We start from the raw sequence: 288,358 nt of genomic DNA on the forward strand, positions 1-288,358 counted from the left end.
GCAGTGGACCATCTCATTATTTTGCCCACCCATGTCATGAATGGTTTTCTGCAGAAATCCCAGATTGTCGCTGTGTTTTTCGATTTGGAGAAGGCCTATGACACCTGCTAGAGAGCTAGTAACGTCCATACTCTTCACATGTGGGGCTTCCGTGGGCACCTACCCTGTTTCCTTCAGACATTTTTAAAAGACCGAGTTTTCGAGGTGCATGAAGGGTCTGCCTTGTCGGACACCTTTATCCAGGAAAATGGTGTGTCTCAGGGTTCCATTCTGAGTGTCATTCTCTTTGCTATCACCATAAACCCTATAATGGCCTGTCTCCCACTGGGCATCTCCGGCTCTCTTTTTTTTTGACGATTTTGCCTTCTATTGCAATTCTCTATGAACCTGTCTCACTTAGTGGCATCTTCAGCAATGTCTTGATTGTCTTTACTCGTGGAGCATCAACAATGGCTTTCGCTTTTCCACTGACAAAACTGTCTGTATGAATCCCACGAACGCTGACTGGAAATTTGTATGTCCGTCTGGTTATTTGACCTGTTGTGCTGCCATTCACAAACAGCATTCCAGGAGGTGTTTTCCTACAGGATAACACTTGCTCACATACTGCTGTTGTAAGCCAACATGCTATAGTGTGTCAACATATTGCCTTGGCTTGCTCGATAACCAGCTCTACCTCCCATCGAGCACGTATTGGACATCATCTGATGACAGCTTCAACCCATCCACAAACATCATTAACTGTCCTTATATTGGCCAACCAAGTGCAACAGGCATGGAACTCCATCCCACAAACTGACACATGACACGTGTACAATAGCGTACCAGCATTTGCATTTACATTTGCAGTGGCTTGTCTCAAACTCCCATTGATCCTGCAACGTTAATCACTTTACATACGTTGCCTCAACAAATATATTCCTGGTATTTCATTACTCTACATTAATTATTTTTTGGTGTTGCAAATTTTTCCGTCAGTGTACCTGGCCTTTCTTTAACCATCCCTGGGGCAATGCAGAATTCTCTTCCCAGTAGCGAGAAAATGCCGTTATTCCAATTTTGAAATCACATAAATTGCCTCTTCAAACGGACAGCTGTCGTCCAGATTGTTTACTCAGTGTCCTGCAAGTTACTTGAACATATGGTTAGTTGAAGGCTGTATTGTGTCCTTGAATCCCCGGATCTTTTGGCTTCGATCCAGGGTGCTTTTTGCCAAGGGCGCTCTACTGAAGATAATTTAGTCCACTTGAAGTGTGCTATCTGAACAGCTTTTGCTCAGCATCAGTTCCTTGTTGCAGTTTTCATTGATCTGCGTGTATATCTTATGATACCACATGGTGCCATAACGTCCTTGCCACCTTAAAGGAGTGGGGCCTCCATGGCCCACTCCTGATTTTTATCCAGAACTTTCTTCCATGTCACACTTTTTGGGTACAGGTTGGTGCCTCCTGTAGCATCCCCCCCCTGCAGGAGAAGGGGCTTGCACAAGGTTCTGTTTTGAGTGTCACTCTCCTTTTTGTGGCTATCAATGATCTGGCGGCAGCTGCATGACATATTTTGTCCCCATCATTTTTGTTCGTCCGCGACGGCTATTGCTGGAGGCAGAATGCAGGGAGCAATACACCAAGCACAATCCTGGGCTTTGACTCATAGCATCCCTTTTTTGGCTGCCATGACCTACGTTATGCATTTCTGTCATTGTGTTTTTTAGGACTGGTCTTTGATGCCTAGTTGACATGGCTTCCCCATCTTTGCCAACTAAAGCAGACATGTAGGTCACACCTGAATGCTCTTCTATGCCTCAGCGGTGTGGTCCACTCTACTTTGATATGGCTGTATGCAGCATTGGTGCAGTCACACCTAGATTACAGGAATCTCTCATATGACTTTTTATCAGCTTCGACATTACGTCTGGATTCGATACACTATTGTGGGGTAAGACTGGTAACAGGTGCCTTTGGACTAGGGAGCAGTTCCACTATTTTGGGTTCTGCACCATCAAAAATTGATGGCAGCTGCTCACCCATAGTACCCTAACTGTCATCTCCTCTTTCCAGATATGAGATCTACCTCCCAAAACGGCAACACAGGTCTGGGGCTACGATCACCAAGTTTGAGTCTTGGTCAAGCACACAGTTTTAATCTGCCAGGAAGTTTCATATCAGTGCACACTATGCTGCAGAGTGAAAATCTCATTCTAGAAAACTCTTTATCTGTAATTCTCTTTACATATTGGCTATTTTCTTCACATATGGGGGACATGGTCTCATCTGAAATGTGAAACAAGCCTGTAAAAGAAAGGGGGGGGGGGGGGCAGTTCTCAATTCTTGAGCAGTGACCCTCATGTTTTTTTTTTTGTGCAATTTGGGTTAGTTTATGTTCAATCCTTGCGCCCAATTTACTCTTTCATCTACCTACTTTTTTTCTCGTCAAGCAGAATGATATTTATGCGCGGTGCTTAATACCTGTTTGTATCACTTATAATGCTGGTATTTATGAATTTTTTAGCATTTGACTCCGGAAAGACCATTTTTCTTTGTAGTGTGGTCTTGCCAACAGCAAATTTTCTGGATGGAAAGTCGCTCAATCTGCTCATATACTTTAAAATTTGAAAGTAAATCTAGCAATGCTAGAATGTATACAAAATACTGATATACCCATTTTCAAGTTGTTGTTTAAAGATTCGCGACTTTTAAAACTTACGTAGATTATCTTTTTGATGATAGAACTTTACATAAGAAGTTATTAAGAACATTGCGAATATCACATGACGAACAATTGAATGACTAAATCAGTGTTATCAACCCTCATTCATTGACACATGTAATAAATTCATCGAAGCAGTGAAGTTCAGAGCTGTAAAAATTTCTGAAATTAAAAGTATACATTGCCTAATGAATGTATTATTTTGGGGTGAAAGAACACAATAATTACTAGTTTTGGAATGTAATAATTCACTATGGCTTCATTTTAATTCTAATAAGTTTCACACTGTAATGAAACATTGTCTAAATGCCTCTCTTTCTCTCTCTCTCTCTCTCTCTCTCTCTCTCTCTCTCTCTCATTTGTTATAACTTATCGCTGTTATATTGTATTTGTATTGCAGTCATTACATTAAAATTGGCTATATTGATTCTGCAATTTATACTATTATGTTATTGCTAAGAATTGATTTAAAGAATAAACGTATATATTTATTTGTAAGATTTTGTAAATTTATACCACTGGAACTCTTTCAAAATATTTGATTGCATAATACTGCCAATAAATACAATGACTTTCTTTCTTCTGTTTATAATTGTAATAGATGTTGGACACTTTGACTCCAAGTATGTTATACAGAAACGCAGTGATTTTTTGCAAAAGGCAAAACTATGTGTTCGAAGAATTGTGGAGAGGAGGGTACGTGATGTATTTTAAGTAGGTTATAAAGAGTAACTATAACAACAAAAACAATAAATTATTTGTGATTGGCAAGCTTTCGGAGCCAGTGGCTCCTCCAGACAGAAGCGTTGAAGGGGAAGGAAGAAGGGTAAAGGAAAAGGCCTGGAGAGTTCCAGGAAAAGGTGTAGATTTTGGAAAAGTCACCCAGAACTTTGGATTAGGCGAAAAATAGAAACGACACATGTCATATACCAGCTATTATGTAAAAACTGTTCAGCTTTCTACATCTGCATGACTACCACCAAATTATCAGTTAGGATAAGTGGGCATAGGCATAGTGTATATACTGGAAACTCACAATATCCTGTTGCAGAGCATGCTCTACAACATGGCATACGTGACCTCGGCACTTGTTTCACCACACATGCCACCTGGATTCTTCCGCCAGACACCAGTTTCTCAGAACTCCGCAGGTGGGAACTAGCACTACAACGTGTCCTTGGTTCTCACCACCCACCTCGCCTTAATTTACGTTAATTTCTCCTGTCTCAGCTTTTCTTCACTGTAATTACTCTTTGCTTCACTCCGTTTTAGCTTTCTACATCTTTCATTGTCTTTCCCGTCTATTTTCACTGCCCCCTCCCACAACTGTTGCATACAATACACTTACCTTCTCACTCTTATTAACCATATACAGTTTTAGTAGTAATCTCTGTCTTGCATATTACCCTGTCTTCCACCTTTAAGCTCTCAGGTTTCCGAATCTTGCCCGATGTAGTCCCCAACAATTAGTCTTTCCTTCTCATCCTGTACGGTAAGTCACCCATGACCCATGGTTCTGGGTGACTTTCCCAAAATCTACCCCTTTTCTTAGACCTCTTCAGTCCTTTTCCTTCATCCTTCTTGCTTCCCCTGCAACCCTTCAGCCTGAAGAAGGAGTCACTGGCTCCAAACGCTTGCCTATCACAACAGTCTTTTATGTGTGTGTTCTGCCACTGCTTGGTGAGTAGATTTTTTATCTATCCAATTAAATAATTTTATAAAGATTATCTGTGTGTGATGTTTTATTGGTATACAACTTGTTATAAACAAAACTTATTTTTACCATTTAATATGTTTCCAGATATTTACCAGTGGTAAAGATGAAATTGGGTTGATTGTACTTGGTTCTGACAAGACACAGAATCCACTTGATTACCCAAATGTTAGTGTGGAATTTCCTCTTGCACTACCTACATGGCAGATGATATCCTTTGTGGAGAAATCTTTTCATGAAAGTGAAATAAAAAGAGATTGGATAGATGGTGTTGTTGTTGGCATGCAAGTCTTGAAAGATGAGCTAGAGTAATTATTTTAAGCTGTCTGTTTCATGACATTCCTGGAACATGTTCCAGAATGTGTGTTACACAAATCACAGTGACATAGTTGTGACTTTATAAACTTGAATCAATATGTTTTTGTAATGAAAAAGTAACAGAAGGCACAATACCTGCAGAAATAGGAAATTTTTTGTGTGATTTTACTGCATGAATGTTTTTTACAGTTTTTCAGCTCAATAATTAAGTAGGTATTGATACAAGGCTTTGCCAAAAACCCATCTGTCACCTACAATTCCAGCCCTGTCACTGGCATTCCGTACCCCACAATATGACTGGGCCACTATGAAAGCAGCCACATCATTGTCAAATTCACTGAAACTACTGCATAGCAATTTGCTTGAGTATGGCTGCAGTTGTGGTCTTCTGTTTGGTTTAAGCACTGCGTCAATACCTTCTCCTCCATGGATTGTTTCCAGTATTTGGAGATGAAACATTAGGCAGCAAAACGTGCCTTATAACCAAAATCTAATGAACATATAATTAAATTAACTAAAGATGTAATGTTGCACTCTCAGGTAAGACTGATCTTGAATACAAAGCCAAAGTGGAAATTAATTGTAAGCTGCAACATTCATCTCACTTTTTGTTATTGAAATTATTCACAGTGCCATAGGGAGAACTGAGTTTATGTGTTTTATAGAGTCAGATACACGCTGTGGCACAGGGTGCTGTCCATTATTCTCCTGACTATGATGTCCAGCTATGGTAGTCTTCCTTCTTCTTTGGTCTCCATAGTGAATTTGATTTTGTGGCGTGTGGAGTTCAGATGTACAAAGAAGTCAAGAAGTTTGTCTCTTCCATGAGGCCAGATGACAAGTGTGTTATCCACATAACAGAAGAAGAAGAAGAAGAAGAAAAAGAAAAGAAGAAGATGGATATCCATTTGGTTGACATCAGGGCCTCTTCCTCGAAGTGCACCGTAAACATATTCACAATCTCTGGTCAGAGTGGGCTGCCTATTCCGACTCCATCTGTTTGCGGCAGGTGGGTGTGCCATGAGTCAGTGAAGTGGGAAAGTTGACCAAGTAATATGCGTGACGTGTCATACCTCGACCGATATTGAGAACAGAATAAAAAATTCAGAGGCATTACTTTTCAGCACTCCCATGCATATTCTGCATGCAAGAAAAGCTTATGGAGCAGGTTTCTCATTCAGAAATTCTATTTCAGTGTTGGTTGTTTACACGAAGACCGTGTTAAGCATAATGGAAGAAGGAGAAATGTTTATCAGCATTCCAGATTTGGCAGTGGCAGGCTCATGGTCTGCTGAGACTCTGGTTTATTGTTTCACTATATTGCTGCTTGCATTGCTCAGAATCTCATTTTGTGCCAACATAGAATTGGTAGGTTCAGGAGGGCCATGCTAAATGCCTTGCAGGGCCTCAGTAGTGCCACCCAACTAGCACCTGAGAGGGCAGACAAGTGTTCGCTCATGCGTACGTGATCCTGCAGTGAAGTTGTGTACATTTAGTCAGGAAGTGGGCTTGTATACAGTGAGACAGATATCCACACAGACAATGTGATGGCATCTGGAGCAGCACAGACTGTCAAGCCCTTAATGCAGCTCTAGAGAGAGGTGAACTGACAGCGGTGCAACTGACAACAATGCCAGACACAGGAATGGCACTGTGTCATCGTGTCAGACGAGTCTCGGTTCTGCAACATCGTCACAATTGATGTACTTGTGTTTGGAGGCTCTGATGCCAACAGACCTGGCCAGATTGTACCTGTCATTCTCATGCGGGTCCAGCATGTGATGTGATGGTATGGGGTGCAACTGGATACATGTCACAACTTCTGGTTCACATATCCAGTAATTTGGACAGCAGTCATTGCATTTGTGTTTTGTTAAGGCCTATCGCTGTGCCCTATTTTCAAGGGCTCCGTGATTGTAGATTGTATTTTATTGGTCCTGTTGTCTACATAGCAGCTTATGCATAAGACATTGGACAAGTCAAGTTATAAATATACAGGCTGAAAGTAATTTCAAAGCATACATATTTAAGCTTACAATAATACACTTTACACACAAGTATTTATATAACACATTTCATAAATTTAAATATTCTTCAATGGAATAAAAGCAGTGATGCTGTAAATATGACTTTAGAGATTTTCCAAATGTATTGACCTCAGTGATAGCTTTTATGTTTTCAGGAAGTTTGTTATAAAGCTTAACTCCCATGTGAAAAGTACCTTTTTGGCACAGTGCTATGCTGATTTGAGTCATATGTAAGTTCCTGTTTTGTCTGGTAAAGTGCTCATGTATATCACAGTTTTTTTTAGCCTCTGGTCCTTGCCTATTACATTTAATTTAAAGAACAAAAGGGTTTCCATAATGTATACACACGGTAATGGGAGAATACCAGATTTCTTAAACAGGGGTTTACAAGAGTCTCTAGGCTTACACCCAAACAAGATTCTAATGGCCCTTTTTTTGTAGTTTAAAAGTGCTATTAGCTATTTTAGAGTTTCCCCAGAAGGTGACCCCATATCTAAGACGAGAATGAAAGTACGCATGATATGCATTCAATACTGTTTTCTCACTACAGCATGATTTTAATGAACAAAGAAGATAACGTGTTTTGGTCAGTTCTGCATTGAGACATTCAATATGCTTGTTCCATCTGATGTTACTCTGCAGCCAAAGTCCTAAGAATTTGGTTTCAGTACTGTTACCAACTGGTTCGTCATTGATAGAGACTGATGGGATAAACATGTCCTTGTTAGGAACATTGTGGAATTTTAGAGCAACAGTTTTCTTACTGTTTATTACAAGCCGATTACTCTGTGCCCAGCTGCTAAGTTGTTTTGTGACTGTGTTTACTGTCTGCTGTAACTGTTCATCGTCGTCTCCTTTTAGTAGAATCGTGGTGTCATCTGCAAATATGATTGATTTGTGTGCATCAATATTTAAGCTTAGATCATTTATGTACAGAAGAAACAGAAGGGGTCCCAATACAGATCCTTGGGGTACACCACATTTTATTTGTTTATAGTCAGATAAGTGATTAGATACAGTTTTTAGTTCAATATTTGTGTGCTTGACGCACACTGCCTGCATACGATTTGTCAGGCAGGAACTGATCCACTTGTTGGACAGACCTCGAATACCATATCTTTCTAGCTTTGATAGCGGAATTTTATGGTCCACCATGTCAAAAGCTTTTGACAAGTCAATAAGACTCCTATTGTTTCCTGTTTTTTGTCCATCAGTTTTAGGATGAAATTGATGCACTCATAGACAGCAGTTGTCGTTGACCTCTTATTTCTGAATCCATGTTGTTCATTACATAGGATGCTGTTTTTATTTATAAATTTCATAAGTTTCTCATACATAACTTTTTCCAGTACTTTAGAGATGCAGGAGGAAATTGTGATGGGTCTGTAGTTATTTACATTGTCTTTATCCCCTTTTTTATATACAGGAATAACTTTTGATGTTTTTAACACATCAGGGAAAGTGCCTGCCTGAAGTGAGCAGTCGCATAAATGTGTGAGTACTTCAGTTAGGTTTGATGCGCTCTCCTTTAACACTGTTGCAGGTATACCATCAATACCTGCCGATTTGGAATTTTTTATTCCTTTTATTGCTTTAGCTACTTCATCTTGTGAAACAGAACCGATGTACATTGATCCTCTACATGTACTTATTTTATATTCATTTGCCTGGATGCTCTTAAAGTTTGATTGTAACATATTTTCAGCAACACCTGTGAAAAAGTTGTTAAATGTGTTAGCTACTTCTAAGGGGTTTGTTACTTTTTTATTTTTATGTGATAGTGTTATATTTTTCCAAGGTTGTCTGTATTCTCCACATTCTTTTTTTATAACACTCCACATAGCCTTTGATTTATTAGCTGAATTATAAATGATTTCATCATTATGCATTATTTTTGCTGCTTTTATTACTTTTCTTAATATTTTGGAGTATTTTTTATAGTATGCGCGTACTACAGGTGAGGAATTTTTCGAGTTACATATTTCATGAAGTAGTCTTCTCTTCTGGCATGAAACCCTTATTCCCTTTGTGATCCAGCTGTTTGTTCTAGAGTTTCCCCGTATGGTTAATGTTTTCAGTGGGAATGCAAGTTCAAAGAAATGGGTTAATGTATCAATGAAAGTGTCGAATTTTTCATTTATATCATTCATTTTGTACACTCCTAGCCATTTTTCTTTGTGTAATAAGTTGTTGAAGTAGTTCACATTATGCTGATTATAGCTTCGATATGCTGTTCTAAAAGACATGTTGTTAATAATACTGCCTTGTACTTTTATGCTTAATATTTGAGCAAGATGATCACTAAAACCTGCATTGAAAATTTTTAGTGAGGTGTTGTGTAAACTCTTATTTACTAGAAACTGATCAAGAGCTGTTTGACAAGTTTCTGATACTCGGGTAGCTGCTTTTACTTCAGCCTTTAAATTGAAGGACGTTGCAAGGTTCAAAATGGTCTCCCTATTTCCACTATTCGTGAGGAAGTCAATATTGAAGTCACCACAGATTATAAATTCACAATCCATTTTATTTACTTTATTTAGCAATGACTCCATTTTGTTTAAGAAAAGTTCAAAATTCCCAGACGGTGATCGGTAAACTGTAGCAATAACCAGGTTGAACTGAGTAATTTTTATAGCTGCAATTTCATAATCCTTTTCGACATTTGCCCTAGTTAAGTCAGGTAGTGTAATAAAATCTACATTATCCTTTGTGTAAATTGCTACCCCACACTGTTTGCTGTTTTTCCTGCAGTAGTAAGCACCCAAGACAAATTTGTTTATTTTAGTATTCTGGATTAATTCTGGGTTAAGCCAGTGCTCAGAAATGCATAACACTGAGATATCATTAAGTTCATGTGTTAATAGAACGTTAATTTCATCGATCTTATTACGCAGGGATTGCACATTATGGTGATAAATTTTTAAATCGGGCGTATTCACAATTTGGTAATTGGGAATCATATTTACAGCATCACATACCTCTAGTTTAAATTAGGAATGTCAGCAGCGTTGTATTTTTGTTCTTCTTTCTTGTTTATTTTGTTTTCCTCGCTGTTGGAAGGATGTTCAGGAAGCTGATAAATTGTTCTATCCCTTACAAGTCTTTCTTTGATGTTATCTTTTAACAAGATAATGCAAGACTACACATCACCTGAGCTGTACTGAGCTACCTCGATAAAGAGAGTGTTCCACTGTTGCCGTATCCAGCATTTTCTTCAAATCTGTCACCTGTGGAGAACATCTGTTCACAGGATGCCAAGAGATGGGTATGCCACCAGCCGCCAGCCACCAGTCGCCAGCCACTACAGTTGAAGAACTCTGACATATGACATTCAGTTGAGTAGCATGAAATGATGTACCCATGGCTGTAATCCAACCTCGATTTGATATCCAGTGTGATGAGAGCTGTTCTGCTTTTCCAGTTTCAATACTGAAATTCATATATTATTTTTATGCTATCCTAACCAGATTGGACTGTGGTGTCATACAGCATAAAATATCTTACAACGTGTTGAATTAGTTATGAGAAGTGTAGAACAGCCAGCAGGGGAAAGATGTTGGCAATGAGACAGCTTTTATGTATAACAGCAGTACAGTGTTTCACAGTGCATAATGCTTCCGCAGATTGAGAACAAAATGTGTGGTTTGCTTTCATCCATTTTCACAAACATAGCCTAAAAAATAATGTTGACATTACTGTGCATTTCACTCTGAGGCATATTGCACTCTGAGAATGTTCATCGAATTCAGTTACTTTGTATTATATTTCAGTAACAGTGACATAATAGCAAATTGGACTGTATAAGTTTTTACGGATTTTTTTTCCAGACACACACTACCATTTCTTCAGATTTATTTAATTTGGGTATAAATCCTTTCCAGCATATATGCTGTACACAAAATGTTGAACATAAAATGTAGCTATCTGCTGATTTAACATCTTGCTGAGTATACCGGTACAATATTTTGTTGTAACAAATAGTTCAATGTATTTTACACACTTATAAACTTATTTATACAGTTATAGTAATTTATACCATTGCATTTATGTTGTACCTTAATGTTCTGGAAGACGATATTATAAGGAACCTCATACTTTTCCTGGATGATAGAGTTGTCTATAATGAATTATTGCCTGAAAAAAATCTGCACAAATTTGAGTCAGATCATAACATTTCAATTTGGTCCAAAGATAGGCAACTGAGTTTAAGTTTTCAGAAATGTAAATTGGAGCACATCACAAAACAAAAAAAAGACAGTATTGTATGACTACATTATCAAATAATCACAGTTTTAATTGGTCAACTCATACAAATATCTGGATGAAATGAAATGGTGACATAGACTCACTTGTAGGCAAAGCAGAATGCAGACTTCAATTCATTGGTAAGATACTGGAAAATGCAATCAGTCTATAGAGGACATTGCTTACAAAATACTTGTGTGGCCCATTCTAGAATATTGCTTAAGTATGACCCATAACAAATAAGGCTAATGGCAGACATTGAATGTATACAAAATAGTGTAGCATGATTGATCATAGATTTATTTGATGCATGGGAGAGCATCAAGAAGCTACTAAAAATTGGAAATGCCAGACAAGTGAAGATAGACGCCAAATATATGACAAAACCTAATTTATGAAATTTCAGGAACCTGTATTAAGTGAGGTATTTAGGGATTATACAATAACCGCATATGTATCACTCCTATAGGGACCATGAAGGCAAGATTAATTACAGCATGCACAGAACCATTTAAAGAATCATTCTTCCCACACTCCACATGAGCATTGAATGGGGAAAAACCATAATGTGTGGTACAACAATGTACTTTGTCGGACAAACCCACAGTGGTTTATACAGTGTGCATGGAGACATGGAATCAGTTGACAGTAGCTGGGTAATGGTTCATATTGATTCCCATTTCCCTGTTGCAGTAGGTGATCTTATGCCTTTAATTATTTTTTCATTGCCATCTTAACTTGCATTCTTCAATTCAGTTTATTAACCCTTCTTATCTCTTTGTATTAGGGCAAATGTACAGTTAACTTTTGAGGAATTTGTATTTTCAATTTATCAACTGGAGTTTTGTTTCATATGCAGCAGCAATGTTACAAATTATTTGTTTCAGTTTCTTTACAATAATTTGCTGTTTCATGGGTGCCTTGAAGGAAATAAAAGATCTCGAAAGTGTCTTAATGACAACCGATGGCCTCATGTTGACAAGACAGCTGGTTGCCTTGCAGAGGGCAGGGCTTGACGGTCTGAACATCAGCTTAGACACCCTGCAGTCCCAACACTACAACCAGATCACGAGGAGGAAAGGCTGGGAGCGTGTCATGGTTGGCATAAATCTAGCCTTGCAACTTGAATACGACCCTGTGAAGGTATTACTAGTGCAGCTGTCATCGCATGCAGACTTTCATAAACAAAATATATAAATCTGTTGTTAAGAATATCAATACAAGAATCACCATTTTAAAGCAGTATGCCCACACCCTCGCCCCCATCCCCGCTCCCACCCTCACCGCTGTCTCCACACTGCAGCTGTAAGTGAAGGAAGGTATATTAAGACAGAAGAAGTAAATTTTAGCTGACGATGCTAACAGTTTCGTAGTTTATACAACATAAAAAGGATGCCTTGCAAGTTTACCAATTAAAAATCTTATATTTTCCTCCCAAGAGAGTCTTATGAGACTCAAGATCTTTACAGTTTCTCTTTTTTTCTTTTGTGTCTTTAGTTTAAAATAAGTTTCCACTATTGTGGTGTTGTTTTGGTAAAAATACTCGGTTGTTTGGAAAAATTATTCTTAATTCTGTAGTCACATTTTTGTTGTGTCTAAGTACTACTGGTTTCAGTAGCAAGTGCCAGCATCAGTTCATCTTATTATCAAACATTTCTGTGCAAAATAAAAGCTGACCACTGTGGCCGAGCGGTTCTAGGCACTTCAGTCCAGAACCGTGCTGCTGCTATGGTCGCGGGTTCGAATCCTGCCTCAGGCAGGGATGTCCTTAGGTTAGTTAGGTTTAAGTAGTTCTAAGTCTGGGGGACTGATGACCTCAGATGTTAAGTCCCATAGTGCTTAGAGCCATTTGAACCATTTTGCAAAATAAAAAGCTTCTGTACAACTGCAAACTAGACATACCATTTTCAGGGTGCAGTTCACATCTATTGAAAGCACAACAGTGACCTTTACTTTTAGTAGATAAGACACCTACTGAGGTAAGTGACTTGATGACTGCACACAAGAAGTTGTCATTTATTCCATATGTAGCTACCATGCAGACTCATATTTTGTATTAGTTTGTCCTTACTCTTCCAAAAGGTTAAACCTTGTCTCTGCAGCCGCAGCTTCCTCTCTTCAGCAGTTGTCTTCATCTCCATGTGTGAAGAAAATCCCATTCATTGATCATATTGTTTAAGTAGGATGTTCTCAGTCATCCCCTTGTTTTCTTACCTACGATCTTGCCTTCAGAAATGTTTTTTAAAAGATTATCGTCTCCAGTTAAGTGTCCAGTGTATTTTGCTTTGCCCTGGCCTATAACTTTCAGTGGTTCTTTCTTCTCTCCTATTTCCTTTAATTTTTCTGTCAATGCAGATAGTTCTTGTACTTCTCCTCCAGAACCACATTTCAGCAGGTCTGAGGCGAGCTTCCTTTGGCTTTTCTAATGTACAGATTTTGCATCTGTGTGTCAGAACACTCCACACAAAGGTCTTTACAAATATTTTCTTAATGTGGAAGCTGATATGTTTATTCAGTTGCAGCTTCTTCTTATTTTGGAAGGAACTCTTCACCTGTGCTATTCTTTTCTTGAATGCCTTGAAATATTGATTGTTTTCTTGCAAAATGCTACTGAGATATTGAATTTCAGTTCCTTTCTTGAGTTGCTCATTGCCTGTTCTTGTGTCAGTCCTACCTCCTCCTCCTTTCTTGTCTGTAGCCATAACTTTTGTCTTCTTTGTATTCATTTTTAGCTTTAGTTTTACCACTTCTTGATTTAAGGCCTGAAACATTTTATTTAGTTCCTACTCTGATTTACTATTGTGATGTCATCAATCTGCAGTGTATATGCATGCAATTAAGTTTCCATATCGACATCATGCTCCAAAAACCACCTAACTGTGTGTGGCAGGGGGTACGTCTCATGCCACCAACTGATCCCCTCTGCCTTGTTCCACTTGTGAACAGTGCTTGGGAAGAATGACTGTCAGTACACTTCTGTATTATCTCTAACTTCTCAAATTTTCTTCTCGTGATCATTTCGTGAATTGTATATGAGAGAAACTATTATGTTGTCAGACTCTTCTCGGAAACTACTCTCTCGAAATTTGGGTAGTAAATCTTTCCGTGATGCACAACTGCTCTCTTATGGCATCTACCACTGGAGTTGCTGAGCATCTCTGTAATGATCTCACAGCGACTAAATGATCCTGTGACAAAACACTCCGCATTTCATTGGATCTTCTTTCTCTCTTCTGTCAGTCTTACTGGGTAAGGACACAGGGGTAATTTACATTCACTTAAGATTCTTCCTGTGAATCTTAGTCTGGCATCTGCTTTTCTATTGCTGTTTTATGTGGTCATTCCACTTTAAGGTTGCTCTGGATAGTTACTTCTAGATATTTTATGGTAGATTCTGTTTCCAGCAATTTGTCATTAATAGTGTAGTTGTACAGTATTGGATTTCTTTTCCTGTGTGTGTGTGTGTGTGTGTGTGTGTGTGTGTGTGTGTGTGTGTGTGTGTGATATGTTACATTTATTTATGTGCAGGGTCAACTGCCAGAGCCTACATCATTCACCAATCCTCTGCAGGTCATTGTGCAAATTGATACTGTCTTCTGTTATTGCTACTTTCTGATGGACAAGTGTAGTACCTGTGAACAATATTAAGGAGCCTCTGACACTTTCTACTGGATCATTTATATACATTGTAAATGTAATGGTCCTATCACATTTCCATGGCGTATTCCAGAAATTACCTTTTGATTCTGGTCATCTTTTCTTTGTTGTTGTTATTACTTCCTAGATGAACATATTAAGGAAGTAAGGTGATAGAAGGCACCCGTATCTCACTGCCCTTCTGGTTTTCCTTCTTTCATATCCGGTTCAGTACTCTGACTTTAGTATATACTCAAAATTAATCATCTGTCCTTCCACTTTGGACATTACTTTAAGGAATGATGATATAATGGTAATCTGTTTATTAAACAATATTTTAACGATACACTATGCTTTCTGATCATATAGTGGCTTTATGATGGAATTTGATACTGAAATTAGTAATCATTAGACAAAATAAAAGTGAAGCTATAATAAAAGAAAGTAATATTTTGGATCATGTCAGTTGTTGTTCCAAACAACAGCACGTCAGGAATAGGTTCAAATGGCTCTGAGCACTATGCGACTTAACTTCTGAGGTCATCAGTCACCTAGAACTTAGAACTAATTAAACCTAACTAACCTAAGGACATCACACACATCCATGCCCGAGGCAGGATTCGAACCTGCGAATGTAGCGGTCATTCGGTTCCAGACTGTAGCGCCTAGAACCACACGGCCACTCTGGCTGTCCAGGAATAGGTACTAAATTATTTGTCCGCTGATGACCTCACAGCTTAGAACACTAAAACACAAATGTTAATTGTTTGTTATGTGCCCTGGTAGAGTTTACAGCTGTTTACAGTTCACGATTGGTTGTTGGAGATTGGACATTACTCACATAGTGTATTTAGTGCACAGTGCAGAAAAAGGCAGTGTCCAGAAAAGTAAACAAGTGTAAAGGCAAAAGTTTCATGACAGGATGTTGTGTCACCATACTTGGAAGACAATTATAGCCAAAGACAGAAATTTAAAAGAAACTGGCTCATTTGAGCTGCGGAGACCTAGTCGAGGATTCTCAGTAGATAATTGTTAGCACAGTAGAATTTATAAAGAGACAATGTCAGTTCGTGTCAGGGAAGGTTGATTGGTAAGTATCTATCAGCTTTCTCGTAAAACTCACAATTTGAAGAATACACATCAAGGAAAAGGTAGAAGTCCAACAGTGTCAAATCTAGACAATAATATCAATCATCCAACAGTTTTGCAAAATCCCCAGTTGTACTTTACTTACTTACTTACTTACTAACTTACTCAGATTTGCTGTGTACCATACAAGGAACTGGTTTCCACTAGTTCACTTGATCAGCTGCCAAGTTCTCACCTTCCTCCAAGTTTGTGTCCATGGATTGAAGATTCATTGCAAAAGTTCCAGGTGTTAAAAGGTCTTCCTGTACATCTGTATCTGTCCATTGATTTCAACAACAGTGTTGATTTTGGGATTCTTCCACCTTACATGCGTAGAACATAACCTGCAATCCTCAGTCTTCTTTCAACAATAATTTTGTGCAGGCTGTGTAGACCTCTTATTCTCAGCACTTCATCGTTTGTAACTTGGTTGGGTTAACATCTTCAGAATTCATCTCTAGCATTGTTGGTGAAAAACATGGAGACTGTGTGCTGATTTTACTGACATTTTCCAAGTCTCACACATATAAACGATAAAGGAGTGCAGTCAAAGCTTTGTTGGCATATTACAGACCTAATTGCCATATGGACTGATTTTCCAGTTCTGCTGGTGATTTCTGCATCTGTGACCTCATTATTACATACAAAGCTACCGAGATATGGCAATCTGTCAACATCTTGTATTATCTTCTATTGCACTGTAATCGGGGAAGAGACGAGTAATTTCCACTTACTTTGCACATTCTGTTTACCTTATCCCTATTAATTTTCAGCCCTACACAATAGGGCATTTAATGAGAAAGCATATAAAAATTAACTTGATGCCTTCCAAGGAGATGGTCTCTACTTAGTCTCTACTCCTTCAAGCCTGACTTTGTAAGTGTAGACCAGACATGGGTTAAATTCAGAGAAATAGTATCGACATCAATTAAGAGATATATACCAAATAAATTGAAAGGATACCAAATAAATTAAAAGGGTGGTGCACAAAATATGTCAAAACTCAGCTGCAGAAGCAATGAAAAAAAGCATGTCAAAATTTAAAAGAATGCAAAATCTCCAAGATTAGCGATGTTTTACTGAAGCTCGAAACTTAGGGTGGGTTTCAGTGCAAGATGTGTTTAATAGTTCCCATAGTGAAACTTCGTTTTGAAATCTGGAAGAAAATCCAAAGAGGTTCTGGTTGCATGTGTAGTACACCAATGGCAAGACACAACCAATACCTTCACTGCGCAATAGCTGTGGTAATATTACTGATGACAGTGCTACTAAAGCAGGGTTACTAAACACGGATTTCTGAAATTTCTTCACCAAAGACAACAAAGTTATTATTGCAGTATTCAAATCAAGAACAACTGCAACTGTGAGTAACTTAGTAGTAGCTCTCCTCAGTGTCATAAAGCAGTTATGTTTCTTTCAGAGAATGCTGATACAATAGCTCCATTAGAAATCATATATAGCCCTGGAGATTCTAAAAGGTATCAGATAGATTATATAATGATAAGACAGAGATTTAGGAACCAGGTTTTAAATTGTAAGACATTTCCAGGGGCAGATGTGGACTCTGACCACAATCTATTGGTTATGACCTGTAGATTAAAACTGAAGAAACTGCAAAAATGTGGGAATTTAAGGAGATGGGACCTGGATAAACTGAAAGAATCATAGGTTGTACAGAGTTTCAGGGAGAGCATAAGGGAACAATTGACAGGAATGGGGGAAAGAAATGCAGTAGAAGAATAATGGGTAACTTTGATGGATGAAGTAGTGAAGGCAGCAGAGGATCAAGTACGTAAAAAGACGAGGGCTAGTAGAAATCCTTGGGTAACAGAAGAAATATTGAATTTAATTGATGAAAGGAGAAAATATAAAAATGCAGTAAATGAAGCAGGCAAAAAGGAATACAAATGTCTCAAAAATGAGATCGACAGGAAGTGCAAAATGGCTAAGCAGGGAGGGCTAGAGGACAAATGTAGGGATGTAGAGGCTTATCTCACTAGGGGTAAGATAGGTACTGCCTACAGGAAAATTAGAGAGACCTTTGGAGATAAGAGAACCACTTGCATGAACATCAAGAGCTCAGATGGAAACCCAGTTCTAAGCAAAGAAGGGAAAGCAGAAAGGTGGAAGGAGTATATAGAGGGTCTATACAAGGGCGATACACTTGAGGACAATATTATGGAAATGGAAGAGGATGTAGTCGAAGATGAAATGGGAGATACAATACTGCGTGAAGAGTTTGACAGAGCACTGAAAGACCTGAGTCGAAACAAGGCCCCTGGAGTAGACAACATTCCATTGGAACTACTGACGGCCTTGGGAGAGCCAGTCCAGACAAAACTCTACCATCTGGTGAGCAAGATGTATGAAACAGGCGAAATACCATCAGACTTCAAGAAGAATATAATAATTCCAATCCCAAAGAAAGCAGGTGTTGACAGATGTGAAAATTACCGAACAATCAGTTTAATAAGCCACAGCTGCAAAATACTAACACGAATTCTTTACAGACGAATGGAAAAACTAGTAGAAGCCGACCTCAGGGAAGATCAGTTTGGATTCCGTAGAAATACTGGAACATGTGAGGCATTACTGACCTTACGACTTATCTTGGAAGAAAGATTAAGGAAAGGCAAACCTACGTTTCTAGCATTTGTAGACTTAGGGAAATCTTTTAACAATGTTGACTGGAATACTCTCTTTCAAATTCTAAAGGTGGCAGGGGTAAAATACAGGGAGCGAAAGGCTATTTACAATTTGTACAGAAACCAAATGGCAGTTATAAGAGTCGAGGGACATGAAAGGGAAGCAGTGGTTGGGAAGGGAGTAAGACAGGGTTATAGCCTCTCCCCGATGATATTCAATCTGTATATTGAGCAAGCAGTAAAAGAAATAAAAGAAAAATTCGGAGTAGGTATTAAAATCCATGGAGAAGAAATAAAAATGTTGAGGTTCGCCGATGACATTGTAATTCTGTCAGAGACAGCAAAGGACTTGGAAGAGCAGATGAACGGAATGGATGGTGTCTTGAAGGGAGGATATAAGATGAACATCAACAAAAGCAAAACGAGTGTAATGGAATGTAGTCGAATGAAGTAAGGTGATGCTGAGGGAATTAGGTTAGGAAATGAGACACTTAAAGTAGTAAAGGAGTTTTGCTATTTGGGGAGCAAAATAACTGATGTTGGTCGAAGTAGAGAGGATATAAAATGTAGACTGGCAATGGCAAGGAAAGCGTTTCTGAAGAAGAGAAATTTGTTAACATCGAGCATAGATGTAAGTGTCAGGAAGTCATTTCTGAAAGTATTTGTATGGAGTGTAGCCATGTATGGAAGTGAAACATGGATGGTAAATAGTTTGGACAAGAAGAGAATAGAAGCTTTCAAAATGTGGTGCTACAGAAGAATGCTGAAGATTAGATGGGTAGATCACATAACTAATGAGGAAGTATTGAATAGGATTGGGGAGAAAAGAAGTTTGTGGCACAACTTGACCAGAAGAAGGGATCGGTTGGTAGGACATGTTCTGAGGTATCAAGGGATCACCAATTTAGTATTGGAGGGCAGCGTGGAGGGTAAAAATAGTAGGGGGAGACCAAGAGATGAATACACTAAGCAGATTCAGAAGGATGTAGGTTGCAGTAGGTACTGGGACATGAAGAAGCTTGCACTGGATAGAGTAGCATGGAGAGCTGCATCAAACCAGTCTCAGGACTGAAGACCACAACAACAACATATAGCCACTCATTTGATAAAGATCCATACCTAGAGACTGAAAAGTTGCTCAGGTCACACCAATGCTCAAGAAAGAAAAGAGGAGTAATCTACTAAATAACAGACTCATATCACTAATGTTGATTTGCATTAGGATTTTGGAACATATATTGTGTTTGAATATTATGAATTATCTCAAAGATAATGATTCATTGATAAATAGCCAAGATAGATTAAGAAATATTGACCTTTTAAAACACAGCTAGCTCTTTAGTCACACAAAGTAATAAGTGCTGTCGACTGGGGCTCTCAAATTGATTCCATATTTGTAGATTTCCAGAAGACTTTTTGAAACAGTTCCTCACAAGTATTTTCTAATCATCTTGTGTGCCTATGGTGTATTGTCTCAGTTGTGCAACTGGATGTGTGGTTTCCTGTCAGAAAGGTCACAGTTCATAGTAATTGATGGAAAATCGTCAAGTAAAACAAAAGTGATATCTGACATTCCTCAAGGAAGTGTTATAGACCACCTGCTGTTGCCGATCTACATTAACAATTTAAGAGAGAATCTGAGCAGTCCTCTTAGATGATGATATCATTTACAGTCTTGCATATCATTTACTGTCTTGTAAAGTGATCAGATGATCAAAACGAACTGCAAAATGATTTAGGCTACCTATCCATATGATGCAAAAAGTGGTAACTGACCTTAAATAATAAAAATTGTTGTCATCCGCATGAGTAGTAGAAGGTATCTACTAAATTTTGGTTACATGATAATTCACGCAGATCTAAAGGCTGTGAAGTCTATTGAATACTTAGGAATTACATTTACAAATAACTTAAATTGGAATGCCCACATAGATAACGCGGTGGGAAAGCAAACAAAAGACTGTGATTTAATAGTAAAACATTTAGAAGGTTAGGATTACTAAAGAGACTATCTACAACTATACTTGTCTGTCCTCTTTTGGAGTATTCTGCATGGTGTGAGATCCTTACCAGATAGGACTGACAAAGGACATCATTTAAAAGTTCAAAGAAGGGCAGCTCATTTTGTATTATTGGGAAACAGGAAAGTGCATGCCACAGATATCGCATGTGAATTGGGGTGGCAGTCATTAAAGCAAAAGCATTTTGCTGGAGCAGGTTCTTAAAATTTCAATCATCAATTTTCTCCTCCGAATGTGAAAATATTTTGTTAGAGCCCTCTTACATAGGGAGAAATGATCATTGTAATAAAATAAGAGAAATCAGAGCTTGTACGGAAATATTGAAGTGTTTGGTTTTCCTCAAATGCTGTAGGGGAGTGGAATGGTAGATAAATAGGTTGAGGGTGGTTCTCTGAACCCTCTGCCAGCAATTAATTGTGAATTACAGACTAGTCATGCAGATATAGATAATGTAGATAGGCTTTCAATATTGTGCACTGATTCTCTAATTTTATACATTGCTCAAATACTTTCGTGGGGCTTTGGAGTGACCCCTTCAAAATAACACTTTACCAGTCTTCTTAATATGTATTTTGGTAACCCGGTTGATAAGAAGTTACAACAATACTCTCTTATTACTCCCCAGTTTTGGGTTTTATTAATGAACAAAATCGCCGCAGTGTTCCATAACAATTACGGGCTGAAGTTTCCTGCTGATGGAACCAATATGATTTTCTGTGTTTCTGAGCATACAGGTTGTGTATGCTGTTTGGAGCCTGTTGTAGGCTGAATCAAATGTTTTTATTGTTGTGATCTTCCATCTGAAGATTGGTTTCATGGAGTTGCCCATGCTAGCTTATCCTCTGTGACCCTCTTCACCTCTGGGTAACTACTGCAGCGTACAATAACTTGAACTTGCTTACTGCAGTCAGTTTTTGGTCTCCTACAGTTGTTACCCCCATTATATTCACAGATGACCACATATTGTGGAAATTGCATATTGTAATGTAGGATGCAACAATAAGGTACAGAAAGTTTCTGTTGAAAATTACGAATTATTTAGGAATAAAGGAGATGGCTCACCAAAAGGCAGAAGCACTGTCTCATCGATAGGCACACGAACAAAAGGTATGTAGAATGAGATTTTCACCGTGCAGTGGAGTGTGCACTGATATGAAACTTCCTGGCAGATTAAAACTGTGTGCCGGACCAAGAGTCAAACTTGGGACCTTTGCCTTTCGTGGGCAAGTGCTGAGCTATCCTTGCACGACTCACGACCCATCCTCACAGCTTTACTTCCACCAGTACCTCGTCTTCTACCTTCCAAACTAAAAGGTACGTTACTTGGCGAGCTTCCAGAATGCACTTTCTTTTTCTAGCTGTAGGGAAAACATGTGCGCTCGCCCACACACACACACACACACACACACACACACACACACACACACACTCTCTCTCTCACATGCGCATGCATGTCTCCTTATGCTGTGGTCGCTCAACTGCCAGCTCTTTACTGGCCCATGGTGAGTGTTCTGGAGTGAGGTGGGGCTTTAGAGTGGGGTAGGATGGGGTGGGTTGAGGCAATGTGAGAGATGGAGAGAGATGGGAGGGGTTTGGAGGGAAGCATTTAGTGGCTCGTGGGAGAGTGGGGAGCCATCTGTGGGCTAGCTAGGGGTGCAGGTAGAGGGGTCAGGTGACAGACAGCTGGGCACTCATAGACTAGGGTGTGACGTGAGATAACAGCACACAACTAGCTGATTTGCGAGGGGGGAGAGAGGGGTGTGTGTGTGGGGGGGGGCTGGGAGTTAACTTGGATTTAGGCCAGGAAGCAAAGGATGTGCTGTAAGTATGGCTACGAAAGTTGAGTATTCTTAAATAAGATCAGCTGGTGCCAATGTATTGGAAAGTAACTGGCACACAAAGTGCAATTGTGGCTCCTTTTTCTTTAAAAGTTTTAAATAGTCTGCAGAGCAAATTGAATTAGGAGGATCAGGCATTTGTGTGGGTCTAGGAAAGTAAATTGTAGAGCCAGATAAAAGGCGCACAAGACAGGAGGGGTACTACTACTCATCACTGCTGTATCCTGCTACTAGTACATGTCAGTGTGAGTGCACCGAGAGTGGTGTTGCCGTACATGCGTCTTTAAATTGGTCACCGACTGATCATTGCAGGCTGGCTGCTGGAGGCCGTCTCTGGGAGCCAAGCGTGCCGTGCGGTCCCTGCCGTGCCATCTGCTGGTGACTCGCACATATATTAGTGTGGAACAGTGCTGACTGACTCTCTGTGTGATTCTAGTTTGTAATGTGCACATCAGTGTTCTGTGTCTTGTTGAGTCCTTAGAGGCACATTGTTCGGAGGTTATTATTAAAGCCATATTTGTGCGACTTGGATCACACTTCAGTATTTATTTATTTATTTATTTATTTCTTGTTCCATAGATCCAGTTAGTGAGTCAATCACAAGGATATGGAACGTGTCAAATTGTACAGGTTTCAATTTAAACTATACAAGGGCAATTCAATGGCAAATTGTACATAGTTTAAGTAAGACATACTATAAATAAAGTAACAGATACAATATCAGCTAGATAACATAACAACCATTTGACAGAAAAAGGAGTTTCAAATAAAGGTTAAAGGCAAGAGCACAAAATTAAATCAGATATTAGGCCTACAAGAGTAAATACATGTATAGCCAATCTGTTGTTACAAAAAGTGAGCTAATTCCCAAATGCACAATAAAATCAATTGAACTACTTCTAGACGCAATAAGTTTAGTGATGGTATACATTTTCTTTCAGGTATTCATCCACAGTATAATAAGATTTCTCTGTCAGGTAATCTTTGAGAACTCGTTTAAATTTTGGCAGTTCTGTATGAACACATTTGATATGTAGTGGTAGAGCATTGAACAGCTTAATGCTGGAGTAGTAAACTCCTTTTTGTACCAGAGTGAGATGTTTCATTTCTAAATGTAGATTGTTTTTGTTTCTGGTGTTATAACCATGGAATTTACTGTTGTCTTGGTAGATGGAATAATTTTTGCACACAAAGGTCAGCAAGGAAAAAATATACTGTGAGGCAGTTGTTAGGATACCTATCTTCCGAAACAAGTGCCTGCAAGAGTGTCTTTGATTAACCCCACACGTTATTCTGATTGCTTTTTTTTTGGATGGTGAAAACTTGTTTTGCAAGTGGTTGGTTCCCCCAGAATATGATAGCATATGACATCAATGAGTGGAAGTAGCCAAAGTAGGCAACCTTAATAGTGTCAACTTCAGCCACTGAAGAAATTACCGGTAGTGAAAATGTTGCCGAGCTAAGTTTTTTACATAGATGAAGAATGTGAACTGACCAATTACATTTACTGTCTATGTAAGCACCCAGGAATTTTGTTTCTTCAACTTTCTGTATTGGTTGATCTCTACATTTTATGTCAATTTCATTGGGATTACTTTGTGATGTATGGAACCTCATATAATGAGTTTTATCTGCATTGAGTGAGAGACCATTTGAGGAGAAACAATTTAAGATGTCATTAAAAACAGTAGTTGTAGTTTTTTCAAGATCATGATCAGTCAAATCGTCAATTAGAATTGTGGTATCATCGGCAAACAGGGTAAATTTGCTGTTTGTCTCAGAACAAAGAGGAAGATCATTAATAAAGATGAGGAAAATCAGTGGGCCCAAAACGGAGCCTTGAGGCACACCACACGTTATCATGCCCCATTCAGACGAGGCAGGTTCTCCAGAAGAGCCATTTAGCATTACAGTCTGCTTCTGATCCTGTAGATATGATTGTAGCCACAAGCCAACAGTACCACCTAAACCATAGTATTCTGCCTTTTTCCAAAGAATTTGGTGGTTTACACAGTCAAAGGCTTTCGTAAGATCGCAAAAAATACCCACTGGAGACATTTTTTTGTTAATGGCTTCCAAAACTTGGTTGCTGAAAGAGAATATTGCCTGTTCAGTACAAAGACCGGCACGAAAACCAAACTGATTTTTGCTTAAGATACTATGGAATTTGAGATGGTCTACAATCCTCCTGTGCATGAGTTTTTCTAGAATTTTCGAGAAGGTAGTTAATAGGGATATTGGGCGATAGTTTGTAACAATGCTTTTATCCCCTTTTTTAAAGAGAGGAATCACTACAGCCAACTTAAGTCTGTCAGGGACAATCCCATCTTGTAGGGATGCATTGTATATGTTGCATAAGGTGGGACTAACAAATTTATAACAGTGTTTCAGTATTTTACTAGAAATATTGTCCACACCAGCAGAATTTTTGTTTTTTAATGATCTAATTACTCTTATGACTTCGCTTACAGTAAATGGAGATAAGGATAACTGTGGGATTCTGTTGCTAATAGCTTTCTGTAGGAGGGACAATGATTCTTCCATAGAACCATTACAGCTTGTCTTCTCTGCTGCTCTCAAAAAGTGGTTATTAAATATTTCTGCAACCAACTCAGGTTTCTTTATGATACTGTCCCCTGTTTTAATCTCTACCTGAGACATGTTCCCTGTTGTCCTGCCAGTTTACCTCTTTATTACATTCCTTATAGTTTTAATTTTATTTTCTGAGCTTTCAATTTCTGATTTTATGCACATACTTTTAGATTTATTTATAACCTTCTTGAGAATGCTACAGTAAAGTTTGTAGTGTTGTCATTTCTTTGGATCATTACAAGTCCTGAGAGAACTGTATAACATCCTTTTTGTTCTACAAGATGTTGTTATCCCTGTAGTGATCCAAGACTTCTTGGCATTGCCTATATGACTATTTCTAACTACTTTTTTTTGGGAAAGATGGACTCAAATACAGACATGAATTCATTTAAAAATGAATTGTACTTTTTGTTTACATCTGTTTCCCTATCAACTCGGCTCCAGTCTATCTCTTTTAGGCTATCACTGAATTTTTTAAGGCCCTGTTCATTTATTATCCTAAAAGATTTCCAAGAATGCTCGGAACTGTTGCACACACTGATGTAATTGAACCTAAGCAATTGACCACCATGATCAGAAAGGCCAAGGATTGGATGTACAATGATCTCATTCCATGTAGACTTACCTATAAATATATTATCTATCAGACTTTTACTGTTAACAGCAACCCTAGTTGGGAAATCTACTATTGTCATCAGATTATAAGACTCCATTAAATGTACTAAATCAGCTTTACTATTGCTCTCATTTAGGAAATCAACATTAAAGTCACCAGTAATTATCAAGTTCTTGGACTTTGAGTACAGTATGGATAATAAAGAATCTAAGTGCTTAAGAAATACATTCAAATTCCCTGAGGGAGATCTATACAGTGCTAACACTACAGCCGTGAAGTCATTTACAGTAATCTCAACACCACATACTTCAATTTGTTGCTCTATACAATGGCTCTTTAAATCTAATGCATTGTAAAATATGTTGTTTTTTACATAAATTACCACTCCACCTTTTTCCATGATGGTTCTTGAGTAATGCGCTGCCTGACACACAGTATTACTTGGTTAGTACATCACCACAAACATATGGACCGGGACTGTACATGCTTTGACAGTTTGCTACGTCTCTCTCTTCTAGGACTGACATGGTAGCTGCCTTGCATTTCTTAATGACTCTGACCTTGTCAACCACAAACTGAATCTTAGTACAGTCATGATTTCCCTGAAGAGATTACATGACAGCAGAGACTTATAAAATTGTGTTACCCATTTCTCTAGCCAGTGAAGATTCATTCTATACCTTCAGATACAGTGTCATTTAGGAGTAGAACAGCAAGAAATACGTAGCTCCTCTAACAGTAATGACAGTTTATCACCTCCCAACACTACATGTGCCAATGTTTCAGTGCATTTTTGAATATGTTTGTTAACAGATTCATCAACACAACAAAAATTTATGATCTCAGTAGCATCTTATTTCTTAACTCATACTTTACTATTCATCAGAATCTTCATCGCTGCTCTTTGATTCGTCAGAGCTCCCTGCTGTACTTTGTTTTATTTCATAGTCAGAATTAGTTGAAATACCACCTACCGTATTTACCCAAATCTAAGCCGCACTCAAACCTGAAAAATGAGACTCGAAATAAAGGAAAGAAAAAAAAAAAAAATTCCCGAATCTAAGCCACACCTGAAATTTGAGACTCGAAGTTCAAGGGGAGAGAAAAGTTTTAGGCCGCACCTCCAAATCGAAACAAAGTTGGTCCGTTGTAATATGAGACACAATTTAGGTCGAATGAATGACGATACAGCTACAGTAGTTTGGTTCGAGTCGTAAGCTTAGCAGTTAAGCTTTACCAGGTAGCCTTTGCTATGCGTCAGGCGCTCCATCCGTATTTATACTGGTACCCTTCCTTTTTCATGTGCTTCATCTGGTTTGAATCAATTGCTTATTTTGCTTTGATCTGATAAGTGCCGTTTTCCTTGTTATAGGCGTTTATGTCACTCTAAGCTGAAAATGCATTACTGTACTGTGTCATAAAAAAAAAAAAAAAAAAAAAGAAGAGAGAGAAATCATCTCATTAGCGAAACAATGGCAAGAGACTACTATTTGTTGTTCCTTACACTGCTGCTTTCTTTGATAATGATCAACAAGAACCAAATAATAGACTGCGTATGATAGAACATGTTCTGAACGAGAGTTAGGTGAAAATTTTTCTCCATTTGAAAATCTTTGCGGCCGCTTCTTTAGTACATCAAATTCTGCACAGAAATTAGAGTCATCTTGGATATAAAAATCTAGTCAGTTGCCGTGCTTCATTTCTGACTGTATCACTATTAGGCATAAGAATAATATGAATATAAACATGACACGATACGTATATTCTTCCGCGTTTGCTGTTGTCTCACTCTAGTTTTGTAGTTTATTAGGCAGACAGGATTTAAATAAGATAGCAGCAAACACGAAAGAATACGTGGCAAAATGTTTATATTCGTATTACTCTTATGATGAAGAGAATACTGCATGTGATTCACATTTCATCAGGTTCCTATTAGCAACCGTCTCTTCTCACAGGTAGGAAAAAATTCGGAACATTGAGTTGGCCATATTGACAAACATCCCAAACAGTCTTGCCGGTCGGATTTTCGTAATACATTGAAGTTCTGCTACATTCGAAGATGAACAATACGGAATTTGTATTTACTTCGTTGGATAATGTATGAAAATTGTCTTCCACCTTTTTTTTTTTAATTTATTTACTGACGCAGAGGTTTTTCCGCCAGTATTTATCTTTGTGCCTATGAAGCATGCCTGTGTAGCGCTACATATATTCGATGGCAGAAATTAGTTGCTTCAGCACCTACTGACATTTTTCAGAACTTCCACTTGCTTTGCACTCGATTCCAAGCCGCATGCGGTTTTTTGGATTACAAAAACCAGAAAAAAAGTGCGGCTTAGATTTGAGTAAATACGGTACATCCTCTCCTTTGGATTCAACTTCTTAAGTATTATATTTCAAGTCAACACCTGCTAATCTGTGAGACCGAAATGATGAGCCATACTACTCTATTTCACTGTACCTGTATGTTTCATTTGTATAACATTTTATTCCATCATAGATGCTGCACTTATAGTTTCATATATGCATTGCAGCAGCAGACACAATAAAAGTAGCAATCAGCAGTGCTTAGTTTGTTGAATGGGTAAAAAATATGCCATTGTCCCAGTTCCACATATCCCCAAAATTTGATTCTGCCAAATTCTGTACTCTCTGAAATCGAATGTTTAATCCAAAGATGAAAGTGAACAAGTTTGATGCAGTATTGCTAATATTGTTTATTACTCATCTTGCTGAATGAAGTGCATACCGTATCCTTTCTGAAAGGTTTGCAGAAGTAATGCACATACCAGTTTTCTAAAAACTTACATTGAGATTGTGCTCTCCTTCCTCTTGTACAAATTAGTAGAGCCCTTTGGATTACTCCACAATATGCCTCTTGGCAAGGTGGTAATGACAGTATTATGAAAAGGATAGATTGGCACTCACTGTATAGTGTAAATGTGTTGCTGGGCGGGGGGGGGGGGGGGTGGGGTGGGGTGGGGGGGGGGAAAGGAACACCACCTATTATTAAACACGTAAGCTTTTGGTGCAAACCCCCCCCCCCCTTCCCTCACACACACACACACACACACACACACACACACACGCACACGCACACACATGCGCGCAAATGCAGATCACACATACATGACCACTGTCTCCGGCTGCTAGGGCCAGACTGGGAGCAACTGTGCATCATGGGAGAAACAACGGTTGGGTGTGTGTGTGTGTGTGTGTGTGTGTGTGTGTGTGTGTGTGTGTGTGTGTTTTTTGTCCACTTTGGAAGAAGTCTTTCTGATGGAAAACTTACGTGTTTAGTAGTCTTTTTGTTGTGCTTGTCTGTGACCTAATATCTCCTGTATACAGTGAATAGCAATGTATCTTTTTTATAATATGGTCATTACTCCAGCCTAGATTTTTATTGTTTGTTTCCTTTTAAGACCTTATAAAGACAGTTACTGACAATTTCTTTTTTCTTATTGGAGAAAAGTAAAACCATATGGGGGCCAGACGTAGATTGTAAATGAATATGGAATAGAGTATTTTTATTCTCCCTGTATGCAGTGTCAATAACGTCACCTCACACACTTCATTTCTGGCAGCACCTCCTTCTCAACACATGACTGTCCCCCACCACCTCACCATAGTCTTCAAGTTATATCCTATAGCACTTCTGGGTGGACAAATAGATGAAGGATGTAGTTTAAAACAGTATAACTAAACTTAAAAGTCAAACTGCCCTTTTATAGAGACTGCCATCATTATTTAAACATACTAAACAACATCAAAACAGTCGAAAGAAATTTTTTTTCAAAAGAGCGGAAAATTGTAGTGAAATTCATGAGAGGATTGTTTTAAATTGTTATATCTTAAATCAATAAGTATGTCAGCATTTCCCAGGATTTTCTGGCTTAATTAAGACTAGGTCATGCCACCACAGTGGTCAGACAGTGGACTTGACTTCCAGAGGACAACGGACCCGAATCCCATCGGGCCATCAAAATTTGGGTTTTCCTTGATTTCCCTAAATGATTTAAGACAAATGCTGGGATGGTTCCTTTGAAAAAGATGACATTCGGCTGAGGAAGTTAATTTCTGTGGCATGTCTGATGACACAGTGCTGGTGGAAGCACGAGTATTTCAGAGCACACCATTCATTGCACATTGTTAAACATAGGGCTCTGCTGCAGAAAACCCCTGTATGTTCCCATGTTGACAACACAGTTGAATTACAATTTCTGTGGCTCAGGAGCATTGAGATTGGGCAGTGAATCAATAGAAATGTGTCATCTGGTTGAATCATTCGAGTTTCGCATTACACCTACTTGACGGTTTTGTGCACATACACTGTCAACAGAGTGAATTGGTGCTTGAAAGGTGCACTTTGCTACAGACTTAGGCCAGTGGGAGCAATATTATGCTATGGAGGACATTCACCTGGTCTTCTATGGGTCCTGTGGTAGTAACTGAAGGCTCCATAACAGCTTTGTTCTGTGTGAACATTATTGTGCACTGTCCGCACCCTGTCCCTAATGAAGGTGACATGTTTCAACAATATGACTTTCAGTGTCACGAGGCCAGAATCAAATTCACCCCTTCTGAATCTGATGGAATACATCTGCGATGCTATCAGATACCAGTTCTGCACCCAGAAACCACTGATCTCCAATTTATGGGAATTACATGACCTGTGCTTAGACATGCGGTGCTGCATAATGCTGGGAACATACCTCACATAATGCTGGGAACATACCTGAAATTTGTTGAACTTGTCCCACACAAAATCACTGCTGTATTGTGTTCCAACAGTGGACAAACACATTATCAAACAGGAGGTCATAGTGTTTTGTCTCATCAGTTTATATATTCAATGCTTGAATGAAAGGTGTGCTCTTTTCCTTTTTTCTGCCATTGCGTGTATGTGTAAAGCGGGATGTTCTACCATTTGGGCTTGTTTATATGATGGCTGTCAGTATTACCACCTGCACAGATACTAAATGCTCCTTTTCTGAAGACCTTTTATCTTGAGAACACTTTCAACTTTGTTTCACAAATGGCAGCACAGTTTCATGTAATTGTTAAAATAACACTTTCAGCAAAAGATGTGTGCGTTGGAGTGGGGAAAAAGATTGGAGATGTATGTAGTTTAATTTTCATAAATTGTTAAGAAGGTTAACAGCTTGGCATGCTAAGATAAATTCAGACATTCTCTAAAAAGAGAGAAAAAGATTAATTTAACAGAATCAGTGAGGTATACAAATATAACAACAGACTTGTAGAACCATTATTTTGTAGGTTAGATTAGATTAGATTCAGCTTTTGTTCCAAGACCCAAAACATGAGACGATTCTCATGGGTGAGTAACATGCCAGAAAGTATAACATAAAAAATATAAAACATTTGAATACCCTGATCATTTGTCAGGAGATTGTCAAACTAGGTGAATACAATACAAACTGGAACAGCTAATATTTTCAGAATTGATACGCTGTCAGACTGAAACATTGTTATGCACTATTAATAAATTTATCAAACAAAAAGTACATAATCTTGACTGTTATGACAAAGTGCTCTCAGAACTGAAATCTAACAGACATTCTTATTTAAGCTGGCCTAACAGCCACTGTTAAGATATTCATCTATTGAGTAGGATGAGTTACCTATCAAAAAGTCTTTCAAACTCTGTTTAAACCATGCTTTATCTGATACCAAGTTTTTAATGGTGTCTTTCTTCCACAGATAAATTGTGTTGTAATGCGAGGTTTTAATGAAGATGAAGTGTGCAGTTTTGTGGAGTTAACAAAAGAGAAAAATGTTGATGTAAGATTTATCGAGTACATGCCTTTCAGCGGCAACAAATGGAATGATGGGAAGATGGTCTCATTTAGTGAAATGGTCCAAATAATTAGAAAGCAGTGGCCTAATTTTGATCCTCTGCCCAATGGGCCCAATGATACCTCAAAGGTACGTCCAGTATTACATATGAACATACATTGAAAATAATTTAATGTTTATGACTTACTACCAATCACAATAATACTTCACATCTGCTGGTGGTATGAGAGATGGACTGGTTTAGTTACATATTTCTCATCCCATTCAGTAAGTCTGTCCTGGCCTGGGTTTCTCTGCAGCTTTTCTACAACTCTCCCCATTTCCTAAACCTTGACAATCCTTTTCTTTCTTCCCTTTTCCGTCCCCTTATTGTTTCTGCCAGAAGAAGAAGCCACTGGCTCCGAAAGCTTGCACATTTCCATAACTTTAAGGGGAGTTAGAAGGGGAAAACATTCTTTTTCACTTTTTCGGGTTTTTACCTGATTATAAAATTTGCAATTTTCCAAATAAAATGATATGTATATTACTTATAAACTTGCGTGGGAAGTATTATATTTTATTTTCTAAAATATAATCTACACTAGTTGAAAATGTTAAAATTTTTACACGCATTACTTCAAGACCTAATAAAATCGGTAATTTTTTATATACAGGGTAGTCCATTGATCGTGACCGAGCCATATATCTCACGAAATAAGTGTCAAACGAAAAAACTACAAAGAACGAAATTTGTCTAGCTCGAAGGGGGAAACCAGCTGGCGCAATGGTTGGCCTGCTATAAGGCGCTGCCATAGCTCAAACTGATATCAACTGTGTTTTTTTAAATAGGAACCCCATTTTTTATTGCATATTCATGTAATACGTAAAGAAATGTGAATGTTTTAGTTGGACCACTTTTTTCGCTTTGTGATAGATGGCGCTGTAATAGTCACAAACATATGTCTCATAATTTTAGACGAACAGTTGGTAACAGGAAGGTTTTTTAAATTAAAATACAGAACATAGGTACATTTGAACATTTTATTTTGGTTGTTCCATATGTGATACATGTACCTTTGTGAACTTATCATTTCTGAGAACGCATGCTGTTACGGCGTGATTACCTGTGAATACGACATTAATGCAATAAATGCTCAAAATGATGTCTGTCAACCTCAATGCCTTTGGCAATACGTGTAACGACATTCCTCTCAACAGTGAGTAGTTCGCCTTCCGTAATGTTCGCACATGCATTGACAATGCACTGACGCATGTTGTCAGGCATTGTCGGTGGATCACGATAGCAAATATCCTTCAACTTTCCCCACAGAAAGAAATCCGGGGACGTCGGATCCGGTGAACGTGCGGGCCATGGTATGGTGCTTTGACAACCAATCCACCTGTCATGAAATATGCTATTCAATACTGCTTCAACCGCACGCAAACTGTTTGCCGGACATCCATCATGTTGGAAGTACATCGCCATTCTGTCATGCAGTGAAACATGTAGTAGTAACATTGGTTGAACATTATGCAGGAAATCAGCATACATTGCACCATTTAGATTGCCATCGATAAAATGGGGGCCAATTATCCTTCCTCCCTTAATGCCACACCATACATTAACCTGCCTAGGTCGCTGCTGTTCCACTTGTTGCTGCCATCATAGATTTTCCGTTGCCCAATAGTGCATATTATGGCGGTTTAGGTTACCGCTGTTGGTGAATGATGCCTCATCGCTAAATAGAATGCATGCAAAAAATCTTTCATCGTCCTGTAATTTCTCTTGTGCCCAGTGGCAGAACTGTACATGACGTTTAAAGTCATCGCCATGCAATTCCTGGTGCATAGAAATATGGTACGGGTGCAATCGATGTTGATGTAGCATTCTAAACACCGACGTTTTTGAGATTCCCAATTCTCACGCTTTTTGTCTGCTACTGATGTGTGGATTAGCTGCCCCAGCAGCTAAAACACCTACTAGGGCATCATCATTTGTTGCAGGTCGTGGTTGATGTTTCACATGTGGCTGGACACTTCCTGTTTCCTTAAATAATGTAACTATCCGGCGAATGGTCTGGACACTTCAATGATATCGTCCAGGATACCAAGCAGCATACATAGCACACGCCCCTTGGGCATTTTGATCACAATAGCCATACATCAACACGATATCGACCTTTTCCGCAATTGGTAAACGGTCCATTTTAACACAGGTAATGTATCACGAAGCAAATACCGTCCGCACTGGCGGAATGTTATGTGATACCACATACTTATATGTTTGTGACTATTACAGCAGCTGGCTGGAGTGGCAGAGCAGTGCTAGGCGCTACAGTCTGGAAACGCGCGACCGCTACGGTCGCAGGTTCGATCCTGCCTCGGGCATGGATGTGTGTGATGTCCTTAGGTTAGTTAGATTTAAGTAGTTCTAAGTTCTAAGGGACTGATGACCTCAGAAGTTAAGTCCCATAGTGCTCAGAGCCATTTGAACCATTTTTGACTATTACAGCCCCATCTATCACAAAGCGAAAAAAGTGGTCCAGCTAAAACATTCATATTTCTTTACGTACTACATGAATATGTAATAAAAAATGGGGGTTCCTATTTTAAAAAAATGCAGTTGATATGAGTTTGACCCATGGCAGTGCCATCTACCAGGCCAACCATAGCGCCATCTGGTTTCTCCCTTCAAGCTAGACGAATTTCGTTCTTTGTAGTTTTTTCATTTGATGCTTATTATGTGAGATATTTGGCCCGGTCACTATCAATGGACCACCCTGTAGAAAGCTGTGGATTGCTGTGTTATAAAGGTTAAATTATGTGTTTGTATTGGTAGCACTGTCAAAAATAGTATCGTATCTTTTCATAGTATAAACATGCTTTGTATATCGAAGTGCTAACATTTTTCTGAGGAATAGTGACGAATAGACTGGTAAATCTCTCAAAAAGTATGACTCCAAAATGAAGTGTTTTTAAGAAATGTGGGTTTCATGGTAATAAATTTTTGAATAAAGAGAAACATTGTGTTCAGCATGTGGTGTGTGAAGTTACAGACAATGAAATACTCGCAAACTCATGAGTATCTAGAGAAACACCCATTAGTGCTTCGAAGATTAAAATAAAACATAGTGATAACACAGTTATCTCAAAACAAAACTCATGTAAATGGTAGGTTAGGTTATATTCTGATACATCTACACATCGTAGCAGGGGTGTTATGTGAATGTGTGTGCTGTATGTATGTGGTGGGCCAGTTAGTTTACATGAAGACATTGAGGTATCAAATGGACTAGCCAGGAAACTTATCATTAGTTCTGCCAGTTGTAAATATACTCATTCATTTTGGAGTTCTGATAAGTGTAAAGATAATTATTTTGAAATAAATGTTAGGTGGTTTTATGGATTGAGAGCTATTGGCAAAGGACACACTGCAGCAGAAACAATGTGTGTCGTGATGTATATGCCACGCCCACTTTGTAAAATGGACAAGTATGCAGGATTTATTGGAGCTGCTGTGAAATCCACTGCATGTGAGTCAATTAAGGGTGCTGCAAATGAAGCTGCTGAAATAAACGATGGTATGATTGACATATCAGTAGCTTTTGGGGCACTTGGTAGAAGCGCAGCTGAAGTTCTAAGAATTCTGTTGCTACAGTGACCAGTGGTGGATACTGGAAAGCTAATAGATTTCCAGATTTTAACCAAACATTCTTATAAGTATAAATCAGGGAATGAAGAAGGGCATATCTGTGACAGAAATTATGAAGGACAACTAGTCGTACGGAGGCCTGTGCAGCTGTTGAAATTTATAATCGATCTGTAAACTAAAGGGGAGTGTGTTACACTAAGTTCTTTGGTTGTGCAGACTCAAATGCATATAACAGTGTAGTAGCCACTCAGCCTTATGGTGAGAAGCTTATCACAGAACTGGAATGTGTTGGTCATGCCCTCCTGGATCTGGTTCATGGTGCAATTACTGCAATGCCCAGTACTCAAACAGGTCATACAGCCATAAACATTATATCCCAGCAGCAGTTGTGGATATCATAAAACCTGTTTACAGAGACCTGGCAATCCTGAATTATTGAAGAAGTGTCTGCATTGTCAGACTCAAAATCCCAATGAGTCGTTCAATAATCTTATAGCGTCAGTGTCGTCGTAACTGCCGTCTGCGTCACGTCTGCTGTGCAGCGAGCTATGCTGATTTAAGTATTAACTCTATTTTTCTTACTTGTAACTTCTTCTTCCGTGTGTTTTTGCTTTTAGGAAGCTTTAATTGTCGAGTGCTACTAATAGTGTTCCATAGATTTTGTGTTTGTTTTGAATACAGTCAGAGAAAGTCCGTTTAGTCAGCCATAGTGCCAGTAGTGCTAGTGTTTGTTTTCAATACAGTCCAGAGACAGGTAGTGCTATTTTCATTGTTTTCTACAGGAAGTGTCTAGTAACCACAGTTTAGTCAACTATCAGCCGCCTTTAGTGAATTAGCAGTCTAGTTATAAGTTGATTAACTCTCTACAGTAAATTGATTTCTTAAGATGGATAGGATGTGAGACTGCTGTGTACGGACACAGGAGGAGCTGGCCACTGTTCGCAAACAGCTGAACGTGTTGATGGCCGCGGTTAGCCGTCTTCAGGCAGTGGTGAGTCTTGTGCGTTGCATGGTACACCCCAGGTGTTACATGCTTCACCCACTGACCCTGCTGTCGACACATCTTTGCGGATACCGGGCGCGGTTGTGCCACCCTCTTCCCAAGGGGAGTGGCGGGTTCAGCGGCGTTCGCGGCGCACGAGGTGGAGGGTCAGTGTGGAGGCTGGCCGTGTGGCATCGCCCGTTCTGCCTGTGAGTGGACATGTGGCCACTCCTTCAGCAAGGTCCGAGCAGGCACATGGGGGGAGGGGTTTATTAGTTATTGGGAGCTCCAACGTTAGGTGGGTGATGGAGCCGCTTAGGGAAATAGCGGAAAGGTCGGGGAAGAAGGTCAGTGTTCACTCTGTCTGCTTGCCGGGGGTCTCATCCGAGATGTGGAGGAGACCGCGCCGGCAGTGATAGAGAGCACTGGGTGCACCCGACTGCAAATTGTTGCTCATGTCGGCACCAATGACTCCTGCCGTCTGGGTTCAGAGGTCATCCTCAGTTCGTTCAGGCGGTTAGCGGAGTTGGTGAAGGCGGAAAGCCTCGCGGGGTGGAATCTGAGCTAGCTATTTGTAGTATCGTTCCCAGAACCGATAGTGATCCTCTGGTTGGGAGCCGAGTGGAAGGCTTAAACCAGGGACTCAGACGATTCTGCGGAGATCTGGGGTGCAAATTTCTCGACCTCCGCTATCGGGTGGAGAAATGTAGGGTCCCCCTGAATAGGTCACGCAGGCACTACATGCAGGAAGTGGCTACAAGGGTAGCGGAGTATATGTGGAGTGCACATGTGGGTTTTTTAGGTTAGAGAATTCCCTCCCTAGGCCCGACAAGACACCTCCTGAGATGCGGCAAGGTAGGAGTAGACAAAATGCAACAGGGAATAACAATATTAATGTGCTAATAGTAAACTGCAGGAGCGTCTATAGAAAGGTCCCAGAACTGCTCTCATTAATAAGCGGTCACAATGCCCACATAGTACTAGGGACAGAAAGTTGGCTGAAACCAGATGTAAACAGTAATGAAATTCTAAACTCAGATTGGAGTGTATACCGCAGAGACAGGCTGGACAGTGAAGGGGGAGGCATGTTTAAAGCAATAAGAAGTGCAATAGTATCGAAGGAAATTGACGGAGATCCGAAATGTGAAATAATTTGGGTGAAGGTCACGGTTAAAGCAGGCTCAGACATGGTAATGGGATGTCTCTATAGGCCCCCTGGCTCAGCAGCTGTTGTGGCTGAGCACCTGAAGGATAATTTGGAAAATATTTCGAGTAGATTTGCCCACCATGTTATAGTTCTGGGTGGAGATTTTAATTTGCCGGATATAGACTGGGAGACTCAAACTTTCATAACGGGTGGCGGGGACAAAGAATCCAGTGAAATTTTTTAAGAGCTTTATCTGAAAACTACCTTGAGCAGTTAAACAGAGAACCGACTCGTGGCGATAACATATTAGACCTTCTAGTGACAAACAGACCTGAACTATTTGAAACAGTTAACGCAGAACAGGGAATCAGTGATCATAAAGCGGTTACTGCATCGATGATTTCAGCCGTAAATAGAAATATTAAAAAAGGTACGAAGATTTTTCTGGTTAGCAAAAGTGACAAAAATCAGATTTCAGAGTACCTGACGGCTCAACACAAAAGATTTGTTTTAAGTACAGATAGTGTTGAGGATCAGTGGACAAAGTTCAAAACCATCGTACAATATGCGTCAGATGAGTATGTGCCAAGCAAGATCGTAAGAGATGGAAAAGAGCCAGCGTGGTACAACAACCGAGTTAGAAAACTGCTGCGGAAGCAAAGGGAACTTCACAGCAAACATAAACATAGCCAACACCTTGCAGACAAACAAAAATTACGCAAAGCGAAATGTAATGTGAGGAGGGCCATGCGAGAGGCGTTAAATGAATTCGAAAGTAAAGTTCTATGTACTGACTTGGCAGAAAATCCTAAGAAATTTTGCTTCTATGTCAAAGCGGTAGGTGAATCAGAACAAAATGTCCAGACACTCTGTGACCAAAAAGGTACTGAAATTGAGGATGATGGACTAAAGGCCGAAATACTAAATGTCTTTTTCCAAAGCTGTTTCACAGAGGAAGACTGCACTGTAGTTCCTTCTCTAGATTGTCGCACAGATGACAAAATGGTAGATATTGAAATAGATGACAGAGGGATAGAGAAACAATTAAAATCACTCAAAAGAGGAAAGGCCGCTGGACCTGATGGGATACCAGTTCAATATTACACAGAGTATGCGAAGGAACTTGCCCCCATTATTGCAGCAGTGTACCTTAGGTCTCTACAAGATCGTAGCGTTCCAAAGAATTGGAAAAGGGCACAGGTCATCCCCGTTTTCAAGAAGGGACGTCGAACATATGTGCAGAACTATAGACCTATATCTCTAACGTCGATCTGTTGTAGAATTTTAGAACATGTATTATGTTCGAGTATTATGACTTTTCTGTAAACTAGAAATCTACTCTGTAGGAATCAGCATGGGTTTCGAAAAAGACGATCGTGTGAAACCCAGCTCGCGCTATTCGTCCACGAGACTCAGAGGGCCTTAGACACGGGTTCCCAGGTAGATGCTGTGTTTCTTGACTTCCGCAAGGCGTTCGATACAGTTCCCCACAATCGTTTAATGAACAATTTAAGAGCATATGGACTGTCAGACCAATTATGTGATTGGATTGAAGAGTTGCTAGATAACAGAATGCAGCATGTCATTCTCAATGGAGAGAAGTCTTCCGAAGTAAGAGTAATTTCAGGTGTACTGCAGGGGAGTGTCGTAGGACTGTTGCTATTCACAATAGACATAAATGACATTGTGAATGAAATTGGAAGTTCACTGAGGCTTTTTGCGGATGATACTGTGGTATATCAAGAGGTTGCAACAATGGTAAATTGTACTGAAATGCAGGATGATCTGCAGCGAATTGATGCATGGTGCAGGGAATGGCAATTGAATCTCAATGTAGACAAGAGTAATGTGCTGCGAATACATAGAAAGAAAGATCCCATATCATTTAGCTACAATATAACAGGTCAGCAATTGGAAGCAGTTAATTCCATAAATTATCTGGGAGTACGCATTAGGAGTGATTTAAAATGGAATGATCATATAAAGTTGATCGTCGGTAAATCAGATGCCAGACTGAGATTCATTGGAAGAATCCTAAGGAAATGCAATCCGAAAACAAAGGAATTAGGTTACAGTACACTTGTTCGCCCACTGTTTGAATACTGCTCAGCAGTGTGGGATCCGTACCAGATAGGGTTGATAGAAGAGATAGAGAAGATCCAACAGAGAGCAGCATGCTTCGTTATAGGATCATTTAGTAATCATGAAAGCATTACGGAGATGTTAGATAAACTCCAGTGGAAGACTCTGTGGGAGAGACGCTCAGTAGCTCTGTACGGGCTTTTGTTGAAGTTTCGAGAACATACCTTCACCGAGGAGTCAAGCAGTATATTGCTCCCTCCTACGTATATCTCGCGAAGAGACGATGAGGATAAAATGAGAGAGATTAGAGCCCACACATAGGCATACCAACAATCCTTCTTTCCACGAACAATACAAGACTGGAATAGAAGGGAGAACTAATAGAGGTACTCAAGGTAGCCTACACCGTCAGGTGGCTTGAGGAGTATGGATGTAGATGTAGATGTAGACCAAAAAATGTTTTTCTTGTAATGAAGACACTAAAGTGGGGGTGAGTCATGCTGTTATTGCTTTTAATGATGGCAACATTGGTAGCGTGAAAGTGCTACAACATATGGGAATTAATTCTGGAGCAAACTGCATCAGAGAATTTGAATGGATGGACAAGGTTTGCAATGGTAAAGCACTGTATGCAGCACAGTTGGCCACTACGGAGTCCAGAAAGAAGAAAACAAGAAAAAACTTAAAAAAGGTCAAGAGGATGATATACAGTATGGTGCAGGGTGCTTCTGAGTGACTAAAAATAAAATGTTAAGCATATATTGGGTTACAGTCTATTAAAACTTTAAAAACTCTTCTTGAAAATTTAGATTTTCTCTTGCATTTTTCCCTAAATCTCAGAAACTACTTCGAGTAGCGAATTAAAATTTTCAGGGAGTAATAACATACGTATTCTGAGTCTTCTGAACTAAAAGAAGAACATAATATTATGCATAAATAAAATTATTTAGAATAACATACAAAAAAGTACACAAAATTTTAACTGTGTAATTAAAAAATTGCATTTCCAAAAGCAGTGGCTGAAATGCAATTATTGTAAGACTCAGAACATATAGTCTAATGTCCTGTAAAAGTTTCTTGTCAATGGCTACAGTTGTTCCTGAAATACGGGGAAGTTAAGTCACCAAATTTAACATTGTCAGGATAGGCCGTTCAAACTCCCCTTAATGCACATTTTCTCCTTCCTCCACTTGGTGAGCAACACATTTATAGTATTTACACAACAGCAGTAGCTATTTTCTTACAATTTCTTTTTGCAGGCATTCCATGTCCCGGGCTTCAAGGGACGTGTGGGATTTATTACCTCAATGAGTGAACACTTCTGTGGCACGTGCAACCGTTTACAGATAACAGCTGATGGCAATTTGGAGGTGTGACTCTTTGGGTATTCAGAGATATCTCTCAGGTGAGTGATGAAACATAGAATAATCATGTCCAAGTGAAAATTCATGCGAGGAAACCATAAAATTACTAGAAGACTGACAGACTGATCAGTATTTTACCTTCAGGAGGTGAAATTCCAAAACTTCTTATAGACACATTCGTTCCTCTTGTCCTCACATTAGTTGTGGAGTCCGAGTGACCTTTCAGACCTTCAGAAACTTATCCCTCTTTCCTCTCTCATGAAGGAACTGATAGTTCCAAATGCTGAGTATAGAATAATACTTTCAAACTGTTTGCCATGCACATTAGGTATGTGGTTGGTATATGGAAGAGATAAACTGCAGTTAAATCCAGCAGGTATGAAATGAGTAATCTTTTCTTGAAGTTTTCAGCTTGCACCCTCCTCCCTCCCAGACATACAAACCAGATACCTCTAGCTAAATAATTTGTGAGTATATATAATTTGCCTCTGTCAACACCATGTTACACTAACCTATTTGTGAGATTAAATTAAAGGAAAGTAATCAGAACTGGAAATTATGTAAAGACATTTTTGGCTATGTCCCTGTGTTGTATTAAAGTTAACATAGTATTTCTGTCCATGTGATGGTAACTATGATTCGCCAGCCACCGTTGCCGAGCGGTTCTAGGTGCTTCAGTCCAGAACTGCGCGACTGCTACGGTCGCAGGTTTGAATCCTGCCTTGGCTCAGATGTTAAGTCCCATAGTGCCCAGAGCCATTTGAACTGTGATTCATGATTATCAGAGTCTATATGTTCCAAATAAAAATTGGAACTTCATGTGTATAAATGTACAAATTATTAGACAATGGGACCAACAACTGACACTTTTAAATTGATGACTAGACTAAGACTTGGCGATAAGTTTGTTTCAGGACATGGTAAGGGGGGTGAGGGGTGGGAAGAATCAGCTCTCTCTTTGTGAGCATACCAGAAATCCTTTATCAACCGAAGGTAAAATAAGATATAAAAATACAGGGTCAAACAATTAATTTAAGTATCTTAAAAACCAAATGACTAATAAAATTGGAAGCTAAGAAAAGTAAGTTCATAGTAAGTAGGGTGAAACACAGGGGGCTGCAACATATTGCCATTGTTGTTTGACTTGTCTATCAAAGAAAAAAGAAATGGATCAAAACAAAATAAAAGTGAGAATGGAAATGTATCAGAAGCAAATAGGAATAAGCAAGGAACATATTCTTTAATTAAAAAAAAAAAAAAAGACATGTGAGGCAGATGTTCCTACAATTTTATGTTCAAAGCACAGCAGCCTGTGAAAGCAAAATATTTATGACATTGAAAAAAGAAAATCAGTGAGTGAAAAGTGTGTGTAGGTGAACTGTGGTGAAAGACTGGATATTGGAACTTCTGTTATGCTGCCCAGTATTAGTTGACTTGGTAGTAAAGGAGCAAGTTTGCAAGGGCAGATAACTGTTTGGCTACGTAAAATAGAGTGGGAGTATGGAAAAGCTAGTCCAAGATAGGATGAAAAAGATAACAGCAACTTAAAAAATGAACCCCATGAACCCCATTCCCATCTAGTGAATGCAGTGGTTGACAATATCTTGTGACATTCACCTATAAGGCTCAAACAATAATTGCTAAATAAAAATACAAAATGTTGACAAGACTGTATCTAAGCTGTCACTCTCTTTTGAAACAAGGGTGTTTAAACCAACAAACACGCAGGAAAGCATGGACAACTCACACACTAGAGAAGGATGGGCAGTATCATTGAAGGAGTGAGCATGAACCGTGTGGAATATGTGTGGTAAAAAAAAAAAAACAAAAAAAAAAAAAAAAAAAAAAAAAAAAAAAAGTAATGATAGTAAAATTCCAATCCCGGGAGCGGAAAGACTTACCTTAGGGGGAAAAAGGACAGGTATACACTCGCACACACGCACATATCCATCCACACATGCAGACAACACAAGCAGATATATATATGTCTGCTTGTGTCTTTATGTGTGGATGGATATGTGCGTGTGTGCGAGTGTATACCTGTCCTTTTTTCCCCTTAAGGTAAGTCTTTCCACTCCCGGGATTGGAATGACTCCTTACCCTCTCCCTTAAAACCCACTTCCTTTCGTCTTCCCCTCTCCTTCCCTCTTTCCTGATGAGGCAACAGTTTGTTGCGAAAGCTTGAATTTTGTGTGTATGTTTGTGTTTGTTTGTGTGTCTATCGACCTGCCAGCGCTTTCGTTCGGTAAGTCACCTCATCTTTATTTTTATATATAGAAGTTTATTATTTTATTTACCGGTCTTGCAGTTTCCTTGATTTCTTGCAAAGTACAGTACAATGAAAACCTACCATATTGCATAACAAGTAGATGAGTATAAACTTCAGAATAGCATCTTCGCCATTAAATGACCTATGTTTTCTTTACTAACAAGAGAAGGGACAGAAGCAATAAACACAAAATCAGAACTGCTTTTGCTTGATTACAGCAGGGACAATAATTTTTAACATCTACATTTACAACAGATCATATTTACAAAATGTTTTCGAAATTTGCTCTGTTTGCTCAAATGAATGTATTGCACTGCTCAATAATTCATTTACACTCAACCCCGACTGCTGCACATGCTGTGGGGTGTGTCATCTGGTTATGTCATATGTTCAGTGTTTCTCACCAATTTTTGGGGTATTTTGAAATGTACAAAAAGGAAAATGCAGAAAGTTATCACATTTTGCTGCACATTACCTGCGTCACAGAAAAATAATGTATACAAATCTTCTCAGATTTGCCACTGAATAACTTTGTCCAAGCCTCACAATATTTCACCAACACAACTGTTCGTCATCTTCAGGTAGTGGTGGGTCCTGTCATCACTGCTGCAAGATGTGGCTGGTGATATTCGCACAGCAGAATTGAAATTTGTCAGGCTAGAAGCAGGAGTACGAATGTGTGGACAGGCACTCCCAGTTGGATGTAAATGCCATTCATAGTAGCCTTCTGCTTATGTGTTGTGGGCAATGACTGCACTTCTGGACACTCGTGTGGTTAAGAGCTGAATTAACTCTCTGCAAGGTACTGCATCAGGTCATACATCGGAGGATCTGGTTTCTACTGTTTTAATTTCATGGCAGTCAGTGCTGGATTCTGGGCAGTGCTTAGTCAAAATTCCATATTCCTGTTGGTAAGATTGCCCACCGTATGGATACATGCCTCATTCTTAAAAACACAGTCCTAGAGTGATGATGCTGAGGATAAAATTTCAGTCCTCTTGGGAAACGTGTGGTGCCCTGTATTCAGGCAGTGCTCTACTACCATTAATTTACTGGGTGGCATTTTTGTCAGCGCTGTTGAACACAGTGTTCTTGCACAATGTGAGGTGTCTGCCCTATATAAGGTTTCCCATAATGGCATCAGATCTTATATATGATCTGTGTTTTCTAAGGTCAAGATTGTCTTTAACTGAACACAAACAATTCCTTAGTTTTGCTGGTAGACGAAAAATACACTTGATTCTGTTTCTCTTAGCGATTCTTTTAATTTTGAAAACATGCCACTGAAATATGGCAAGAAAGCCATTTGCAGTGCTTGTCTAAGTATCTTCATTTACATCCCTACACTGAACTTGCTTTGCTCAGAACACATTGCAAATCTGTTTACAAGAATAAACATTCTGCTGGAACACTGTTCTTAGGTGTTACAGTTCACCAGGCAGACTGTCGGTATCTGAAATCACGTGTGCTCTATGTGCCAGGGAGTGTAAGACACTACCACATTGTGCAGGGTGACGGCAACTTTTGGACCTCAAATATAACTCTGCGTGTATCAGTTTGCAGTAGAGACTAAGCCCCAGTGCTATGTCAGCTTTTCTTCTAACCGTGACATCCAGGAATGGTAAGCTGCTATCTTTTTGTACTTCCACAGTGAACTGAATATTCAGATGGAGCGAGTGCAAATGCTGCAGGGACATAGGTAGTGTCTGTATTATGTGGGCCACACCACAAATGTCTCTTCAGCATTCTGCCAGAAGGAGGAATGTTGGATATTTACTAAGGGAAATAGAGGATCTCCCATGGGAACACTGTCCACTTGATTAAAGTAGTTGGTGTTACATAAGAAATTGGATGAGGTATGCACATGTTTAAACAGCATCACAATTTCTTTCTCAAACTTGCTGCTAATAACCTCTAATGAGGGCTGCAGGGGCACTTTTGTAAGTAATGATATAACATTTGAGCTAACTAAAAGATCTGAAAGTTCTAGTTTAAGCATCTTCAGGTATTCTATGAAATCCTCTGAATTCTAAATATGATGGTCATAGTCATCCACATGATAAATTTCAAAGCTGTCACGTGGAAATTGCCAGTTGCATCTTGCAGCAGTGATGGTGGAAATCACCACCACCTGAAGATGCCAAAATGTTGTGTCACTGAAATATTGAGGGAGGGACTTGCATAATGTTATCTGGTGGGAAACCCAAAGTGTTTTTGCAACAGATCTATTAGGCAAGCCTGAAAAGTCACATATACTCCAAGCAGTAAGTACCTGTTATAAAATGGTCACATTAGTGAGCTTGGCAATTAATTAAGAGTTTATCAATAAATTTGGCTTCATTTTGCAAGAAATTGTGCTGTGTTCCAGTACTCCCTCTTCAACAAAACTAATGTCAGTTTCTGCTCCACCTCTTCAGCCCGAGATCCTATGTATACTCTTGAGCATTTGTGTAAGATACCTGTTTATTTATAAAAATGAAAGTAACTTCTATCATGACTTTCCCATTCTTGTCCAGTGGGTTTGTTATCCTGCTGTTGCCTACTGCAGACTACAAGATTACTGTTGAAGATTTCTGCAAAGTTTTTCTTCCGTTTTAGTGTACCAACATTTCACTGTGTGGTAATTGCCTGGTACTGTTTAACGGGTGTTTTAACTGTTGTTTCAGAGATGCAATACGAAGCAAATGCAGTGAGGATGACTTGCTTGCCATGATTGGGGCAGCAGTGAGAAGAAAGAAGAAACAACATGGAGGTAAGATACATTACAGCAAATGTAACTCTGTAGATAGAAAGAAAATTTCTGCTTAACAAGTCATAGCAAACATAAGAGCAAAATAGAATGAAAAGCAACAGTGATAGAACCTGTGTTTTTTGTGTAAACTTGGATTTAATTTTTTATTTAGTATTCATTCTGATTAATGCCCATTGGTCAACAGTATATTTCAGCCCTAGAATTTGGTTCTGCAAGGTCCACCAGATAACCATATATGGCTGTTGTAACTCCTTTATTGGACTTCAGAAGTTTTCCAGCAACAAATCTTTTTTTTTTTTTTTCTTTCTTTCTTTCTTTTTTTTTCTTTTCTTAAAAAAAAGCTAAAATGCAGAAAACATCATAAAGCAAACACTCACAGAAAAGCATCAGTGTCCTTGAAGCAATGGAAACTCCAGTAGGAATATCAACAATGTTGGAAAAGACAGATTACTACTTACTGATGAAGGCTGTGGCTGAAAGCTTTATGTAAGTGTCTTTTAATTCTTCCCATCTGCAGCCTAAGGTATCTTCTTTATGGTAAGTAACAGTCTGTCTTTTCCTTCATTATTCATTAGTGTTCTTTTTTTTTATTGCTGTTTAGCAAGCATCGTGTGGTATATAAGGGATGTGAATAGCGTCAGATGTTGAATCATCACTCTGGAGGATATGAAGGTGCTGCATATTGGTGTGAGACAGCATTATCTGATGAGAGTTTGAAAGAAACCTCATTGTGGATGTCCATTTGGTCCCCTGGTTAAACCTTGCAACATCTGTATTTTTGGAGTATTTGGATCTGACAGTGGCCTGATGTTGGAAAGTAAGGGCTTACTCATCATCAATGTTCCAGTTGACTACATCAGACCACTACAAGAGAGCATCACTGTGTAGTGTACTGAGTACATTGTAACCTGTTCACGTCTGTGACTGCCATCTGAGAACAAGTACAGTAAACTCTCGTGCAGCTACACTTTTGGCTAGCTAGATTGACACTTGACAAGTTTCAATTTGCGTGCACCTGGAGCCAAGCATTTGCTGGTGTTTTTTGGCAATCTACTGCTAATCAGTGCACTGGTGCGTGTCAAAAGTCCAAGTATCGTCAATTCGTGCGTGTGTTGGTTGAAGCTCTAGTGCGTTTCTTATTCGTATTGCATGGTTTCATGCCACTGCCATCTATTGGAACTCCTTGGAAGTACAGTACATACAGTATTGTTCTATGGAGCACAACGTAGGCCTGTCGAAACTGACAATTAGAGTGCGCCACCTAACACTTTCCACTTGTTGTCGGTACATCAAAGCTGAGTGTTTAACAGTGAACGTACAACACCCTGTTGTGTTGCCACGTGGGCTTGGGTAGAACAGAGGAAATGGCATAGATGTATCGAATGCTTTCATTTGATGGCTGCCACAGCCTGGTTTCAAAAATCAAAAGTTTGTCTAGTGCATCTCGAGTGTTGTCAAGTTGTGCATTTGTGTGTTTCTGATTTGAGGTTTTGTGCTCCCACTATGTGCCTTAAAGTGTCCAGAGATAAAAGGGGCCAAAAACCATAAAGGACTCAGTCAAGTGTCTGTAAAAAGAACACTGAACGTGACTACGGGCACGTAACATAAAATGAATGTGATCTTGTTGGAAAAAGATCATCACACTTTGCAGAGAATTGATGCTGGTGAGCCACCCACAAAAGTTGCTGCAGAGTAGGAGTACAATTACTGATCGGAAGACAAATCGATCAGGAATTGAAAAATTTTTGTTCCATCCAAGCATTGGGCAGCGCAGTGAAATCTTGAAAAACAATGAGAAAAGGTGCACATCCTCAGTTAGAAGAGGCATTATTTTTGTGGCACGAATAAATAAGAGCCAAAGGTGTGTCAGTTTCAGGTCCTCTAATTTGTCAAAATGAGCTAATGAGCTGATAGAAGGAAAGAAGCAAGAATTCCTCGGAAGTAATGGCTGGCAGGATCATTTCAAGAAGCAGCATGGCATCCATGAAATTGCCATCAGTGCCAAATCATTATCTGGGGATGAAGCTGCTATGCTGATTTTAAGAAGAAACTGCACACAATCATTGACAAAGGAGGTTATACTGACAATCAACTTTACAAATGTGATGAAACTGGGTTGAATTACAAAATGCTGCCAACGAAAACCCTTGCCTCTAAAGAAGAAGAAATGGCTTCCAGATACAAAAAAATCAAAGAAAGATTTACTGTCCTCGCTTGCAGTAATGCCACTGGCAATCATAAACTGTGTCTTACTTTAATTGGCAAATCCAAAACACCAAGAGCATTTAGACACCAACCAACCAGCTTTCCCACTGAGGTACACGAATCAGTCTTAAGGCATGTATGAACAGTGCCGTGCCATCTTCAGAGAGTGGTTCCAGGCAGAGTTTGTTTCAGCTGTAGTAAATTACATGGAAGGAAAAGGACTTCCTTGAAAAGCGCTACTTCTTGTGGACAATGCTCCTTCTCACCCAGGTGATCTGCAAGATGGGGACATCAAAGTTGTATTTCTTCCACAAAATGTCACATCTCTATGTCAACCGATGGACCAAGGTATTCTTGAGGTGATGGAAAAACATTACAGACACAAGATGCTGGAATACTTAATAGGTGTGATTGATGCTGCAGATGATTTTGTGGAAGCTCTTAAAAAAATTGATGTTTTAAGTGTCATTCATTGATTGCTGAAGCTTGGAATCTAATTCCTCCAGTTCCTCTTGTTAGGTCTTGGAAAAAACTCTTAGATCGTAAGGCAACCTAAGTGGTGGGAAGGAGGAGACAACACCGAAACTCAAGCTGACATAATTTTGGTGAATTTACTGGAGAAGCTGGTTGTAAAGACACACACTTCGAAGACATTGAAGAGTGGATGGAAAATGGCATTTTTTCATGTGACTGAGGATGAAATCGTCCAAATTGTAACCGATCATAAAGCGTTAGAAGACTATGTTTCTGATGATGAATCAAAGAAAAATATTCCTCACACATTCTGTTACGAAGTGATCCAAACTGCCCTGGAGTACATCAGCCAACAGGAGGAGACGATTTATCCTGAAATAGTTTGATTTCAACGTTGGAGATGTATTGTTGCAGCAATAGTTTCTCAAGCAAAAAGAAAAAAAGACATTCGTGACTTCGTTACCAAAAAATAAACTCTAATGAAGCATCCTAGAACTTCTATGTCCATAACTTAAAAAGTTTTTTTTTTTTTTTACTTTTCTTGAAAGTTCCTCTGGACAGACTTTTCGTTCCTTTGAGTAATCTCTAGATTTGTTTCATAATTTTGTTCAGTAGTTTATTTTTTATTCAAAAGAGTAGGTAATAAAATTAAAACTCCTGTTTTTTCCTGCTGCCAAATAAGGGAGATTTTTTCTGTAAGAATGCAAAATAAATGAGCTTTGTTATACAGCATTTAAAAACTTTGAGTTTTCAATCATAGTTTGGTGCCTTTTTAACATGTCAACACAATTTTTTCAGTAAAAAAGTGTAGGGTTATTTGCAACCATATCAGTAATGTTTTACATACCCTACGCACGTTTTACGATCGTATTTCGCAATATTGACGCAATTTGGAGTGTTCACATGTGAAAACAGGGGGACTTTGATTTATCTGGAATTTTCGTTATCGGAACTGACCACCGTCCTGATCATTTCGGATAAACAGGAGTTCACTGTAATAGTCTCCTTGCAACATGCTGTGTCATACAGCTAGGAGCAGCCAGACTATGGAATTGCCGTCCTGCGCATAGGCTGCCATTAACACCCAAGCAAATGACTGCATGTGAAGTGGTGCCATGATCAAGAAGTATGGACTGCTAATGAATGGCATCACATTATGTTCACTGATGAGTCCCAGTCCTGCACTGCTCCAAATGACTATCGTGGAGAAGTTTGACAGTGACCCGGGGAGATGGGGAGAGGTCCCATTCTTCCACATTTTGGGGGGGGTGGGTCACAAAGGAGTCCCATGGTGTGGGGAGCCATTGGGTATGACTTCAGGTCACGGCTTGTAATGGCCGTGGGAACTCTGATGGTACAGCAGTGTGTAATAGTATTGTGGTGCTATTTTTCAACAGGCCGGTGCTTGTCCACATGTAGTGTGTGTCTCTTTAAATTGTCTGTGTGATGTTGATATACTCCTGTGGCCAGCAAAATCCCCATATCTGTCCCCGATATAACATTATGGGACCAACATGGACGTCAACTCCATCCCACTGCCTGTATCCATGATTGCAATGTCCAGTTACAACAGTTGTGGATCACCTTTCTCAGGAGGGTATACAGCAGCTATACGACATCCTCCCGCACTGTCCAGTCCAGACAGGGTGCATTGCTGTATTGATAAGTGGGCTCAAACTGATAAGTTCTGTGTAAATTTGACTCTGTTTTGTTATCACTGAAATAACATCACATACCCTCTAAATTAGCTATGTTTCAATTTGTTTTCTCCCCACCTTCTGAGTGTCTCACTTTTTTTCAAGCAGTGTAATTTAAGACAGACATAAGAATATGAAAATGGGATGGCATATCACATTGCTATTCAACTATGCCCCTAAGAAAATTGTAAGACAATGGAGAAGAGCAGGTGCACTATTACACTGACTAGAACGTAAACTTAAAGATAGAATTATATTGTGTAACCTATACCGATGACATAATACTAATTGACAAAAACATCACTGATATGCTAAAGCAATTTGAAATATTAAGGGAGCAAGCTAGGAAAATTGGACTACTAATTTCACCTGGAGAAAAAATTCTTGGCTGATACCAAAATGGCACTGGGTGAACTTATATAGGCAATGACATAGTATTCGGTGTTAAATAGTTTAAATAATTTGGTGAAAAAGACCACTGAACATCATAATGAAAAGAAGGCCATAGAATCCAGACTTCAGAAAGTACAAACTGTCTCTCAGTTAACTAAAAGTATTTTTCCTGGAACTCTAAAATCTAACATTGTACAACAGTGATCAAATTAGAATTTCTTTATGCATGAGAGAGACTCTTTGTCCAACACAAGACATGAAAACAGCAAACTGAATTAGAAGAATGTAAAATTGTAGTAAAAATCTTAGGTCCAAGAATAAAGGATGGGATACATCACACAGAACCCAGTGTGAAATCTCCAGGCAAATTCCTAAAAGCTCTTGTTACAATGTGTCTCCAAGGAATCCAACTTGTGGGACATACAGAAAGAATGTATCCAAACAGGCAGCTCATTGGATTCCCACATACTTGAAAAATAAGATCCTACTGATGAAAACAAACAGGAAGAGACCTTAAGAAATTGGAATCACCACATTTACAGTATTCTGATGTAGTGATGAGTCACACAGAGTGCAGTTTCACAGTAGCTTGATCGATGCTTGTACTTGTGTATGTAGTATATGCAAGTGTGTACAGTGTCTATTCTGGTGTACTCACAATATGCTAATTTAGTGGCCGAGCAGTAAACCGGATCCCTACTCGGTTCCAGTGTGCTGTGCTAATTATTCTTCTTCACTTGACATTTATGCTTGGAGCTGCAAGAGAGGTCATTTTCCAGATAGTGCCACAAAAACAACAAATTCTCAGATATCAGTTTAACTTACACGCTTCAACATCATAGACAACATTTCACATTAATATGTTGCAGAGCAGTAGATTAGTGTTAAAATTGCCAGAGTAAACATTGTTCTCCATGTGACAGATTGTCAAAAGATGTCCAAAATCGATAAATTTTATATCTCTGCACAGAGAAGCAGCTGGTTGCTCATTGTCATCTGTGGTGCTAATCAATGGGTCGAGCTCGTTGCTGGCACAGCGCCACCTCAGAGCAAGTGGCCCCTCATCCCAGCAGGTGTCGATGTTTAAACACCCGTATAGCTCCCAAGACTTACTGCGTCTGTGGATAACTCCATCTCTGCACAGAACTTCCCACATTTCCCACACAGTGGGCCCTTGTGTCTCTTACACACAATAAATCTTCAAACTTATTTCATTGGCTAAGTTAAATTTCGAGTGTGATGTGCTATTTCGTAAAAAATAGCAAACGGTAGACATGGATGTTATTGTGACTCTTTCCTAAGGCAACATTTGTGTATTACACTTGGAGAAGTGCACTGCAACATAAAACAGTAGACCGTAAGTTCAAACAATGGAAACTCCAGGTTGGAATATCAGCAGTGTAGGAAAAGATAGAGTGCTAATTACCATAAAGATGGCACGTTAAAATGCAGACAGGCACAGTTAAGACACTTACACATAAGCTTTTGGCCACAACCTTCATCAGAAAAAGAAATAGAAATACACACCATTCATTCACACAAGCAAGCACACCTCACACACACATGACCGCCAACTCCGACAGCTCAGACCAGAATGCTAGTCTGTAAGTTTGCTACACAATAAAATAATTATTCTGAGCTACAAGAAAAATGGATTCAAAGAACTAAACAGCTTGAACAAAAAAAAGGGAAGCTCCCTGAAGCAACGTAGTTTCACGAGTGTGCATACCAGTGGTAAATTATGAGAGTCGCAACTCTCTGAAATGGATACAAAGGCCACCAGATTGCATTAGCTTTGTTTGTGTCTCGGATTGTTACCAAGAATGGTAGGAGCTATAAGAGATGTGAAGAGTGTAAGATGTTGAGTGATCCCTGTGAAGGACACAGATGCCCTGTACTTCTGTGAGTCAGCATTATCAGCACGCAACAAAATTTGAAGGGGCCTAATTGGGTGTCTCCATTTGCCAGGCTGATTGAATTATGCAATATGCAGATTTGTGAGTCATTCAGATGTGGTAGTGGCCCCATGTTGGACTGCTTGGGAACGTAAGGGTGGTGTGCTTGTCAGCAAGCTTCCGGTTTACCGTGTCTGACGAGCCCATGGGAGAATTGCTGTAATGTACGCCGAGCACATAGTAACCCTTTCACACCTGCACCTGTCATGTGACCAGCAGTGAGACATTCTGCAAGACCCGCGATGACAGTTGTCAGTGAGTATGACAACGACATAGGGAGAGGGCGTGTGGGGCAGCATCGGATATGACTTCAGGTCACTCTGACAGCACAGCAGTATGTCATGGACATCCTACATCCTCATTTGCTACCTCCATGTCCAACGGAGTTACAAGAGACAGACCAGTGAAAACATATCCAGTTGTTGACTCACAAAACGGTTTTGAGCTGTGACGCATGTAGTCTTAAGTGAATCATTCATACAAAAAGAAAAGAAGAAGAAGCTAAAGTCAGAATGTGAAAAAATTGGAGAATGGAATAGATATTTGAAGACTTCACACTTGAAACTCCCAGTTTTCCTATTGTGAAAGTGCCTTTGTGACCATATGCATTTCACTGACAATAAACTTTTTTTTTCCCCCTGGGTCTTGGCTCCATATTTTTTCATCCAGTTGAGTCAGAATACTTGCATTGTATTTGTGAGGTATTGTTTCAGTCTTGCAAGCTAATCTAAAATAGAAATCCCTTTTGCATCCTAGAAAACAATGACCACTCTTTCTCTCCGATTAAGTCACCTTGGCTATTTTTGTGCAACTGCTGTTTCATTTCATCCACGGGAACAGATTGGTGCATAGAATCAGTTGTGTGTCAGATTGTCCCAAATTGTTTTTCACATTAGGTTGTAGTCAGGCTTCAACAGACATGCCACTCACTTTCTGGTATGGCCACGGCATCAAATGTTTTGCACATCTTTTTAATTACTGATCTTGCAATATCACACTGTGTTCTTTCTCAGCATTTTCATATTTGATTGTAATTCTAGGAAGTTGTTCATGAGTCATCTTACAGAGACATATGCTACATATGAATTCAGCCACCCATTCCTTAACTGTTGACTATGAAGGAACTCCCCCCATGAACCATGGACCTTGCCATTGGTGGGGAGGCTTGCGTGCCTCAGCGAGACAGATGGCCGTACCGTAGGTGCAACCACAACGGAGGGGTATCTGTTGAGAGGCCAGACAAACATGTGGTTCCTGAAGAGGGGCAGCAGCCTTTTCAGTAGTTGCAGGGGCAACAGTCTGGATGATTGACTGATCTGGCCTTGTAACATTAACCAAAACGGCCTTGCTGTGCTGGTACTGCGAAAGGCTGAAAGCAAGGGGAAACTACAGCCGTAATTTTTCCCGAGTACATGCAGCTCTACAACTTGACTAGAAGAAGAGATCGGTTGGTAGGACATGTTTTGAGGCATCAAGGGATCACAAATTTAGCATTGGAGGGCAGCGTGGAGGGTAAAAATCGTAGAGGGAGACCAAGAGATGAATACACTAAGCAGATTCAGAAGGATGTAGGTTGCAGTAGGTACTGGGAGATGAAGAAGCTTGCACAGGATAGAGTAGCATGGAGAGCTGCATCAAACCACCAGTCTCAGGACTGAAGACCACAACAACAACAACATGAAGGAACTGACTCCTAATAAGTAAGACGATGCCTGTAGAAAAGTACAACAAAACAGTAATCTCAAAAAAGGACAGGATAGCCAGTACATTCTGTAGGACATATTAAAAGTGATTGGTAAAAGAGACTTGGTGTGTTAAATGCAGCTTTTGGTTACATGATAATTGAATTGGATAGATAAACAATCTACTTGCTAAGTGGCGGCAGAACACACACATAAAAGAAGATTATAATTAGGCAAGGTTTCAGAGCCAGTAGCTCATTCTTCAGGCAGAAGGGTTGAAGTGGAAGGAAGAGGGGTGAAGGATAGGTCTAGGAAAAATTGTAGATTTTGAGAAAGTTACCCAGAACTGCAGATCAGGGGAGACTTTCCAGATGGGATGAGAAGGAAAGACTGATTCCACATCTACATACATACTCCACTAGCCACCATATGGTGCATGGCAGAAGGTACCCTGTCTCACTACAATAGTCTGAATAAAATTACTTGATAGTTGACATCAATCACTTGCCGCAACAATGTTGCCACATTGGCTACCAGCTACCGTTTGGTTACAGGTGACAACAAACAAGCGGCTCACTTCACAAATTATGTTAAACGTTTAACACAGAGCAATTTTTCTAGTGGCTGGTGCAAGGTATGTCAGAAATGTTGGATACTCTGTCGACTATTGATTTAAAGTGACCAGTGACTGAACTGGGGAAGACGACCCGTTTTGTATCCCTGACTGTAAACTTGTGTCCTAACCCAGCTGAGAAAATTGTGGTCAACAGTCTGCAGCAGTACTAATATCATGATCGCTTTGTTCATGGCGATTAAAGCTAACGCTTAAGGGTAAACTCAAGACAACAAAAACTCAATTTCAGGGCTGAAAGCAAATTAAAATTTCTCCGTTTCATTTGTTACCTGTAACTATCCTTACTCTAGCTGCACATGCTGCCATGTTAGAAACCAGTGAACAGTCCATGTGGGCACTTGTTCGTGGATTATAGATGACTGAGGCAGATTCCAAATGAAGAAATAGTGACAGGAAGAAAAATAAGACCAAATAGAACAGTCAAAACAATGATGAAAAATGATGCAGCAAAGTATTAAAAATAAAAAAATACATTTAAACCAATTAATTGAATGAAAATAATAATCACACTCTTTTGGTTAGATTTAGAAATAAAAATTTTGCTACATTGATGAGATTCAAACCTACGACATGCTACACATTAGATTAATCTGCCAACCATTGTGCTATGCCACAGCACTGCATGAAGTATTTATATATGTGAATGTAGTGACCCAGTTGCAACTATGAACTGCAACCTTAAAAATTTCAGTTTCACACAATGTAGTGAAAAGCTTATCTAATGTAAGATGATCTCTGTGAATATGATAACTATATGTATGATACTGAATTACACCTTGTGCTGAGTTATTCGGTAGTGTTTGGTTAGTGCTATGAATGAAATGTGTGTCTTTCATTAGCATTGTTAATGTGTGTTGTTTTTGGTGTAGCTATCGCGTGTCATGAAATACATAATAAAAGTGTCGGGCTCGTAATTCGGGATACAAATACATCAAGAAAGAATGCTGAACCAGGAATTGGAAGTGACTGGCCAATTTTGGTGGAGTTTGGCAACAGCAGACAGTTCAAGTGTGACGCTGACTACTCTTATTGGCGTTTGAAGTGCCAACTATCAAGTAATTTTATTTCAACTGTAGTCAGTTCCTTTTCCGTTCCATCTGCCAATCGATTGAGGAAAAAGTGAATGTCTATATGCCTCTCTATGAGTCCTAATTTGTCGTCTCTTATCTTCGTGGTCCTTACGCATAATGTATGTTGGTGCAATCAGAATTGTTCTGCAGTCAGCACAGTGTTCCTCAAAATCCCTCCAGGGATTCCCATTTGAGTTCCAGAAACATCTCCATAATACTTGTATGTTGTTGTTTCGACCTACTGTTAACAAATCTAGTATCCTGCCTCTGAATTACCCCAATGTCTGCTTTAATTCGACCCCTTGTGGATCCCAGACACTAGCATCCTATATCTGATGTCCATCACAGCTGAGCCACACTGTAGTAAAATCCACCCAACAAACGAAAGATGATTATTCGCCCTCCCTACCATGACCCTCACAAGTTTGTTCCATTTCATATCACATTGCAACGTTATGTCCAGATATTGAAACAATGTGACTTCATTCATGACACTACTAATGCTGGATTCTGGCATTATGGATTAGTTTTTCCAACTCATCTGCAGTAACTTATATTTTTCTACATTTAGGGTTAGCTGTCATTTATCACACCAACTGGGAACTTTGCCCAAGTCATCTTTTATCCTCCTAAATCACTCAACGATGACACCTTCCATACACCACAACATCATCAGCAAACAACCACAGATTACTGTCCACTTTGTCCATCAGATCAGTTATGCACATAGAAAATATGAGTAATAGCGCTCCTATCACACATCCCTGGAATGATCCTAATGATACCCTAGTCACTGATGGACACTCACCGTCGGGATAATGTAGTGGGTTCTATTACTTCAGAAGTCTTTGAGCCACTCACATGTCTGGGAACCTATTCCATGTGCTTGTACCTTTGTTAAAAGTCTGCAGTGAGGCACTATGTCAAATGCTTCTCGGAAATCAAGAAATATGGAATCTGGGTTTGTGAATTTTGTGATGGCAAAGTTAGAGGAGCAATGCATCTGCATTAAATTTTGCGTGAAACTCAAGAAAACCTTTACACAGACACACCAAATGATGCAGGGAGCCTATAGCGATGAGTGCTTAAGCCATACTTGGTGTTATGTATTATTCACACGTTTTAAAATGGCTTTACAAAAGTCAAAAATAATCCTTGTTCAGGACGCTCTTAGATGTCCCCTGATGACGCTTGTGTCAGGAACATCAAAGAAATTGTGTGTGGCAGTCGAAGATACACTGTCTGAGAGATTGTAGAAGAATGTAACATTTCAATTGGATCATGTTATGAAATGACACAGCATCTTGGAATGCATTGTGTTGCCGCCAAGTTCATTCCACGGCTCATGAGTCAAGACCAAAAAAACTTTTGGATCTCACAAATGAGAATGAGATGTTCCTTGCGAGAATAGTATGACCCCTGCAGACTTCTTTTTATTTCCAAAGTTGAAAAGGATGAAGTTTTGCTATGGTAGATGAGATAAAAGAAAATTCGCAGACGGCACTTTATGCGACCCAGCAAGATGTGTGTCAAGACTGCTCCTGGAAGTGGAAATGATATTGGGAGCAGTGTATCAATTGTGGAGGAGAGTATTTCGAAGGAGACAATCCATAGTAATTAAAAGATAAGCATAGAAAATTTTATGGACAAAGTTTTGGAATTTTTTGAACAGACGTCGTATGACAAAAGGGCATGCTGAGTTGCCCATGAGCGATGCTTTGTACTGATTTGTGGACATAAACTTATTGGTTTCTATGAAACTGATTAGATTCAAACCCAGAATATGTTCAAGAATTCTGCAGCAAACTGATGTTACGGGTATTGGTCTGTAATTTCGCGGGTCTGTTCTTTCGCCCTTCGTATATACAGGAGACGCCTCTGTATTTTTTTCCCCAGTTGCTAGGTCTTTCTGCTGGGTGAGAGATTCACAATAAATACAAGCTAAGTAAGGGTCCAGTGCCATATAGCACTCTTTGTAAAACCAAATTGAGATTCCATCTGCAACTGGCGACTTATTTGTTTTTAATTATTTCAGGCGTCGGGGATGCTTACGAGGGTGGTTTGAAAAGTTCTTGAAACAGAATAGAAAAAATGTACTTATGTCACTGAAACTTTTTTGTTTTTCAATGTACCCTGCTTGTAGATTAATTCACTTGGTCCAACAGTGTTCCAATACCTCGATCCCATCTCGACAATGATTTTCCTCCAGGCCTATAAAATAGTTGTCAACTCAGGCTATCAATTCTTCATTTAAGTGAATCTTCATCCACAAAGAAAAATTTTAAGTTTAGGGAAGAGGCACGTGTGGCAACAATTCATACCTTAGTTTGTGTAATTTTACCATGGCGATGGTACATGCATGCGAGCGTGCATTTGCTTGATGCTAGACGACTTTCTTCCTTATTAAACCTGGCCTTTTTCGCATATCATTTGTTGCAATTTGTCCAGAAGGTTAGCATAGTATTCTCCAGTAATTGTTTGCCCAGTGGGGAGATAATGTACAAACAGAATCCCCTTCTCATCCCAGAACACTGATGCCATGCTCTTCCCCGCTGAAGGAATTTGGTGGCGCATCCCAGAACACTGACGCCATGTCCTTCCCCGCTGAAGGAGTTTGGCGGCGGAGATTCAGCATGTTTCCACTGCCTTGATTGTTGCTTTGTCTCTGGGGTATAGTAGTAAACCAAAGTTTCCTCGTGGTCACAAACCAGCACAAAAGATCTTGTTTGTTTCTCCTAAAACAGGCCAAACATTGTTGTGATATGTCCATTCTCATGCGTTTTTGACACAGCGTCAAGAGTCGCGGCACCCATCTTGTGAATACCTTTCAGATGACATCTGGCAAGCGTGAGCAATTTCATGCACTCTAAATTGGTGATCCTCCTTGATCATTATGCGGACTTTTGCAATGATTTCTAGAGTAGTGACACGTTTTGGCTGACCTATTCATGGATGATCATCATCTAAGCTCTCCTGACCAAATTGAAATTCATTTATCCACTTGGCAACAGTTGAAGACAAAGGAGCAGAGTCCCCTGGTGTTTTCTGGAAATCGGCATGAATGTCCTTCACTTTCATACCTTTCTTTATGAAGTATTTAATCACTGCTTGAATCTCGACCCAACCCCCCGTCCCGTACCGTCGCGTCTTTGCAGATCACTGCACAGGAACAACAACAGAGCCGTGTCACTGCCACAGCTCTCTTCCAAGAGCACTGACATGGGACGGGTTTACAGGCAACAGTCCAACGAATATCATGTGAACAACTTGTGCTAGTGCTGGCCTCTTGTGGTGATTGTTGTTAGGTGTCTTTGTGCTATTGTCAAATGACGGTATGTTTATATGATTCTCTTGCATGAATGATTTCTTAAATGCAAAATTTAAAACATTTATCTCCTACTGCCACACCAGACTGGTCAAGTGACTTGATGGAATTCTTTGACTCACTTAGTGATTTTACATAGGACAATAAATTCCCCTGCTTCTCAGCCAGATCTTTTGCTGAGGTATGACAGTGGTAGTAACCTTTCCTTGTTGCCATTTGGCATTCTCTTTTGAACCAAGAGTGCAGTAGCTTTTCCTTCCTCAGTATTTTCCAAATTTCATTGTTAAACCGCAGTGGCTCTTTTGCATCCTTAATTCGTTTACTAGGTACAGACTTGTTGAGAGTGCAATTCACGATCTGTTTAAGCTTTGACCATAATCTCTCTACGTCCATCTTAATGGAACTAAGTGATGTCAGTTCTGTCTAAGTAAGATGCTAACATCTGCTTATCTGCTCTTTCTGGCATGAACATTTTCCTAGCCTTCTTGACTGATTTATTAATTTTTGTAACCTTAGTTGTTATTATGTTATCATGATTATTAATCCCCATCTCTATGCTGAAGTCATTGATGATATCTGGCCTGTTTGTAACTACAAGGTCTAAGATATTTCCATTGCATGTGGCATGGCAAACTAGGTGCTCAAGACAATTTTCGAAAACCACATTCAAAAGTGCTTCACAAGATTGACTGCACCCCCTGCAATGAAGCCATAGGCTACCATCTATACTCAGTAGGCTAAATTCACCTCCAACTAGTATTGCATGATCTAGGTATTTATGTGCTACTGTCTGTAGACTTTCTGTGAATGGCTCCAAAACTGTCATAGCAGAACTGGGTGGCTGATTATCCATTAATTAACGTGATTTCACCTAGACTTGTTATACGCAACCAGATAACTTCACTGTCACAATCAGCTTTGACCTCAATAGAGACAATGGACACTCCCTCTCCTACAGTGTCTAACCTGCCTTTCTGATATATATTCCATTAATCACTAAATATGTCAGAGCTTTCTGCTCTCGGTTTCAGCCATCTCTCAGTCTCTGAGAATAATTTGAGTGCGATACTTTCCTGGATGGCAGTAAATTCGGAAACTGTGTTACAAGTACATTGACAACTGATAAAATTTTGACAATCTACACTGGAGTGAATTCAAAAGATAAACCTCAACCAACATTGAATGTATCTTGGTGATAAAGAGCCCAAATAAATAAATTGATGATTTTATTCCATTTCATCTGATTGAATGAAACACACACAGCATAACTACTCAGAAAACAACTATAGTGCTGATTACATTTACTATCATACATGTAGCACTCTGAGAACATTTCACCTTGTCATAGTAGTCCTGTGTTTTGGAACTAGGCAGTGCTTCATTTCACAAAGCGAAAGGAATAGCTTGTGTAAAAAACAAAAGAAGGGGAAATAGTGGTTGCTGGTGTTTTTAACACTATCATTCAATTTAGTTCCTATTGTGAACTTTGCAGCTAGGATATGTAAATGCTCTGAGACTGCTATTGATAATATCTTTATGAACAAATCTAGGGGAAAAACATCATATCACAAAACCAATAGTAAATGGACTATCTGATCACGACGTGCAGCATCTTGTGTTAAATGTTGAAACTTGTCAGGATAAAAAAATATTAAATCTGAGTACAGGAGGATAATAAATAAGCCAGAAATTGAGGAATTCAGGAAATTGCTCAAAGACATGAACTGGAGAGATGTTTACCTGACTCAAATGGAAAATGCAAAGCATTTATTAATAAAGTTACCTCCTCTTTTGAAAATTGTTTTCCCCTAAAGGTAACTCAGATCACACAGAAGTCAAAAGATAAACCATGGATTATACAAGGAATAAAGATATCATGTGGGGCAAAAAGGAGACTGTATCTACTATCTAGGAACGTTTCTGATATTAGAATTGTAATGCATTACAAAGAATACTGCAAAATATTGAATCAAGTAATCCAGAAATCGAAGTAGCTTTATTAAGAGAAAATGATAATTGTATCGGGCAACAAAATAAGAACTGTTTCAGATATAGTGAAGACAGAGAGAAGTGGGGCCAAAAAGGAAGTGGAACAGATAGCTCTAAAAGTAAATGAGACTTTGGTAACAAGTGCATGTAGTGTTGTAAATCTCTTAAGCAAGACTTAATTTTTGTTACTGACGGCTCGGGGTTATCAGGTTCGGTGAATGGTGCAATGGAGTATCTGGGACCAGTCTTTGAAGAACATCGTGTAGAACCTATTCGAGGAACTTTGAATTCCAACCATTGCTTCTCAGTATACTTACTCCTTAATGAAATTTGTTGCAAGTTATATATCTATATTTCCAACAAGTAGCTCAATACATATTATCAATACTAGGAATAAGAAAAATCTACATAAAGACCTAAAATCACTTATGTTGGTCCAAAAGGGGGTCCAATATTCAGGAACACACATTTTCAATAAATTACCAGCAACCATTAAAAACTTGGTTTCAGATAAAGCACAGTTTAAACAGAGTTTGAATGACTTTTTGATAGGCAATGCCTTCTACTCTATAGATGAATATCCTAACAGAGACTGAAAGGCCAGCTTAAGTAAAAATATGTTAGATTTAAGTTTTGACAGCACTTGGTTGCAACAGTCAAAATTAGGTATTTTGTGTATGATAAATTTATTAATAGTGCATAACAATGTTTCATTCTGACAGCGTATTAATTCTGTAAATATTAGCTTTTCCAGTTTATTGTATTGTATTCACCTATTTTGACAATCTCATGACAAATGATCAGGGTAGTATTCATTATATTAAAATGTTTTGTGTTATACATTCTGACATGTTCCACACCCTCGAGAATCATCTCATTTTTTCGGTGTATGTAATGAAAACTGAATCAAATCAAATCCAATCACCATCTCTCATCATGTAATAACTTCACTTCTTCTTCTTCCCTTGTCGTCTCCTGTTTTTCCAGTACTCGTCCATCTCCTCCTCATGTTTTTCCCCCTTTATTCTATTCGTGTTGTTCTCAATCCCCTATTTCTTCTGCATTGAAAGCCTTTTATTTTTATTTACTTATTTTTTTTATTGAGGTGAGTCTCTACGGACTGCGTGGTAACAACCGACTTCACTCTAGTGTCCAGGTCTTGTTCTTGCTCCAGCTTTGACTTCCTGCCAGTATCTTCTGAGCCCCTGCAAGAAGTGCCTTTTTATGCTCTTCAGATAATGGTCCTCACTGTCTTTCGGATGTTGATGCCATGTTAAAACCTTGGTAGTTGGTCACCAATCTTCTAAATTTGTTCCTTTCAGGAATTTCTCTCTGAGATACCAATCTGCTTAAGATCTTTTTCACATTTTTTGAACCATCTCGGCCTCGTTTTCTTAGATGGGATGAAACTCCATATTCTTTTTGTTAGTCGATCACCGTCCATTTTCATGAGATACCATAAAATAACAATCATTTCTTCGTAATGGATGCTGTGATAGGTTCTGTCTTGCTGCACGAGTCCTCATTTGCTCTCATTCGCCATTGTCCATCGACCCATCTATTACCTTAGGATTTTCCTTAATATCCTACACTCACGCTTTTCCAGCCGCTCAGCTTACCTTGTCTATTCGTGGTCAAAGATTTGGATGCTTATAAGCCCTCAGGTTTTACAACTGTATTATAATGTTGGAACTTGGCCCATATACTCATAGACTTTTTGTTATAAGTATTCTTTGTCAGTTGGTATGCTTGGTCTAACTTCCTCATCCCGACAATTGCTTCTTCTTTTAATCCATTCTCCAGGTGGATGACTTCACCAAGATACCTGAAATTCTTAACTCATCCAATTTTTTCCCAGGTTGGTTATCATCCATTCAGGTCCATCACAGATGTTCGTCATATGTTTTGTCTTTTGAATAGAGATCTGGAGTCTAACTTTTTTCAGCAATTTCTGACAGCCTATTTATCTTGTTGACTGCTGACTCTATGTTGTTAGCAAAAATGGCTAGGTCAGCCGCAAAATCTAAGCAGCCAATGCATACCCCTTTGTTCTTAGGACCAAGTCTGAACCACTCTTCATTTGTTTCTCCTTGGGCTAATAACTTTCTCCACTCTTGAATGACCTTTTCCAAGACACAATTGAAAAGGTTCAGATACCTCACCCATAAATTTAATTTTTGACACTGTGTTAGTAAGAGTTTGTTTGATCAGCTTTCTTTTCCAAAATATTCATTACTGCCTGTCAGTCGATGGAGTCATATACTTTCTGAAAATCAACAAATATGACCACATAGTTATTTTTCCAATTTTTTTTGTACCTGATCATGCTCTTCAGGTTAAAGATCTGTTCTGCGCAAGAATCGCCCTTTCGGAAACCAGCTTGATAGTCCCCAACCAGTTGGTTACAATGATCTTCTATTCTATTCTGTATCACTTTGGAGAGAATCTTATATGGAACAGATACTAATGAGGTACCCTTATAGTTATTGACATTCTATTTATCACCTTTTTTGTGTATACGATGGATTAAAGCTGACTGCCATTCAGTTGGTATCATCCCAGCTCTCCAGATCTCCTCAAAAAGTTGGACTAGTATATCTAGAGTTTCATTATTTGCCAGCTTCAGTAGTTCCACCACTATTGAATCCTCTCCAGCTGCCTTATTATTCTTAAAGTTGTTGATGATCTCTTTGGTCTCCTCTTTACCAGATGGAGATGAGGGGTAGTTTGTGGATTGGGGCACATACAGGGAATCTTTCTTTCGGTTCATCACAATTAAGTAGGTTTTCAAAGTAACGAGACATTATCTTGCAGTTCTCTTTGTTGGTCAGGCCGAGTGTGGTGTGCGTACTGTAAGACCTTCAGTACACACACCATCAGATTATTTGACTTGTTGCTCTAACGAAGTAAGCGAGTGTCAGCAATATGTCTCGTGGTCTTATCATGGCATGTTTATCTTCTGCCATTAGGTCAGACGATAGAAATGCCACTTGCACACTTAGAGTAGCAGATTGATGGTGACCAACTTTAAATAGAACTTGATTAATTTTCACACACATTTATTAAAATAATAACAAATATAAAAATTATTTAACTTGGTTCTGGATGCTATTTACAATTGACAATCTGAAGTTCCTTTGGTATTGGTACGTTAATCTTATTCTTACATATATCTCGGATACTTGACAAAAGTGTCTATACATTTATCTTCATGGCTATGTACAGGAATATGGTAATCTTATTAGGCGCAGACTGGATCTTGACTATGGACTGGCACAGACAATTGTAGAACTCGTACAGACTGGTACAGACTAATGCAGACTGGTACAGACTAATGCAGACTGGTGCAGACAAATGCAGACTGACTGATCGAAGGTCTTTACACCCGTTATAATACCTCGCACGTTCATGTATCACTGCGTGAGTGTGATGCGCGAGGAGAAAGTGTTCTATGTTAGCGGCAATCTCATTGGCTGCGTTACATATTAATACGCGGATCGGCGGAAGCAGAATTTGGTCCGTCTCTATGGCAGCACCATCTCGTAGTGGGGAGATGGACGAGTGCTGCGCCTGCGCTGTTGTGCTTAGCGGGGCGCACTCTAGTGGGAAATTTGTGTACGCGCTGAATATGCGGAACTATGTACACAACACTGAGCTTTCCATTTTCGTCTCTAAAACAAAAACTAGGGGCTTGGTATCCTTTCAAATTCGATTTGAACGTCTGATAGAAATCTCTGACATTGTTTATCTGGAAACGCTGATCGATCTGTTCTAACTGCTGTTTCTCATGCAGTAGAGTTCTGGCTGCATATTTTTGAACTTCATGGAATACATCAAAATCATCAGGTCTCCTGGTAGAGTTCCACTATTTCCATGCACTTGCTGTTTGGGCCACCACCTCACCACAAACCTCATTCCACCATGTATGATTCCTCTTTTTAGCTGTCAGGATTGTAGTATTAGCTGCTTGTTGGATCATGGAGGCAATGTCTGCCCATTTATGGGATTCAACTGTCAGTTACTGGTGGCATTGTTCCATTACGTTTTGATTGATTTTGAGCTTCGCAGTATCATATTTATGAAATTTATTTCCGGTTTTCACAGTCTTATTGAGAGGGATGAAATTAATTTTGATCTTGGAGAGGTGATGATCCTTTTACATTCAGTATGTTATCTGTAAAAAGGTTTCTTTCTATTATTTCTGATTGTTTGATGTTGTTTCTTTCTTATTTCTGTAATCCATGCTATCATTGATTCCTTCTTCCAGAACTACTCATTCAGTAGAGGTCTCTAAAATAAGATTAATCTTCTTTTAGCCATTACTTCTGATATTTTCTCAAAATTTTTGTATATCTCCTCATTACTTCTCATTTTCCAGCCATCTGTAGCTTGTATTGCAACCATTATTTTCTAATAATGCTCCTTTGTGGAACCTCTGTTCTGTCCAGCTTATAGTTCATCATTAGGCATCCTCATCCATGTAAACATCTTGGTCATACCACTGTGGGATAGTGTTTAAATTTGTTTTTTTTAGTTGTACATTTCTTGTTGTAAATATCCTTTGTCAAACGATTTGCTCTCTCCAGTTTGCTGACTCTTGCATCTACTGTTAATTCTTCTAGTCCATTTTGTTGTACAGTTTGTCCAATATATTTAAATTTACTTACTAATGCTATTTTACATTTTTGTTTTTCTAAGAATGTTGATGCATTGTTTGAAATTGTCATCAATGTTGTTTTTTCGTCTGAAATTTTGGGACCAGCTCTCTTTGCTATTTCTTCCAAAAGATTTCTTTTAATAACTGTCTGTCAGATTTTTTGAAAGTATATCAGAATCATCTGCAGAAGCCAGGCAGTTTACCTTAATTCCATTTGTTTTTCGTCCTAAAACTATTGGTTCAATTTTGTGATTTTTTTTCTCCAAATTCCAATAACTTTCTATTTTTTCTAGAATGTAGTGTTACAGTAAAGGTGATAAACTGTCCCCTTGTCTAACACCAGTTTTTATTTCAAATGGTTGAGATACTTCTCCCATAAATTTAGCTTCAGTCACCCTATTTGCTAGTGTTTTGAGGATTATGTTTGCTTTAACACAAAATTCTTTGATGATTTTACCCATAATTTCTCTGCCTACCAAATCAAATGTTTTCTTGAAACCAATACGTGATACTATTATTGGTTTGGTGATTAACAGTCTGTGGAGAATTATCAATTTTCTAATAAACATCTGTTCTGTGCAGGGTCTTCCCTTTCTAGAGCTCCTTGAGATTCTCCCAGTTATTTGTCTAAAGTTTCTACAACTCTGTCCAGAGAATTTTTGATAATATTTTGTATACCACTGGCAGAAGTCAGGCATCTCTGCAATTGTTGACATTTTGTGTGTCCCCTTTTTTTCATAGCTGTGGATTAATGCTTTCAATAATCTCTTCAGCTTTCCAAATGTTCTCAAACAGCAGTTGTAGATCATTTGTGTGTTCTGACTATTTCAATAATTTTGCTGTAGTGGAGTCTTCATTTGTTGCTTTGAAGTTTTGGAATGATTTGATGGCTTCATGAATTTATTGTTCTGTTAGTGGAAAATCTTCCTCCAGATGTTGTGGGACTGCTATTATATATTGCTACAATGTGCTGTTATTGTTATTGTTGTTGTTGTTGTTGTTGTTTGGTTGCCTGTTCTTCAGCACTATCTTTCTGTTTCGTTTATCTATTTGCCACCATTTTAGCCCATTTACCGGTATTTTCAGCTTGTTCTTCACTTATTTGACCTTTTGGTGGCTCCTCTTGAAGAGATCTTATTTCTCAGCATTTAAAATTACATCATCTGCTGCTCTTTCGCATCTGAATTTCATCATGTCCAGTCTAGTTTTTTCATTCATTTAACCATCCATCTTCCATGACTCAAGATCCTAAATTTTCATCCTTATTTCTTGAACAGTCTCATTTCTCTTTTTACATTTTCCAGATGAAGAAACTTTTGGTCCTCAAAGCTAAGATTAGTATCACTTTTTTTTATTTGTTTCTGCCTATGGCTGCTATATCTCTTTAGTTAGAATATTTTCTCTCTCTGTATTTGATTATAGTCTAAGTCTGAATATTTTTATAAGTACATTTATTGCTGTAGCAATGAGTAAAATAAATTGTATTGCACTGCCTGTAGCATGTAGCACCATTTTGACTGTTAGTCCTCTTGCTGTACAAAAAGTAGCTTTGATGATTACTTAATGCAAGTATTTTGTAAGAGCTGTGGAATGGTTAGTATCTGTTTATATTTTTCTGATTAATTCAAGCTCGTCAATGCACATCCTGTGTTAAGGAAATATTTGCACTGAATTTACTGTGTGTTAAATATAAGCAGTGGATCCATTGGGGTAGTCTTTTTGGTAGAAATATGTCAAGGTGAACAAAACAGGAGATGGTGAAGGAAGAGAGGGAAAAGATCAACATTTGCTTCTCATCAGCAATATAACTGGGTTGAAACATTCAGTGAAAATTATCTGTGACAGGAAGTTGTCAGAAATACATTTTTTGAAGAAACTTTATGTTTGTATAAGCATTTATTAAATTTAAAAATTGGATTTCATGTGTTAATACAAAAGATAATGTTTTGCATTGCAGGCATGCTGAACCTGTCAAAGATGAAGAATCGGCCAATGATTCTTATTGGAGGATAACAGTATGTATAACTTAAACTTGAGATTCTTGAAAATAAAGCTAGTCAGTATTTCTTAACAGTACTGATTTAAATACATCTAAAAGATCGCTGTTACCTAAATGAAAGTTGACGAGCAAAGTCTTAGTGGACATTTGTATAAATTTGTCATAGGTGTTATTTACAAGAAGAGTAAATAGTTTCAATAGGAATGTGGTGAGACATTTAACAAATGTGATGACCACACATTAATAGGACCTTGTAACACTACCATTATGATATTAGTATGCTTTTATGTAAATAACAGAAACCCTGTCCCTATGTTGCCACGTATAACCCTCTTACTAAAATTTAGTTTAGTTTCCAAATAAAATACACTGTGGACGGATAGTCCTGTTTATAGGAAAAGATAATCAATAGAGTTATCCTTCTTACAGGATTTACCGTGTGTTGCATCTAATGGATAAGTAAATTGGACTATTCACTTCTTTTCCTAAGATCTTACCCAGTGGCTAGATAGAAACACAGTATGAATAATAATATACTGAAGCTAGGACAACTCATTTCCAAGTTCATTTAGTGGTTTAAAACATGTACTTAATGGTCACCAACCTATCCTGGCAATGAAATAGTGAAGTATTGGAGAAGCAGAAATGTGAATTTTGCCTACTTTCTTGCTACTGTTTAGTTTGGCTCTTCGAATAAATTACCCCACTTAAACAATTTTGGGCTACATCTTTATACATTATGATTTAAAAAAAGAAAAAGCCCAGTAGATAACTTCAAGGAAGGTAAAAAAAAATTAGCCGGGGATGGGGGGAACAACCTTTAGAAAAGCACTTTCCATAATCAAGAAACTTAAATACTTAGACACTAAAGCACACACTTTTTAACTGAACATTTCACTTAAAGAAAACCTCTTTCTTGGTGGAATTTACTTTCAAAAGCTATTATTCTTTGAACTAATTCTGTATAGCCATCTAACAGGTTCTAGTAACTTGGCTTCACTCTGATTGAATTTTATGTAAGCAAACTATAACACTTTGCAATAGTTAAGAAAACATTTTTATCATTTACACTAAAGCAATTTAAATGGTGCCTCTTTATATTAACTTGGCACTTCACTCTGATTGAATTTTATGTAAGCAAACTATAACACTTTGCAATAGTTAAGAAAACATTTTTATTATTTACACTAAAGCAATTTAAATGGTTCCTCTTTATATTAACTTGGCACTTCATAAGTCTGTAAAACAGGACACTCGGATCAATCAAACACCAGGAAGGAACCCTATACAGATGTATGATTAGGATGAAATGACAGGGTGAGCCAGTTTCCGTAAATTTCAAGAATGATTATTAAATCACAGTTTAAATTAATGGTTCATGCTGTACAAAGGTAAAAATAGAAAAAAATCTTATCTGGTGGCTATAGGCTTGGGTTTGGCGAACAGTTATGACGGCTACACTACCCACACTATGGCCTGCAAGTTTCTTGCTGTATGGGCTCAATTTCTCTTCTTGGCTTCATTCAGTTTTACATACAGTAGCTCAACAACTCGCAGCTATGCTGTAAGCTGTTTGCAGTCTTCAACCAAGGCATTTTTATGAAAATTTGCAGGCAAAGCTTCTGCTCCACAAAGGAGTTACCTCAATCACTGCTGCCTACAGACTGTGTGACTTACTTCCCACACTTGCTCAAGGTAGCACGCCAATTCGCCTTTCGCACCTTTTCCACTCCCCACAGCTATTTTCGTTTCAAACAAAAGCACACTGGCTTTTACATAACACCTATTTCTTACATTGTTCCTAAGCATGACCATTTCTTAAATTGTCAAATTTACATCAACATGAACAATTTATACACACAAATATTTTTAAATACAAAATGTTATCAAAACATTATTTAGACCCTTGGTATCCTTTGTAGAGGACTTGGGCAGGTTTGTCCCATCCTAGTACACATTATTTTGTTACCTCCCTTCAGATATTCCATTTAGCTACATCTACAATAATTCCCAATGTTCTGCCTTTTGAGGTGTCCAGTGCGGGTTGTTTTTATTTTTTATTTGATATGCGTATTCCATAGATCCGTACATGCGAGTGATTCGCCTGGATGTGGAACGTGTCAATACAATTGTACAAATACAATTAATGCTACAGAATAGTAATATAATTCAATGATATAGATATTACAAGCTGTCATTAAACTAGTATAGCAATTCTCAACATAACATTATAACTATAACATTAACACTATAACATTAACATAATATTGTATCATCCATCTAATAACTAAGAGACTAAATACATCTATTATTAAGGGAGGGCATTACTTCTGGAAAAGAATTCATCTAACGAGTACAGTGGATGGTCGAGCAGGTATTTTTTTAACATACCTTTGAACAGCGTTTCATTTTCTATTGTACATTTAATATAATTAGGCAATGCATTAAAAGTCTTTATAGCCGCATACTTTACTCCCTTCTGTACAAGTGTTAAATTTTTTAGTTCAACATGTAGATCATCTTTACCTCTAGTATTGTAGTTATAGTATGAACAATTTGTTTCATACTGAGCATAGTCTTTATTAACTACATTCATCAGAGAGTATATGTACTGACATGTTGTGGTCAGAATACCTAACTGTATAAAAAGTTTTCTACATGAGGTTCGTGGAGGAACCCCACACATGATTCTGACTGCTCTCTTCTGAGCATTTAAGATTTTTTTTGAGGCTGGTGAATTACCCCAGAATATTATTCCGTAACTCATTAATGAGTGAAAGTACCCAAAGTAAGATGATTTTAAAATGTTGATGTCCCCAAAATGAGTAATTATTCTTAGAGTAAAAGTTGCTGATGAAAGCCTTTTTAGAGTAAGGGACACATGCTGTTCCCAGTTGAGCCTACTGTCAATGTGAACCCCCAGGAATTTAGTGGATTGCACCTGTTCTAGTTCCTGGTTGTCATGAGCAATTACTATACTTTCTAGAGTTTTATTTTTGTGTGGAACTGTATAAAATTAGTTTTTTTAATATTAACTGAAAGAGAATTAATTGAAAACCAAGCTGTAACTTCTCTGAGTATATCATTAACATCAGTCTCCATATCAGCAGTAGACTGACCATCAACGACAATGCTTGTATCATCAGCAAACATTGTGAATTCACAATTTTTACTAATGGACAGGGGTAAATCATTAACATATATTAAAAACAGCAAGGGTCCAAGGACAGATCCCTGGGGAACTCCATGCTGAATTTTGCCCCATTCAGAATCCACTAGATTAGGAGATCCTTTGTTGCAGCCATGTAGAACCACCTTTTGTTTCCTGTCTTGAAGATATGATTTTAGCCAGTTACCTATAGGCCCTTTGATTCCGTAATGATAGACCTTCTCCAAGAGTATCTTGTGGTTTACACAATCAAAGGCCTTGGAAATATCACAGAAGACACTAACTGGTGACTTCTTACTATTAATAGGCTCCAAGACATCATTTGTGAGTGAATATATGGCACACTCTGTGGAAACCCCTTTTTGAAAACCAAACTGTCTGTGGTTAATAATATTAAGTTTATCAAGATGTGCCACAATCCTGTTATACACTGCCTTTTCAAGAACCTTTGAGAATGTTGTTAAGAGAGAGACAGGACGATAATTTTTTACATCTGTAGCATCGCCAGACTTGAAAAGAGGTCTCACAGTGGCATATTTCATTCTCTCTGGAACAACTCCCTCATAAAGAGACATGTTGCAAATGTGAGCAAGTACTACACTTACATCATTACTGCAGGCTTTCAACAGTTTATTAGAGATGTTATCTATACCTGAAGATCCTTTACTTTTCAATGAGTGAATTATTTTTTTTATTTCATTAACAGTTATGGGTGTTACATTTATATCATTAAAACATTGTGGGAGGTTAAGTTTCAGAATATCTAAAGCTTCTCTTAGGTCACCACTGAACCTATTTGAGAGGTGACACTTAGAAAGTGGTTGTTAAATGTGTCTGCTATCTGTTTACTATCAGTTATTTCCAAATCGTTAATTTTTAGGACAGCAGATTTTTCATTGTCAGATGGTGAAGTACCTGTTTCCCTCTTTATTACATTCCAAATCGTTCTGATTTTATTGTTTGAACAGTTAATTTTAGATTGCATGCACATACTTTTAGATTTTTTAATGACTTTAGTTAAGATTTTGCAGTATGTCCTATAATATTTCATCTGCAGGGGATTATTGGATTGTCTAGATATTATATACAGTTCCCTTTTTCTCTGGCATGATATTTTTATGCCCTTGGTCAGCCATGGTTTTTTGCTTGATTGCCTGTTCTGTAGTCTACAGACCTTTTTTGGAAAGACATTTTCAAATATATCTGATAATTCATCAGTAAATAAATTATATTTTGTATTAACATCATTTGCAAGATAAACATACCTCCAGTCAGTCTCCCGAATGCATAATTTGAATTTTTGGATATTTTCCTCATTCATGTTTCTAATGGTTTTCCACTGTGCACTAGCTTTGTTCTGATTTGTATTAAAGTTGTCAATTGTGAGTATTTGCCCATCATGATCAGAGAGTCCATTTATGACTTTTTCAACTTTGATGTGATTAGTTTTACTCATATCTACAAAGATATTGTCTATTAGAGTGCTGGAAGTGGCAGTAGTTCTTGTGGGAAAACTGACAGTGGAGACAAGGTTGTAGGTATGCATTAAGTTTGCAAACTCTGTCTTAGAAGATGAGCTTCCTAGGAAATCTATATTAAAATCTCCAGTCACTATAATGTCCCTATTTTTTCTTGTGAGATACAATAGCACAGAATCTAATTGTTTCATGAATACTTTAAAATTACCAGATGGAGCCCTGTATACTGCTACGATTACCAGTTTCTTGTTACCTTCTACTATTTCTGTGACACATGCCTCAAAGTCTTTCTCTACACAATATTTCTCTACATTTATTGTATCAAAGGACAGGCTGTTTTTCACATAAATAACTGCCCCACCTTTGCACATATGCTTTCTACAAAATGAGGTAGCTAAACCATAATTTGGTATATTGAGCATTTCAATGCCAAAAGTGATATGGTGTTCTGTCAGACAGAAAATATGAGCACAATTTGCGCCTGTTGGTTCATCAATATTTACAATAAATTGGTCTAACTTACAGAGCAGGCTTTGAATATTTTGGTGAAAAATTTTGAGCTCATTTTTAATTACATGATTAGTTGTGGTGTTACCATTGCTAGGACTGAGTTTTATTACTTTTGACATACCAGTATTACAGGAACAGTTTTCTGCAGGGAAGAGGGAGCTGTTGTGCTGGTAACACCCACATTTGTTGTTATTAACTACATTACTTACATTCTGATTGGAACCTTCCCCCTTCTGCCCCAGTACCATAAAAAATCCCCATTTGCAGCTGAGGACTTTCTTGATCTCAGGCACATCCTATGTGGAGCAGCTGCAGTCACTACTGTGATCCTTTTTGCCATAGAGGGTGGATCTCCTGTTGGTGAGGTTTCTACACTGTCGGCTTATACACTTGATCCTGTGGGGGTTGGTGTTGCTGTTTCTGCTATTGATGACTGTTCTTCCTCCTTAAATGCTGCTGCTTCACAAGTTGGCGGTGGACTAACGTTTCCCACTTGAGTTGTAACTGCTGGTGCTGTCTTGCTTTTGTATAAAGGACCTGTTTGTGTTGATTCACATACAGGTGCTGCTGCATATGAAGTCTTCCCTTCAGCTGTTCCATTAGGTTTGAAGGAGTATTTTGACGACACTGTATGTGTTTCTTCCAATGGTACAGTTTCAATGGACACAGGTGCTTTTAGAATGATTGGAGGAGTGGTGTTTTCAAATAGTTTGAATGTTTCTGCTAATAATGCTTTAGCGAGTACACGTTTTCCTAGCCAGTTCCTGTGCATTCCATGCCGAGTAAAATGGTTTCTCTCTTCGGAATTACTGTCCAAAAACTTCACGTCCTTGAATGCTTTGCATACCTTTTGAAACATTCTGTTTGTGAATTTGATTTCATTATTTACACATGAACTGTTTATTAGGTCATGTCTATATGGGATGCTAACGATGATTGTTTTTCTTGGCGAGATTCTTTCCAGTGCATTTCGCAATGCTGTGATTGCATTTTTCGACTCATTTTTATAAACATCGTTAGCTCCAGCAATAATTACACAAACATCGTTTGGTTGAGGGCTTAAATCTTTAATTATTTGCTGGAAAGGAGCCCCGGGTTTTACTGTGGCAGTAACGGAAAATTTAGATTGCATATTCGTAAGAATAGTGGCTAAATCTCATCCATGGCTGTCTGCAAAGATATAAACTTTTGGTTTTGTCTCGTCTTCTCTCAATAATTTCATTTGTCGGTGTTTCTCTTGTGCAATGGGCGCAAACGAGTTTTTCGTAACTATAGCAGATATTGGAGCACTTTGAATTTCAGTAACGGTTTCTTTGAGAGTGTTGTAGTTTTCACTTTGTACATTTTTCACAAAAGGATTAAAATCGACATTCAAAGAATTAATTAACGATTCGATGTCATTCATATATTTTTTAGCTATTGCAAGTTCTTCTTTCAGCACATCAGAGATGAGTTCTTCAGTACCAGCATTATACATCTTGACTGCACTTTTTCGACCACTGCACTTAACAAAGCCACATACACAATTCGGATTTATCACTTTTCTGTTGTTCATACACGATAGATGGATCCATATATGTGAAAAAGAGCACAAACAAATACCGCTATGAATACTGTTTTGGCAGACTATGCACTTTAAACTAAATGTAATACGATTTTCTACGGCACGATTTACTACTGCTTGCATACTCGACGCCACTTCCTGGGTGTATTGTATCGAGTTAGCTTTTTCAAATTTCCATGTGGGTTTATCAATGTATTTTGTAACTGATATTTCAGCACCAATGATAACTTTTGTGAGCCAATGTACACTCCTTGAAAAATGTTTCAGTACCCACTATTGAGTGATTCAGTGGTAATTTGTTCTCATCAGTGGAAAAGATGGATGGGTAAGGTTTTGTATCAGTTTCCATCTGCCTGCCCAAAACGTTTTAAATTCCTTGGCATCAAACTTAGATAATTTCTTGTGTGTTGATCCATTCGAACAATGGTTCTCTATGTTTGTCTCTATTTATGTATCTCCGGGTTGTGTTTTGGAATTAAAATCTTAAACATATACGTGCTGTCTAGTTGCTGTGTGTAAGACTAGTGTCAGACACTTTCCGTTAGGTGATTTGTGGACTGATGTAATAACCAGGCCTTTGAGTTTTATTCTAATTACTTCTACATCACTAATTTTCTGACAGCTTAAGCCAGCATAATCCAAGAGCTGTTTCTTTTTTCATTTATTGTGGTAGCACCTAACAATTGAGAGGAGTATTGATATTGCTTTATATTGCGTAATCTTGCATGTAGCTTCTGAATTATCACCTAAATGCATTTCCTATAGAGCTATAATACTGATGGCATGCTCATCATCTAATTTGCTTTGGTAACTGCATTTGTCACTTGTTAATCCTACGTTAATTTGCATAATATGGACACCTTGCCTGATAATTTTTGACTGTAAGCTCTGAGAAGTGCTGGACCATCTTTTGTGTAGAGTTTTTGCTGTATGCTCCTGCAGTCACACTGCCTTGGTGGACCATCTCGGGGGTTGTCTACATGCCACACAACAGTCTTTTTGGTGTCCCGTGTGAATGATTCACTGGTAAATATCCTGTCCCATACACTTTTGTTTGTAGACAATACTTCTGTGTTAGCTGAAAATAGAGCCAGGAAGCAGTAGTCTCAGTACCTCAGAGAATTAGTTTCAGGTAAAGTATATGGATCTAACATATCTAAAATGCACATGGTTTAGTTTGGAAACCACACAAACACCCAAATGTACACACCCGCAGTAGCTGCACGGGGTGGGGTGGGGGGGTTGGGGGGGGGGAGGGGGGGGCAGAGTGATTGGAGAAGACAGTACATTGTCTGAATGGGAAAAGATTGGTGGGTACAGAAGAGAGAAGGGAAAAGGTGAAGTGATACAGTGGGAAACAAATTAGCAGAGGTTTAGGTCAGGTGGATGGCACTAGATGTGCTGGAGAGACAATTTCCACCTGCGTAGGTCAGAGAAACTTGCACTGGAAGGGAATATCCAAATGGTATGTCTAGTGAAGCAGTTGTTGAAGTGGTGTACAGCCTCTTGGCAACTGCAATGTCAAGTCTGTGGTTTGCCACAGTTTGGTGCTGGACATTACTGCGAGTGAACAGTTGGTTACTTGTCATCCCTACATGGAAAATTGTATGGTAATTGCAGCATAGCTGATTTTTAACAGGTTGCTTTTGCACATGATCGTGCCTTTTATATGGTGGGAGATTCCTGCGACTGGACTGCTGTAGGAGGTGGTGGGTGGATCTGTGGGACAGGTCTTGCACCTGGGTCACTCACAGGATTAGGGGTGGACAAGGATGTTCTCTAGATTGTGTGGGCAGTGGAACATTACTTTGCAGGAATAGGGTAGTATCTTGAGTACAGTATACCCCATCTGAGATAGCCAAAGCTCCAGTGAAGGATGTGGTTGAGCTTTTCAAGACCTGGGTGATTAGATGAGTGCTGACCATTGTCTGGTTAGCAGGGTTACAGGTGTGAAATGAGGAGATGGCACGGGAGATCTATTTATGAATGAGACGGATAGGATACTGTGGCTCTGGTAGTGCTATTGCCATATTTAGACAACTCCTGCTTTCCACTGGGGATAGTGAGTCCACGTGTGACAAGGCTGCATGTAAGAGCCTTTTTGACATGGAATGGGTGACGGCTGTCAAAGTGGAGGGAGGTACTGTTGGTGGTTGGTCCACTTGACATGTATTTATGGATATCGATGTCTAGTGATATGGCGCATTGAGTTGAGAATAATCAGGTTAAGATGATTTGGGAGTAGGTTTTTAGGTTATGGAAGAAGCAGTCTATACCATGAGTCCAGATCATGAAAATGTCTCAATTACTCTGAATCAGACAATGGGTTTTAGGTGTTGACAGGATAGGAAGGACTTCTCCTGATGGCCAATATAAAAGCTGGTATAGGATGGCACCATGCGAGTACCCATGGCAGTACTACAGATTTGTTTATACAGGGATAATCACTTAAAACCTGCACCACAAACATTGCAGAAATGGAAAGTGCTATTGATGTGTGGTTTTCACAGAATGGATTGGTAGTTGGGGGCTTATGCTAGTAACCAACCAACAGGTTGTAGTGATATTAGAAAGTGCATTTTTTGTGCAAACATAAACTTTTTTAAATGAAACTATGCCTATCGGTATTAACTAAAAGTAGGGTAAATTAGTCTATCAGCGGTGTTTGTTGCAGGAGTCTAGTGTGAGCCATTCATGAGATATCATATTTTGAAAAGGTCCCACGCCAACACTTGTACATTAGCTGTAAAGTTCCCACACCAACACTTGTACATTAGCTGCGGTAGCACACACCAAAGAACAGTCCAAGTCCATACACTAGTTATGTGGATTGTGACCAGTAATGAGACAATTGATCATCACAGGCTGTGTTCAAAATGACCACTGGCAGCACCAGTATATGCTCCCATTCTGGTATGGAAAGACTGCTGCACACATACCAGTATTTCAGCAGGGACAATCTGACAGGCTGCAGTAATACATCATTGCATATCATCAGATGTAGTTGGTATGCCCTTGTAGACAGTCTTTCAGCTTTCCCCATAGAAAAAAAGTCTCCAGGCATGAAATTTGGCGAATGGATCAACCGAGATACAGGTCCTCTGCATCCAATCTAATGATTTGTAAACAGTTTGTGAAGCCATGTTGTACTTCGTGCACTGTGAGTTGTACAGCCATCGTATTGGTACCACAAGTTGCTCCTAGTCTGCAGAGGAATCTCTTCTAGCATCCGTGGAAGATGATTTGTTAGGAGGCTGTGATACTTGTGCGCATTCAGTGTTCTTTCTAAGAAAAACGGGCCTATGAGCTGATGGTTCACTGCCTCACACCACACGTTTACACTCCAAGGATGCTGAGATTCCACCTGCCACAGCCAAAGACAATTGTTAACAGACCAATTGTGCTTATTTCAGCACTTTACCAGGCCACGATTGTTAAAATTTCCTTCACCGCTAAACAAGATACATGATACAGCTGGAGTATCCTGTCTTAATTCCCATGTATGGAAGTTAACACAATTCTCTTGATCAATTCCATGCAGCTCTTTATAGAAAGGGATACACCTATATCAATGGAGAATGCATAGGACACTTGCCCGATTAATGCCATTTCCACATGCGATTGTGCAAGAGGTAACATGTGGATCAACTACTTGTTTCATCTGTTATGTTGCTAAGAGTTAGGCTATGACTTCCACATAACTGGTTGAAGAGGTTGCCTAGCAACTACCCACACACACAAACACACTGTAAGCAAACAACATCATACCTAGCAACTACCCACACACACACACAAACACACTGTAAGCAAACAACATCATACCTAGCAACTACCCAGATTGAGTGGCACAAACTAGTATTGGTGTGGAAACTTTTAAAAATACTGTATCTCATTGACAACCTGTACTAGAATCCTGCAACAAACCCCACTGACATTCTGATTTACCATATTTTTAGTTTGTTAATGTCAGTAAGCACAGTTTCATTTAAAAAGTGTACATCTGCGCAAGAAAGGATTTTTACAATCTGTTGATTGGGTAACAGTAATGAGTCCCTGTCTACCAATCCATTCAGTCAAAGCCGCAAATCAATAGCACTTCATACTTGTGGTGCGAGCTTTAGGCATTTCACCCTGTGACTTGGTCTTTGAAAGTGAAATAATTGTGAGTCAGGATGTGTTTGGGGAAGGGGATTTGGAAAGAGGTGGTGGGTTTGGTATCAGGAGGATGTTTGGAAAGTGAGGCCATGGGCATGGGGGATGTTGTAAAATGATGTTGCATCCATAGTAACCAGCAAGGAGTCATGTGGTAGCAAAACAGGAACTGCAGAAAGGCGGTGAAGGAAGTAAGCATTGTCTTCACTGTAGGATGGGAGGTTACAGACAATGGTTTGCATGTGATGTTCAGTGGGAGGATTGTACCCAGCCACAGTTGGGCAAGTGGAGAGACCTGTGTAGTTGGGTTGGCGAATAGGTAAAAAGGAAGGAGTGGTGTGAGGAGGGAGATAGATCCAGGAGTCAGGTTATGGGATGGACTTAAGGTCTTGGAGAGCTGCTGGAGTCTTGTTGGAATTCACGGATGTGATCATGGTTGTAAGGTTTGTATGCAGAGGTGTTAGAAAGTTGGTGAAGACTCTCAGCCACATAGTCACTATGATTCATGAACACTGTGATGAAGCTTTTATCTGTAGGAAAGATGATAAGGCACGGATTGATTTTAAGGATATGGGTAGCTGTGTGTTAGATAGGAGTGATGTTGGTCTCACTAGGGAGGATTTAGGAAAGGAAAGTAAGGCCGGTTTAGAAGTGATGAATTCCTGAAAGATAACCAAGAGATGACTGGCTGGAATGGGAGGTTCAGGGTGGGAGGGAGGCTGGAACTGTTTTAAGCAAGGTTCTATGTGAGGTTTTTGTTGGCTGTTATTAGTGGGATGCATCATCATCATCATTTAAGACTGATTATGCCTTTCCGCATTCAGTCTGGAGCATAGTCTTGATCTATTTCAACAGTTTTTATACCCCTTCCCTTCCAACACACACACACTAGCCACCAAGGAAGAGCCTACAGCTTTGATTCAAACCCCCCCGCCTCTTCCAGTCATACCCTCATACCTCCGTAACGCACATTGAAGAAATTTCAGCTGCAGAGATTAGGTAAGGAAAGAAGGTCCTTTACAAGTCCAGCACACTTGAATTTAGGTTTTGGGCTAACGGTGAGGCCTTTAGAAAGTACCAAGACGTCTGCAGGGCTAAGAGTTGTGGCAGAAAGGTTGACAACAGTTTTACAGGATTGGTGCTTAGGATGTATATATCTCATGGAGGATGGAGGAATTCGTTGCGATTGTGGAAGATGGAGTATCGAACAAAGCATAGTTAGGGAGGTATGAGGGTACGACCGGGGGGGGGGGGGGGGGGGGGGGGTGGGAGGGGGTTGAATCAAAGCTGTAGGCTCTTCCTTGGTGGCTAGTGTGTGTGTGTGTGTGTGTGTGTGTGTGTGTGTGTGTGTGTGTGTGTGTTGGAAGGGAAGGGGTATAAAAACTGTAGAAATAGATCAAGACTTCACGACAACTAGCAGGTTTAAACGGGTGGGTGTTGTAATAGATATGTAGAGGTGGAGGTGATGAGGCTTGCACAGGATAGATTAGTATTGAGAGCTGCAGCAATCCAATCTTCAGACTACCACAGCAACAACAAAAAGGTCATAAGATGGAAACAATTTTGCATCGTAGTATCTCCCTGTTTCCACTCCATGTAGTTTTCACTTGTGGTAATGTGGCGTGTGTACAGAGATTTATCGGGTGTTGTTATTTTTATTGTACTGTATTAACAGGATTTATCAAGAGTGGTGATAACATCAATTTGTGACAATAAATCTTTGTCATGTGCAATCTATAATACTGTTGTTCCATTTGTAATAAACAATTTCTTTGATGCTGTTTTCCCAAATAAGCCTAAATTTTACTGTTATTCACATGGACAGAGGCAGAGTAAGACATGGGAGATAACTTCAGCTGATCTTCGAAGATCAATTTCTTGAGACAGAGACAGTGTCATTATTATTATTGTTATTCTTTACTTCCTCAGACGTTAAGTCTGGTTAAAAATGGAAAGTGACGTGGACCTTGATAAAGCGTCACTTCCTTTCAACTGTATAGTATGTGTTATATTGCATTTAGGAACTTTCGGGTAATTGAACATGTATCAATAATTACTGATTTCTGTAGTTGTATATATATGTTTGGATGTAGCTGTATTGCATTGATGTACTGGTGGATATTGTGTGGTATGACTCCTGTAGTTGATAGTATAATTGGTATAATGTCAACTTTATCCTGATGCCACATGTCTTTGACTTCCTCAGCCAGTTGGATGTATTTTTCAATTTTTTCTCCTATTTTCTTTTGTATATTTGTTGTATTGGGTATGGATATTTCGATTAGTTGTGTTAATTTCTTCTTTTTATTGGTGAGTATGATGTCAGGTTTGTTATGTGGCGTTGTTTTATCTGTTATAATGGTTCTGTTCCAGTATAATTTGTATTCATCATTCTCCAGTACATTTTGTGGTGTATACTTGTATGTAGGAACATGTTGTTTTAAAAGTTTATGTTGTAAGGCAAGCTGTTGATGTATTATTTTTGCGACATTGTCATGTCTTCTGGGGTATTCTGTATTTGCTAGCATTGTACATCTGCTTGTGATGTGATCTACTGTTTCTATTTGTTGTTTACAAAGTCTGCATTTATCCGTTGTGGTATTGGGATCTTTAATAATATGCTTGCTGTAATACCTGGTGTTTATTGTTTGATCCTGTATTGCAATCATGAATCCTTCTGTCTCACTGTATATATTGCCTTTTCTTAGCCATGTGTTGGATGCGTCTTGATCGATGTGTGGCTGTGTTAGATGATACGGGTGCTTGCCATGAAGTGTTTTCTTTTTCCAATTTACTTTCTTCGTATCTGTTGATGTTATGTGATCTAAAGGGTTGTAGAAGTGGTTATGAAGTTGCAGTGGTGTAGCCGATGTATTTATATGAGTGATTGCTTTGTGTATTTTGCTAGTTTCTGCTCATTCTAGAAAGAAATTTCTTAAATTGTCTACCTGTCCATAATGTAGTTTTTTTCTGTCGATAAATCCCCTTCCTGCTTTCTTTCTGCTTAATGTGAATCTTTCTGTTGCTGAATGTATGTGATGTATTCTATATTTGTGGCATTGTGATCGTGTAAGTGTATTGAGTGCTTCTAGGTCTGTGTTACTCCATTTCACTACTCCAAATGAGTAGGTCAATATTGGTATGGCATAAGTATTTATAGCTTTTGTCTTGTTTCTTGCTGTCAATTCTGTTTTCAGTATTTCTGTTAGTCTTTGTCTATATTTTTCTTTTAGTTCTTCTTATTATTGTTATTGTTATTATTATTATTATTATTATTATTATTATATTGAATTATTGTTAATTAATACCCCCTTAAGGAGAGCACCATCAATTTTCAAGGCTTTTTTTCTGTCTATTTCATTTGTCTTTCAAAAACTTCTCATATATTCATTGTGATTCCTCTTCCTCTCTTCTGTACCGTTCTTCCCCATTTTCTTCTCTTTCAATATCTGCTGAAATTTCTGTTTTCCAGTTTTTTACTCTGTATTTTTTCCTGTCTGTGATGTCTTCTGTGGAGATGTTTTGTTTCTTGAGGTCCTCCATGGTTTCCTATACCCAGTTGGTTTTCACTTTATTAGTCATAACTATATAAAAAATATTCTTGGTAAGTCTGTTTTTGTGCATAATTTGTATGTGTCTCTAGAACCTTGTCCTTCTTTACCTGGTGCTGTTTTTAATCCTCTGTTTGTATTTGTACAGTTCTTTTGTCAATATGTTTATCCAGATCCCCTCTCTCTGAACTGGCCTGTAGATCTTTCCTTCTGTTTTTCCATCTCTTTGATTTTTGTTCTTCCCTTCATGGCTGTTGTTCTGAGGTGTACAAGGCCTGTGGTAACTACTGTACTACAGTGTCTTAATTTGGCATTGATGGAAAAACTTCTTTTGTTATAATTGTTCCATATAAGTCTGAATACCTTATGTAGTTTTGTGATTCTTTTTTCATTGGATGTTGAGTTCAGTCTTATTTTCTGTGTAATCTCTTCCATGCACTGGAAACTTTCTTCATGTGATATCTTCCCATACTTTGTTACCAGTGGGTGTCTGTCTCTTTACATTGTGTCAATGTACAAGTTTTTTTCATTTGAGATTTGTAGTCCCGTTTTGATTGAGATTTGATAAAGAGTTTGTAGAGCTTTTTTGTCTTCTTTTCTGTTATTTGTTATGATGGCTATATCATCAGCAAAGGCCAGACATTTTATCTACATGTGCATATATATTTCGAAAGTCATGGTGTGGTGTGTGACATGATCTGACTACACGTAGAGTGCAGTCTTTGTTTGGCACGGCACTTGGAGGGCGACAGTTCAGTCTTCACCCATCTGTCTCTTTTGTCCCATGTCCTGATTATTTTCTCCAAAACTGAGTTAAATAGAGTGGGTGATGGCCATCCTCATGCCTCACTCCTGTCTTTACTTTGAACGGTTCATAGATCTCTCCCATGAACTTCACTTTCAATATTGCATTTTTCATGTTTCTTGTCATATTAACATCAAAGATAATGATAATGTGCAAGAATAATGTAAGGCTAGCATCTTTTTAGTCACATGTTTCTGCTGATACAGCTTATATTGTACACCTGGAAACACAATGTCAATTTTGTTCTGATGACAACACATGTCACCTGGGAATAGTAGATGTACTGGCAATGGTTTCAGTGTCATCCGCCAACAGATAGTGTAATGGCATAGCTATCAGAGTGCTATATGTGTCTACCCTTTAATAGGAAATGCTCACAGCCAGTGTGATGCAGACATGTGAAGCAAGCAGGCAACCATGCCAGGAAGGCACACTCGTGATTCTTATAGCCAACGAGTGAGTTTAAAAAGGGGTAAAATTGTGGGCTTCCGAGTGGCAGGATGGTCCTTTCGGGGGAATTGCCACACAAGTTGGATGTGCTGCGTCAGTTATGCAACATTGCTAGTATCAGTAGTCACGTGAACATTCTCACACACATAGTCGAGGTTCTGGACATCCACACAGCACAGATGCTCACTAGGATTGTTGTACTGAAAGGGCAGCAGTTGCAGATCGTACGGCTACCACAGCACAGATAAAAGGTCTTGTGAGGCCCAGATGTGTCAACACAAACTGTTGCGAAGCAGTTATTGCCAGTTGCGTTACGGACGTGCACACATCTATCCCGTCTTCCAATCGTGCCTCAGCACTGACATGCATGGTTCGAGTGGTGCCATCAGAGGATCTCTTTGAGGATGGCATGGCACGCCATGGTTGTAAGTGATGAAAGCAGATTCCGCTCGCAGACAAGTGATGGTCGTATCAGCAAATGACATAAATCTGGTGAGCACTCTCTTGTAGAGTGCATTAGTCCAAGATACAGTGGCCCCACCCCAGGCCTTATGGTCTGGGGTGCGATAAACTACAACTCTCATTCGTCTGTGGTGTTTCTGCACTTGGTACATACAGAATGATGTTACACCTGTTATTTTTGCATTCTTGCAACTGGAAGGTAATGTACTGTTCCAACAGTACAGTGTTGACCCACACACTGCCCACGAAACTCAGTGTTCTCAGAAAGATGAACAGTGACTTCCCGGGCCACCATGTTCTACGAGTTTGTCTCCAACCGAGCACATGTGGGAACATGGGATGAGAAGTGACTCGTGCAACTTGTCAACCAACAACTCTTACATAACTATCTGAACAGATTGAGCATGTGTGACATAATTTATCTCAGGACAGTTTTTGCCATCTGTACTATCGACTGAATGCTATAGTCAGTGCCTGCATTGTCACCAGTGAGGGCTACACCACATACTAATGTGTGTGTTTTGGCATGGGTCGATACATGCTAGCTGAGAAGCATTTGCAGTATTGATCTGTAAATGTGATCATTTCATGTACTCCATATGCACTGTTGCAACATTAAATCTGGAGTGAATTTTCTTCTGGCAGTGGGCACAAACTTTTACCTCACAACTTTGATACATTTTACTTTTTCTTTTTCTTAGTCTTTATCCCCTGCTATCACAGTCTTAGCATGTTAATGTGGATTTGGCAGTATTAGTGGTAAATTGTGGCCAGATGCCCTTTCCATGCCACCTCCCCCCTCCCCCCCAACCTTCCAACCCACACCAGGGTGAAAGGTATGTACCCTGTATCTGTATGTATCTAATATTATCGTGTGTGAAAGCGTGAGAATGTTTTCAAAATGTTTGAGGATCATGTAACTGATGTGGGGTGTGCATACCAGTCTGCTATTCATCTAGTTGGATGTGGACAACAGCCTAAAAATCATGTCAACACTGGCTCTAGCTGCATGCTAACGTTGGCGTCTACCCAGGAGTATTACAATTTCGATAGAGTACAGTAGAGTTTTAATGATTTATACAATACTTTTATGTCATGAATTTTAGAAAATTGATTGAAGATGTCTTTCTGTTGTTGTTTAATTTATGATATAGCCGCAACAGAAAATCCAACAGAATATGTTAATTATTCTGGTCTTGTTCATTTCTGTATTTGTTCTGTGTTAAAGTAATTGTTCAGACGCATACAACATAAAAGTTAAAGTAAGGTCTATGATGGCAGGCAGTGACTGGGCTGTTGTCCTGACAGCAGGTAGGGTGCAGCCTTTGTTCACCGTGGCACTAGGAGGGAGAGGGTTATGGCCTATCACCCCAGCTTCCTTTTACCCCTGGGAAACATCCCCAGGAGTCATCTGATAGCAGGTTGGTGTCACCTGGGGCGATCCTGCAGTCACTGGAACAAGGAAAAATCCCCACTTTTATGTTTTATGGGGAATCGAGCCCAGGACCTCCTGATTGGAGTCTAGTGCGCTACCCACTAGACCACCACAACCACCGTGCTTATGGGATATGAAATGTCTGCATCTATATGACTACTCTGCATTTCACAAATCAGTGCCTGACAGAGGATTTATCAAACCACTTTCATACTGTTTCTCTACCGTTCTACTCTTGAACAATGTGTGGGGAAAAGTAACACTTAAATTGCTTTGTGTGATCTCTGATTTGTTGTGTTTTATTATAACGATCATTTTTCCCTATGAAGGTGAGTGCTATGAAAATTAAAATGTTTTTGCATTTGGAGGATGAAGTTGGAGACTGGAATTTTGTGAAAAGATCTTGCCACAGCAAAAAAGTATTTCTTTTTGTGATTACCATCTCAACTCGCATATCATGTCCGTGACTCTCTCTCTCCTAATATTTTACAATAATACAGACTGAGCTGCCCTCATTTTGACTTTGATTTCCTCCATCATTCATATCCCATGGTGTACTTGTGCATTGTCATCTTGAAACACAACCAATGATCATCCAAATGTCGACTATATGACAGGTCAGTAGTTTCGAGGATCCTGTCATCAAATTGCACAGCCCTCAAATAGCCTCATTAGAAATGATATGTGTCAGACATCTGTATACCATACTGGCCCAAAACATGACTGATCCATCTGCCTACTAAACTTAAAAGACTGGACTGCAGGTCTGAAACTCATTTTTCACTGGAGCGGACACAAATGAACAAGAATTCTCTGTGGCTCTGAACAGTAGCTGAGCACAAGCAGACACCATTCTGTTGCATTTGGTTAGCATTCACAGGTGTTCACTCGTGTTCTGCCCATTATCAGTCCTTCGATGAACTGTCAAACGAAGTCTCCATCATCTCTGCATTGGTGAGAGCAGGAGAGAAAGAGCTAAATTCTGGTGTTTCGTCAGTGAACTTTTGTCTTCAACTCAAGATCTTTGAGCAGCAGAATGGTCTGAAGAGAATGTAATGTTTCTGATAACAGAATAGATGCTCGTGAATTCCAAGATGTCCACACCATAAATGCCAAATAAAAAGAAATGCAATTGACAGAGAGTTTCCGAGGTACTGGGAACATGAGAAAGATGATAATTACAATAGATACTTTCATCAGCCAGGAATGGAGTGAATAAGCACGAGCTTCGTATTTGTTTTTATTAAAAAAGAACAGCACAACAAAGTTCCTTGAAAGTAAACATGTACAAAAATGTATCCATCATGCTGATTAAAATTACGTACATACCCCACACGAGCTTTGTATTTGTTTTTATTAAAAAAGAACAGCACAACAAAGTTCCTTGAAAGTAAACATGTACAAAAATGTATCTATCATGCTGATTAAAATTACGTACATACCCCACAAGCCACCTTAGTAATTTCTTGCCCTGTTCCACTGACAAATAGTGCTAGGAAAAATGATAGTCTATATACCTCTGTACAAGCCCTAATTTCTCTTGTCTTTGTGGCCTTTACATGAATTGTAAATTGGTCACTGTAGGATCGACCTAAAGTCAGCTTCAAGTGCGAGGTACCTAAATAGTTTAATAGTGTTTTGTGAAAAGAATATCATCTTCCCTCCAGGGGTTGCTATTTGAGTTCATGAAGCATCTCTATAATACTTATGTGCTGGTCAAACTTACTGGTGACAAATCTCTGAATTGGTTCAATGTCTTCCTTTAATCCAATGTCGTGCAGATTCCAAACACTCAAGCAATGCTAAAGAATGGGTCACACTAGTGTTGTGTCCTTTAGAGATAAGCTACACTTTCCTAAAATTCTTGCAATAAACCAATTTGTCCATTTGCCTTCCCTACAACCAATTTTGCTTGTTTCATGTTTTACTTCTTTGGAACATTATGCCTAGGTATTTAATTGACATGACTGTCAAGCAGCATACTACTGATGCTGTATTCAAACATCATGGGATTTTTTTTTCCTTCTCATCTGCATTAACCTACATTTTTTTATGTTTACAGTAAGCTTCCATTCATCTCACCAATCACAAATTTTGTCCAAGTCATCTTATATCCTCCTATAGTCACTCAATGGCGACATTTGCTCATACACAATAGCGTCATCAGCAAACAGCCTCATAGTGCTGGCCACGTTGGCTGTCAGATCCTTAATGTACACTTATTAGCCAAAACATTATGACCACTGCCCACTGCGAGTTGGATGCTGCCTGGTGGCATTGGGGGCATGTGATGCAGTAACAAAAATATGTAAATAGAGCAGACGCAGATGGGGGCTCACTTTAGGGAAGATATGGGCTGCAAATGGGGAAATCAGTTGAGATAAGTGATTTTGATAAATGGCAGATTATTATTATGCTGAGCCTGTGACACACATCTCAAAAGCGGCAGTGCTGGTCAAATGTTCATGAGCTATCTATCACTAGGTGCTAAATGGTTAGACATACATGACTCTTCACAGTACTTGGGGTTTGGAGGCATGTCTGGCTGCAATGTGGATAGATGGTGATTTGTAGCACAATGCTGGTGCACGCACAAGTGTTCCATAGCACACTGTTCATTGTAAATTCTGGAACACGGAGCTCCGCAGCAGACCACTCCTACATGTTCACATGTCTACCCAACAACATCATCAGTTGTGATTGCAGTGGGCACAGGACCATTCGGATTAAACCATCAATCAATGGAAATGTTGGCTCTTTGGGTGAATCCCATTTTTGCTACACTAGGTTGGTAGGTGTCTCCACAAAAACCATCATTGAGGTGAATGGCAGCTCCAAATGTGCAGCACACCACGGATGCTGGCTGGTGGGAGCAGCATTATGCTTGGGAGACATTCTCCTGCACTTGCATGTAGTAATCGAAGACATGCTGACAGCTGTGAATCACCTATGTCCCTTCATGCTTGATGTCTTCCCCGACAGCGATGTAATCTTTCAGCAGTGTAAATGTCTGTGTCTCAGAGCCAGAATCATGCTACAGAGGTTTGAAAAGCATTATAGTGACGTCATGTTGATGTCTTGGTGGCCAAATTTGCCTGATGTAAACCTAAAGAACCCATCTGGATCGCTATCAACCATCATTACCACGTATGCAAATCAGTGATATGTTATTTACGTGAATTACAAGACCTGTGTGTAGACATCTAATGTTTCATACCTCCTCAAACCTAACAACAAGCTGTCTGATTCCTGATATGCAGAATCAGTGATGTATTTTGTCCCAAAGATGGACAAACAAGCTATTAAGCAGGTCATAATGTTTTGGACCACCAGTCTAAACAGAATATTACAAAAAGGTACAGCCAAACTTTCAGGAAACATTCCTCACACACAAAGAAAGAAAATATGTTATGTGGTCATGTGTCCGAAAACGCTTACTTTCCATGTTAGAGCTTATTTTATTACTTTTCTTCAAATCACATTAATCATGGAATGGAAACACACAGCAACAGAATGTACCAGCATGACTTCAAACACTTTGTTACAGGAAATGTTCAAAATGTCTTCCATTAGTGAGGATACATGCATCCACCCTCCGTCGCATGGAATCCCTGATGCGCTGATGCAGCCCTGGAGAATGGCGTATTGTATCACAGCCGTCCACAATATGAGCATGAAGAGTCTCTACATTTGGTACCGGGGATGCGTAGACAAGAGTATTCAAATGCCCCCATAAATGAAAGTCAAGAGGGTTGAGGTTGGGAGTGTGTGGAGGTCATGCTATTGGTCGCCCTCTACCAATCCATCGGTCACTGAATCTGTTGTTGAGAAGCGTACGAACACTTCGACTGAAATCTGCAGGAGCTCCATCGTGCATGAACCACATGTTGTGTTGTACTTGTAAAGGCACATGTTCTAGCAGCACAGGTATGAAATCATGATAACATGCTCCATAGAGTGTAGGTGGAAGAACATGGGGCCCAATCAAGACATCACCAACAATGCCTGCCCAAACGTTCACAGAAAATATGTGTCGATGACGTGATTGCACAATTGCGTGCAGATTCTCGTCAGCCCACTCAAGTTGACAGTGAAAATTTACAATTTGATCACGTTGGAATGAAACCTCATCCATAAAGAGAACATTTGCACTGAAATGAGGATTGACACAATGTTGGAGAACCATTTGCACAAGTGTACCCGTGGAGGCCAATCAGCTGCTGATAGTGCCTGCACACGCTGTACATGGTATGGAAACAACTGGTTCTCCCGTAGCACTCTCCATACAGTGACGTGGTCAATGTTATCTTGTACAGCAGTAACTTCTCTGACACTGACATTAGGGTTATCGTCAACTGCACGAAGAATTGCCTCGTCCATTGCAGGTGTCCTCGTCATTCTAGGTCTTCCCCAGTTGCTTAGTCATAGGCTGGAATGTTCCGTGCTCCATAAGATGCCGATCAATTTCTTCGAACGTCTTCCTGTCGGGACACCTTCGTTCTGGAAATTTGTCTCGATACAAACGTACCGCGCCATGGCTATTGCCCAGTGCTAATCCATACATCAAATGGGCATCTGCCAACTCTGCATTTGTAAACATTGCACTGACTGCAAAACCACGTTCCTGACAAACACTAACCTGTTGATGCTACGTATTGATGTGCTTGATGCTGTTACTGTAGAGCAATGAGTCGCATGTCAACACAAGCACCGAAGTCAACATTACCTTCCTTCAATTGGGCCAACTGGCGGTGAATCGAGGAAGTACAGTACATACTGACGAAACTAAAATGAGCTCTAACATGGAAATTAAGCATTTCCGGACACATGTCCACATAACGTATTTTCTTTATTTGTGTGTGAGGAATGTTTCCTGAAAGTTTGGCCGTACCTTTTTGTAACATCCTGTATAGAGAATGAGAGTGATCCTATCATACCTCCCCGGGGCACTCCTGAGAATAACCCCAATACCCCTGCCTCTGATGAACACTCACCATCAAGGACGACATTCTGGCTTCTACTACACAAGAAGTCATCTCGAGCCATTCACATATCTTGAAACCTAATCTGTAATTTCAGACCTTCATCAACAGTCTGCAGTGGCGCACTGTGGCAAACACTTTCTGGAAACAGCAATGTGGAATCTGCCTGTTCCCTTCATCGCTGATTTGCAGGATATCTTGTGAGAAAGGAGCAAGTCGAGTTTCACACGAACGATGATTTCTAAATCTGTGCTGATTTGTGAACAGAAGCTTTTCTGTCTCATGGAAATCAAAGTGAAAATACATTCAAGAATTCTGCAGCAAACCATTGTTAAGGATATTGGATTGTAATGTTGTGGGTCCATTTTTTTACTCTTCTTATATACAGGAATTACCGTGCTTTTTTCCAATTGCTTAGGACTTTGCATTAAGCAGGAAATTACAATAAATGCATGCTAAGAACAGGACCTATGCCATAGTGCACTATTAGTCGAGAGACCCATTGCTGAAATTTTGACATTATGTTGGCAAGACAGTAGGTTGGAGGATTCAGTTCTGATACTGCACAGCTCTCAAATTATACTTACTAGTTGTTAGAGGCATTTGATATCCATAGGTGACACCAGACCAAAACCAGACTGACTCAACTATGTGCTGAATCTGTGGGTCTTCACACTTGAGACATGCATTGGTACCTGGCCATTTCCGCACCCTTCTACAAGGATCATCAGGTATCAAAGAAATGCTTCACTTATTGTGAAAGGAATACAATACCACTGATCCAAGTTCCGCTGGAGGACACCCTGTATCACCACTAGTAATTTCCTTTCCTATTGCACCACAAACAGAGTGAGGGCAAAATGACTTGTCTATATGCCTATTAGTCGCAGTAGATTGTTCTGCAGTCAGCGTCAACAGCCATTTCTCTAAATTTTCTCACTAGTGCTCCTTAAAAAGATTGTCGCTTGCCATCCACCGGTTTCCATGTACACCACGATTCTTTGTGCACTACATTCCTCGGGGGTTTGTACTGTAGTACATAATGGACACCTAGAGACCCCACTGAATGTGTCGAGATGGTTGTGTACCGTGTGAGTCAACACAGCTCTCCCCATTATCTGCAAAAAAAGTCACAGTGCAGTTACAGTAAGTTCCCGAGGTATTACCTGTCAGCTATAATTTGAAGTTAGCAGTCATCAGTTGTTGTTGGCTCTGAGCAATCTCTGTAGTGCTGATTTTTAACATTTTGTTACTGCAAAGGCTGTGGAATGTTCATTTGATGTCGCTGTAGCGTTTGCCAATTGTGTGGTAACTTTCCATGCTGACAAGCATTCTTACTGTAAAGTAACAATGCCTGGGCAGTCTTTAAGCATTAACGCTTTAATCCCTTTGCAACGTCAAATTTTTTGATGTTATATTGGACATGTGATCAGTTTGTTTATTTATTTATTTTTGTAATTTTATTTTTGTGGTTTAGTACAAAAACTGTAGTGGTAGTGTATTTCTCCTAGAGCCCTTTTGTGAGCTGGTATTTTCCTCTGTGAAAATGAGGCAATTTTTTTTTCCAACTACACAAGTGACGATAGTAGTGATCTGACAATAAACAAAAACTGTTTGTTGTAGCAATTTTTATGCATCTGGTACAGTGTACTATCACAAGATACCAGGTACATCTACAGATGGTAATATATATTCCCAAAAGCTTTGTAAAACCACTAAGTGGTTGGCAAGTATGCTTCCCGAGATTCACAAAAGACATATTGTGTTTACTTGAATCTAAGCTGCACTTTTTTCCGGTTTTTGTAATCCAAAACACTGCCTGCGGCTTAGAATCAAGTGCAAAGTAAGCGGAAGTTCTGAAAGATGTTGGTAGGTGCCGCCACAACTAACTTCTGCCGTCGAATATATGTAGCACTACACAGGCATGCTTTGCAGGCACAAAGATAAATACTGGCGCCAAAACCTATGCGTCAGTAAACAAACTAAAAAAAAACAGGGGTGGGTGTGGAAGATGAGCTTTTTTCTCTGCCCCAAGGTTCAACCACTGTATTTCCATACTTTATCCAACGAAGTAAATACAAATTCCGTATTCTTCATCTCCGAATGTTGCAGCCTTTCAATGTACTATGAAAATCCGACTGGAAGACTGTTTGGGATGTTTGTCAATATGGCCAAGTCTACGTTCTGAATTTTTGTCCTACCTGTGACAAGAGATGGTTGTTAATAGCAACTTTTATGAATTGTGAATCACATCCAGTATTCTCTTCACCATAAGAATAATTCGAATGTAAACATTTTGCCATGTATTCCTACATGTTTCCTGCTATCTCATTTAAATCCTGTCTTCCTAATAAACTATGAAACTAGAGTGAGACAACAGCAAACGCGGAAGAATATATATATCATGTCATGCTTATATTCGTATTATTCCTATGCTGAATAGTGATATAGTCAGAAATGAAGCATGGCAACTGACTAGATTTTTAAACCTAAGATGGCTCTAATTTCTGTGCAGAATGTAATGCACTAAAGAGGCGTCTGCAAAAATTTTCAAACGGAGAAAATTTTTTGCTAAACTTTCGTTTGGAACATCTATCATATGCAGTCTATTATATGGTTCTTGTTGATCATTATCAAAGAAACCAGCAGTGTAAGTAACAACAAATAGCAGTCTCTTGCCATTGTTTCACTGATGAGATGATTCCTCTCTCTTTTTTTTTTTTTTTTTAATTGTAAGCGGCAGTAGCGTGCGCAAAAGCAAGCCATCCCGCGAGCGGCGACAGGCCGTAAACACGCATAATCAGAATGCGACAAACAATGCACGGCACAGTATGATAATGCGTTTTGAGCTTAGAGTGACGGAAACACCTATAACAAAGAGAACGGCACTTATCAGATCAAAGAAAAATAAGCAATCAATTCAAACCAGACGACGCACGTGAAAAAGGCTCTCTAGTATAAATATGGATGAAGAGCCTAACGCATAGCAATGACTACATGGTAAAGCTTAACTGCTAAGTTTACCACACGCACCAAACTACTGTAGCTGTATCGTCATTCATTCGACCTACATTGTCTCAGGTTGAAAGGGCTACTCTGAGATGAACAGGTTGCCACAGGAGAGTAATGCATGGACTTTAACTGTTAGTCGCCCTGAATGTGAGTCCAGTGAGCTCACCACTGTGCCACCTCGCTCGATATATTTTGAGAGAAGTTCCTGATTTAACCATTTCATAGGATGTGGGAAGTGTACTTCCCATCAACTGTATTTCTTTACTGTATTCCTGAGAACACATCATACGAGCTCTGTATGCACCTGGCACCTGATGTTAGTTTGCTGCACCAGCTGAACTTTCTGTCTGTTATGAAATGTAGCTTTTAATTGTCATTAAATGTCACTTGTTCCTTTCAGAAGCAGTTGCAAATATACGTGCCACCAAATAATGTTGTTTTGAAGGCCACTGGGAAGTATGCTTACTACCAAAGTAATTTTTCCGTGATACAAGGGGAATATACTTACCACAAAATTAATTTCTTTTTTGGACTGCAGAAAAGATACTTACCACCAACTGACCATACTTACCACTAATTTAGTTGTTTTACTATGCTCTTGGGAAAATGTTGTACCTCCTCTGGATGTGGTTGACCTTTTGTGATAATATGCTAAACAACTGGTGTCTGTTTGTCATGACATCAGTGCTGTTGTCACTTGTTACAACAGAACACATTGTTTCATTCTGCAATATATGCTATTGTGACTTGTCTCAGCTCGTTTCTTTAAGCAGTGTTAAATGAAGTTTCTAGGATTGTAAAATAGATAGTCAAATAAAAACAGAAAATTCCTTTTTTTCACATGTAGTAGTAACTCATAACAGCTTACTAAAGACAGTGGGAAGTATACTTACTACTATAGTTTTTTGCTCCTAAATCACAAAAATAAAATAATCAAAAATTAAATTTAGTTGAAACTTCTAAAATGATACCAAAACAATTAACTTTACAGGGCTGCTACAAAAAATGTGCCTACAAATGGGTTAAAGACAAAGTATGCAAGCTGTGGGGGCAGTGTGAAACTTTTTTAAGCATTGTATTTGAAAAATATTATTCATTTTGTTCCACTTCTAGAATGTTAGGTTTTGTGGATTTTTGCCTGTACATTAATGGGTGTGGATGCGTTCAGTGGAGGCAAGTGTGTCGTGTATGATTTTTCTCAGTAAATATGTCCTACTGACGTTGCAGTATATCTCCAATGTTCTGGATGCATCAAATGAAGTTTAAAAGACAGCTAACTGCTGCTGCTGGTATGCCTCTTCATGTAAATGTCAGAGTTACTATTATTATTCAATACAAAAAGGAAGATTACCAGCTTAGCAATTTGCTGAAAATGAGTTCATTAAAGGGAATATTACAATTAACATCCTGTTAACGACAAATTAATTAGAGATGGGAAGCAGCCACAGATTGGAGAAGGAAATTAATATATTTCATACTGTGCTCGAGCACAGGCAATAAAAAACAGTGAACAAACATGATGCGTGTACTTGTTGCCTCAGGGTCTCCTGCGAAACTGAGGTGTTTGAGTAAGCTACATCACACTGCTTCGTTGTGTGCTTGTTGTCAAGCCAGTTTATGAAGTACACATCCCTCTTCATTTTTATATAACTTTGTTTTGAATGCACTGTACAAGAATATTGAATACTTTGAAAATTATCGAGTTCAGCCATTCATTCACATGTAATATTCCAACAGCTCCATCACCGATGAGAGCCTTCAGGGGTGTAAAACGAGTAAGTGAGAAGTGCCACTGAACTACTAACAACCATTTTCATCTACTACTAATCTGCTCACATTAATCATTATTCAAGGGGATCAGTTCTACATCATTTTATTTTTATAAATATGCAGAGAAGCAACTACTTGAAAAAAGCCAATGCTCTGCTACTTAAACTGCTCTGCCACTATTTTGATTTAATACTTCATGCTAAATGGGCATTTAATTCTACACAGGACACTGTCATCTAAACTTATTCTGATAAATTCATATACTTCCTTCCTGTGCAATGTCCTTTATGCTGTCAATGCCACGTTGGGAACAGTACAGTAGTTTCTGTTCCGTGGAGAACCAACCGTACCTGCACATAGGCTATTATTATGATGGAATCACCACTTCAAAAGGCATTCCAAAGCTGCTGCCAGCTTCCCTCTGTGGAGTAAACCATCTACCATTCCTGTCTGCTCCTAGAGAATATGTTGCATGGCTAAATATGGTTTTCTGTTAGAAAGTGTTTGTGCGTTGTGTATCTGAGGTGGGACAGGTAGGTAAATTCACATATCCAGGTAAATTATTGGTGGACTGGCTAATAAAACATTTTTTACTTTAAATTTGAATATTTGGGGATTTCCAGATTGCTCCTAATTTCGGCTGGGAGATGTTAAAAGGGTGTTGCACCTGAATATAAAACAGTTTTCTTAACCCTAAGCTCTTTACGGGTGTCAGTCCTATTGAGGAGGGGTACTCCTGGGCTGTGCACCTGAGTTTCTCCTGGGCCACCTGCAGCATCTGTACTTGTAACATGCCAAGGTCATTATACGAGTGGTCAATTGGCCATAAAGAGGTTTGGTTGGATATGTTTATGTTTAGTGTGCAATACTGCTTTCCTGTATTGCCAGTTGGTCAGCTAGATATTTGCAGCTGGCAATGCCATTTAGTTTTGCTGTAATGCAGGGATTCACCAGTGTTTATTTTGTCTGTGAGTTTGTGCTGTCCACAGGTGATTAATTGTCCCTAGATAGAAGTGTTTTTCAGCAGTTGTGTTTTCACCCGTGGTTGTGGTCGTAGTTTCCCAGGTTAAGAATGAAGTGATTGTCAGAGTGTCTCAAGTTCCTGTACAGTAGTGTGGTGAGTTTTTTGAATATCTGTGTGTGAGTCTCAAGGCAGTATTCTCTGTGAAGGTCGACAGTGTGTGTGGACTGTGGTGCACTTCGTTGTGTATCACCTGTAGGCGGCACAGGCGGTCAGAGCCACGTAACCCCAGACTGCAGCTGCATGTATCATCATGGGTCTAATCAGTATCATGTACACGGACCTCGATATCCTCCTATTCAGTGTGCTTTACCTGTTGAGCTTAGAGTAACACTGTTTGAGCCTTGCATTTGCTCAGTTGGCCTGTCACTGAAGTATTTGACTTTCACACTGAAACGTATTGGGCGTGTGTGTAGTGTTATTTGTCTGCAGTCTTAATGTGGGGTCCTACCCACTCATCTCATATAGGGTGCCTAAAGGATGCTGCATTCTCAAAATGCTATACAACAATTCAAGCAAACAACATTAATAGTTTTTATTACAAATAAGAAGCTTGACAATGCTTGACCTGGAATTTACAATGGTGTCGCAAGCAATAGGCGACATGCAGTATAAATCCGAGTCCTTTGCTATATACAATGTTCGTGCAAGTTTCACACACAGCTTGTGGATCACTAATAACTGTTATTGTAGCATTCTGCGCTAGGCCTGTCCGTATACTGTCCTAATCCTGTCCAAATACTGAGTGGCCGAGGCTGGCAGGAGTGGCACTTATATTCTCTTTGTCTAGGGGCCTGGTCCCATTGTGGTGTGGTCCTTGCCAGTGGGCTATTCGCTGACGGTGTGTTCACTGCCTTCTTTGCTCTTGCGATCTTAATTTTCATTCCAGTGCTTGTGGGTATGCCAGAACACTTAATGATTGTGCAGTTGTTATGGTTTGTCAGTGAACAGAACTGCTTCACACTTGTCAGCATTTGCTTTAACACACTGTCGTTCCAGCTAGGCAGTTTTGTTTGCAGTTGCGAATTATGCCTGATGGTTTCCAGTCTTGCACTAGGATGGTAGTGTCATCTGCGTAGATGGTTGCCATTGTGTTTTGTTCAGTTGGAAAGTCATTGACGTAGAGATTAAACAGGAGGGGCCCTTGGATGCTGCCTTGGAGTACTCTCACTTGTATACTGTGTTGTATTGACTGTTTGCCCTGAATGTCGGTGTTGAAGCTTCTGTGAGTGAGATATGAGTGTGTAAGGTGTACGAGCTCGTCGGAGAGACTAGCAGTGCAGAGTTTGCGAATGAGACGATTGTTCCGTAAATGACTGAAGACCAGGAACAGTGCTCCTGTAGCTTTATGGTGTTGGGGGTGTGTGTAATATGTTCTACTACACGGAGGAGTTGTTGTGTTGTGGAGTGGTGATTGCTGAATCCAAATTGCTCCAGTCTCAGCGAGTGATTGGTGTTGCAGTGCATAGTAAGATGTTTGAGAATCATCTTCTCAACAATCTTATTCAGGGAGCTCAGCAGGCTGATGGCTCCATAATTTTGTGGTAGGGAGTGGTATTTCCCTGGCTTCCTGAACATCAGGACAGGGAAGTGTTGATGTTGTAGAATGGTATTCATCATATGTGCGAGATGCTCTATAGCTTTATTCGTGAACTCCTGGGTGACATGGTTTTGAAAGTGATTGGGACCAGGAGCTTTTCTAGTTGTTTTGTGCTTAATAACCTGTGTAATTTCATGTGTAGCAGTATGTATTGTTACATTGCACTTGGGCTGGGTTACAGGCCATGTAACCTCCTGGTCCATTTCAAGTAGCAGTGCTGGATTGGAAGGAGCCAGATTCAGTGTGAATGATGTTGCTAGTGTTCTGGTCATCAGCTCATGCTTCCCCTCCATGGAGTATGCTGGTCTGTAAGGTATTTGTAAACTTGGTGTGTAGTATTTCTTCTTGGTGGAGTGGACAGCTATTTGCCACACTCCAGGTCATGTGGTGTGCAGCCCTGCGAGTCTATTGTCCCAGTTTGTAGTTTTAAAAGTTTTAATTTAGCCTGTATGATCCCCTGGAGCCTGCTAATATGCTGTTTGTACATCCAGTATCTCCCGAGATGATCTCTCATTGACATTGGCCCCTGTATTTCTGGGAGCAGGGCCATTGAGCATTCTTGTGGTATAAGTACTGTAATGGTACCTGCTATTGCATCCTGAACTGCGGTGGTAAGGGCTTTGACAGCTTCAACAAGTTTCCTGCTTTGTGTAATTTTGGGAATTTGTGGGATACGACTTTTCAAGCATTTCCTTGAACAATGCCCAATTCACACGCTTGTAGCTCAGTATCCTGTGAGATTCATCATACTGCTGTGTTTCTTGCGAGTAAAGTATTACAGGTGTTTGATGAGGCCAAATCATGTATAATTTCAATGTTGATTGTGACTATAATGCCTATCACATCTAATGTCTATCACATTTAGTCTCTGTTCCCTGTTTTAAGTGTCACCTCAGCTGGCACTAGTGTAATGTAGTTTGGGCGCAGTGCATGTTCGCATAGTTTTTTTGCTATTGGTGTTTGATCTTTGTTAGTTCCAAGCAGAGTGTTTAGCATTAAGATCACCAGTGGCTATTAGTCACTATGCTATGTTGAGTATTGTGCTGATATCGCTTGTTATGATATTACCAGATCAATTGTATATCGATATCAATGTAGTGTTCACTCAATTGACTTGACCCTAACAGCTGTGGCTTCTAGTCTTTCAGGTTCAGGGATCTTAATATTTGTGTATTCTTTGTCTCAATATATGAAGATTGCTGTTCCATCCACAGTTGTGCCTTCAGGTGGTCAGTACAGTAGATGTAATATCTTGAGAAGAGTAGTTGTTTGTGTGACTGGAGCTCAGCTTCGTTCATGAGAGCATTCCAGATTCCCTTCTCCTCCATAAATGCAGCTAGCTCTGCCCTTTTGTTGCCAATCCCATCTGCATTCCAGAACAGCATCTAGGTCAAAGTACTGTTGTTTGTGTTTTGTGGTGTATTACCTATGGAAGTGTGTGGGCAGTGTGGTGATAGCAGTTTGTATAGCAGCCATGCACTGGCTGTGTGTAGCCGTCATGAGTTTGTGCATGTGTTACGATGAAGAGCCTCAAGAGGATCTTAAGCCATGTGAGTGGGGTATAGTGTCTCCACTATGCCTCTGATTGTGGTGAGAATGTTTGTTATGTCAGCCAAGGTGCTGGCGGTGGTGTTGGTGGCTGGTGGTCCTTATGTTGGTGTACTGGATGGGCTGGCTTGTGTGTTATTCATGGTTCGTATTTCATCTGGGGTCACCTGTGTTATTGCTGTGGTGAGGGGGGCAAGAGTGTGAGTTACAGTTACATTGTTCCTTTTAATGTGTTCCTATGTTTGTCTGGTCTGTTGTTGGTGTATTTGTTGTGGTGTGATAGTGTCCCCTCTTTTGTTTTTTGGGTACCTCTGTTTTATTTCGTGTGTTTGTGGTTGCCCTAGTTTGGGTGTGTCTTCTGTGATATCACAAGTGTCACAATCTGGCCTAGACAGAGTTGACTTGGTGTTGTCTGGGACCGGCAGTATTGTCATCAGTACAGGGGCAGTTTCTAGCATTGCAGGTGTGGGTTGTGGTTCTGTTGTTGTGGGAGTGTGCCGTGAGTTTGTGGAGCTCTGTGCATCCTCAGTTCATCCACTTCCACTGACAATGCCAGTAAAAGAGGTTCCACACCTTACTGGCTGGGGGGTGGGGAGTGTCTTGGAGCTGTTCTGGTTACCACTTGTCTGTCTTTGGCACTTTTGCACCTTAGAGCTTCTTTGTATGCTGCACACCATCTGTAGTTTGCACATGGACCCCTCCACATTTGGTACATTTGATAGTTGTACCAAGTTTAAAGTGTCGTGCTACACGGTTACCAGTGCATTTGCGGCACCGTGTGCCAGATCACATCGGGTGCCGCATGGCCAAACTGCTGGCAGTGGTGGCACTGTTGGGGGACACACGGAAGTGTGTATATTTCTACTACGACCATGTGAAGCAGGAGCATCTGCGTCAGAAAGTTGCAGGAGTAAGCTGTGTCATCGAACTCCACTAAATAGTTTGGCTGCAATCTGTGTGTCACGAATCCAAGAATTCATCTCATGCTCTCACAGTCCCAGCTGAGAGCTGTGATTATACCATGAAGAATGTCATTGAGGGTTGTGGTGTCAACTCCTTTCACGATGTACATTCGAGTTTTCCCCCCTTGGGTGTTATATTTATGATACTCAATTCCCCCAGCTTTGACGATTTTCAGGAGATTTGTGCAATCTGTTTTGTTGCATACATACAGTGATACATGGTCCCTTGTGAGTTTTGTGCTTGGTATATTGTGGGGAGTGACATTCTACAAATGTCTTATTTAGCTTGCCGAGGCAAGTGTAATTGTGTATTATGACCAGTGGGAAGCCAGTCGGTGTAGTGTTCTGCGTAGCGGCTGGGGTAGTGTTGTGTAGTTGAGGTGCTGCAGAATTGTTTGTATGGTCCCTCATATTACCGATGCTCAGAACTGGTGTTGGTAAAAGCACGCTGCATTTGCCGTGTGAGTCAGTAGGCTCAGTTGTTCGTGTATGTTGCTGCTGATTGCATTTTGGACCCACCAGCTTCGAAGGTCCATCTTTGTTCCACGGAGCTGTCACTTCCAGCTCGAGGACTACTGCGGTGGTATTGAGGGCCTCTCTAGTATATTCACTGGTGGTGTGACTGGTGTTGGTGTTGCTGTTGCTGTTGCGTTGCTTCCACCCGTCAGTTGGACAATGAGCTCATGCTGTCTCCGAGCCATTGCTTCTTGATTTGTGGCAGCAAAGTCCAGATTTAGCTGGTTCATCACTTACTGATAGGTGGCAAAGCAAGACAGAAACGTCAAAGGGAACAGATGGCACTCCTGCCTCTTGTGCTGCAGTCTTGCTACGGGTCGTCGGGTGGGATCTGCTCGGTGGATCTGCGTCTCCCAGACATAAGGATACTTTTAAGGATAGAATGTGGATATGAGACAATTTTACTTTTTCGTCTGAAAAGACAATTTTGCTTTTTTAGTGTACATACAGAAGAGGGGAGTCCTTATGACTCACTTGTGCAAGATGCAATGCTCAGTGCAAGAGAGCACGGGTGGAAGACAGCAGCCTGTACTAGACAGTGTTGTCCAATGTGAACGTGCCCCGGACACTCAAATACCCTATTAAAGAATGGGAGAGTCACACTGGGGAAGTTCCAACCACAGTTGCAGGAACTTTGAGCCAGAACTCATGGCCACCTAGCACTGTCAAGTGTGTAGCAGCGTGTGCTTGTAGGTGACACTCCAAAGAGTGTCCTGTGGCATTTACACCAGTTTTAGCGTATGTGTAACACAAATATCCTCTCGCAGCTACTGCAGGTACAGGGGGAAGGCAGCTGCTCAGCTGCGACTCACCCGTAGTACTGCCCGAGGTTTTCCTTGGTGGGAGGACTGGAACGAGGTGCACCAAGCCTTGTGATGCCCATTGAGGAACTGTTGGAGTGAGACGTAGTGACTCTGAGGTCAAGAAAGCTGGCAGTGACCAGAACAGGGTGTGCTGACTCCCCCCCCTCCCCCTCCCACCATACTGCTTTCAGTGATGCCATTGCAGAGGATTACACTGTGGTTGGTCATCTGGTTTTTATGTGGGCCAGAACATGAAGCTTTCCTTTGCTTTTTTTTGCTAAATTGACTCATACTTCTGGACACAAACACCTATACAGAGCAAATGTATTGGCATCCAGGGTTGGGTTATTTGGGGGGGGGAGTGACAGTTTGTTATTGTTTCCGCCCCCCCTTACCCAGCTTCCCTCAAAAATGCAACTCGCTAGCAACGTCGCTGTTAGCATACGACAGACATCTACAATTTTAATAACAATAATAAACACACAAAAATATATTAAATTATTCAATATAATAGTAACAATACAAATAGGTGGATCAAAGAAGGAAGAAAACGTAGAACAAACAAAAGAACTTCATAAAGTGTACAAACTGACATGGACACACTGTAATAAAAGAAACATTTCAGTACAAGGCAAACACATGCGCTATAATACAGTTATAGTATCAGAAGCACTCTTCGCATCAGAAATGACCACAATCTGTGGACCAGGCACCACAAAGCAGAAAGAATACAATGCAAAATCCTCAGAAAATTTTTTGGAGCAGTGCACAGAGATGGCATATGGATGAAGAGATCAACCAGAGAATTATAAGAACACAGAGGCAGATTCAGTCACAATCAGAAAACACCGACTAACATTCTGTGGACACATACACACAATGAACAGCGACAGATTCACAAAGGGATTTAGGATGTAGTAAATGCCTTAATCAAAAAAAACCAGTTGGTTTAAAGAGATAGAAGAATGCCAAAACGAGCAGGAATCAGAATGGAAATGATGAATGAAAGAGACAAATTCAGAATCAAAATTATGAACATAAAACTTGAAGTAAAGGGAAGGAAGAAAACAGAGAAAATATGTACATATCAAAGGAAACAGGAACACAGTCAAAGAATGAAAAGATTTTGGGAAGAGAAAAGGGAGGAGGAAAGAAGGAAAAAGCTGAACAACCATGTAACAACGAAGTTGAACTCTGTCAGAGTGTGTGCTCACCATCATTATTTCAATAAACGTTATGACTGAACAGAGGTCTGCAAACACATGTGAATGAGGGGAATACTGTTTCTATCAGTGATTTCCAACTGTGTTCGGGAAGTCATTCTTTCTGTTGTTGTTGTATCGGATCTGTTGACAGCTGGTATGTTCAACCCAGTGGTGTGCAGCTTTACCCGGCTGGAATGTTGTCAATCAGACCAAAAGCATGTCCTTGTGGGCAGACCCTAGCACGAGCATCTGAAAAGTGTCCTTTATTACATGTAGCTTGTCATTGCTGGAAGAACTTGGCATTTTTGACACACTTCTGTTTCCATGCTACCTCCTTCTCCAAAAGTTATGTGTGCATTTGGAAATTGGTGAAGTAAAAAATATAAAGACATCGTGTCATTCTGCCACATCTGTCTGTAGTGTGCATTTTGGGGTGCGTGTACGATACAAGGCATTTAGGTATGATGAGGTTACTTAGCCATTAATGTTCACAATGGCTGGCATAAAGGAAACATGACAAGTATTACATTAGAAAGCAACAGCGATAGCTTTCCGACCGCATAAATTCTACTAGGCAGAGTCAGAAGCAGACACAGTGGCCTGTGCCAGATACGAGGGTTGGAAGTGGCTGAAATGTGAGTCGTGGGACAAAGAGAAAGAGAGAGAGAGAGAGAACACACAGACAGCACCATAAAGCATTCCCCATCTCTTTCTGCACAGAATGCACCACACTGCTGCCTTCTTAAGTGCACCCCAGTATAATATGTTGTTTGGGAAGTGGGTGGTAGTTTTCACCATTGCCACGACCTCCCCTTATATCCACTCCTGCAAGATTGTGAAAACTACAGCCACTGAGGAGATTTATGTGAGATGTTCCTATCAACTTTGTGTAATATTCATATTGCACACTTCTGCAGACAAAACAGATTTTCGACCTTAGCTTAGGAAAGAAAAGAATCATCACAGATCATTAAGGTTCAAAGAACTTGTCTTGAACACTGTAAGGGATCCCTGATCCCACAAACAAAGATGCTAGTATCTGACGCCCAGGTCGATAGTGGACAGGAGTAGATTGTCGAGCGCTGCAGTAGGCAGTGAGACTAGTGCTGAGTGCGCAGTAGTATGGTAGAGTGTCAAGTGAGCAGTAGAGCAGGAAAGATGGGGAAGAATGGTGGTCGAGTGAGTTGTAAACGGTAAAATTCACTGGAGTATGACGAGTGAGCACGTCCCCCTGATCGTCGTGGGGTTGACTCTCACTAATGCCGATTCGCAAGTGATAAGAGACAGAAAGTGACAAGTGCCGAATTACGTGTTTCACGTCAACCGTGTCGGCCAGCAACAACCATGGATTGCAGTGAGGATTGTTGTGAATGTTAACCATCAGCATTGCGTGTGACAAAGTACTGAAAATCAGCAATCAATAAAAAGAGATAACCACAATTAGACGTGTAAGGCAAAGGTAGCAACTGCCTCAGAATTTGTGTGTTAGTAGGAAATATACATCAGTTGTACATCACAACCTTTGTGATTCTTAACAATAGACAAACGTTCAATCATTAGCTATTCCGTCCCAGAACAGCCGCATTCGGTTGAAGTACTCCTGAAACCACAGCAGAACAACCAATAGCCTTTCATCCATTAAGCACATGGTCATATATCACAATAATTAACTGTTTGGTGTCTTCGGTAAATTACCCAAAATCCAGTAAAGGAATTAATCGGGGGTGTTTCAACACGAATGCTTAAAAATTCTTTTGTAGTTAACTTATTTTCAGATTATGAAGAGTTGTTTGTTACAGTTTGTATTTTTGTTCCAGGTGGCCCTGAACTTGATGGCTGTAGTGATGTCGTGAAGGCACAAAGTCGGAAGTTGTTAAACCTTCAGAAACAAGATTTTCAAAAGTACTTCTTCTCAGATACCAATATTTCGCCCCTGTTTGTGTCGGATACACAGATGTCTCAGTTGTTGTCACGTAATTTGAGTGTAGTGACTGAATCTAGAAAACAGTTTCTTTTGCTTCCCTGTGCCCCAAGCATTATGTGCAATGCAGGACTCCTAACAAAACAAACACACAGAGCACAGCCCTCTGTCTTCTCTTGCCGTTTCTGCAGTTTGGGAGCACAGTCCGAAAGTCGGACTCATGTTGACCGGTCTGGCAGGGCGAAAATGGTCAACGTGGGTTCGAAGCTGGTGACAGAACGGACTGCTACAGCACGAGCAAAGGTTTTTGTGGGACCCGAACTGATGAAACTCATACGAGAAAATGGCCTGAAGGTACTTAGCGTTGCTCGCCTGGCGGGAATTGTGGGGTCCAAGCAGACGTCCAGCCTTATCCCTCTGTGTCATAACATATCTTTATCCTCTGTGGCTGTGGACATTGAACTTTACTCTGCTCTCAACTGTGTGATTATAACTGGCACGGCAAAGTGTAGAGGGCAGACGGGCATGGAGATGGAAGTTCTCGCTGCTGTATCGGTGTCTGCCTTAACAGTGTACGATATGTGCAAAGCTGTGAGTCATGACATTTTGATATCTGAAATAATGCTTCTGGCCAAAAGTGGGGGAACTAGAGGAGACTTCCACCGGACATGAGCATCTGTGTGGGGCAGTGAAATAAGTTAAGTATACCTGGTGTGATGTAGGCAAATTTCAAAGTCTGTTCATAGTTATCATAAATTATATACACATCGAATTGGCCTGAATATAAGTTGCACCTTTAATTTCGAAAAAGAGAGAAACTTAATTAAAAATAATTTGTCAAGTTGCCCATTTACAAAAGCTTTTCAAAATGTGATTTACCCTTAACCAGTTTTTTTGTAGTACACTATAGATAAATTACACACAAAAACAAAGCTTTCAGTTGCAGTTTTCATGTAAGACACTCTTAACTTCACTAACATTCATTGTTTTGCCACTGTCAGTATTTTTGTCACTCTCCTCCCAAAGTACAGTGGCGTCGCTACAATCCCGGGCATTGCATGTGCAGCATTTCTTGAACCGTACCTTTAAAAAGCACATCTGTTAGATGAATAACTGTGAGTTTGAAATTTGCAACATAACTGTACCGAATTCCAAAATTTTCTCTCAATGTTGTGCTTCATTGGTGAAGAATAAATTATATTCTTTAGTTAGAGAAAAACTGTGCCTGTTCCACTGTCTAAAATAGTGAAACTGTGAGAATGGGAACACAGAGGGGTCCAGAAAAATGTAGACTCTCTTTGATAGTCAATATTGATGGAACAAAATGGCATAGTGTCAAAATTCTTGCATGGGAGGAAGATCATTTTGTGTGTTCAAAGTGACACCTGTTAGCAGCCAAGCAACATCAATGTTGCTGAATTGTTGACTGAAGTACAGCTGTCAATGTTGCCAGTGTGGTAGCTGCACAGGATGTCTTGATGGTTTCTCATATCTCATTCAGTGTAGCTGGGTTCTGTTGGTAAACTTTGTTTGTCGAGGTCCCCCATTGGTAGAAGTCGAGAATTGTAAGGTCCCATGAACTTGGTGGGCACTTGACAGTTCCTCTTCGTCTTATCTGTCGTCCAGGTATATTTTCATCTAAGTAGAATCTGATATCTCTGTGGTGGTGAGGCGGAGTACAGTCTTGTAGGTAAAAATCTTTTGTTTCCAAACACCACTTGGATGGCTAATAAAATCAATGTTTGCAGTATATGATACACCTCACCAGTTATGTACCTTCAAAGAAGAATGGGTCAGAGAAACAATACTATGACGGACCACACCACACATTATCACCAAGTGAAGTAACATGTTTGTCCATGTGAACATGAGGATTTTCAGCAGCCCAATACACGCAGCTATGACAGTTTACATTACCATTCAGGTTGAATTGTGCCTCATTAGGCCAGATAACCTTCCCTGCAAACCATTCATCTTCGTGAAGCATGCCTTCAGACCACTCGAAGTGCTCCATCCTTCGATTCGAGTTGTCCTCATTCATAGTGTGAAACAATCTTGGAATGTACACTTTCCACTTTGCAGTCTTCAGAATTTATCATGCACTTGATCAGCTTACCCCACTTCCCCATACATCCTGCTTCATAGATTTTTGAGATGATCTAGAAAAATGTTGCAATACAGCAGTGCTGGAACCTGGAGGTTGATGTTCTTGTTCGGAGGACCTTTCCTTGTGCACATTTTAAACAGCATTGTCGGATTAAAATTTATACCAAATACAATAAATTGTTGTTTCAGTACAGCCTTGCATTGCTCAAACAATAGTTGTACTTCATCCAGTGCTGCATTGTCATCTGCTGGAAACCCACACGACAAGATCTGTTGGGAAAACAGTGGTTTATACTACTACTCAAAATTGCAGCCATATAACACTTTGTTCCAAAGGTAATAACTATCAGAGAATGTCTACATTTTTCTGGATCCCTCTGTAGTCACTACCTAAATGGGATAGCAACAAAGAGAATGTTTGCATTGCTACCTCATACACAACAATTGATTTACAAACTGTAGTGATATTTTTGTTTCATTTCAAACTTAAGAAAAAGCACTACAGTTGAGGTTTCTATGATTCATAAAAGTCCCAGTTTTTATGGGAGATTTTTTGTAGAAATGGTGTATCTTATATTCAGGCCAATATGGTACCCGTTTCCATCCTGTTTTAAGTCTTAATTCAAAATATTTATCTTTCTTTTTCCAATACCTGATCAGTTTGAGAGAGATATTTAAAACAAAAAATAAGCACTAGCAAGTACGTTAATTTGCTATTGTTAAAACTTTTTCTCGTGCATGTTCTCTACAATTTTGATATGACACCACCTGCACTCTTATCTTGTTGCCAGTAAAAAGTGAGTAAGTAGGTCATTAAACTCTCTCTCTCTCTCTCTGTGCCCTCCCCCAGCTGTGTGGTAGTGTCCTCTGTGTTGCTCTATTGTTTCAATTTTTGATGGTCCCGTGCTGTGAAAAGTTGAGGTGAAGTGTTCATTCTTAAATAAATAGTGTGTATCGGCTCTTTTCTCCTAGGATCAGGTTGTCATTGCTGTGTTCATTGATGTAAAATGACACTTTTTTAACAGTTCCTAAAAGGTGCACCACTTCATTGATACTTTTGCTCAGGTGTAGAGCATATTGGCCAGACTAATTTACATGTTTCAGCTTTACACTGTATGGTATCCTCTTTTTTAAAGGCCTATTATCTTTCTTGTGTGTGACTAGTCCAGAGATTGAAAATGTTTTATTTTGTAAGTTACCAATCCAGAACAGGTTTCTGTCAATTTAATTCTTCAGGTTTTTCCAGAAGTTTGCTGAAATTCCTGAGTTGTCCTTTGCACAGTCGGACATCATTGTCTTCCTCGCATATTTCGGTGACATTAGTTGTTGCTTTTACAAAGTGCTACTTGAGACTGACCGTCAGATGGAGCAGGTCTGTAATTTGTTCCCTCTGCCTTCGTGCTTCATCTGCAATCTGCTCTGACAGACACCATCCTCGGGTATCCGTGTTGCGTGATATTCCGAGTGTCATCTACACTCACGGGCACGATTCTTGTGTGTTATGTTTTCAGTCCAAGCTGGTTGGTAGAATTCTGTTTGCGGGCTGTCCCCGTTTGGGGACAATGATCGGCAGGGCATGAAACCCTAATCTTTCATCTTTCAGTTAACTCAAATGTCGAGTGTCACTTTTTTCATGTACTGCGGTTACAAATATAAGAAAATACAAAATGAAAATTTCTCAACATAGTCATGTTTCTTTTCAGTATGTTTCTCAGATCAGTACACTGCAATGTAAATATTCCATTAAAAGAATATATTTTTGATTGTTTCTTCAGTCAAAGATGCATTGCTTTTTTGACTTAACAATCAATGTCAAATCATTGTCCCTCAAACAATCCTGCAGGGGTTTGACAACGTGAGACCATGGCTTTATGGAGGATCACCTAGAATTAGCTGTCGTCTTTTCTGACATGATTTTAAATCAATGCTATCATCACTGTTTCTTTTGCTTAGGGTTTTGAGTCTAGGAATGATGCAAACAATCAGCAGTTTATTTCTTTCTTACGTGATCTTGTTTTTTCCTCCCTAGCCCCCTTTCTTCTTTCATTTGGTAGCCTCGAGCAAATTGAATATTCCTGCTTTTGTTTGTATTTATTAATCTGTTTGTGCCTCTAATTCTTAAAAGACTTCATTATGACACTAATAATCTGAAGCAGCAAATTTGGGGAAAAAGAGCTGCATTCATTTATGCTGTTGTAAAATGGAGGAATTGGTTGTAGTTGGAAAAAAATCTGCCTTTTACAGCTGCTGATTTTTGTCATTTATTTTACATAGCCCACCCATGATCTACAATCAGGTCTTCCTTTTTATGTTGTATTTTTTATAAGAATGTTGAAACATAGATGATTGTTATGCATCTTTGCAGCACCTAAACTTGAATATTGTACTTAAAAATGTTATTTGTTGTCTTTTTTAAATTAAATTGTTATGTTTAAGAAGTGAATTAAATAATTGTTACCTGTGACATAATTTTGTAGCAGCTAAACTTTGATTCTGGTCTTCAATATTTTAATTTTTTATAGTTTGGGGTATGATTGTTGTAATTAGAAAATGAATGTGTGCTTTGTGCACTATGTTGTTACAGTAATTTGGAGTTTATTTTGTACATCATCTGGTGTAAATTATAAGAATTTAAGCAAAAACTTCTGTCTCTCAACAGCTTTCTTAATAACACTATTCCAGTAACTGGATATGCATATTGAAATATCTGTGTTGTATATTAGATTCTATGACCTGTACCGAGGCAATATTTTGCGGTTGCAAATTTTCTTGACTATTATTAAGTGTGTGTGTGTGTGTGTGTGTGTGTGTGTGTGTGTGTGTGTGTGTGTGTGTTGCTTATGCCCTACATACGAGTCCTCCAAGCTACTGATGATCTGACCAATGTACGACATGCCAAAATGCTACAGCTGCATGGGGAGATACAATTAAATCCCATCCGCCCCCCCCCCCCTCTCTCTCTCTCTCTCTCTCACTCTCTCTCTCTCTCTCTCTCTCTCTCTCTCTCTCAAAGATCAGCAGGTTCAGGAATCTAACACAGAAAGAATTTAATCACGGTTTCTTTTTCATCTCTATCATACAATGTAGTCCAATCTTTTGCTAATACAGAAATAACATTTTGTGATTTATGTAGTGTACTCTTCAAAAGATCTAATGATGTCCTCATTCCTTTCTTATAAACAAAACAAGAAGAAACTGACAATAATTGTCATTAAAATAAAACACAGAACAGTGTCTCCATAGCATCAATGAGCACATCCTTTCAGCACCTTTGACCCAGGCAGTGAACACAGCAGCGGTCAGTCTATGACTTGCAGCAGGTGAATCCCAGTCAGCTGCATTGCTCATACACCCCACATAAATAAAAATAAACAAAATCTAACAATACACATAACCAAGGCTTGATTTGTGACAGTATACCGCTGATGACGAAAAAAATTAGACCCAAAGATTTTGAGATGTGATACAATAGAACTTTTGCTCTAGTTGAAGCGGTAAGATACAAATGTTGTATTCACACTGTTAAAAAGCTCAGAAAAGTGTTATAACTTTTTCAGAAGTCTAAATCAAACTATGGAAACTCTCGGTAGGAACTTAGAAATATAGGAAATGATAGAGTGCTACTTACCATAAATACATGTTAAGAAGTCTATTTTTTTTCTTTTAACAAATCTAGCACTGCATATTACTGCCAAATTAGTCATTACCTATGATTGCCCCAGTGGCAGAAGTATGTATAATAATGTCAAAACGTTTGTGACACTACACACTAGGAGAAGCTCAAGTTTCAGATACACGTTGATTGCGTTCTTGATGATGCTATCTACATGTTCATCCACACTCTGCAAACCACTATGAAGAGTATGACAGAGGGTACATCTCACTCTACCAGATATTAAAGCTTGTTCATGTTTCCTTTCCTCCATCTTGTACTTCAACTTTTCTTCCTTAAACTTATCCTGTTTCTAACTACTCTGATTTGCTTTTGTGGTTAGTGTGAATTTAAACTCAGTTGCCATAAATATCTAATATCTTTTATTGAACAGTGAATGGATTATTTTATATTTCATTTAATGCTGTTCTGCTCTTTGTTACGGCACAAATGGTGTTCCCTACTTTTGTGCAATTTTCACACAACTTGAAAAAATGGTGAGATAAACAACTAGCTTCATTATTTATTTATGTTTTGAATGTACCACTAATGTTTTGAATGTAACCAAAAATGCTTGTTGTTGTAAAATATACTTTCAACTTGCCTCCTTCACTAGCTGAAAACCTTTTTAGTTTCTCATGTTACCCCTGATGTCTTCTTTTTGGTTGATTCATTTATGATAACATTTTACTGTCCTGAGTAGTACCTGTGTATAAATATAATTTTATTTTTATTTTTAGTGATGTGTGTTTTTATGTGCATATTCTTTCAGTCCTGTGTAATGTGAGTCTCTGTTTAATGGTATGGTTATGTTGTCTTCAGACTTAAAGAATTGATGTAGAAATTTATAGTTTTCAGCATGTGGTTCAACAGATCCTTATTGTGTTCCTAAATTGGAAAAGTCCTAAAAACAGAAACTAGAAAATAACTGTATAGAAATTTTGGACCACCATTGGTTAAATATTTTATTACCAACCCAAGAAATAAATTGGGAACAATGTGCAGCATCTTATTCAGTGTAAAAGAAAACTCAAATTTAGTTAAAAGTGGACCACTTGAGTTTGCTAAAGGCATAGAATCGTGTGTTTCTAGTGTTCTTAAATCCATTCAAAACCCTCGAAAAGAACAAAAAAGTAAGAGAATATAATATTGAACTTACAGGCCTAAGTCTGGAAACAACATTATAATTGTGTGTATTTGGTTTTGTTTCTATGCTGTTGACATCCTGTACTGTTGATTTGAAATTATATGTGAGAGTTGATGTTTGGAAGCTAAATGCAGGAAAGAAGACCATGAAGTGAAATCCACCCTTCATGTTCTCAGTTGGCAGAGAATGTGGGCAAAGAACTGGAAATCTTTGAGGTACCAAATTGTCAAGGGCTGTGATATTGCCCTTTTAACGTCACTTAGAGTAGACATAGTTCTCTTAGTCCCAAGTGTAAGACAACATTTTTGGTACCTTACAATTTCAGTGGTTTCCATTTACAATTTCTGTTTACAGTGCTCATCATCAAATGTTTTGGTGTTGTTATTTGATTTCATATAAATAACATAGAGGTAGTTATTTTACATACTATTATGTTTCTGATAGCTTTTTCTCACAAAGCATACTTTAGGCTCGTATTTTATTGTAAAATATTGAAACTGACAGACATAAAGACTTGCATTTTCTGCATGTCTTCTGTCACCAGTTTCGCCTCTAATATTGACTGCAAAGCAGAAGTGATCGGCATAGAAAATGATGGAGTGAGGGTGGAGAGGGGTAGAGGGGGGGGGGGGGGGGGGGAGAAATGTAATATTGAAACTAAAATCAAGAAAGAGAGCAGTCAATTGAGGATACAATGAAACATTTGGGACCTCATTAACTGCAGGATCATTCTAGTAGAATAGAATTGTATAAAAGATTACTGCCAAAGAGAAGTGTTAGAACTTCAAGTTTAACACATATATTTAGGAACAACACAACAACACATATAAGTCACTGAGTAAGTTGACCTGTGTACAAGTCGGCATTCGATTCAACACTGAGTCTCAGTCTAGCGGCCGCTGCTCGGCTGGCCGCTTAGGTGGCGCAGCTGCTGCATGGCTGGCAGACAGCGCCGCACGTAGAGGACGCGTGTAATTGCGCGGCAGCACTTTGAATAATCGGCGAGTCACAACATTTTTCCCCCCTTTGAAATTGTTGCACTGGTCTTGATGGAGGTGTCCTGGAGATGGCTAATGTAAAGTCTCGAGGAGGAGGCTTCCCGTACGGACGGAAGTGTCCCCGATGATAACGGGTCGAGATGACAGGAGACGTGGGTGATGTGTCGGCATCCATTGAAGGAGGAGGCGAGTAGATGTACTCTGACAGAGGATGATCCTCCGGTTCCTGCATGGGCACGTCTCCTGGTGGCGTCCGTTCTGGTGCTGGCATCGCGATGACGGTGAGAGGGCTGCGTTGTGAGTATTGAGAGATGCCAAGATCCCGGGCATCAGGTAGAGCCAAAAGTGGTGTGGCAGCATTCGGAACAGGCGTTGCTGGCACCCGAGGCCGAAGCTGGTCCGAATGACGCACTGCAACACCCGTGTCCATCTGGATTTCATACAGGCGTCTACCACGGTGTCGTAAGATGCGGCCCGGGCTCCTTTTTGGCCGCCTGCCATATCCGCGTACCCAGACGAGGTCGGCGGCGGTGAACCGGCCAAGGGAAGGCACCCGCGGCCATGAGGAGGGAGGCCGCAGAAGATGAAGTAGCGTGCGGGGCTGTCACCATGTAAGAGCTCAGCCAGGCTGTGATCGCCCATGGGGGTGAAACGGTAAGACGCCAGGAACTGGAGAAGCGCATCATCATCAGCAGAAGAAGTCAGAAGTTTCCGCATCTGAGCCTTAAATGTGCGGACCAGCCGTTCAGCCTCACCGTTGGATTGTGGATGGAACGGCGGGGCCGTGACATGAGTAACGCCGTGACGAGCACAAAAATCTGCAAAGTCGGAAGAGGCAAATTGCGGACCATTATCAGTAACAAGAGTAGAGGGGAGGCCTTCCAAAGAAAAAATGCGGGTGAGAGCACTAGTGATTGCCGCGGTGGTAGGTGACGTGCAACGGACAATGAAAGGAAAGTTAGGGTAGGCGTCAATTACAAGGAGCCAATAAGTACCTAAAAAAGGTCCCACAAAGTCAGCATGAATGCACTCCCAGGGCTTCTCAGGTGAAGGCCACGGTGACAAAGATGACTTCGGGGCAGCGGCCTGTGACGCACAAGGGCCGCAGGCAGCCACCATGTGTGCAATTTCAGAGTCAGCGCCAGGCCAGTACACATGACGGTGCGCCAGAGATTTTGTGCGAGACACACCCCAGTGCCCCTGGTGAAGGAGGCGCAAGACCGCAACACGCATAGATGCAGGTACCACTACACGCGGTGAAGCATTGTCAGTGGAGAGGAGGATAATACCATCCCTAGCCGTAAGGCGGTAGCGCAAAGTGTAGTAGTTCCGCAACGGATCAGAAGTCTTAGCGGACGGGCGATCTGGCCAACCCTCCTGAATACGGTGTAAAACCCGGGAGAGGGTAGGGTCAGAACCCGTAGCAGCTGCCAGCCTGTCCCCAGTGATGGGGAACCCGTCCACAACCCGCTGCTCGGCAACATCCAGGTGGAAACACAAAAGTTCGTCCCTATTGAATGCCTGATCAGGACCCATGGGAAGGCGAGACAAAGCATCAGCATTCGCATGTTGAGCCATTGGCCAGAAATGAATCTCATAATTGAAACGGGACAAGTAAAGAGCCCAACGCTGGAGGCGGTGTGCAGCCTTGTTGGGAAGTGACGTTGATGGATGGAACAAGGAAACAAGTGGTTTGTGATCCGTAACAAGATGAAATTTTGAGCCATAGAGAAAAACACCAAACTTATGAAGAGCATAAATAATGGCCAAAGCTTCTTTCTCAATTTGGGAATACCTTTGTTGGGCATCCGTGAGCGTTTTGGAGGCATAAGCGATGGGTTGTTCTGAACCGTCAGAAAAATGGTGTGCAAGGACTGCACCAACCCCGTATTGAGAGGCATCTGTGGCAAGAACAAGATGTTGGCCAGGTCAATAAGTAGCCAGGCATAGTCTTTAATTTCTGGAAAGCCGCGTCACATGACGCGGACCAGTGAAAAGGCACGTTTTTATGCAACAGGGGATGCAACGGCTGAGCCACCGACGCCGCAGATGGTAAAAACTTGTGATAGTATGCTACTTTCCCCAAGAAGGCCTGCAGTTCCTTAACAGATGTAGGGCGAGGAAGGGCATCGATCACAGCGACAGTGTGTTGAAACAGTTGAATACCATCGCGAGAGAGTTGGAACCCAAAGTACGTTATAGATGCCTGAAAAAATTGTGATTTCTGAAGATTGCATTTAAGACTGGCAGTCTGTAAGACATTAAAAAGTGTGCAGAGATTTTGAAGATGTTCGTCAGTGGTGGAGGCAGTGACAACAATGTCGTCCATGTAATTGATACACCCAGGGACAGGGAGCAATAATTGTTCCAAGAATCGCTGAAAGAGAGCAGGGGCACTAGCAACCCCGAATGGCAAGCGTTGGTATTGATAGAGGCCGAAAGGCATGTTAAGGACAAGAAACTGCCAGGAAGCAGCATCGAGAGGAAGTTGATGATAAGCTTCTGACAGGTCAATTTTAGAAAAATACTGTCCTCCAGCGAGTTTAGTGAACAGTTCTTCAGGACGGGGCATAGGGTAAGTGTCAATGAGGCATTGAGCATTTACAGTGGCTTTGAAATCGCCACAGAGACAAATATCACCATTGGCCTTAGCAACTACAACAACAGGGGAGGACCACTCACTGGAAGTGACAGGAAGTAAGACCCCTGACGCAGTGAGACGATCCAACTCCCGTTTTACCCGATCTCGAAGGGCCACAGGAATGGGCAGAGCCTGAAAAAACTTAGGCCGAGCCGTGGGTTTGAGCATGATATGAGCTTCAAAGTCGTTCGCACAGCCTAAACGGGGAGAAAAAAGGGACGAAAATGTAGTCGACAAGGAATCCAGTTGAGCATAAGGAATAGCGTCAGAGACAATATTGACAGAGTCAACTATGGAGAACCCAAAAACGCGAAAGGCATTGAAACCAAAAAGATTTTCTGCGTTGGCAGAACTCCGGAGATGGGAACTTGCCCTTCAGTATATCCTCTCTTCTCGTTATCCGCCAGGCCTCAACCTCTGCTAATTTCAAGTTGCCGCTGCTCATAGCTCACCTGTCTTTCAACAACATCTTTGCCTCTGTACTTCTGCCTCGACTGACGTCTCTGCCGAATCTCTTTGCCTTTACAAATGTCTGCTTGTGTCTGTGTATGTGTGGTTGGATATGGGTGTGTGTGCAAGTGTATACCTGTTCTTTTTTCCTCCTAAGGTAAGTCTTTCCGCTCCCGGGATTGGAATGACTCCTTACCCTCTCCCTTAAAACCCACATCCTTTCGTCTTTCCCTCTTTCCTGATGAAGCAACCGTTGGTTGCGAAAGCTAGAATTTTGTGTGTATGATTGTGTTTGTTTGTGTGTCTATCGACCTGCCAGTGCTTTCGTATGGTAAGTCACATCATTTTTGTTTTTAGATATATTTTCCTGCATGGAATGTTTCCCTCTTATTATGCGTTCAGTTAACTAAGTAGAAATCAGTAATATCTTATCTCAGTGAGGAACTTGAAACTTTCAGCACAGGTCAGGAGCATGTAGAGGTGCTCTTCCTCTACTTGAAAAGAACAGTTGACCACGCACTGAGTAGATAGGTTCCTAGTAGAACAGTTCATAATGGGATGGAACCTCCGTGGTATACAGTCACTGTAAAGAAAACTTCTAAAGGAACAGAGATTACTGCATAATAGGTGTAAAACAAAGTGTAGGATTATAGATTGAGAGACGCTGGATGAAACATGTTTGGCTGTCAAGAGAGCAATGCATGAAGCCTTCAATGACTACTGTAGCAGAATATTGTCAAATGACATTTCACAAAATCCAAATAAATTCTGGTCGTATGTAAGGGCTGTTAGTGGCAAAAAAGTTAGTGTCCAGTCCCTAGCAAGTGAGACAGGAACTGAAATTGAGGGTAGCAAAGTAAAAGCTGAAATTCTGAACTCGATTTTCAAATGTTCCTTTGCAAATAAAAACCCAGGAGAACTGCCCCAATTCAATCCTCGTACACTGAAAAAATGAACGAAATAGGTATTAGTGTCAGTTGTGTTGAGAAACAGTTGAAATCATTAAACAAAGCTCCAGACCCCGATGGAATCACAGTCAGATTCTATATTGAATTTGTGGCTGAGTTATCCTCTCTTCTCACTGTAATCTATCCAGAAAACCTTACCTAGTTTTTGGAAAAAGTTACAGATCACACCCGTCTACCAGAAGGGTTGTAGGAGTGACAAAACTACCATCCAGTAGCCATGACATCAATTTGTTGTAGATTCTTAGAAAATATTTTGAGCTCAAACATAATGAGGTATCTCGAACGGAACTACCTTCTCGAATCAACCAGCATGGTTTTCAAAAATATAGATGATATGTAATCCAACTCTCACTTTTCTCACATAACTTGCTGAAAGCGTTGGATCAAGGCAACAGGTAGATTGTGTTTCTTGATTTCCTAACAGTATTTGATTCTGTTCCACACCTACACTTACTGTGAAAAGTACGATCATATGGGGTATCAAGTGAAATACGTGACTGGATTGAGGACTTTTTGATAAGAAGGACACAGCATGTTACCTTGGATGGAGAGTCATCATCAGATGTAGAAGTAACTTCAGGTGTGCCCCAGGGAAGTGTGTTGGGGACCTTGCAGTTCTTGTCCATTAATGACCTTGCTGTAAATCAGGATTTTTGCAGATGATGCAGCTATCTGTAATGAAGTGCTATTTCAGAGAAGCTGCATAAATATTCAGTCAGATCTTGATGAGATTGCAACATGGTGCAGTGATTGGCAACTTGCTCTGAATGTTTAGAAATGTATAAACTTAGTATCCTGTGACTATAATATTGGTGAGTCACTGTCGGAATCTGCCAACTCGTACAAATACCTGTGTGTAACACTTTGTAGGAATATGAAATGGCATGATCACATAGGTTCAGTTGTGGGTAAAGCAGGTTGTAGACCTTGGTGTATTGGTATAATAATGGGGAAGTGCAATCAGTCTACTAAAGAGATGCTTACAAGTCATTCGTGTGACCCCCCCCCCCTCCCACCCCCCTAGACTGTTGCTAAAGTGTGTGGGACTTGTACCAGATGAGACTAGCAGGAGACATTGAATGTATACAAAGAAAGGCAGCATGGTCACAGGTTTGCTTAATCCATGGGAGAGTGTCACAGAGATACTGAAGGAACTGAAATGCAGACTGTTGAAGACAGGTGTAAACTATCCCAAGAAAGTGTATTAGCAAAGTTTCAAGAACTGTCTTTAAATGATTACTCTAGGGATATACCACAACCCCCCCACCCCCCCCCCCCCCCCCACCCCCCGCCACCACATATTGCTCTCACAGGGGTCGTGAAGATAAGATTAGAATGATTACTGCTCACACGGAGGCATTCAGACAAATTCAGACAATCATTCTTCCATGCTCCATACATGAATGAAACAGCAAGAAACCCTGATAACTGGTACAATGGGACTTACCCTGTACCATGCACCTCCTGGTGGATTGCAGATTATAAACGTAGATGTGAACTGACAGTCTTTTACATGTGCATAAGGGAAACATCTAATCACCTTTATTTTACCAAGACAAAATTTATGATTTTCTAAAGTTTCAAACCTTGACAGGAAATAATGGATTAGGCTGTCCGTAAATTATAAACTAACATTACTGTGATGATGGAAAATCTCATATAAAGACGTGAAACAAATACTAACAAAGAGATAGAGGGGCTGGCCAGTACAGCCAATAGATACACAAAACATAACAGAAAATTTACGTATCCTAGCTTTTGGAACTTTGTTCCTTCGTCAGGGAGGAGAGAGGGGAAAGAAGGGGAAGAAGAGAAAGTGGATTCAGTTACTCACAACCCAGGTTATGAAGCAACAGGGTAGAGGTAAACAGGGAGGGTAGCAAAGATGGAGGCATGGGTGTATACTCTACAGTATGTCAACATGTTGCCTTGACCTGTTTGATAACCAGGTCTGGCTCCAATTTAGTGCACACGGGACATCATCGAACAACTCCAGTGTCTCCCAAAAACAGCATTAACCATCCCTGTTTTGATGACAATGTGAAACAGGCATGGAACTTCATCCCACAAACTCATAACCAGCACAATGCATGCACGTTTGCATGCTTACATTCGGGCAGTTACACTGGATTTCAATGCATTAGTGTATCACATTTGCAATGGTGTATCTCGCACTTATATTATCCTGTGATCTTGCAATGTTAATCACTTAAATAAGTTACTTAGACATATATGTTCCTGAAATTTCATTACTCTACGTTAATTACTTTTTGGTGTTGCAAATTTTTTTTTTTTTTTTTCAGTGTACATGATGACTACAATAATACATTATAATGTTTCTCCAGTGGTTTCAACATTAACTTTTTAACAGAAAAGATTTTGCTTACAGTTCATTTTTAAGTTAACATTTCTAAACTTTTTAACAATCCATATTAAAGCTAGCAATAGTAACTATATTAATAATTGCTACTGTAAACAGTTACACATATGGACATCAGTTTTGAATAATGGGTTTTGAGTGTAAATAATGTTTTATGTAAGTGTTTGTATTGATACTTAAAATTAAATGTCATGTAATGAATGTCCACTGTTTTGTTGGATCAAGTTATTTACGAACGCGATGTACTGTGTTCTTCCATTAGAGAATGAGACTGTATTGTTTATCGGTTTCATTACAAAATGCTAATAAGCTTTTAGTTAGAAAACCTTCTATAACTAGAATTATTAATATGAGAAAAATAGGGACAATGAAGGAACGGAAGATCAGTTGCAGAAACAAGAGTAGCTCTGAGTTGCAAGAGTGGTTGCTTTTCCCACCCATGTAATTAACTGGCATTATCACCACTATTAACTTACCGTGGTTTCACATCTCATCTGTTCATTGTTCCCCATGTCCTGCCCTTGTGTTCACCCTTCCTATTAGACCATATATGCCTCTGTTACTGTAATCGATATGTAAACAATATTTATCACGTGACCTTTTTCTGTTACAGGTTGTAATATTTGACATTGCAGCTTTTGAAAATGGAGCAGGATGTTGTGCCCTCTTTCCTATTGGAGTGTTTCTCTGTGATCAGAATTGGAGGCAGACAATTCACTTGAACTTCCATTGCTATTGTTGATGTCTTTGAATCATGTTGTTTCTTTGTGATTAATAAAAAAATTATACAATCCAATGGTTTCTTCACCTTGTCTTTAAAAATTCCAGACCTATTGTTCAAACACATATTTTGAGAGTTATGCATCTGAGCATTTTTGTGGAAAGTGCATTTCACACATACTTTCAAGATAAATTGAATAATGACCCCCATTTTGTGTGTTGGGGAAGATAATTTGATACAGCTAAATGCATATACAGGTACACACATTTGCTCGTGCCTGAGACAAAGTGAGAGTGATTCAAAGGAAGAATTCACTACTTTTTACCTAATTTCTGAATAACTCATACTTTCGTCAGAAATGTCACAATGCAAAGTTGATTAGATAAAGGGACAAAAATGAGAGCAAAATATAATTTGAATATCAGAAAAAATAACCAAATAGTGTTTGTGTAATACTTTACGGCAAGCCTAAAATTAATTTTTAAGCATTGGGATATCTGGGATGGAATAACAATAATATGGAATAGGATAGCTTTCTGCTCCCCACCTAGAGGAGACACTGAGTGGCAGACTGGCACATTGAAGGAAGATTTTTAGATATTAGAAAGTATGGGACAGTCCTCATCTAGCAGGTGTGGTGGTGTGAGGCCGGGGTGGGAGCAGGTAAAGGCCTAGATATGTGAGACAGAGAGACTAGCAAAGGTTTAGGTAACGGGGTTTACAGGAGTGAAGAATATGTCGCAGCTAGAGTTTCTAGGCTTCGTTCCTGTGGCCCCACACCTCAATGCCCTCCCCTGCTCCCATTCCAACCTCACACACTATTACGTCCCCCTAGTACACTTCTCTCTGTCTGTCCACCTCCACACTCCCAACCAGCAGAGACTCCCTATGCTGAGGTGGGCTCTGTCCATTAGATTACACTCGTAAGATGAAAATAAACATTATGCAGCATGAAAGAATTATCTGTGTGGGATGGAAATATGTAGATGTGATGTACGTGTACAGACAAAAAAAAAAAAATAAATAAATAAATAAATAAAATAAAAATTACAATGTCAGAAAAATTGAATGATTTATTCAAGAGAAAGAGCTTCACAAATTGAGCAAGTTGGTCCACCTCTGACTCTTGAGCAAGTTTGTCATTGATAGATTTGTTGGATGTCCTACTGAGGGACATCAAGCCAAATTCTATCCAAGTGGCACATTGTATTGTCTAAATCATGAGCTGGTTGGGTGGCCCTGCCCATAATGCCGCAGACATACTCAGTTGGGGAGAGATCCCGTGACCTAGCTGGCGAAGATAAGGTGTGGCAAGTATGAAGACAAATTGTGTGTGGGCAGGCATTATCTTGCTGAAATGTAAGCAAATGATGGCTTGTTATGACGAGAAACAAAATGGGGTTTATAATATCGTCAACAGATGTCTGTGTTGTAATGGTGACACAGATGACAACCAAAGAGGTCCTGTTATGAAAAGAAATGGCACAGTAGACCATCAGTCCTCGTTTGGCTGTATGGCAGCCAGCAGCCGGGTTGGTATCGCACTGCTATCTGGTGTGTCCCCAGGCACGTCCCTGGTCTGGAATTGCATTGACTGGAATATAATTGGCTTCAGTGATGAGTCCCACTATGAACTGAGCCTCAATGATCATCACAGATGCGTCTGAAGACGCCCCAGACGGTGGGATACCACCGTGAATGCCACATCCCATATGGTCCAACTACCAGGACTGATGATCTGGGGTGCGATTTCTTTTCGTAACAGATCACTTTTGGTCAACAGACAACTATGCTGTAAGGGTGACATGGATGTCACCCCTACAGCATAGTTGTCTGTTGACAATACTGTACATCCTATTTTGTTTCCCTTCTTGGCAAGCCATACATTGCTTACATTTCAGCAAGATAATGCCTGTCTGCACACAGCTTGTCCTCATGCTTGCCAAACCCTACCTTGGCCAGCAAAGTTGCTGGATCTCTCCCCAATTGAGAATGTAAGGAGCATTATGGGCAGGGCCGTTAGACCACCTCGGGATTTTGACTATCTACAGTGACATTTGAATAGAATTTTTCATGATGTCCCTCTGTTGGACAGCCAACAACTCTATCAGCCAGAGCCAAGCTTGTATAAGGGCCAGAGGTGGACCATCTCATCCAATTTGTGATGTTCTTTCTCTTGAATAAATCATCCAGTTTTTTCTGAAACTGTAATTATTTTTCTGTCTTCACATGTATGTCACATTTACTGATTTCAGCCCTATTTGGTATTTCGATAATTCCTTCAGTACCTAAGTGTTTTTTTGAGTATATAGTACCTGACAGTTTCTTTTTTTTTTCAGTATGCTTGTCTGCTGCCCATTGCCTGCTCTAACTGGTGAGTAGCAATCTGTCCTATTTCATATTGTTAGAATTATCTTTTGACACTCAATATTTATGATGCAAGCAAACTGTTATTGCCACTTGACATGATGGTGAATGGTACTCTGTTAGCCATTGGCACAAATGGATTGACATGATAAAACAAGGGTCCACAGCTATTACAAACTTTTTGAATGTGATTAATACAGCTTACTGCTGTCAATACTTCTGTTAATTACATTTTTGATCGTTTGTTATTTTCAAGCATACATGTCAGGTGCTACGACACCTTTGAATTACTGCAAATGGACAAAGATGACCAGACTCATTTCTCTTCAGTAGAAACAACTATTGACAAGAGAAGAAACTTAATGTCATTCAAATCTACTTTTTCATTGGTAGAGATCTTTCACTCATGGGATTAGCAGCAGAGATTAAAAAGAAGCAGCAGCAAACAGATCCAAGGCATCCATTGTTTGGAACTCATGTTCTTCCATCACAACTCCTTATAATAGTATCAGCTCTGGAGAACTAAGTCCCAATTCATTTTCTTGTAACAAAATAGATTGCCATTACCTTGCAGTTAAAAATGGGAAGCTTTACATGAATGTCCTACATGCAGTTTTTTTATACTTGTGCTCTTTGAGTTCCTGTCCTAGAATACATTAAAATATTAAAAAATGTGTAAATTAATCTTTGAAACAATCCAAACCTTTCAATGGAAACCAGGAAAGACTTAGAAACATTATCATTAAAAAAAAAAAATCAAGGAAAGATAATGTAAGGAACCATCAGGGAAAGTCTGCTGTACCCTTCCTGTTGTGTACTGTGTTATTGTTATTCTTAATTTTTTAAAATTTGATAATGGCCATTAAAGACCATGCAGAATAGCAATTGCACATTACTAGAAGCTGCCTTTGCATTCTTCCTCCAACAGCCCGTTGTATTTGCTCAGTGTAGAAGCCTTTAAAGTTGTAACTCTGGTCGGTCTGAGACGCCGCCCAGATTTAATCCAGCCTGTCAAAGATCCCTTTGTCATTCCCCTGAACTACGTCAGAAACTTAAAGGTTGTTACCAAGAGTATTAAAAATCTGTTTTGTCAACCTGACCTTCAAACTTTCGTCTTCCTGGCTCGACTGGTGCAGGCAGTATTACACTGCTGAAAGATGACATCGCTGTCGGGGAAGACATCAAGCATGAAGGGACACAGGTGATTCACAGCTGTCGGCATGTCTTTGATTACTACATGCAAGTGCAGGAGAATGTCTCCCAAGCATAATGCTGCTCCCACCAGCCAGCATCCGTGGTGTGCTGCACATTTGGAGCTGCCATTCACCTCAATGATGGTTTTTGTGGAGACACCTATCAACCTAGTGTAGCAAAAATGGGATTCACCCAAAGAGCCAACATTTCCATTGATTGATGGTTTAATCCGAATGGTCCTGTGCCCACTGCAATCACAACTGATGATGTTGTTGGGTAGACATGTGAACATGTAGGAGTGGTCTGCTGCGGAGATCCGTGTTCCAGAATTTACAATGAACAGTGTGCTATGGAACACTTGTGCGTGCACTAGCATTGTGCTCTTTCAGCAGAGTTGCTACAAATCACCGTCTATCCTACATTGCAGCCAGACATGCCGCCAAACCCCAAGTACTGTGAAGAGTCATGGATGTCTAACCATTTAGCACCTAGTGATAGATAGCACATGAACATTTGACCAGCATTGCCGCTTTTGAGATGTGTGTCACAGGCTTAGCATAATAATAATCTGCCATATATCAAAATCACTTATCTCAACTGATTTCCCCATTTGCAGCCCATATCTTACCTAAGTGAGCCCCCACCCCCCTCTGCTCTATTTACATATTTTTGTTACCGCATCACATGCCCGCAATGCCACCAGGCAGCATCCAACTTGCAGTGGGCAGTGGTCATAATGTTTTGGCTAATAAGTGTACATTAAGGATCTGACAGCCAATGTGGCCAGCACTATGAGGCTGTTTGCTGATGACGCTATTGTGTATGAGCAAATGTCGCCATTGAGTGACTATAGGAGGATATAAGATGACTTAGACAAAATTTGTGATTGGTGAGATGAATGGAAGCTTACTGTAAATATAAAAAAAATGTAGGTTAATGCAGATGAGAAGGAAAAAAAATCCCATGATGTTTGAATACAGCATCAGTAGTATGCTGCTTGACAGTCACGTCAATTAAATACCTAGGCATAATGTTGCAAAGCAGTAAGACATGAAACAAGCAAAATTGGTTGTAGGGAAGGCAAATGGCCAAATAGGTTTATTGCAAGAATTTTAGGAAAGTGTAGCTTATCTGTAAAGGACACAACACTAGTGTGACCCATTCTTTAGCATCGCTTGAGTGTTTGGGATCTGCATGACATTGGATTAAAGGAAGACATTGAACCAATTCAGAGATTTATCACCAGTAAGTTTGATCAGCACATAAGTATTATAGAGATGCTTCATGAACTCAAATAGGAACCCCTGGAGGGAAGATGATATTCATTTCACAAAACACTATTTAACTATTTAGGTACCTCGTACTTGAGGTTGACTGCAGGATGATCCTACAGCCACCAATTTACAATTAATGTAAAGGCCACAAGGACAAGAGAAATTAGGGCTTGTACAGAGGCATATAGACTATTGCTTTTCCTAGCACTATTTGTCAGTGGAACAGGACAAGAAATTACTAAGGTGGCTTGTGGGGTATGTACGTAATTTTAATCAGCATGATAGATACATTTTTGTACATGTTTACTTTCAAGGAACTTTGTTGTGCTGTTCTTTTTTAATAAAAACAAATACAAAGCTCGTGTGGGGTATGTACATAATTTTAATCAGCATGATAGATACATTTTTGTACATGTTTACTTTCAAGGAACTTTGTTGTGCTGTTCTTTTTTTAATAAAAACAAATACAAAGCTCGTGCTTATTCACTCCATTCCTGGCTGATGAAAGTATCTAATGTAATTATCATCTTTCTCATGTTCCCAGTACCTCGGAAACTCTCTGTCAATTGTATTTCTTTTTATTTGGCATTTATGGCGTGGACATCTTGGAATTCACGAGCATCTATTCTGTTATCAGAAACATTACATTCTCTTCAGACCATTCTGCTGCTCAAAGATCTTGAGTTGAAGACAAAAGTTCACTGATGAAACACCAGAATTTAGCTCTTTCTCTCCTGCTCTCACCAATGCAGAGATGATGGAGACTTCGTTTGACAGTTCATCAAAGGACTGATAATGGGCAGAACATGAGTGAACACCTGTGAATGCTAACCAAATGCAACAGAATGGTGTCTGCTTGTGCTCAGCTACTGTTCAGAGCCATAGATAATTCTTGTTCATTTGTGTCCGCTCCAGTGAAAAATGTGTTTCAGACCTGCAGTCCAGTCTTTTAAGTTTAGCAGGCAGATGGATCGGTCATGTTTTGGGCCAGTATGGTATACAGATGTCTGACACATCTCATTTCTAATAAGGCTATTTGAGGGCTGTGCAATATGATGATAGGATCCTCGAACCTACTGTCCTGTCATATAGTCGACATTTGGATGATCATTGGTTGTGTTTCAAGATGACAATGCACAAGTACACCATGGGATACGAATGATGGAGGAAATCAAAGTCAAAATGAGGGCAGCTCAGTCTGTATTATTGTAAAATATTAGGAGAGAGAGAGTCACAGACATGATATGCGAGTTGAGATGGTAATCACAAAAAGAAATACTTTTTTGCTGTGGCAAGATCTTTTCACAAAATTCCAGTCTCCAACTTCATCCTCCAAATGCAAAAACATTTTAATTTTCATAGCACTCACCTTCATAGGGAAAAATGATCGTTATAATAAAACACAAGAAATCAGAGATCACACAGAGCGATTTAAGTGTTACTTTTCCCCACACATTGTTCAAGAGTGGAACGGTAGAGAAACAGTATGGAAGTGGTTTGATAAATCCTCTGTCAGGCACTGAGCTGTGAAATGCAGAGTAGTCATATAGATGCAGACATTTCATATCCCATAAGCACGGTGGTTGTGGAGGTCTGGTGGGTAGCGCACTAGACTCCAATCAGGAGGTCCTGGGCTCGATTCCCCATAAAACATAAAAGGTGGGGAATTTTCCTTGTTCCAGTGACTGCAGGATGGCCCCCAGGTGACGCCAACCTGCTATCAGGTGACTCCTGGGGATATTTCCCAGGGGTAAAAGGAAGCTGGGGTGATAGGCCATTAACCCTCTCCCTCCTAGTGCCACAGTGAACAAAGGCTGCACCCTACCTGCTGTCAGGACAACAGCCCAGTCACTGCCTGTCATCATAGACCTTACTTTTACTTTTATGTTGTATGCATCTGAACAATTACTTTAACACAGAACAAATACGGAAATGAACAAGACCAGAATAATTAACATATTCTGTTGGATTTTCTGTTGCGGCTATATCATAAATTAAACAACAGCAGAAAGACATCTTCAATCAATTCTCTAAAATTCATGACATAAAAGTATTGTATAAATCATTAAAACTCTACTGTACTCTATCGAAATTGTAATACTCCTGGGTAGATGCCAACGTTAGCATGCAGCTAGAGCCAGTGTGGACATGGTTTTTAGGCTGTTGTCCACATCCGACTAGATGAATAGCAGACTGGTATGCACACCCCACATCAGTTACATGATCCTCAAACATTTTGAAAACATTCTCACACTTTCACACACGATAATATTAGATACATACAGATACAGGGTACATAACTTTCACTCTGGTGTGGGTTGGAAGGGGGGGGAGGGGGGGGGGGAGGTGGCATGGAAAGGGCATCTGGCCACAATTTACCACTAATACTGCCAAATCCACATTAACATGCTGAGACTGTGATAGCAGGGGATAAAGACTAAGAAAAAGAAAAAGTAAAATGTATCAAAGTTGTGAGGTAAAAGTCTGTGCCCACTGCCAGAAGAAAATTCACTCTAGATTTAATGTTGCAACAGTGCATATGGAGTACATGAAATGATCACATTTACAGATCAATACTGCAAATGCTTCTCAGCTAGCATGTATCGACCCGTGCCAAAACACACACATTAGTACGTGGTGTAGCCCTCACTGGTGACAATGCAGGCACTGACTACGGCATTCAGTCGATAGTACAGATGGCAAAAACTGTCCTGAGATAAATTATGTCACACATGCTCAATCTGTTCAGATAGTTATGTAAGAGTTGTTGGTTGACAAGTTGCATGAGTCACTTCTCATCCCATGTTCCCACATGTGCTCAGTTGGAGACAAACTCGTAGAACATGCTGGCCCGGGAAGTCACTGCTCATCTTTCTGAGAACACTGAGTTTCATGGGCAGCGTGTGGGTCCTCACTATACTGTTGGAACAGTACATTACCTTCCAGTTACAAGAATGCAAAAATAACAGGTGTAACATCATTCTGCATGTACCAAGTGCAGAAACACCACAGATGAATGAGAGTTGTAGTTTATCGCACCACAGACCATAAGGCCTGGGGTGGGGCCACTGTATCTTGGGCAAATGCACTCTACAAGAGAGTGCTCACCAGATTTATGTCATTTGCTGATACGACCATCACTTGTGTGTGAGCGGAATCTGCTTTCATCACTTACAACCATGGCGTGCCATGCCATCCTCAAAGAGATCCTCTAATGGCACCACTCGAACCATGCATGTCAGTGCTGAGGCACGATTGGAAGACAGGATAGATGTGTGCACGTCCGTAACGCAACTGGCAATAACTGCTTCGCAACAGTTTGTGTTGACACATCTGGGGCTCACAAGACCTTTTATCTGTGCTGTGGTAGCCGTACGATCTGCAACTGCTGCCCTTTCAGTACAACAATCCTAGTGAGCATCTGTGCTGTGTGGATGTCCAGAACCTCGATTACGTGTGTGAGAATGTTTACGTGACTACTGATACTAGCAGCGTTGCATAACTGATGCAGCACATCCAACTTGTGTGGAAATTCCCCCGAAAGCACCATCCTGCCACTCGGAAGCCCACAATTTTACCCCTTTTTAAACTGACTCGTTGGCTATAAGAATCACGAGTGTGCCTTCCTGGCATGGTTGCCTGCTTGCTTCACATGTCTGCATCACACTGGCTGTGAGCATTTCCTATTAAAGGGTAGACACATATAGCACTCTGATAGCTATGCCATTACACTATCTGTTGGCGGATGACACTGAAACCATTGCCAGTACATCTACTACTCCCAGGTGACATACGTTGTCATCGGAACAAAATTGACATTGTATTTCCAGGTGTACAATATAAGCTGTATCAGCAGAAATATGTGACTAAAAAGATGCTAGCCTTACATTATTCTTGCACATTATCATTATCTTTGATGTTAATATGACAAGAAACATGAAAAATGCAATATCGAAAGTGAAGTTCATGGGAGAGATCTATGAACTGTTCAAAGTAAAGACAGGAGTGAGGCATGAGGAGAAAATAATCAGGACATGGGACAAAAGAGACAGATGGGTGAAGACTGAACCGTCGCCCTCCAAGTGCCGTGCCAAACAAAGAAAGTTGATGATTGAAATTTTAAGAACCTGCTCCAGCAAAATGCTTTTGCTTTATTGACTGCCACCCTAATTCACATGCGATATCTGTGGCATGCACTTTCCTGTTTGCTAATAATACAAAATGAGCTGCCCTTCTTTGAACTTTTAAATGATGTCCTCTGTCAGTCCTATCTGGTAAGGATCCCACACCATGCAGAATACTCCAAAAGAGGACTGACAAGTATAGTTGTAGATAGTCTCTTTAGTAATCCTAATCTTCTAAATGTTTTACTATTAAATCACAGTCTTTTGTTTGCTTTCCCACCGCATTATCTATGTGAGCATTCCAATTTAAGTTATTTGTAAATGTAATTCCTAAGTATTCAGTAGACTTCACAGCCTTTAGATCTGCGTGAATTATCGTGTAACCAAAATTTAGTAGATGCCTTTTACTACTCATGCGGATGACATAACAATTTTTATTATTTAAGGTCAGTTACCACTTTTTGCATCATATGGATAGGTAGCCTAAATCATTTTGCAGTTCATTTTGATCATCTGATCGCTTTACAAGACAGTAAATGATTTGCAAGACTGTAAATGATAGCATCATCTAAGAGGACTGCTCAGATTCTCTCTTAAATTGTTAATGAATATCAGCAACAGCAGGTGGTCTATAACACTTCCTTGAGGAATGTCAGATATCACTTCTGTTTTACTTGACGATTTTCCATCAATTAATATGAACTGTGACCTTTCTGACAGGAAACCACACATCCAGTTGCACAACTGAGACAATACACCATAGGCACACAATATGATTAGAAAATGCTTGTGAGGAACTGTTTCAAAAAGTCTTCTGGAAATCTACAAATATGGAATCAATTTGAGATCCCCAGTCGACAGCACTTATTACTTTGTGTGACTAAAGAGCTAGCTGTGCTTTAAAAGGTCGATATTTCTGAATCTATCTTGGCTATTTATCAATGAATCATTATCTTTGAGATAATTCAAAATATTCAAACACAATATATGTTCCAAAATCCTAATGCAAATCAACATTAGTGATATGAGTCTGTTATTTAGTAGATTACTCCTCTTTTCTTTCTTGAGCATTGGTGTGACCTGAGCAACTTTTCAGTCTCTAGGTATGGATCTTTATCAAATGAGCGGCTATATATGATTTCTAATGGAGCTATTGTATCAGCATTCTCTGAAAGAAACATAATTGCTTTATGACACTGAGGAGAGCTACTACTAAGTTACTCACAGTTGCAGTTGTTCTTGATTTGAATACTGCAATATTTACTTTGTTGTCTTTGGTGAAGAAATTTCAGAAATCCGTGTTTAGTAACCCTGCTTTAGTAGCACTGCCATCAGTAACATTACCACAGCTATTGCACAGTGATGGTATTGGTTGTGTCTTGACATTGGTGTACTACACATTCAACGTGAACCTCTTTGGATTTTCTTCCAGATTTCAAAACGAAGTTTCACTATGGGAACTATTAAACACATCTTGCACTGAAACCCACCCTAAGTTTCGAGCTTCAGTAAAACATTGCTAATCTTGGAGATTTTGCATTCTTTTAAATTTTGACATGCTGTTTTTCATTGCTTCTGCAGCTGAGTTTTGACATATTTTGTGCACCACCCTTTTAATTTATTTGGTATCCTTTCAATTTATTTGGTATATATCTCTTAATTGATGTCGATACTATTTCTCTGAATTTAAACCATCTCTGGTCTACACTTACATAGTCAGACTTGAAGGAGTAGAGACTTAGTAGAGACCGTCTTCTTGGAAGGCATCAAGTTAATTTTTATCTGCTTTCTCATTAAATGCCTTATTGTGTAGGGCTGGAAATTAATAGAGATAAGGCAAACAGAATGTGCAAAGTAAGTGGAAATTACTCGTCTCTTCCCCGATTACAGTGCAATAGAAGATATTACAAGATGTTGACAGATTGCCATATCTCGGTAGCTCTATATGTAATAATGAGGTCACAGATGCAGAAATCACCAGCAGAACTGGAAAATCGGTCCATATGGCAATTAGGTCTGTAATATGTCAACAAAGCTTTGACTGTACTCCTTTATCGTTTATATGTGTGAGACTTGGAAAATGTCAGTAAAATCAGCACACAGTCTCCATATTTTTCACCAACAATGCTATAGATGAATTCTGAAGATGTTAACCCAACCAAGTTGCAAACGATGAAGTGCTGAGAATACGAGGTCTACACAGCCTGCACAAACTTAATGTTGAAAGAAGACTGAAGATTGCAGGTTATGTTCTACGCATGTAAGGTGGAAGAATCCCAAAATCAACACTGTTGTGGAAATCAATGGACAGATACAGATGTACAGGAAGACCTGTTAACACCTGGAACTTTTGCAATGAATCTTCAATGCATGGACACAAACTTGGAGGAAGGTGAGAACTTGGCAGCTGATCGAGTGAACTCTGTGAAACCTGTTCCTTGTATGGTACACAGTAAATCTGAGTAAGTTAGTAAGTAAGTAAGTAAGTAAGTAAAGTAAGTACAACTGGGGATTTTGCAAAACTGTTGGATGATAGATATTATTGTCTAGATTTGACACTGTTGGACTTCTACCTTTTCCTTGATGTGTATTCTTCAAATTGTGAGTTTTATCAGAAAGCTGATAGGTACTTACCAACCAACCTTCCCTCACATGAACTGACATTGTCTCTTTATAAATTCTACTGTGCTAACAATCATCCACTGAGAATCCTCGACTAGGTCTCCGCAGCTCAAATGAGCCAGTTTCTTTTAAATATCTGTCTTTGGCTATAATTGTCTTCCAAGTATGGTGACACAACATCCTGTCATGAAACATTTGGCTTTACACTTTTTTACTTTTCTGGACACTGCCTTTTTCTGCACTGTGCACTAAATACACTATGTGAGTAACGCCCAATCTCCAACAACCAATCGTGAACTGTAAACAGTTGTAAACTCTACCAGGGCACATAACAAACAATTAACATTTGTGTTTTAGTGTTCTAAGCTGTGAGGTCATCAGTGGACAAATAATTTAGTACTTATTCCTGGACAGCCATAGTGGCCGTGCGGTTCTAGGCGCTACAGTCTGGAACCGAGTGACCACTACGTTCGCAGGTTTGAATCCTGCCTCGGGCATGGATGTGTGTGATGTCCTTAGGTTAGTTAGGTTTAATTAGTTCTAAGTTCTAGGCGACTGATTACCTCAGAAGTCGCATAGTGCTCAGAGGCATTCGAACCTATTCCTGACGTGCTGTTGTTTGGAACAACAACTGACATGATCCAAAATATTACTTTCTTTTATTATAGCTTCACTTTTATTTTGTCTAATGATTACTAATTTCAGTATCAAATTCCATCATCAAGCCACTATATGATCAGAAAGCATAGTGTATCGTTAAAATATTGTTTAATAAACAGATTACCATTATATCATCATTCCTTAAAATAATGTCCAAAGTGGAAGGACAGATGATTAATTTTGAGTATATACAAAAGTCAGAGTACTGAACCGGATATGAAAGAAGGAAAACCAGAAGGGCAGTGAGAGACGGGTGCCTTCTATCACCTTACTTCCTTAATATGTTCATCAAGGAAGTAATAACAACAACAAAGAAAAGATGACCAGAATCAAAAGGTAATTTCTGGAATACGCCAAGGAAATGTGATAGGATCATTACATTTACAATGTATATAAATGATCCAGTAGAAAGTGTCAGAGGCTCCTTAATATTGTTCACAGGTACTACACTTGTCCATCAGAAAGTAGCAACAACAGATGGCAGTATCAATTAGCACAATGACCTGCAGAGGATTGGTGAATGATGCAGGCTCTGGCAGTTGACCCTGCACATAAATAAATGTAACATATCACACACACACACACACACACACACACAGGAAAAGAAATCCAATACTGTACAACTACACTATTAATGACAAATTGCTGGAAACAGAATCTACCATAAAATATCTAGAAGTAACTATCCAGAGCAACCTTAAAGTGGAATGACGACATAAAACAGCAATAGAAAAGCAGATGCCAGACTAAGATTCTCAGGAAGAATCTTAAGTGAATGTAAATTACCCCCATGTCCTTACCCAGTAGGACTGACAGAAGAGAGAAAGAAGATCCAATGAAGTGCGGAGTGTTTTGTCACAGGATCATTTAGTCACTGTGAGATCATTACAGAGATGCTCAGCAAACTCCAGTGGTAGATGCCATAAGAGAGCAGTTGTGCATCACGGAAAGATTTACTACCCAAATTTCGAGAGAGTAGTTTCTGAGAAGAGTCTGACAACATAATAGTTTCTCTCATATACAATTCACGAAATGATCACGAGAAGAAAATTTGAGAAGTTAGAGATAATACAGAAGCGTACTGACAGTCATTCTTCCCAAGCACTGTTCACAAGTGGAACAAGGCAGAGGGGATCAGTTGGTGGCATGAGACGTACCCCCTGCCACACACAGTTAGGTGGTTTTTGGAGCATGATGTCGATATGGAAATTTAATTGCATGCATATACACTGCAGATTGATGACATCACAATAGTAAATCAAAGTAGGAACTAAATAAAATGTTTCAGGCCTTAAATCAAGAAGTGGTAAAACTAAAGCTAAAAATGAATACAAAGAAGACAAAAGTTATGGCTACGGACAAGAAAGGAGGTGGAGGTAGAACTGACACAAGAACAGGCAATGAGCAACTCAAGAAAGGAACTGAAATTCAGTATCTCAGTAGCATTTTGCAAGAAAACAATCAATATTTCAAAGCATTCAAGAAAAGAATAGCACAGGTGAAGAGTTCCTTCCAAAATAAGAAGAAGCTGCAACTGAATAAACATATCAGCTTCCACATTAAGAAAATATTTGTAAAGACCTTTGTGTGGAGTGTTCTGACACACAGATGCAAAATCTGTACAATAGAAAAGCCAAAGGAAGCTCGCCTCAAACCTGCTGAAATGTGGTTCTGGAGGAGAAATACAAGAACTAGCTGCATTGACAGAAAAATCAAAGGAAATAGGAGAGAAGAATGTTATAATCCAGGGCAAAGCAAAATACACTGGACACTTAACTGGAGATGATAATCTTTTAACAAACATTTCTGAAGGCAAGATTGTAGGTAAGAAAACAAGGGGATGACTGAGAACATCCTACTTAAACAATATGATCAATGAATGGTATTTTCATCACGCATGGAGATGAAGACAACTGCTGGAGAGAGGAAGCTGTGGCTGCAGAGACAAGGTTTAACCTTTTGGAAGAGTAAGGACAAACTAATACAAAATATGAGTCTGCATGGTAGCTACATATGGAATAAATGACAACTTCTTGTGTGCAGTCATCTAGTCTCTTACCCCAGTAGGTGTCTTATCTACTAAAAGTAAAGGTCACTGTTGTGCTTTCAATAGATGTGAACTGCACCCTGAAAATGGTATGTCTAGTTTGCAGTTGTACAGAAGCTTTTTATTTTGCAAAATGGTTCAAATGGCTCTAAGCACTATGGGACTTAACATCTGAGGTCATCAGTCCCCCAGACGTAGAACTACTTAAACCTAACTAACCTAAGGACATCCCTGCCTGAGTTAGGATTCGAACCCGCGACCGTAGCAGCAGCACGGTTCCGGACTGAAGTGCCTAGAACCGCTTGGCCACAGTGGTCAGCTTTTATTTTGCAAAGAAATTTTTGATAATAAGATGAACTGATGCTGGTACTCGCTACTGAAACCAGTAGTACTTAGACACAACAAAAATGTGACTACAGAATTAAGAATAATTTTTCCAAACTATGGAGTATTTTTTTCAAATCAACACCACAATAGAGGAAACTTATTTTAAACTAAAGACACAAAAGAAAAAAAGAGAAACTGTAAAGATCTTGAGTCTCATAAGACTCTCCTGGGAGGAAAATATAAGATATTTAATTGGTAAACTTGCAAGGCATACTTTTTTATGTTGTATAAACTATGAAACTGTTAGCATCGTCAGCTAAAATTTACTTCTTCTGTCTTAATATACCTTCCTTCACTTACAGCTGCAGTGTGGAGACAGGGGTGAGGGTGGGAGCAGGGATGGGGGTGAGGGTGAGGGCGTACTGCTTTAAATGGTGATTATTGTATTGATATTCTTAACAACAGATTTATATCTTTTGCTTATGAAAGTCTGCATGCGATGACAGCTGCACTAGTAATACCTTCACAGGGTTGTATTCAAGTTGCAAGGCTAGATCTATGCCAGCCATGACACGCTCCCAGCCTTTCCTCCTCATGATCTGGTTGTAGCGTCGGGTCTGCAGGGTGTCTAAGCTGATGTTCAGACCGTCAAGCCCTGCCCTCTGCAAGGCAACCAGCTGTCTTGTCAACATGAGGCCATCGTTTGTCATTAAGACACTTTTGAGATCTTTCATTTCCTTCAAGGCACCTGTGAAACAGCAAATTATTCTAAAGAAACTGAAACAAATAATTTGTAACATTGCTGCTGCATATGAAACAAAACTCCAGTTGATAAATTGAAAATACAAATTCCTTAAAAGTTAACTGTACATTTGCCTAATACCAAGAGATATGAAGGGTAAATAAACTGAAGTGAAGAATGCAAGTTAAGATAGCAACGAAAAAATAATTAGAGGCATAAGATCACCTACTGCAACAGGGAAATGGGAATCAATATGAACCATTACCCATCTACTGTCAACTCATTCCATGTCTCCATGCACACTGTATAAACCACTGTGGGTTGTACGACAAAGTACATTGTTGTACCACACATTACGGTTTTTCCCCATTCAATGCTCATGTGGAGTGTGGAAAGAATGATTCTTTAAATGGTTCTGTGCATGCTGTAATTAATCTTGCCTTCATGGTCCCTATAGGAGTGATACATATGCGGTTATTGTATAATCCCTAAATACCTCACTTAATACAGGTTCCTGAAATTTCATAAGTTAGGTTTTGTCATATATTTGGCATCTATCTTCACTTGTCTGGCATTTCCAATTTTTAGTAGCTTCTTGATGCTCTCCCATGCATCAAATAAATCTATGATCAATCATGCTACACTATTTTGTATACATTCAATGTCTGCCATTAGCCTTATTTGTTATGGGTCGTACTTAAGCAATATTCTAGAATGGGCCACACAAGTATTTTGTAAGCAATGTCCTCTATAGACTGATTGCATTTTCCAGTATCTTACCAATGAATTGAAGTCTGCATTCTGCTTTGCCTACAAGTGAGTCTACGTCACCATTTCATTTCATCCAGATATTTGTATTAGTTGACCAATTAAAACTGTGATTATTTGATAATGTAGTCATACAATACTGTCTTTTTTTTGTTTTGTGATGTGCTCCAAATTACATTTCTGAAAACTTAAACTCAGTTGCCTATCTTTGGACCAAATTGAAATGTTATGATCTGACTCAAATTTGTGCAGATTTTTTTCAGGCAATAATTCATTATAGACAACTCTATCATCCAGGAAAAGTATGAGGTTCCTTATAATATCGTCTTCCAGAACATTAAGGTACAACATAAATGTAATGGTATAAATTACTATAATTGTATAAATAAGTTTATAAGTGTGTAAAATACATTGAACTATTTGTTACAACAAAATATTGTACCGGTATACTCAGCAAGATGTTAAATCAGCAGATAGCTACATTTTATGTTCAACATTTTGTGTACAGCATATATGCTGGAAAGGATTTATACCCAAATTAAATAAATCTGAAGAAATGGTAGTGTGTGTCTGGAAAAAAAATCCGTAAAAACTCATACAGTCCAATTTGCTATTATGTCACTGTTACTGAAATATAATACAAAGTAACTGAATTTGATGAACATTCTCAGAGTGCAATATGCCTCAGAGTGAAATGCACAGTAATGTCAACATTATTTTTCAAGGCTATGTTTGTGAAAATGGATGAAAGCAAACCACACATTTTGTTCTCAATCTGCGGAAGCATTATGCACTGTGAAACACTGTACTGCTGCTCTACATAAAAGCTGTCTCATTGCCAACATCTTTCCCCTGCTGGCTGTTCTACACTTCTCATCATTGATTCAACACGTTGTAAGATATTTTATGCTGTATGACACCACAGTCCAGTCTGGTTAGGACAGCATAAAAATAATATATGAATTTCAGTATTGAAACTGGAACAGCAGAACAGTTCTCATCACACTGGATATCAAATCGAGGTTGGATTACAGCCATGGGTACATCATTTCATGCTACTCAACTGTATGTCATATGTCAGAGTTCTTCAACTGTAGTGGCTGGCGGCTGGTGGCTGGCGACTGGTGGCATACCCATCTCTTGGCATCCTGTGAACAGACGTTCTCCACAGGTGACAGATTTGAAGAAAATGCTGGATGCGGCAACAGTGGAACACTCTCTGTATCGAGGTAGCTCAGTACAGCTCAGGTGATGTGTAGTCTTGCATTATCTTGTTAAAAGATAACATCACGGAGCCCTTGAAAATAGGGCACAGCGATAGGCCTTAACAAAACACAAATGCAATGGCTGCTGTCCAAATTACTGGCTATGTGAACCAGAGGTTGTGACATGTATCCAGTTGCACCCCATACCATCACATCACATGCTGGACCCGCATGAGAATGACAGGTACAATCTGGCCAGGTCTGTTAGCATCAGAGCCTCCACACACAAGTACATCAATTGTGACGATGTTGCAGAACCGAGACTCATCTGATACGATGACACAGTGCCATTCCTGTGTCTGGCATTGTTGTCAGTTGCACTGCTGTCAGTTCAACTCTCTCTAGAGCTGCATTAATGGCTTGACAATCTGTGCTGCTCCAGATGCCATCACATTGTATGTGTGGATACTTGTCTCACTGTATACAAGCCCACTTCCTGACTAAATGTACACAACTTCACTGCAGGATCATGTACGCATGAGCGAACACCTGTCTGCCCTCTCAGGTGCTAGTTGGATGGCACTACGGAGGCCCTGCAAGGCATTTAGCATGGCCCTCCTGAACCTACCAATTCTATGTTCACACAAATTGAGATTCTGAGCAATGCAAGCAGCAATATAGTGAAACAATAAACCAGAGTCTCAGCAGACCATGAGCCTGCAACTGCCAAATCTGGAATGCTGATAAACATTTCTCCTTCTTCCATTATGCTTGACACGGTCATCGTGTAAACAACCAACACTGAAATAGAATTTCTGAATGAGAAACCTGCTCTATAAGCTTTTCTTGCATACAGAATATGCATGGGAGTGCTGAAAAGTAATGCCTCTGAATTTTTTATTCTGTTCTCAATATCGGTCGAGGTATGACACATCACGCATATTACTTGGTCAACTTTCCCACTTCACTGACTTGTGGCACACCTCCCTTCCGCAAACAGATGGTGTCGCAATAGGCAGCCCACTCTGACCAGAGATTGTGAATATGTTTATGGTGCGCTTCGAAGAAGAGGCCCTGATGTCATCCAAATGGAAATCCATCTTCTTCTTCTTCTTCTGTTATGTGGATAACACACTTGTCATCTGGCCTCATGGAAGAGACAAACTTCTTGACTTCTTTGTACATCTGAACTCCACACGCCACAAAATCAAATTCACAATGGAGACCAAAGAAGAGGGAAGACTACCATTCCTGGACATCATAGTCAGGAGAATAACGGATAGCACCTTGTGCCACAGCTTGTATCTGACTCTATAAAACACATAAACGCAGTTCTCCCTATGTCACTGTGAATAATTTCAATAACAAAAAGTGAGATGAATGTTGCAGTGTACATTTAATTTCCACTTTGTCTTTGCATTCAAGATCAGTCTTACCTGAGAGTGCAACATTACATCTTTGGTTAATTTAATTATATGTTCATTAGATTTTGGTTATAAGGCACGTTTTGCTGCCTAATGTTTCATCTCCAAATACTGGAAACAATCCATGGAGGAAGAGGAGTATGTAAGACATTGGTGGACCAGGTTGGAAGAATCTGTGAATTTCAATACTCTGTAGAAGAGCTCAATCATTTGAAAATAACTTTCAGACCTTGTGGCTATTCTAACAGATATACATAGGGCACTACATTCTAAAATATTTGCATCTTTCAGTGAGAAACAAGCAACTAGAGGAAAAGTTCTGTTGCCATTTGTAAAAACTGTCGCAGTTAACGACCTCTGTGTGCTATGAAGAGAAGGTATTGACACAGTGCTTAAACCAAACTGAAGACCACAACAGCAGCCATACTCAAGCAAATTGCTATGCAGTAGTTTCAGTGAATTTGACAATGATGTGGCTGCTTTCATTGTGGCCCAGTCATATTGTGGGGTAGGGAATGCCAGTGACTGGGCTGGATTTGTAGGTGACAGATGGATTTTTGGCAAAGCCTTGTATCAATACCTCCTTAATTATTGAGCTGAAAAACTGTAAAAAACATTCATACAGTAAAATCGCACAAAAAAATTTCCTATTTCCGCAGGTATTGTGCCTTCTGTTTCTTTTTCATTACAAAAACATATTGATTCAAGTTTATAGAGTCACAACTATGTCACTGTGATTTGTGTAACACACATTCTGGAACATGTTCCAGGAATGTCATGAAACAGACAGCTTTAAATACTTACTCTAGCTCATCTTTCAAGACTTGCATGCCAACAACAACACCATCTATCCAATCTGTTTTTATTTCACTTTCATGTTAAGATTTCTCCACAAAGGATGTCATCTGCCATGTAGGCAGTGCAAGAGGAAATTCCACACTCACATTTGGGTAATCAAGTGGATTCTGTGTCTTGTCAGAACCAAGTACAATCAACCCAATTTCATCTTTACCACTGGTAAATATCTGGAAACATATTAAATGGTAAAAATAAGTTTTGTTTATAACAAGTTGTATACCAATAGAAACATCACACACAGATACTCTTTATAAAATTATTTAATTGGATAGATAAAAAATCTACTCACCAAGCAGTGGCAGAACACACACATAAAAGACTGTTGTGATAGGCAAGCGTTTGGAACCAGTGACTCCTTCTTCAGGCTGAATGGTTGCAGGGGAAGCAAGAAGGGTGAAGGAAAAGGACTGGAGAGGTCTAAGAAAAGGGTTAGATTTTGGGAAAGTTACCCAGAACCATGGCTCATGGGTGACTTACCGTACAGGATGAGAAGGAAAGACTAATTGTTGGAGACTGCATCAGGCAAGATTCGGAAACCTGAGAGCTTAAAGGTGGAAGACAGGGTAATATGCAAGACAGAGATTACTACTAAAACTGTATATGGTTAATAAGAGTGAGAAGGTAAGTGTATTGTATGCAAAAGTTGTGGGAGGGGGCAGTGAAAATAGACGGGAAAGACAATGAAAGATGTAGAAAGCTAAAACGGAGTGAAGCAAAGAGTAATTACAGTGAAGAAAAGCTGAGACAGGAGAAATTAACGTAAATTGAGGCGAGGTGGGTGGTGAGAACCAAGGACACATTGTAGTGCTAGTTCCCACCTGCGGAGTTCTGAGAAACTGGTGTCTGGCGGAAGAATACAGGTGGCATGTGTGGTGAAACAAGTGCCAAAGTCATGTATGCCATGTTGTAGAGCATGCTCTGCAACAGGATATTGCGAGTTCCCAGTATATACACTATGACTACGCCAATTTATCCTAACTGATAATTTGGTGGTAGTCATGCAGATGTAGAAAGCTGAACAGTGTTTACATAATAGCTGGTATATGACATGTGTCGTTTCTATTTCTCGCCTGATCCGCAGTTCTGTGTGACTTTCCCAAAATCTACACCTTTTCATGGAACTCTCCAGGCCTTTTCCTTTACCCTTCTTCCTTCCCCTTCAACGCTTCTGTCTGGAAGAGCCACTGTCTTTTATGTGTATGTTCTGCTGCCGCTTGGTGAGTAGATTTTTTATCTATTCAATTAAATAAATGTATCAATAATTTATTGTTTTTGTTGTTATAGTTACTCTTTATAACCTACTTAAAATACATCACATACCCTCCTCTCCACAATTCTTCGAACACATAGTTTTGCCTTTTGTAAAAAATCACTGCGTTTCTGTATAACATACTTGGAGTCAAAGTGTCCAACATCGATTACAATTACAAACAGATGAAAGAAAGTCATTGTATTTATTGGCAGTATTACGCAATCAAATATTTTGAAAGAGTTCCAGTGGTATAAATTTACAATATCTTACAATTAAATATATACGTTTATTCTTTATATCAATTCTTAGCAATAATATAATAGTATAAATTGCAGAATCAATATAGCCAATTTTAATGTAATGACTGCAATACAAATACAAAATAACAGCGGTAAGTTATAACAAATGAGAGAGAGAGAGAGAGAGAGAGAGAATGAGGCATTTAGACAATGTTTCATTACAGTGTGAAACTTATTAGAATTAAAATGAAGCCATAGTGAATTATTACATTCCAAAAATAATAATTATTGTGTTCTTTCACCCCAAAATAATACATTCATTGGGCAATGTATACTTTTAATTTCAGAAATTTTTACAACAGCTCTGAACTTCACTGTTTCGATGAATTTATTACATGTGTCAATGAATGAGGGTTGATAACATTGCTTTAGTCATTCAATTGTTCATCATGTGATATTCGCAATGTTCTTAATAACTTCTTATGTAAAGTTCTATCATCAAAAAGATAATCTACATAAGTTTTAAAAGTCGCGAATCTTTAAACAACAACTTGAAAATGGGTATATCAGAATTTTGTATACATTCTAGCATTGCTTGATTTACTTTTAAATTTTAAAGTATATGAGCAGATTGAGCGACTTTCCATCCAGAAAATTTGCTGTTGGCAAGACCTCACTACAAAGAAGAATGGTCTTTCCGGAGTCAAATGCTAAAAAATTCGTAAATACCAGCATTGTAAGTGATACAAACAGGTATTAAGCACTGTGCATAAATATCGTTCTGCTTGGCGAGAAAAAAAGTAGGTAGATGAAAGAGTAAATTGGGTGCAAGGATTGAACATAAACTCACCCAAATTGCAAAGGTTAAAACAAAAAAAAAAAAAAAAAACAAGGGGGTCACTGCTCAAGAATTGAGAACTGCCCCCCCCCCCCCCCCCCCCCTTTTCTTTTACAGGCTTGCTTTCACTTTTCAGATGAGACCATGTCCCCCATATGTGAAGAAAATAGCCAATATGTAAAGAGAATTACAGATAAAGCGTTTTCTAGAATGAGATTTTCACTCTGCAGCATAGTGTGCACTGATTTGAAACTTCCTGGCAGATTGAAACTGTGTGCTGGACCAAGAGTCAAACATGGTGATCGTAAACACAGACCTGTGTTGCCATTTTGGGAGGTAGATCTCATATCTGGAAAGAGGAGATGACAGTTAGGGTACTATGGGTGACAAGCTGCCATCAATTTTTGATGGTGCAGAACCCACAATAGTGGAACTGCTGCCTAGTCCAAAGGCACCTGTTACCAGTCTTACCCCACAATAGTGTATCGAATCCAGATGTAATGTCGAAGCTGATAAAAAGTCATATGAGAGATTCCTGTAATCTAGGTGTGACTGCACCAGTGCTGCATACAGCCATATCAAAGTAGAGTGGACCACACCGTGGTCGGTGTTGCTGAGGCATAGAAGAGCATTCAGGTGTGACATACATGTCTGCTTTAGTTGACATAGACGGGGAAGCCATGTCAACTAGGCATCAAAGACCGGTCCTAAAAAACACAATGACAGAAATGCATAACGTAGGTCATGGCAGCCAAGAAATGGATGCTATGAGTGAAAGCCCAGGATTGTGCTTGGTGTATTGCTAGCTGCATTCTGCCTCCAGCAATAGCCGTCGCGGACGAACAGAAAAGATGGGGACACCATATGTCATGCAGCTGCCGCCAGATCATTGATAGCCACAAAAAGGAGAGTGACACTCAAAACAGAACCTTGTGAAAGCCCCTTCTCCTGCAGGGGGGGGGGGGGGGGGATGCTACAGGAGGCACCAACCTGTACCCAAAAAGTGTGACATGGAAGAAAGTTCTGGATAAAAATCAGTAGTGGGCCATGGAGGCCCCACTCCTTTAAGGTGTCAAGGATGTTATGGCACCATGTTGTATCATAAGATATATATGCAGATCAATGAAAACTGCAACAAGGAACTGATGCTGAGCAAAAGCTGTTCAGATAGCACACTTCAAGTGGACTAAATTATCTTCGCCCTTGGCGAAAAGCACCCTGGATCGAAGCCAAAAGATCCGGGGATTCAAGGACACAATACAGCCTTCGACTAACCATATGTTCAAGTAACTTGCAGGACACTGAGTAAACAATCTGGACGATAGCTGTCCGTTTGAAGAGGCAATTTATCTGATTTCAAAATTGGAATATCGGCATTTTCTCGCTACTGGGAAGAGAGTTCTGCATTGCACCAGGGATGGTTAAAGAAAGGCCAGGTACACTGATGGAAAAATTTGCAACACCAAATAATAATTTATGTAGAGTAATGAAATACCAGGAACATGTGGTGTCACCGCCAGACACCACACTTGCTAGGTGGTAGCTTTAAATCGGCCGTGGTCCATTAGTACATGTCGGACCCGCGTGTTGCCACTGTCAGGGATCGCAGACCGAGCGCCACCACAAGGCAGGTCTCGAGATGCGGACTAGCACTCGCCCCAGTTGTACGGACGACGTAGCTAGGGACTAGCAAGTGTGGTGTCTGGCGGTGATACCACATTAAGAAGCTTTGGCTCTCGTGTTTGGTGTTACTAAGTTCCATGATTTCTTGTATGGTCGTCACTTTACCATCATCACCGACGCACAAACAGTTTGTAAATATTGCTGAAACAATGCAGGGGTGGATGCACACCCGAATGGCAGTCTTTTGAATCGGTACAAGCCAAGATGCGTGTTAACCACCAAGACGCGCTGGGATTCGGCGTCCACTGGGATTTGCAAGTACGCATCTGCTAGGTCCAACTTCGAAAAGTATTTACCCCGTCCGCCGGGCGCACTGCACGGCCCAGTAAACTGCCCTCGCACGCGTCCGCGCAGCTGCCGCCTCGCTCTAAACCAGGTGTGCCGTGACAGCATACAACTGCAGTGAAATCATGCCCGCGGTGTGCTACTAGACATTTGCGTGAAAATTGCCCGTCACGCCAAGCTATTTGTTTTTACTGTAATAAGAAAGGACATGTTCAAAGTGTTTGCCAGAAAAAGCTCAGATCAGACACTCTTAATCATTCCAAGCCCTTTGCTTCGCGCCGGAATCGAACCAAGAATACTCAGGCTCGTGCACCTTCGCCCATGGACATTCATGTAGTTAATTCCACTTCGTCCAGTGCCACTGTCTCTAACAGTGACTGTGTTCGTTCCTCAAATGCTGTGCGTCGACGTTGCCGGAACTCGCGTCAAGTCGCAAGTGCTTCTGTACCAGTGTCAGTTCAAATTGCATGAGACAGTCGCTCTTGTCGTCACCAGGACAATAAACTTTTTGTAGATTTGGACTTAAATGGCAAGGTCATACCATTCCAGCTTGATACCGGAGCTGCAGTTTCATTGCTCAATCATGACACGTACAAACAACTGGGCAAACCTCTGTTGCGTGACGCAAATGTTAAGTTAAATAGTTATTCAGGTCAGAATATCCCTGTGTTAGGACAGTGCACCCTTCTTGCAACATACAAGGGACAAACAAAACTTGTGTCATTTTACGTTCTTTGTTCTTCTACTGCAGTGAACTTGTTTGGTTTAGATTTATTTCAGTTGTTTAACATGTCTATAGTAAATCAGGACCTATCAGTGAACCAGCCTGTACCTCCGTGTACAGCGCAGAAATTCATTCGCTGGTCTATTTTCCTCTCGCATTACCGCTACGATATCTTTTATCGGTCCACTGCTAAGCACGGAAACGCCGATGCGTTGTCCCGTTTGCCTGTTGCTGAGGATAGAGCATTCGACTCTTCCGAACTTGCTTGTATGCTCATTGATTCGGAAACCGATGACGTGGTCAAATCGTTTCCGATTGATTTTCGTCGTGTAGCTACAGCCACAGCTGCTGACCCGGTCCTTGCTACCGTTTTGCGTTTTGTTGCTACGCAATGGCCTTTGTCAAAGTCTCGGATCGAGGATCCGTTGGTTCGCCGATTTTTTGCTCACAAGGAGAGACTTTTTGTTCGACGTGGTGTTTTGTTGTTGCGTTCTGATAATGATCAGTCCAGAGTCGTGGTCCCACGTTCGTTACAGTCCTCTGTTTTACGGCTTCTTCACCAAGGACATTGGGGTATAGTGCGAACGAAACAACTTGCTCATCAGCACTGTACTTGGTTCGGCATCGATGCTGCGATTACGAATATGTGTTCTTCTTGCATGGCGTGTGCCGAACAACAATCAGCACCGCCGCGGAAAATATTTGCATGGCCAAAAGCCACTTCCCCTTGGCAACGCTTGCACATCGATTTTGCTGGTCCATTCTGGAATGCTCGGTGGTTTGTTCTGGTAGATGCCTTCAGTAATTTTCCTTTTGTTGTCCGGATGTCTTCCACGACGTCAACTGCCACCATCCAAGCGTTGTCTGCTATCTTTTGCATTGAAGGTCTTCCGCAGACTATTGTTTCTGACAATGGCCCACAATTCATGTCCGCAGAATTTCAGTCATTCTGCCAGGCCAATGGTATTCAACATCTGACATCCGCGCCGTTTTCGCCTCAGTCAAACGGTGACGCTGAACGATTGGTCCGGACTTTCAAGTCACAGATGTTGAAGTTGAAAGAGTCGCATTCTCGGGAGGACGCGTTGTTGCTCTTTTTGTCTTCGTATTGCTCTCAGCCCCGAGATGGTCGCTCGCCGGCTGAGTTGCTCCACGGTCGTCCTCATCGAACCTTGATGTCTTTGCTGCACCCGCCGCATCAGGTTCCTGTGCAGCGGCAGACTTCTGCTTTTGCTCCAGGCGACGTTGTATTTTATCGCAACTATCGAGGTTCACGGCGTTGGCTCGCAGGGCGCATTCTTCGCTGCCTCGGCCGCGTGATGTATTTGGTTTTGGGGGCCTCTGGTGAGGTGCGTCGGCATCTCAATCAGCTGCGCCTCTGTCGTCGCACGGGTTCTGCCGCTCCCCGTCTGCTTTCAGCGACGGTGCCGTCCGGTCAGCGCCCTGGGGACCCATCTACTGGCTCGCCTCATCCCCAGGTGTTACCGACGATGAATTCCATTTTGCCCCATGGCAACGCGCCGCTGCCGCTTCCGCCGCCGCCGCCTGTCCTCCAGCCGGCGCCGCCCACAGTGGACGCTTCGCTGCAGCCGCCAAGCGCCTCCCTGGGTCACGCGCCACCGATCGCTTCCCGTGACCAGCTGTCCTCCACCATGGAGCTCTTGCCCGCTCCGGACCACATGGCGTCTTCGCGGTTGACCCTTCGGCACCTCCTGTCTCTTTACGGGCACATACACCGCATGTTGACGTGCACCCTGGACTAGGTTTTCAGGCGTTTCCTAGATCCCCTCGCACCGAATGGCTGGGTGCGGGTGGCACAGCCTCGCCTGTTGTTAGTTTCCCCACCTCATCGCATATGTCAACATGGGGTCCTCCCCACGGCGGGCGGAAGCCTTATAACACGACTGTTCGCCGATTTGCGGGGGAGGAATGTGGTGTCACCGCCAGACACCACACTTGCTAGGTGGTAGCTTTAAATCGGCCGCGGTCCATTAGTACATGTCGGACCCGCGTGTCGCCACTGTCAGGGATTGCAGACCGAGCACCACCACAAGGCAGGTATCGAGATACGGACTAGCACTCGCCCCAGTTGTACGGACGACATAGCTAGCGACTATACTGACGAAGCCTCGCTCCTTTGTCGAGCCGATAGTTAGAATAGCCTTCAGCTAAGTCAATGGCTACGACCTAGCAAGGCGCCATTAGTAACATTGCATGTATCTAAAGAGTCTCACTTGTATCACCACATTCCCCAGATGTACCAAAAGGATGGATTAAAGTTAAGTATTACAGAAGCTACGTACTTTTCTGTATAGCATTCATTACGTATCCTGTTTCAGACCTCACGCCCATCTGCGTGAGCGTAGCGCATGCCTTTCGGCTTCCTCTTATTGTGTCTAGGCTGTCTTGTCTACACACAACAGAATATATTTGTTGAGTCAACGTATGTAAAGTGATTAACGTTGCAGGATCAGAGATCAATGTGAGTGTGAGATAAGCCACTGCAAATGTAAATGCAAATGCTGGTACGCCGTTGTACACTTGTCATGTGTCAGTTTGTGGGATGGAGTTCCATGCCTGTTGCACTTGGTTGGCCAATATAAGGACAGTTAATGATGTTTGTGGATGGGTTGAAGCTGTCATCAGATGATGTCCAATATGTGCTCGATTGGAGGTAGAGCTGGTTATCAAGCAAGCAAAGGCAATATGTTGACACACTATAGCATGTTGGCTTACAACAGCAGTATGTGAGCAAGTGTTATCCTCTAGGAAAACACCTCCTGGAATGCTGTCAGCATTCGTGGGATTCATACAGACAGTTTTGTCAGTGGAAAAGCAAAAGCCATTGTTGATGCTCCAGGAGTAAAGACAATCAAGACATTGCTGAAGGTGCCACTAAGTGAGACAGGTTCATAGAGAACTGCAATAGAAGGCAAAATCGTCAAAAAAAAAAGGGAGCCGGAGATGCCCAGTGGGAGACAGGCCATTATAGGGTTAATGGCGATAGCAAAGAGAATGACACTCAGAATGGAACCCTGAGACACACCATTTTCCTGGATAAAGGTGTCCGACAAGGCAGACCCTTCATGCACCTCGAAAACTCAGTCTTTTAAAAATGTCTGAAGGAAACAGGGTAGGTGGCCATGGAAGCCCCACATGTGAAGAGTATGGAGGGTACTAGCTCTCTAGCAGGTGTCATAGGCCTTCTCCAAATCGAAAAACACGGCGACAATCTGGGATTTCTGCAGAAATCCATTCATGACTTGGGTGGGCAAAATAATGAGACGGTCCACTGCAGAATGCCGTGTTGAAAGCCACACTGTGCATTCATCAAAAATTGTGAGACTCGAGCCACCATATCATCCGGGCGTGAATCATATGTCCCATCACCTTGCGAACACACTGGTAAGAGAGATGGAGTGGTAGCTAGAAGCTAATTTCGGCAAGAGCTGGATTTCCATCAATAAATTGAGTTGAAGTCTGCTGTTGTGGTCTTCATCCAACTACTGGTTTGGTGCATCTCACCAGCCTATTCCAGCCTTTGTAAGCCTCTTCATCTCTGCATAGTATTTCAACCTAAATCCACTTAGAATGGTGAACCACCATTCAGAGGATAACTTTTTAACAACACAGTTTGACTTCTGTAAAGGTTTCTATACTGAGAATCAAACATAATATCTCACAAATTCAATTCCAGTAGAATTAAATAGTGGAAATTATCCCCTCTGTAATCTTGCCAAAGCCTTTGACTGTTTAGATTAAAAAATTCTGTGAGGGGAAGCTAAAATAGTATGGCATTAAAAGTCTTCCCCTTGCATGGATTGAGTTGTACTTTAACTACAGAAAATGGAAGGTCACATTAACAAATGATAAGACAGGAATAAGATTAAACTCAAAAAGGGAGAACATAAAATATGATGTGGCACACAGTGTTTGCTGCCAAGTTCACAAAAATGATTTACTTCCGGCACTGGAGGGCTTAGGAAAAACTCTAATGTTTTGCAGTGCCACAAACTTATTGATGCAAGATCTAAACTCATCCATACCAGAAACATCCAGGAGAATAACAGAACAGGCGTGTACTGATCCACAGGTACCAGCTTAATGCCTAAAAACTTGTATTGTGCAGTTCTAAAGAAATGAAAGTGACTTACAGATACGAATATCAAAAGTAGGGATAAATGGGCAATTAGGCTCCCGTGTTCTAAGTTCCTGGGTATGCAGATACCACTCACGTGTGAGTTTAGGATGAACTCAGCAATTCAGAACTGCAATACTAGAAGCAAAAATAATTTCCATATATAAAAACCTAAAATCAGGGCTGCCACAAGTTTCTCCAAGTGAAATTCCCTGATATCTCTGATTCCACAGACACATTTTAGAATTTTTCCCCGACAAATTTTGAGGTCTCAAGGGGAGGTAAAGACATAAGTCGACAAAAGAATGTAAGGGCTTTGTATTTCTCCCCCATTTTGTTTTAGGGCGCAAAAACAACTAGGGTCATATGTGTCCATGCCAAAACTGTGAAACACAAAGGTGAGGAGAGGAGTTAAAAATGATTACATGTCAACGTTTAATGACAGGAGAGAGGACAGCTACAATCAGGGATGTGGAGAAAGGTCTATGAAGTACGCAATAGGTAAATGGAGGCCCAGAACTAAAAGTTAAATGGCCTTCACCATATTGCTACAACTGATAAGAAGTAAAACACGGTCGACAGCCCACGCATTGTTCACTAAAACGGCCAATAACTCAGATGGCAAACCCAAACGGGAACGTAAACGGTAAAAAAAAAGGGCACCCTCTGAGGAAACAGCAGACAGTTAAAAGTTGGGTGCAATGTACACAAAGTAGTGGGGGAGCACCACTTAACAAATGGTGATGGCTAAAAAGGCAGTGCCCAATATGCAACCTAGTTAAAATGACCTCCTCGCCCCAGGACGACTGAGAGGAGGTTGTCCAAGCCACTGGAAGAGGCTTAATAACCCAGAGCTTATTCCTATGAATGGAGGACCAGTGGCGATGCCAAAGTGACACCACCTCCTGACAGAAAGCAACAAGAGGTCATCAGAGGGAATGCAAGAATTATTGGGCTGAAGTACGAGGAATGCAGCTTTGGCAGCAGTGTCAGCAACCTCTTGGACCGATATGACCTGGAACCGACGTAAACATCACAGTGGCTCCATAAAAAGTGAGCAAGTGGAAGCTTTCCTGGAACCGGTGCACTAAGGGATGGACAGTCTACAGTGCACAGAGGCTTTGAAGGGTGCTGAGAGAGTCTGAGCAGTGACACAGTTGAAAAGAGTGTGTCACCAGATGTACTCCATGATCTGATACAGGGTGAAGAGCTCTGCTGTAAATACTGAGAATGTGCCGGAAGTCAGTACCAAAAAATGTTGGTTGACGTTGAAGGCACACCTGACACCATGGTCAGTCCAAGAGCCATCAGTGTACACAAAGATACTGTTGCAAAAATCCATGCATAGGTCGTGAAACTGAAGGCGAGCCTGAAGGTCAAGGTGAAGATGGGCTGCCGCATGAAGCCAAGATGGTGAAGGGTTCACACCCATCGAAAAAGCTGCAGGGAGCATGAAGTCGGAGGACCAAGATAGTTTTGTATAAAGCAGGAGCTTCAGGAATTTTGTAGTTTCAATGAATGGAAGAGCAACAAGCCTAAGACGTCCGGTGGCTGCACGAAAAGCATTATTCGACACATTGGCATTGCTGTCAGGCTTCCTCAGAGCCATAATCTGTTGGTAGCAGGCACCCACTGCAGTAGTAGCCCTCGGGTGGCCTGAGCAAGGTATGTCACTGATAGTTCCTGTCCCTCTCTATCTCTTCCATGTCCGAACAACATTGCCACGGTTCACTCCACGATGTCTGGACACTACCCTTGCTGAGAGCCCTTCTTGGCAAAGTGTAATAATGCAGATGCAATCAAACTGCAGTAAGGATCATCTAGGCATTGTTGAACTACAGACAACATGCCCTGAATTCCTCATGTCGACAGCAGAAGAAAGCCGACACTTCTGTAGGACCTCATGGAGCAGGATCCTCTTGCCTCTGTGCCCTGTAGCAGTGAGTTTTCGCAGACTGACACTTGGCAGCTGCCGAGGTGACACCCCTTCCTATTGTCCTCATCGTGACTGTCCTCCAATGGAACTTTTGCAGACTTTGATCCAACAAAGAGGATTTATGACTGCTTTTAGAATCGCAGCTTCTACTTGTACTCTGCCTTCAGGAAACAAAATTGCATCCTCGCGACTGCTTTGAGCTTTTGTATTTCTTCCTGGTCTGTTTTGACCTTCCGCTCGAGGTTGGCATTCTGTCTCATGAAGGAGTCATGCTGCTCATATGGGATGACATTCATAGTCAACCCATCCATCTCCCTGACTACCTGTCATCAAGCTGTTGCAGTCTGTCTTTTCCTTCCTCACTTGAACTTTTCCCTTTCTACCATTTACATCCCTCAATCATTTGATGTCACCAGGTTCGACTTCCTCCAGCTTATTGGACAGCTTCCTCGGCGATTTCTGCTGCTTGGGGACTTTAATGCACACCATCCCATTTGGGGCTCTTCCAGAACCTATCCGAGAGGTGCCCTCTTCGCTGCCATTCTTAATCAACTTAACCTTTTCATCTTTAACACAGAAGCACCCATGTTGCTTTCAGACTCGTCGCACTCCCATTCCCATTTGGACCTTTCCTTCTTCACTGCCCGTCCTGCACATCATCTTGAACGGTCCGTTCTTTCTGACACCTACTCGAGCGACCATTTCCTGTGTGCTATCCATTTGCTGACTCCTACCCCACCTCCGTGCACATCGAAATGGCAGCACACTAAGGCTGACTGGAGACTTTACCCCGCCCTGGCGACCTTCAACGAACATGATTTCCACAGTTGTCACAGGTGGAATTTCTTACAAACATTATCCTTACCATCGCAGAACATTCCATTCCTCACACTTCCTCTTTACCATGCTGTGTCCCAATCCTTTGGTGGACTGAAGCCTGCTGCGATGGAATTCGCATTCTTCAGGATAACCAAAAAGGTAGCTGAACTTCGTTCACTAGTTCTTTTAACAGTTTCACCCCCCTCTTCCATCGTGTGCACCAACTTCCGATGGTTCTCTGGGAGCAAGATCCATTCCCCAATTTTCATCCTGACAGTAGCAGACAGTATCATCGTGTACCATATTGCTATCTCCAACACCTTGGGTCGCCATTTTGCAGAAATTTTGAGCTCCTCCCACTATCATCCTGCCTACCTCTATTGGAAATGGGCAGAGAAGACTCAGGCAATACCCTTCTCTTCTCAGAATCGTGTGTGTTACTGTGCTGCCTTTACTATGAGGAAGCTAGCTCACGTTCTCACTTTATCTCAATCCTCTGCCCTGGACCAGACACTGTTAATTTTCAAATGTTGCAGCACCTTTCTCTTGTGGGCAAGCACTTTTTGCTTAATACGTACAACCGGACCTGGGCAGAGGGCATGTTATTAAGCCACTGTTGTGAAGCCACTGTTATACCCACACCTAAGCCCGGTAAGGACAAACAACTTCCTTCTGGCTATCACCCACTTTGTTTACCCATGTCATGAATGGTTTTCTGTGGAAATCCCAGACTGGCTGTGTTTTTCAATTTGGAGAAAGCCTACGACATTTGTTGGGGACTAGTATCGTTTGTACTCTCTACACATGGCGCCCACTTCCTGTCTTATCATTTGTTAATGTGACCTTCCATTTTCTGTAGTTAAAGTACAACTCAGTCCATGCAAGGGGAAGACTTTTAATGCCATACTATTTTAGCTTCCCCTCACAGAATTTTTTAATCTAAACAGTCAAAGGCTTTGGAAAGATGACAGAGGGGTTAATTTCCACTATTTAATTCTACTGGAATTGAATTTGTGAGATATTATGTTGGATTCTCAGTATAGAAGCCTTTAGAGAAGTCGAACTGTGTTGTTAAAAAGTTATTCTCTGAATAGTGGTTCTCCATTCTAAGTGGATTTAGGTTGAAATACTATGCAGATGAAGAGGCTTACAAAGGCTGGAATAGGCTGGTGAGATGCACCAAACCAGTAGCTGGATGAAGACCACAACAGCAGACTTCAACTCAGTTTATTGATTGAAATCCAGCTCTTGCCGAAATTAGGTCTCTGTCTCTCTCTCTCTCACTCTCTCTCTCTCTCTCTCTCTCTCTCTCTCTCTCTGACACACACACACACACACACACACACACACAAAAACACACACACACACACACACTCTTCCTACTAGCTACCACTCCATCTCTCTTACCAGTGTGTTCGCAAGGTGATGGGACATATGATTCATGCCCGGATGATATGGTGGCTCGAGTCTCACAATTTTTGATGAATGCACAGTGTGGCTTTCAACACGGCATTCTGCAGTGGACCGTCTCATTATTTTGCCCATCCATGTCATGAATGGTTTTCTGCAGAAATCCCAGATTGTCGCTGTGTTTTTTGATTTGTGAGAAGGCCTATGACACCTGCTAGAGAGCTAGTACCCTCCATACTCTTCACATGTGGGGCTTCCATGGCCACCTACCCTGTTTCCTTCAGACATTTTTAAAAGACCGAGTTTTCGAGGTTCATGAAAGGTCTGCCTTGTCGGACACCTTTATCCAGGAAAATGGTGTGTCTCAGGGTTCCATTCTGAGTGTCATTCTCTTTGCTATCACCATTAACCCTATAATGGCATGTCTCCCACTGGGCATCTCCGGCTCCCTTTTTTTTGACGATTTTGCCTTCTATTGCAGTTCTCTATGAACCTGTCTCACTTAGTGGCATCTTCAGCAATGTCTTGATTGTCTTTACTCCTGGAGCATCAACAATGGCTTTCGCTTTTCCACTGACAAAACTGTCTGTATGAATCCCACGAACGCTGACTGCAAATTTGTATGTCCGTCTGGTTATTTGACCTGTTGTGCTGCCATTCACAAACAGCATTCCAGGAGGTGTTTTCGTACAGGATAACACTTGCTCACATACTGCTGTTGTAAGCCAACATGCTATAGTGTGTCAACATATTGCCTTGGCTTGCTCGATAACCAGCTCTACCTCCAATCGAGCACATATTGGACATCATCTGATGACAGCTTCAACCCATCCACAAACATCATTAACTGTCCTTATATTGGCCAACCAAGTGCAACAGGCATGGAACTCCATCCCATAAACTGACACATGACACGTGTACATCAGTGTACCAGCAATTACTTTTACATTTGCTGTGGCTTATCTCACACTTACATTGTTTTCTGATCCTGCAACATTAATCACTTTACATACGTTGTCTCAACAAATATATTCCTGGTATTTCATTACTCTACATTAATTATTTTTTGGTGTTGCAAATTTTTCCGTCAGTGTACCTGGCCTTTCTTTAACCATCCCTGGTGCAATGCAGAATTCTCTTCCCAGTAGCGAGAAAATGCCATTATTCCAATTTTGAAATCTGATAAATTGCTTCTTCAAACGGACAGCTGTCGTCCAGACTGTTTACTCAGTGTCCTGCAAGTTACTTGAACATATGGTTAGTCGAAAGCTGTATTGTGTCCTTGAATCCCCGGATCTTTTGGCTTCGATCCAGGGTGCTTTTCGCCAAGGGTGCTCTACTGAAGATAATTTAGTCCACTTGAAGTGTGCTATCTGAACAGCTTTTGCTCAGCATCAGTTCCTTGTTGCAGTTTTCATTGATCTGCGTGTATATCTTATGATACCACATGGTGCCATAACGTCCTTGCCACCTTAAAGGAGTGGGGCCTCCATGGCCCACTCCTGATTTTTATCCAGAACTTTCTTCCATGTCACACTTTTTGGGTACAGGTTGGTGCCTCCTGTAGCATCCCCCCCTGCAGGAGAAGGGGCTTGCACAAGGTTCTGTTTTGAGTGCCACTCTCCTTTTTGTGGCTATCAATGATCTGGTGGCAGCTGCATGGGATATGGTGTCCCCATCTTTCCTGTTCATCCACGACGGCTATTGCTGGAGGCAGAATGCAGGGAGCAATACACCAAGCACAATCCTGGGCTTTCACTCATAGCATCCATTTTTTGCCTGCCATGACCTATGTTATGCATTTCTGTCATTGTGTTTTTTAGGACCGGTCTTAGATGCCTAGTTGACATGGGTTCCCCGTCTTTGTCAACTAAAGTAGACATGTAGGTCGCACCTGAATGCTCTTCTATGCCTCAGCGACACTGACCACGGTGTGGTCCACTCTACTTTGATATGGCTGTATGCAGCATTGGTGAAGTCACACCTAGATTACAGGAATCTCTCATATGACTTTTCATCAGCTTCGACATTACGTCTGGATTCGATACACTATTGTGGGGTAAGACTGGTAACAGGTGCCTTTGGACTAGGGAGCAGTTCCACTATTGTGGGTTCTGCACCATCAAAAATTGATGGCAGCTGCTCACCCATAGTACCCTAACTGTCATCTCCTCTTTCCAGATACGAGATCTACCTCCCAAATCGGCAACACAGATCTGGGGTTAAGATCACCAAGTTAGAGTCTTGGTCCAGCACACAGTTTTAATCTGCCAGGAAGTTTCATATCAGTGCACACTATGCTGCAGAGTGAAAATCTCATTCTAGAAAAAGCTTTATCTGTAATTCTCTTTACGTATTGGCTATTTTCTTCACATATGGGGGACATGGTCTCATCTGAAAAGTGAAAGCATGCCTGTAAAAGAAAGGGAAGGGGGGGGGGGGGCTGTTCTCAATTCTTGAGCAGTGACCCTCTTGGTCCTTTTTTTTTTTTTTTTTTTTTTTTTTTTTTTTTTTTTTTTTAAAACCTTTGCAATTTGGGTGAGTTTATGTTCAATCCTTGCACCCAATTTACTCTTTCATCTACCTACTTTTTTTCAAGTCAAGCAGAACGATATTTATGCCCATTGCTTAATACCTGTTTGTATAACTTACAATGCTGGTATTTATGAATTTTTTAGCATTTGACTCCGGAAAGACCATTTTTCTTTGTAGTGAGGTCTTGCCAACAGCAAATTTTCTGGATGGAAAGTCGCTCAATCTGCTCATATACTTTAAAATTTAAAAGTAAATCTAGCAATGCTAGAATGTATACAAAATACTGATATACCCATTTTCAAGTTGTTGTTTAAAGATTCGCGACTTTTAAAACTTACGTAGATTATCTTTTTGATGATAGAACTTTACATAAGAAGTTATTAAGAACATTGTGCATATCACATGATGAACAAAGCAATGAATGACTAAAGCAATGTTATCAACCCTCATTCATTGACACATGTAATAAATTCATCGAAACAGTGAAGTTCAGAGCTGTTATAAAAATTTCTGAAATTAAAAGTATACATTGCCTAATGAATGTATTATTTTGATGTGAAAGAACACAATAATTATTATTTTTGGAATGTAATAATTCACTATGGCTTCATTTTAATTCTAATAAGTTTCACACTGTAATGAAACATTGTCTAAATGCCTCTCTCTCTCTCTCTCTCTCTCTCTCTCTCTCTCTCTCTCTCCCTCTCATTTGTAATAACTTACCGCTGTTATTTTGTATTAGTATTGCAGTCATTACATTAAAATTGGCTATATTGATTCTGCAATTTATACTATTATATTATTGCTAAGAATTGATTTAAAGAATAAACGTATATATTTATTTGTAGGATATTGTAAATTTATACCACTGGAACTCTTTCAAAATATTTGATTGCGTAATACTGCCAATAAATACAATGACTTTCTTTCATCTGTTTATAATTGTAATAGATGTTGGACGCTTTGACTCCAAGTATGTTATACAGAAACGCAGTGATTTTTTACAAAAGGCAAAACTATGTGTTCGAAGAATTGTGGAGAGGAGGGTACGTAATGTATTTTAAGTAGGTTATAAAGAGTAACTATAACAACAAAAACAATAAATTATTGATACATTTATTTAATTGAATAGATAAAAAATCTACTCACCAAGCGGCAGCAGAACATACACATAAAAGACAGTGGCTCTTCCAGACAGAAGCGTTGAAGGGGAAGGAAGAAGGGTAAAGGAAAAGGCCTGGAGAGTTCCATGAAAAGGTGTAGATTTTGGGAAAGTCACACAGAACTGCGGATCAGGCGAGAAATAGAAACGACACATGTCATATACCAGCTATTATGTAAACACTGTTCAGCTTTCTACATCTGCATGACTACCACCAAATTATCAGTTAGGATAAATGGGCATAGGCGTAGTGTATATACTGGGAACTCGCAATATCCTGTTGCAGAGCATGCTCTTCAACATGGCATACGTGACCTCAGCACTTGTTTCACCACACATGCCACCTGTATTCTTCCGCCAGACACCAGTTTCTCAGAACTCCGCAGGTGGGAACTAGCACTAAAACATGTCCTTGGTTCTCACCACCCACCTCGCCTTAATTTACGTTAATTTCTCCTGTCTCAGCTATTCTTCACTGTAATTACTCTTTGCTTCACTCCGTTTTAGCTTTCTACATCTTTCATTGTCTTTCCCGTCTGTTTTCACTGCCCCCTCCCACAGCTGTTGCATACAATACACTTAGCTTCTCACTCTTATTAACTCATGTACAGTTTTAGTAGTAATCTCTGTCTTGCATATTACCCTGTCTTCCACCTTTAAGCTCTCAGGTTTCCGAATCTTGCCCGATGCACTCCCCAACAATTAGTCTCTCCTTCTCATCCTGTACGGTAAGTCACCCATGACCCATGTTTCTGGGTAACTTTACCAAAATCTACCCCTTTTTTTAGACCTGTCCAGTCCTTTTCCTTCACCCTTCTTGCTTCCCCTGCAACCCTTCAGCCTGAAGAAGGAGTCACTGGCTCCAAACGCTTGCCTATCACAACAGTGTTTTATGTGTGTGTTCTGCCATTGCTTGGTGAGTAGATTTTTTATCTATCGAATTAAATGATTTTATAAAGAGTACCTGTGTGTGATGTTTTTATTGGTATACAACTTGTTATAAACAAAACTTATTTTTACCATTTAATATGTTTCCAGATATTTACCAGTGGTAAAGATGAAATTGGGTTGATTGTACTTGGTTCTGACAAGACACAGAATCCACTTGGTTACCCAAATGTGAGTGTGGAATTTCCTCTTGCACTGCCTACATGGCAGATGATATCCTTTGTGGAGAAAGCTTTACATGAAAGTGAAATAAAAACAGATTGGATAGATGGTGTTGTTGTTGGCATGCAAGTCTTTATAGCACTCAGAGGTCGCGATCTGCGACTGTTTTTACAAGTGGCAAGAGAACTTTTAATCTTGTTGCTTGTTTTGTCACTGAAAGATGCAAATATTTTAGAATGTAGTGCCCTATGTATATCTGTTAGAATAGCCACAAGGTCTGAAAGTTATTTTCAAATGATTGAGCTCTTCTACAGAGTATTGAAATTCACAGATACTTCCAACCTGGTCCACCAATGTCTTACATACTCCTCTTCCTCCATGGATTGTTTCCAGCATTTGGAGATGAAACATTAGGAAGCAAAACGTGCCTTACAAACAAAATCTAATGAACATATAATTAAATTAAACAAAGATGTAATGTTGCACTCTCAGGTAAGACTGATCTTGAATGCAAAGCCAAAGTGGAAATTAAATGTACGCTGCAACATTCATCTCAGTTTTTGTTATTGAAATTATTCACAGTGCCATAGGGAGAACTGAGTTTATGTGTTTTATAGAGTCAGATACACACTGTGGCACAGGGTGCTGTCCGTTATTCTCCTGACTATGATGTCCAGGAATGGTAGTCTTCCTTCTTCTTTGGTCTCCATAGTGAATTTGATTTTGTGGCGTGTGGAGTTCAGATGTACAAAGAAGTCAAGAAGTTTGTCTCTTCCATGAGGCCAGATGACAAGTGTGTTATCCACATAACAGAAGAAGAAGAAGAAGATGGATTTCCATTTGGATGACATCAGGGCCTCTTCCTTGAAGTGCACCGTAAACATATTCACAATCTCTGGTCAGAGTGGGCTGCCTATTGCGACTCCATCCGTTAGCGGGAGGGGGGTGTGCCACGAGTCAGTGAAGTGGGAAAGTTGACCAAGTAATATGCGTGACGTGTCATACCTCGACCGATATTGAGAACAGAATAAAAAATTCAGAGGCATTACTTTTCAGCACTCCCATGCATATTCTGTATGCAAGAAAGCAGGTTTCTCATTCAGAAATTCTATTTCAGTGTTGGTTGTGTACACAAAGACCGTGTTAAGCATAATGGAAGAAGGAGAAATGTTTATCAGCATTCCAGATTTGGCAGTGGCAGGCTCATGGTCTGGTGAGACTCTGGTTTATTGTTTCACTATATTGCTGCTTGCATTGCTCAGAATCTCATTTTGTGTGAACATAGAATTGGTAGGTTCAGGAGGGCCATGCTAAATGCCTTGCAGGGCCTCCGTAGTGCCATCCAACTAGCACCTGAGAGGGCAGACAAGTGTTCGCTCATGCGTACATGATCCTGCAGTGAAGTTGTGTACATTTAGTCAGGAAGTGGGCTTGTATACAGTGAGACAAGTATCCACACATACAATGTGATGGCATCTGGAGCAGCACAGACTGTCAAGCCATTAATGCAGCTCTAGAGAGAGTTGAACTGACAGCGGTGCAACTGACAACAATGCCAGACACAGGAATTTCACTGTGTCATTGTATCAGATGAGTCTCGGTTCTGCAACATCGTCACAATTGATGTACTTGTGTGTGGAGGCTCTGATGCCAACAGACCTGGCCAGATTGTACCTGTCATTCACATGCAGGTCCAGCATGTGATGTGATGGTTTGGGGTGCAACTGGATACATGTCACAACCTCTGGTTCACATAGCCAGTAATTTGGACAGCAGCCATTGCATTTGTGTTTTGTTAAGGCCTATCGCTGTACCCTATTTTCAAGGGCTCCGTGATGTTATCTTTTAACAGGATAATGCAAGACTTTACATCACCTGATCTGTACTGAGCTACCTCGATACAGAGAGTGTTCCACTGTTGCCGTATCCAGCATTTCCTTCAAATCTGTCACCTGTGGAGAACGTCTGTTCACAGGATGCCAAGAGATGGGTATGCCACCAGTCGCCAGCCACCAGTCACCAGCTACTACAGTTGAAGAACTCTGACATATGACATACAGTTGAGTAGCATGAAATGATGTACCCACGGCTGTAATCCAACCTCGATTTAATATCCAGTGTGATGAGAGCTGTTCTGCTGTTCCAGTTTCAATACTGAAATTCATATATTATTTTTATGCTGTCCTAACCAGACTGGACTGTGGTGTCATACAGCATAAAATATCTTACAATGTGTTGAATCAATGATGAGAAGTGTAGAACAGCCAGCAGGGGAAAGATGTTGACAATGAGACAGCTTTTATGTATAACAGCAGTACAGTGTTTCACAGTGCATAATGCTTCCGCAGATTGAGAACAAAATGTGTGGTTTGCTTTCATCCATTTTCACAAACATAGCCTTGAAAAATAATGTTGACATTACTGTGCATTTCACTCTGAGGCATATTGCACTCTGAGAATGTTCATCGAATTCAGTTACTTTGTATTATATTTCAGCAACAGTGACATAATAGCAAATTGGACTGTACAAGTTTTTATGGATTATTTTTCCAGAGACACACTACCATTTCTTCAGATTTATTTAATTTGGGTATAAATCCTTTCCAGCATATATGCTGTACACAAAATGTTGAACATAAAATGTAGCTATCTGCTGATTTAACATCTTGCTGAGTATACCAGTACAATGTTTTGTTGTAACAAATAGTTCAATGTATTTTACACACTTATAAACTTATTTATACAGTTATAGTAATTTATACTATTACATTAATGTTGTACCTTAATGTTCTGGAAGATGATATTATAAGGAACGTCATACTTTTCCTGGATGATAGAGTTGTCTATAATGAATTATTGCCTGAAAAAAAATCTGCACAAATTTGAGTCAGATCATAACATTTCAAATTGCTCCAAAGATAGGCAACTGAGTTTAAGTTTTCAGAAATGTACATTGGAGCACATCACAAAACAAATAAAAGACAGTATTGTATGACTACATTATCAAATAATCACAGTTTTAATTGGTCAACTAATACAAATATCTGGATGAAATGAAATGGTGACATAGACTCACTTGTAGGCAAAGCAGAATGCAGACTTCAATTCATTGGTAAGATACTGGAAAATGCAAACAGTCTATAGAGGACATTGCTTACAAAATACTTGTGTGGCCCATTCTAGAATATTGCTTAAGTACGACCCATAACAAATAAGGCTAATGGCAGACATTGGATGTATACAAAATAGTGTAGCATGATTGATCATAGATTTATTTGATGCATGGGAGAGCATCAAGAAGCTACTAAAAATTGGAAATGCCAGACAAGTGAAGATAGACGCCAAATATATGACAAAACCCAACTTATGAAATTTCAGGAACCTGTATTAAGCGAGGTATTTAGGGATTATACAATAACTACATATGTATCACTCCTATAGGGACCATGAAGGCAAGATTAATTACAGCATGCACAGAACCATTTAAAGAATCATTCTTCCCACACTCCACATGAGCATTGAATGAGGATAAGCCATAATGTGTGGTACAACAATGTACTTTGTCGGACAAACCCACAGTGGTTTATACAGTGTGCATGGAGACATGGAATCAGTTGACAGTAGCTGGGTAATGGTTCATATTGATTCCCATTTCCCTGTTGCAGTAGGTGATCTTATGCCTCTAATTATTTTTTCATTGCTATCTTAACTTGCATTCTCCAGTTCAGTTTATTAACCCTTCTTATCTCTTTGTATTAGGGCAAATGTACAGTTAACTTTTAAGGAATTTGTATTTTCAATTTATCAACTGGAGTTTTGTTTCATATGCAGCAACGATGTTACAAATTATTTGTTTCAGTTTCTTTAGAATAATTTGCTGTTTCACAGGTGCCTTGAAGAAAATAAAAGATCTCGAAAGTGTCTTAATGACACCCGATGGCCTCATGTTGACAAGACAGCTGGTTGCCTTGCAGAGGGCAGGGCTTGACGGTCTGAACATCAGCTTAGACACCCTGCAGTCCCAACGCTACAACCAGATCATGAGGAGGAAAGGCTGGGAGCGTGTCATGGCTGGCATAGATCTAGCCTTGCAACTTGAATACGAACCTGTGAAGGTATTACTAGTGCAGCTGTCATCGCATGCAGACTTTCATAAACAAAAGATATAAATCTGTTGTTAAGAATATCAATACAAGAATCACCATTTTAAAGCAGTACGCCCTCACCCTCACCCCCATCCCCGCTCCCACCCTCACCGCTGTCTCCACACTGCAGCTGTAAGTGAAGGAAGGTATATTAAGACAGAAGAAGTAAATTTTAGCTGACGATGCTAACAGTTTCGTAGTTTATACAACATAAAAAAGTATGGCTTGCAAGTTTACCAATTATTGTCAACATGAGGCCATCGGTTGTCATTAAGACACTTTTGAGATCTTTATTTTCTTCAAGGCACCTGTGAAACAGGAAATTATTCTAAAGCAACTGAAACAAATAATTTGTAATTGGTATCTTATATTTTCCTCCCAAGGGAGCATTATGAAACTCAAGATCTTTACAGTTTCTCTTTTTTTCTTTTGTGTCTTTAGTTTAAAATAAGTATCCACTATTGTGGTGCCATTTTGAAAAAAATACTCGATTGTTTGGAAAAATTATTCTTAATTCTATAGTCACACTTTTGTTGTATCTAAGTACTACTGGTTTCAGTAGCAAGTACCAGCATCAGTTCATCTTATTATCAAAAATTTCTTTGCAAAATAAAAGCTGACCACTGTGGCCAAGCGGTTCTAGGCACTTCAGTCCGGAACCGTGCTGCTGCTACGGTCGCAGGTTCGAATCCTGCCTCAGGCAGGGATGTCCTTAGGTTAGTTAGGTTTAAGTAGTTCTAAATTTGGGGGACTGATGACCTCAGATGTTAAGTCCCATAGTGCTTAGAGCCATTTGAACCATTTTGCAAAATAAAAAGCTTCTGTACAACTACAAACTAGACATACCATTTTCAGGGTGCAGTTCACATCTATTGAAAGCACAACAGTGACCTTTACTTTTAGTAGATAAGACACCTACTGGGGTAAGTGACTTGATGACTGCACACAAGAAGTTGTCATTTATTCCGTATGTAGCTACCATGTAGACTCACTTTTTTCGTATTTGTTTGTCCTTACTCTTCCAAAAGGTTAAACCTTGTCTCTGCAGCCACAGCTTCCTCTCTTCAGCAGTTGTCTTCATCTCCATGTGTGAAGAAAATCCCATTCATTGATCACATTGTTTAAGTAGGATGTTCTCAGTCATCCCCTTGTTTTCTTACCTACGATCTTGCCTTCAGAAATGTTTTTTAAAAGATTATCGTCTCCAGTTAAGTGTCCAGTGTATTTTGCTTTGCCCTGGCCTATAACTTTCAGTGGTTTTTTCTTCTCTCCTATTTCCTTTAATTTTTCTGTCAATGCAGCTAGTTCTTGTACTTCTCCTCCAGAACCACATTTCAGCAGGTTTGAGGCGAGCTTCCTTTGGCTTTTCTAATGTACAGATTTTGCATCTGTGTGTCAGAACACTCCACACAAAGGTCTTTACAAATATTTTGTTAATGTGGAAGCTGATATGGTTATTCAGTTGCAGCTTCTTCTTATTTTGGAAGGAATTCTTCACCTGTGCTATTCTTTTCTTGAATGTCTTGAAATATTGATTGTTTTCTTTCAAAAAGCTACTGAGATATTGAATTTCAGTTGCTTTCTTGAGTTGCTCATTGCCTGTTCTTGTGTCAGTCCTACCTCCACCTCCTTTCTTGTCTGTAGCCATAACTTTTGTCTTCTTTGTATTCATTTTTAGCTTTAGTTTTACCATTTCTAGATTTAAGGCCTGAAACATTTTATTTAGTTCCTACTTTGATTTACTATTGTGATGTCATCAATCTGCAGTGTATATGCATGCAATTAAGTTTCCATATCGACATCATGCTCCAAAAACCACCTAACTGTGTGTGGCAGGGGGTACGTCTCATGCCACCAACTGATCCCCTCTGCCTTGTTCCACTTGTGAACAGTGCCTGAGAAGAGTGACTGTCAGTACACTTCTGTATTATCTCTAACTTCTCAAATTTTCTTCACGTGATCATTTCGTGAATTGTATATGAGAGAAACTATTATGTTGTCAGACTCTTCTCGGAAACTACTCTCTCGAAATTTGGGTAGTAAATCTTTCCGTGATGCACAACTGCTCTCTTATGGCATCTACCACTGGAGTTGCTGAGCATCTCTGTAATGATCTCACAGTGACTAAATGATCCTGCGACAAAACACTCCGCACTTCGTTGGATCTTCTTTCTCTCTTCTGTCAGTCCTACTGGGTAAGGACACAGGGGTAATTTACATTCACTTAAGATTCTTCCTGTGGATGTTAGTCTGGCATCTGCTTTTCTATTGCAGTTGTATGTGGTCATTCCACTTTAAGGTTGCTCTGGATAGTTACTTCTAGATATTTTATGGTAGATTCTGTTTCCAGCAATTTGTCATTAATAGTGTAGTTGTACAGTATTGGATTTCTTTTCCTGTGTGTGTGTGTGTGTGTGTGTGTGTGTGTGTGTGTGTGAGTGATATGTTACATTTATTTATGTGCAGGGTCAACTGCCAGAGCCTGCATCATTCACCAATCCTCTGCAGGTCATTGTGCAAATTGATACTGCCTTCTGTTGTTGCTACTTTCTGATGGACAAGTGAGAGTACCTGTGAACAATATTAAGGAGCCTCTGACACTTTCTACTGGATCATTTATATTCATTGTAAATGTAACGGTCCTATCACATTTCCTTGGAGTATTCCAGAAATTACCTTTTGATTCTTGTCAACTTTTCTTTGTTGTTGTTATTACTTCCTTGATGAAAATATTAAGGAAGTAAGGTGATAGAAGGCACCCGTCTCTCACTGCCCTTCTGGTTTTCCTTCTTTCATATCCGGTTCAGTACTCTGACTTTTGTATATACTCAAAATCAATCATCTGTCCTTCCACTTTGGACATTACTTTAAGGAATGATGATATAATGGTAATCTGTTTAATAAACAATATTTTAACGATACACTTTGCTTTCCAATCATATAGTGGCTTGATGATGGAATTTGATACTGAAATTAGTAATCATTAGACAAAATAAAAGTGAAGCTATAATAAAAAAAAGTAATATTTTGGATCATGTCAGTTGTTGTTCCAAACAACAGCATGTCAGAAATAGGTTGAAATGGCTCTGAGCACTATGCGACTTCTGAGGTCATCAGTCACCTAGAACTTAGAACTAATTAAACCTAACTAACCTAAGGACATCACACACATCCATGCCCGAGGCAGGATTCGAACCTGCGAACGTAGCGGTCACTCAGTTCCAGACTGTAGCGCCTAGAACCACACGGCCACTCCGGCTGTCCAGGAATAGGTACTAAATTATTTGTCCGCTGATGACTTCACAGCTTAGAACACTAAAACGCAAATGTTAATTGTTTGTTATGTGCCCTGGTAGAGTTCACAACTGATTACAGTTCACGATTGGTTGTTGGAGATTGGGCGTTACTCACATAGTGTATTTGGTGCACAGTGCAGAAAAAGGCAGTGTCCAGAAAAGTAAACAAATGTAAAGGCAAAAGTTTCATGACAGGATGTTGTGTCACCATACTTGGAAGACAATTATAGCCAAAGACAGAAATTTAAAAGAAACTGGCTCATTTGAGCTGCGGAGACCTAGTTGAGGATTCTCAGTAGATAATTGTTAGCACAGTAGAATTTATAAAGAGACAATGTCAGTTCATGTGAGGGAAGGTTGATTGGTAAGTACCTATCAGCTTTCTCATAAAACTCACAATCTGAAGAATACACATCAAGGAAAAGGTAGAAGTCCAACAGTGACAAATCTAGACAATAATATCGATCATCCAGCAGTTTTGCAAAATCCCCAGTTGTACTTACTTTACTTACTTACTTACTTACTTACTAACTTACTCAGATTTGCTGTGTACCATACAAGGAACTGGTTTCACAGAGTTCACTCGATCAGCTGCCAAGTTCTCACCTTCCTCCAAGTTTGTGTCCATGCATTGAAGATTCATTGCAAAAGTTCCAGGTGTTAAAAGGTCTTCCTGTACATCTGTATCTGTCCATTGATTTCCACAACAGTGTTGATTTTGGGATTCTTCCACCTTACATGCGTAGAACATAACCTGCAATCTTCAGTCTTCTTTCAACAATAATTACGTGCAGGCTGTGTAGACCTCGTATTCTCAGCACTTCATCGTTTGTAACTTGGTTGGGTTAACATCTTCAGAATTCGTCTCTAGCATTGTTGGTGAAAAATATGGAGACTGTGTGCTGATTTTACTGATATTTTCCAAGTCTCACACATATAAATGATAAAGGAGTACAGTCAAAGCTTTGTTGACATATTACAGACCTAATTACCATATGGACTGATTTTCCAGTTCTGCTGGTGATTTCTGCATCTGTGACCTCATTATTACATATAAAGCTACCGAGATATGGCAATCTGTCAACATCTTGTAGTATCTTCTATTGCACTGTAATCAGGGAAGAGACGAGTAATTTCCACTTACTTTGCACATTCTGTTTGTGCAATTGAAAGGATACCAAATAAATTAAAAGGGTGGTGCACAAAATATGTCAAAACTCAGCTGCAGAAGCAATGAAAAAAAGCATGTCAAAATTTAAAAGAATGCAAAATCTCCAAGATTAGCGATGTTTTACTGAAGCTCGAAACTTAGGGTGGGTTTCAGTGCAAGATGTGTTTAATAGTTCCCATAGTGAAACTTCATTTTGAAATCTGGAAGAAAATCCAAAGAGGTTCTGGTTGCATGTGTAGTACACCAATGGCAAGACACAACCAATACCTTCACTGCTCAATAGCTGTGGTAATGTTACTGATGACAGTGCTACTAAAGCAGGGTTACTAAACACGGATTTCTGAAATTTCTTCACCAAAGACAACAAAGTAAATATTGCAGTATTCAAATCAAGAACAACTGCAACTGTGAGTAACTTAGTAGTAGCTCTCCTCAGTGTAATAAAGCGGTTATGTTTCTTTCAGAGAATGCTGATACAACAGCTCCTTTAGAAATCATATATAGCTGCTCATTTGATAAAGATCCATACCTAGAGACTGAAAAGTTGCACAGGTCACACCAATGCTCAAGAAAGAAAAGAGGAGTAATCTATTAAATAACAGACTCATATCACTAATGTTGATTTGCATTAGGATTTTGGAACATATATTGTGTTTGAATATTATGAATTATCTCAAAGATAATGATTCATTGATAAATAGCCAAGATAGATTCAGAAATATCGACCTTTTAAAACACAGCTAGCTCTTTAGTCACACAAAGTAATAAGTGCTGTCGTCTGGGGATCTCAAATTTATTCCATATTTGTAGATTTCCAGAAGACTTTTTGAAACAGTTCCTCACAAGCATTTTCTAATCATATTGTGTGCCTATGGCGTATTGTCTCAGTTGTGCAACTGGATGTGTGGTTTCCTGTCAGAAAGGTCACAGTTCATAGTAGTTGAAGGAAAATCATCAAGTAAAACAGAAGTGATATCTGAAATTCCTCAAGGAAGTGTTATAGACCACCTGCTGTTGCCGATCTACATTAACAATTTAAGAGAGAATCTGAGCAGTCCTCTTAGATGATGCTATCATTTACAGTCTTGCAAATCATTTACTGTCTTGTAAAGTGATCAGATGATCAAAATGAACTGCAAAATGATTTAGGCTACGTATCCATATGATGCAAAAAGTGGTAACTGACCTTAAATAATAAAAATTGTTATGTCATCCGCATGAGTAGTAAAAGGCATCTACTAAATTTTGGTTACGTGATAATTCACGCAGATCTAAAGGCTGTGAAGTCTACTGAATACTTAGGAATTACATTTACAAATAACTTAAATTGGAATGCTCACATAGATAATGCGGTGGGAAAGCAAACAAAAGACTGTGATTTAATAGTAAAACATTTAGAAGATTAGGATTACTAAAGAGACTATCTACAACTATACTTGTCTGTCCTCTTTTGGAGTATTCTGCATGGTGTGGGATCCTTACCAGATAGGACTGACAGAGGACATCATTTAAAAGTTCAAAGAAGGGCAGCTCATTTTGTATTATTGGCAAACAGGAAAGTGCATGCCACAGATATCACATGTGAATTGGGGTAGCAGTCATTAAAGCAAAAGCAATTTGCTGGAGCAGGTTCTTAAAATTTCAATCATCAACTTTCTCCTCCGAATGTGAAAATATTTTGTTAGAGCCCTCTTACATAGGGAGAAATGATCATTGTAATAAAATAGAGAAATCAGAGCTTGTACATAAATATTGAAGTGTTTGTTTTTCCTCAAATGCTGTAGGGGAGTGGAATGGTAGATAAATAGGTTGAGGGTGGTTCTCTGAACCCTCTGCCAGCATTTAATTGTGAATTACAGACTAGTCATGCAGATATAGATTATGTAGATAGGCTTTCAATATTGTGCACTGATTCTCTAATTTTATACATTGCTCAAATACTTTCGTGGCGCTTTGGAGTGACCCCTTTAAAATAACACTTTACCAGTGTTCTTAATATGTATTTTGGTAACCAGGTTGATAAGAAGTTACAACAATCCTCTCTTATTACTCCCCAGTTTTGGGTTTTATTAATGAACAAAATCGCCACAGTGTTCCATAACAATTACGGGCTGAAGTTTCCTGCTGATGGAACCAATATGATTTTCTGTGTTTCTGAGCATACAGGTTGTGTACGCTGTTTGGAGTCTGGTGTATGCTGAATCAAATGTTTTTATTGTTGTGATCTTCCATCTGAAGATTGGTTTCATGGAGTTGACCATGCTAGCCTATCCTGTGTGACCCTCTTCACCTCTGCATAACTACTGCAGCGTACAATAACTTGAACTTGCTTACTGCAGTCAGTTTTTGGTCTCCTACAGTTGTTACCCCCATTATATTCACAGAGGACCACATATTGTGGAAATTGCATATTGTAATGTAGGATACAATAATAACGTACGGAAAGTTTCTGTTGAAAATTACGAATTATTTAGGAATAAAGGAGATGGCTCACCAAAAGGCAGAAGCACTGTCTCATCGATAGGCACATGAACAAAAGGTATGTAGAATGAGATTTTCACTGTGCGGTGGAGTGTGCACTGATATGAAAATTTCCTGGCAGTTTAAAACTGTGTGCCGGACCAAGAGTCGAACTTGGGACCTTTGCCTTTCATGCGCAAGTGCTCTACCATCTGAGCTATCCATGCACGACTCACAACCCGTACTCACAGCTTTACTTCCACCAGTACCTCGTCTTCTACCTTCCAAACTAAAAGGTACGTTGCTTGGCGAGCTTCCAGAATGCACTTTCTTTTTCTAGCTGTAGGGAAAACATGAGCACGAGCACACTTTCACACACACACACACACACACACACACACACACACTCACACACACACACACTCACATGCGCATGCACGTCTCCTTATTTTGTGGTCGCTCAACTGCCAGCTCTTTACTGGCCCACAGTGAGTGTTCTGGAGTGAGGTGGGGCTTTAGAGTGGGGTAGGATGGGGTGGGTTGAGGCAATGTGAGGGATGGAGAGAGATGGGAGGGGTTTGGAGGGAAGCATTTAGTGGCTCGTGGGAGAGTGGGGAGCCATCTGTGGGCTAGCTAGGGGTGCAGGTAGAGGGGTCAGGTGACAGACAGCTGGGTACTCATAGACTAGGGTGTGACGTGAGATAACAGCACACAACTAGCTGATTGCGAGGGGGGGGGAGAGGGGGGGGGAGGGGCGTGTGTGTGTGTGGGGGGGGGGGGGGAGGGGGCTGGGAGTTAACTTGGATTTAGACCAGGAAGCAAAGGATGTGCTGTAAGTATGGCTACGAAAGTTGAGTATTCTTAAATAAGATCAGCTGGTGCCAATGTATTGGAAAGTAACTGGCACACAAAGTGCAATTGTGGCTCCTTTTTCTTTATGAATTTTAAATAGTCTGCAGAGCAAATTGAATTAGGAGGATCAGGCATTTGTGTGGGTCTAGGAAAGTAAATTGTAGGGCCAGATAAAAGGCGCGCAAGACAGGAGGGGTACTACTGCTCATCACTGCTGTATCGTGCTACTAGTACGTGTCTGTGTGAGTGCACCGAGAGTGGTGTTGCCGTACTTGCGTCTTTAAATTGGTCACCGACTGATCATTGCAGGCTGGCTGCTGGAGGCCGTCTCTGGGAGCCAAGCGTGCCGTGTGGTCCCTGCCATGCCATCTGCTGGCGACTTGCACATATGTAAGAGTGGAACAGTGCTGACTGACTCTCTGTGTGATTCTAGTTTGTAATGTGCACATCAGCGTTCTGTGTCTTGTTGAGTCCTTAGAGGCATATTGTTCGGAGGTTATTATTAAAGCCATATTTGTGCGACTTGGATCACACTTCAGTATTACTTGGTTAGTACATCACCACAAACATAAGGACCAGGGATGTACATGCTTTGACAGTTTGCTACGTCTCTTTCTTCTAGGACTGATATGGTAGCTGCCTTGCATTTCTTAATGACTCTGACCTTGTCAACCACAAACCGAATCGTAGTACAGTCATGATTTCCCTGAAGAGATTACATGACAGCAGAGACTTGTAAAATTGTGTTACCCATTTCTCTAGCCAGTGAAGATTCATTCTATACCTTCAGATACAGTGTCATGTAGGAGAAGAACAGCAAGAAATACGTAGCTCCTCTAACAGTAATGACAGTTTATCACCTCCCAACACTACATGTGCCAATGTTTCAGTGCATTTTTGAATATGTTTGTTAACAGATTCATCAACACAAGAAAAATTTATGATCTCAGTAGCATCTTATTTCTTAACTCATACTTTACTATTCATCAGAATCTTCATCGCTGCTCTTTAATTCGTCAGAGCTCCCTGCTGTACTTTGTTTTATTTCATAGTCAGAATTAGTTGAAATACCACCTATCGTATTTACTCAAATCTAAGCCGCACTCAAACCTGAAAAATGAGACTCGAAATAAAGGAAGGAAAAAAAAAATTTCCCGAATCTAAGCCGCACCTGAAATTTGAGACTCGAAGTTGAAGGGGAGAGAAAAGTTTTAGGCCGCACCTCCAAATCGAAACAAAGTCAGTCCATTGTAATATGAGACACAATTTAGTTCGAGTGAATGACGATACAGCTACAGTAGTTTGGTTCGAGTCGTAAGCGTAGCACTTAAGCTTTACCAGGTAGCCATTGCTATGCGTCAGGCGCTCCGTCCGTATTTATACTGGTACCCTTCCTTTTTCACGTGCTTCATCTGGTTTGAATCGATTGCTTATTTTGCTTTGATCTGATAAGTGCCATTTTCCTTGTTATAGGCGTTTATGTCACTCTAAGCTGAAAATGCATTACTGTACTGTGTCATGCATTGTTTGTCGCATTCTGATAGTGCGTGTTTGCAGCCTTTCGTCGCTCGCGGCATGGCTTGCTTTTGTGCACGCTACCGCCGCTTACAATTTTTTTAAAAAACAATGAGAGAGAGAAATTGTCTCATTAGCAGAACAATGGCAAGAGACTACTATTTCTTGTTACTTACACTGCTGCTTTCTTTGATAATGGTCAACAAGAACCAAATAATAGACTGCGTATGATAGAACATGTTCTGAACGAGAGTTAGGCGAAAATTTTTCTCCATTTGAAAATCTTTGCGGCCGCTTCTTTAGTACATCAAATTCTGAACAGAAATTAGAGTCATCTTAGATATAAAAATCTAGTCAGTTGCCATGCTTCATTTCTGACTGTATCACTATTAGGCATAAGAATAATACGAATATAAACATGACACGATACGTATATTCTTCCGCATTTGCTGTTGTCTCACTCTAGTTTCATAGTTTATTAGGCAGACAGGATTTAAATAAGATAGCAGCAAACACGAAAGAATATGTGGCAAAATGTTTATATTCGTATTACTCTTATGATGAAGAGAATACTGCATGTGATTCACATTTCATCAGGTTCCTATTAGCAACCATTTCTTCTCACAGGTAGGAAAACATTCAGAACGTAGAGTTGGCCATATTGACAAACATCCCAAACAGTCTTGCCAGTCGGATTTTCGTAATACATTGAAGTTCTGCTACATTCGAAGATGAACAATACGGAATTTGTATTTACTTCTTTGGATAATGTATGAAAATTGTCTTCCACCTTTTTTTTTTTAATTTATTTACTGACGCAGAGGTTTTGGCGCCAGTATTTATCTTTGTGCCTATGAAGCATGCCTGTGTAGCGCTACATATATTCGACGGCAGAAGTTAGTTGTTTCAGCACCTACTGACATTTTTCAGAACTTCCACTTGCTTTGCACTCGATTCTAAGCCGCAGGCGGTTTTTTGGATTACAAAAACCGGAAAAAAAGTGCGGCTTGGATTTGAGTAAATACTTCTTAAGTATTATCTTTCAAGTCAACACCTGCTAATCTGTGAGACCGAAATGATGAGCCATACTACTCTATTTCACTGTGCCTGTTTGTTTCATTTGTATAACATTTTATTCCATCATAGATGCTGCACTTACAGTTTCATATATGCATTGCAGCAGCAGACACAATAAAAGTAGCAATCAGCAGTGCTTAGTTTGTTGAATGGGTAAAAAATTTGCCATTGTCCCAGTTCCACATATCCCCAAAATTTGATTCTGCCAAATTCTGTACTCTCTGAAATCGAATGTTTAATCCAAAGATGAAAGTGAACAAGTTTGATGCAGTATTGCTAATATTGTTTATTACGCATCTTGCTGAATGAAGAGCATACCGTGTCTTTTCTGAAAGGTTTGGAGAAGTAACGCACATACCAGTTTTCTAAAAACTTACATTGAGATTGTGCTCTCCTTCCTCTTGTACAAATTAGTAGAGCCCTTCGGATTACTCCACAATATGCCTCTTGGCAAGGTGGTAACGACAGTATTATGAAAAGGATAGATTGGCACTCACTGTATAGTGTAGATGTTGTGTTGCTGGCAGGGGGGGGGGGGGGGGGGGAAACACCACCTATTAAACACGTAAGCTTTTGGTGCAAACGCCCCCCCCCCCCCCCCCCCCCCATTCCCACACACACACACACACACACACACACACACACACACACACACACACACACACACACACACACACGCGCAAATGCAGATCACACATACATGACCACTGTCTCTGGCTGCTAGGGCCAGACTGGGAGCAACTGCGCATAATGGGAGAAACAACGGTCATGGGTGTGTGTGTGTGTGTGTGTGTGTGTGTGTGTGTGTGTTGTCCACTTTGGAAGAAGACTTTCTGATCGAAAGCTTACTTGTTTAGTAGTCTTTTTGTTGTGCTTGTCTGTGACCTAACATTTCCTGTATACAGTGAATAGCAATGTATCTTTTTTATAATATGGTCATTATTCCAGCCTAGATTTTCTATTGTTTGTTTCCTTTTAATACCTTATAAAGACAGTTACTGACAATTTCTTTTTTTCTTATTGGAGAAAAGTAAAACCATATGGGGGCCAGACGTAGATTGTAAATGAATATGGAATAGAGTATTTTTATTCTCCCTGTATGCAGTGTCAATAACGTCACCTCACACACTTCGTTTCTGGCAGCACCTCCTTCTCAACACATGACTGTCCCCCACCATCTCACCATAGTCTTCAATTTATATCCTATAGCACTTCTGGGTGGACAAATAGATGAAGGATGTAGTTTAAAACAGTATAACTAAACTTAAAAGTCAAACTGCCCTTTTATAGAGACTGCCATCATTATTTAAACATACTAAACAACATCAAAACAGTCAAAAGAAATTTTTTTTCAAAAGAGCAGAAAATTGTAGTGAAATTCATGAAAGGATTGTTTTAAATTGTTATATCTTAAATCAATAAGTATGTCAGCATTTCCCAGGATTTTCTGGCTTAATTAAGACTAGGTCATGCCACCACAGTGGTCAGACAGTGGACTTGCCTTCGAGAGAACAACGGACCCGAGACCCACCGGGCCACCAAAATTTGGGTTTCCCTTGATTTCCCTAATTGATTTAAGGCAAATGCTGGGATGGTTCCTTTGAAAAAGATGACATTCGGTTGAGGAAGCTAATTTCTGTGGCAGGTCTGATGACACAGTGCTGGTGGAAGCACGAGTATTTCAGAGCACACCAATCATTGCACATTGTTAAACATAGGGCTCTGCTGTAGACAACCCCTGTATGTTCCCATGTTGACAACACTGTTGAATTACAATTTCTGTGGCTCAGGAGCATTGAGATTGGGCAGTGAATCAATAGAAATGTGTCATCTGGTTGAATCATTCGTGTTTCGCATTACACCTGCTTGACGGTTTTGTGCACATACACTGTCAACAGAGTGAATTGGTGCTTGAAAGGTGCACTTTGCTACAGACTTAGGCCAGTGGGAGCAATATTATGCTATGGAGGACATTCACCTGGTCTTCTATGGGTCCTGTGGTAGGAACTGAAGGCTCCATAACAGCTTTGTTCTGTGTGAACATTATTGTGCACTGTCCGCACTCTGTCCCTAATGAAGGTGACATGTTTCAACAATATGACTTTCAGTGTCACGAGGCCAGAATCAAATTCACCCCTTCTGAATCTGATGGAATACATCTGCGATGATATCAGATACCAGTTCTGCACCCAGAAACCACTGATCTCCAATTTATGGGAATTACATGACCTGTGCTTAGACATGCGGTGCTGCATAATGCTGGGAACATACCTCACATAATGTTGGGAACATACCTGAAATTTATTGAACTTGTCCCACACAAAATCACTGCTGTATTGTGTTCCAACAGTGGACAAACACATTATCAAACAGGATGTCATAGTGTTTTGTCTCATCAGTTTATATATTCAATGCTTGAATGAAAGGTGTGCTCTTTTCCTTTTTTCTGCCATTGCGTGTATGTGTCAAGCAGGATGTTCTACCATATGGGCTTGTTTATATGAAGGTTGTCAGTGTTACTACCTGCACAGATACTAAATGCTCCTTTTGTGAAGACCTTTTATCTTCAGAACACTTTTAACTTTGTTTCACAAATGGCAGCACAGTTTCAAGAAAGCTTCATAATTTAATGTAATAGTTAAAATAATACCTTCAGCAAAAGATGTGTGCGTTGGAGTGGGAAAAAGGATTGGAGACGTATGTAGTTTAATTTTCTTAAATTGTTAAGAAGGTTAACAGTTTGGCATGCTAAGATAAATTCCCACATTCTCTAAAAAGAGAGAAAAAGATTAATTTAACAGAATCAGTGAGGTATACAAATATAACAACAGACTTGTAGAACCATTATTTTGTAGGTTAGATTAGATTAGATTCAGCTTTTGTTCCAAGACCCAAAACATGAGATGATTCTCATGGGTGAGTAACATGCCAGAAAGTATAACATAAAAAGTATAAAACATTTGAATACCCTGATCATTTGTCAGGAGATTGTCAAACTAGGTGAATACAATACAAACTGTAACACCTAATATTTTCAGAATTGATACGCTGTCAGACCGAAACATTGTTATGCACTATTCATAAATTTATCAAACAAAAAGTACATAATCTTGACTGTTATGACAAAGTGCTCTCAGAACTGAAATCTAACAGACATTCTTATTTAAGCTGGCCTAACAGCCACTGTTAAGATATTCATGTATAGAGTAGGATGAGTTGCCTATCAAAAAGTCTTTCAAACTCTGTTTAAACCATGCTTTATCTGATACCAAGTTTTTAATGGTGTCTTTCTTCCACAGATAATTTGTGTTGTAATGCAAGGTTTTAATGAAGATGAAGTGTGCAGTTTTGTGGAGTTAACAAAAGAGAAAAATGTTGATGTAAGATTTATCGAGTACATGCCTTTCAGCGGCAACAAATGGAATGATGGGATAATGGTCTCCTTTAGTGAAATGCTCCAAATAATTAGAAAGCAGTGGCCTGATTTTGATCCTCTTCCCAATGGGCCCAATGATACCTCAAAGGTACGTGCAGTATTACATATGAACATACATTGAAAATAATTTAATGTTTATGACTTACTACCGATCACAAGAATACTTCACATCTGCTGGTGGTATGAGAGATGGACTGGTTTAGTTACATATTTCTCATCCCATTCAGTAAGTCTGTCCTGGCCTGGGTTTCTCTGCAGCTTCTTTGCAACTCTCCCCATTTCCTAAACCTTGACAATCCTTTTATTTCTTCCCTTTTCCTTCCCCTTCATTGTTTCTGCCAGAAGAAGAAGCCACTGACTCCAAAAGCTTGCACATTTCCATAACTTTAAGGGGAGTTAGAAGGGGAAAACATTCTTTTTCACTTTTTTGGGTTTTTATCTGATTATAAAATTTGCAATTCTCCAACTAAAATGATATGTATATTACTTATAAACTTGTGTGGGAAGTATTTTATTTTATTTTCTAAAATATAATCTACACCAGTTGAAAATGTTAAAATTTTTACATGCATTACGTCAAGACCTAATAAAATCGGTAATTTTTTATATACAGGGTAGTCCATTGATTGTGACCGGGCCAAATATCTCACGAAATAAGTGTCAAACGAAAAAACTACAAAGAAAGAAATTTGTCTAGCTCGAAGGGGGAAACCAGCTGGCGCAATGGTTGGCCTGCTATAAGGCGCTGCCATAGCTCAAACTGATATCATCTGTGTTTTTTTTTAAATAGGAACCCCATTTTTTATTACATATTCGTGTAATACGTAAAGAAATATGAATGTTTTAGTTGGACCACTTTCTTCGCTTTGTGATAGATGTCGCTGTAATAGTCACAAACATATGTTTCATAATTTTAGACGAACATTGGTAACAGGTAGGTTTTTTAAATTAAAATACAGAATGTAGGTACATTTGAACATTTTATTTCGGTTGTTCCAATGTGATACATGTACCTTTGTGAACTTATCATTTCTGAGAACGCATGCTGTTATGGCGTGATTACCTGTGAATACCACATTAATGCAATAAATGCTCAAAATGATTTCTGTCAACCTCAATGCCTTTGGCAATACGTGTAATGACATTCCTCTCAACAGTGAGTAGCTCGCCTTCCGTAATGTTCGCACATGCATTGACAATGCACTGACGCATGTTGTCAGGCATTGTCGGTGGATCACGATATCAAATATCCTTCAACTTTCCCCACAGAAAGAAATCCGGGGATGTCAGATCCAGTGAACGTGCGGGCCATGGTATGGTGCTTTGACGACCAATCCACCTTTCATGAAATATGCTATTCAATACTGCTTCAACCGCACGCAAACTATGTGCCGGACATCCATCATGTTGGAAGTACATCGCCATTCTGTCATGCAGTGAAACATCTTGTAGTAACATTGGTAGAACATTACGCAGAAAATCAGCATACATTGCACCATTTAGATTGCCATCGATAAAATGGGGGCCAATTATCCTTCCTCTCTTAATGCCACACCATACATTAACCTGCCAAGGTCGCTGCTGTTCCACTTGTCGCTGCATCGTAGATTTTCCGTTGCCCAATAGTGCATATTATGGCGGTTTAGGTTACCGCTGTTGGTGAATGATGCTTCATCGCTAAATAGAACGTATGCAAAAAATCTTTCATCGTCCCGTAATTTCTCTTGTGCCCTGTGGCAGAACTGTACATGACGTTCAAAGTCATCATCATGCAATTCATAGTGCATAGAAATATGGTACGGGTGCAATCGATGTTGATGTAGCATTCTCAACACCGACGTTTTTGAGATTCCCAATTCTCGCGCAATTTGTCTGCTACTGATGTGAGGATTAGCTGCCCCAGCAGCTAAGACATCTACTAGGGCATCATCATTTGTTGCAGGTTGTGGTTGGTGTTCCACATGTGGCTGGACACTTCCTGTTTCCTTAAATAATGTAACTATCCGGCGAATGGTTCGGACACTTCGATGATGTCGTCCAGGATACCGAGCAGCAAACATAGCACACGCCCCTTGGGCATTTTGATCACAATAGCCATACATCAACATGATATCGACCTTTTCCGCAATTGGTAAACGGTCCATTTTAAAACGGGTAATGTATCATGAAGCAAATACCGTCCGCACTGGCGGAATGTTATGTGATACCACATACTTATATGTTTGTGACTATTACAGCAGCTGGCCGGAGTTGCCGAGCGGTGCTAGGCGCTACAGTCTGGAAACGTGCGACCGCTATGTTCGCAGGTTCGAATCCTGCCTCGGGCATGGATGTGTGTGATGTCCTTAGGTTAGTTAGGTTTAAGTAGTTCTAAGTTCTAGGGGACTGATGACCTCAGAAGTTAAGTCCCATAGTGCTCAGAGCCATTTGAACCATTTTTGACTATTACAGCCCCATCTATCACAAAGCGAAAAAAGTGGTCCAGCTAAAACATTCATATTTCTTTACGTACTACATGAGTATGTAATAAAAAATGGGGGTTCCTATTTTAAAAAAATGCAGTTGATATGAGTTTGACCTATGGCAGTGCCATCTAGCAGGCCAACCATAGCGCCATCTGGTTTCTCCCTTCAAGCTAGACGAATTTCATTCTTTGTAGTTTTTTCATTTGATGCTTATTTCGTGAGATATTTGGCCCGGTCACTATCAATGGACCACCCTGTAGAATGCTGTGGATTACTGTGTTACAAATGTTAAATTATGTGTTTGTATTGGTAGCACTGTCAAAAATAGTATCGTATCTTTTCATAGTATAAACATGCTTTGTATATCGAAGTGCTAACGTTCTTCCGAGGAAAAGTGACGAATAGACTGGTAAATCTCTCAAAAAGTATGACTCCAAAATGAAGTGTTTTTAAGAAATGTGGGTTTCATGGTAATAAATTTTTGTATAAAGAGAAACTTTGCGTTCAGCATGTGGTGTGTGAAGTTACAGACAACGAAATACTGGCAAACTCATGAGTATCTAGCGAAACACCCATTAGTGCTTCGAAGATTAAAATGAAACATAGTGATAACACAGTTATCTCAAAACAAAACTCATGTAAACGGTAGGTTAGGTTATATTCTGATACATTTACACAACCTAACAGGGGTGTTATGTGAATGTGCGTGCTGTATGTATGTGGAGGGCCAGTTAGTTTACATGAAGACATTGAGGTATCAAATGGACTAGCCAGGAAACGTATCATTAATTCTGCCAGTTGTAAATATACTCATTCATTTTGGAATTCTGATAAGTGTAAAGATAATTATTTTGAAATAAATGTTAGGTGGTTTTATGGATTGAGAGCTATTGGCAAAGGTTACACTGCAGCAGAAACAATGTGTGTCATGATGTATATGCCACGCCCACTTTGTAAAATGGACAAGTATGCAGGATTTATTGGAGCTGCTGTGAAATCTGCTGCATGTGAGTCAATTAAGTGTGCTGCAAATGAAGCTGCTGAAATAAACGATGGTATGATTGACATATCCGTAGCTTTTGGGGCACTTGGTAGAAGCGCAGCTGCATTTCTAAGAATTCTGTTGCTACAGTGACCAGTGTGGATACTGGAAAGCTAATAGATTTCCAGATTTTAACCAAACATTGTTATAAGTATAAATCAGGGCATGAAGAAGGGCATATCTGTGACAGAAATTATGAAGGACAACTAGTCGTACGGAGGCCTGTGCAGCTGTTGAAATTTATAATCGATCTGTAAACTAAAGGCGAGTGTGTTACACTAAGTTCTTAGGTTATGCAGACTCAAATGCATATAACAGTGTAGTAGCCACTCAGCCTTATGGTGAGAAGCCTATCACAGAACTGGAATGTGTTGGTCATGTCCAGAAGAGGATGGGTACCAGATTGAGGAAGTTGAAACAAAGTTTGAGAGACAAGAAACTTTCAGGTGGTAAGACCATAAGAAGCAGGCTGACAGACAAAATGATTGATCAATTACAACAGTATTATGAGATTGCCATTAGAAATAATACTGAGGATTTGTTGAAATTGAAGCAGGCAGTACGGGCTACCTTCTTCCAGAGACTGTCAGCTGATGATAAACCAGTACACCATCTTTGCCCTCCTGGATCTGGTTCATGGTGCAATTACCCCAATGCCCAGTACTTAAACAGGTCATACAGCCATAAACATTCTATCCCAGCAGCAGTTGTGGATATCATAAAACCTGTTTACAGAGACCTGGCAATCTGGAATTATTGAAGAAGTGTCTGCATTGTCAGACTCAAAATCCCAATGAGTCGTTCAATAATCTTATAGTGTCAGTGTTGTCGTAACTGCCGTCTGCGTCATGTCTGCTGTGCAGCGAGCTACGCTAATTTAAGTATTAACTCTATTTTTCTTACTTGTCACTTCTTCTTCCATGTGTTTTTGCTTTTAGGAAGCTTTTTATTGTCGAGTGCTAGTAATAGTGTTCCATAGATTTTGTGTTTGTTTTGAATACAGTCAGAGAGAGTCCGTTTAGTAAGCCATAGTGCAAGTAGTGCTAGTGTTTGTTTTCAATACAGTCCAGAGACAGGTAGGGCTATTTTCATTGTTTTCTACAGGAAGTGTCTAGTAACCACAGTTTAGTCAACTATCAGCCACCTTTAGTGAATTAGCAGTCTAGTTATAAGTTGATTAACTCTCTACAGTAAATTGATTTCTTAGGATGGATAGGATGTGTGACTGCTGTGTATGGACACAGGTGGAGCTGGCCACTGTTCGCGAACAGCTGAACGTGTTGATGGCCGCGGTTACCCATCTTCAGGCTGCTGCCTTGGAGTGTAGCGGCAGTGGGGAGTCTGGTGCTTTGCATGGTACACCCCAGGTGATACATGCTTCACCCACTGACCCTTCTGTCGACACATCTTTGCGGGTACCGGGCGCGGTTGGGCCACCCTCTTCCCAAGGGGAGTGGCGGGTTCAGCAGCATTCGCGGCGCACGAGGCGGAGGGTCAGTGTGGAGGCTGGCTGTGTGGCATCGCCTGTTCTGCCTGTGAGTGGACATGTGGCCACTCCTTCAGCAAGGTCTGAGCAGGCACATGGGGGGAGGGGTTTATTAGTTATTGGGAGCTCCAACGTTAGGCGGGTGATGGAGCACCTTAGGGAAATAGCGGAAAGGTCGGGGAAGAAGGACAGTGTTCACTCTGTCTGCTTGCCGGGGGTCTCATCCGAGATGTGGAGGAGGCCGTGCCGGCAGTGATAGAGAGCACTGGGTGCACCCGACTGCAAATTGTTGCTCATGTCGGCACCAATGACTCCTGCCGTCTGGGTTCAGAGGTCATCCTCAGTTCATACAGGCGGTTAGTGGAGTTGGTGAAAGCGGAAAGCCTCGCGGGGTGGAATCTGAGCTAGCTATTTGTAGTATCGTTCCGAGAACCGATAGTGGTCCTCTGGTTTGGAGCCGAGTGGAAGGCTTAAACCAGGGGCTCAGACGATTCTGCGGAGATCTGGGGTGCAAATTTCTCGACATCCGCTATCGGGTGGAGAAATGTAGGGTCCCCCTGAATAGGTCACGCGTGCACTACATGCAGGAAGTGGCTACAAGTGTAGCGGAGTATGTGTGGAGTGCACATGTGGGTTTTTTAGGTTAGAGAATTCCCTCCCTAGGCCCGACAAGACACCTCCTGAGATGCGGCAAGGTAGGAGTAGACAAAATGCAACAGGGAATAACAATATTAATGTGCTAGTAGTAAACTGCAGGAGCGTCTATAGAAAGGTCCCAGAACTGCTCTCATTAATAAACGGTCACAATGCCCACATAGTACTAGGGACAGAAAGTTGGCTGAAACCCTATGTAAACAATAATAAATTCTAAACTCAGATTGGAATGTATACCGCAGAGACAGGCTGGAAAGTGAAGGGGGAGGCATGTTTAAAGTGATAAGAAGTGCAATAGTATCGAAGGAAGTTGACGGAGATCCGAAATGTGAAATAATTTAGGTGAAGGTCACGGTTAAACCAGGCTCAGACATAGTAATTGGATGTCTCTATAGGCCCCCTGGCTCAGCAGCTGTTGTAGCTGAGCACCTGAAGGATAATTTGGAAAATATTTCGATTAGATTTGCCCAACATGTTATAGTTCTGGGTGGAGATTTTAATTTGCCCGATATGGACTGGGAGACTCAAACTTTCATAATGGGTGGCAGGGACAAAGAATCCAGTGAAATTTTTTAAGAGCTTTATCTGAAAACTACCTTGAGCAGTTAAACAGAGAACTGATGCATGGCGATAACATATTAGTGACAAACAGACCCGAACTATTTGAAACGGTTAACGCAGAACAGGGAATCAGTGATCATAAAGCGGTTACTGCATCGATGATTTCAGCCATAAATAGAAATATTAAAAAAGGTACGAAAATCTTTCTGGTTAGCAAAAGTGACAAAAATCTGATTTCAGAGTACCTGATGGCTCAACACAAAAGTTTTGTTTTAAGTACAGATAGTGTTGAGGATCAGTGGACAAAGTTCAAAACCATCGTACAATATGCGTTAGATGAGTATATGCCAATCAAGCTCATAAGAGATGGAAAAGAGCCAGCGTGGTACAACAACCGAGTTAGAAAACTGCTGAGGAAGCAAAGGGAACTTCACAGCAAACATAAACATAGCCAACACCTTGCAGACAAACAAAAATTACGCAAAGCGAAATGTAATGTGAGGAGGGCCATGCGAGAGGCGTTAAATGAATTCGAAAGTAAAGTTCTATGTACTGACTTGGCAGAAAATCCTAAGAAATTTTGCTCCTATGTCAAAGCGGTAGGTGGATCAAAACAAAATGTCCAGACACTCTGTGACCAAAAAGGTACTGAAACAGAGGATGGTGGACTAAAGCCGAAATACTAAATGTCTTTTTCCAAAGCTGTTTCACAGAGGAAGACTGCACTGTAGTTCCTTCTCTAGATTGTCGCACAGATGACAAAATGGTAGATATTGAAATTGAGGGATAGAGAAACAATTAAAATCACTCAAAAGAGGAAAGGCCGCTGGACCTGATGGGATACCAGTTCAGGTTTACACAGAGTATGTGAAGGAACTTGCCCCCCTTCTTGCAGTAATGTGCCGTAGGTCTCTACAAGAGTGTAGCGTTCCAAAGAATTGGAAAAGGGCACAGGTCATCCCCGTTTTCAAGAAGGGACGTCGAACAGATGTGCAGAACTGTAGACCTATATCTCTAACATCGATCAGTTGTAGAATTTTAGAACATGTATTATGTTTGAATATTATGACTTTTCTGTAAACTAGAAATCTACTCTGTAGGAATCAGCATGGGTTTCGAAAAAGACGATCGTGTGAAACCCAGCTCGCGCTATTCGTCCACGAGAATCAGAGGGCCATGGACACGGGTTCCCAGGTAGATGCTGTGTTTCTTGACTTCCGCAAGGCGTTCGATACAGTTCTCCGCAATCGTTTAATGAACAAAATAAAAGCATATGGACTATCAGACCAATTATGTGATTGGATTGAAGAGTTGCTAGATAACAGAACGTAGCATGTCATTCTCAATGGAGAGAAGTCTTCCGAAGTAAGAGTGATTTCAGGTGTGCTGCAGGGGAGTGTCGTAGGACCGTTGCTATTCACAATATACATAAATGACCTTGTGAATGACATCGGAAGTTCACTGAGGCTTTTTGCGGATGATGCTGTGGTATATCGAGAGGTTGCAACAATGGAAAATGGTACTGAAATGCAGGATGATCTGCAGCGAATTGATGCATGGTTTAGGGAATGGCAATTGAATCTCAATGTAGACAAGTGTAATGTGCTGCGAATACATAGAAAGAAAGATCCCATATCATTTAGCTACAATATAGCAGGTCAGCAATTGGAAGCAGTTAATTCCATAAATTATCTGGGAGTATGCATTAGGAGTGATTTAAAATGGAATGATCATATAAAGTTGATCGTGGGTAAATCAGATGCCAGACTGAGATTCATTGGAAGAATCCTAAGGAAATGCAATCCGAAAACAAAGGAATTAGGTTACAGTACACTTGTTCGCCCACTGTTTGAATACTGCTCAGCAGTGTGGGATCCGTACCAGATAGGGTTGATAGAAGAGATAGAGAAGATCCAACAGAGAGCAGCATGCTTCGTTATAGGATCATTTAGTAATCGGGAAAGAGTTACAGAGGTGTTAGATAAACTCCAGTGGAAGACTCTGCAGGGGGGACGCTCAGTAGCTCGGTACGGGCTTTTGTTGAAGTTTCAAGAACATACTTTCACCGAGGAGTCAAGCAGTATATTGCTCCCTCCTACGTATATCTCGCAAAGAGACCATGAGGATAAAATGAGAGAGATTAGAGCCCGCACATAGGCATACCGACAATGCTTCTTTCCACGAACAATACGAGACTGGAATAGAAGGGAGAACCAATAGAGGTACTCAAGGTACCCTACACCATCAGGTGGCTTGAGGAGTATGGATGTAGATGTAGACCAAAAAATGTTTTTCTTGTAATGAAGACACTAAAGTGGGGGTCAGTCATGCTGTTATTGCTTTTACTGATGGCAACATTGGTAGCGTGAAAGTGCTACAACATATGGGAATTAATTCTGGAGCAAACTGCATCAGAGAATTTGAATGGATGGACAAGGTTTGCACTGGTATAGCAGAGTATGCAGCACAGTTGGCCACTACAGAGTCCAGAAAGAAGAAAACAAGAAAAAACTTAAAAAAGATCAAGAGGATGATATACAGTATGGTGCAGGGTGCTTCTGAGTGACTAAAAATAAAATGTTAAGCATATATTGAGTTACAGTCTATTAAAACTTTAAAAACTCTTCCTGAAAATTTACATTTTGTCTTGCATTTTTCCCTAAATCTCAGTAACTAATTCGAATAGCGAATTCAAATTTTCAGTATGTATCCTGAGCCTTCTGAACTAAAAGAAGAACATAATGTTATGTATAAATAAAATTATTTAGAATAACATACAAAAAAGTACACAAAATTTTAACTGTGTAATTAAAAAATTGTATTTCCAAAAGCAGTGGCTGAAATGCAATTATTGTAAGACTCAGAACATATAGTTTAATGTCCTGTAAAAGTTTCTTGTCAATGGCTACAGTTGTTCCTGAAATACGGGGAAGTTAAGTCACTAAATTTAACATTGTCAGGATATGGCGTTCAAACTCCCCTTAATGCACATTTTCTCCTTCCTCCACTTGGTGAGCAACACATTTATAGTATTTTCACAACAGCAGTAGCTATTTTCTTACAATTTCTTTTTGCAGGCATACCATGTGCCGGGCTTCAAGGGACATGTGGGATTTATTACCTCAATGAGTGAACACTTCTGTGGCACGTGCAACCGTTTACGGATAACAGCTGATGGCAATTTGAAGGTGTGTCTCTTTGGGAATTCAGAGATATCTCTCAGGTGAGTGATGAAACATAGAATAATCGTGTCCAAGTGAAAATTCATGTGAGGAAACCATAAAATTACTAGAAGACTGACAGACTGATCAGTATTTTACCTCCAGGAGGTGAAATTCCAAAACTTCTTATAGACACATTTGTTCCTCTTGTCCTCACATTAGTCATGGAGTCCGAGTGACCTTTGAGACCTTCAGAAACTTATCCCTCTTTCCTCTCTCATTAAGGAACTGATAGTTCCAAATGCTGAGTATAGAATAATACTTTCAAACTGTTTGCCATGCACATTAGGTATGTGGTTGGTATATGGAAGAGATAAACTGCAGTTAAATCCAGCAGGTATGAAATGAGTAATCTTTTCTTGAAGTTTTCAGCTTGCACCCTCCTCCCTCCCAGACATACAAACCAGATACCTCTAGCTAAATAATTTGTGAGTATATATAATTTGCCTCTGTCAACATCATGTTACACTAACCTATTTGTGAGATTAAATTAAAGGAAAGTAATCAGAACTGGAAATTATGTAAAGACATTTTTAGTTATGTCCCTATGTTGTAATAAAGTTAACACAATATTTCTGTCCATGTGATGGTAACTATGATTCGTCAGCCACTGTTGCCGAGCGGTTCTAGGCGCTTCAGTCCAGAACTGCGTGACTGCTACGGTCGCAGGTTTGAATCCTGCCTTGGCTCAGATGTTAAGTCCTATAGTGCCCAGAGCCATTTGAACTGTGATTCATGATTATCAGAGTCTATATGTTCCAAATAAAAATTGGAACTTCATGTGTATAAATGTACAAATTATTAGACAATGGGACCAACAACTGACACTTTTAAATTGATGACTAGACTAAGAGATTAATAATAGGAAAAAAACTGCAAGATACTTGGCGATAAGTTTGCTTCAGGACAAGGTAAGGGGGGTGAGGGGTGGGAAGAATCAGCTCTCTCTTTGTGAGCATACCAGAAATCCTTTATCAACCGAAGGTAAAATAAGATATAAAAATACAGGGACAAACAATTAATTTAAGTATCTTAAAAACCAAATGACTAATAAAATTGGAAGCTAAGAAAAGTAAGTTCATAGTAAGTAGGGTGAAACACAAGGGGCTGCAACATATTGCCATTGTTGTTTGACTTGTCTATCAAAGAAAAAAGAAATGGATCAAAACAAAATAAAAGTGAGAATGGAAATGTATCAGAAGCAAATAGGAATAAGCAAGGAACATATTCTTTAATAAAAAAAAAAATGACCTGTGAGGCAGATGTTCCTACAATTTTATGTTCATAGCACAGCAGTCTGTGAAAGCAAAATATTTATGACATTGAAAAAAGAAAATCAGTGAGTGAAAAGTGTGTGTAGGTGAATTGTGGTGAAAGACTGGATATTGGAACTTCTGTTAGGCTGCCCAGTATTAGTTAACTTGGTAGTAAAGGAGCAAGTTTGCAAGGGCAGATAACTGTTTGACTACGTAAAATAGAGTGGGAGTATGGAAAAGCTAGTCCAAGATAAGATGAAAAAGATAACAGCAACTTAAAAAATGAATTGATAAGTTACCATGAACCCCATTCCAATCTAGTGAATGCAGTGGTTGACAATATCTTGTGACATTCGCCTATAAGGCTCAAACAATAATTGCTAAATAAAAATACAAAATGTTGACAAGACTGTATCGAAGCTGTCACTCTCTTTTGAAACAAGGGTGTTTAAACCAACAAACACGCAGGAAAGCAGGGACAACTCGGACACTAGAGGAGGATAGGAAGTATCATTGAAGGAGTGAGCATAAACCGTGTGGAATATGTGTGGTAAAAAAAAAAAAAAAAAAAAAAAAAAAAAAGAAGAAGAAGAAGAAGAGGAAGTGGAAAAATCTTGATCTGGAAACAAGGGAATAAAAATTTGCCACGCGAAGAGACAATATAGTACTGTGCTGATGAGTGTGTACAAGTGGTGATATACAATATACATTGATAAAGGAACTCTGCATTGGGCCCAGAAGACCACGCAATGCCCTTCGAGAGATGTCCTCTACTATATACGAGGGTCAGTCAAAAAGTAATGCCTCCTATTTTTTTTTCTACGTTTAATTGTCAGGAAATTTAAATGCAATTACATGGGTTGAAAACCACAACATTGAGGATCATTTTGTCATTTTTCAATGTAATCTCCACCCATCTCTACAGTTTTGGTCCATCTTTGAACAAGGGCATGTATCCCAGCACGGTAAAAATCACAGCTCTGCTTCCTAAGCCATTGACGCACGGATGTTTTGATGGCCTCCTCATCTTCAAAATGAATCCCATGATGAGCTTCTTTTAGTGGCCCGAACAGATGGAAGTCTGATGGTGCCAGGTCAGGGCTGTATGGGGGATGAGGCAAAACTTCCCATCCAATTTTGACAGTCTCGTCAGAGGTGTGACGACTGGTGTGTGGTCTTGCATTGTCATGCAAAAGAAGAACATCTGCCATTGATTTTGTTGGGCGAACTCGCTGAAGACGTGCTTTAAGTTTGTTGAGGGTTGTGACGTATTGAACAGAATTTATTGTGCATCCCTGCTCCAAAAAATCAACCAGAATCACACCCTCTGTATCCCAGAAAACTGTTGCCATAACTTTCCCTGCCGATCGCACAGTTGTGAATTTTTTCTTCCTCGGCGAGCTTGTGTGACGCCACTCCATTGACTGCCTCTTTGATTCGGGCTCAAAAAAATGCACCCATGTTTCGTCCCCGGTCACAATTTTTTTCAGAAACTCATCTCCCTCCAAACGGAAGCGCTGCAAGTGTTGGGAGGCTATTGTTTTCCTTGCCTCTTTATTCTGATCGGTTAACATTCTTGGAACCCACAGTGCACAAACTTTTGAGTACCCCAATTGTTTAATAATCGTGATCACACTGCCTTTACTAAGAGAAATAATGCGACACACTTCATCTGCAGTCACCCGACGGTCACCACGAATGATGTCATCAACTTGCTGAATGTTGTTTGGAGTCACTGCACTCACCGGCCTGCCGCTCCGCTTTTCGTCAGTCAACGGTGTTTGCCCTTCAGCTTCCTTACGACGAACCCATCGTCTAACAGTGCTGACATCCACTGTCACAACACCATACACCTTCTTCAGTCTTTCATGAATGCGTATGGGCGTTTCACCTTCTGCATTCAAGAATTCAATCACACAACGCTGTCTCAAACGAACATCGATGTCGCCCATCTTACAAACTTCTGCTGTGCTGCCACCTGTTGACACAGAAAGTTACTACTGCAGTGGATTGCAGAAGAAGGTTTGAGGAATGGCGCCAAATTCAAATTTTTCACTTAACTTAATTTCTTTAAGTAGAAAAAAAATGGGAGGCATTACTTTTTGACCGACCCTCGTATCTATGGAGAGTTAGGGGGTCAGTATACAACTCTCCAGGCTGTTATCAACTTCCAGAAGTTGAAGACACTGCTTCTCACTTGAGTAGCTCCTCAGCTGGAACTACAAGCAGAGTGTACCCTATTCCAGTCCGTCCACCGAGCAGAATTTCCCGGCTCTACAAGGAATTGAACCTGATCCCTTTCTATGGCACCCCTGTGGCATACTGACTGCATAGCTGTGGCAAGAGTCATAATATACACTTGTGAACAATTGAGTTATAACTATTCTGTTTATTGGGGAGAGAGTATGTATATTGCACCGTGAATGAAACAGTTTAGTGTATCGTAAATGGAATGTATTCAGACCTTGTACTTGTTGTGTGAGAGCGCGGTGTCTTACACACTTGTAGTGTTTGTCTTAGCATGTACGGACCAGTGAGCCTTACTTTCTAGTATTTTTAATTATATATCATTACTGGTGCCTCTGGCACTTTTGTGCTTCAATAGCAATAGCTTGCAATAGCAAACATTGAGTCAACCATGGTTTTTGGATTAGAAGAAGAGGTCAACTGGGTTGACATTGGGAATAGAGTGATGGGAAGTGGACAATAAGCAGTTATATCGAAGGGTGCATTATTTGATATGCTAAGGTTAATTATAAAATGTGGATTGGAGAATTTTTCACGTTGAGCAGAAGTAAGTTTACAGGACCAGATGTCAAATTACACATGATCCGTGTGAATCCCTATAGTCAGCATGAACACTGGCACACAGAATAATTTATAGGTAGCCTTGCTGTATATAAAAAATCAGATTTGTGCTGAACTGTCATGAACAAACTGTCACTTCTCTGGAATAAATAGACTCTGATTTGTTAATTACATCTGTGTAAATGAAAAATATAGGAAAACATAGATTGCTGCTTACTGTAAAGGAGACATGTTACATTGTAGACAGGCACAATTAAAAAGGCACTTACACAAAGCTTTCGGTCACAGCCTTCGTCAGCAAAAGAGATACAGAGAAACACACACATTCATACACACAGGCAAGCACGTGTCACACACATATGACTGACAACTCCAGTAGCTTGCCCCTAGCTGCTGGACTTGGCAGTTTTTTTTTCTCTGTGTGTGTGTGCGTGCGTGCGCGCGTGGAGTGCTTGCTTGTGTGTTGTGCCTGTGTGCAACTTTGTTTTCTTTATGGTAAATAGTGATCTATCTTTCTCTGCACTGTTGATATTCCTACCTGGAATTTCCATTGTTTAATCAGTGTAAATAAGAAGGACACAGTTACATATATTCTGTCACTTGAAGACTAATACATGAAGTAAGTGGACATTATTTTTTATTGCAGAGGATCTTTGTCACCACTAATTATTAATTTTGTGTTCCAGTTAATTAGACATGGTTTCATCCTTTCGTGGATGTGCTCTTTTTGTTAAACCTTCCTGCAAAAGATCTGATTTACTTCAAATTAATAAACCTGAGTATTCTGAAAAAGGAGGTGCAGCTTACAGCTGCAGTGTGACGGTTGATCACAGGGTGATTTTATCACTGCCATATCGTGGGTAACCATGGCTCGAGACACTTATTCTATATGGGTGTGTAGTCATTGGGCTTTCTTGTACCACAGTGTCAAAGGTGTACTGTGAGCAGATTTATTCAAGGAAAATACTACCACAATCAGCAGAGTGAACTGCTATGGGCAACAGGATATCATTGACAGGGGTTACCACTGACTAGCATGGCTTTAGCAGCGAACAGGTGGGCCACAATGTAGCAAATGACTCACCAACTCAGTGACAGTCAATAAACAGTAACCATTCATGCCACTGGGAACTATCACCTCTTTGTGGGATACAAAGATGCAATCTGCACACTGCTCGTCACAGTTACAAAGATTAGCATTGGTTCGGAACAGCACCGGGGGATGCTCGAAGCATGCAGGAAGGTCGTCTGTCTGATGATTTGCGGTACATATTGCCAAGGTGGCAGGGTGCAAAATAAGGAGTGATCAAAAAACTTCCATTTGAAGGCTGCATAGTTCAGACCAGTATGCCACACACACACACACACACACACACACACACACTCGCATACACACACACACACACACACACACATATCCATCCGCACATATACCCTGCTTGTGTCTGTATATGTGCGGATGGATATATGTGTGTGTGTGTGTGTGTGTGTGTGTGTGTGTGTGCGAGTGTATACCTGTCCTTTTTCCCCCCTAAGGTAAGTCTTTCGACTCCCAGGGTTGGAATGACTCCTTACCCTCTCCCTTAAAACCCACATCCTTTCGTCTTTCCCTCTCCTTCCCTCTTTCCTGATGAAGCAACTGTGGGTTGCGAAAGCTTGAATTTTGTGTGTGTGTTTGTTTGTGTGTCTATCAACATACCAACGCTTTCGTTTGGTAAGTTACATCATCTTTGTTTTTAGATATATTTTTCCCATTTGGAATGTTTCCCTGTATTATATTATATATCAGTGCTTTCCTCTCCCACAACTATCCTGCAGACCTTGTCCACAAACAGATCTCCCAAACAATACATTCCTCCCCACCCAACAACAATGTTACTACCCCCAGACCACACAGAAGCATCCCCCTTGTCACAAAATATTATCCTGGCCTCGAATACATCAACTAATTACTCCGCCACGGATATGAATTTCTCAAGTCAAGCCCTGAAGTGAGATCATCCCTTGACAATATTCTCCCCACACCACCCAGAGTTGCCTTTTGCCGACCCCCTAACCTCCGTAACATCCTTGTCAAACCCTACAATATTCCCAGACCACCTTCTCTACCCAGCGGTTCCTACCCCTGTAACCAACCCCGATGCAAAACCTGCCCCATGCATCCCCCCACAACCAACTACTCCAGCCCCGCTACTGGTATAACATACACAACTCAAGGCAGGGCCACATGTGAGACAGCACGTCATTTATCAGCTGACATGCCTGCACTGCACAGCCTTTTACATTGGTATGACGACAACTAAACTGGCTGAGCGCATGAATGGGCACAGACGAACTGTCCACCTAGGAGATGTCCAATACCCAGTAGCGGAGCATGCCCTCCAGCATAATTCTAGGGACCTAGGAACCTGCTACACCATATGTGCCATTTGGCTTCTCCCACCCAACACCAGTACCTCGGAACTGCGGAGATGGGAACTTGCACTCCAACACATCCTTTCATCCCGCCATCCCCCTGGACTGAACCTATGTTAACCAACCTCACTCCCATTTACTCTTTAGTCTTCTCCTCTTTCCCTTTCCACTTTAGCCATTCACGCATCTTTTTATCCTACATAGTTGTGTTTATCTTTATACTATGTACCTCTTTACTTCTGTATTCATCCTCCTTGGTTTGAAGCTGGCACAGTAATTACAGTAGAATATCTTTGGCTTCCCTCTGACATCCATGCCTCCATCTTTGCTACCCTCCCTGTTTACCTTTCCCCTGTTGCTTCATAACCTGGGTTGTGAATAACTGAATCCACTTTCCCTTCTTCCCCTTTTTTCCCCTCTGTCCTCCCTGATGAAGGAACGAAGTTCCGAAAGCTAGGATACGTCAATTTTCTGTTCTGTTTTGTGTATCTATCGGCTGTACTGAGCTGAGGTAAGTACTCACCAGGCCCTCTATCTCTTTGTTAGTATTTGTTTCATATATATAAACACACACATACACACACATACTCACACACACACACACACACACACACACACACACAGGGTGATGCGTATTAACATTTAAAAACCTCCAAAGCACTGTAGATGACCCTGAGACAAGTAATTTAATACAAGACACAGTGGATCACAAATGTTGGATACGATACAAATGTTGGGAAATGTGTCAAAAGCGAATGACAAATGTCACCAGATGATGTACCTTGCCATGCTTGCAGTGGTTGAGCCTCTTGGTCTGTCACACTTGATCATCCCAACCCAAGTCAAGTATTCATATCGTTGTGGCTACGGATACATGTGTGCGACTTTAGTGATGGCGTTCAGGATTTGCGTCTTGCATCTGGCAGGCAGTATTTTTTCATTGTGTTAAACAATTATGTATTTATATTGAAGTTTATTATTTTATTTACCGGTCTTGCAGTTTCCTTGATTTCTTGCAAAGTACAGTACAATGAAAACCTACCATAAGTAGATGAGTGTAAACTTCAGAATAGCATCATCGCCATTAAATGACCTTTGTTTTCTTTACTAACTAATGTCTGTAAACAAAAAGAGAAGTGACAGAAGCAAAAAACACAAAATCAGAACTGCTTTTGCTTGATTACAGCAAGGACAGTAATTTTGTAACATCTACATTTACAACAGATCATATTTACAAAATGTTTTGAAATTTGCTCTGTTTTCTCAAATGAAAGTATTGCACTGCTCAATCATTCCTTTACACTCAACCCCGACTGCTGCACATGCTGTGGGGTATGTCATCTGGTTACGTCATATGTTCAGTGTTTCTCACCAATTTTTGGGGTATTTTGAAATTTACAAAAAGGCAAATGCAGAAAGTTATCACATTTTGCTGCACAATACCTGTGTCACAGAAAAATAATGTATACAAATCTTCTCAGATTGGCCACTGAATAACTTTGTGCAAGCCTCGCAATATTTCACCAACACAACTGTTCGTCATCTTCAGGTAGTGGTGGGTCCTGTCATCACTGCTGCAAGATGTGACTGGTGATATTCGCACAGCAGAATTGAAATTTGTCAGGCTAGAAGCAGGAGTATGAATGTGTGGACAGGCACTCCCAGTTGGATGGAAATGCCATTCATAGTAGCCTTCTGCTTATGTGTTGTGGGCAATGACTGCACTTCTGGACACTCGTGTGGTTAAAAGCTGAATTAACTCTCTGCAAGGTGCTGCATCAGGTCATACATCGGAGGATCTGGTTTCTACTGTTTTAATTTCATGGCAGTCAGTGCTGGATTCTGGGCAGTGCTTAGTCAAAATTCCATATTCCTGTTGGTAAGATTGCCCACCGTATGGCCTCTTGGGAAACGTGTGGTGCCCTGTATTCAGGCAGTGCTCTGCTACCACTAATTTACTGGGTGGCATTTTTGTCAGTGCTGTTGAACACAGTGTTCTTGCACAATGTGAGGTGTCTGCCCTATATAAGATTTCCCATAATGGCATCAGATCTTATATATGATCTATGTTTTCTAGGGTCAAGATTGTCTTTAACTTAACACAAACACTTCCTTAGTTTCGCTGGTAGACGAAAAACACACTTGATTCTGTTTCTCCTAGCGATTCTTTCTATTTTTGAAAACATGCCACTGAAATATGGTAAGAAAGCCATTTGCAATGCTTGTCTAAGTATCTTCATTTACATCCCTACACTGAACTTGCTTTGCTCAGAACACATTGCAAATCTATTTACAAGAATAAACGTTCTGCTGCAACACTGTTATTAGGTTTTACAGTTCACCAGGCAGACTGTTGGTATCTGAGATCACGTGTGCTCTATGTGCCAGGGAGTGTAAGACACTACCACATTGTGCAGGGTGATGGCAACTTTTGGACCGCAAATATAACTCTGCGTGTATCAGTTTGCAGTAGAGACTATGCCCCAGTGTTCTGTCAGCTTTTCTTCTAACTGTGACATCCAGGAATGGTAAGCTGCTATCTTTTTGTACTTCCACAGTGAACTGAATATTCAGATGGAGCGAGTGCAAATGCTGCAGGGACATAGGTAGTGTCTGTATTATGTGGGCCACACCACAAATGTCTCTTCAGCATTCTGCCAGAAGGAGGAATGTTGGATATTTACTAAGGGAAATAGAGGATCTCCCATGGGAACACTGTCCACTTGATTAAAGTAGTTGGTGTTACATAAGAAATAGGATGAGGTATGCACATGTTTAAACAGCACCACAATTTCTTTCTCAAACTTGCTGTTAATAACCTCTAATGAGGGCTGCAGGGGCACTTTTGTAAGTAATGATATAACATTTGAGCTAACTAAAAGATCTGAAAGTTCTAGTTTAAGCATCTTCAGGTATTCTATGAAATCCTCTGAATTCTAAATACACTCCTGGAAATTGAAATAAGAACACCGTGAATTCATTGTCCCAGGAAGGGGAAACTTTATGGACACATTCCTGGGGTCAGATACATCACATGATCACACTGGCAGAACCACAGGCACATAGACACAAGCAACAGAGCATGCACAATGTCGGCACTAGTACAGTGTATATCCACCTTTCGCAGCAATGCAGGCTGCTATTCTCCCATGGAGACGATCGTAGAGATGCTGGATGTAGTCCTGTGGAACGGCTTGCCATGCCATTTCCACCTGGCGCCTCAGTTGGACCAGCGTTCGTGCTGGACGTGCAGACCGCGTGAGACGGCACTTCATCCAGTCCCAAACATGCTCAATCGGGGACAGATCCGGAGATCTTGCTGGCCAGGGTAGTTGACTTACACCTTCTAGAGCACGTTGGGTGGCACGAGATACATGCGGACGTGCATTGTCCTGTTGGAACAGCAAGTTACCTTGCCGGTCTAGGAATGGTAGAACGATGGGTTCGATGACGGTTTGGATGTACCGTGCACTATTCAGTGTCCCCTCGACGGTCACCAGTGGTGTACGGCCAGTGTAGGAGATCGCTCCCCACACCATGATGCCGGGTGTTGGCCCTGTGTGCCTCGGTCGTATGCAGTCCTGATTGTGGTGCTCACCTGCACGGCGCCAAACACGCATACGACCATCATTGGCACCAAGGCAGAAGCGACTCTCATCGCTGAAGACGACACGTCTCCATTCGTCCCTCCATTCACGCCTGTCGCGACACCACTGGAGGCGGGCTGCACGATGTTGGGGCGTGAGCGGAAGACGGCCTAACGGTGTGCAGGACCGTAGCCCAGCTTCATGGAGACGGTTGCGAATGGTCCTCGCCGATACCCCAGGAGCAACAGTGTCCCTAATTTGCTGGGAAGTGGCGGTGCGGTTACCTACGGCACTGCGTAGGATCCTACGGTCTTGGCGTGCATCCGTGCGTCGCTGCGGTCCAGTCCCAGGTCGACGGGCACGTGCACATTCCGCCGACCACTGGTGACAACATCGATGTACTGTGGAGACCTCACGCCCCACGTGTTGAGCAATTCGGCGGTACGTCCACCCGGCCTCCCACATGCCCACTATACGCCCTCGCTCAAAGTCCGTCAACTGCACATACGGTTCACGTCCACGCTGTCGCGGCATGCTACCAGTGTTAAAGACTGCGATGGAGCTCCGTATGCCACGGCAAACTGGCTGACACTGACGGCGGCGGTGCACAAATGCTGCGCAGCTAGCGCCATTCGACGGCCAACACCGCGGTTCCTGGTGTGTCCGCTGTGCCGTGCGTGTGATCATTGCTTGTACAGCCCTCTCGCAGTGTCCGGAGCAAGTATGGTGGGTCTGACACACCGGTGTCAATGTGTTCTTTTTTCCATTTCCCGGAGTGTATGATGGTCATAGTCATCCACATGATAAATTTCAAAGCTGTCATGTGGAAATTGCCAGTTGCATCTTGCAGCAGTGATGGTGGAAATCACCACCACCTGTAGATGCCAAAACGTTGTGTCACTTAAATATTGAGGGAGGGACTTGCATAATGTTATCTGGTGGGGAACCCAAAGTGTTTTTGCAACAGATCTATCAGGCAAGCCTGAAAAGTCACATATACTCCAAGCAGTAAGTACCTGTCGTAAAATGATCACATTAGTGAGCTTGGCAATTAATTAAGAGTTTATCAATAAATTTGGCTTCATTTTGCAAGAAATTGTGCTGTGTTCCAGTACTCCCTCTTCAACAAAACTAATGTCAGTTTCTGCTCCACCTCTTCAGCCCAAGATCCTATGTACACTCTTGAGCATTTGTGTAAGATACCTGTTTATTTATAAAAATAAAAGTAACTTCTATCATGACTTTCCCATTCTTGTCCAGTGGGTTTGTTATCCTGCTGTTGCCTACTGCAGACTACAAGATTACTGTTGAAGATTTCTGCAAAGTTTTTCTTCCGTTTTAGTGTACCAACATTTCACTGTGTGGTAATTGCCTGGTACTGTTTAACGGGTGTTTTAACAGTTGTTTCAGAGATGCAATACGAAGCAAATGCAGTGAGGATGACTTGCTTGCCATGATTGGGGCAGCAGTGAGAAGAAGGAAGAAACAACATCGAGGTAAGATACATTACAGCAAATGTAACTCTATAGATAGAAAGAAAATTTCTGTTTAACAAGTCATAGCAAACATAAGAGCAAAATAGAACGAAAAACAACAGTGATAGAACCTGTGTTTTTTGTGTAAACTTGGATTTAATTTTTATTTAGTATTCATTCTGATTAATGCCCATTGGTCAACAAGATATTTCAGCCCTAGAATTTGGTTCTGCAAGGTCCACCAGATAACCATATATGGCTGTTGTAACTCCTTTATTGGACTTCAGAAGTTTTCCAGCAACAAATCCTTTTTTTTTCTTTCTTTCTTTCTTTTTTTTTCTTTTTTTAAAAAAAAGCTAAAATGCAGAAAACATCAAAAAGCAAACACTCACAGAAAAGCATCAGTATCCTTGAAACAATGGAAACTCCAGTAGGAATATCAACAATATTGGAAAAGGCAGATTACTACTTACTGGTGAAGGCTGTGGCTGAAAGCTTTATGTAAGTGTCTTTTAATTCTGCCCATCTGCAGCCTAAGGTATCTTCTTTATGGTAAGTAACAGTCTGTCTTTTCCTTCATTATTCATTAGTGTTCTTTGTTTTTATTGCTGTTTAGCAAGCATCATGTGGTATATAAGGGATGCAAATAGCGTCAGATGAATCATCACTCTGGAGGATATGAAGGTGCTGCATATTGGTGTGAGACAGCATTATCTGATGAGAGTTTGAAAGAAACCTCATTGTGGATGTCCATTTGGTCGCCTGGTTAAACCTTGCAACATCTGTATTTTTGGAGTATTTGGATCTGACAGTGGGCTGATGTTGGAAAGTAAGGGCATACTCATCATCAATGTTCCAGTTGACTACATGAGACCACTACAAGGGAGCATCACTGTGTAGTGTACTGAGTACATTGTAACCTGTTCACATCTGTGACTGCCATCTGAGAACAAGTACAGTAAACTCTCGTGCAGCTACACTTTTGGCTAGCTAGATTGACACTTGACAAGTTTCAGTTTGCGTGCACCTGGAGCCAAGCATTTGCTGGTGTTTTTTGGCAATCTACTGCTAATCAGTGCACTGGTGCGTGTCAAAAGTCCAAGTATCGTCAATTCATGCGTGTGTTGGTTGAAGCTCTAGTGTGTTTCTTATTCATATTGCATGGTTTCATGCCACTGCCATCTATTGGAACTCCTTGGTAGTACAGTACATACAGTATTGTTCTATGCAGCGCAACGTAGCCCTGTCAAAACCGACAATTAGAGTGCGCCCCCTAACACTTTCCACTTGTTGTCGGTACATCAAAGCTGAGTGTTTAACAGTGAATGTACAACACCCTGTTGTGTTGCCACGTGGGCTTGGGTAGAACAGAGGAAATGGCATAGATGTATCGAATGCTTTCATTTGATGGCTGCCACAGCCTGGTTTCAAAAGTCAAAAGTTTGTCTAGTGCATCTCGAGTGTTGTCAAGTTGTGCATCTGTGTGTTTCTGATTTGAGGTTTCGTGCTCCCACTATGTGCCTTAAAGTGTCCAGAGATAAAAGGGGCCAAAAACCATAAAGGACTCAGTCGAGTGTCTGTAGAAAGAACACTGAACGTGACTACAGGCACGAAACATAAAATGAATGCGATCTTGTTGGAAAAAGAGCTTCACACTTTGCAGAGAATTGATGCTGGTGAGCAACCCACAAAAGTTGCTGCAGAGTAGGAGTACAATTACTGATTGGAAGACAAATTGATCAGGAATTTAAAAATTTTGTTCCATCCAAGCATTGGGCAGCGCAGTGAAATCTTGAAAAGCAATGAGAAAAGGTGCACATCCTCAGTTAGAAGAGGCATTATTTTTGTGGCACGAATAAATAAGAGCCAAAGGTGTGTCAGTTTCAGGTCCTCTACTTTGTCAAAATGAGCTGATGAGCTGATTGAAGGAAAGAAGCAAGAATTGCTCGGAAGTAATGGCCAGCAGGATCGTTTCAAGAAGCAGCATGGCATTCATGAAATTGCCATCAGTGCCAAATCATTATCTGGGGATGAAGCTGCTACACTGATTTTAAGAAGAAACTGCACACAATCATTGACAAAGGAGGTTATACTGGCAATCAACTTTACAAATGTGATGAAACTGGGTTGAATTACAAAATGCTGCCAATGAAAACCCTTGCCTCTAAAGAAGAAGAAATGGCTTCAGGATACAAAAAAATCCAAGAAAGATTTACTGTCCTTGCTTGCAGTAATGCCACTGGCAATCATAAACTGTGTCTTACTTTAATTGGCAAATCCAAAACACCAAGAGCATTTAGACACCAACCAACCAGTTTGCCACTGAGGTACACGAGTCAGTCTTAAGGCATGTATGAACAGTGCCATCTTCAGAGAGTGGTTCCAGGCAGAGTTTGTTCCAACTGTAGTAAATTACATGGAAGGAAAAGGACTTCCTTGAAAAGTGCTACTTCTTGTGGACAATGCTCCTTCTCACCCAGGTGATCTGCAAGATGGGGATATCAAAGTTGTATTTCTCCCACAAAATGTCACATCTCTATGTCAACCAATGGACCAAGGTATTCTTGAGGCGATGGAAAAACATTACAGACGCAAGATGCTGGAATAATTAATAGGTGTGATTGATGCTGCAGATGATTTTGTGGAAGCTCTTAAAAAAATCGATGTTTTAAGTGTCATTCATTGATTGCTGAAGCTTGGAATCTAATTCCTCCAGTTCCTCTTGTTAGGTCTTGGAAAAAACTCTTAGATCGTAAGGCAACCTAAGTGGTGGGAAGGAGGAGGCAACACCGAAACTCAAGCTGACATAATTTTGGTGAATTTACTGGAGAAGCTGGTTGTAAAGACACACACTTCGAAGACATTGAAGAGTGGATAGAAAATGGCATTTTTTCATGTGACTGAGGATGAAATCGTCCAAATTGTGACCGATCATAAAGTGTCAGAAGACTATGTTTCTGATGATGAATCAGAGAAAAATATTCCTCACACATTCTGTTACGAAGTGATCCAAACTGCCCTGGAGTACATCAGCCAACAGGCGGAGACGATTTGTCTTGAAATAGTTTGATTTCAACGTTGGAGATGTATTGTTGCAGCAATAGTTTCTCAAGCAAAAAAACAAAAAAAAAGACGTTTGTGACTTCGTTACCAAAAAATAAACTCTAATGAAGCATCCTAGAACTTCTATGTCCATAACTTAAAAAGTTTTTTTTTTTTTTTAATTTTCTTGAAAGTTCCTCTAGACAGACTTTTTGTTCCTTTGAGTAATCTTTAGATTTGTTTCATAATTTTGTTCAGTAGTTTATTTTTTACTCAAAAGAGTAGGTAATAATATTAAAACTCCTGTTATTTCCTGCTGCCAAATAAGGGAGATTTTTTCTGTAAGAATGCAAAATAAACGAGCTTTGTTATACAGCACTTAAAAACTTTGAGTTTTCAATCATAGTTTGGTGCCTTTTTAACATGTCAACACAATTTTTTCAGTAAAAAAGTGCAGGGTTATTTGCAACCATATCAGTAATGTTTTACATACCCTACGCACGTTTTACGATCGTATTTCGCAATATTGATGCAATTTGGAGTGTTCACATGTGAAAACAGGGGGACTTTGATTTATCTGAAATTTTTGTTATCGGAACCGGCCACCGTCCCGATCATTTAGGATAAACAGGAGTTCACTGTAATAGACTCCTTGCAACATGCTGTGTCATACAGCTAGGAGCAGCCAGACTATGGAATTGCCGTCCTGCACATAGGCTGCCATTAACACCCAAGCAAATGACTGCATGCGAAGTGGTGCCATGATCGAGAAGTACGGACTGCTAATGAATGGTGTCACATTATGTTCACTAATGAGTCCCAGTCCTGCACTGCTCCAAATGACTATCGTGGAGAAGTTCGACAGTGACCCGGGGAGATGGGGAGAGGTCCCATTCTTCCACATTTTGGGGGGGGGGGGTCACAAAGCAGTCCCATGGTGTGGGGAGCCATTGGGTATGACTTCAGGTCATGGCTTGTAATGGCCGAGGGAACTCTGATGGTACAGCAGTGTGTAATAGTATTGTGGTGCTATTTTTCAACAGGCCAGTGCTTGTCCACATGTAGTGTGTGTCTCTTTAAGTTGTCTGCGTGATGTTGATATACTCCTGTGGCCAGAAAAATCCCCATATCTGTCCCCGATAGAACATTATGGGACCAACATGGACGTCAACTCCATCCAACTGCCTGTATCCATGATTGCAATGTCCAGTTACAACAGTTGTGGATCACCTTTCTCAGGAGGGTATGCAGCAGCTTTACGACATCCTCCCGCACTGTCCAGGCCAGACAGGGTGCATTGCTGTGTTGATAAGTGGGCTCAAACTGATAAGTTCTGTGTAAATTTGACTCTGTTTTCTTATCACTGAAATAACATCACATACCCTCTAAATTAGCTATGTTTCAATTTGTTTTCTCCCCACCTTCTGAGTGTCTCACTTTTTTTCAAGCAGTGTAATTTAAGACAGACATAAGTATATGAAAATGGGATGGCATAACACATTGCTATTCAACTATGCCCCTAAGAAAATTGTAAGATAATGGAGAAGAGCAGGTGCACTATTACACTGACTAGAACGTAAACTTAAAGATAGAATTATATTGTGTAACCTATACCGATGACATAATACTAATTGACAAAAACATCACTGATGTGCTAAAGCAAATTGAAATATTAAGGGAGCAATCTAGGAAAATTGGACTAATAATTTCACCTGGATAAAAAATTAATGGACGATACCAAAATGGCACTGGGTGAACTTATATAGGCAACAACATAGTATTCGGTGATAAAGAGTTTAAATAATTAGGTGAAAAAGACCACTGAACATCATAATGAAAAGAAGGCATAGAATCCAGACTTCAGAAAATACAAACTGTCTCTCAGTTAACTAAAAGTATTTTTCCTGGAACTCTAAAATCTAACATTGCACAACAGTGATCAAATTAGAATTTCTTTATGCATGAGAGAGACTCTTTGTCCAACACAAGACATGAAAACAGCAAACTGAATTAGAAGAATGTAAAATTGTAGTAAAAATCTTAGGTCCAAGAATAAAAGATGGAATACATCACACAGAACCCAGTGTGAAATCTCCAGGCAAATTCCTAAAAACTCTTGTTACAATGTGTCTCCAAAGAATCCAACTTGTGGGACATACAGAAAGAATGTATCCAAACAGGCAGCTCATTGGATTCCCACATACTTGAAAAATAAGATCCAACTGATGAAAACAAACAGGAAGAGACCTTACGAAATTGGAATCACCACATTTACAGTATTCTGATGTAGTGATGAGTCACACAGAGTGCAGTTTCACAGTAGCTTGATCGATGCTTGTACTTGTGTATGTAGTATATGCAAGTGTGTACAGCGTCTCTTCTGGTGTACTCACAATATGCTAATTTATGGCCGAGCAGTAAACCGGATCCCTACTCGGTTCCAGTGTGCTGTGCTAATTATTCTTCTTCACTTTACATTTATGCTTGGAGCTGCAAGAGAGGCCATTTTCCGGATAGTGCCACAAAAACAACAAATTCTCAGATATCAGTTTAACTTAAACTCTTCAACATCATAGACAACATTTCACATTAATATGTTGCAGAACACTAGATTAGTGTTAAAATTGCCAGAGTAAACATTGTTCTCCATGTGACAGATTGTCACCCGATGTCCAAAATCGATAAATTTTATATCTCTGCACAGAGAAGCAGCTGGTTGCTCATTGTCATCTGTGGTGCTAATCAATGGGTCGAGCTCGTTGCTGGCACAGCGCCACCTCAGAGTAAGTGGCCCCTCATCCCAGCAGGTGGCGATGTTTAAACACCTGTATAGCTCCCAAGACTTACTGCGTCTGTGGATAACTCCGTCTCTGCACAGAACTTCCCACATTTCCCACACAGTGGGCCCTCGTGTCTCTTACACACAATAAATCTTCAAACTTATTTCATTGGCTAAGTTAAATTTCGAGTGTGACATGCTATTTCGTAAAAAATAGCAAACGGTAGACATGGATGTTATTGTGACACTTTCCTAAGGCAACATTTGTGTATTACACTTGTAGAAGTGCACTGCAACATAAAACAGTAGACCGTAAGTTCAAACAATGGAAACTACAGGTTGGAATATCAGCAGTGTAGGAAAAGATAGAGTGCTAATTACCATAAAGATGGCACGTTAAAATGCAGACAGGCACAGTTAAGACACTTACACATAAGCTTTTGGCCACAACCTTCATCAGAAAAAGAAATAGAAATACACACCATTCATTCACACAAGCAAGCACACCACACACACACATGACCACCAACTCAGACAGCTCAGGCCAGAATGCTAGCCTGTAAGTTTGCTACACAATAAAATAATTATTCTGAGCTACAAGAAAAATGGATTCAAAGAACTAAACTGCTTGAAGAAAAAAATGGGAAGCTCCCTGAAGCAACGTAGTTTCACGAGTGTGCATACCAGTGGTAAATTATGAGAGTCGCAACTCTCTGAAATGGATAAAAAGGTCACCAGATTGCATTAGCTTTGTTTGTGTCTCGGATTGTTACCGTGACTGGTAGGAGCTATAAGAGATGTGAAGAGCGTAAGATGTCGAGTGATCCCTGTTAAGGACACAGATGCCCTGTACTTCTGTGAGTCAGCATTATCAGCACGTAACAAAATTTGAAGGGGCCTAATTGTGTGTCTCCATTTGCCAGGCTGATTGAATTATGCAGTATGCAGATTTGTGAGACATTCAGATGTGGTAGTGTCCCCATGTTGGACTGCTTGGGTACGTAAGGGCGGTTTGCTTGTCAGCAAGCTTCCGGTTGACCGTGTCTGACGAGCCCATGGGAGAATTGCTGCAAGTACGCCGAGCACATTGTAACCCTTTCACACCTGCACCTGTCATGTGATCAGCAGTGAGTCACATTCTACAAGACCCGCGATGACAGTTGTCAGTGAGTATGACAACGACATAGGGAGAGGGCGTGTGGGGCAGCATCGGATATGACTTCAGGTCACTCTGACAGCACAGCATCCTCATTTGCTACCTCCATGTCCAACGGAGTTACAAGAGACAGAGCAGTGAAAACATATCCAGTTGTTGACTCACAAAGCGGTTTTGAGCTGTGACGCATGTAGTCTTAAGTGAATCATTCATACAAAAAGAAAAGAAGAGGAAGCTAAAGTCAGAATGTGAAAAAATTGGAGAATGGAATAGATATTTGAAGACTTCACACTTGAAACTCCCAGTTTTCCTATTGTGAAAGTGCCTTTGTGACCATATGCATTTCACTGATGATAAACTTTTTTTTCCCCCTGGGTCTTGGCTCCATATTTTTTCATCCGGTTGAGTCAGAATACTTGCATAGTATTTGTGAGGTATTGTTTCAGTCTTGCAAGCTAATCTAAAATACAATCCCTTTAGCATCCTAGAAAACAATGACCACTCTTTCTCTCCGATTAAGTCACCTTGGCTATTTTTGTGCAACTGCTGTTTCATTTCATCCACGGGAACAGATTGGTGCATAGAATCAGTTGTGTGTCAGATTGTCCCAAATTGTTTTTCACATTAGGTTGTAGTCAGGCTTCAACAGACATGCCACTCACTTTCTGGTATGGCCACGGCATCAACTGTTTTGCACATCTTTTTAATTACTGATCTTGCAATATCACACTGTGTTCTTTCTCAGCATTTTCATATTTGATTGTAATTCTAGGAAGTAGTTCATGAGTCATCTTACAGAGACATATGCCACATATGAATTCAGCCACCCATTACTTAACTGTTGACTATGAAGGAACTCCCCCCATGAACCATGGACCTTACCGTTGGTGGGGAGGCTTGCGTGCCTCAGCGATACAGATGGCCGTACCGTAGGTGCAACCACAACGGAGGGGTTTCTGTTGAGAGGCCAGATAAACATGTGGTTCCTGAAGAGGGGCAGCAGCCTTTTCAGTAGTTGCAGGGGCAACAGTCTGGATGATTGACTGATCTGGCCATGTAACATTAACCAAAACACCTTGCTGTGCTGGTACTGCGAACGGCTGAAAGCAAGGGGAAACTACAGCCATAATTTTTCCCGAGGACATGCAGCTCTTCAACTTGACTAGAAGAAGAGATCGGTTGGTAGGACATGTTTTGAGGCATCAAGGGATCACAAATTTAGCATTGGAGGGCAGCGTGGAGGGTAAAAATCGTAGAGGGAGACCAAGAGATGAATACACTAAGCAGATTCAGAAGGATGTAGGTTGCAGTAGGTACTGGGAGATGAAGAAGCTTGCACAGGATAGAGTAGCATGGAGAGCTGCATCAAACCAGTCTCAGGACTGAAGACCACAACAACAACAACAACATGAAGGAACTGACTCCTAATAAGTAAGATGATGCCTGTAGAAAAGTACAACAAAACAGTAATCTCAAAAAAGGACAGGATAGACAGTACATTCTGTAGGACATATTAAAAGTGATTGGTAAAAGAGACTTGGTGTGTTAAATGCAGCTTTTGTTTACATGATAATTGAATTGGATAGATAAACAACCTACTTGCTAAGTGGCGGCAGAACACACACATAAAAGAAGATTATAATTAGGCGAGCTTCAGAGCCAGTAGCTCATTCTTCAGGCAGAAGGGTTGAAGTTGAAGGAAGAGGGGTGAAGGATAGGTCTAGGAAAAAGGGTAGATTTTGAGAAAGTTACCCAGAACTGCAGATCAAGGGCTGACTTTCCAGATGGGATGTGATTCCACATCTACATACATACTCCACTAGCCACCATATGGTGCATGGCAGAAGGTACCCTGTCTCACTACAATAGTCTAAATAAAATTACTTGATAGTTGACATCAATCACTTGCTGCAACAATGTTGCCACATTGGCTACCAGCTACCGTTTGGTTACAGGTGACAACAAACAAGCAGCTCACTTCACAAATTATGTTAAATGTTTAACACAGAGCAATTTTTCTAGTGGCTGGTGCAAGGTATGTCAGAAATGTTGGATACTCTGTCGACTATTGATTTAAAGTGACCAGTGACTGAACTGGGGCAGACGACCCGTTTTGTATCCCTGACTGTAAACTTGTGTCCTAACCCAGCCGAGAAAATTGTGGTCAACAGTCTGCAGCAGTACTAATATCATGATCGCTTTGTTCATGGCAATTAAAGCTAACCCTTAAGGGTAAACGCACGACAACAAAAACTCAATTTCAGGGCTGAAAGCAAATTGAAATTTCTCCATGTCATTTGTTACCTGTAACTATCCTTACACTAGCTGCACATGCTGCCATGTTAGAAACCAGTGAACAGTCCATGTGGGCACTTGGTCGTGGATTATAGATGACTGAGGCAGATTCCAAATGAAGAAATAATGACAGGAAGAAAAATAAGACCAAATAGAACAGTCAAAACAATGATGAAAAATGATGCAGCAAATTATTAAAAATAGAAAAAAATATATTTAAACCAATTAATTGAATGAAAATAATAATCACACTCTTTTGGTTAGATTTAAAAATAAAAATTTTGCTACATTGATGAGATTCAAACCTACAACATGCTACATATTAGATTAATCTGCCAACCATTGTGCTATGCCACAGCACTGCATGAAGTATTTATATATGTGAATGTAGTGACCCAGTTGCAACTATGAATTGCAACCTTAAAAATTTCAGTTTCACGCAGTGTAGTGAAAAGCTTATCTAATGTAAGATGATCTCTGTGAATATGATAACTATATGTATGATACTGAATCACACCTTGTGCTGAGTTATTCAGTAGTGTTTGGTTAGTGCTATGAATGAAATGTGTGTCTTTCATTAGCATTGTTAATGTGTGTTGTTTTTGGTGTAGCTATCGCGTGTCATGAAATACATAATAAAAGTGTCGGGCTCGTAATTCGGGATACAAATACATCAAGAAAGAATGCTGAACCAGGAATTGGAAGTGACTGGCCAATTTTGGTGGAGTTTGGCAACAGCAGACAGTTCAAGCGTGACGCTGACTACTCTTATTGGCGTTTGAAGTGCCAACTATCAAGTAATTTTATTTCAACTGTAGTCAGTTCCTTTCCCGTTCCATCTGCCAATTGAGTGAGGAAAAAGTGAATGTCTATATGCCTCTCTATGAGTCCTAATTTGTTGTCTCTTATCTTTGTGGTCCTTACGCATAATGTATGTTGGTGCAAGCAGAATTGTTCTGCAGTCAGCACAGTGTTCCTCAAAATCCCTCCAGGGATTCCCATTTGAGTTCCAGAAACATCTCCATAATACTTGTATGTTGTTGTTTCAACCTACTGTTAACAAATCTAGTATCCTGCCTCTGAATTACCTCAATGTCTGCTTTAATTCGACCCCTTGCGGATACCAGACACTCAAACTGTACTCAAGAAGAGATCACACTAGCATCCTATATGTGATGTCCATCACAGCTGAGCCACACTGTAGTAAAATCCACCCAACAAACAAAAGATGATTATTCGCCTTCCCTACCATGACCCTCACACGTTTGTTCCATTTCATATCGCATTGCAATGTTACGTCCAGATATTGAAACAATGTGACTTCTTCATTCATGACACTACTAATGCTGGATTCTGGCATTATGGATTTGTTTTTCCAACTCCTCTGCAGTAACTTATATTTTTCTACATTTAGGGTTAGCTGTCATTTATCACACCAACTGGGAACTTTGTCCAGGTCATCTTTTATCCTCCTAAATCACTCAACGATGACACCTTCCATACACCACAACATCATCAGCAAACAACCATAGATTACTGTCCACTTTGTCCATCAAATCAGTTATGCACATAGAAAATATGAGTAATAGTGCTCCTATCACACATCCCTGGAACGATCCTAATGATACCCCAGTCACTGATGGACACTCACCGTCGGGATAATGTAGTGGGTTCTATTACTTCAGAAGTCTTTGAGCCACTCACATGTCTGGGAATGTATTCCATGTGCTTGTACCTTTGTTAAAAGTCTGCATTGAGTCATTATGTCAAATGCTTCTCGGAAATCAAGAAATATGGAATCTGGGTTTGTGAATTTTGTGATGGCAAAGTTAGAGGAGCAATGCATCTGCATTAAATTTTGTGTGAAACTCAAGAAAACCTTTACAGAGACACACCAAATGATGCTGGGAGCCTATAGCGATGAGTACTTAAGCCATACTCGGTGTTACATATTATTCACACGTTTTAAAAATGGCTTTACAAAAGTCAAACATGATCCTTGTTCAGGACGCTCTTAGATGTCCACTGATGATGCTTGTGTCAGGAACGTCAACGAAATTGTGTGTGCCAGTCGAAGATTCACTGTCCGAGAGATTGTAGAAGAATGTAACATTTCAATTGGATCATGTTATGAAATGACACAGCATCTTGGAATGCATTGTGTTGCCGTCAAGTTCATTCCACACTCATGAGTCAAGACCAAAAAAACTTTTTGGATCTTACAAATGAGACTGAGATGTTCCTTGTGAGAATAGTATGACCCCTGCAGACTTCTTTTTATTTCCAAAGGTGAAAAGGATGAAGTTTTGCAATGGTAGATGAGATAAAAGAAAATTCGCAGACGGCACTTTATGCGACCCAGCAAGATGTGTGTCAAGACTGCTCCTGGAAGTGGAAATGATATTGGGAGCAGTGTATCAATTTTGGAGTAGAGTATTTTGAAGGAGACAATCCATAGTAACTAAAAGATAAGCATAGAAAATTTTGTGGACAAAGTTCTGGAATTTTTTGAACAGACATTGTATGACAAAAGGGCATGCTGAGTTGCCCATGAGTGATGCTTTGTACTGATTTGTGGACATAAACTTATTGGTCTCTGTGAAACTGATTAGATTCAAACCCAGAATATGTTCAAGAATTCTGCAGCAAACTGATGTTACGGGTATTGGTCTGTAATTTCGCGGGTCTGTTCTTTCGCCCTTCGTACATACAGGAGACGCCTCTGTATTTTTTCCCCAGTTGCTTAGGTCTTTCTGCTGGGTGAGAGATTCACAATAAATACAAGCTAAGTAAGGGTCTAGTGCCATATAGCACTCTTTGTAAAACCAAATTGAGATTCCATCTGCAACTGGTGACTTATTTGTTTTTAATTATTTCAGGTGTCAGGGATGCTTACGAGGGTGGTTTGAAAAGTTCTTGAAACAGAATAGAAAAAAAGTACTTATGTCACTGAAACTTTTTTGTTTTTCAATGTACCCTGCTTGTAGATTAATTCACTTGGTCCAACAGTGTTCCAATACCTTGATCCCATCTCGACAATGATTTTCCTCCAGGCCTACAAAATAGTTGTCAACTCAGGCTATCAATTCTTAATTTAAGTGAATCTTCATCCACAAAGAAAAATTTTCAGTTTAGGGAAGAGGCACGTGTGGCAACAATTCATACCTTAGTTTGTGTAATTTTACCATGGCGATGGCACATGCGTGCGAGCGTGCATTGGCTTGATGCTAGATGACTTTCTTCCTTATTAAACCTGGCCTTTTTCTCATATCTTTTGTTGCAATTTGTCCAGAAGGTTAGCATAGTATTCTCCAGTAATTGTTTGCCCAGTGGGGAGATAAAGTACAAACAGAATCCCCTTCTCATCCCAGAACACTGATGCCATGATCTTCCCCGCTGAAGGAATTTGGTGGCGCATCCCAGAACACTGACGCCATGTCCTTCCCCGCTGAAGGAGTTTGGCGGCGGAGATTCAGCATGTTTCCAATGCTTTGATTGTTGCTTTGTCTCTGGGGTATAGTAGTAAACCAAAGTTTCCTCGTGGTCACAAACCAGCACAAAAGTTCTTGTTTGTTTCTCCTAAAACAGGCCAAACATTGTTGTGATATGTCCATTCTCATGTGTTTTTGACCCAGCATCAAGAGTCGCGGCACCCATCTTGTGAATACCTTTCAGATGACATCTGGCAAGCGTGAGCAATTTCATGCACTCTAAATTGGTTATCCTCCTTGATCATTATGCGCACTTTTGCGATGATTTCTAGAGTAGTGACACATCTTGGCTGACCTATTCATGGATGATCATCATCTAAGCTCTCCTGACCAAATTTAAATTCATTTATCCACTTGGCAACAGTTGAAGACAAAGGAGCAGAGCCCCTGGTGTATTCTGGAAATCGGCATGAATGTCCTTCGCTTTTATACCTATCTTTATGAAGTACTTCATCACTGCTTGAATCTCTACCCGTCCCCCCCCCCCGTCTTTGCAGATCACTACACAGGAACAACAACAGAGCCGTGTCACTGCCACAGCTCTCTTCCAAGAGCACTGACATGGCACATGTTTACAGGTGATTGTTGTTAGGTGTCTTTGTGCTATTGTCAAATGACGGTATGTTTATATGATTCTCTTGCATGAATTATTTCTTAAATGTAAAATTTAAAACATTTATCTCCTACTGCCACACCAGACTGGTCAAGTGACATGATGGAAACCTTTGACTCACTTAGTGATTTTACATAGGACAATAATTTCCCCTGCTTCTCAGCCAGATCTTTTGCTGAGGTATGACAGTGGTAGTAACCTTTCCTTGTTGCCATTTGGCATTCTCTTTTGAACCAAGAGTGCAGTAGCTTTTCCTTCCTCAGTATTTTCCGAATTTCATTGTTAAACCACAGTGGCTCTTTTGCATCCTTAATTCGTTTACTAGGTACAGACTTGTTGAGAGTGCAATTCACGATCTGTTTAAGCTTTGACCATAATCTCTCTACGTCCATCTTAATGGAACTAAGTGATGTCAGTTCTGTCTAAGTGAGATGCTAACATCTGCTTATCTGCTCTTTCTGGCATGAACGTTTTCCTAGCCTTTTTGACTGATTTATTAATTTTTGTAACCTTAGTTATTATGATGTTATCATGATTATTAATCCCCATTTCTATGCTGAAGTCATTGATGATATCTGGCCTGTTTGTAACTACAAGGTCTAAGATATTTCCATTGCATGTGGCATGCCAAACTAGGTGCTCAAGACAATTTTTGAAAACCACATTCAAAAGTGCTTCACAAGATTGACTGCACCCCCTGCAATGAAGCCATAGGCTACCATCTATACTCAGTAGGCTAAATTAACCTCCAACTAGTATTGCATGATCTAGGTATTGACGTGCTACTGTCTGTAGACTTTCTGTGAATGGCTCCAAAACTGTCATAGCAGAACCGGGTGGCTGATTAAAACATTCATTAATTAACTTGATTTCACGTAGACTTGTTATATGCAACCAGATAACTTCACTGTCACAATCAGCTTTGACCTCAATAGAGACAATGGACACTCCCTCTCCTACAGTGTCTAACCTGCCTTTCCGATATATATTCCATTAATCACTAAATATGTCAGAGCTTTCAACTCTGGGTTTCAGCCAGCTCTCAGTCTCTGAGAATAATTTGAGTGCGAGACTTTCCTGGATGGCAGTAAATTCGAAAACTGTGTTACAAGTACTTTGACAACTGATAAAATTTTGACAATCTACACTGGAGTGAATTCAAAAGATAAACCTCAACCAACATTGAATGTATCTTGGTGATAAAGAGCCCAAATAAATAAATAGATGATTTTATTCCATTTCATCTGATTGAATGAAACACACACAGCATAACTACTCAGAAAACAACTATAGTGCTGATTACATTTACTATCATACATGTAGCACTCTGAGAACATTTCACCTTGTCATAGTAGTCCTGTGTTTTGGAACTAGGCAGTGCTTCATTTCACAAAGCGAAAGGAATGGCTTGTGTGTGTGTAAAAAAAAAAAAAAAAAAAAAAAAAAAAAAAAAAAAAAAAAAAAAAAAAAAAAAAAAAAAAAAAGAGGAAATAGTGGTTGCTGGTGTTTTTAACACTATCATTCAATTTAGTTCCTATTGTGAACTTTGCAGCTAGGATATGTAAATACTCTGAGACTGCTATTGATAATATCTTTATGAACAAATCTAGGGGAAAAAAGTCATATCACAAAACCAATAGTAAATGGACTATCTGATCACAACGTGCAGCATCCTGTGTTAAATGTTGAAACTTGTCAGGATAAAAAAAATATTAAATCTGAGTACAGGAGGATAATAAATAAGCCAGAAATTGAGGAATTCAGGAAATTGCTCAAAGACATGAACTGGAGAGATGTTTACCTGACTCAAATGGAAAATACAAAGCATTTATTAATAAAGTTACCTCCTCTTTTGAAAATTGTTTTCCCCTAAACGTAACTCAAATCACACAGAAGTCAAAAGATAAACCATGGATTACACAAGGAATAAAGATATCATGTGGGGAAAAAGGAGACTGTATCTACTATCTAGGAACATTTCTGATATTAGCATTGTAATGCATTACAAAGAATACTGCAAAATATTGAATCAAGTAATCCAGAAATTGAAGTAGCTTTATTAAGAGAAAAAGATAATTGTATCAACAAAATAAGAACTGTATGGGATATAGTGAAGACAGATAGAAGTGGGGCCAAAAAGGAAGTGGAACAGATAGCTCTAAAAGTAGATGAGGCTTTGGTAACAAGTGCATGTAGTGTTGTAAATCTCTTAAGCAAGACTTAATTTTTGTTACTGACGGCTCGGGGTTATCAGGTTCGGTGAATGGTGCAATGGAGTATCTGGGACCAGTCTTTGAAGAACATTGTGTAGAACCTATTCAAGGAACTTTGAATTCCGACCATTGCTTCTCAGTATACTTACTCCTTAATGAAATTTGTTGCAAGTTACATATCTATATTTCCAACAAATAGCTCAATACATATTATCAATACTAGGAATAAGAACAATCTACATAAAGACCTAAAATCACTTATGTTGGTCCAAAAGGGGGTCCAATATTCAGGAACACACATTTTCAATAAATTACCAGCACCCATTAAAAACTTGGTTTCAGATAAAGCACAGTTTAAACAGAGTTTGAATGACTTTTTGATAGGCAATGCCTTCTACTCTATAGATGAATATCCTAACAGAGACTGAAAGGCCAGCTTAAGTAAAAATATGTTAGATTTAAGATTTGACAGCACTTGGTTGCAACAGTCAATATTAAGTATTTTGTGTATGATAAATTTATTAATAGTGCATAACAATGTTTCATTCTGACAGTGTATTAATTCTGTAAATATTAGCTTTTCCAGTTTACTGTATTGTATTCACCTATTTTGACAATCTCGTGACAAATGATCAGGGAAGTATTCATTATATTAAAATGTTTTGTGTTATACATTCTGACATGTTCCACACCCTCGAGAATCATCTCATTTTTTCGGTGTATGTAATGAAAACTGAATCAAATCAAATCCAATCACCATCTCTCGTCATGTAATAACTTCACTTCTTCTTCTTCCCTTGTCGTCTCCTGTTTTTCCAGTACTCGTCCATCTCCTCCTCATGTTTTTCCCCCTTTATTCTATTCGTGTTGTTCTCAATCCCCTATTTCTTCTGCATTGAAAGCCTTTTATTTTTATTTACTTATTTTTTTTATTGAGGTGAGTCTCTACGGACTGCGTGGTAACAACCGACTTCACTCTAGTGTCCAGGTCTTGTTCTTGCTCCAGCTTTGACTTCCTGCCAGTATCTTCTGAGCCCCTGCAAGAAGTGCCTTTTTATGCTCTTCAGATAATGGTCCTCACTGTCTTTCGGATGTTGATGCCATGTTAAAACCTTGGTAGTTGGTCACCAATCTTCTAAATTTGTTCCTTTCAGGAATTTCTCTCTGAGATACCAATCTGCTTAAGATCTTTTTCACATTCTTTGAACCATCTCGGCCTCGTTTTCTTAGATAGGATGAAACTCCGTATTCTTTTTGTTAGTCAATCACCGTCCATTTTCATGAGATGACCATAAAATAACAATCATTTCTTTGTAATGGATGCTGTGATAGGTTCTGTCTCACTGCACGTGTCCTCATTTGCTCTCATTCGTCATTGTCCATTGACCCATCTATTACCTTAGGATTTTCCTTAATATCCTACACTCACGCTTTTCCAGCCACTCAGCTTGACCTTGTCTATTCGTGGTCAAAGTTTTGGATGCTTATAAGCCCTCAGGTTGTACAACTGTATTATAATGTTGGAACTTGGCCCATATACTCATAGACTTTTTGTTATAAGTATTCTTTGTCAGTTGGTATGCTTGGTCTAACTTCCTCATCCCGACAATTGCTTCTTCTTTTAATCCATTCTCCTGGTGGATGACTTCACCGAGATACCTGAAATTCTTAACTCATCCGATTTTTTCCCAGGTTGGTTATCTTCCATTCAGGTCCGTCACAGATGTTCGTCATATATTTTGTCTTTTGAATAGAGATCTGGAGTCTAACTTTTTTCATCAATTTCTGACAGCCTATTTATCTTGTTGATTGCTGACTCTATGTTGTTAGCAAAAATGGCCAGGTCAGCCGCAAAATCTAAGCAGTCAATGCACACCCCTTTGTTCTTAGGACCAAGTCTGAACCACTCTTCATTTGTTTCTTCTTGGGCTAATAACTTTCTCCACTCTCGAATGACCTTTTCCAAGACACAATTGAAAAGGAGAGGGATAGTCCATCTCCTCGTCTTATGTCCGTTCTGATTGTAAAGGGTTCAGATACCTCACCCATAAGTTTAATTTTCGACACTGTGTTAGCAAGAGTTTGTTTGATCAGCTTTCTTGATGTATTATCCACCCCAAACTTTTCCAAAATATTCATTAATGCATGTCAGTCGATGGAGTCATATACTTTCTGAAAATCAACAAACATGACCACATAGTTATTTCTTCCAATTTTTTTTTGTACCTCATGATGTTCTTCAGGTTAAAGATCTGTTCTGCGCAAGAATCACCCTTTTGGAAACCAGCTTGATAGTCCCCAATCAGTTGGTTACAATGATCTTCTATTCTATTCTGTATCACTTTCGAGAGAATCTTATATGGAACAGATACTAAAGAGGTACCCCTATAGTTATTGACATTCTATTTATCACCTTTTTTGTGTAGACGATGGATTAAAGCTGACTGCCATTCAGTTGGTATCATCCTAGCTCTCCAGATCTCCTCAAAAAGTTGGACTAGTATATCTAGAGTTTCATTATTTGCCAGCTTTAGTAGTTCCACGACTATTGAATCCTCTCCAGCTGCCTTATTATTCTTAAAGTTGTTGATGATCTCTTTGGTCTCCTCTTTACTAGATGGAGATGAGGGGTAGTTTGTGGATTGGGGCACATACAGGGAATCTTTCTTTCGGTTCATCACAATTAAGTAGGTTTTCAAAGTAACGAGACATTATCTTGCAGTTTTTTTGTTGGTCAGGCCGAGTGTGGTGTGTGTACTGTAAGACCTTCAGTGCACACACCATCAGATTATTTGACTTGTTGCTCTAACAAAGTAAGCGAGTGTCAGCAATATGTCTCGTGGTCTTATCATGGCGTATTTATCTTCTGCCATTAGGTCAGACGATAGAAATGCCACTTGCACGCTGAGAGTAGCAGATTGACGGTGACCAACTTTAAACAGAACTTGATTAATTTTCACATACATTTATTAAAATAATAACAAATATAAAAATTACTTAACTTGGTTCTGGATGCTATTTACAATTGACAATCTGAAGTTCCTTTGGTATTGATACATTAATCTTATTCTCACATATATCTCGGGTACTTGACGAAAGTGTCTATACATTTATCTTCATGGCAATGTACAGGAATATGGTAATCTTATTAGGCGCAGACTGAATCTTGACTATGGACTGGTACAGACAATTGTAGAACTCGTACAGACTGGTACAGACTATGCAGACTGGTACAGACTAATGCAGACTGGTGCAGACAAATGCAGACTGACTGGTCGAAGGTCTTTACACTCGTTATAATACCTCGCACGTTCATGTATCACTGCGCGAGTGTGATGCACGAGGAGAAAGTGTTCTATCTTAGCAGCAATCTCATTGGCTGTGTTACATATTAATACGCGGATCGGCGGAAGCAGAATTTGGTCCGTCTCTGTGGCAGCGCCATCTCGTAGTGCGGAGATGGACGAGTGCTGCGCCTGCGCTGTTGTGCTTAGCGGGGCTCACTCTAGTGGGAAATTTGTGTACGCGCTGAATATGTGGAACTATGTACACAACACTGAGCTTTCCATTTTCGTCTCTAAAACAAAAACTAGGGGCTTGCTATCCTTTCAAATTCGATTTGAACGTCTGATAGAAGTCTCTGACATTGTTTATCTGGAAACGCTGATCGATCTGTTATAACTGCTGTTTCTCATGCAACTGCTTAGCCCTTCGTAGAGTTCTGGCTGCATATTTTCGAACTTCATGGAATACATCAAAATCATCAGGTCTCCTGGTAGAGTTCCACTTTTTCCATGCACTTGCTGTTTGGCCCACCACCTCACCACAAACCTCATTCCACCATGTACGATTCCTCTTTTTAGCTGTCAGGATTTTAGTATTAGCTGCTTGTTGGATCATGGAGTCAATGTCTGCCCATTTATGGGATTCAACTGTCAGTTACTGGTGGCATTGTTCCAATATGTTTTGATTGATTTTGAGCTTCGCAATATCATATTTATGAATTTTATTTCCGGTTTTCATGGTCTTATTGAGAGGGATGAAATTAATTTTGATCTTGGAGAGGTGATGATCCTTTTAAATTCAGTATTTTATCTGTAAAAAGGTTTCTTTCTATTATTTCTGATTGTTTGATGTTGTTTCTTTCTTATTTCTGTAATCCATGCTATCATTGATTCCTTCTTCCAGAACTACTCATTCAGTAGAGGTCTCTAAAAAAGATTAATCTTCTTTTAGCCATTACTTCTGATATTTTCTCAAAATTTTTGTAGATCTCCTCATTACTTCTCATTTTCCAGCCATCTGTAGCTTGTATTGCAACCATTATTTTCTAATAATGCTCCTTTGAGGAACCTCTGTTCTGTCCAGCTTATAGTTCATCATTAGGCATCCTCAACCATATAAACATCCTGGTCATACCACTGTGGGATAGTGTCTTAGTTTTGTTTTTTTAGTTGTACATTTCTTGTTGTAAATATCCTTTGTCAAACAATTTGCTCTCTCCAGTTTTCTGACTCTTGCATCTACTGTTAATTCTTCTAGTCCATTTTGTTGTACAGTTTGTCCAATATATTTAAATTTACTTCCTAATGCTATTTTACATTTTTGTTTTTCTAAGAGTGTTGATGCATTGTTTGAAATTGTCATCAATGTTGTTTTTTCGGCTGAAATTTTGGGACCAGCTCCCTTTGCTATTTCTTCCAAAAGATTTCTTTCAATAACTGTCTGCCAGATTTTTTGAAAGTATATCAGAATCATCTGCAGAAGCCAGGCAGTTTACCTTAATTCCATTTGTTTTTCATCCTAAAATTATTGGTTCAATTTTGTGATTTTTTTTTCTCCAAATTCCAGATACTTTCTATTTTTTCTAGAATGCAGTGTACAGTAAAGGTGATAAACTGTCCCCTTGTCTAACATCAGTTTTTATTTCAAATGGTTGAGATACTTCTCCCATAAATTTAGCTTCTGCCATCCTATTTGCTAGTGTTTTGAGGATTATGTTTGCTTTAACACAAAATTCTTTGATGATTTTACCTATAATTTCTCTGCCTACCAAATCAAATGTTTTCTTGAAACCAATACATGATACTATTATAGGTTTGGTGATTAACAGTATGTGGAGAATTATCAATTTTCTAATAAACATCTGCTCTGTGCAGGGTCTTCCCTTTCTAGAGCTCCTTGAGATTCTCCCAGTTATTTGTCTAAAGTTTCTACAACTCTGTCCAGAGAATTTTTGATAATATTTTGTATACCACTGGCAGAAGTGAGGCATCTCTGCAATTGTTGACATTTTGTGTGTCCCCTTTTTTTCATAGCTGTGGATTAATGCTTTCCATAATCTCTTCAGCTTTCCAAATGTTCTCAAACAGCAGTCGTAGATCATTTGTGTCTTCTGACTATTTCAATAATTTTTCTGTAGTGGAGTCTTCATTTGTTGCTTTGAAGTGTTGGAATGATTTGATGGCTTCATGAATTTATTGTTCTGTTAGTGGAAAATCTTCCTCCAGATGTTGTGGGACTGCTATTATATATTGCTACAATGTGCTGTTATTATTATTGTTGTTGTTGTCGTGGTTGTTTGGTTGCCTGTTCTTCAGCACTATCTTTCTGTTTTGTTTATCTATTTGCCGCCATTTTAGCCCATTTACCGGTATTTTCAGCTTGGTTTTCACTTATTTGACCTTTTGGTGGCTCCTCTTGAAGAGATCTTATTTCTCAGCATTTAAAATTACATCATCTGCTGCTCTTTCGCAACTCAATTTCATCATGTCCAGTCTAGTTTTTTCATTCATTTAACCATCCATCTTCCTTGACTCAAGATCCTGAATTTTCATCCGTAATTCTTGAACAGTCTCATTTCTCTTTTTACATTTTCCAGATGAAGAAACTTTTGGTCCTCAAAGCTAAGATTAGTATCAGTTTTTTTATTTGTTTCTGCCTATGGCTGCTATATCTCTTTAGTTAGAATATTTTCTCTCTCTGTATTTGATTATAGTCTAAGTCTGAATATTTTTATAAGTACATTTATTGCTGTAGCAATGAGTAAAATAAATTGTATTGCACTGCCTGTAGCATGTAGCACCATTTTGACTGTTAGTCCTCTTGCTGTACAAAAAGTAGCTTTGATGATTACTTAATGCAAGTATTTTGTAAGAGCTGTGGAATGGTTAGTATCTGTTTATATTTTTCTGATTAATTCAAGCTCGTCAATGCACATCCTGTGTTAAGGAAATATTTGAACTGAATTTACTGTGTGTTAAATATAAGCAGTGGATCCATTGGGGTAGTCTTTTTGGTAGAAATATGTCAAGGTGAACAAAACAGGAGATGAAACTTCCTGGCAGATTAAAACTGTTTGCCCGACCGAGACTCGAACTCGGGACCTTTGCCTTTCGCAGGCAAGTGCTCTACCAAAGCACGACTCACGTCCGGTACTCACAGCTTTACTTCTGCCAGTACCTCGTTTCCGCTGCAGAGTGAAAATCTCATTCTGAAAACAGGAGATGGTGAAGGAAGAGAGGGAAAAGATCAACATTTGCTTCTCATCAGCAATATAACTGGGTTGCAACATTCAGTGAAAATTATCTGTGACAGGAAGTTGTCAGAAATACATTTTTTGAAGAAACTTTATGTTTGTATAAGCATTTATTAAATTTAAAAAGTTGGATTTCATCTGTTAATACAAAATATAATGTTTTGCATTGCAGGCATGCTAAACCTGTCAAAGATGAAGAATCGGCCAATGATTCTTATTGGAGGATAACAGTATGTATAACTTAAACTTGAGATTCTTGAAAATAAAGCTAGTCAGTATTTCTTAACAGTACTGATTTAAATACATCTAAAGATCGCTGTTACCTAAATGAAAGTTGACGAGCAAAGTCTTAGTGGTCTTTTGTATAAAATTGTCATAGGTGTTATTTACAAGAAGAGTAAATAGTTTCAATAGGAATGTGGTGAGACATTTAACAAATGTCATGACCACACATTAATAGGACCTTATAACACTACCATTATGATATTAGCATGCTTTTACGTAAATAACAGAAACCCTGTCTCTATGTTGCCACGTATAACCCTCTTACTAAAATTTAATTTAGTTTCCAAATAAAATACACTATGGAAGGATAGTCCTGTTTATAGGAAAAGATAATCAATAGAGTTATCCTTCTTACAGGATTTACCATGTGTTGCATCTAATGGATAAGAAAATTTGACTATTCACTTCTTTTCCTAAGATCTTACCCAGTGGCTAGATAGAAACACAGTATGAATAATAATATACTGAAGCTAGGACAACTCATTTCCAAGTTCATTTAGTGGTATGAAACATGTACTTAATGGTCACCAACCTATCCTGGCAATGAAATAGTGAAGTATTGGAGAAGCAGAAATGTGAATTTTGCCTACTTTCTTGCTACTGTTTAGTTTGGCTCTTCAAATAAATTACCCCACTTAAACAATTTTGGGCTACATCTTTATGCATTATGTTTTTAAAAAAGAAAAAGCCCAGTAGATAACTTCGAGGAAGGTAAAAAAAATTAGCCGGGGTGGGGGGGACAACCTTTAGAAAAGCACTTTCCATAATCAAGAAACTTAAATACTTAGACACTAAAGCACACACTTTTTAACTGAACATTTCACTTAAAGAAAACCTCTTTCATGGTGGAATTAACTTTCAAAAGCTATTATTCTTTGAACTAATTCTGTATAGCCATCTAACAGGTTTTAGTAACTTGGCTTCACTGTGATTGAATTTTATGTAACCAAACTACAACACTTTGCAATAGTTAAGAAAACATTTTTATTATTTACACTAAAGCTATTTAAATGGTGCCTCTTTATATTAACTTGGAACTTCATAAGTCTGTAAAACAGGACACTCGGATTAATCAAACACCAGGAAGGAACCCTATACAGATGTATGATTAGGATGAAATAACAGGGTGAACCAGTTTCCGTAAAGTTCAAGAATGATTATTAAAACACAGTTTAAATTAATGGTTCATGCCCTACAAAGGTAAAAATAGAAAAAAATCTTATCTGTGGGCTGTAGGCTTGGGTGTGGCGAACAGTTATGACGGCTAAACTACCCACATAACAGCCTGCAAGTTTCTTGCTGTATGGGCTCAATTTCTCTACTTGGCTTCATTCAGTTCTACATACAGTAGCTCAACAACTCGCAGCTATGCTGCAAGCTGTTTGCAGTCTTCAACCGAGGCATTTTTATGAAAATTTGCAGGCAAAGCTTCTGCTCCACAAAGGAGTTACCTCAATCACTGCTGCCTACAGACTGTGTGACTTACTTCCCGCACTTGCTCAAGGTAGCACGCCAATTCGCCTTCCGAACCTTTTCCACTCTCCATAGCCATTTTCGTTTCAAACAAAAGCACACTGGCTTTTACATAACGCCTATTTCTTATATTGTTCCTAAGCATGACCATTTCTTAAATTGTCAAATTTACATCAACATGAACAATTTATACACACAAATATTTTTAAATACAAAATGTTATCAAAAAATTATTTAGACCCTTGGTATCCTTTGTAGAGGACTTGGGCAGGTTTGTCATATCCTAGTACACATTATTTTGTTACTTCCCTTCAGATATTCCATTTAGCTACATCTACAATTATTCCCAATGTTCAGCCTTTTGAGGTGTCCAGTGCGGGTTCCTCTCCACTTCCTGGGTGTATTGTAACGAGTTAGCTCCCAGGAACCTCTCAAACCACAAACTCTTAGAAGATTCACTCTTCTTGTACTTAAGTCAGCATTGTCACTTTTGTATTCAATCCCAATGCAATTTCTGTGTTTCATAGTCAATGTGAAGGTCCAAGGGATACAGAAAACCTGCACTGGTGCATCAGAATCCAATACTGGTCTCCCAGGAGCCACTGAAAGCACAAACTATAAGAAGATTCACTCTTCTTGTACTTAAGGCTACATTGTCTCATTTGTATTCAATCCCGATGCAATTACTGTGTTTCATGGTCAATGTGAAGGTCCAAGTAATACAGTAAACCAGCACTGGTGCATCGGAATCTAATACTGGTCTCATAGGAGCCGCTGAAAGCACAAACTCTTAGAAGATTCAATCTTCTTGTACGTAAGTCAGCATTGTGCATTAAGTATTCAATCCCGATGCGATTTCTGTGTTTCATGGTCAATGTGAAGGTCAAAGGGATACATTTAACGTTCACTGGTGCATCGGAATCTAATACAGGTCTCCCAGGAGCCGCTCAAACCACAAACGCTTAGAAGATTCACTCTTCTTTTACTTAATTGGCATTGTGCCTTTTGTATTCAATCCCGATGCAATTTCTATGATTCATGGTCAATGTGAAGGACCAAGGGATACAGTAAACCTGCACTGGTGCATCGGAAACTAATACTGGTCTCCCAGGAGCCGCTCAAACCACAAACTCTTAGAAAATTCACTCTTCTTGTACTTAAGTCGGCATTGTTCCTTTTGTTTCAATCCCGATGCAATTTCTGTGTTTCATGGTCAATGTGAAGGTCAAAGGGATACATTTAACGTGCACTGGTGCATCAGAATCTAATACTGGTCTCCCAGGAGCCGCTCAAACCACAAACTCTTAGAAGATTCACTCTCCTTGCACTTAAGTTGGCATTGTGCCTTTTGTACACAATCCCGATGCAATATCTGCGTTTCATGGTCAATGTGAAGATCCAAGGGATACAGTAAACTTGCACTGGTGCATCGGAATGTAGTACCGGCCTCCCAGGAGCCGCTCAAAGCACAAACTCTTAGACGATCACTCTTCTTGTACTTAAGTCGTCATTGTGCCTTTTGTATTCAATCCCGTTGCGATTTCTGTGATTCATGGTCAATGAGAAGGTCCAAGGGATACAGTAAACCTGCGCTGGTGCATCCGAATCCAATACTGGTCTCCCAGGAGCCGCTGAAAGCACAAACTCCTAGAGGATTCACTCTTCTTGTACTTAAGTCATCATTGTCCTATTTGCATTCAATCCCGATGCAATATCTGTATTTCATGGTCAATGTGAAGGTCCAAATGATAGAGTCAACCTGCACTGGTGAATGGGAATGTAATACTGGTTTCCCAGGAGCCGCTCAAAGCACAAACTCTTAGAAGATTAACTCTTCTTGTACTTAAGTCGGCAGTCCCTTTTGTATTCAATCCCGGTGCAATTTTTGTGTTTCATGGTAATGTGAAGATCCAAGGGATACAGTAAACCCGCACTGCTGCATTGGAATTTGATACTGGTCTCCCAAGCGCGGCTCAAAGCACTAACTCTTAGAAGATTCACTCTTCTTGTACTTAAGTCGGCATTGTCCCTCTTGCATTCAATCCTGATGCAATTTCTGTGTTTCATGGTCAATGTGAAGGTCCAAGGGATACAGTAAACCTGCACTGGTGAATCGGAATCTAATACTGGTCTCCCAGGAGCCGCTCAAAACACAAACAGTTAGAAGATTCACTCTTCTTGTACTTAAGTCGGCATTGTCCCTTTTGTATTCAATCCCGATGAAATTTCTGTGTTTCATGGGCAATGTAAAGGTCCAAGGGAAACAGTAAACCAGTACTGGTGCATCAGAATATAATACTGGTCTCCATGGAGCTGCTCAACCCACAACCGCTTAGAAAATTCACTCTTCTTGTACTTAAGTCGGCTTTGTCCCGTTTCTACTCAATCTCGATGCAATTTCTGTGTTTCATCTTCAATGTGAAGGTCGAAGGGATACAGTGAACCTGCGCTGGTACATCGGAATCTAATACTGGTCTCCCAGGAGCCGCTCAAAGCACAAACTCTTAGAAGATTCAATCTTCTTGTACGTAAGTCAGCATTGTGCATTAAGTATTCAATCCCGATGCGATTTCTGTGCTTCATGGTCAATGTGAAGGTCAAAGGGATACATTTAACGTGCACTGGTGCATCAGAATCTAATACTGGTCTCCCAGGAGCCGCTCAAACCACAAACTCATAGAAGATTCACTCTCCTTGTACTTAAGTCAACATTGTGCCTTTTGTACACAATCCCGATGCAATTTCTGTGTTTCATGGTCAATGTGGAGATCCAAGGGATACAGTAAACTTACACTGGTGCATCGGAATCTAATACTATTCTCCCAGGAGCCGCTGAAAGCACAAATTCCTAGAAGATTCATTCTTCTTGTACTTAAATTGGCATTGTCCATTTTGTATTTAATCCCGACGCAATTACTGTGTTTCATGGTCAATGTGAAGGTCCAAATGATAGAGTCAACCTGCACTGGTGAATGGGAATGTAATACTGGTTTCCCAGGAGCCGCTCAAAGCACAAACTCTTAGAAGATTCACTCTTCTTGTACTTAAGTCGGCATTGTGCATTTAGTATTCAATCCCGATGCGATTTCTGTGTTTCATGGTCAATGTGAAGGTCCAAGAGATACAGTAAACCTGCACTGGTGAATCGGAATCTAATACTGGTCTTCTAGGAGCCGCTCAAATAACAAACTCTTAGAAGATTTACTCTTCTTGTATGTAAGTCGGCATTGTGCATTTGGTATTCAATCCCGATCCAATTTCTGCCTTTCATGGTCAATGTGAAGGTCCAAGGGATACAGTACACCTGCACTGGAGCATCAGAATCCAATACTGGTCTCCAAGGAGCCGCTCAAATCAATTTCTTAGATGATTAACTCTTCTTGTACTTAAGTTGGTAGTCCCTTTTCTATTCAATCCCAATGCAATTTCTGTGTTTTATGGTCAATGTGAATGTCCAAGGGATACAGTAAACCTGCACTGGTGCATTGGAATCTAATACTGGTCTCCCAGGAATCGCTCAAAGCCCAAACTCTTAGAAGATTCACTCTTCTTGTACTTAAGTCGGCATTGTGGTTTTTGTTTTCAATCCCGATGCAATTTCTGTGTTTGATGGTCCATGTGAAGGTCCGATGGATACAGTAAACCCGCATTGGGTCATCGGGATATAATACTGGTCGCCCAGGAGCCGCTCATACCACAAACTCTTTAAGATTCACTCTTCTTGTACTTACTTTGGCTTTGTGCCTTTTGTATTCAATCCCGATGAAATTTCTGTGTTTCATGGTCAATGTGAAGGTCCAAGGGATACAGTGTACCTGCACTGGTGCATCGGAATCGCATACTGGCCCCCAGGTGCCGTTCAAAACACAAACTCGTAGACGATCACTCTTCTTGTACTTAAGTCGTCATTGTGCCTTTTGAATTCAATCCCGATGCCAATTCTGTGTTTCATGATCAATGTGAAGCTCCAAGGGATACAGTAAACCTGCACTGGTGAATTGGAATCTAATACTGGTCTCCCAGGAGCCGCTCAAAGCACATACTCTTAGAAGACTCACTCTTCTTGTACTTAAGTAGGCATTGTGCATTTGTATTCAATGCCGATGCAATTTCTGTGTTTCATGGTCATTGAGAAGTTCCAAGGGATACTGTAAACCTGCACTGGTTCATCGGAATCTAATACTGGTCTCCCATGAGCCGCTCAAACCACAAACTCTTAGAAGATTCACTCTTCTTGTACTTAAGTCGGCATTGTGCATTTAGTATTCAATCCCGATGCTATTTCTGTGTTTCATGGTCAATGCGAAGGTCCAAGGGATACAGTAAACCTGCACTGGTGCATCGGAATCTAATACTGGTCTCGCAGGAGCCGCTCAAACCACAATCTCTTAGAAAACTCACTCTTCTTATACTTAAGTCGGCATTGTCCCTTTTGTATTCAATCCCCATGCAATATCTGTGTTTCATGGTCAATGTGAAGGTCAAAAGGGATACAGTAAACGTGCACTGGTGCATCGGAATCTAATACTGGTCTCCCAGGAGGCGCTCAAATCACAAACTCTTCGAAGATCCACTCTTCTTGTACTAAAGATGGCATTGTGAGTTTTGTATTCACCCCGATGCCATTTCTGTGGTTCATGGTCAATGTGAAGGTTCAAGGAATACAGTAAACCTGCACTGGTGCATCGGAATCTAATACTGGTCTCCCAGGAGCAGCTCAAACCGCAAAATCTTAGAAAATTCTCTCATCTTGTACTTCAGTCGGCATTGTCCATTTTGTATTCAATCCCGATGAAATTTCTGTGTTTCATGGTCAATATGATCGTCCAAGGGATACAGTAAACTGGCACTGGTTCATCGGAATCTAATACTGGTCTCCCATGAGCCGCTCAAACCACAAACTCTTAGAAGATTCACTCTTCTTGTACTTAAGTCGGCATTGTGCATTTAGTATTCAATCCCGATGCGATTTCTGTGTTTCATGTTCAATGTGAAGGTCCAAGGGATACAGTAAACCTGCACTGGTGCATCGGACTCTAATACTGGTCTCGCAGGAGCCGCTCAAACCACAATATCTTAGAAAATTCACTCTTCTTATACTTAAGTCGGCATTGTCCCTTTTGTATTCAATCCCCATGCAATTTCTGTGTTTCATGGTCAATGTGAAGGACAAAAGGGATACAGTAAACCTGCACAGGTGCATCGGAATATAATACTGATCTCCCAGGAGCCGCTTAAATTCTTAGAAGATTCGCACTTCTGGTACTTAAGTCGGAATTGTACCGTTTGTATCCAATCCCGATGCGATTTCTGCGTTTCATGGTCAATGTGAATGTCCATTGGATACAGTAAACCTGCACTGGTGCATCGGATTCTAATACTGGTCTCGCAGGTACCGCTCAAACCACAATCTCTTAGAAAACTCACTGTTCTTGTACATTAGTCGGAATTGTCCTTTTTGTATACAATGTCGATGCAATTTCTGTGTTTCCGGGTCAATGTGAAGGTCCAAGGGATATAGTAAACGTGCACTGGTGCATTGGAATCTAATACTGTTCCCCCAGGAGTTGCTCAAAGCACAAAATCTTAGAAGATTCGCTCTTCTGGTACTTAAGTCGGCATTGTGCCTTTTGTATTCAATCCCGATGCGATATCTGTCATTCATGGTCAATGTGGAAGTCCAAGGGTATACAGTAATCCTGCACTAGTGCATCAGAATCTAACACTAGACTCCCAGGAGCCGCTCAAAGCACAAACTGTTAGAAGATTATCTCTTCTTGTACTTAAGTTCGGTTTGTCCCTTTGTATTCAATCCCGATGTAATTTCTATGTTTCATGGTCAATGTGAAGGTCCAAGGGATACAGCAAACCTACACTGGGGCATCGGAATCTCACACTGGCCCCCAGGTGCCGTTCAAAGCACAAACTCTTAGATGAATCACTCTTCTTGTACTTAGGTCGACATTGTCCCTTTTGTATTCAATCCCGAAGCAATATCTCTGTTTCATGCTCAATGTGAAGGTCTAAGGGTTACAGTAAACCATCGCTGGTGAATCGGAAACTAATTCAGGACTTTCTGAAGCCGTTCAAAGTACAAACTCTTAGAAGATTCACTCCTCTTGTTCTTAAGTCGGCATTGTGCCCCTTGTATTCAATGCCGATGCGATTTCTGTGTTTCATGGTCAATGTGACGGTCCAAGGGATACAGTAAACCTGCACTGGTGCATCGGAATCTGATACTGGTCTCTCAGCAGCCGCCCAAACCACAAACTCTTAGAAAATTCACCTTCTTGTACTTAAGTCGGCATTGTCCCTTTTGTATTCAATCCTGATGCAATTTCTGTGTTTCATGGTCAATGTCAAGGTCAAAGGGATACAGTAAACGTGCACTGGTGCATCGGAATCTCATACAGGTCTCCCAGGAAACGCTCAAGGCACAAATTCTTAGAAGATTCACTCTTCTTGTACTTAAGTCAGCATTGTTCCCTTTGTATTCAATCCCGATTCGATTTCTGTGTTTCATGGTCAATGTGGATGTCCAAGGGATACAGTAAACCTGCACTGGTGCATCGGACTTCAATACTGGTCTCCCAGGAGCCACTCAATTCACAAATTACTAGAAGATTCACTCTTCTTGTACTTAAGTCGACATTGTCCCTTTTGTATTCAATCCCGATGAAATTTCTGTGTTTCATGGGCAATGTAAAGGTCCAAGGGATACAGTAAACCAGCACTGGTGCATCGGAATCTAATACTGGTCTCCCAGGAGCCACTCAAAGCCCAAAATTCTTAGAAGATTCACTCTTCTTGTACTTAAGTCAGCATTGTTCCCTTTGTATTCAATCCCGATTCGATTTCTGTGTTTCATGGTCAATGTGGATTTCCAAGGGATACAGTAAACCTGCACTGGTGCATCGGACTTCAATACTGGTCTCCCAGGAGCCGCTCAATTCACAAATTACTAGAAGATTAACTCTTCTTGTACTTAAGTCGACATTGTATCTTTCGTATTGGTCCGAAGGCAATTTGTGTGTTTCATGGTCAATGTGAAGGTCCAAGGGATACAGTAAACCTGTACTGGTGCATCCCAATCTAATACTGGCCTCCCAGGAGCCGCTGAAAGCACAACTCTTAGAAGATTCACTCTTCTTGTACTCAAGTCGGCATTGTGCGTTTTTTATTCAATCCCGATGTGATTTCTGTGTTTCATGGTCAATGTGAAGGTCAAGGGATACAATAAACCTGCACTGGTTCAACAGAATCTACTACTGGTCTCCCAGGAGCAGCTCAAACCACAAACGCTTGGAAAATTCTCTCATCCTGTACTTATGTCGGCATTGACCATTTTGTACTCAATCCCTATGAAATTTCTGTGTTTCATGGACAATGTGAAGGTCCAAGGTAAACAGTAAACCTGCGCTGGTGCATCGGAATCTAATACTGGTCTTTCAGGATCCGCTCAAATCACAAACTCTTAAAAGATTCACTCTTCTTGTATTTACGTAGGCATTGTGCGTTTTGTATTCAATCCCGATGCAATTTCTGTGTTTCATGATCAATGTGAAATTCCAAGGGATACAGTAAACCTGCACTGGTGCATCGGAATCTAATAGTCGTATCCCAGGAGCCGCTCAAAGCACAAACTCTGAAGTGATTCACTATTCTTGTACTTAAGTCGGCATTGTCCTTTTTGTATTCAATCCCGATGCAATATCTGTGTTTCATGGTCAATGTGAAGGACCAAGGGGTACAGTAAACCTGCACTGGTGCATCGGAACCTAATACTGGTCTAGCAGGTGCCGCTCAAACCACAAACTCTTAGAAAATTCACTCTTATTGTACTTAAGTCGGCATTGTCCGTTTTGAATTCAATCCCGGTGCAATTTCTGTGTTTCTTGGTCAATGTGAAGGTCCAAGGGATACAGTAAACCTGCACTGGTACATCGAAATTTAATACTGGTCTCCTAGGAGCCGCTCAAAGCACAAACTCTTAAAAATTCACTTTTCTTCTACTTGAGTTGGCATTGTCCCTAATGTATTCCCTCCCGAAGCAATTTCGGTGTTTCATGGTCAATGTGAAGGTCCAGAGGATACGGTAAACCTGCACTAGTGCATCGGAATCTAACACAGGTCTCCCATGAGTCGCTAAAGCACAAACTCTTAGAAGATTTACTCTTCTTGTACGTAATGGGCATTGTGCATTTTGTAATCAATCCCGATGCAATTTCTGTGTTTCATGGTCAATGTGAAGGTCCACGGGATACAGTAAACCTGCACTGGTACATTGGAATGTAATACTGGTCTCCCACGAGCCGCTCGAAGCACAAACACTTACAAGATTCACTCTTCTTGTACTTATGTAGTTATTGTTCCCTTTGTATTCAATCCCAATGCAATTTCTGTGTTTCATGGTCAATGTGAAGGTCTAAGGGATACAGTAAATCTTCACAGGTGCATCGAAATCTAATACTGGACACCCAGGAGCCACTCAAATCTTATACACTTGTAAGATTCACTCTTCTTGTACTTACGTCGGCATTGTTAGTTTTTTATTCAATCCCGATGTGATTTCTGTGTTTATTGGTCAATGTGAAAGTCAAGGGATACAATAAACCTGCACTGGTTCAACGGAATCTACTACTGGTCTCCCAGGAGCAGCTCAAACCACAAACGCTTGGAAAATTCTCTCATCCTGTACTTATGTCGGCATTGTCCATTTTGTACTCAATCCCGATGAAATTTCTGTGTTTCATGGACAATGTGAAGGTCCAAGGGATACAGTAAACCAGCACTGGTGCATCGGAATCTAATACTGGTATCCCAGGAGCCGCTCAATGCACAAACTCTGAAGTGATTCACTATTCTTGTACTTAAGTCGGCATTGTCCTTTTTGTATTCAATCCCGATGCAATATCTGTGTTTCATGGTCAATGTGAAGGAACAAGGGGTACAGTAAACCTGCACTGGTGCATCGGAACCTAATACTGGTCTCCCAGGTGCCGCTCAAAGCACAATCGGTTATAAGATTCACCCTTCTTGTACTTAAGTCGGCATTGTCCCTTTTGTATTCAATCCCAATGCAATTCCTGTGTTTCATGGTCAATGTGAAGGTCCAAGGGATACAGTAAACCTGCACTGGTGCATCGGAAACTACCACTGGTCTCCCCCGAGCCGCTCAAACCACAAACTCTTAGAAAATTCACTCTTATTGTACTTAAGTCGGCATTGTCCATTTTGTATTCAATCCCGGTGCAATTTCTGTGTTTCATGGTCAATAGGAAGGTCCAAGCGATAGAGCAAACCTGCACTGGTGCAACGGAATCTAATACTGGTCTGCCAGGAGCCGCTCAGAGCAGAAACTCTTAGAAGATTCACTCTTCTTGAACTTACGTCGGCATTGTGCCTTATGTATTAATCCCGATGCAATTTCTGTGCTGCATGGTCAATGTTGGGGGCCAAGGGATAAAGTAAACCTGCACTGGTGCATGGGAATCTAATACTGGTCTCCCATGAGACGCTCAAAGCACAAACTCATAGAAGTGTCACTCTTCTTGTTCTTAAGTCGGCATTGTCCATTTTGTATTGAATGCCGATGCGATTTCTGTGTTTCTTGGTCAATGTGAAGGTCCAAGGGATACAGTAAACCTGCACTGGTACATCGAAATTTAATACTGGTCTCGTAGGAGCCGCTCAAAGCACAAACTCTTAAAAATTCACTTTTCTCCTACTTGAGTTGGCATTGTCCCTTATGTATTCCCTCCCGAAGCAATTTCGGTGTTTCATGGTCAATGTGAAGGTCCAAAGGATACGGTAAACCTGCACTAGTGCATCGGAATCTAATACAGGTCTCCCATGAGCCGCTAAAGCACAAACTCTTAGAAGATTTACTCTTCTTGTACGTAATCGGCATTGTGCATTTTGTAATCAATCCCGATGCTATATCTGTGTTTCATGGTCAATGTGAAGGTCCAAGGGATACAGTAAACCTGCACTGGTACATTGGAATGTAATACTGGTCTCCCACGAGCCGCTCGAAGCACAAACCCTTACAAGATTCACTCTTCTTGTACTTATGTAGTTATTGTTCCCTTTGTATTCAATCCCAATGCAATTTCTGTGTTTCATGGTCAATGTGAAGGTCTAAGGGATACAGTAAATCTTCACAGGTGCATCGAAATCTAATACTGGACACCCAGGAGCCACTCAAATCTTATACACTTGTAAGATTCACTCTTCTTGTACTTACGTCGGCGTTGTCCCATTTGAATTCAATCCCAATGCAATTTCTGTGTTTCATGGTCAATGTGAATGTCGAAGGGATACAGTAAACCTGCACGGGTGCATCAGAATCTAATACTGGTCTCCCATGAGCCGCTCAAAGCACAAACTCTTAGATGATTAACTCTTCTTGCACTTAAGTCGGCAGTCCCTTTAGTATTCAATCCCGATGCAATTTCTGTGTTTCATGGTCAATGAGAAAGTCCAAGGGATACAGTAAACCTACGCTGCTGCATTGGAATCTAATACAGGTCTCCCAGGAGCAGCTCATATTACAAACTCTTAGATGATTAACTCCTCTTGTACTTTAGTCGGCAGTCCCTTTTGCATTCATCCTGGTACAACTCTTAGATGATTAACTCCTCTTGTACTTTAGTCGGCAGTCCCTTTTGCATTCATCCTGGTGCAATTTCAGTGTTTCATGGTCAATGTGAAAGTCCAAGGGATAGAGTAAACCCACGCTGCTGCATTGGAATCTGAAACTGGTCTCCCAGGAGCCGCTCAAAGCACTAACTCTTAGAAGCTTCACTCTTCTTGTACTTAAAACGGCAATGACAGTCTTGTATTCAATCCCGATGCAATTTCTGTATTTCATGGTCAATATGAAAGTCCAAGGGATACAGTAAACTTGCACTGGTGTATCAGAATCTAATACTGGGCTCCCAGGAGCCGCTCAAAGCACAAACTGTTAGAAGATTCACTCATCCTGTACTTAAGTCGTCATTATCCCTTTTGTATTCAATCCCGATGAAATTTCTGTGTTTCATGATCAATGTAAAGGTCCAAGGGATACAGTAAACCAGCACTGGTGCATCGGAATCTAATACTGGTCTCCCAGGAGCCACTCATTAGCACAATTTCTTAGAAGATTCACTCTTCTTGTACTTAAGTCAGCATTGTTCCCTTTGTATTCAATCCCGATTCGATTTCTGTGTTTCATGGTCAATGTGGATGATCAAGGAATACAGTAAACCTGCACTGGTGCATCGGACTTCAATAGTGGTCTCCCAGGAGCCGCTCAATTCACAAATTACTAGAAGATTCACTCTTCTTGTACTTAAGTCAACATTGTATCTTTTGTATTGGTCCGAATGCAATTTGTGTGTTTCATGGTCAATGTGAAGGTCCAAGGGATACATTAAACCTGTACTGGTGCATCCGAATCTAATACTGGTCTCCCAGGAGCCGCTGAAAGCACAACTCTTAGAAGATTCACTCTTCTTGTACTCAAGTCGGCATTGTGCGTTTTTTATTCAATCCCGATGCAATTTCTGTGTTTCATAGTCAATGTGAAGGTCAAGGGATACAATAAACCTGCACTGGTTCAACGGAATCTACTACTGGTCTCCCAGGAGCAGCTAAAACCACAAACGCTTGGAAAATTCTCTCAACCTGTACTTATGTCGGCATTGTCCATTTTGTACTCAATCCCGATGAAATTTCTGTGTTTCATGGTCAATGTGAAGGTCCAAGGGAAACAGTAAACCTGCGCTGGTGCATCGGAATCTAATACTGGTCTCCCAGGAGCCGCTCAAATCACAAACTCTTAAAAGATTCACTCTTCTTGTCCTTACGTAGGCATTGTGCGTTTTGTATTCAATCCCGATGCAATTTCTGTGTTTCATGATCAATGTGAAATTCCAAGGGATACAGTAAGCCTGCACTGGTGCATCGAAATTTAATACTGGTCTCCCAGGAGCCGCTCAAAGCACAAACTCTTAAAAATTCACTCTTCTTCTACTTGAGTTGGCATTGTCCCTTATGTATTCCCTCAAGAAGCAATTTCGGTGTTTCATTGTCAATGTGAAGGTCCAAAGGATACGGTAAACCTGCACTAGTGCATCGGAATCTAATACAGGTCTCCCATGAGCCGCTCAAATCACAAACTCTTAGAAGATTTACTCTTCTTGTACGTAATCGGTATTGTGCATTTTGTAATCAATACCGATGCAATTTCTGTGTTTCATGGTCAATGTGAAGGTCCAAGGGATACAGTAAACCTGCACTGGTACATCGGAATGTAATACTGGTCTCCCAGGAGCCGCTCAAAGCACAAACCCTTACAAGATTCACTCTTCTTGTACTTATGTAGTTATTGTTCCCTTTGTATTCAATCCCAATGCAATTGCTGTGTTTCATGGTCAATGTGAAGGTGTAAGGGATACAGTAAATCTGCACAGGTGCATCAAAATCTAATACTGGACACCCAGGAGCCACTCAAATCTTAAACTCTTGTAAGATTCACTCTTCTTGTACTTAAGTCGGCATTGTCCCATTTGAATTCAATCCCGATGCAATTTCTGTGTTTCATGGTCAATGTGAATGTCGAAGGGATACAGTAAACCTGCCCTGGTGCATCGGAATCTAATACTGGTCTCCCATGAGCCGCTCAAAGCACAAACTCTTAGATGATTTACTCTTCTTGTACGTAAGTCGGTATTGTGCATTTTGTATTCAATCCCGATGCAATTTCTGCGTTTCATGGTCAATGTGAAGGTCCAAGGGATACGGTACACCTGCACTGGAGCATCGGAATCTAATACTGGTCTCCCAGGAGCCGCTCAAAGCACAAACTCTTAGATGATTAACTTTTCTTGAACTTAAGTCGGCATTGTCCCTTTTGTATTCAATCCCGATGCAATTTCTGTGTTTCATGGTCAATGTGAAGGTTCAAGGGATACAGTAGACCTGCACTGGTGTTTCGGAATCTAATACTGGTCTCCCAGGACCCGCTCAAAGCACAAACTCTTACAAGATTCACTCTTCTTATACTTAAGTGGGCATTGTGCATTTTGTTTTCAATCCCGATGCAATATCTGTGTTTGATGGTCCATGTGAGGGTCCAAGGGATACAACAAATCAACACAGGTGCATCGGAATCTAATACAGGTCTCCTAGGAGCCGCTCAAAGCACAATATCTTAGAAGATTCACTCTTCGTGTACTAAAGACGGCATTGTGCCTATTGTATTTAATCCCGTTGCAATTTCTGTGTTTCATGGTCTATGTGAAGGTCCAAGGGATACAGTAAACCTACACTGGAGCATCGGAATCTGATACTGGTCTCCCAGGCGCCGCTGAAAGCACAAACTGTTAGAAGATTAACTCCTCTTGTACTTAAGGCGGAATTGTGCCTTTTGTATTCTATCCCGATGCAATATCTGAGTTTGATGGTCATTGTGAAGGTCCGAGGGATACAGTAAACCTGCACTGGTGCATCGGAATCTAATACTGGTCTCCCAGGAGCCGCGCAAATCACAAACTCTAAGAAGATTCACTCTTCTAGTACTTAAGACGGCATTGTTCCCCTTGTATTCATTCCTGATTCGAATTCTGAATTTCATGGTGAATGTGGCGGTCCAAGGGATACAGTAAACCTTCACTGGTGCATTGGAATTTAATACTAGTCTCCCAGGAGCCGCCCAAATCACAAACTATTAGAAGATTCACTCTTCTTGTACTTATCGGCATTGTGCATTTTGTATTCAATCCCGATGCAATTTCTGTGTTACATGGTCAATGTTGAGGGCCAAGGGATGCACTAAACCTGCACTGGTGCATCGGAATCTAATACTGGTCTCCCAAGAGCCGCTCAAAGTACAAACTCTTAGATGAATAACTCTTCTTGTACTTAAGTCGGCAGTCCCTTTTGTATTAAATCCCGATGCAATTTCTGTGTTTCATGGTCAATGTGAAGTTCCAAGGGATACAGTAAACCTGCACTTGTGCATCGGAATCTAATACTGGTATCCCAGGGGCCGCTCAAAGCACAAACTCTGAAGTGATTCACTCTTCTTGAACTTACGTCGGCATTGTCCCTTTTGTATTCAATCCCGATGCAATATCTGTGTTTCATCGTCAATGTGAAGGACCAAGGGATACGGTAAAACCTCACCGGTGCTTTGGAACCTAATACTGGTTCCACAGGAGCCGCTCAAAGCACAAACTGTTAGAAGATTCAGGCTTCTTGTGCTTAAGTCGGCATTGTCTCTTTTGTATTCAATCCTGATGCAATTTCTGTGTTTCATGGTCAATGTGGAGGTCCAAGGACTACAGTTAACTAGTACTTGTGCATCGGAATTTTATACTCGTCTCCCAGGAGCCGCTCAAAGCACAATCTCTTATAAGAATCACCCATCTTGTACTTAAGTCGGCATTGTCCCTTTTGTATTCAATCCCGATGCAATTTCTGTGTTTCATGGTCAATGTGAAGGTCCAAGGAATATAGTAAACCTGCACTGGTGCCATGGTATCTATCACTGGCCCACCACGAGCCGCTCAAACCACAAACTCTTAGAAAAAAACTCTTATTGTACTTAGGTCGGCATTGTCCCTTTTGGATTCATCCCCCAATGCAGTTTCTGTGTTTCATGGTCAATGTGAAGGTCCAAGGGATAGAGGAAACCTGCACTGGTGCAACGGAATCTAATACTGGTCTTCCAGGGGCCGCTCAGAGCAGAAACTCTTAGAAGATTCACTCTTCTTGTACTTAACACAGCACTGTGCCTTATGTTCTAATCCCGATGCAATTTCTGTGTTTCATGGTCAATGTGAAGGGCCAAGGGATACAGTTTACCAGTACTGGTGCATCGGAATCTTATACTGGTCTCCCATGAGCCACTCAAAGCACAAACTATTAGAAGATTCAGTCTTCTTGTACTTAAGTCGACATTGTATCTTTTGTATTGGTCCGAATGCAATTTGTGTGTTTCATGGTCAATGTGAAGGTCCAAGGGATACAGTAAACCTGTACTGGTCATCGGAATCTAATACTGGTCTCCCAGGAGTCGCTGAAAGCACAAACTCCTAGAAGATTCGCTCTTCTTGTACCCAAGTCGGCATTGTGCATTTTGTATTCAATCCCGATGCGATTTCCGTGTATTCTTGGTCAATGTGAAGGTCCAAGGGATACAATAAACCTGCACTGGTTCATCGGAATCTAATACTGGTCTCCCAGGAGCCGCCCAAATCACAAACTCTTAAAAATTCACCCTTCTTCTACTTGAGTCGTCATTGTCCCTTATGTATTCCCTCCTGAAGCAATTTCGGTGTTTCATGGTCAATGTGAAGATCCAAGGGATACGGTAAACCTGCACTGGTGCATCGGAATCTATTACTGGTCTCCGAGGAGCCTCTCAAATCACAAACTTTTAGAAAATTCACTCATTTTGCACTTAAGTTGGCATTGTGCATTTTGTATTCAATCCCGATGCAATTTCTGTGTTTCATGGTCAATGTGAAGGTCCAAGGGATACAGTACCGATACACTGGTACATCGGAATGTAATACTGGTCTCCCAGGAGCCGCTCAATGCACAAACCCTTAGAAGATTCACTCTTCTTGTACTTATGTAGCTATTGTCCCTTTTGTATTCAATCCCGATGCAATTTCTGTGTTTCATGGTCAATGTGAAGGTCCAAGGGATACAGTAAACCTGCGCAGGTGCATCGAAATCTAATACTGGATACCCAGGAGCCGCTAAAAGCTCAAACTCTTGTAAGATTTACTCTTGTTGTACTTAAGTTGGCATTGTCCCTTTTGAATTCAATCCCGATGCAATTACTGCGTTTCATTGTCAATGTGAAGGTCGAAAAGATACAGTACACCTGCACTGGAGCATCGGATTCCAATACTGGCCTCCCAGGAGCCGCTCAAAGCAGAAACTCTGAAGAGATTCACTCTTCTTGTACTTAAGTTGTCATTGTCTCTTTTGTATTCAATCTCGACACAATGTCTGTGTTTCATGGCCAATGTGAAGGACCACGGGATACAGTAAACCTGTACTGGTACATCGGACCCTAATACTGGTCTCCCAGGAGCAGCTCAAAGCACAAACTCTTAGAAGATTCACTTTTCTTGTACTTAAGTCGGCATTGTGCATTTTGTATTTAATGCCGATGCAATTTCTGCGATTCATGGTCAATGTGAAGGGCCAAGGTATGCAGTAAACCTGCACTGGTGTATCGGAATCCAATACTGGTCTCCCAGGGGCCACTCAAAATACAAACTCTTAGATGATTAACTGTTCTTGTACTTACGTCGGCAGTCCCTTTTGTATTCAATCCCGATGCAATATCTGTGTTTCATGGTCAATGTGAAGTTCCAAGGGATACAGTAAACGTGCGCTGGAGCATCGGAATCTAATACTGGTCTCCCAGGCGCCGCTCTAATCACAAACTGTTAGAAGATTAACTCTTCTTGTACTTATGACGGCATTGTGCCTTTTGTATTCAATCCCGATGCAATATCTGTGTTTCATGGTCAATGTGAAGGTCCGAGGGTTACAGTAAACCTGCACTGGTGCATCAGAATCTAATACTGGTCTTCCAGGAGCCGCTCAAAGCACAAAGTCTTAGAAGATTCACTATTCTTGTACTTAAGACGGCTTTGTTCCCTTTGTATTCAATCCCGATTCGATTTCTGAATTTCATGGTGAATGTGGCGGTCCAAGGGATACAGTAAACTTGCAATGGTGCATTGGAATTCAATACTGGTCTCCCAGGAGCCGCTCAAATAACAATTTATTAGAAGATTCACTCTTCTTGTACTTAAGTCGACATTGTATCTTTTGTATTGGTCCCAGCGCAATATCTGTGTTTCATGCTCAATTTAAGGTCCAAGGGATACAGTAAACCTGCACTGGTGCATCGGAATCTAATACTGGTCTCCCAGGAGCCGCTGAAAGCACAAACTCCTAGAAGAATCATTCTTCTTGTACTTAAGTCAGCATTGTCCCTTTTGTATTCAATCCCGATGCAATTTCTGTGTTTCATGGCCAATGTGATGGTCCAAGGGATACAGAAAACCTGCATTGGTGCATCGGAATCCAATACTGGTCTCCCAGCAGCCGCGCAAACCACAAACTCTTAGAAAATTCACTTACTTGTACTTAAGTCGGCATTGTCCCTTTTGTATTCAATCCTGATGCAATTTCTGTGTTTTATTGTCAATGTGAAGGTCAAAGGGATACAGTAATCGTGCACTGGTGCTTCGGAATCTAATACAGGTCTCCCACGAGGCGTTCAAAGCACAAACTCTTCGAAGATTCACTCATCTTGTACTTAAGTTGGCATTGTGTGTTTTGTATCCAATCCCGATGCAATTTCTGTATATCATAGTCAAATTGAAGGTCCAAGGGATACAGTAAACCTGCACTGGTGCATCGGAATTTAATACTGGTCTCCCAGGAGCCGCTCAAATCACAAACTATTGGAAGATTCACTCTTCTAGACTTAAGTCGACATTGTTTCTTTTGTATTGGTCCCCATGCAATATCTGTGTTTCATGGTCAATGTGAATGTCCAAGGGATACAGTAAACCTGTACTGGTGCATCGGAATCTAAAACTGGTCACCCAGGAGCCGCTCAAAGCACAAACCCTTAGAAGATTCGGTCTTCTTGTACTCAAGTCGGCATTGTGTCTTTTGTATTCAATCCCGATGCGATTTCTGTGTTTCATGGTCAATGTGAAGGTCCAAGGGATACAGTAAACGTGCACTGGAGCATCGGAATCTAATACTGGTCTCCCAGGCGCCGCTCAAAGCACAAACTGTTAGAAGATTAACTCTTCTTGTACTTATGACGGCATTGTGCCTTTTGTATTCAATCCCGTTGCAATATCTGTGTTTCATGGTCAATATGAAGGTCTGAGGGTTACAGTAAACCTGCACTGGTGCATCAGAATCTAATACTGGTCTCCCAGGAGCCGCTCAAAGCACAAAGTCTTAGAAGATTCACTATTCTTGTACTTAAGACGGCATTGTTCCCTTTGTATTCAATCCCAATTCTGTTTCTGAATTTCATGGTGAATGTGGCGGTCCATGGGATACAGTAAACCTGCAATGGTGGATTGGAATTTAATAGTGGTCTCCCAGGAGCTCTCAAATCACAAACTATTAGAAGATTCACTCTTCTTGTACTTAAGTCGACATTGTATCTTTTGTATTTGTCCCCATGCAATATCTGTGTTTCATGGTCAATGTTAAGGTCCAAGGGATACAGTAAACCTGCCCTGGTGCATCGGAATCTAATACTGGTGTCCCAGGAGCCGCTCAAAGCACAAATTCTTAGAAGATTCACTCTTCTTGAACTTAAGTCGGTATTGTGCGTTTTGTAATCAATCCCGAAGCAAACTCTATGTTGCATGGTCAATGAGAATGTCCAAGGGATACAGAAAACCTGCACTGGTTCATCGGAATCGAATACTGGCCTGTCTTGAGCCGCTCAAACCACAAGCTCTTAGAAGATTCACTCTTTTTGTACTTAAGTCGGCATTGTGCCTCTTGTATTTAATCCCGATGCGATTTCTGTGTTTCATGGTCAATGTGATGGTCCAAGGGATATAGTAAACCTGCATTGGTGCATCGGTATCTAATACTGGTCTCCCAGCACCCGCGCAAACCACAAACTCTTAGAAAAATCAACTTCTTGTACTTAAGTCGGCATTGTCCCTTTTGTATTCAATCCTGATGCAATTTCTGTGTTTCATTGTCAATGTGAAGGTCAAAGGGATACAGTATTCGTGCACTGGTGCTTCGGAATCTAATACAGGTCTCCCACGAGATGCTCAAAGCACAAACTCTTCGAAGATTCACTCATCTTGTACTTAAGTTGGCATTGTGTGTTTTGTATCCAATCCCGATGCAATTTCTGTTTGTCATAGTCAAATTGAAGATCCAAGGGATACAGTAAACCTGCACTGGTGCATCGGAATTTAATACTGGTCTCCCAGGAGCCGCTCAAATCACAAACTATTAGAAGATTCACTCTTCTAGACTTAAGTCGACATTGTTTCTTTTGTATTGGTCCCCATGCAATATCTGTGTTTCATGGTCAATGTGAATGTCCAAGGGATACAGTAGACATGCAGTGGTGCATCGGAATCTAATACTGGTCTCCCAGGAGCCGCTCAAAGCACGAACTCTTAGAAGATTCACTCTTCTTGTACTTACGTCGGCATTGTGCCTTTTGTATTCAATCCCGATGCGATTTCTGTGTTTCATGGTCAATGCGAAGGTCCAAGGGATACAATAAACCTCCACTGGTTCATCGGAATCTAATACTGGTGTCCCAGCAGCAGCTCAAACCACAAACTCTTAGAAAACTCTCTCTACTTGTACTTATGTCGGCATTGTCAATTTTGTATTCAATCCCGATGAAATTTCTGTGATTCATGGTCAATGTGAAGGCCCAAGGGATACAGTAAATCTGCACTGGAGCATCGGAATCTAATACTGGTCTCCCAGGGGCCACTCAAAACACAACCTCTTAGATGATTAACTCTTCTTGTACTTAAGTCGGCAGTCCCGTTTGAATTCAATCCCGTTGCAATTTCTGTGTTTCATGGTCAATGTGAAGGTCCAAGGGATACAGTAAACCTGCACTGGAGCATCGGAATCTAATACTGGTCTCCCAGGAGCCGCTCAAAGCACAAACTCTTAGATGATTAACTCCTCTTACACTTAAGTCGGCAGTCCCTTTTGTATTCAATCCCGATGCAATTTCTGTGTTTCATGGGCAATGATAAAGTCCAAGGGATACAGTAAACCCACGCCGCTGCATTGGAATCTAATACTGGTCCCATAGGAGCCGCTCAAATCACAAACTCTTAGATGATTAACTCTTCTTGTACTTAAGTCGGAAGTCCCTTTTGCAATCAATCCCGGTGCAATTTCTGCGTTTCATGGTCAATGTGAAGGTCCAACATATACAGTACACCTGCACTGGAGCATCGGAATCTAATACTGGTCTCTCAGGAGCCGCTCAAAGCACAAACTCTTAGATGATTAACTCTTCTTCTACTATAGTCGGTAGTCCCTGTAGTCAATCCCGATGTAATTTCTGTGTTTCATGGTCAATGAGAAGGTCCAAGGGATACAGTAAACTTGCACTGGTGCATCAGAATCTAATACTGGTCTCCCAGGAGACGCTTAAAGCACAAAGTCTTAGATGATTCACTCTTCTGTTACTTAAGTCGGCATTGTCCTTTTGTATTCAATCCCGATGAGGTTTCTGTGTCTCATGGTCAATTTGAGGCTCCAAGGTATAGAGTAAACCTGCACTGGTGCATCGGTATCTAATGCTGGTCTCCCAGGAACCGCTCAAAGCACAATCACGAAGAAGATTCACTCTTCTTGTACTTAAGACGGCATTGCGCCTTTTGTATTCAATCCCGATGCAATTTCTGTGATTCATGGTCATTGTGAAGGTCCAAGGGATACAGTAAACCTGCACAGGTGCATCGGAATCTAATACTGGTATCCCAGGAGCCGCTCACAGCACAAACTCTGAAGTGATTCACTATTCTTGTACTTAAGACGGCATTGCGCCTTTTGTATTCAATCCCGATGCAATATCTGTGTTTCATGGTCAATGTGAAGGACCAAGGGATACAGTGAACCTGCACTGGTGCATCGGAATCTAATACTGGTCTCCCATGAGCCGCTCAAAGCTCAAACTCTTAGAAGTTTTACTCTTCTTGTACGTAAGTCGGCATTGTGCATTTTGTATTCAATCCCGATGAAATTTCTGTGTTTCATGGTCAATGTGAAGGTCCAAGGGATACAGTAAATCTGCACAGGTGCATCGAAATTTAATGCTGGACACCTAGGAGCCACTTAAAGCTCAAACACTTGTAAGATTCACACTTCTTGTACTTAAGTCGGCTTTGTCCCATTTGTATTTAATCCCGATGCAGTTTCTGTGTTTCATGATCAGTGTGAAGGTCGAAGGGATACAGTAAACCATCACTGGTGCATCGGAATGTAATACTGGTCTCCCATGAGCCGCTCAAAGCACAAACTCTTAGCAGATTTACTCTTCTTGTACGTACGTCGGCATTGTGCATTTTGTATTCAATCCAGATGCAAATTCTGCGTTTCATGGTCAATGGGAGGGACCAAGGGATACGGTACACCTGCACAGGAGCATCGGAATCTAATACTGGTTTCCCAGGAGCCGCTCAAAGCACAAACACTTAGAAGATTAACTCTTCTTGTACTTAAGTCGGCACCCCCATTTGTATTCAATCCCGATGCAATTTCTGTGTTTCAAGGTCAATGAGAAGGACCAAGGGATACAGTAAACCTGCACTGGTGCATCGGAATCTAATACTGGTCTCCCAGGACCCGCTCAAAGCACAAACTCTTACAAGAATCACTCTTCTTATACTTAAGTGGGCATTGTGCATTTTGTTTTCAATCCCGATGCAATATCTGTGTTTGATGGTCCATGTGAAGGTCCAAGGGATACATTAAACCAGCACAGGTGCATCGGAATCTAATAGAGGTCTCCCAGGAGCCGCTCAAAGCACAATATCTAAGAAGATTCACTCTTCTTGTACTAAAGACGGCATTGTGCCTTTTGCATTTTATTCCGATGCAATTTATGTGTTTCAAGGTCATTGTCAAGGTCCAAGGGATACAGTAAACCTGCACAGGTGCATCGGAATCTGATACTGATATCCCAATAGCCGCTCAAAACACAAACTCTGAAGAGATTCACTCTTCTTGTACTTAAGTTGGCATTGTCCCTTTTGTATTCAATCTCGACGCAATATCTGTGTTTCATGGCCAATGTGAAGGACCACGGGATACAGTAAACCTATACTGGTGCATCAGAACCTAATACTAGTCTCCCAGGAGCAGTTCAAAGCACAAACTCTTAAAAGATTCACTCTTCTTGTACTTAAGTCGGCATTGTGCATTTTGTATTTAGTCCCAATGCAATTTCTGCGTTTCATGGTCAATGTGAAGTGCCAAGGGATACAGTAAACCAGCACTGGTGCATCGGAATCTAATACTGGTCTCCCAGGGGCCACTCAAAACACAAACTCTTAGATGATTAACTCTTCTTGTACTTAAGTCGGCAGTCCCTTTTGTATTCAATCCCGATGCAATATCTGTATTTCATGGTCAATGTGAATGTCCAAGGGATACAGTAAACCTACACTGGTGCATCGGAATGTAATACTGGTCGCCAAGGAGCCGCTCAAACCAGAAACTCTATATGATTCACTCATCTTGTACTTAATTTGGCATTGTGCCTTTTGTATTCAATCCCGATGCAATTTCTGTGTTTCATGGTCAATGTGAAGGGCAAGGGATACAGTAAGCCTGCACTGGTGCATCGGAATCGCACATTTGCCCCCAGGTGCCGTTCAAAGCACAAACTCTTAGATGAATCACTCTTCTTGTACTTAAGTCGGCATTGTGCCTTTGGTATTCAATCCTTATGCAATTTCTGTGCTTCATGGACAATGTGAAGGTCAAGGGATACAGTAAACCTCCTTTGGTGCATCGGAATCTAATACTGGTCTCCAAGGATCCGCTGAAAGCACAAACTCCTAGAAGAATCATTCTTCTTGTACTTATGTCAGCATTGTCCATTTTGTATTCAATCCCGATGCAATTTCTGTGTTTCATGGTCAATGTGAACTTCCAAATGATACAGTCAACCAGCACTGGTGCATCGGAATCTAATACTGGTCTCCCAGAAGCCGCTCAAAGCACAAATTCTTAGAAGATTCACACTTCTTGTACTTAACTCGGTATTGTGCATTTTGTAATCAACCCCGAAGCAAATTCTATGTTGCACGGTCAATGGGAATGTCCAAGGGATACAGAAAACCTGCACTGGTTCATCGGAATCGAATACTGGCCTCCCATGAGCCTCTTAAACCACAAACTCTTAGAAGATTCACTCTTCTTGTACTTAAGATAGTATTGTGCCTCTTGTATGCAATCCCGAAGCGATATCTGTGTTTCAAGGTCAATGTGATGGTCCAAGGGATACAGTAAACCTGCACTGGTGCATCGGAATCTAATACTGGTCTCCCAGCAGCCGCCCACCACAAACTCTTAGAAAATTCAACTTCTTGTACTTAAGTCGGCACATTCCCTTTTGTATTCAATCCTGATGCAATTTCTGTGTTTCATTGTCAATGTGAAGGTCAAAGAGATACAGTAAACGTGCACTGGTACATCGGAATCTAATACAGGTCTTCCACGAAACGCTCAAACCACAAACTCTTCGAAGAATCACTCACCTTGTACTTATGTTGGCATTGTGAGTTTTGTATCCAATCCCGATGCAATTTCTTTTTATCATGGTCAAATTGAAGGGCCAAGGGATACAGTAAACATGCACTGGTGCATCGGAATCTAATACTGGTCTCCCAGGAGACGCTAAAAGCACAAACTCTTAGAAGATTCACTCTTCATGTAGTTACGTCGGCATTGTGCTTTTTGTATTGAATCCCGATGCAATTTCTGTGTTTCATTATCAATGTGAAGGTCCAATGGCTACAGTAAACCTGCACTGGTGCATCAGAATCTAATACTGGTCTCCAAGGAGCCGCTCAAAGCACAAACCCCTAGAAGATTAACTCTTCTTGTACTTTAGTCGGCATTTTCCCTTTTGTATTCAATCCCGATGCAATTTCTGAGTTTCATGGTCAATGTGAAGATCCAAGGGATACGGTAAAACTGCACTGGTGCATCGAAATCTAACACTGGTCTCCCAGGAGCCGCTCAAACACAAACCCGTCGAAGATTCACCCTTCTTCTACTTAAGTCGTCATTGTCCCTCTTGTATTCAATCCCGAGCAATTTCTGTGTTTCATGGTCAATGTTAAGGTCCAAGGGATACAGTAAACCTGCGCAGGTGCATCGGAATCTGTTACTGGACACCCACGAGCCGCTCAAAGCCCAAACTCTTGAATGATACACTCTTCCTGTACTTCAGTCAGCATTGTCCCTTATGTATTCCATCCCAAAGCAATTTCTGTGTTTCATGGTCAATGTGAAGGTCCAAGGGATACAGTAAACCTGCACTGGTGCATCGGGATCGAACACTGGTCTCTGAGGAGCCGCTCAAAGCTCAAACTCTTAGAAAATTCACTCTTCCTGTACTTAAGTTGGCATTGTATATTTTGTATTCAAACCCCATGCAATTTCTGTGTTTCATCGTCAAATTGAAGGTCCAGGGGATACAGTAAACCTGCACTGGTACATCGGAATCTAATACTGGTCTCCCAGGAGCCGCTCAAAGCACAAACCCTTAGAAAATTCACTCTTCTTGTACGTATGTCGATATTGACACTTTTGTATTCACTCCCGATGCAATTTCTGTGTTTCATGGTCAATGTGAAGGTCCAAGGGATACAGTAAACCAGCACAGGTGCGTCGGAAGCTAATACTGGACACCCAGGAGCCGCTCAAAGCTTAAACTCTTAGAAGATTCACTCTTCTTGTACATAAGTCGGCATTATCCCTTTTGTATTTAATCCGGATGCAAATTATGTGTTTCATGGTCAATGTGAAGGTCGAAGGGATACAGTAAACCTGCACTGGTGCATCAGAATCTAATACTGGTCTGCGAGGAGGCGCTCAAAGCACAATCTCTTAGATGATTACCTCTTCTTGTACTTAAGACGGCAGTCCCTTTTGTATTGAATACCGATGCAATTTCCGTGTTTCATGGTCAATGTGAAGGTCCAAGGGATACAGTAAACCCGCACTGGTACATCGGAATCGAACACTGGTCTCCGAAGAGCCGCTCAAAGCACAAACTCTTAGAAGATTCGCTCTTCTGGTACTTAAGACGGCATTGTCCCTCTTGTATTCAATCCCGATGCAATTTCTGTGTTTCATGGGCAATGTGAAGCTCCAAGGGATATAGTAAACTAGCACTGGTGCATCGGAATCTAATACTGGTCTCCCTGGAGCTCCTCAACAAACTACTTCTCAGAAAATTCACTCTTCTTGTACTAAAGTCGGCATTGTCCCGTTTGTATTCAATCTCGATGCAATTTCTGTGTTTCACGGTCAATGTGAACGTCGAACGGATACAGTAAACCTACGCTGGTGCATCGGAATCTAATACTGGTCTCCCAGGTGCCGCTCAAAGCACAAACTCTTTTAAGATTCAGTCTTCTTGTACTTAAGTCGACATTGTATCTTTTGTATTGGTCCCATGCAATTTCTGTGTTTCATGGTCAATAAGAAGATCTAAGGGGTACAGTGAACCTGTACTGGTGCATCGGAATCTAATACTGGTCTCCCAGGAGCCGCTCAAAGCACAAACTCTTAGAAGATTCACTTTTCTTGTGCTTACGTCGCCATTGTCCTTTTCGTATTCAATCCCAATGCAATTTCTGTGTTTCATGATCAATGTGAAGACACAATGGCTACAGTAAACCTGCACTGGTGCATCAGAATTTAATACTGGTCTCCCAGGAGCCGCTCAAAACACTAACTCAGGGAAGATTGACTTTTCTTGTATTCAAGTGGACATTGTATCTTTCGTATTGGTCCCCAGGCAATTTCTGTGTTTCATTGTCAATGTGAAGGTCCAAGGGATACAGTAAACCTGTACTGGTGCATCGGAATCTAATACTGGTCTCCCAGGAGCCGCTCAAAGCACAAACTCTTAGAAAATTCACTCCACTTGTACTAAAGTCGGCAGTCCCTCTTGTATTCAATCCCGATGCAAATTCTGATTTTCATGGTCAATGGGAAGGTCCAAGGGATACAGTAAACCTGCACTGGTGCATCGGAATCTGAAAGTGGTCTACCAGGAACCGCTCAAAGCACAAACACGTCGAAGATTCACTCTTCTTGTACTTAAGTCAGCATTGTCCGTCTTGTATTCAATCCCGAGCAATTTCTGTGTTTCATGGTCAATGTGAAGGTCCAAGGGATACAGTAAACCTGCACAGGTGCTTCGGAATCTAATACTGGACTCCCAGGAGCCGCTCAATGCTCAAACTCTTGAAAGATTCACTCTTCTTGTACTTCAGTCGGCATTGTCCCTTACGTATTCCATCCCGATGCAATTTCTGTGTTTCCTTGTCAATGTGAAGGTCGAAGGGATACAGTAAACCTGCACTGGTGCATCGGAATCGAACACAGGTCTACGAGGAGCCGCTCAAAGTACAAACTCTTAGAAAATTCACTTTTTTTGTACTTAAGTGGGCATTGTGTAAATTGTATTATATCCCGATGGAAATTCTGTGTCTCATGGTCAAATTAAAGGTCTAAGGGATTCAGTAAACCTGCACTGGTGCACCGGAATCTAATACTGGTCTCCCAGGAGCTGCTCAACCCACAAACCCTTAGAAAATTCACTCTTCTTGTACTTAAGTCGGCAGTCCCTATTGTATTCATCCCGATGCAATTTCTGTGTTTCATGGTCAAATTGAAGGTCCAAGGGATACAGTCAACCTGCACAGGTGCATCGGAATCTAATACTGACACCCAGGAGGCGCTTAATGCTCAAACTCTTGAAAGATTCACTCTTCTTCTACTTCAGTCGGCATTGTCTCTCATGTATTCCATCCCGTTGCAATTACTGTGTTTCCTGGTCATGTGAAGGTCCAAGGGATACAGTAAACCTGCACTGGTGCATCGGAATCGAACACAGGTCTACGAGGAGCCGCTCAAAGTACAAACTCTTAGAAAATTCACTTTTTTTGTACTTAAGTGGGCATTGTGTAATTTGTATTATAACCCGATGGAATTTCTGTGTCTCATGGTCAAATTAAAGGTCCAAGGGATTCAGTAAACCTGCACTGGTGCACCGGAATCTAATACTGGTCTCCCAGGAGCTGCTCAAAGCACAACCCCGTCGAAGATTCACTCTTCTTGTACTTACGTCGGCATTGTCCCTCTTGAATTCAATCGCGAGCAATTACTGTGTTTCATGGTCAATGTGAAAGTCCAAGGGATACAGTAACTCCTGCACAGGTGCATCAGAATCTAATACTGGACACCCAGGAGCCGCTCAAAGCTCAAACATCCTGAAAGATTCACTCTTCTTGTATTTCAGACGGTATTGTCCCTTATGTATTAAATCATGATGCAATTTCTGTGTTTCATGGTGAATGTGAAGGTCCAAGGGATACAGTAAACCTGCACTGGTGCATCGGAAACGAACACTGGTCTCTGAGGAGCCGCTCAAAGCACAAACTCTTAAAAAATTCACTCATCTTGTACTTAAGTTGGCATAGTGTATTTTGTATTCAATTCCGATGCAATTTCTGTGTTTCATGGTCAAATTGAAAGTCCAGGGGATACAGTAAAGCCGCACTGGTGCATCGGAATCGAACACTGGTCTCTGAGGAGCCGCTCAAAGCACAAACTCTTAGAAAATTCACTCTTCCTGTACTTAAGTTGCATTGTATATTTTGTATTCAATCCCGATGCAATTTCTGTGTTTCATGGTCAAATTGAAGGTCCAGGGGATACAGTAAACCTGCACTGGTACATCGGAATCTAATACTGGTCTCCCAGGAGCCGCTCAAAGCACAAACGCTTAGAAATTTCACTCTTCTTGTACGTATGTCGTTATTGACACTTTTGTATTCACTCCCGATGCAATTTCTGTTTTTCATGGTCAATGTGAAGGTCCAAGGGATACAGTAAACCAGCACAGGTGCATCGGGAACTAACACTGGACACCCAGGAGCCGCTCAAAGCTCAAACTCTTAGAAGATTCACTCTACTTGTACATAAGTCGGCATTATCCCTTTTGTATTCAGTCCGGATGCAAATTATGTGTTTCATGGTCAATGTGAAGCTTGAAGGGATACAGTAAACCTGCACTGGTGCATCGGAATCTAATACTGGTCTGCGAGGAGGCGCTCAAAGCACAATCTCTTAGATGATTACCTCTTCTTGTACTTAAGACGGCAGTCCCTTTTGTATTGAATACCGATGCACTTTCCGTGTTTCATGGTCAATGTGAAGGTCCAAGGGATACAGTAAACCTGCACTGGTGCATCGGAATCCAATACTGGTCTCCCAGGAGCCGCTGAAAGCACAAACCATTCGAAGATTCACTCTTCTTGTTCTTAAGTCGGCGTTGTCCCTCTTGTATTCAATCCCGAGCAATTTCTGTGTTTCATGGTCAATGTGAAGGTCCAAGGGATACAGTAAACCCCCACTGGTGCATCGGAATCGAACACTGGTCTCTGAAGAGCCGCTTAAAGCACAAACTCTTAGAAGATTCGCTCTTCTGGTACTTAAGTCGGCAATGTCCCTCTTGTATTTAATTCCGATGCAATTTCTGTGTTTCATGGGCAATGTGAAGCTCCAAGGGATATAGTAAACTAGCACTGGTGCATCGGAATCTAATACTGGTCTCCCTGGAGCTCCTCAACAAACAGCTTCTCAGAAAATTCACTCTTCTTGTACCAAAGTCGGCATTGTTCCGTTTATATTCAATCTCGATGCAATTTCTGTGTTTCACGGTCAATGTGAACGTCGAACGGATACAGTAAATCTATGCTGGTGCAGCGGAATTTAATACTGGTCTCCCAGGAGCCGCTCAAAGCACAAACTCTTATAAGATTCACTCTTCTTGTACTTAAGTCGACATTGTATCTTTTGTATTGGTCCCCATGCAATTTCTGTGTTTCATGGTCAATAAGAAGATCTAAGGGGTACAGTGAACTTGTACTGGTGCATCGGAATCTAATACTGGTCTCCCAGGTGCCGCTCAAAGCACAAACTTTTAGAACATTCTCTCCTCTTATACTCAAGCCGGCATTGTGCGTTTTTATTCAATCCCGATGCGATCTCAGTGTTTCATGGCCAATGTGAAGGTCCAAGTGATTCAATAAACCTGCACTGGTTCATCGGAATGTAATACTAGTCTCTTAGGAGCAGCTCAAACCACAAACCCTTCGAAAATTCCCTCATCTTGTACTAATGTCAGCATTCTCCATTTTGTATTCAATCCCGATGAAATTTCTGTGTTTCATGGTCAATGTGCAGGTCCAAGGGATACAGTAAACCTGCACTGGTGCATCGGAATCTAATACTTGTCCCCCAGGAGCCGCACAAAACACAATCCCTTAGAAGATTCATTACTCTTGTACTCAAGTCGGCATTGTGCCTTTAGTATTCAATCACGATGCGATTTCTGTGTTTCATGGTCAATGAGAAAGTCCAAGGGATACAATAAACCTGCAGTGGTTCATCGGAATCTGATACTGGTCTCGCAGGAGCAGCTCAATCCACAAACTTTTAAAAAATTCTCTCATCTTTTACTTATGTCGGCATTGTCCATTTTGTATTCAATCCCGATGCAATTTCTGTGTTTCATGGTCAATGTGAAGGTCCAAGGGATACAGTAAACCTGCACAGGTGCTTCGGAATCTAATACTGGACTCCCAGGAGCCGCTCAATGCTCAAACTCTTGAAAGATTCACTCTTCTTGTACTTCAGTCGGCATTGTCCCTTACGTATTCCATCCCGATGCAATTTCTGTGTTTCCTTGTCAATGTGAAGGTCGAAGGGATACAGTAAACCTGCACTGGTGCATCGGAATCGAACACAGGTCTACGAGGAGCCGCTCAAAGTACAAACTCTTAGAAAATTCACTTTTTTTGTACTTAAGTGGGCATTGTGTAAATTGTATTATATCCCGATGGAAATTCTGTGTCTCATGGTCAAATTAAAGGTCTAAGGGATTCAGTAAACCTGCACTGGTGCACCGGAATCTAATACTGGTCTCCCAGGAGCTGCTCAACCCACAAACCCCTAGAAAATTCACTCTTCTTGTACTTAAGTCGGCAGTCCCTATTGTATTCATCCCGATGCAATTTCTGTGTTTCATGGTCAAATTGAAGGTCCAAGGGATACAGTCAACCTGCACAGGTGCATCGGAATCTAATACTGACACCCAGGAGGCGCTTAATGCTCAAACTCTTGAAAGATTCACTCTTCTTCTACTTCAGTCGGCATTGTCTCTCATGTATTCCATCCCGTTGCAATTACTGTGTTTCCTGGTCATGTGAAGGTCCAAGGGATACAGTAAACCTGCACTGGTGCATCGGAATCGAACACAGGTCTACGAGGAGCCGCTCAAAGTACAAACTCTTAGAAAATTCACTTTTTTTGTACTTAAGTGGGCATTGTGTAATTTGTATTATAACCCGATGGAATTTCTGTGTCTCATGGTCAAATTAAAGGTCCAAGGGATTCAGTAAACCTGCACTGGTGCACCGGAATCTAATACTGGTCTCCCAGGAGCTGCTCAAAGCACAACCCCGTCGAAGATTCACTCTTCTTGTACTTACGTCGGCATTGTCCCTCTTGAATTCAATCGCGAGCAATTACTGTGTTTCATGGTCAACGTGAAAGTCCAAGGGATACAGTAACTCCTGCACAGGTGCATCAGAATCTAATACTGGACACCCAGGAGCCGCTCAAAGCTCAAACATCCTGAAAGATTCACTCTTCTTGTATTTCAGACGGTATTGTCCCTTATGTATTAAATCATGATGCAATTTCTGTGTTTCATGGTGAATGTGAAGGTCCAAGGGATACAGTAAACCTGCACTGGTGCATCGGAAACGAACACTGGTCTCTGAGGAGCCGCTCAAAGCACAAACTCTTAAAAAATTCACTCATCTTGTACTTAAGTTGGCATAGTGTATTTTGTATTCAATTCCGATGCAATTTCTGTGTTTCATGGTCAAATTGAAAGTCCAGGGGATACAGTAAAGCCGCACTGGTGCATCGGAATCGAACACTGGTCTCTGAGGAGCCGCTCAAAGCACAAACTCTTAGAAAATTCACTCTTCCTGTACTTAAGTTGCATTGTATATTTTGTATTCAATCCCGATGCAATTTCTGTGTTTCATGGTCAAATTGAAGGTCCAGGGGATACAGTAAACCTGCACTGGTACATCGGAATCTAATACTGGTCTCCCAGGAGCCGCTCAAAGCACAAACGCTTAGAAATTTCACTCTTCTTGTACGTATGTCGTTATTGACACTTTTGTATTCACTCCCGATGCAATTTCTGTTTTTCATGGTCAATGTGAAGGTCCAAGGGATACAGTAAACCAGCACAGGTGCATCGGGAACTAACACTGGACACCCAGGAGCCGCTCAAAGCTCAAACTCTTAGAAGATTCACTCTACTTGTACATAAGTCGGCATTATCCCTTTTGTATTCAGTCCGGATGCAAATTATGTGTTTCATGGTCAATGTGAAGCTCGAAGGGATACAGTAAACCTGCACTGGTGCATCGGAATCTAATACTGGTCTGCGAGGAGGCGCTCAAAGCACAATCTCTTAGATGATTACCTCTTCTTGTACTTAAGACGGCAGTCCCTTTTGTATTGAATACCGATGCACTTTCCGTGTTTCATGGTCAATGTGAAGGTCCAAGGGATACAGTAAACCTGCACTGGTGCATCGGAATCCAATACTGGTCTCCCAGGAGCCGCTGAAAGCACAAACCATTCGAAGATTCACTCTTCTTGTTCTTAAGTCGGCGTTGTCCCTCTTGTATTCAATCCCGAGCAATTTCTGTGTTTCATGGTCAATGTGAAGGTCCAAGGGATACAGTAAACCCCCACTGGTGCATCGGAATCGAACACTGGTCTCTGAAGAGCCGCTTAAAGCACAAACTCTTAGAAGATTCGCTCTTCTGGTACTTAAGTCGGCAATGTCCCTCTTGTATTTAATTCCGATGCAATTTCTGTGTTTCATGGGCAATGTGAAGCTCCAAGGGATATAGTAAACTAGCACTGGTGCATCGGAATCTAATACTGGTCTCCCTGGAGCTCCTCAACAAACAGCTTCTCAGAAAATTCACTCTTCTTGTACCAAAGTCGGCATTGTTCCGTTTATATTCAATCTCGATGCAATTTCTGTGTTTCACGGTCAATGTGAACGTCGAACGGATACAGTAAATCTATGCTGGTGCAGCGGAATTTAATACTGGTCTCCCAGGAGCCGCTCAAAGCACAAACTCTTATAAGATTCACTCTTCTTGTACTTAAGTCGACATTGTATCTTTTGTATTGGTCCCCATGCAATTTCTGTGTTTCATGGTCAATAAGAAGATCTAAGGGGTACAGTGAACTTGTACTGGTGCATCGGAATCTAATACTGGTCTCCCAGGTGCCGCTCAAACCACAAACTTTTAGAACATTCTCTCCTCTTATACTCAAGCCGGCATTGTGCGTTTTTATTCAATCCCGATGCGATCTCAGTGTTTCATGGCCAATGTGAAGGTCCAAGTGATTCAATAAACCTGCACTGGTTCATCGGAATGTAATACTGGTCTCTTAGGAGCAGCTCAAACCACAAACCCTTCGAAAATTCCCTCATCTTGTACTAATGTCAGCATTCTCCATTTTGTATTCAATCCCGATGAAATTTCTGTGTTTCATGGTCAATGTGCAGGTCCAAGGGATACAGTAAACCTGCACTGGTGCATCGGAATCTAATACTTGTCCCCCAGGAGCCGCACAAAACACAATCCCTTAGAAGATTCATTACTCTTGTACTCAAGTCGGCATTGTGCCTTTAGTATTCAATCACGATGCGATTTCTGTGTTTCATGGTCAATGAGAAAGTCCAAGGGATACAATAAACCTGCAGTGGTTCATCGGAATCTGATACTGGTCTCGCAGGAGCAGCTCAATCCACAAACTTTTAAAAAATTCTCTTATCTTTTACTTATGTCGGCATTGTCCATTTTGTATTCAATCCCGATGCAATTTCTGTGTTTCATGGTCAATGTGAAGGTCCAAGGGATACTGTAAACCCGCACTGGTGCATCGGAGTCTATTACTGGTCTCCCAAGAGAAGCTCAAAACACTAACTCAGGGAAGATTCACTATTCTTGTACTTAAGTCGACATTGTATCTTTCGTATTGGTCCCCATGCAATTTCTGTGTTTCATTGTCAATGTGAAGGTCCAAGGGATACAGTAAACCTGTACTGGTGCATCGGAATCTAATACTGGTCTCCCAGGAGCCGCTCAAAGCACAAACCCGTCGAAGATTCACTCTTCTTGTACTTAAGTCAGCATTGTCCGTCTTGTATTCAATCCCGAGAAATTTCTGTGTTTCATGGTCAATGTGAAGGTCCAAGGGATACAGTGAACCTGCACAGGTGCATCGGAATCTAATACTGGACTCCCAGGAGCCGCTCAATGCTCAAACTCTTGAAAGATTCACTCTTCTTGTGCTTCAGTCGGCATTGTCCCTTATGTATTTCATCCCGATGCAATTTCTGTGTTTCCTGGTCAATGTGAAGGTCGAAGGGATACAGTAAACCTGCACTGGTGCATCGGAACGTAATTCAGGTCTCCCAGGAGCCGCTCAAAACACAAACTCATAGAAGATTAACTCTTCTTGTACTAAAGTCGGCAGTCCCTTTTGTATTCAATCCCGATGCAATTTCTGAGTTTCATGGTCAATGGGAAGGTCCAAGGGATTCAGTAAACCTGCACTGGTGCATCGGAATCTTAAACTGGTCTCCCAGGAACCGCTCAAAGCACAAACCCGTCGAAGATTCACTCTTCTTGTACTTAAGTCAGCATTGTCCGTCTTGTATTCAATCCCGAGCAATTTCTGTGTTTCATGGTCAATGTGAAGGTCCAAGGGATACAGTAAACCTGCACAGGTGCATCGGAATCTAATACTGACACCCAGGAGCCGCTTAATGCTCAAACTCTTGAAAGATTCACTCTTCTTGTACTTCAGTCGGCATTGTCCCTTATGTATTCCATACCGATGCAATTACTGTGTTTCCTGGTCAATGTGAAGGTCCAAGGGATACAGTAAACCTGCACTGGTGCCTCAGAATCGAACACAGGTCTACGAGGAGCCGCTCAAAGCACAAACTCTTAGAAAATTCACTTTTTTTGTACTTAAGTGGGCATTGTGTAATTTGTATTATATCCCGATGGAATTTCTGTGTCTTACGGTCAAATTGAAGGTCCAAGGGATTCAGTAAACCTGCACTGGTGTATCGGAATCTAATACTGGTCTCCCAGGAGCTGCTCAACCCACAAACGCTTAGAAAATTCACTCTTCTTGTACTTACGTCGGCATTGTCCTTCTTGAATTCAATCGCGAGCAATTACTGTGTTTCATGGTCAACGTGAAAGTCCAAGTGATACAGTAACTCCTGCACAGGTGCATCGGAATCTAATACTGGACACCCAGGAGCCGCTCAAAGCTCAAACATCCTGAAAGATTCACTCTTCTTGTACTTCAGACGGTATTGTCCCTTATGTATTAAATCATGATGCAATTTCTGTGTTTCATGGTGAATGTCAAGGTCCAAGGGATAAAGTAAACCTGCACTGGTGCATCGGAATCGAACACAGGTCTCTGAGGAGCCGCTCAAAGCACGAACTGTTAGAAAATTCACTCTTCTTGTACTTTAGTTGGCATAGTGTATTTTGTATTCAATTCCAATGCATTTTCTGTGTTTCATGGTCAAATTGAAGGTCCAAGGGATTCAGAAAACCTGCACTAGTGCATCGGAATCTAATACTGGTCTCCCAGGAGCTGCTCAACCCATAAACTCTTAGAAAATTCACTCGTCTTGTACTTAAGTCGGCATTGCCCGTTTGTATTCAATCTCGATGCAATATCTGTGATTCATGGTCAATGTGAAGGTCTAAGGGATACAGTAAACCTGCACTGCTGCATCGGAATCTAATACAGGTCTTCCTGGAGCCGCTCAAAGCACAAACTCTTAGAAGATTCGCTCTTCTGGTACATAAATCGGCATTGTGCATTTTGTATTTAATCCCAATGCAATTTCTCTATTTCATGGTCAATGTGAAGGGCCAAGGAAAGCAGTAAACCTGCACTGGTGCATCGGAATCTAATACTGGTCTCCCAGGGGCCACTCAAAACACAATCTCTTAGATGATTAACTCTTCTTGTACTTAAGTCGGCAGTCCCTTTTGTATTCAATCCCGATGCAATTTCTGTGTTTCATGGTCAATGTGAAGGTCCGAGGGATACAGTAAACCTGCACTGGTGCATTGGAATCTAATACTGGTCTCCCAGGAGCCGCTCAAAGCACAAACTCTTAGAAGATTCACTATTCTTGTACTTAAGACGGCATTGTTCCCTTTGTGTTCTATCCTGATTCGATTTCTGAATTTCATGGTGAATGTGGCGGTCCAAGGGATACAGTAAACCTGCACTGGTGCATTGGAATTTAATACTGGTCTCCGAGGAGCCGCTCAAATCACAAACTATTAGAAGATTCACTCTTCTTGTACTTAGTTTGGCATTGTGCCTTTTATATTCAATCCCGATACAATTTCTGTGTTTCATGGTCAATGTGAAGGTCCAAGGGATACAGTAAACCTCCACTGGGGCATCGGAAACTAATACTGGTCTCCCAGGAGCCGCTCAAAGCACAACCCCGTCGAAGATTCACTCTTCTTGTACTTACGTCGGCATTGACACTCTTGAATTCAATCCCGAGCAATTACTGTGTTTCATGGTCAACGTGAAAGTCCAAGGGATACAGTAAACCTGCACAGGTGCATCGGAATCTAATACTGGACACCCAGGAGCCGCTCAAGTCTCAAACATCCTGAAAGATTCACTTTTCTTGTACTTCAGACGGTATTGTCCCTTATGTATTATATCATGATGCAATTTCTGTGTTTCATGGTGAATGTGAAGGTCCAAGGGATACAGTAAACCGGCACTGGTGCATCGGAATCGAACACAGGTCTCTGAGGAGCTGCTCAAAGCACAAACTCTTAGAAAATTCACTCTTCTTGTACTTAAGTTGGCATAGTGTATTTTGTATTCAATTCCGATGCAATTTCTGTGTTTCATGGTCAAATTGAAGGTCCAAGGGATTCAGTAAACCTGCACTAGTGCATCGGATTCTAATACTTTTCTCCCAGGAGCTGCTCAACCCATAAACTCTAAGAGAATTCACTCGTCTTGAACTTAAGTCGGCATTGTCCCGTTTGTATTCAATCTCGATGCAAATATCTGTGATTCATGGTCAATGTGAAGGTCGAAGGGATACAGTAAACCTGCACTGGTGCATCGGAATGTAATACTGGTCTCCCAGGAGCCGCTCAAACCAGAAACTCTATAAGATTCACTCTTCTTGTACTTAGTTTGGCATTGTGCCTTTTATTTTCTATCCCGATGCAATTTCAGTGTTTCATGGTCAATGTGAAGGTCCAAGGGATACAGCAAACCTGCACTGGGGCATCGGAATCTAATACTGGTCTCCCAGGAGCCGTTCAAAGCACAACCCCGTCGAAGATTCGCTCTTCTTGTACTTACGTCGGCATTGTCCCTCTTGAATTCAATCCCGAGCAATTACTGTGTTTCATGGTCATCGTGAAAGTCCAGGGGATACAGTAAACCTGCACAGGTGCATCAGAATCTAATACTGGACACCCAGGAGCCGCGCAAAGCTCAAACATCCTGAAAGATTCACTCTTCTTCTACTTCAGACGGTATTGTCCCTTATGTATTAAATCATGATGCAATTTCTGTGTTTCATGGTGAATGTGAAGGTCCAAGGGATACAGTAAACCTGCACTGGTGCATCGGAATATAATACTGGTCTCCCAGGAGCCGCTGAAAGCACAAACCCTTAGTAGACTCGCTCTTCTGGTACTTAAGTCGGCATTGTCCCTTTTGTATTCATTCCCGAAGCAATTTCTGTGTTTCATGGTCAATGTGAAGGTCCAAAAGATACAGTAAACTTGCACTAGTGCATCGGAATCTAATACCGGTTTCCCAGGAACCGCTCAAACACAAACTTGTAGATGATTCACTCTTCTTGTACTTAAGTCGGCATTGGTTCTTTTGTATTGGTCCCCATGCAATTTCTGTGTTTCATGGGCAATGTGAAAGTCCAAGGGATACAGTAAACCTGCACTGGTGCATCGGAATCTTATACTGGTCTCCCATGTGCCGCTCAACGCACAAACTCTTAGGAGACTCACACTTCTTGTTATTAAGTCGGCATTTTCCATTTTGTATTCAATCCCAATGCGATTTCTGTGTGTCTTGGTCAATGTGAAGGTCAAAGGGATACAGTTATCCTGCACCGGTGAATCGGATTTTAATACTGGTCTCCCTGGAGCCGCTCAAAGCACATACTCTTACAAAATTCACTCTTCTTGTACTTGAGTTGGCATTGTCCCTTATGTATTCCATCCTGATGCAATTTCTGTGTTTCTGTGTGTGAAGGTCCAAGGGATACGGTAAACCTGCACTGGTGCATCGGAATCTAATACTCGTCTCCGAGGAGCCGCTGAGAGCACAAACCCTAAGAAAATTCACTCTTTTTGCACTTAAGTTGGCATTGTGCATTTTATATTCAATCCCGATGCAATTTCTGTGTTTCATGGTCAATGTAAAGGTCCAAGGGATACAGTAAACCTGCACTGGTGCATCGGAATATAATACTGGTCTCCCAGGAGCCGCTGAAAGCACAAACCCTTAGTAGACTCGCTCTTCTGGTACTTAAGTCGGCATTGTCCCTTTTGTATTCAATCCCGGTGCAATTTCTGAGTTTCATGGGCAATGTGAAAGTCCAAGGGATACAGTAAACCTGCACTGGATCATCGGAATCTAATACTGGTCTTCCTGGAGCTGCTCAACCAACAACCTCTTAGAAATATCACACTCCTTGTACTTAAGTCGGCATATTCCCGTTTGTTTTCAATATCGATGCAATTTCTGTGTTTCATAATTAATGTGAAGGTGCAAGGGATACAGTAAACCTGCACTGATGCATCGGAATCGAACAGTGGTCTCCAAGGAGTCGCTCAAAGCACAAATTCTTAGAAAATTCACTCTTCTTGTACCTAAGTTGGCATTGTGTATTTTGTAATCAATCCCAATGAAAATTCTGTGTTTGATTGTCAAATTGGAGGTCCAAGGCATACAGTAAACCTGCACTGGTGCATCGGAATGTAATACTGATCACCAGGAGCCGTTAAAACACAAACTCCTAGAAGATTCGCTGTTCTAGTACTTAAGTCGGCATTGTCCCGTATGTATTCAATCTCGATGCAATTTCTGTGTTTCATGGTCAATGTGAAGGTCCAAGGGATACAGTAAACCTGCACAGGATCATCGGAATCTAATACTGGACTCCCAGGAGCTGCTCAAATCTCAAACTCTTAGAAGATTCGCTCTTCATGTACTTCAGGCGGCATTGTCCCTTATGTATTCCATCCCGATGCAATTTCTATGTTTCATGGTCATTGTGAAGGTCCAAGGGATACAGTAAACCTGCACTGGTGCATCCGAATCGAACAGTGGTCTCCAAGGAGTCGCTCAAAGCACAAATTCGTAGAAAATTCACTCTTCTTGTACTTAAGTTGGCATTGTGTGTTTTGTAATCAATCCCGACGAAAATTCTTTGTTTCATGGTCAAATTGAAGGTCCAAGGGATACAGTAAACCTGCACTGGTGCATCGGAATCTAATACTGATCTCCCAGGAGCAGTTCAAACGCAAACTCTTAGAGGAATCGCTCTTCTGGTACTTAAGTCGGCATTGTCCCGTTTGTATTTAATCTCGATACAATTTCTGTGTTTCATGGTCAATGTGAAGGTCGAAGGGATACAGTAAACCTGCGCTGGTGCATCGGAATCTAATACTGGTCTCCCAGAACCCGCTCAAAGCACAAACCCTCCGAAGATTCACTCTTCTTGTACTTAAGTCGGCATTGTCCCTTTTGTATTGAATCCCGAGCTATTTCTGTGTTTCATGGTCAATGAGAGGGTCCAAGATATACAGTAAATCTGCACAGGTGCATCGGAATCCAATACTGGACACCCAGGAGCCGCTCAAAGCTCAAACACTTAGAAGATTCACTCTTCTGGTACTTCAGTCGGCATTGTCCCTTATGTATTCCATCCCGATGCAATTTCTGTGTTTCAAGGTCAATGTGATGGTCCAAGGGATACAGTAAACCTTCACTGGTGCAACGAAATCGAACACTGGTCTCCGAGGAGCCGCTCAAAGCACAAACTCTTAGAAAATACACTCTTCTTGTACTTAAGTTTGCATTGTGTATTTTGTATTCAATCCCGATGCAATTTCTGTGTTTCATGGTCAATGGGAAGGTCCAATGGCTACAGTAAACCTGCACTGGTGCATCGAAATGTAATACTGGCCTCCCAGGAGCCGCTCAAAGCACAAACCCTTAGAAGATCACCTCTTTTTGTACTTAAGCCGGCAATGTCCCTTTTGTATTCAATCCCGATGCAATTTCTGTGTTTCATGGTCAATGTGAAGGCCGAAGGGATACAGTAAACCTGCACTGGTAATCGGAATCTAATACTGGTCTCCCAGGAGCCGCTGAAAAGACAAATTCTTAGAAGACTCGCTCTTATGGTACTTAAGTCGGCATTGTCCCTTTTGTGTTCATTCCCGGTGCAATTTCTGAGTTTCATGGGCAATTTGAAAGTCCAAGGGATACAGTACACCAGCACTGGATCATCGGAATCTAATACTGGTCTCCCTGGAGCTGCTCAACCCACAACCTCTTAGAAATATCACTCTCCTTGTACTGAAGTCGGCATATTCCCGTTTGTTTCCAATATCGATGCAATTTCTGTGTTTCATGGTTAATGTGAAGGTCCAATGGATACAGTAAACCTGCACTGGTGCATCGGAATCGAATACTGGTCACCCAGGAGCCGCTCAAAGCACAAGCCCTTCGAAGATTCACTGTTCTTGTACTTAAGTCGGCATTGTCCATCTTATATTCAATCCCGAGCAATTTCTGTGTTTCATGGTCAATGTGAAGGTCCAAGGGATACAGCAAACTTGCACAGGTGCATCTGAATCTAATACTGGACACCCAGAAGCCGCTTAAAGCTCAAACACTTAGAAGATTCGCTCTTCTGGTACTTAAGTCGGAATTGTCCCGTTTGTATTCAATCTCGATGCAATTTCTGTGTGTCATGGTCAGTGTGAAGGTCGAAGGGATACAGTGAACGTGCGCTGGTTCGTCGGAATCTAATACTGGTCTCCCAGGAGCCGCTCAAATCACAAACACTTAGAAGATTCACTCTTCTTGTACTTAAGTCGGCATTGTGCCTTATGTATTCAATCCCGATGCAATTTCTGTGTTTCATGGTCAATGCGAAGGGCCAAGGGATACAGTAAACCTGCACTGGTGCATCGGAATCTAATACTGGTCTCCCATGAGCCGCTCAAAGCACACACTCTTAGAAGACTCACTCTTCTTGTTCTTAAGTCGGCATTGTCCCATTTGTGTTCAATCCCGATGCGATTTCTGTGTTTCTTGGTCATAGTGAATGTTAAAGGGATACAGTAAACCAGCACTGGTGCATCGGAATCTAATACTGGTCTCCCAGGAGCCGCTAAAAGCACAAACTCAAAGAAGATTCACTCTTCTTGAACTTAAGTCTGCATTGTTCCCTTTGTATTCAATCCCGATTCGATTTCTATGTTTCATGGTCAATGTGGAGGTCCAAGGGATACAGTAAACCTTCACTGGTGCATCGGCATCTAATACTGGTCTCCCAGGAGCCGCTCAAAGCACAAACTCTTAGAAGATTCACTCTTCATGCACTTAAGTCGGCATCGTGCATTTTGTATTCAATCCCGATGCAATTTCTACGTTTCATGGTCAAAGTGAAGGTCCAACAGATACAGTAAACCTGCACTGGTGCATCGGAATCCAATACTGGTCTCGCAGGAGCCTTTCAAAGCACAAGCCCTTCGAAGAATCACTGTTCTTGTACTTAAGTCGGCATTGTCCATCTTGTATTCAATCCCGAGCAATTTCTGTGTTTCATGGTCAATGTGAAGGTCGAAGGGATACAGTAAACCTGCACAGGTGCATCGGAATCTAATACTGGACACCCAGGAGCCGCTCAAAACTCAAACTCTTAAAAGATTCACTCTTCTTGTACTTCAGTCGGCATTGTCCCTTATGTATTCCATCCCGATGCAATTTCTGTGTTTCATGGTCAATATGAAGGTCCAAAAGATGCAGTGAACCTGCACTGGTGCATCGGATTCGAACAGTGGTCTCCAATGAGTCGCTCAAAGCACAAATTCTTAGAAAATTCACTCTTCTTGTACTTAAGTTGGCATTGTGAATTTTGTAATCAACTCCGATGAAAATTCTGTGTTTCATGGTCAAATTGAAGGCCCAACGGATACAGTAAACCTGCACTGGTGCATCGGAAACTAATACTGATCTCCCAGGAGCCGCTCAAACACAAACACTTAGAAGATTCGCTCTTCCGGTACTTATGTGGTTATTGTCACTTTTGTATTCAATCCCGATGCAATTTCTGTGTTTCATGGTGAATGTGAAGGTCGAAGGGATACAGTGAAACTGCGCTGGTGCATCGGAATCTGATACTGGTCTTCCTGGAGCCGCTCAAAGCACAAACTCTTACAAAATTCACTCTTCTTGTACTTCGGTCGGCATTGTCCCTTATGTATTTCATCCTGACGCAATTTCTGTGTTTCATGGCCAATGTGAAGGTCCAAGGGATACGGTAAACCTGCACTGGTGCATCGGAATCTAAAACTGGTCTCCAAGGATCCGCTCAAAGCACAAACTCTTAGAAAATTCAGTCATCTTGCACTTAAGTTGGCATTGTGCGTTCAATATTCAATCCCGATGCAATTTCTGTGTTTCATGGTCAAATTGAAGGTCCAAGGGATACAGCAACCTGCACAGGTGCATCGGAATCTAAAACCGGTCTCCCATGAGCCGCTCAAAGCACAAACCCTTAGAAGATTCACTCTTCTTGTACTTATGTGGTTATTGTCTCTTTTGTATTCAATCCCGATGCAATTTCTGTGTTTCATGGTCAATATGAAGGTCGTAGGGATACAGTAGACCTGCACAGGTGCATCGGAATCAAATACTGGACACCCAGGAGCCGCGGAAAGCTCAAACTCTTAGAAGATTCACTCTTCTTGTACTTCAGTCGTCGTGTCCCTTAAGAATTCAATCCCGATTCGATTTCTTCGTTTCATGGGCAATGTGGATGTCGAAGGGATGCAAAAAACCTGCGCAGGTGCATCGGAATCTAATACTGGTCTCCCAGGAGCCGCTCAAAGCACAAACACTTTGATGATTAACTCTTCTTGCACTTAAGTCGGCAGTCCATTTTGTAATCAATCCCGATACAATTTCTGTGTTTCATGGTCAATGTGAAGCTCCAAGGGATACAGTTAACCTGCACAGGTGCATCGGAATCTAATACTGGACACCCAGGAGCCGCTCAAAGCTCAAACTCTTAGAAGATTCACTCTTCTTGTACTTCAGTCGGCGTGTCCCTCAAGAATTCAATCTCGATTCGATTTCTGCGTTTCATGGGCAATGTGGAGGTCCAAGGGTCCAAGGGATATAGTTAACCTGCACTGGTGCATCGGAATCTAATACTGGACACCCAGGAGCCGCTCAAAGCTCAAACTCTTAAAAGATTCACTCATCGTGTACTTCAGTCGGCATTGTCCCTTATATATTCCATCCCGATGCAATTTCTGTGTTTCATGGTCAATGTGAAGGTCCAAGGGATACAGTAAACTTGCACTGGTGCATCGGAATCTAATAGTGGCCTCCCAGGAGCCGCTCAAAACACAAACCCTTCGAAGATTCACTCATCTTGTACTTAAGTCGGCATTGTCCCTCTTGCATTCAATCCCGAGCAATTTCCATGTTTCATGGTCAATGTGAAGCTCCAAGGGATACAGTGAACCTGCACAGGTGCATCGGAATCTAATACTGGACACCCAGGAGCCGCTCAAAGCTCAAACTCTTAGAAGATTCACTCTTATGGTACTTCAGTCGGCAATGTCCCTTTTGTATTCAATCCCGATGCAATTTCTGTGTTTCATGGTCAATGTGAAGGTCCAAGGGATACAGTAAACTTGCGCTGGTGCATCGGAATCTAATACAGGTCTCCTGAGAGCCGCTCAAACCGCAAACTCTTAGAAGATTCACTCTTCTCGTACTTAAGTGCTCATTGTTCCCTTTGTATTCAATCCGGATTCGATTTCTGTGTTTCATGGTCAATGTGGTGGTCCAAGGGGAACAGTTATCCTTCACTGGTGCATCGGAATTAAATACTGGTCTCCCCGGAGCCGCTCAAATCACAAACTATTAGAAGAATTACTCTTCTTGTACTTAAGTCTACATTGTGTCATTTGTATTGGTCGCAATGCAATATCTGTTTTTCATGGTCAATAAGAAGGTCCAAGGGATACAGTAAACCTGTACTAGTGCATCGGAATCTAATACTGGACTCCCAGGAGCCGCTCAAAGCACAAACTCTTAGATGATTAACTCTTCTTGTACTTAAGTCGGCAGATCCTTTTGTATTCAATGCCGATGCAATTTCTGTGTTTCATGGTTAATGTGAAGGTCCAACGGATACAGTAAACCTGCACTGGTGCATCGGAATCGAATACTGGTCTCCCAGGAGCCGCTCAAAGCACAAGCCCTTCGAAGATTCACTGTTCTTGTACTTAAGTCGGCATTGTCCATCTTGCATTCTATTTCTGTGTTTCATGGTCAATTTGAAGGCCCAAGGGATACAGCAAACCTGCACAGGTGCATCGGAATCTAGTACTGGACACCCAGGAGCCGCTTAAAGCTCAAACACTTAGAAGATTCTCTCTTCTGGTACTTAAGTCGGAATTGTCCCGTTTGTATTCAATCTCGATGCAATTTCTGTGTTTCATGGTCAATGTGAAGGTCGAAGGGATACAGTGAACGTGCGCTGGTGCGTCGGAATCTAATACTGGTCTCCCAGGAGCCGCTCAAATCACAAACACTTAGAAGATTCACTCTTCTTGTACTTAAGTCGGCATTGTGCCTTATGTATTCAATCCCGATGCAATTTCTGTGTTTCATGGTCAATGCGATGAGCCAAGGGATACAGTAAACCTGCACTGGTGCATCGGAATCTAATAGTGGCCTCCCAGGAGCCGCTCAAACACAAACCCTTCGAAGATACACTCTTCTTGTACTTAAGTCGGCATTGTCCCTTATGTATTCCATCCCGATGCAATTTCTGTGTTTCATGGTCAATGTGAAGGTCGAAGGGATACAGTAAACCTGCACAGGTGCATCGGAATCTAATACTGGACACCCAGGAGCCACTCAAAGCTCAAACTCTTAGAAGATGCACTCTTCTTGTACTTCAGTCGGCATTGTCCCTTATGTATTCCATCCCGATGCAATTTCTGTGTTTCATGGTCAATATGAAGGTCCAAGGGATACAGTAGACCTGCACAGGTGCATCGGAATCAAATACTGGACACCCAGGAGCCGCTCAAAGCTCAAACTCTTAGAAGATTCACTCTTCTTGTACTTCAGTCGGTGTGTCCCTTATAAATTCAATCCCGATTCGATTTCTGCGTTTCATAGGCAATGTGGAGGTCCAAGGGTCCAAGGGATACAGTTAACCTGCACTGGTGCATCGAAATTTAATACTGGTCTCCCAGGAGCCGCTCAAATCACAACCTAATAGAAGAATCACTCCTCTTGTACTTAGGTCATCATTGTATCTTTTGTATTGGTCCCCATGCAATTTCTGTGTTGCATGGTCAATCTGAAGATCCAAGGGATACAGTAAACTTGCACTGGTGCATCGGAATCTAATAGTGGCCTCCCAGGAGCCGCTCAAACACAAACCCTTCGAAGATACACTCTTCTTGTACTTAAGTCGGCATTGTCCCTTATGTATTCCATCCCGATGCAATTTCTGTGTTTCATGGTCAATATGAAGGTCCAAGGGATACAGTAGACCTGCACAGGTGCATCGGAATCAAATACTGGACACCCAGGAGCCGCTCAAAGCTCAAACTCTTAGATGATTGACTCTTCTTGTAGTTAAGTCGGTAGCCCATTTGTATTCAATCCCGATGCAATTACTGTGTTTCATGGTCCATGTGAAGGTCTAAGGGATACAGTAATCCAGCACTGGTGCATCGAAATCTAATACTGGTCTCCCAAGAACCGCTGAAAGCACAAGCCATTCGAGGATTCACTCTTCTTGTACTTAATTCGGCATTGTCCCTCTTGTATCAATCCCGAGCAATTTCTGTGTCTCATGGTCAATGTGAAGGTCGACGTGATACAGTAAACCTGCACAGGTGCATCGGAATCTAATAGTGGACACCCAGGAGGCGCTCAAAGCTCAATTTCTTAGAAAATTCACTCTTCTTGTACTTCAGTCGGCATTGTCCCTTATGAATTCCATCCCGATGCAATTTCCGTGTTTCATGGTCAATGTGAAGCTCCAAGGGATACAGTAAACCTGCACTGGTGCACCATAATCCAATACTGGTATACCAGGCTCCGCTTATAGCACAACCTCTGAGGAGATCACTCTTCTTGTACTTAAGTCGACATTGTCCCTTTTGTATTCAATCCCGTCGCAATATCTGTGTTTCATGGTCAATGTGAAGGACCAACAGATACAGTTAACCTGCACCGGTGCATCGGATCCTAATACTGGTCTCCCAGGAGCCGCTCAAAACACAAACTCTTAGAAGATTCACTCTTATTGTACTTAGGTTGGGATTGTCTCTTTTGTATTCAATCCCGAAGCAGTTTATGTGTTTCATGGTCAATGAGTAGGTCCAAGGGATACAGTAAACCTGCACTGGTGCATCGGAATGTAATACTGGTCTCCCAGGAGCCCCTCAAATCACAAACTATTGGAAGATTCACTCTTCTTGTACTGAAGTCGACATTGTATCGTTTGTATTGGTCCGCGTGCAATTTCTGTGTTTCATAGTCAATGTCAAGCTCCAAGGAATACAGTAAACCTCTACTGGTGCATCGGAATCTAATAATGGTCACCCAATAGCCTCTCAAAGCACAAACTCTTAGAAGATTCACCTTTCTTGTACTCAAGTCGGCATTGTGCTTTTGTATTTGATCCTGATGCGATTTCTGTGTTTCATGGTCAATGTGAAGGGCCAAGGGATACAGTAAACCTGCACTGGTGCATCGGAATTTAATAGTGGTCTCCCATGAGCCGCTCCAAGCACAAACTCTTAGAAGACTCACTCTTCTTGTTCTTAAGTCGGCATTATCCCTTTTGTATTCAATCCCGATGCGATTTCTGTGTTTCTTGGGCAATGTGAGGGTCAAAGGGACAAAGTAAACCTCCACTGGTGCATCGGAATTTAATACTGGTCTTTCTGGAGCCGCTCAAAGCACAAAATCTTACAAAATTCACTCTTCTTGTACTTGGGTCGGATTTTCATTTTAGTATTCCATCCTGATGCAATTTCTGTGTTTCATGGCCAATGTGAAGGTCCAAGGGATACGGTAAAACTGCACTGATGCATCGGAATCTAAAACTGGTCTCCCAGGAGCCGCTCAAAGCACAAACTCTTAGTCGATTAACTCTTCTTGCACTTAAGTCGGCAGTCCTTTTGTATTCAATCCCGATGCAATTTATGTGTTTCATGGTCAATGTATAGGTCGAAGGGATACAGTAAACCTGCACTGGTGCATCGGAATCTAATAGTGGTGTCCCAGGAGCCGCGCAAACACAAATCCTTCGAAGATTCACTCATCTTGTACTTAAGTCGGCATTGTCCCTCTTGCATTCAATCCCGAGCAATTTCCGTGTTTCATGGTCACTGTGAAGCTCCAAGGGATACAGTAAACCTGCACAGGTGCATTTGAATCTAATACTGGACACCCAGGAGCCGCTCAAAGCTCAAACTCTTAGAAGATTCACTCTTCTCGTACTTCAGTCGGCGTGACCCTTATGAATTCAATCCCGATTCGATTTCTGCGTTTCATGGGCAATGTGGAGGTCCAAGGGTCCAAATGATACAGTTAACCTGCACTTGTGCATCGGAATTTAATACTGGTCTCCCAGGAGCCGCTCAAATCACAACCTAATAGAAGAATCACTCCTCTTGTACTTAAGTCATCATTGTATGTTTTGTATTGGTCCCCATGCAATTTCTATGTTGCATGGTCAATGTGAATGTCCAAGGGATACAGTAAACCTGCACTGGTGCATCGGAATCGATCACTGGTCTCCATGGAGTCGGTCAAAGCACAATTCCTTAGAAAATTCATTCTTCTTGTACTTAAGTTGGCATTGTGTATTTTGTATTCAATCCCGATGAAATTTCTGTGTTTCATGGTGAAATTGAATGTCCAAGGGATACAGTAAACCTGCACTGGTGCATCGGAATCGATCACTGGTCTCCATGGAGTCGGTCAAAGCACAATTCCTTAGAAAATTCATTCTTCTTGTACTTAAGTTGGCATTGTGTATTTTGTATTCAATCCCGATGAAATTTCTGTGTTTCATGGTGAAATTGAAGGTCCAAGGGATACAGTTAACTTGCACTGGTGCATCGGAATCTACTACTGGTCTCCCAGGAGCCGCTCAAAGAACAAACCCTTAAAAGATTAACTCATCTTGTACTTAAGTCGGCATTGTCCCTTTTGTATTCAATCCCGATGCAATTTCTGTGTTTCGTGGTCAATGTGAAGGTCGAAGGGATACAGTAAACCGGCACTGGTGTATCGGAATCTAATACTGGTCTCTCAGGAGCCGCTCAAAACACAAACTCTTAGATGATTAACTCTTCGTGTAATTAAGTCGGCAGTCCATTTTGTATTCAATCCAGAAGCAATTTCTGTGTTTCATGGTCAATGTGAAGGTCCAAGGGATACAGTAAACCAGCACAGGTGCATCGTAATCTAATACCGGTCTCCCAGGAACCGTTCAAAGCACAAATTGTTCGAGGATTCACTCTTCTTTTACTTAAGTCGGCATTGTCCCTCTTGTATTCAATCCCGAGCAATTTCTGTGTTTCATGGTCAATGCGAAGGTCCAAGGAATACAGTAAACCTGCAGAGGAGCATCGGAATCTAATACTGGACAACCAGGAGTCGCTCAAAGCTCAAACTCTTAGAAGATTCACGCTTCTTGTACTTCAGTCGACATTGTCCCTTATGTATACCATCCCGATGCAATTTCTATGTTTCATTTTCAATGTGAAGCTCCAGGGGATACAGTAAACCTGCACTGGTGCATCGTAATCTAATACTGGTATCTCAGACGCCGGTCATAGCACAAACTCTTAGAAGATTCACTCTTCTTGTACTTAAGTCGGCATTGTGCCTTATGTATTCAATCCCGATGCAATTTCTGTGTTTCATGGTCAATGTGAAGGGCCAAGGGATACAGTTAACCTGCACTGGTGCATCGGAATCTAATACTGATTTCCCATGAGCCGCTCAAAGCACAAACTCGTAGAAGATTCACTCCTCTTGTACTAAAGTTGGCATTGTGCATTTTGTATTTAATCCCTATGCAATTTCTGTGTTTCATGGTCAATGTGAAGGTCCAATGGCTACAGTAAACCTGCACTGGTGCATCGGAATCTAATACTGGTCTCCCAGGAGCCGTTTAAAGCACAAACCCTTAAAAGATTACCTCTTCATGTACTTAAGTTGGCATTGTCCTTTTGTATTCAATCCCGATGCAATTTCTGTGTTTCGTGGTCAATGTGAAGGTCGAAGGGATACAGTAAACCTTCACTGGTGCATCGGAATCTAACACTGGTCTCCCAGGAGCCGCTCAAAGCACTAACAATTAGATGATTAACTCTTCTTGTAGTTAAGTTTGCAGTCCCTTTTGTATTCAATCCTGATGCATTTATTGTGTTTCATGGTCCATGTGAACTTCCAAGGGATACAGTAAACCAGCACTGGTGCATCGGAATCTAATACTGGTCACCCAGGAACCGCTCAAAGCACAAACCGTTCGAGGATTCACTCTTCTTGTACTTCAGTCGGCATTGTCCCTTATGTATTCCATCCCGATGCAATTTCTGTGTTCCATGGTCAATGTGAAGGTCCAAGGGATACAGTAAACCTGCACTGGTGCATCGGAAACGAACACTGGTCGCCGAGGAGCCGCTCAAAGCACAAACTCTTAGAAGATTCACTCTTCTTGTACTTAGGTTGGGATTGTCTCTCTTGTATTCAATCCCGAAGCAATTTCTGTGTTTCATGGTCAATGTGAAGGTCCAAGGGATACAGTAAACCTGCACTTGTGCATCGAAATCTAATAGTAGCCTCCCAGGAGCCGCTCATAACACAAACCCTTCGAAGATTCACTCATCTTGTACTTAAGTCGGCATTGTCCTTCTTGCATTCAATCCCGAGCAATTTCCGTCTTTCATGGTCAATGTGAAGCTCCAAGGGATACAGTAAACCTGCACAGGTGCATCGGAATCTAATACTGGACACCCAGGAGCCGCTCAAAGCTCAAACTCTTAGAAGATTCACTCTTCTTGTACTTCAGTCGGCGTGACCCTTATGAATTCAATCCCGATTCGATTTCTGCGTTTCATGGGCAGCGTGGAGGTCCAAGGGTCCAAGGGATACAGTTAACCTGCACTGGTGCATCGGAATTTAATACTGGTCTCCCAGGAGCCGCTCAAATCACAACCTAATAGAAGAATCACTCCTCTTGTACTTAAGTCATCATTGTACCTTTTGTATTGGTCCCCATGCAATTTCTATGTTGCATGGTCAATGTGAAGGTCCAAGGGATACAGTAAACCTGCACTGGTGCATCGGAATCGATCACTGGTCTCCATGGAGTCGGTGAAAGCACAATTTCTTAGAAAATTTATTCTTCTTGTACTTAAGTTGGCATTGTGTATTTTGTATTCAATCCCGATGAAATTTCTGTGTTTCATGGTGAAATTGAAGGTCCAAGGGATACAGTAAACCTGCACAGGTGCATCGGAATCTAATACTGATCTCCCAGGTGCCGCTCAAACACAAATTCTTAGAACATTCGCACTTCTGGTACTTAAGTCGGCATTGTCCCGTTTGTATAAAATCTCGATGCAATTTCTGTGTTTCATAGTCAATGTGAAGGTCGAAGGGATACAGTAAACCTGCGCTGGTGCATCGGAATCTAATACTGGTCTCCCAGGAGCCGCTCAAAGCACAAACTCTTGGAAGATTCACTCTTCTTATACTGAAGTCGGCATTGTGCCTTATGTATTCAATCCCGATGAAATTTCTGTGTTTCATGGTCAATGTAAAGGGCCAAGGGATACAGTAAACCTGCACTGGTGCATCGGAATGTAATACTGGTCTCCCATGAGCCGATCAAAGCACAAACTCTTAGAAGTTTCACTATTCTTGTACTAAAGTCGTCATTGTGTATTTTGTATTCAATCCCGATGCAATTTCTGTGTTTCATGGTCAATGTGAAGGTCCAAGGGATACAGTTAACTTGCACTGGTGCATCGGAATCTACTACTAATCTCCCAGGAGCCGCTCAAAGAACAAACCCTTAAAAGATTAACTCTTCTTGTACTTAAGTCGGCATTGTCCCTTTTGTATACAATCCCGATGCAATTTCTGTGTTTCGTGGTCAATGTGAAGGTTGAAGGGATACAGTAAACCGGCACTGGTGTATCGGAATCTAATACTGGTCTCTCAGGAGCCGCTCAAAGCACTAACTCTTAGATGATTAACTCTTCGTGTAATTAAGTCGGCAGTCCATTTTGTATTCAATCCAGATGCAATTTCTGTGTTTCATGGTCAATGCGAAGGTCCAAGGGATACAGTAAACCTGCAGAGGAGCATCGGAATCTAATACTGGACAACCAGGAGTCGCTCAAAGCTCAAACTCTTAGAAGATTCACGCTTCTTGTACTTCAGTCGGCATTGTCCCTTATGTATACCATCCCGATGCAATTTCTATGTTTCATGGTCAATGTGAAGCTCCAGGGGATACAGTAAACCTGCACTGGTGCAACGTAATCTAATACTGGTATCTCAGGCGCCGGTCATAGCACAAACTCTTAGAAGATTCACTCTTCTTGTACTTAAGTCGGCATTGTGCCTTATGTATTCAATCCCAATGCAATTTCTGTGTTTCATGGTCAATGTGAAGGGCCAAGGGATACAGTCAACCTGCACTGGTGCATCGGAATCTAATAGTGATCTCCCATGAGCCGCTCAAAGCACAAACTCTTAGAAGATTCACTCCTCTTGTACTAAAGTTGGCATTGTGCATTTTGTATTTAATCCCTGAGCAATTTCTGTGTTTCATGGTCAATGTGAAGGTCCAATGGCTACAGTAAACCTGCACTGGTGCATCGGAATCTAATACTGGTCTCCCAGGAGCCGTTTAAAGCACAAACCCTTAAAAGATTACCTCTTCATGTACTTAAGTTGGCATTGTCCTTTTGTATTCAATCCCGATGCAATTTCTGTGTTTCGTGGTCAATGTGAAGGTCGAAGGGATACAGTAAACCTTCACTGGTGCATCGGAATCTAACACTGGTCTCCCAGGAGCCGCTCAAAGCACAAACACTTAGATGATTAACTCTTCTTGTAGTTAAGTTTGCAGTCCCTTTTGTATTCAATCCTGATGCATTTATTGTGTTTCATGGTCCATGTGAACTTCCAAGGGATACAGTAAACCAGCACTGGTGCATCGGAATCTAATACTGGTCACCCAGGAACCGCTCAAAGCACAAACCGTTCGAGGATTCACTCTTCTTGTACTTCAGTCGGCATTGTCCCTTATGTATTCCATCCCGATGCAATTTCTGTGTTCCATGGTCAATGTGAAGGTCCAAGGGATACAGTAAACCTGCACTGGTGCATCGGAAACGAACACTGGTCGCCGAGGAGCCGCTCAAAGCACAAACTCTTAGAAGATTCACTCTTCTTGTACTTAGGTTGGGATTGTCTCTCTTGTATTCAATCCCGAAGCAATTTCTGTGTTTCATGGTCAATGTGAAGGTCCAAGGGATACAGTAAACCTGCACTTGTGCATCGAAATCTAATAGTGGCCTCCCAGGAGCCGCTCATAACACAAACCCTTCGAAGATTCACTCATCTTGTACTTAAGTCGGCATTGTCCTTCTTGCATTCAATCCCGAGCAATTTCCGTCTTTCATGGTCAATGTGAAGCTCCAAGGGATACAGTAAACCTGCACAGGTGCATCGGAATCTAATACTGGACACCCAGGAGCCGCTCAAAGCTCAAACTCTTAGAAGATTCACTCTTCTTGTACTTCAGTCGGCGTGACCCTTATGAATTCAATCCCGATTCGATTTCTGCGTTTCATGGGCAGCGTGGAGGTCCAAGGGTCCAAGGGATACAGTTAACCTGCACTGGTGCATCGGAATTTAATACTGGTCTCCCAGGAGCCGCTCAAATCACAACCTAATAGAAGAATCACTCCTCTTGTACTTAAGTCATCATTGTACCTTTTGTATTGGTCCCCATGCAATTTCTATGTTGCATGGTCAATGTGAAGGTCCAAGGGATACAGTAAACCTGCACTGGTGCATCGGAATCGATCACTGGTCTCCATGGAGTCGGTGAAAGCACAATTTCTTAGAAAATTTATTCTTCTTGTACTTAAGTTGGCATTGTGTATTTTGTATTCAATCCCGATGAAATTTCTGTGTTTCATGGTGAAATTGAAGGTCCAAGGGATACAGTAAACCTGCACAGGTGCATCGGAATCTAATACTGATCTCCCAGGTGCCGCTCAAACACAAATTCTTAGAACATTCGCACTTCTGGTACTTAAGTCGGCATTGTCCCGTTTGTATAAAATCTCGATGCAATTTCTGTGTTTCATAGTCAATGTGAAGGTCGAAGGGATACAGTAAACCTGCGCTGGTGCATCGGAATCTAATACTGGTCTCCCAGGAGCCGCTCAAAGCACAAACTCTTGGAAGATTCACTCTTCTTATACTGAAGTCGGCATTGTGCCTTATGTATTCAATCCCGATGAAATTTCTGTGTTTCATGGTCAATGTAAAGGGCCAAGGGATACAGTAAACCTGCACTGGTGCATCGGAATGTAATACTGGTCTCCCATGAGCCGATCAAAGCACAAACTCTTAGAAGTTTCACTATTCTTGTACTAAAGTCGTCATTGTGTATTTTGTATTCAATCCCGATGCAATTTCTGTGTTTCATGGTCAATGTGAAGGTCCAAGGGATACAGTTAACTTGCACTGGTGCATCGGAATCTACTACTAATCTCCCAGGAGCCGCTCAAAGAACAAACCCTTAAAAGATTAACTCTTCTTGTACTTAAGTCGGCATTGTCCCTTTTGTATACAATCCCGATGCAATTTCTGTGTTTCGTGGTCAATGTGAAGGTTGAAGGGATACAGTAAACCGGCACTGGTGTATCGGAATCTAATACTGGTCTCTCAGGAGCCGCTCAAAGCACTAACTCTTAGATGATTAACTCTTCGTGTAATTAAGTCGGCAGTCCATTTTGTATTCAATCCAGATGCAATTTCTGTGTTTCATGGTCAATGCGAAGGTCCAAGGGATACAGTAAACCTGCAGAGGAGCATCGGAATCTAATACTGGACAACCAGGAGTCGCTCAAAGCTCAAACTCTTAGAAGATTCACGCTTCTTGTACTTCAGTCGGCATTGTCCCTTATGTATACCATCCCGATGCAATTTCTATGTTTCATGGTCAATGTGAAGCTCCAGGGGATACAGTAAACCTGCACTGGTGCAACGTAATCTAATACTGGTATCTCAGGCGCCGGTCATAGCACAAACTCTTAGAAGATTCACTCTTCTTGTACTTAAGTCGGCATTGTGCCTTATGTATTCAATCCCAATGCAATTTCTGTGTTTCATGGTCAATGTGAAGGGCCAAGGGATACAGTCAACCTGCACTGGTGCATCGGAATCTAATAGTGATCTCCCATGAGCCGCTCAAAGCACAAACTCTTAGAAGATTCACTCCTCTTGTACTAAAGTTGGCATTGTGCATTTTGTATTTAATCCCTGAGCAATTTCTGTGTTTCATGGTCAATGTGAAGGTCCAATGGCTACAGTAAACCTGCACTGGTGCATCGGAATCTAATACTGGTCTCCCAGGAGCCGTTTAAAGCACAAACCCTTAAAAGATTACCTCTTCATGTACTTAAGTTGGCATTGTCCTTTTGTATTCAATCCCGATGCAATTTCTGTGTTTCGTGGTCAATGTGAAGGTCGAAGGGATACAGTAAACCTTCACTGGTGCATCGGAATCTAACACTGGTCTCCCAGGAGCCGCTCAAAGCACAAACACTTAGATGATTAACTCTTCTTGTAGTTAAGTTTGCAGTCCCTTTTGTATTCAATCCTGATGCATTTATTGTGTTTCATGGTCCATGTGAACTTCCAAGGGATACAGTAAACCAGCACTGGTGCATCGGAATCTAATACTGGTCACCCAGGAACCGCTCAAAGCACAAACCGTTCGAGGATTCACTCTTCTTGTACTTCAGTCGGCATTGTCCCTTATGTATTCCATCCCGATGCAATTTCTGTGTTCCATGGTCAATGTGAAGTTCCAAGGGATACAGTAAACCTGCACTGGTGCATCGGAAACGAACACTGGTCGCCGAGGAGCCGCTCAAAGCACAAACTCTTAGAAGATTCACTCTTCTTGTACTTAGGTTGGGATTGTCTCTCTTGTATTCAATCCCGAAGCAATTTCTGTGTTTCATGGTCAATGTGAAGGTCCAAGGGATACAGTAAACGTGCACTTGTGCATCGAAATCTAATAGTGGCCTCCCAGGAGCCGCTCAAAACACAAACCCTTCGAAGATTCACTCATCTTGTACTTAAGTCGGCATTGTCCTTCTTGCATTCAATCCCGAGCAATTTCCGTCTTTCATGGTCAATGTGAAGCTCCAAGGGATACAGTAAACCTGCACAGGTGCATCGGAATCTAATACTGGACACCCAGGAGCCGCTCAAAGCTCAAACTCTTAGAAGATTCACTCTTCTTGTACTTCAGTCGGCGTGACCCTTATGAATTCAATCCCGATTCGATTTCTGCATTTCATGGGCAACGTGGAGGTCCAAGGGTCCAAGGGATACAGTTAACTTGCACTGGTGCATCGGAATTTAATACTGGTCTCCCAGGAGCCGCTCAAATCACAACCTAATAGAAGAATCACTCCTCTTGTACTTAAGTCATCATTGTATCTTTTGTATTGGTCCCCATGCAATTTCTACGTTGCATGATCAATGTGAAGGTCCAAGGGATACAGTAAACCTGCACTGGTGCATCGGAATCGATCACTGATCTCCATGGAGTCGGTGAAAGCACAATTTCTTAGAAAATTCATTCTTCTTGTACTTAAGTTGGCATTGTGTATTTTGTATTCAATCCCGATGAAATTTCTGTGTTTCATGGTGAAATTGAAGGTCCAAGGGATACAGTAAACCTGCACAGGTGCATCGGAATCTAATACTGATCTCCCAGGTGCCGCTCAAACACAAATTCTTAGAACATTCGCACTTCTGGTACTTAAGTCGGCATTGTCCCGTTTGTATAAAATCTCGATGCAATTTCTGTGTTTCATAGTCAATGTGAAGGTCGAAGGGATACAGTAAACCTGCGCTGGTGCATCGGAATCTAATACTGGTCTCCCAGGAGCCGCTCAAAGCACAAACTCTTGGAAGATTCACTCTTCTTATACTGAAGTCGGCATTGTGCCTTATGTATTCAATCCCGATGAAATTTCTGTGTTTCATGGTCAATGTAAAGGGCCAAGGGATACAGTAAACCTGCACTGGTGCATCGGAATGTAATACTGGTCTCCCATGAGCCGATCAAAGCACAAACTCTTAGAAGTTTCACTATTCTTGTACTAAAGTCGTCATTGTGTATTTTGTATTCAATCCCGATGCAATTTCTGTGTTTCATGGTCAATGTGAAGGTCCAAGGGATACAGTTAACTTGCACTGGTACATCGGAATCTACTACTAATCTCCCAGGAGCCGCTCAAAGAACAAACCCTTAAAAGATTAACTCTTCTTGTACTTAAGTCGGCATTGTCCCTTTTGTATTCAATCCCGATGCAATTTCTGTGTTTCGTGGTCAATGTGAAGGTTGAAGGGATACAGTAAACCGGCACTGGTGTATCGGAATCTAATACTGGTCTCTCAGGAGCCGCTCAAAGCATTAACTCTTAGATGATTAACTCTTCGTGTAATTAAGTCGGCAGTCCATTTTGTATTCAATCCAGATGCAATTTCTGTGTTTCATGGTCAATGTGAAGGTCCAAGGGATACAGTAAACCAGCACAGGTGCATCGTAATCTAATACTGGTCTCCCAGGAACCGTTCAAAGCACAAACCGTTCGAGGATTCACTCTTCTTGTACTTAAGTCGGCATTGTCCCTCTTGTATTCAATCCCGAGCAATTTCTGTGTTTCATGGTCAATGCGAAGGTCCAAGGGATACAGTAAACCTGCAGAGGAGCATCGGAATCTAATACTGGACAACCAGGAGTCGCTCAAAGCTCAAACTCTTAGAAGATTCACGCTTCTTGTACTTCAGTCGGCATTGTCCCTTATGTATACCATCCCGATGCTATTTCTATGTTTCATGGTCAATGTGAAGCTCCAGGGGATACAGTAAACCTGCACTGGTGCATCGTAATCTAATACTGGTATCTCAGGCGCCGGTCATAGCACAAACTCTTAGAAGATTCACTCTTCTTGTACTTAAGTCGGCATTGTGCCTTATGTATTCAATCCCGATGCAATTTCTGTGTTTCATGGTCAATGTGAAGGGCCAAGGGATACAGTCAACCTGCACTGGTGCATCGGAATCTAATACTGATCTCCCATGAGCCGCTCAAAGCACAAACTCTTAGAAGATTCACTCCTCTTGTACTAAAGTTGGCATTGTGCATTTTGTATTTAATCCCTGAGCAATTTCTGTGTTTCATGGTCAATGTGAAGGTCCAATGGCTACAGTAAACCTGCACTGGTGCATCGGAATCTAATACTGGTCTCCCAGGAGCCGTTTAAAGCACAAACCCTTATAAGATTACCTCTTCATGTACTTAAGTTGGCATTGTCCTTTTGTATTCAATCCCGATGCAATTTCTGTGTTTCGTGGTCAATGTGAAGGTCGAAGGGATACAGTAAACCTTCACTGGTGCATCGGAATCTAACACTGGTCTCCCAGGAGCCGCTCAAAGCAAAAACACTTAGATGATTAACTCTTCTTGTAGTTAAGTTTGCAGTCCCTTTTGTATTCAATCCTGATGCATTTATTGTGTTTCATGGTCCATGCAAACTTCCAAGGGATACAGTAAACCAGCACCGGTGCATCGGAATCTAATACTGGTCTCCCAGGAACCGCTCAAAGCACAAACCGTTCGAGGATTCACTCTTCTTGTACTTCAGTCGGCATTGTCCCTTATGTATTCCATCCCGATGCAATTTCTGTGTTCCATGGTCAATGTGAAGGTCCAAATGATACAGTAAACCTGCACTGGTGCATCGGAAACGAACACTGGTCGCCGAGGAGCCGCTCAAAGCACAAACTCTTAGAAGATTCACTCTTCTTGTACGTAGGTTGGGATTGTCTCTTTTGTATTCAATCCCGAAGCAATTTCTGTGTTTCATGGTCAATGTGAAGGTCCAAGGGATACAGTAAACCTGCACTTGTGCATCGAAATCAAATACTGGTCTCCCATGAGCCGCTCAAAGCACAAACTCTTAGAAGATTCACTCTTCTTGTACGTAAGTTGGCATTGTGCATTTTGTATTCAATCCCAATGTAATTTCTCCACTTCATGGTCAAAGTGAAGGTGCAAGGGATACAGTAAACCTGCACTGGTGCATCGGAATGTAATTCTGGTCTCCCAGGAGCCCCTCAAATCACAAATTATTAGAAGATTCTCTCTTCCTGTACTTAAGTCGACAATGTATCTTTTGTATTGGTCCGCGTGCAATTTCTGTGTTTGATGGTCAATGTCAAGCTCTAAGGGATACAGTAAACCTGTACTGGTGCATCGGAATCCAATACTGGTCACCCAGGAGCCTCTCAAAGCACAAACTCTTAGAAGATCAGTCTTCGTGTACTCAAGTCGGCATTGTGCTTTTGTATTCGATCCCGATGCGATTTCTGTGTTTCATGGTCAATGTGAAGGTCCAAGGAATTCAATAAACCTGCACTGGTGCAACGGAATCTAATATTGGTCTCCCAGGAGCCGCTCAGAGCAGAAACTCTTAGAAGACTCACTCTTCTTGTTCTTAAGTCGGCATTGTCCCTTTTGTATTCAATCCCGATGCGATTTCTATGTTTCTTGGTTAATGTGAAGGTGCAAGAGATACAGCAAACCTACACTGGTGCATCGGAATTTAATACTGGTCTCCCAGGAGCCGCTCAAAGCACAAACTCTTCCAAAATTCACTCTTCTTGTACTTTAGTCGGAATTTTCCCTTATGTATTCCATCCTGATGCAATTTCTGTGTTTCATGGTCAATGTGAAGGTCCAAGGGATACGGTAAACCTTCACTGGTGCATCGGAATGTAATACTGGTCTCCGAGGAGCCGCTCAAAGCACAAATTCTTAGAATCCTCACTCTTCTTGCACTTAAGTTGGCATTGTGCATTTTGTATTTAATCCTGATGCAATTTCTGTGTTTCATGGTCAATGCGAAGGTCCAAGGGATACAGTAAACCTGCACTGGTGCAACGGAATCTAATACTGGTCTCCCAGGAGCCGCTCAAAGCACCAATTCTTAGAAGATTCACTCTTCTTGTACTTACGTCGGCATTGTGCTTTTTGTATTCAATCCCAATGCAATTTCTGTGTTTCATGATCAGTGTGAAGGTCCAATGGCTACAGTAAACCTGCACTGGTGCATCATAATCTAATACTGGTCTCCCAGGAGCCGCTCAAAGCACAAGCCCTTAGAAGATTAACTCATTTTGTACTTCAGTCGGCATTGTCCCTTATGTATTCAATCCCGATGCAATTTCTGTGTTTCATGGTGTAGCGTTGCTCTTGGGGGACAAAAAATAAAATGAATTGTTACTTTTTTTTTAATGTCGAAAAATTGAATATTTTGGTGGGCCACTTGGCCATAGAATCAGGGATTTATTACGCTATTATAATAACATATGTTGACCATTAAATACCTGAATAAGAGCAGCATATTGATATATATATATATTTGAGATCACTCGGAAGAAACATTATCATTTCTGTGCATTTTTATAGTCGCGATACAGTCATACCCGGAACAACACTAAGGGACCAGAAGATTTATAGACTTTAAAAGAAAAGCAACACAACACAATTAAAAAAAAAATTGGTTCAGAAATAATAGGAAAACGATAATGTTCCTTCTGCCTCATGCTGCGTTCGGCCCATCAGTGTGATCGTAATTTCTGATGATGAAGTAACACAAAATAATTAAGTTAAGTAAATAAGGAGATGGACTCATCAAGGTTAATATACGTAAATAAGCACACTTATCTTTAACACACTTTTTTTTTAATGCTACATACCTTTTCATATTAAATTACAATAGATGACCATTGTGGTTAAATACTTTATACATAACAGTCAAAATGTCCTCTTGATGCTGTCTGTTCGATATCAGTTACTAGAAACTACATCTTTTCTAATTGTAAAAAATAACAATTAGCATATTCACTCAATATTTTCACATCAAATATAAAATACAGTTGTAGAACGCAGCAAGTCCACGTCCGCCTCTCATGGAATACAAACAGTAAAAGGTGAGGCGCCAAAAGCCTCATTTGTCTTGAAATAACAGAATTCTTTTTTATACCATTAATCGATACATGTACATAGAGATTTACTGGCACCGCGCAAGAACGGCAAAGATAAAGAATAATTGATTCTGTCGCTGCTATGCGATGGTTCATTTCGTTTACTTTACAATTGTTCGATAACTTTAGGCCAACAGGCGTTTACTATTGAGCGTATATTAATGTTTGTGAGGCGAAAATTACTAATATTACACTGCCTCCCATGAGGAGGGAAGGAATACCGAAGGTATTACTTTCATCCTGATGCCCATTGGAATATTTGTAATTTTCGGGTGTAACACACAGGTTATTAAAAGTTTCATTTCATATTCATTCCATAAAAAAAGAATTAACGTTTCAATTTGTAATTACTGACGGTGGATCATTGTGAATTTGTTCTGTGTTTCTATCAGTGTTTGTATGGATTCAGTCTATCTTGATGATTCTTAAAATTAAGGCTATAAGTACACATATTTACAAAATTTATAAGGAAATAGAGTCACACTTCATTTTTCATCATTGCAAAAGTAATTTGACTATCACAACTGGTACACAACTTTCTCTTTTGACAGTATTCATTATATTGTCATCGTCTTGTCGATTGATTGCCTTGTCCGTCGTCGCACTTAATTATACATTTATTTTCGTCGCACATACACTATTTATGATAGACGTGGATTGTAGAGCGGCCACTGGTGATGGCTTCGACAAGGAAGTCCATATCTTTCACTTTCAGGGCTCGTGTGTGGCTCTCCGAATTATTTCACATATGAAACAGATAAAATATCTTATATTAGAATAGCTTACAAAACTAATTTTATATACATGTGGGATGGGATATAGGAAGGATCGGATCCTTTGACGTATTTTCGTGTGCTTATTTTCATTCGTATCGTGACCTCTCGTCAAAGTTTACATTTCAACAGTGTTCAGAGGTGACCTTGTGACTTGTCTCTGTGTACAATCAGTCATTACAATAATTACGTTAACTTCTCTATCTTAGAGTCTCTCGGAAGGTTTATGATACATATAAAATGTTTTCAGTACTGGGTGTGAATGTTTTTGCTACAGAATGTAGCGCACAGCAACTGCGTTGGCGGTTGAACGTTTACATTATTTCGTCACGTGGTGGCTGTCCGCCTCCACTGTTGCGAGCAATCTTGAAATTCAGTCTGTGCGCGCGCACGTGACCGGAGCTTTCTTGCAGAGCGTTGATTTCGCGCTTGAGGTGCCGTGCGTCGCTTTTGTTCGGCGGATCGTGGCTTTGTGCTTTTTAGATTGCTGGAGGGAGCTTCTGCCACCGAAACTGCCTCACATCACTTCCTGTCCACTATCCAGTTACGGATTCACAGGTAAGTGGTAGCTACCACTGCAACTGCATGTGTGGAATGACACTGATTATTACACACTGCACACATCAACGGATTTTTCACACATATGGTGCAGTAGAATACTGCCACTGAAAACCGTCGAACTTTAAAACTTCACTTGCACTGTGTCGAGCGTCTGCATGAACGGTGTATTAAAAGAAATTCTCGCGTCATAACATCACACGGTGTTTACAAGTTGATTTACATACTAATATTTACAAGAGTTCATATAAATCGATAAATAATCTAATTGACCACTTTGAATCAAAACAATTGTTTCTTAATTAGTTTTTTTTTTATTTAAGCCTACGGTCACAGGTAGGCTATTATAAGTCCTTTTTCTTTGACCAAATCCATTCCAATCTCCTTTACAAATTAATTTCATTCATAGTAATCTTTATCACGCTTGCTTATTCATTTTGTAGGACCAATACTTTTTCTTTTAGTGCTCGTCTTATTTAGTGACTTGTGAGGGGAGCTTCATTTATGTCAAAAGTTTTTCTCGTATGTGCTTGTCTTTAAAGAAAGTTCGAGGACAGATTTGAAAATAGCAATTCCGCCTCTGAGTTTCGTGTAGAAATACAAACAGTCGAAAAAAGAAAGGTGGGAAAAGCGGGTCTACTCGCTGATCGTCGACAGAATTTAAATTACTCCTCAACCAGGTCGAAACTTTAATTTACCTTGCGCATTACAAAAGCAATATGCGCGTCGCGAACCTACTCATTTTTAAATGTAGTGCCTCACTTCCTAAGCACACGTGCATCTTTACAAGTTGATCCTGAGGAGTCGATAGGATCAAGGATCTTAAAGGATTTGCACTTAGGAAAGGGATTCAATAATCACATAATCACAGAGAAAACAATAAATATTGCAGTGCACACTTAAAATAAAATCTATCACTTCAAGCATGTATATCTAATATGTATCTTGCTGCAGCTTGCTTACTACTCTTTGCTCATTTCTTAGACTAAGTCAAGTTATGCATTACGCATTTGGGTATTAATTATCATTTGTATATATAAGCCTCTCACTAGAGTGCTGTTTGCTGCTGTCGCTACCTGTGAAGCTTGGGCGAGATCCTTATTCTATGTGCTGCTAGCTTGTGAATTTGCAGTATCGCTAATGCTCAATAGTACCGTGAAGTTGACATAATAAACCATGTTACTCATATGTTCTTTTACTCAGCTTGTTTATAGTGTGGACTCATCTTACCTTGCGTTATATAATAAACTTCCTTTTTATTCCATCACGCTTTTACTTAAGGTTAACGTCAGGCCTTTTTAGAACAATTGCACTGCGTTATCAATCTGTTCATGCTTAATCCTATGTATCTGTTCACTTCAAAGAGATGTTATTTTATCGCTGGCACAGCACTGTGCTGGAATTTACAAGTTAAATCTACCGACTGTTTTACGCTAACAGGTGGTGCCTTATTTACGTCACCTTTGAAAATAGGGAATAACCTCATGGAATCGAATCTTTCTCACAACTTTCCTCTTTTGTCTGGACGTTTAAGTATTTCCTTTTAAAACAGGTCATTAATTTGTCCTCGATTAAATTTCACTTACTAATACTAAGCACATATAATCATCATTTTCATATTACTATTTAGTGAGAGAAGTGCATTATTCGCTCCTTCCTGCTCATTCTCAAATTACTATTTAGCGAGAGAAGTGCATTATTCGCTCCTTCCTCTTTCCTCATTTTAGTACTTTGGGGCTAATTAATACCTCTCGAGTACATCATTTTCCTTACATACTAACTTATAACTAAAATTGAAAATCGCCTCTAGGACATGTCCTCCTGTTTGCATAAAGATTATTCATGTAAATACTCGTCTACAACTTATTCTGTATTTTATTTTCCAGACGCGTTGTTTTAATACATAAGGTTTCCTTTCAGCACCGGTTAACGTCCATAGTCAGTTCAGTTCCGTTCTTGTTACTCATTGGTTAATCCTGATCTCCAATACCTTAGAATTTTCTTACAGCTTAAATTAACTTAATTCCTGGCGTTATAAAATTTTCTTAAATCTTGATGGTGGAACAAACCTTTGATTTTATTCGTGGCAGGGTCAGATAACAAATAGCTACCAATGTGTGGTTTCCTCATTATCACAAAGGGACCTTCATAAATGTGTTGCCACTTACGATTCTTCTTTAACAACAGGGATGGTTTAAAGTGAGTCCTGACTAAAACCTTTTCTCCTTCTTTGAAATCTATAACTCTGTTTACCTTCTTATCAAATGCCTTTTTTCGGAGGTTAGCATACGTTGTCAATGATATGAGAGCTTGCCTGATTTTTGCGTCTAGGTCCAATTCGTTGTCTTGTAACTTTGGAAGGGGGTCTATCCACTCATTCCTCTCTTTTGATCTTGACATTAACTCATGTGGCGTGAATCCGGTCGACAGATGAGGAAGGTGGTTTACAATCTGTTCGAATGGTGTTACGAAGTCTACCCACTTAGATTGCTTATTCCGAATGTACGTCCTTATAAATCTGTTAAATTCTTTGAAGATTCTTTCTGTCGGATTCGATTGCGGTCGAAACAGGGATATCAAAATTTGTTTGATTCCATGGCGAGCAAGAAATGCACGCCACGGGCGTGATGTGAAATTTGAAGCATTATCAGACAAGATTGATTCTGGAACCCCGAATCGTGGGAAATAATCATTTTCAATGCGACGAATTATTGGATTTGCACAAGAAGATTTTACTGCGTACAGTCTTATGTGCTTAGAAAAATTGTCCAGGATTGCTACTAAGTATTTAACGCCTCCCCTACCGGTGGGTAGTGGACCTGCTAAATCAATACTAAGAAGCTGGTTTGGCCTTTCAGCAACTATTGGATTTAGTGGAATTGAAGTGGAAATGTTTAAGGATTTTGCCTTTTGACAGATGACACAGTTTCTCAATAATTTATGAATTCTCTGGTGCAGATTCGGAACATAACAGTAAGTCGAGATTTTCCTTTTACATTTTTCTGGTCCGTAGTGACCCCATGAAATGTGAGTGTACCACAGAGATGTTCAATGAAATTTCGAGGGATGCAAACACACCACCCCTCAGATGACTCAGACGTCTTATGAAATAGCACTTGGTTATGAACTTTATAAAACTTGGACAACTTGTGGGCTGGATTTTCGTGAAGAATTTGTCTAACCTTTTTCCATTTTGGATCTGTATTTTGAAGAATCTGAATCTGCCTACATAACTGAAGAAAATACTTTCTGTGAATTGGATCTTTCATTAACAAAACTTTATAATTAGACATTTGTTCCACCAGTTCGCAGGTTTCTAGTAAGCCCTCAGGTGAGCGAGAAAGTGCGTCTGCTATACCATTATCTTTACCTTTTATATATACAATGTCAAAGTCATATTCCTGCAGGAATAAGCACCATCGAGTAAGACGAGGGTGTTGCAACTTGCATGTAAGGAGGAATGATAAAGCTTGATGGTCTGAATAGACTTTAATTTTTCTTCCATAGATATAATAGTTAAATCGCCTAAAAGCCCATATTACGGCAAGTGCCTCCAACTCCGTAACCGAATAAGACTTCTCACACTCTGATAACACTCGACTCGCAAAGCTAATCACTTGGATTTGCTCGTGTCCATTTACTAATTGAATCTGGAAAAGACAAGCGCCGATACCCACAAAGGAAGCGTCTGCAGTAATACAAAATTCCTTATCCATCTGAGGATGATGGAGAATGTTACTGTTAACCAGACTGTCTTTAATTTTCTTAAATCCGTCTTGGCATTCCGGCGTCCAATTCCAATGTGAATTCTTTTTTAAAAGGTTGTGAAGAGCGGGATTGTTCAATACCTGATTAGGAACAAAACGTCTGAAAAATGACGTAAGACCGATAAATCCTCTCAGTTGCCTTTTTGTAACAGGGGTTGGAAAGTATTTTATAGCAGACAATTTTTCCGGGTCGGGTTTAATTCCTTCAGGGGTGATGATGTGTCCTAAAAATTTAATTTCACTTTTTCCAAACTTGGATTTCTTAAGATTTGCTGTAACACCATACTCTCTGAATCGTTGAAATATCTTTTGCAGAAGGGCCACATGATCTTCCCAATTTTTCGATGCTACAAGAACGTCATCCACATAGACTGTTACCTCATCTAAAAGTTCAGGACCTAGTACATAGTCAAGGGCAGAAATAAAAATTCCGGAACTCACATTTAGTCCAAATGGTACAACTTTGAAATGGTAAGATCTACCTGCAAATATAAAGGCAGTGTACTTCCTTGACTCCTGCGCAAGTTTTACTTGCCAGTAACTGCTTTTCAAATCAAGGGTACTCAAATACTTAACTCCATGAAACTTCTGTAGATGCTCTTCAAGAGCCTCTGGTCTCGTTCTTATGGGTACTATAATTTTATTGATTAATCTTGCATCTAGGACTAGCCTTACGCTACCATCTGATTTTAGCGCAGACAATAAAGGACTCGAATAAGGTGAATGAGATACTTCTATCACATTCCAGCGTAACATTTTCTTGATCTCGCATTTGACAGCTTCTCGTCTCGCATATGGAATGTAATAGCTTGTTCTACAGTAGGTTGAATGGGGCAGGACATCCATTCGATATTCAAAGCCTTTTATTAGTCCAGGTTTCTTAGAAAATACTTGAACGTAATCTGTTAACAAATTGTAAAGCTCATTCTTCTGTTGTTTGGATAATTCAATGGACTCACTAGCTTTACCGTATAATTCATTCTGACTGGGAATTAGGTCTTTATACTCATCGTCATTAACACTTTCAAGATCTGTCATGTCTTCTGTCTGACTGTACTGTTGTCTTTTAGTCCATGGCCGTACTGCTATTTGAAGCACCCCAAAGTTTGTCTTCACCTTACTTCTTAACAAATTTACAGTTACTTGTTGCTGACTCGCTACTAGAGTACAGATTCCACACTCGATGTCAATTTTAGCTTTCGTCTGCCTCAAGAATTCCATACTCAGGATACATGGCACTGATAGGTTTTTAACAATAAGAAAAATGCACGTTACTGAAATAGACTCTATCTGGATTTGAAGCTGAGTCTGAAGATTTACACGTTCTGTTAGTGGACCAATTGCTCCCGATACGGTGCAACCTTGAATTGGAAGTGATAAAACTTTGCATACAGAGGATATTGGCTTAAATAAACATAAAGATAAGACATTTATATTAGCTCCTGTATCTACAATGGCTGTTACTGGTATGTTGGCAATTGATACTCTTATGGAAGCTTGAACTTGTTCGTCCCATACGTCATCATTGTCTTTCGTCTCAGTGTCTGCTACTAGATCATCCCGTAAGTTTGTCTCTTTGTCATACCTAATTTTTTTAATTTCGTGTGGACTAAGGGACAGGGTGCCCCCATTCAAACCTGCAGCATCATCTAGGAGGCTCAAAGGTGCTGCTTTTAATTTTCCGCTCGACGCTTACTTTCCTGCTGATTTATATTTCTTAATGTTTCTTCCGTCTGGAACTGGTGTTGGTTTTGTGGTACGAACTCGGTTGGAAACGATTCTTGTTGTCCTGGCGTATTCGCTTGCGCATAATAAATTTGCGTATTATGCGGGCGTTTAGGCTTCAGAGTTCCCGAAGGTCCGTTCGCTTGTGGCTGAAAAGTATTTTGCTGTGGCTTGTGTTGATTGTAACCGTTAGTGAAAGGTGTACATTGGTGTCCACCTTGATTATGGCATTTATTTCTTTTCCACTGTCGATTTGAATCGTAAGACTGATCGTTTTGATAATTCCCGTTGATCGGTTGCGCGTTTCCATATTGCTGGGGCTGTTTGTTATAATGTGCATTTTCGTACTGAGGTGGTGACGAATTATATATTGGATTGTATCTCTGGCCGTTATTGTACTTATTTTTGTATTTGCTGTTGGAGTACGTAGTGTTCTTATTTTTGAAACCGTTGTGGGGTTGGTACTGGTTGTCGCTGTGACGCGCTTTCGCTCGGCCACCAGTGTTGCCTACGTAATCTGTATTGTGCTGGCCGCCTGCACTGAAGTGAGCGTTGCCAACATCAACTCTAGCGTCCTCGTAAATCAGATCTAACGAGTCTAACACAGATAGGAAAGTGTCCGTATCGTCCTCAGACACGTTTACTAACTTTTCTCTGATCCCAATCGGTAGCTTAGTTTTTAGAATCATAATAACGTCTTTGGCGGTGATCGGCGAATCCCAGAACTTGATTTTCGCTAAATACTTTTCAAAATATCTTCTCAAACCACCGCGCTTGCTGTTAAACACTTCGGCGTTGTAAACCTCTTTTCTCAGGCGCTGCTGCACACCAGAACTCCAGAATTTAGCTAAAAACATCTGTTCAAACGCTTTGTAACTTTTACAAGAGTCGACCATTTCGGTTCCCCATAAGGCAGCATCGCCTACGATAAATCCACTAACGAATTGAATTCGCTATCGGTCACTCCAGCTATTCGGGAAAATTCCTGAAAAATTTCGGAGGAACACTATAGGATGAATTTCTCTTTTCTGTGGGTGAAAGGTCGGAAAAATACGATGTTTGATCACGCTTTCCTCCTGCATCAAACTGACAAAAGTGGGTGGGCTGGTAGTCTGGTTAACTTGTGCTTCTATAGAACTATGAGTTTGTGCGTTATCAAATGGTGAACGGTAGTGTACCTGCTGTTGTTCATTACTTCGTGGTGAATTATTCCACTCTCCTGACACGGAAGGTGGGGAATTTTCAATTTGACATTTTAGTGTACGAACTTCATCAACTATCTGTTGACGCCATTCAGGTAAATCTTGAGCTAACGTTCGTCTTATCTGGCCTAATTCTGACATCACTGTGTCTCCTGTTTTTCCAGGGGCTGCCAATATTTCAAAGGCCACGTTTTTGACCGTTCCCCTGAGTTCGTTCTTGACCTTGTTTTCTATGAATCCGTTTTTGTTTTTAATCCACTCTTGGTAGTGGTCGGACAATGCTTCAGCATGTGCCTTAACAGTATTCCTTATTTGATCCTCTACATTAAGAGTCTCAATCTGTTTGGAAAGATCATCAGCAAGATTCTCGATCGTGTCTACTGCGGTTTTAACTCCTTTGACCTCATCAGAGATTGCAGTATAATCTTGTTTTAAGGTCGCAGCTTGTTTTTGATATTCTATCACTTTTGAATTTATCT

The 288,358-nt window shown here is 40.6% G+C and overlaps 1 protein-coding gene and 1 pseudogene across 1 annotated transcript; both read left to right on the top strand.

Moving 5' to 3' along the window:
- Nucleotides 1-3,273: 3,273 nt before the first annotated feature.
- On the top strand, nucleotides 3,274-67,624 carry LOC124620362 (annotated as a pseudogene).
- Nucleotides 67,625-104,772: 37,148 nt separating this feature from the next.
- On the top strand, nucleotides 104,773-218,609 carry LOC124620364 (molybdenum cofactor biosynthesis protein 1-like). Its single transcript, XM_047147034.1, has 7 exons — nucleotides 104,773-104,880; nucleotides 157,261-157,480; nucleotides 161,221-161,447; nucleotides 175,148-175,372; nucleotides 184,570-184,715; nucleotides 196,190-196,275; nucleotides 218,554-218,609. Exons 1-7 carry the CDS (start codon nucleotides 104,773-104,775, stop codon nucleotides 218,607-218,609), a joined length of 1,068 nt encoding a protein of 355 aa, XP_047002990.1.
- The last annotated feature ends 69,749 nt before the right edge of the window (nucleotides 218,610-288,358 follow it).

The sequence above is a fragment of the Schistocerca americana genome, chromosome 6 (assembly GCF_021461395.2).
Source record: "Schistocerca americana isolate TAMUIC-IGC-003095 chromosome 6, iqSchAmer2.1, whole genome shotgun sequence".
Classification (NCBI taxonomy): domain Eukaryota; kingdom Metazoa; phylum Arthropoda; class Insecta; order Orthoptera; family Acrididae; genus Schistocerca; species Schistocerca americana.

Excerpts from the sequence above, each read along its gene's own strand:
- LOC124620364 (XM_047147034.1), top strand. The coding sequence starts at position 104,773 with ATGGTCAACGTGGGTTCGAAGCTGGTGACAGAACGGACTGCTACAGCA. Across the intron at positions 104,881-157,260 it reads TACGAGAAAATGGCCTGAAG|ATATTTACCAGTGGTAAAGA; the intron begins GTACTTAGCGTT and ends ATATGTTTCCAG. Across the intron at positions 157,481-161,220 it reads AGTCTTTATAGCACTCAGAG|GTGCCTTGAAGAAAATAAAA; the intron begins GTCGCGATCTGC and ends GCTGTTTCACAG.